This window comes from Natator depressus, chromosome 13, assembly GCF_965152275.1.
Source record: "Natator depressus isolate rNatDep1 chromosome 13, rNatDep2.hap1, whole genome shotgun sequence".
NCBI lineage: Eukaryota > Metazoa > Chordata > Testudines > Cheloniidae > Natator > Natator depressus.
In genome coordinates this window covers 15,997,370-16,285,727 of record NC_134246.1, presented here as the reverse complement: position 1 = coordinate 16,285,727, position 288,358 = coordinate 15,997,370, and the positions used below count along the sequence as shown (strand labels likewise).

At 42.6% G+C, this 288,358-nt stretch overlaps 3 protein-coding genes and 1 long non-coding RNA gene across 4 annotated transcripts; 2 read left to right on the top strand and 2 right to left on the bottom strand.

Annotated features, from left to right (window-relative positions):
• Nucleotides 1–95,777: 95,777 nt before the first annotated feature.
• Nucleotides 95,778–154,787, top strand: PTPN1 (protein tyrosine phosphatase non-receptor type 1). The gene is made up of 9 exons (XM_074970004.1): nt 95,778–95,962; nt 136,996–137,086; nt 139,325–139,425; nt 143,130–143,228; nt 146,503–146,640; nt 149,825–150,034; nt 150,632–150,793; nt 151,643–151,869; nt 154,292–154,787. Exons 1-9 carry the CDS (start codon nt 95,801–95,803, stop codon nt 154,497–154,499), a joined length of 1,398 nt encoding a protein of 465 aa, XP_074826105.1. The 5' UTR covers nt 95,778–95,800; the 3' UTR covers nt 154,500–154,787.
• A 4,516-nt stretch (nt 154,788–159,303) lies between these two features.
• Nucleotides 159,304–230,362, bottom strand: RIPOR3 (RIPOR family member 3). Its single transcript, XM_074969587.1, has 22 exons — nt 230,105–230,362; nt 204,919–205,047; nt 200,407–200,553; nt 197,681–197,759; nt 196,858–196,881; nt 196,651–196,704; nt 194,762–194,911; nt 193,660–193,723; nt 193,188–193,231; nt 192,324–192,449; nt 189,406–189,551; nt 177,917–178,046; nt 176,268–176,852; nt 174,117–174,256; nt 173,019–173,142; nt 168,320–168,455; nt 166,798–166,959; nt 165,229–165,387; nt 163,858–164,060; nt 163,383–163,466; nt 162,121–162,211; nt 159,304–160,868 (listed from the first exon to the last, which is right to left on the bottom strand). The coding sequence occupies exons 2-22, from the start codon at nt 205,017–205,019 to the stop codon at nt 160,768–160,770; spliced, it is 2,850 nt and encodes a 949-aa protein (XP_074825688.1). The 5' UTR covers nt 205,020–205,047; nt 230,105–230,362; the 3' UTR covers nt 159,304–160,767.
• A 6,436-nt stretch (nt 230,363–236,798) lies between these two features.
• Nucleotides 236,799–258,161, bottom strand: LOC141997604 (uncharacterized). Its single transcript, XR_012641747.1, has 4 exons — nt 258,056–258,161; nt 247,326–247,462; nt 243,251–243,348; nt 236,799–237,018 (listed from the first exon to the last, which is right to left on the bottom strand). It is a non-coding gene; the product is annotated as an uncharacterized LOC141997604 (long non-coding RNA).
• Nucleotides 245,821–277,929, top strand: PARD6B (par-6 family cell polarity regulator beta). The gene is made up of 3 exons (XM_074970003.1): nt 245,821–246,144; nt 258,134–258,356; nt 272,616–277,929. Exons 1-3 carry the CDS (start codon nt 246,079–246,081, stop codon nt 273,440–273,442), a joined length of 1,116 nt encoding a protein of 371 aa, XP_074826104.1. The 5' UTR covers nt 245,821–246,078; the 3' UTR covers nt 273,443–277,929.
• The last annotated feature ends 10,429 nt before the right edge of the window (nt 277,930–288,358 follow it).

The following is a 288,358-nucleotide window of genomic DNA, read 5'->3' as shown; positions in this document are numbered from 1 at the left end:
GCCAGCAGGTGTGTTAAGAGGGAGTGCCCCTGGTGTCAGCCACTGCTGTAACTTGGTACACACTTTAAAGATGAAAATACCATCAAAGCAGCCGAACAGCAAGCACCATCAGCCCAGCAATTAAACTGTCAGGGTTTTGATGTGCACAGTGTTCTGCATGTTCATTAACCCTTTCCTTACCTCTTAGTGATGACATCTAGATTATACACTAATTGTGACGCACTACAGGAAATCTGATTAGCCCGTTTTAAACGATTTTAGTTTCAAGTTGATGTTACTTTCCCCTGACTCTTGCCCATTTCAGCCCATCACAATAATACTCACAGTTCTCATTTCTTTGCTTATACAACCCTCTAAATTACTCAGTGGTTTGGGTAACTTTAAGGGTTGTGCAATAGGTTCTTCCACACACAAAGATCATCCTCATAGCTTCAGTCTGCATTACTTTCCTTTTTTAGATTAAGGGAAACAGCAAAAGAACAAACAAATACATATTCTCCATTAGACAGAGGAAGAGACACAGCACAATGTGACTGTCTCACTTGTAATATGCTGCCCGCTTGAACTGAACGTGCTCTACAAAATGGAAAGTGGAAACAGGCAGGCAGACTGCTTAGACATGTAAAGGCACAGCATGCAGAAAATTGTTCTACCAGCTAAAAACACACTGACAGAGTGTATGTCCAAACTTTTAAAACACATGTTCATCTTCTGAGCAAAGTTGAGTAAATAGGCTGTGCATAGAAATGCCACAAGCAGTCAAGCACTCAGATTGCTAGGTGAGGATTTCAGCTGGTGGATCTAAGTAGCCAGATAGTTTGTGGGTCCACCAGCAACAACCCTGGTCTTCCCTGTCCAACTTCCAAACCCACACTGCTATAAAGAGAGCAGCCATAGCACACAAGGAGCTGGTTTTGGAGCCAACCTCCAACCATGAAGCACCATGGGTAGGGTGTGTTTCCCATCAGGGATTTGAGTCACTAACACACACCTTGACCCATGTAGGCCTCGGGTTTTGGCTTCTCAGGCTAATGGTAAATAATGTAGGACAAAATGATACTTCCAGAAGTTGGTCTAATACAAGATAGTACCTCACCCACGTTGTCACTTTCAAAAGATCTCTATTTAACTATTACTGTCAGCGTTTAGGGAAAAACTCCTCAGTGCACCATCCTCACTCTCTGCTCCACTTAGTCCCCCTGGTGGGAATGCCAGGTGGCAGCATGGCTAGGTGGTGTACAGAATGGAACAACTTTGGATGGTGTGAGGGAGGCTGTCTGAACAGAATATGCTGGTGCACAGGGAGTTTATGGCCTACCAGGGGATTCCCAACTACATGGATTAGGGTGAGCATTTGCAGAGGGGCCTAAATTAGTTAGGCACCCTAATTTCATTGAATTTCAAGCGGAGTTGGGTACTTAACTCCCTTAGCCCCTTTGAAAATCTCAGTCTAAATGATCCCAAAACCCTGCATACAGGGCATGGAGATGGTTGGGCTGCAGAAGGTGCTCACAGGAGTTGCTCCACCCTGGAGGAGTGCCCCTCACTTTCTATGTGATGGGAGGGGAGGGCTCGAATTGCCACCTTAAGGGAAAAATACAAATACCTTCTGCCTTATTTTATTTTGACAAAGAGTTTAATCCAGCCACCACCCAGGTGTGTGCTGAGCCATAAGGCCCCAGGCCCAAGGCAATGCAGAGATGCACAGAGCAGTCCTTTTAAATGTGTGGGAAAGAGTTTCACCACCATATCCCAATTTAGGAAAAAACTAATTAGAGCAAGGATTAACTCAGCAAAATGGTGAGTCAGCTCTGAGCATCAAACACTTAATTGGTATTCCCGATTCCTGAACCCAATGACAGCAGATGGAAAATTTTATATTTAATTGAGTTTTAATGAAGCAAAATTTCCACACACAGAGAGGCTTAATATTAGGATCTGAGGTTATCACCTTCTCAAAGCCAACGTCCCTTCTGACCATTTTCACTCATAAAAGGATCCCAGGGCTTAAATGCTGGGGTGAAGCGTGCTACAGAAAAAGCTAAGCTTGAGCCGAGAAGGCGTTTTTCAGAAGAATGAAAAAAGTGAGTCCCTAGCTTAGTGTCCTGGCCAACTTCCAGTCTGGGGAATTACAATCTGCCTCCTTAAATTTCCCCCTACAGTTTCAATTGGGCACAATATTCATTTTCACTTCATGTTTCTACACTGTCAGCCTCACACTGCTAAACAGTTGCTGACAAAACTTGGCTGCATTTCAGTGGTGGGTAAAGCGATTCCTTTGCAGATAACCTATACAGAATTTCAGGAGCCTTTGTGATGTGGAGTGTAAGATATTGTTATCACTACATCCTACAATTCGGTGGCATTTGGAACATGAACCTGTAAAGTGCTAACTATTCTGAGCACCTGCTGAGTTATTGGGAGTTAAGGGCACTAAGCAGCTGGCAGAATCAGGCTCTCAGCGCCAAAGTTCTGTGGCTGGATTCTACAGCATGGGTCAGAAAACAAGAGCTACAGATAAAGTACCAGTTGTCCTGAAGTGAGCTGTCTAGAGCGGACGGAAGGGCAATTCTGGTTTGGGCCAGCTTTTGAGGTTTCAGAATTTGTTTTCATTCCACACTGGAACGAAAACAAAACCTTTCAAACTTTTTCACAAAAAATGTAATTGTGTCAAAATGTCCATTTTTCGATTAAATCTGAGCTTTGAGTCAGATAGGTGTGCTGGGGCACGGCAGGGATACGGGAGACCCAAGTTCAAGTCCTTGCTCAACCTGAGACCGAACCAAAATTTTTCACCCCAAAACACTCTGAATCAGGTGGAGAAGGGATTTGAACTTGGGTCTATCATCAATTAGGCCAGCACCCCTACTCACCAGTAGTCAGTCTGAGTCTCTCTCGCTCTCTCTCTCTCTCCTGCCCACCCCCGATAAAACCATATGTGAAATATTTCCATCAGCTCTAGAGCTGTCATCAATATAAGCACACACTTTGAGCTGGACTCTGATCTCAGAAAAGTTTTAGACCAGTGTAATTCATGACTTACACCTGTGTAATGTGTAAGACTCAGGCCCTTTGTCCAGAAAATAATTTTTCATTCATACACAACAAATATAAGGCCCAGTCCTGAAGCCTCTCTCCTACGAATGTCAGCAGAAGGTTTTCTACGTGAGGGCTGTAGGACTGGGCCCATACCCCCAAATCCAGCTGCTTCTTTGCAGGACAGACACCAGATTCAGTGTAACTGAGAACAGAATCTGATCCTAACTCCCGATTGCTTGTGATATTTTTGGCCGAATAGTAACACCATCCAATAAAGTACAGCAGGAAAATGCATTCTGCATAACTGTGTCTAGTTTCACTTTCTCCCGTGCTGTAGGTGGGGTTTCAGGAACAGCAGAAATTAAATTAATTGTCATCCCATGGGTGGACTCAGTAATAAACTGCGCTGGTGTTGAATCTCAAAAGTGACTTTTTATTTCAAATATGAGCTAGAGTAGCCGCCAGGGCGATTTCATCATCACTGGTTCTACCAGTGTGAAATGTAGAGCTGGCCCAAAAAATTACTTGCAATACATTATTCACTGACTGTCAAAAAATATATATAATGACTATTATTCAACCAGCAATAGAGCCAGATAAATAGTCAAAACCTCAGTTCACAAATTACCATGTAATGGAAACAAATTAGTCAGATAAACTCTTTGAAATATTATTCACCTAGCTCTAGTGAGATGCTCATGTTGTTAGCTATCACGATTTTATCATGAGTCTTGCAATATTGTGCTGTTTGTCTTAAAGACCTAGCTCCTGGAGTCCACTGATTACATTATTAATTATTATTATTATTAGTTGTATTGTGGTTGCATCTGGGTGTCTCAGTCATGGACCAGGACCCCATTGTGCTAGATGCTGTACAAACACACACAAAAGAGAACATGAGAATCTCAGCTTTCATTAAAAAAATAGTAATTTCTAGCCTTCATGAAGGCAGACAAAAGGTTTGAAAAGGTGAATCCTAAAGCCACAAGATGAATACCACCCATCCATCCCCAATATTTATTATTTAAAAATCTTCTGATTTATAACCAGTCTCGGGATTTTGGGAGGTCCAGCTCAGGCTTTCTGAATTCACAGGCTTGGCTACACTGTTGTTGGTACATGAACTGTCTGTTGCTTCCCACGTGATTTGCTCTCCATGCTACTAGCAGACCCAGGCAAGGATTTCCCTTCCCCCCCCCCGTGTGCGCACGCACGCACAATGGTACAGATGGAACAACAAATAGGCAAGGCTTGTGAGACAACTTCTTCAAGTGGTTTATGGGAAGGTACTTTGGGATTTGCCCTGTTTCTCTTCCTTATCATCATTAGACTCTGCTCCCAGCCTCTTCATTGGTATTTATGCCAGGTTCAATCTATATCGGATAGATAATCCCAGAGAATTCTAATACTATGCCAAGGGAATTTGGAGATGGAGAATTGCTAATGGAGATTTATAAGAACTTGGCTGGCTTGCACTTGCAGTTCCAACTAATCATTAAAATACGTTGTTCTTCTCATTCACCCACTTATTCACTAAAGGGCCCTACAGATTTAATTTTGATTTATTTCCGCTAGTGACTTGCCCTCTGAGTGGCCCTTTCAGGTATGATTTCCTTCGATACGCATTGATGCTCACCTCACTTACACATTTGTAGTACAGTGTGTAAATCTCTCTGCAGGTTTGGACGGGGTTGATATGAACAAATGCCAGGCTGGACTAAATTCATAGATTCATCGTGTTTAAGGCCTGAAGGAGCCATCAGATAGCCTAGCTCAGGGATCGGCAACCTTTGGCACACGGCCCATCAGGGAAAGCACCTGGCGGGCCAGGCCGGTTTGTTTACCTACCATGTCCGCAGGTTCGGCTGATCGCAGCTCCCACTGGCCATGGTTCACCGTCCCAGGCCAATGGGGACTGCGGGAAGGGCAGCCAGCACATTCCTCAGCCCACGCCGCTTCCCACAGTCCCCATTGGCCTGGGATGGCGAACCAGGGCCAGTGGGAGCTGCGATCAGCCGAACCTGCGGACGCGGCAGGTAAACAAACCGGCCCGGCCCACCCGGGGCTTTCGCTGGTGGGCTATTTGCCAAAGGTTGCCGATCCCTGGTCTAGCCTGACCTTCGGTATATCATAGCCCATTAAATGTCATCCAGTTACCCCCATACTGAGCCCTATCACTTGTGTTTGACTAAAGCATAACTTGTGTTTAGTTACATCATACCTTCCAGAAAGACACCCAGTCTTGATCTGAAGACATCAAGAGATGGAGAATCCACCACTTCAACGGGTAGTTTAACCACTGGACCAAATCACCCTCACTGATAAAAATTGGTGCCTGATTATGAACAAATTTCAATTTGACTGGCTTTAACTTCCAGGCTTTGGTTCTTGTTATGCCTTTCTTTGCTCAGCTAAAGAGCCTTTTAGTACCCAGGATTTTCTTTCTACAAAGGGCTTATGCACTGTAATCCGTGACCTATCTTCTTTTTGATTATCTAAACAGACTGAATTACAAGCATCTCATTTTCACCAGCGCTTGAATCATGTTTGTGGCTCTTTCCTGCACCATCTCCAATTTTTCAACTCCTTTTCAAAAGGTGGGCACCAGAACAGGGCCCAGTATTCTATTATGGGTCAATGTTCCTTCATTATGAAGCCATCAGAGTCTAAGTAGAATTTTTTAAAAAAAAATCTCAAGCCATCTGAGCTAGACTCTCACGCGTGTGTTAACTTCCAAATGTCAGGCCTGAGTATCGTATAGCATGGACCAGCAAGATAATTCCTACACCATCAGGTGTGTCCCAGCAGTCATACACCTCTCAGTTTCCCTCAGAGTTCAGGCTCCAAGTTGGTCTGTGTTGTACCCATGTAAATCCAGAGAGTCCAGTGGAATTACTATGAAACTACATGGTATAACCTAGAGCACAACTGATGAGTGCCTAATTTATGGTTCTTAAGGACTACACATGCTTAAACACACCAGTATTTACAAACGTATAATTGCCACGATACTGGTAGGTCCTCTGAGAAGAGAGTTTGAATCCCAACCATCTTGAGTTCTGAAGTGATTTTTGGCCATATTAAAACCTTCCTCTGTTGATGTTGTCTGTTCCTACCTGGATTATCCTGAGTAGGAATGCCCAAGCATCTTATTGTGACCTCATTTACCCCAGCCCTCAGAAACAACAAACAGTTCTTTACTCTGAATAGAAATGTCTTGGCTCAGGTCTTCCAAGCAGGGTCTGCCCTTTAATTCCCTGTCCCCCACCCCCAAACACACACACACACACACACAGCGCCCAGTTACAGCCATGGAGTTCATTATACCTTGAACACTTTAAAAAAAAAATCAATGGACATTTACCATAGATGAATTTGGCCCAATGAAATAATGACGGCAATGCAACTAACTTGTAAAGATGCTAGTATCTTGCCATTTCTCTTCCCTATGAATGGGAAGGTAAGGAAATAGCTAACAGTATATGAAAGGCAAAAAAGAATGGAAGCACTTCCACAGCATCAGGGACTGCCTATTAGGTAGACTTACATATTTTTCTGGATTCATCTTGTTTTCTCTTGTGACTTAATGCAGGGCGTTGTTGCCTTTATCTTGATAATCTAACATAATCTGTTGGGGTATCTATATTGCTAATTAGCAAGATAAAAAATTAAGCAATAGCACATGACAGGCAAATTGCATTTCTGGGCTATTACCAACATGCTTTGGGTGGTGTTGTCAGGAGCATCTTATTGCAAAATGCCATTTTAAAAAAGGCACGAAGTGAGAACAGTGTGTGTGACGCCTAATAACTATGCCATGAGAGTGTGACTTCACCAGCAGCCAACTATACAGCTCCACTTGCACCTGGTGTGACAGTGCTGTTTTGCAATATTGCAGAAACCTGCCAAACGCACAATCTCGTTGCATACAAGCTGCATTCATATAATACGGGTGAGCATTTAAGGGGAAAAATTCAGCTTCCACTCAGCCTCTTCTGCATGCAAGCAAGGCCTGATCACTTGTGGAGCCACCTTGAGTCTGCTGCATAGGATGTAGGCCAGAGAAAACATGCAAAGGTGGTGGCTGGAGAGGCAGAAAGGTGTGGGGCGAGCGTATGAACTACAACCGGCTTATTATTCCCAAACCCTGTGTGTCTGGCCAGGGAACAGGCCATGGCTGCTATTACAGTCTTCAGGCAGCAGCAATGACTAGAGAGGGGTTGCATTTACTCTGCTGTTTTATAACTGCCTCCTCTGCCTGAGGCCCCATTAGATCAGGCTTTGCAGGAAGAGAATTTCCAAGTCCTCTTCATCTTCCTAGTGTTACGCTGAGCAGCACTGGGGACTGCTTAGATCATAAACCTCTGAGACTGAGCGTGAATGGACCCTTCAGTTAACATAACTGTTAGGATAAGTTAATCAGACCGCCTCATCTCAGAGAAAAAAGGGGGTTGTGAACCTGCCCAGGATTTTTTGGACTGTATGGGCAGAAGGGTTTTGCTGGGTACTGGTTCTTTTGGGAGAGGGAAGAAGACGGGGGCAAAGGCAGGACACAGAACACAGAGATAAATAGCTGGAAGGAGCAGCTGAAAGTACTGTGTTTACCCTGGCCTGGAAGAAACCTGGGGAGACGTTTTGGGTCAGGAGTGTAGGAGGAAAAGAATTGGTGCTGCAAGCAAAAAGCGGTTTCCTGCTATTTGATTCCTCCTGGGTTCCAAGACACAGGACTTTGTACTTTCTTTGTAAATCAACAAAACTGCATCAGAGAAATACCTCAATTGCATCAGGTTCTACTCCCAGTTGGAACATCCCCAGAGCCTGGAGTTTGGCTAGATGCTCAGTTCAAAAAGGGGCATCATTCTTGCATTGTTCTGCCCCACCCTATTCAACAAGCGCCACATCTCTGGTGGGAGATGGCAACATTTCAAATCTGGTGAGGGAAGTGATGCCTGATGGTCCCCAAACAGCTTTGGGATGATTTGGCTGGCAAAGATCTGTACAAATGTAAGATATTACTATTATTATTGCCCATTCATTGCCCTAGAATTGGCTATGCCCTAGGACAGGGGTGGGCAAACTATGGCCTGTGGGTTGGATCCGGCCCATCAGGGCTCTGGATCTGGCCCGCGGGATTGCCATCCCCGTGGCGCTGCAGGCCCTGCGCCGCTCCCGGAAGCGGCAGGCACCACGTCCCTGCGGCCCCTGGTGACAGACAGAGGGCTCCATGCGCTGCCCTTGCCTGCAGGCACCGCCCCCCACAGCTCCCATTGGCCGGGAATGGGGAGCCCCCTGCCACACCCCGAATCCCTCCTGCATCCCAACTCCCTGCCCTGAGCCCCCTGCCTCATCCCACACCCTTCCTTACACCCCTGCCGTGAGCCCCCTCCCGCACTCTGCACCCCCTCCTGCACCTCAACCCCCTGCCCTTAGCCTCCTCGTACACCCTGCACCCCTCCTCCACCCCAACCCCTTGCCCTGACCCCCTTTCTGAACACTGCACCCCTCCGACACCCTGCACTCCCTCCAGCACCCCAACACCCTGCCCCAGCCCTACATCATGGTCCTGCATGCAATTTCCCCACCCAGATATAGCCCTTGGGCCAAAAAGTTTGCGCACCCTTGCCCTAGGATGTAATCAGATCTCCAAACTAAGTAGGATGAAGCCTGGAGAATAAGAAGCTCTCAAAGACCCAAGGTGCTATAAGAAATGGTGTAGGTGGCTCCATAGACAGCATTTTCCCCTTTGCCAGTCAGTCAATGCTGCACTCTTGCCCCACTATGGTGTTAGGGAGTGCTGTTATTCAAGTGCCTTTTAGCATTAGATGGGAATCCAATGCCCTGGCCACTTATCACTATTAAATATCCTTTGGCATATTTCACAAGGTTAGGTTGTTCACCCCCGTATAGGTATTTATATTCTGCCTCCTTAAATTTCTCTGGTCGTTTCCACTGGTTGTGATATTATCCACTTCCTCCCAAAAATGCTGTGTGGGGTTGCAAGTGCAGAATGGCTGCAGAGCAGTTGTATCCCAAACGCTGCCGTATTTCAGAGCCAGAAGTAGTTCTTGTACATCCTGGCTGTGGTTTGGATCAGTGTAATTTATATAGCAGTAGCACTCAGGGGCCTTGCACAGGGCTCAGGGCCCCACTGAGGTAGGCAGTGTTCAAACACCCACGTCTCACAGTCCAGGAGAAAAGGGGGAGGGGGGGGAATTCTGGCTGAAAGCTATTATGAAGCAGTTTTTAATTTCAGAAAGTCCTGTTGTCTAAAATATAGAGCCAGATTCTCAGCTGGTGCAATTAGAGAGACTGGCACTCACGAGGTCACTGCCATTAGGAAGGATCAGTCATGGTGCTTAAAACAGCCATAATTATTATTTCTACTCATGCCCTTGTGGAGAAAAGGTCTTTAAACGAGAGAGAGAGCAAGCAGCTGTATCTTCTAGTTTGTGGAGCAAGGGACAGTGACCCACTGTACTGCATAGCTGAACTTAATCAATGGCAGTCTGGTGACTACTGACAGAAAATGTTCATCCAGTTCAAACACTGCCACAGACCCTTGATCCTTGCAGTTCAGGTCAGTCAATGATGCAGGTGGCTATAAAAGGTTGCATCCGTACAGGAGTTTTCCACAAGGGAGAGAGCATGCAAGATGCCTTGCCTCATTCTGTGTCCCCCTCCCGTGCGAGGGGGCCAGTCACGGAGGCTGTCAAAAAGGGAGGAGGAGGTGGGGCCATGACCAACCAATTCCCATCTGCACTGGGATGGGACACAGTGGAGAGCATACATCCCTCCCCCCTTCAGGCTGGAGAGCTCCAGAACGCCTCCCAGGGTTCTCACTGGGAGCGTGCAGCTTCGTGCTGACTTGTACCAGAGCTGTCCCAAAGTTACAATCAGAGCTTCCATCAATGGCTCATGACCAATGCAAACAGCAGCCACAGTGAAGCATTTTGTATAGTTCAGTTCTGAAATGTTCCATTGTACAGCATATGCATTCCAAGCTAGGGTCGATGTTACATCCATAGAAACGCATCGGTAATTCTCTATGGGGAAGGAATTCATATTTGTTTTCTTTTATTAAATAAATGTAGAGCTCAGGAATGTGAAAGAACAGCTCTCTTGGCTGGGGCCAGGAATACTGTGGGCACCTTTCTCTGACAGCTCTCTAGTGCACCCCAGCTCTACCTGACCCCACACACCTTTAAGTCTATGCAAAATGGCACAGTATTTATACCTGCTCCTGTATTTACCACTCCATGCATCTGATGAAGTGGGTTCTAGCCCACAAAAGCTTATGCCCAAATAAATTCGTTAGTCTCTAAGGTGCCACAAGAACTCCTCGTCGTTTTTGTTTTTTCTGCTGTGTGCGCAAAAGTGCATTCATCTCACTAGGGATAAGACTGAGACAGCAAACATTTAAGAGGAGGAGGCTTGTTTCTCCTTCCTACTTGCACGTGAGAAGAGTATCATGGGAGAAAAAGCAGCCCAGGAACTGTGGGGGGGGGGGAAATGTATGAAAGTAACTCCTTGAACCTAGTGGGGGCTTTGTGCCTGCACTGTAGTGTTCTGTTTTGCTGAATTCAGTGAGAAGGCGCATGGAAATACCATTCTGTTCACTGCCCTAGAACAGGGGGACCTGGGTCGAGTTAATCACTACTGGCATGCCAGCTGGGCAGGTAACCTCAGCCACTCGTGACATTTTGTATGTCACTTGCTATCACATTAGTGAAAGGGAACACCAGGGGTTTCCAACCAGGCTACAAAGGAAAAGCTCAGCAAGAGACAGCTGCCGAGTTGGTTGGCTCTGCGCATGGCGAGTCAGCCATAGGCACCTGAGACATGGTATTCTCTAGTGGACGAAACTTCTCTTTGCCTTGGCTTTCCCCCAGCTTCTTCCTTTGTCATAGCATCACATGTCAGTGTTAATGATTGATGTTAAACCAACAAGTGCACGGTTAGGGCAAATCTTATCAAAGTGATCTTCTAAAAAGCACCAAGCACATGTCAGGTCGTGCAGTGGTTTGGATAGAAGAAGGACCTGCCTGAACTTTTTCTGGTTTTTGGTGTCAGCTGTGACTTTAAGCAGAGGCACCATCTAGTTGTCAAGTTCCAAGATAGTTATAGGGTAGATAGTCATGTGGCACAGGCCACTGGAATCAGTGGATACGGCCCTATTCTATGGCAAGGTTGTTGATATTCACAGCCCCCTGGCCCAGATCAGGGAGCTGGGGCTGGGAAGAGCATTTTCCTCTCTTACTGTTACTTCCACTGTAGCCCATGATTGTACCTCTTTTCCCATAGGACTGACTTTACTAACAGTAGTAGAGTTATTTTCAAGTCAAGTCATTATGTTAAAGCTCTACGGGTCAAGCCTTGTGGCTCATATACACACCACGGTTGTCAGTGGAACTTTCTTACTCAGGTTTCTCTTAGGTCCTACTCTGATAACACTCTGAAGTCAAGGACCTCAAGATTCAGCCTGATGTTAATTGGAAGTGGATCTGAATCAAAACCCCCAGATTTCAAATAGCCCTAAGCTTCAGGGACGTTTGAAATCTGAACCCAGATCTAAACACTGTGGTTTGAACCAGTGTCTGTTAATATTGTTTATTGACAAAACTATGGCAGAAACTGGACTTTTAGGAACCTGCTTTGATTGTAAGCTCTTTAAGGTAGGGACACACCACACATTTGTATGGTACCCATAAAAATGGGAGCCCATTTCAGATTGCTGCCTCTGGATGTTACCATAATAATCCTTGTAATAGTTAGTAAATAGAAATGATGCATGAGCACAACTGGAAAATTCACCTGATTTCCATTACAACCTTGAAAATCAGACCAGCTTTGTCAAAAAGGCTTGATAAGGTTCAAAGACCTTTCAAGTGAATCTGGCAGTGGTTTCAAGTGAGACTGGTGTAAGGAATCTGTGGCTGCAAATGGTACATACAGACACCATGGTTGTTAGTGGATCTTTCAGCACCAAAGACTCAACTAGGGACAACTTGCTACTTAGCTGTGGGGCAGCCACTAGCTAGGGCAAGATTCAGCCCAAGTCTGAGGTCCATGGCAGTTCAAGGCCCATTGGGGTGTCATTCTCTAATTTAATCCATGGAGAAATACCGACAGACTCCCATGGTTATCAGCCCTCAGGATCCCACAACCTTGAGCTCCAAGACCCACAAGTCCCTACTACCTTTCTAGATCAAGCTGTAGGGCTTCAGTTTTAATGCTGTGGGTCCTGGGTTTTATCCTCACTGAAACCTGTGGTGCATTTATAGATTGTGGCCTTGAGAATTATAATTGTTTCAGAACAATGCAGATTTGGAGCTTTCTAGATATCAATTCTTCATAGCTTTACCACTCTGTTCTTTACTCTCTGCAGGTTTTCATACCAAACCCAACACCCTGGAATCTGAGCACCTACACATGAAAGCAGTGGAAGTTAGTACTTGTTGTCACAGATTAGTCACGAAGGCGCACATGCAGTTTGTGCATACAAGTATACCTAAGCAATTCTGAAAAGCCAAATCTGATCTGTACCTCACTTATGTATCAAACCAGTCTGCATAATAGCATAAACCGTACAACTCCCTCCCCCCCCCACCACCACCACCCCAAATCTAGCCATGCAGGGCAAAGACAGCTACAAAGTTCTGAAACACAGAACAATTCATTTCACTATATCAGTTTTGCAGTCTGCTTTCATCTTAGCCCATTTAGATATAACAGGTATCAGAGAAACTTGGTGGAACAATGATAATTAATGAGACATGGTAATACCAGGGTACGCAATATACAGAAATGACAGAGTAGATCACGTTGGTTTGGGAATGACATAATATGTGAAAGAGAGAGTCAAAGAATACAAATCTAAATGAATCAAACTGTACCACAGAATATCTGTGGATAGAAATCCCATGCTTGAATTAGAAGAGTATAGCAGTAGGAATATACTACTGACCAGGACGACTGTAAAACCTTCGGGGAGAGTAGAGAGGCTACAAAAGCAGAAAACCCAATAATAATAGGGGATTTCAACTATCACCTTATTGACTGGTAACATGTCATCTCAGGACGGGATGCAGAGATAAAATTTCTAGACTCCATTAAGGACTGCTTCTTGGAACAGCTAGTCTTGGAACCCACAAGGGGAGAAGCGATTCTTGATTTAGTCCTCAGTGGTGTATAGGATCTGGTCCAAGACATGAATATAGCAGAACTGCTCAGTAATAGCAACCATAATGTAATTAAATTTAACATCTTTGTAGGGGAGGAAATACCAAAGAAACCCACCACAGTAGCATTTAACTTCAAAAAGGGGAACAAACACAAAAATGAGGATGCTAGATAAATGGAAATTAAAAAGGAACAGTCACAAGAATTAAATGCCTGCAAGCTGCAATGTCTGCATGGGAACTTTTAAAAAAAAAGATCATAATAGAGGCTCAGACTATATGTATACCCCAAATTAAAAAAAAACAAAAACAAAAAACACACAGTAAGCAGACCAAAAAAATTCCACCATGGCTAAACAGAGTAAAAGAGGCAGAGACAAAAAGACTAAGAATTGGAAGTCAGATCCTACTGAGAAAAATAGGAAGGAACAAATTCTGGTAAGTCAAGTATAAAAGTATAATTAGGCTGGCCAAAAAAGAATTTGAAGAGCAACAAGCAAAAAAACCCACAAAAACTAAAAGCAATTTTTGTAAGAACATCAGAAGAAGGAAGCCTGCCAAACAATCAGTGGGGCCACTGGACGACTGAGGTGGTAAAGGAGCACTCAAGGAAGACACGGCTGTTGCAGAGAAGCTAAATAAATTATATGGATGAGTCTTCACTGCAGAGGATGTGAGGAAGATTCTCACATTTCAGCCATTCTTCTTAGGTGACAGATCTAAGGAGCTGTCCCAAAATGAGGTGTCAATAGAGGAAGTTTGGGAACAAATTGATAAATTACAAGATTAAACAGTAATAAGTCACCAGAAGCAGATGGTATGCACCCAAAAAGAGTATGAAGGAAATCAAATATGAAATTGGAGAACTACTAACTGTGGTATGTAATCTATTGCTTAAATCAGCCTCTGTACCAGATGACTGGCAGATAGCTAATGTAATGCCTGTTTTTAAAAAAAGGCTCCAGAGGCAATCCTGCCAATTACAGGCTGGTAAACCTAACTTAAGTATTAAGCAAAGTGGTTGAAACTCTAGTAAAGAACAGAATTATCAGACCCAGATGAACACGATATGTTGTGGAAGAGTTAACCTGGCTTTTTGTAAAGGGAAATCATGCCTCACTAATCTATTAGAATCCTTTGAGGGGGGTCAACAAACATGTGTACAAGGGTGATCCAGTGGATATAGTGTCCTTGGACTTTCAGAAAGCCTTTGACAACTTCCCTCACCAAAGGAGCTTAAGCAAAGGACAGAATCATGGGCTAAAGGGGAAAGTTCTCAAGTGGATCAGAAACTAGTTAAAAGACAGGAAACAAAGGGTAGGAATAAATGGTCTATTTTAAGACTGGACACGGGTAAATAGCGGGTCCCGCAAGGATCTGTACTGGGACTGATGCTGTTCACCACCTATTCATAAATTATCTGGAAAAAAGGGGTAAACAAGGAGGTGGCAGAGTTTATAGCCGATACAAAAATTACTCAGGATAGTTTAGCTCAAAACTGACTGTGAAGAGTTACACAGGGATCTCACAAAACTGGGTGACTAGGCAACAAAATGGCAGATGAAATTCAATGTTGATAAATGCAAAGTAATACATGTTGGCAAACATCATCCCAACTATGCATACAAAATGATGGGGTCTAAATTAGCAGTCACCACTCAAGAAAGATCTTGGAGTCATCATGGATAGTTCTCTGAAAACATCTGCTCAGTGTGCAACAGCAGTCAAAAAAGCTAACCGGATGTTAGGAGCCATTAGAAAGGGATAGATAATGAAACAAAATATCTTAGGGACACTATATAAAACCATGTTATGCCCACACCTTGAATACTGTGTGCAGTTCCGGTCACCCCATCTCAAAAAAGATGTTAGAATTGGAAAAATATAGAGAGGAGAGCAAGAAAAATGATAAGGGGTATGGAACAGCTTCCATATGAGGAGAGATTAAAAAGACTAGGACTGATCAACTTAGGAAAGAGCTGACAAAGGGGGGAATATGATAGAGGTCTATAAAATCATGAATGGTGTGGAGAAAGTAAATAAAGTGTTATTTAACCCTTCATGCAACACAAGAATGAGGGATCACCTATTGAAGTTACTGGGCAGCAGATTTAAAAACCATAAGGAAGTACTTCTTCACACAACACACAATCAACCTGTGGAACTCATTGATGTTGAAGGCCAAAAGTATAACTGGGTTCAAAAAAGAATTAGGTAAATTCATGTAGAATAAATCCATTAATGGCGATTAGCCAGAATGGGCAGGGACACAAGCCCATGCTCTGAGTGTCCCTAAAACTCTGCCTGACAGAAGCTGGGAATGGACCACAGGGGATGGATCACTTGATAAATTCCTCTGCTCATTCCCTCAGAAACATCTGGCACAGGCCTCTGTTAGAACACAGGGTACTGAGCTAGATGGACACTTGGTCTGACCCAGAACAGCTGTTCTAATGTTCTTCTAGCTCTTTTTCTGCAGGGTTGGCTATAGTGTTGCATTTGTTTTTTAAAGTGGGTGCGTGCTCAAGAGAGGTGCCAGACTAAAAGCCCTGTAAGACTGGATCCCCCTACTTATCCATAGAAGAGGCATGGCACAAGAGGGTTCCCCAGCATATCAGTCTGCCACAATCCTGAATAGGAAGAAACCACTTCTGGCCTTAAGATCTATGAAAAAGCCTCTAGAAGGGACCATTGTGATCATCTAGTCTGACTTCTGTATAACCCAGCCACAGGACATCCCTGAAGTAATTCCTGCTTCAGTTCAATAGGCTGAACTAGAGCAGATATTTTAGGAAAACATCCAGTCTCAATTTAAGTTACCGGTGATGGAAAATCAATCAGAACCCTTGGTAAGTTGTTCCAGTTAATTACCCAATGTGCACCCCATTTCAAACCTAAATTTGTCTAGCTTCAGCTATTGGATCTTGTTATATGTTTGTCTGCTTGATAACAGAGGGCTGTTCCCCCATGTAGGTACTTACAGACTGGGATCCCTGAACTCTCTCTTTGATAAGCTAAATAAATTGAGCTCCTTGAGTCTCTCTCTGAGGCATGTTTTCCAATCCTTTAAATCAGTTCCATGACTCCTCTCTGAACTCTCCAATTTTTCAACTTCCTTTTTGAAGCATGGACACCAGAACTGGACACAGTATTCCAGAGGCATGGCACCAGTACCAAAGGCAGAAGTAATATAACTCCCTGCTGTTATTCAATAGTCTCCTGTTTACATACATCCAAGGAATGCATAAGTCCTTTTAGCACCAGCTTTACACCAGAAGCTCGTGTTCAGCTGATTATCCAGCAGGGCTTGCAACTCTTTTTCAGAGTCACTGCTTCCCAGGGTAGATTTCCCCATCCTATAAGTGTGGCCTACATTCTTTGCTCCTAGATGTATGACCCTACATTGTGCTGTAATAGAAGTCTCTTTGCTTGTGTAGGCGGGGGAATAGTCCCGCTATTGTGGGGAACTTTCCTGGCTTCTGCACTAATCCGGAGAAGTGGGCTAGCGAAAGGATCCGAGTCCTTGCTGCCACTTCCTTTACCCAGTGGCCTCCCTGCCCTTGAGGACTCCCCTTTCACTCTCCTGTCTGGCAGAGTCCTCGTAACCCCAACAAGGCTGGGCCCAGGATTCCTGGGGGGCTCGACCTCCAACCCTGCTGTGGTCACCTAGGACAGGGGCTAGGGTGTCCCCACCCCAAGGTACTCTCTCTGCACTGGGTACTTCTCTGACCCACTGACAATTACATACAAGTTGAAGTTATTTAATCAACAATTAATTTTAAAAAGAATAAGGAAAAATGGGAAAGGTTAGAGGAAACTCATCAACCCGCTCTGTGGCAGGGAACACCACAGTGTCTCTGGAATGTCCGGGCAGTTCACAGTCTGTTCCTTGTAAGTCCCAGGCCTTCTTCTCAGGCCCTGGCTGTGCTGCAGGGATGCTGTGGGTTGGACACTTGCTCTGGTGGTGGCCACATACTCTCAGGCTCTAAGTGGTAGGACCCTTCTTCCCAGTGTCGCCCTCGCCCTGTTGGGGTTACGATCCAAGCCTGGCCTGCAGAGCCTCTTGGCTGAGGCGTCTCCCTGTGCTGGGCCCGCTGCCCAGGGTCCCCCTCGGTCTCCCAGCGCCAGACTGCTCCAGCCCCAGCTCCACCACTCTGTCTCTGCACTGCTGCTGCTGCTCTGCCTCCAGCTTCCTGGGCTGCTTCTTTGGCCCCTCTGGCTCTGGTTGCTGCAGCTCTGCTCCCAGGACAGGTCTGCTCTGCAGGCTGCTTCTGTGACTCTGGTCCCAGCACTGACCCGCTTCCTGGGCTGCTTTTCTGGCCCGTCTGGCTCTGGTTGCAGCAGCTCTGCTCCCAGGGCAAGTCTGCTCTCTCTGGGCTGTGTCTCTGGCTTTGGGGCTGCAGCTCTGCTCCCAGGACAGGGTCTGCTCTCTCTGGGCTGCTTTTCTGGTCCCTCTGGATCTGGCACAGCTCTGCTCCCCAGCTTAGCTTGGGCCCCTCCTTTCTCCTAGCTCGGCCCCACTCTGTCTGACCCAGGCAAATCCAGCTCACAGGGAGGACGGGACCTCCCTGGCCTCCTGACTCCCTGATTAGCCTGCCCACCCCGTCATTCAGGCTGACCTGGAGCATTGGCCTCTCCCCATTGTTCCTGGGGGCTGTCAGTCTGAGGGTCCTGGTTTCCCATAGACCCTTCCCCTTTTAGTACTGGGAGCTAGCCAACCAAAACACCCCCACTGAACGTTAGTAAGGGGGCAACAGTCCCCATACACTTGTATCTAGTTTACCAGGGGATCAAGATCATTCCATATCAGTGATCACTCCCCCAATCTGTGTCTCATCTGCAAACTTTCTGAGTTATGATTTTATTTTTTTTTTTGATGGCCTAAAAGAAAATATCTAGTGTAGGGCCTAGACGCAGTCCCTGTGAGACCCCACTGAAACATACCTGCTTGGTTGCAATTCCCTGTCTGTAATATTTTGAGAACTCAGTTAGCTAGCTGATCATCCAGTTCACATGTGCCATATTTTATAATGTTCCAGTCACAATGTTGCACAGTACCATGTCAAATGCGTCAGAATTATATTCATATTTATTCATAGGTTCCAAGGCCAGAAGAGGCCATTGTGATCATCTAGTCTGACCTCCTGCATAACAGGCCAGAGAACTTCCCCAAAATTACATCAATACTAGTTATTACCTTTATCAACCAAATTTGTAAGCTCATCAAAAATTGATATCAAGGTTAGTTTCACAAGATCTATTTTCTATAAAACCATGTTGATTGATATTAATCAAAAATACTCTCCTTAAATTCTTGATTAAGGTGGTCTGATATCAGCCACTCAGCAGCATATTAATGCCTCGGCCGACAAGGCCTAGGCCTAGGGCAGCAAATTTGCAGGGGCAGCAAATTTATAATAGCAGCCAGAGGCTGCTTCCCCCAGTGCCAGTTCGCGCCCTCTGCCCCCAGTCCCGCCCCAACTCCACCCCTTCCCCGCCCTCATTCCCCACCGCCTCCCTGCCCCTATTGGTCCCCTTCCCCAAATCCCCGCCCCAGCCCCGCCTCCTCTCCTGAGCACGCCATGTTTCCCCCCCTTCGCGAAACTGTTTTGCGCACAAGCACTGGCAGGGAGTGGGGAGAAACAGGACCCGGTGGCGTGCTCAGGGGAGGAGGAGGAGACGGAGCGGAGGTGAGCTGGGGGCGGGGGGGGAGCGGCAATTATTTCTGGGCCTAGGGACAGCAAAATCATTAATCCACCACTGCAGCCACTCCATTATCTTTTCCAGGATCAGTGACAGGCTCACAGGCCTATAATTACCCAGGTCATCTCATTTACCCTTTTAAAAATATTGCCACAGCATTAGATTTCTTCTAGTCCTCTGGAACTTCCCCAGTGTTCCAAGTCTCATTAAAAATGAAGATCAACGGTCCACGAGAGCTCCTAGGCCAGCTCTTTTAAAAACACTTGGATGCAAGTTTTCCAGACCTGCGGATTTAAAAAAAAATGTCTAACTTTAGTAGCTGCTGTTAGACAGCAGCCTTAGCTACTGTTGGAACGGAAAGTATTCCATCATCATATATGCTATGATAACATCATTGGGCTTTTCCACCCAAATACCAAGAGAAAGATTTATTGAACACTTCTGCCTTTTCTGGTCACAGATTTCTCTTTTCGTCCTTTGGCTTCCTTTCTCAGTTTTTAGCTTCTAATTTATATTCAATAGCTATCTACTTCCTCTTTTTTCCATTTGTTACACACTGTTGTATAGGTGAGGGGGTAGTCAAGCACACATTCATTCCCAGGCCTCTTTTCTGAGACTGACAGAGTCATAGAATATCAGGGTTTGAAGGGACCTCAGGAGGTCATCTAGTCCAACCCCCTGCTCAAAGCAGGGCCAATCCCCAATTTTTGTCCCAGATCCCTAAATGGCCCCCTCAAGGATTGAACTCACAACCCTGGGTTTAGCAGGCCAATGCTCTGGGTTTTAATCCAAGATGAGTGGCAGATTCATTGTAGGGGCCTGAGGAAGTCATAAGACTAGTTGTACTTTTGGCTTTAGAGTAACTGTAAAGTTAGGAAAAAGAAGGATTTAGATTATTATATATTTAAAAAAACAAACAAAAAAACCCAACAGATCTTACACCCAGTCAACATTTTCAAGTTATTTTTGTTTTAAATATTAAAAAACCCTCTAAGCACAATGAATGTCAAAGGGACGCAATTATTTTTGCACATTCTTGTATATATTAGCAAGTACACTCTAAGGGCTTGCTCCTGCTCCCATTAAAATCAAATAGAAAAACTCCAATTAAGCTCAATGATGCAGGCTCAAACCCTGACTATCTACAATTCTAACTGGTTTCAGAGTAGCAGCCGTGTTAGTCTGTATCCGCAAAAACAGGGGCACCTGTGGCACCCCAGAAACCAACAAGTACAGGCCCCAGTTCACATCTTCCAAGCAAAATATTAAACCCACTCCTTTGACCTGCCCTTCCCACTATAACACCGCATTTTAAAGACACTTCCCATTTAAAATACATAGGATGACACCCTGGCCCCACTGAAGTCAATAGCAAAACTCCCATTGACTTCAGTGCGACCAAGATTTCACCCATAAAGTCCACTGCCTGCAGGGAAGAGAGGTTGTGGGTGCCCTTAGGCTCATGCAAATCAGGCCATCATTTGGGAAGACCATCAGATATCATTGTGATGCAGGCTATATAAGAAGCTAGCTAGGTAGACACAATGGAAATGGTGATTTACATAACATGGACTCACCTGTCCCCAGTGAACAGGATCAAGAACCATTCATTCCCCTTTTAGTAGGGCACAGAATAGCTAGCAAGTGGCAACGACTACCACTTAGTCAATACCCACCAACTAGATTAGAACCCATGACCTAGCTGCAAAAGGTTGTGTGTCCTATTACCAATCCCACTGAGCCATCCAGTCCTCCAGGAATGCTATGTTTTAATAAAACTTTGATTTATTCCATGAAGACTCTCTCATACCTAAAAGCTTTTTATGGAAATTCTCACACATGAACTGAAACCACTGTAGTCGGAAGAGAGAAATTTGCAAACAGACCATAAAATTGTCTTTAATTAAAAAAATAAAATGGTAGACTTCAAATCCAGGCTAAACACTTGGCATCTGAGATAGGCAGAAGAGTCTGTTTAGTCTCCCCTAAACCACATCATCTCCTTTCATGACAAGGTAGCATTTCACTAGAGAGAGCAATCTAATATTTCCTTCCTCTTACCTCTCCCCCCACCCCCCACCTGATGCACAGCTCCTGTGCTGAGATAACAGAGCTTACACTGAGCGTCTGACTCGAAAGAAAGTAACTGTCAAACACACACTCCCTTCTGAACAGGAAGCTCAGTGAAACGTTCCTTGTGGTTTTAAGTTTCAGATCACGCTATCAGCTCCATAACATGGCACTTTGCATTAGGACACTGCAGAGAAAAAAAAAACCAAGCTATTTCCCATAACCTGACAGCTGAATACACTTAGGCCTTGTCAACATTAGAATTTCAGACCTGGTTGTAGCTGCACCCATGCAAACACCTAGCACAGACAATCTACATCAATGCAGTATGACTTGCACTGGTGCAGTTTACCTCAGTGCAAATCTGAGTTTATAGAGGTTTACCCTGTCTACATTAGGGCCAGCTGCACCCATGGCTATAATCCCAGTGTGGACAAGGTCTTAAGTGGACCAGAAATGATGTCTCTTCGTAATTATACCCGTACCACCCCGCACATCCATGCAAACTATTTATCCATACTGTGCTTGAATTTAGCAAGCCAACAGCCAAATCCTGCACTCCTTAAGTTAAAGGGAGCCTGATTTTGCAAGATGGGGAGTGCCTCCTTCAGTACTGATTGCCATCAGCTGCAACTAAAGCCAATGGGAATGTTACCTGAATAAGAATTTGGGGGGCTTGATCATATAGTCTTTAGTTCTGCTCCCAGTGGTGCAGTAGGAGTTTAGCCTGAGTAAACTCTGCATCAGACCCTGCAGGATTTGGTCCATTAATTCTGATGGGAGTTTTGGGCAAGTAACAACTGCAGGACTGACCCTTGTGTTACTATCCCATACTTTATTTTCAAAATAGAATTTCAAAGCAACATCACCAGCACTTGCTTCTTTCTTTGGGGTTTGTAGAGTTGTAGCAGCTGTCTTGGTCCCAGGATAGAAAGACAAGGTGGGTGAGGTAATATCTTTTATTGGAGCAGCTTCTGTTGGTGAAAGAAACAACCTTTTAGCTACACGGCGCTCTTCTTCCAATAAAATGTATTAGCTCTCACACTTCATCTCTTTCTTTGGTGGCATTTTCATCTGTACAGGGAGGTCACTGGTTCTGCCAAATACAGCTCATTACTTTAGCAGTTAATCTAGCACTATACTCTTTGTGAATGGCAAGAGTCCAAATTTCTTGCAACAAGTAAAGGAGTTTTCTCCTTTGGGAGTAGTGGCCTCCTGGAGAGAGGAAAAATGCAGAGTAGGAGAGTTTGGCTTTGCTCCATGCTGATACTGCATTATTTCCCTCGCAGTAGGCATGCAGAGAATGGGACACTTTTCAGGGCTTGCTCTGTGGGCAGCTAGCTTGGAATACTTAGCCTGCCATTCAGTACCAGCAGCAAGCAGCCAAAAATAGAAGCAGAGGTGGGAAATAATAGGCAGAAACCTGAAGAAAAGCCAAGCCATTTGAAAAAAGGCATGAGAACGGATTGCACTGTGGCTCAGGGAAAGGCACTGATCTTAGTGCTGCTATAGTTTTTCCTTGGTTCTCCCTATGCCCAGATAAAGCAGGCAGTAGTCACTGCAGAAGTGAAAAGAAAGGTAATAAAATGAATGTCTTGATGATCAGACAACAGAGTTGTTCTCAGATCTCAACCATCTCCTTATATCTCCTGGTGCTTGTATAACTTTTAGACATGCCAGAGTTCATCTCACACCGCCATGAATTAATACAATTCAAACACACATGGCTTATTTTGATAAGAGTATAACACAAGGCCACATGTTCCTCAGTAATGTGTCCAGCTGACTGAAGGGGAAAAACAAAACAAAAAACCCAACAACTAAAAAACCCAGCTCTGGCAGATCAGCTGAAGGGGGAAAAAATCCCTATTCTGGTCTGTTTAGGTTCTTAATCTATTACCACCCCTGTGAGATCAGAGGGCCTGTCTGTCCTGGAGATATTTGTAGCTCACCCAGAGCTAAATGCCTAATGTAGATGGCCTGCTCTCCTGTGACTTACCCCACTTTGAAGGCCATTTTACACCACAAAAAGGGGAGGAGGGGTTGTAGCAACGTAGCTGCATCTGTGTACTAGTACAGATATCCACAGAGAAGCTTTGAGCATCTAAGCTTTCTTCTAGAGCAGTGGTTCTCAACCAGGGGTACACGTACCCCTGAGAGTACACAGAGGTCTTCCAAAGGGGTACATCAACTCATCTAGGTATAGTTTAACAAACAAGCTACATAAAATGCACCAGAGAAGTCAGTATAAACTAAAATTTAATACAGATAATGACTTGTTTATACTGCTCTATATACTATATACACTGAAACGTAAGTACAATATTTATAAACAATTGATTTATTTTATTATATGGTAAAAATGAGAAAGTCAGCAATTTGTCAGTAACAGTGTGCTGTGCCCCTTTTGTATTTATGTCTGATTTTGTAAGCAAGTAGTTTTTAAGTGAGGTGAAACTTGGGGTACGCAAAGACAAATCAGACTCCTGAAAGGGGTATAGTAGTCTGGAGAGGTTGAGAGCCACTGATCTAGAGTATGATTAGAATAGTCTGCTTGTGGGAGGAAAGCACTCTCTGATTCTTTTAAAAGTGGTGTATGTTGAGGGGAGGCATTGAGGAAGCAAAGAGGTTGTTGTTTTAAAATGAATACTTCCCATTTTTAAAACATTTCAGATAATGTGATGACTTTGCATGAAAATGTTCCTCCTCCTCATGACCTGCCAGGTAATCTTATCCTCTGTTTATCATGGATCAGAATTAGTTCTTCTGTTCTTTTCAGTTCCCAGAAATAGCTAAATTAAATAGTTTCTGATTAAGCTCAAAGGCAATTGTGTGCACAAAACAGGTGGAGTTACTGCCAATACAAATAGCTAATAAGGCACTTCTGAGTGTTCAGGTCCCTTATCTGAAGTCTCATTTTGTGCATCCACTCAGCACACATAGATGTGCAAATGTAACATATGCTTTTTAATCGATCATTAGAATCTTTATTACATGATTTATGAAAAGTGTAATAGCTAACACACACACACACACACACACACAGTGTATTTTTTCTGGATTAAAAAGTAATTAAAATAAACCAAAAGAAAGTGGATACCCTGTAAATTGCACATATTAAAATTTATTTTTAAGTCACCATTTCCAGGAACAAATATTTTTCAACATATTCATTTAGGGCTACATTTTCAAAAGGGTGCTTTTCCTTTCATCTGCAAAAATTTTTCCCACAACATTTGCTCCCACATTTTGACCTACAACCAGGGAGACACAGTTTCAGAGTGAATGTTTGAGGAGTAGCTATTCATCCCTTACAAAGTGAGTACGTAGGACTTATGCCTGCAAGGTGCCAAAGGCCTAGCTTTCTACATAATGGGCGTTTCTACAGTCAAAGAGCACAAGAGAACCCCACATTTTGGGCTAGACTCTCATCCCTGGGTCAGGCTGCTGGGGCAGCATAAAGCAGTTGGAGACCTGCCCTTAAGGGCAGCTCAGGATTCTCCCTAACACAAAGGAGACCTTGGGTGACAGAGCCAACCTAGCTGGTTTTACATCACTGGCTTCCTTCTGTCTTGCACATAGAGTGTATATTGGGGCCAGCGCAACGAGAATGTGTGCAACAGGAGTTTGGTGGAGCCCGCTCGCTAGAATATTCCCCAGCACAAACAATCCTGATGATATCTCTGCAGCTTAGGGTGCTCTAAATTACAACAAGGGCGGTTTTGGCCCTGACTATCCCAGGGCCATGAAAAGGTGATCTGCCCCCAGCTCTCCTCAACTGTATCAAACGTAAACTCAGCACAGCTGCAGATCTGGCCCTAGAACTCCCTGTGAGTTGGTCCCAGAATGCCTATATTATATTATAATGCGGAGCCATGTATTTAGAAGAAGGGTTGGAGCATTCAGGTAGAACATTCCTAAGAATTGCCTAACCCCAAAAGAATGTAGATTTACAATCTCTTTACCGGGGGCGGGGGGGGACATTTGCTGGCACCAAACTTCCAGATGTTTCATTCAGGCACAATAGCCTTTTTTTTTTTTTTTTAACTATTCAAATGAGGACAGTGACTGTTGCCTGCACTTTGCATGGAATTCAAACCGTTGAAACCGCTCAGCAGTCCTTATGCATTTTTACCTTGTACTTTGCAGCATACATTTGCTTAGACCCAGCATCATAAGAGTTTGTAGTCTGGTAGCATTTCCATTTCAAGGGCTTAAAATAAAGTGTAAAAAAAATTGCTCTTGGCTGATTTAGTCAACAAAGTCTGAACATGGCCGAAGTTGTTTTGGGTCATACATCTATCCTTTAAAACTCATGATGGCTCCCTGTAAATGGTTACACATGTACATTTAAATTAGATGTACCGTTAAACTAAATTTAAAAACATATCGCTAGTTAAAGAAATAGTAGCTGGCTAGGTTTGTGCAGATTTCCCATGTTGGAGATATCTAAGGTCAATGAGATTACTCACTTGCGTAAAGGTTAAGCACATGTTTAAATGCTTTGCAGGATCAGGGTCTGAGGGCTCAGCATCTTGCAGGATCGAGACATGAGTGAACCAAGTTAAAATTTGGTTTCCAAAAGCATTTGTGCTAGTGAAACTCAGTGGAATAAATACTTGCGGGACGCTGACACTCAAAGAGCGCAAACTGGCCAAAACATATTCATTCACAAATATCCTAGACCTAGGAATAGGATGGGGCTTTGGTTGGTTGGGTGGGTTTGGGGGTTGGTTTGGTTTTTTGCACTGCTAGCTTCAAATGTGGACAATGCTAATTGGATCAGACTTCACTCCATTAATGTGATATGATGTAACGCATTATTGCTCACCTACTGGGCTGAATTTCTATGCACTAATTATATTACAAAATGAAAACTATTGACCTAAACTTAATCCCTCAGAATGTGTCAATGATCTGTTGATTGTTGTGTGATTTGTGTGTTTAGTTTTGTGTAACAGCCCTACAGTGTGCTTGTTGTGATGATGCAGTCCAGACAATCAAAAGTTACTTTTTTCACTTCTTTTTTGTTTCCTTCCTTTCTACTCGATTGTCAAAGATGAGGAGTGACAAAGGATTTCTCCTTCTCAATCCATTCTGATTTATCCACTGGTAGCTGCAGAATAGTAACAAGCCAAATTGACACTTGCACTCCACGCAATGCTCCCATTAAAGCTATAGTGTTTTGCCTGAGTACATGCTAAGTGGCAACTTCAGGAATTAGCCAGTTATTACAAAAATTTTGCACTCATACAGCATTTCACTTGTTTGTACAATGCTTTAAACATCAGCTAATTAATCATCTGTATGCATATTAATAATGTTTAAAGGAGGAGAAGCAAAAAAGCTTAAAGGCTGGATTTTCTAAAGGTACCTAATGGAGTGAGGAGCCCTACTCCTATAGTACATCAGTGGGAGTAGGGCACCCAACTCCCTTAGGCACCTTTGGAAATCCCAACCTAAAGTATTAGTCATGGAAGTTTCAGAGCACAAAAGTTATCTAAGGTCCAGAGGAGAAGCACTCAAGGGCTCACAAAGAGGAACGGTTCTACAAGATCTTTAGACCCAAGAGTCAGCCCAGGTTCTGTACAATAGGTCTGGATGAAAAGGAAGATGAGAGTGTTGTAATGATTATGGATGTTGATTATGTGTAGTCACTTGTTCTGAAATGGTTGGTTTCACCAGTAGCATTACATGTATTTATGCACATAAGCTACACCAAAATGACCATGTTACAGAGTGACAGGTAGCATTACAGAGATAATAGTACAGGCTCAGCATATTCAGATAGAGACAGAGATGAGGGACATATAAGTAACCAGAGAGAGAGATAAGCAGTGACCATTATTGAAGCTAAGTATCTAGAACATCAGTTTCTTATGTGAATGATTCAGTCCATACCAGTTGATCATTTGCTAGTGCTAGATTCTACTTCTAGATATTGAAAAGTTATAGATCACATAAGTGATCACAGGTAGGATTTGGGGGCACTTGTAGTAGAAGCAGGTGATGGATATTTAAGTGCAATATTGTTTCTTCAGAGATGAAAACCCATCTTGTTTATTTCTCCAAAAGGATTCCCAGAGTGTGGAAGTCATAAGCACTGCTTCCTTAGATAAGTGGTGCTCAGCAGTAAGTAGGCTTTCATATGAGAGACTCAGAACACACAAGTCTTGCTAAGCACAGTATTGATGCAGAAAATAACCTCTCTGTTATTCAAGTTGTGCCTTGGCTGATTTCAGGACTGGTCCATGCTTGTGCTAAATTCATCGAGTGCCAATAAAAACTGATGAGCTGGAAACACGAGACTTTATTCTGCATCCAAGATGGAAACATTCAGATGCCTGAACAGTTCATTTAGCACTTTGATTTTGTTCAGGAAAAAAAAGTTTCCATCGCATGCATTTATGAGCGGTCAAAAAGTTCTGTCCAGTGATTGCACCAGATTTTAATTGCCATTTCTTCCATGCAATTATAAATAATCATAAATGCAGATGCTCACAATACACAGCCTAAATAGACGCCTCATCCTCTGTTGTGTGTCCAGCTGCATCGTGACCTACTTTCTCACCAGGGTTAGGGATGCCTAATGTGCATGCTGGAGTTAGCAAGAAGAGCTAAGTCAGTTTTGCTCTACTTTAGTCTAAAAATAATGCCAGAGCTTAGCAGTGCTCTGTTTAACTCTTCTCCTAGGGAGTCACTTTCTTCTGCTCATTAACCTCCCTCCATCTTCCTTTGAAGGACATACCACCTCATGGTGAGTTGCCAAGAAAACTAAGGACCAGATTCTCCTCATGTTCACTGGTGTAAGTCAGGATGGGCTCCACTCTAGCCCCTGAAATTACATGGGTATAAAGCCAGTATAAGTGAGTAAAAAAAAAATTTAAATTATAACATTTTAGTTCTGGATTTTTTTTATTCAGAAATTGAAAAGATTTAGTCTATGAGTTCAAGACTGTGCTTAAGCTCTTATCTCACTGTAACACCCTGTGCCTCGGGGGAACACCCTGCACCCCCATGTTTATCCTTATTATACGATTATGTGGTATCCAATGCAAAGTTTGCCGTGTCGGGTGTCTTCGGAAGGCTCATGATGCACTGAGCATTGTTGTTGTTATTATGTTATAGTAATGTTATAGGTTGTAATTTCATGTATATAGTTATGAGGCTGAAAATGTGTCCTCATGGCTTAAAACAAGCCCAGGCAAAACTCTCCAGGAACAGAGGGGCAGTTCACACCTCATCAGTGCTTGTATGGGATAAACCCAGCCTAGCCTCACAGGAACAAAAGAACACTGGCCAAGGCAGCAACAAAGGATCGATTGGACTCTCGAGTGAGTCACCTCCCTTCCTTTGGTCAGTTTGGGACTGCAATGAGGTAATGCTCACCTAACTCTGAAGGGGGCGGGGGGCGCAAAGCCAAGAGGGAAGAACGAATATGATAAAAGGGAGGGACATTTGCCATGCTCTTCCTCTCTCTTCCACCCCCATCTACAGACACCACCACGCTACTGAAGTGTTGATCAAAGGGGAGAACCTGGCTGAAGGGCAACCACAGCCAGTCTGTGGTGAGAAGCACCTAAGTTTGTAAGGGCACGGAAAGTGTTAAGATCAGCTTAGAATGTGTTTTGCTTTTATTTCGTTTGACCAAATCTGACTTGTTGTGCTTTGACTTATAAATCACTTAAAATCTATCTTTGTACTTAATACATTTGTTTATTCTACCTGAAGCAGTGCGTTTGGTTTGAAGCATGTCAGACACGCCCCTTGGGATAACAAGCCTGGTACATATCAATTTCTTTGTTAAATTGACGAACTCATATAAGCTTGCAGCATCCAGTGAGCATAACCGGAAGCTGCAAGACAGAGGTTTCTAGGGTTGTGTCTGGGACTGGAGATATTAGCTAGTGTCATTCGGTTGCACAATCCAAGCAGTTTACATGCCAGAGGCTGTGCGTGAACAGCCGAGGAGTGGGGGTTCTCACAGCAGAGCAGGGTAAGGCTGGCTCCCAGAGTCAAGGATTGGAGTGACCTAGCAGATCACCCGTCCAGATAACACCAAGACAGCAATAAGCAAGTTGTGCTTTTGTTTGCAGGACATTCAAAGTGATTTTGTTATTCACAGAGATGACCGCAAACCAAAGCATCAGGCCCAGTGAATGCTGAATCCAAATCCAATTCTGGCAGCCTTCCATTATCTCTATAAAGGGCCAAACCAAAATTCCAGACCCCAAAATACCTGAGCTTTGGGAGACACAGGCAGTGCCTCTAGGCTTGGCAGTTCATAGCTCTGGCTTAGTGCATCAGTTATGAAAGTAAAAAAATTGCTTCAGCCCTGGCACCTCTTCCATTACAAATTAAGCACTGGATATAAGTTCATCTCGAGCTGTAACATATGGGGCAGAGAGAAGAGATGGGTGGCAAGAAGAGATTTTTACTTTAAAAGGGCAGATTTAGGACTCTGATTTTGTGATAACTGAAGTCTGTGGCAAAACTTCCACTGACTTGAACAGCATTGGACCCTTTCAGCAGAGCTCTCCTATAGCATAAAGTTCTTTTAGGGTTTAAATGAGAAGGTGAGAAAGGTGGGGAAAAGCTACCACAACTGCAATCTGCAAAGAATAGCAAGAACTCAATGCATCCCAAAGCATCACCCCAGCATATTCCTAGAGCTCGGAGACGAACATCCCTCAGCAGTCCAGTGGCATGCTGCTCTTCTCCCGGTTTGCAGCAGCTAAATTGCTTTAAAAGCTGTGAAAAGTACATACATGCTCTCCTCATGTTTCTTTCCATGTAAGCCAGTGTATAGTTGCCACAGGGATGCGTGGTCACCAATGGGAGGGGAGATGTCCACAAGACAATGTCTTTGTTAAGATGAAGACTACACTACAAAAATGACTGAGAACCTCTGAATGAAGCAATTGTTACAGAAAGCGGCATGAGCATTTGCTTTTTGCCTCTGGCGTGCCCAGTTATAGTTCTGAAAATCTGTAGCACCAGAAAAGGAGTTTAGCACCATCTTCAACTCTTAGAGGCTGAAAATCTGTCTCCAATCAAAGATTTCCTCTCCAAAGATAGTGCATAACATTTCACAATCCTTGCCAATTATATGCCATTTTGCCTTTCCCCATGGTGATTATTCCTGCACTCCTGCCACTAAATTGCTCAAGTCCAGTTCCTTTTAGTTCATGATGCAAAGCTGCCCCCTATTTAATGGCACAGCAGGGAATGACAAAAATAGATATGCTGAGTGGAGGGCTCCCTTGAAGGATTCTCACCCAAGGAGGATTAAAAAAAGGAGAGGACACTAAGGGCTGTCTACACAGGAGGTTAATGTGAAGTAAGCTAGGGAGTCAACTGAAAGCACAGTAACTATTCCACACTAACTGCCTACTTGGATACTTTTATTCCACACTGCATTTAGGTTAGTCCACTTCCACAGGGAATAGGAGCATGGAAAAAAGAGGGTCCACATGGCAAAGTTGAAATAGCTGTTCTACATTAGGGCTTGTCTATATGGGGGAAATAGCTAAGACTAACTCAAGAAACCAGTTGATCAAGGACCAGACTATGCCTCATGTTTGTACGGCACCTAGCTGAATGGGGTCCTAGTGCATAGCCAGGCCTCATAGGTGCTATGGTAGAATACCAAATAAATAAAATAAAATAAATAAATAATAATGTCTTGGCTTGAACCCAGATGTGCAGTACAGGGAGGGCAGAAGGGCCCTGAATAAAGATCAGGGTTAATTGAGATCCCTACACTTAAATGAACACAGGGACAGCTTCCACCCATGTTCCCAAAGGGAGCAAGGAGCAGCAGGTTCATGGTCCCATGTCCTCTCTGTAGCAGCCCACAAAGCCAGACTGTACTGTGGGGAGGGGCAATGAGCAGCACACCCTGTAGAACAAGGACTCTCAGCCTTTCCAAAAACTTCAGGAGTCTGATTTGTCTTATGTACCCCTAAGTTTCACCTCACTTAAAAAGTCCTTGCTTACAAAAATCAGACATAAAAAATACAATTGTCACAGCATACTGACTGAAAAATTTGCTGACTCTCCTTTTTTCATATAATTATCAAATCCATTGGAATATAAATATAGTGTTTACATTTCAGTGTACAGTATATAGAGCAATATAAACAAGTCATTCTCTGTATGAAATTTTAGTTGGTACGGACTTCGCAAGTGCTCTTTACGTAGCCTGTTTTAAAACTAGGCAAGTATCTAGATGAGTTGATGTACCCCCTGGAAGACCTCTGCGTACCCCCAGGGATACGTGTATCGCTGGTTGAGAACCACTGCTGAAGAACATGAGCAGCAGACCCTGAGCTTTTTCAGGGGCAGTGCCGCGCTGCACCACCCTCCTGCTGGGCTGTGCCTGTACAGCACAACTAATCCCAGTGATCCATTTCCTCTGAAACATCCGGCTGCAAGCCTGGGAGCAAACAGCTGCATTGGAATTAATTGCTCTCAAGTTTTGCTATCAATTCCTGGTCCTTATACACAAACCTCCTGCTGATCTGATGCAGTGCAGCAGCCCAAATGCATTCCTGGCGCTATTACTGATCTCACTGGAATGTCACTCGGGATGAACCTGACACCTAAGGACCATTTTCTTTCCCCTCAATTAGATTTTTCCAGATAAGTCCATGGCTGCAGAACGCAGCCAACACTCACTCCCAGCGCACAGTCTAAGCAAACCCTGAAACCATGCTGATGTTTCACTGACAGAAAGAGGTTTGTCTTCCAGCCTGATAAATGCAGCATTTTGTTGCGGCGGCTGCAAGAGGTGATTCCTTTCCCTTCTACTTTTATTAAGGCTCTGAAGAAGTCTTGGTTGTTGTGTTTGGGGAGACATTTCTCCCCTGAAATCTACAAAACAGACTGGTGCTCTGAGCAAAGCTTACGTCAAAGGCTTTCTACTAGCCTTTTGGGGCCAAGATAATTTATTAGCACCAGAATACCTTAAAAAAGTGTGACCATCTAATCAAAGCAGCACAGGTCAGGCAAACCTTAGCTGATCACGTGAAATTAACTGAATGAGAATGGTACAGGAAGAACCAAAGAGATCTGCTGAATATTCAGACAGTAGCGTCCCAACGTGATAGAGAAATTCAAACCTCCTCCCTAACCTTCACTACTTGGGTTCTTGAGGAGAGGAACTATCTCCGATTCCTTGAAACTGAGAAAGCACTGGCTGGTACTGAATACTTTAGACAGTTCTTGGAAAAAAAAAAAAAGACAGCAGATAAAGTCATTGCATGGTGAAGAATTCCATTCTTGCATTAAGGATAGCATTTAAAACAACCACTTTTGGCAACTCCAGACTCCTGGGAAAATTAGCCTGTTATCAAATGACTAACAAGCATGCTCTAAAATAATCAGTTTATTGTTTACCTAAGTCCTCCACAGTTCTCGGAGGGTAGCCTGATGTTTTATTAAAAATTATAGGGAAGTAATGAATAAACAATGTAAAGTGGGATGATCATTCTGATTTTTTGATGTTGGTGCAGTTTAATACCACAATACAACACTACAGAAACAGACCTGCAATTTACCATGTTGGTATGGAAATTAATACTTAATGCAGAACAGTGGGGTTGTTCGCACCTTGCAATACTCAGTTGCCAGTAGAATGTTAAGGGGTGAATCGCGTCTCTGTAAAGCATCTCGCGTTGTATCTAGGGTTAGAAGAATGTGCTCTATTAGAACAAGACGACTCTTCCCTACCCCCTCTCTTTGATGAAGAGCTTTCTTTATCTCTAATACGTTCTGTGGAGAAAGTAAATACATATAATTCTCTGCATCCTTTTAGCTACGCTGTGTCCTTGATCCCATGTGGAGCACTATGGGGTGGAGTTTGGAACTGTACTGGTCTGGGCAAAATGTTCTAAGACATTCTGTCCAGCTAAGGCAGATGCAGGCAGAACACCGTCAGGAGCAGGCTGTATGCTGCTTTATCTACATGCTGTCGAAAGAAGCACTCTGTGCTCCCCAGCAGTGTCTGCCATCAGATGCGAGCAGGCTACTTTCCAGGGCTGTTGGACACACCCCCTCGGGGCTGAGCAATGATGTCCAATGTGCCAGCTGTTACAACTGCTGCAAGATGTAGCTGGCATTGGTGGCCTGTGGAGTCAGACTAGATGTGGAGGTCCCTTCTTGCCTTAGAGTCCCAGAATGTATGTAGATCTGCAACCAAGCTTGCCCCAGAGTTTTGGGGTGTTCCAGCCCAGGGTCTGGCTTTGGCCATTGTAGGCACAAGCGTGCATCTGGATTCGTCCAAATCCCAGGAGTGTTTTGAGCCAGGATTTTGGTTTGGGCTCTTCTCTTGTTGGAATGCTGGCACCTCAAAAGAAAGGGCAGGTATACAAAGCAGCCTGGACAATACAGTTTGCCCCATATACCTGGCAGCTTAAGCAACACGAATGTGGTTGGTTAAGACTAGCTTGGCTCACTTCACCATGCACAGCTATTAGTTCTCCCTCACTCAGCCAGGTGTCCACTGCAGAGATTGTCCAAGAGCTGCATTTTCAGAGACTCACCGATAGCCACAAAGCCACAGGGGAGTTGGGGTCGCTTGGGCAGTTTCCAAAATCCGGCCCTGAGCAGAAACACAGTAAACAGCCACATTCCCAGGCTGGAAAAGAATGCCAATGCTTAGGCATCTCTGTTGTTAAGCCTGGGCCTGATGACTGCCCTCAAACTAAACAGATTGTTCTTTACTGCACTGCACCTCCGGGTAATTAGATACGTCTGCTCTTTGAAATCATCCTCCACCTACAGTTCAGTCAAATCTCCTGAACACAGCACTATGCTTATTATCTTCCTAGTTGTTAAATATTCCCTCCCTGCCCCCTTTTATCTTCCCACAGGCCACACACCTGCAGAACTCGGAGATACAAAGTAAACAGCCCCAAAGCACTGGGTGACTGAGCTCTCCGGGTACAGAATGTACGGCATCTCCTCGATTTGACAGTTCAGGATAGTTATTTTGGACACATTTGTTGATAGACAAATGAGTTCATATGTATCCTTAACAATTCTGTGCTCTATTATTAAGCACCTACGTGGAATGACCTGTCTAGCAATAATGTTCCCACCCCATAACACTCCTGAGACATCTCAGCTACTTGCATTTGAACCACAGCTTCTAATAATTGTATCAGGAACCATAGGATTGTTTTGCTTGGGTGTTTCTGGCTCAGTAGACCACACATGATTAGGTTTATCTTGAAGCAGAGCCTGTGAGCAGTAAAACTTGCAACAAGGTTATCATGTTTCACAGTTTTAAACAGTCAGGTCCCATCTACACTGCAAGATGGAACTGAGTTTTTAATTAAGTGGGTCCCTAACAGAACTGATATTGTAATGTAGATGGATTTTAATTTTGATCAATTTTTTCCTTCCTCTCCCCCCCCTTTTTTTCTAGACCTTTACTGTGGTGCAACAAGGGGACTCTAACCCCAAACTTCTAAGATTGGGTTCAATTAGATGTTAAAATGTGAAATAATGAGACAGTTCCTGATATCTGGAGAGATGCAGAGAGTAACAATGCTCTAGGCCAGTGGTTTCCAAACTTTTTGAATTGCGCACCCCCAAGGCCAGCTCTGAGGAAGCAAAAAAAAAAGAAAAAAGAAGAAGAGCTGCCACCGGCGCGCCGCCGAAGAATCAAAGGTCCAGGAGCGCTGCTGCCACTGTGTCAGCAGCACTCCTCCTGCCGCGCACCCCCACGGATGGTCTTGCGCACCCCACTTTGGAGACCACTGCTCTAGGCCAGGGGCTCTCAACCTTTTCACGCTATGGTTCCCCTTTCAGGAGTCTGATTGTCTTGCGTACCCCAAGTTTCACCTCACTTAAAAACTACTTGCTTACAAAAATCAGACAAATACAAAAGTGTCACATCATACTTACTGAAAATTTGCTTACTTTCTCAGTTTTTACCATATAATTATAAATCAATTGGAATATAAATATTATGCTTACATTTCAGTGTATAGTATATAGAGCAGTATAAACAAGTCATTATCTGTTTCACATTTTAGTTTGCACTGACTTCATTAATACTTTTTAGGTAGCCTGTTGCAAAAGTAGGCAAATATCTAGAGGAGTTGAGGTACCCTCTAGAAGACCTCTGTTTACCCCCAGAGGTAAGCATACTCCCACCAGAGAACCACTGCGCTAGGCGATTGGGTTGCTGAGTCAAAAAGACTGAGGGCTAGGAGAATTTGTTTGGTCTCATTTTCCCAGCTGTACCAAAGAACTGAAGAAAAAGACGACTCTCCTGCTGAGAAACAAAATCTTCTGCAGAGCTGAACATAGACAAGCTCAGCCAATTAGAAATAGAGGAGGACTGTTACATAGAATCAGAGGAGTGTAGGACTGGAAAGAACCTCAAGAGGTCTTCTAGTCCAGTCCCCTGCACCCAAGGCAGGACTAAGTATTATCTAGACCATCTCCGACAGGTGTTTGTCTAACCTGCTTTTAAAAATTTCCAATGATGGAGATTCCACAACCTCCCTAGGCAATTTATTCCAGTGCTTAACTACCCTGACAGTTAAGAAGTTTTTCCTAATATCCAACCTAAACAGACCTTGCTGCAATTTAAGCCCATTGCTTCTTGTCCTATTCTCAGAGGTTGAAAACCATTTTTCTCCCTCTTCCTTATGTACCTTTTATGTACTTGAAAACTTATGTCCCCTCCCAGTCATCTCTCTCCAGACTAAACAAACTCAGTTTTTTCAGGTCTTCCCTCATATGTTTTCTAGACCTTTAATCATTTTTGTTGCAATGACTTTCTCCAGTTTGTCCACAGCTTTCCTGAAATGTGGTGCCCAGAACTGGACACAATTAGGGTTGCCAACTTTCTATCTGTAGAAAAACAGAAGGCCCTTGCCCCATGGCCATGCCCCACCCCTTCTCCAAGATCCCACCCCATGCTCACTGCATCCCCTGATGCTTGCTCTCCCCTACCCTCACTCACTCATTTTCACCAGGCTGGGGCAGGGGGTTGGGAGGGATGAGGGCTCTGGCTGGGAGGTGCGGGCTCTGGAGTGGGTCTAGGGATGAGGAGTTTGGAGTGCAGGAGGGGCTCTGGGCTGGGGGTAGGGCTGAGGGGTTCAGGGTATGGGAGGGGGCTCCAGAGTGGTCCCAGAAATGAGGGGTTCAGGGTATGGGAGGGAGTTCCAGGTTCAGTTAAGGGTTGAGGTGTGGGAGAGGGTAAGGGCTCCAGGGTGGTCCCCAGGGCCAAGGGGTTTGAGGCACAGGTGGCGGCCTCTGGGCTGAGGTCCAGGAAGGGGTATGGGGTGCAGGCTCCAGCCAGCACTTACCTTAGGCAGCTCCCGGAAGCGGCTGGCTCCTAGGTGCAGGTGCCACCAGGTGCCTCCCCTGCCTGCAGGTGCCGTCCCTGCAGGTGCCATTCACCACAGTTCCTGGCCAATGGGAGCTGCGGAGCCAGCACTCGGGGCAGGGGCAGCACAGAGAGCCCCCGTGGCCCCCTCCGCCTAGGAGCCAAAAGGGACATGCCGGCCGTTTCCAGGAGCCACACAGAGCTGGGCAGGCAGCCTGCCTGCCCACCCCGCTGTGAGTGGCCAACCAGACTTTTAGTGGCCTGGTCACAGGTGCTGACCAGAGCTGCCAGTGTCCCTTTTCAACCGGGCAACCCTAGACACAATGCTCCAGTTGAGGCCTAATCAGCACAGAATAGAGCAGAATAAATACTTCTCAGGTCTTGCTTACAACACTCCTGCTAATACATCCCAGAATGCTGTTTGATTTTTTTTTTTTTTGCACGTACCAGTGTTACACAGTTGACTCTCATTTAGCTTGTGATCCACTATAACCCCCAGATCGCTTTCTGCAGTACTCCTTCTTAGGCAGTCATTTCCCATTTTATATGTGTGCAACTGATTGTTCCTTCCTAAGTGGAGTACTTTGTGTTTGTCCTTATTGAATTTCACCCTGTTTACTTCAGACCATTTCTCCAGTTTGCCCAGACCATTTTGAATTTTAATCCTATCCTCCAAAGCACTTGCAACCCCCTCCCATCTTGGTATCGTCTGCAAATTTTATTATATTCCCTATGCCATTATCTAAATCACTGATGAAGATATTGAACAGAACAGAACCCAGAACTGATCCCTGCAGGACCCTTCTTGATATGCCCTTCCAGCTGTGAACCACTGATAACTACTCTGGGAACGCTTTTCCAAACAGTTATGCATCTACCTTACAGTCTAGATGGAGCTATTATATTCCCCTAGTTTGTTTATGAGACGGTCACGTGAGACAGTATCAAAAGACTTACTAAAAGTCAAGCTATGCCACATCTACCACTTCTGCCTCACCTCATCCACAAAGCTTGTTATCCTCTCAAAGAAAGCTATTAGGTTGGTTTGACACAATTTGTTCTTGACAAATCCACATTGACTGTTATCACCTTATTTTCTAGGTGTTTGCAAATTGATTATTTAATTATTTGCTCCATTATCTTTCCAGGAACTGAAGTAAAGCTGTCTAATTCCCTGGGTTGTCCTTATTTACCTTTTTATAGATGGGCACTATATTTGCCTTTTTCCAGTCCTCTGGAATCTCTCCCGTCTTCCATGACTTTTGACGATGATTGCTAATGGCTCAGATATCTCCTCAGTCAGCTGCTTGAGTATTCTAGGATGCATTGCATCGGGCCCTGGTGACTTGAAGACATCTAACTTATCAAGTTAATTACTTAGACCTTTCCCTATTTATGCCTCTGATTCTACCTCAACATTCACTATGTTAGACGTCCAATTGCTACTAACCTTTTTGGTGAAAATTGAAGCAAAAACAAAAAAAAGTGTAACTCATTAAGCATTTCTGCCATTTTCACATTGTCTGGGCTTGTCTTCACCACCAGGGTAAGTCGACCTAAGTTATGCTACTCCAGCTACATGAACACCATAGCTGGAGTCGACGTAGCTTAGATCGACTGACTGCTGTGTCTACACTGTGCTGAGTCAATGGGAGACGCTCTCCGGTTGACTTCCCTTATTCTTTTTGGAGAGCTGGACTACCGGGGTCAACCAGAGAGCACTCTGCCATCGATTTAGTGGGTCTTCACTAGACCTGCTAAATTGATCTCCGCTGCATCAATTGCAGCAGCGTCGATCTCCACGGGAGTGGAGACCAGCCCTCTGTTATTCTTTCCTCTCCCCCACGCCCATTGAGTAATGGGCCAACCCTGTCCTTGGTCTTCCTCTTGCTTCTGATGTATATGTAGAATATTTTCTTGTTACCCTTTTTATCTCTAGTTCGTTTAATCTCATTTTGTGCCTTAGCCTCTCTAATTTGGTCTCTACATGTATTTGTTTATATTCATCCTTTTTAATTTGACCTAGTTTCCACTTTTGGTAGGACTCTTTTTTGAGTTTTAGATCATTGAAGATCTTGTGGTTAAGCCAGGGTAGTCTCTTGCCATACTTACTATCTTTCCTATGCAGTGGGATAGTTTGCTCTTAATAATATCTCTTTGAAATACTAGGAGCTTTCTTGAACTGTTTTTCCCCTTAGACTTGCTTCCCATTGGATCTTACCTACCAACTTCCTGACTTTGCTAAAGTCTGCCTTCTTGCAATCCATTACTTTTATTGTGCCGTTTTCCCTCCTACCATTCCTTAGAATCATGGACTCTACCATTTCATGATCACTTTAACCTAAGCTGCCTTCCACTTTCAAATTCTCAACCAGTTCCTCCCTATTTGTCAAAGTCAAATCTAGAACAGCCTCTCTCCTAGTAGCTTTCTCCACCTTCTGAAATAAAAAAAATTGTCTCCAATATATTCCAAGAACTTGTTGGATAATCCACGTCCTGTTTGTATTATTTTCTCAACAGATGTCTGGGAAATTGAAGTCCTACATGGTAAAGGCTCAGCCACTTGGGAACAGAGGATACCATCTGACTTCTCCATTAGACCTATCCCAATGAAATTGGTCAGAACTTGAAAACATACCTCAAAACAATAGCCTAAAACATTTTGCAGCTATTCAGACAGAGCAAAAACAGTTTACTGAAAGCCTCTGTGGACAGTTCAGATATGGACAAAGGCCCACATCCTCAAAAAAAGGTGTTTATTTAGACACCTAATTCCCATCAAAATCCGCTGGATTGGACACCTAAATACCTGTAAGGATCTGGGCCAAAACACCAGCAAATACTGCTAGTTTGCAGTTACAGTTCATATTTGAACCATGTGCCTTTTATTAGTGCGTGCACACACACACACACACACACACACACAATAAAGCACCTAGAGGCCCCATTGTATCAAGCAGAGTATAAACAGAAAATGGAAGACAGCCCTTGCTCCAAACAGATTATAACCTAAACAGATATTTGGGCAAAAGGTGTGAGGAGAAACAGAAGGATGAAGTAACTTGCCCAAAGTCACACTGCAGTTTACTAGAGTCAGAAATAGAACCTAGACCTCCTGGATCCCAAATCACTGCTCTGTCTTTCAGAGTGAAAAACTTCACTAAGCCCTAGTTAAAAGTCCAAGCTTTCGTCTTAACTCTGACTTTTCTGGCTTTGGAGATTTTAAATCAGATCCTCATTATTATAATTATCAGAACTCTTATGTAACATAGAATGATCTATAGTATTAGACTCCAAGACACAGATTTTATTGAAAAGGGGTCAGCAATCCATGTCTTTGTGCACCTACATTTCCACTCACAATTATCCCAATTGTGGGTATAAATTGGGTATTGGTGCATGCAAGTACAGTCCTTTGACATTTTAAAGACTTTTTGCACCTGGGAAGCAATACTTTTTAAACCTCTTGCCCTAAGCATAAGAAGCCAAGTCCTGGAGTTCTTATTCAGTCTTTACCTAGTTAAAAACTTTCACTGAAGTCATGTGACTCCATGAGAATAGAGGAAGGCCTTCAGGATTTTGCCCAGTAAATAAGCAGAACTACTGGTATTATAACAGATTGGTTCTGGAAATAAGTAAGGTTTCAGACAAAACCTTTGTTATTGCAATAGCTCATTTACTCGTACAAGTAGATTTTGTTCCTTTGGATTGACTGGAACGCTTTCCAGTTGGTATCAGAGTACTCTCAGAATGTGCTCCCACAGTCCTCTGAGTAGTGCCTCCATATCATGTGCCATACATGGCTACTAAGGATAGTGGACCTTCACAATCCATTAATGATAGCAAAAGATGGTAGCTCAGCAGATGGCCATGGATGTCTCACTGCCTTTGTGCCCTTGATTGAGGCTGAGTTGCACTGAGTTTCCAGCTGTGGTGGTTTTGCAGCTAGTGCACATGAAAAGTCTATTCAGCAAACATCAAAACTGTATTTGCTTCTCTACCGATGAATGAAAAAAAGAAAAAAACGCAGCAAATACCAGTGACTTGGTTTCCTAGAAGGAGGCCATCGGACGCTTTGTAAAATGTGTTATCATGGCTCTTTGTTGTGGCTGGCATGGCAGTCTGTCAATTGTTGCACACTCAAAGAGGTGTTAAAGCAAGCATGGAAAGGATCTGGAGAGAAGCCAAATGAAGTGCTATCATCCACACATGATTTTGCACTGTATGGACACTGGTAACCCAAAAGATCATTAACAATGCTTTTGAACAGTAACAGGCTTATGACTCTATTCACTCTGCTTCTGGAAAGATAAGTTCTGCTGCATCTGTAAGTCAGACAGCATGTGACATGACATAAGGTATCATAAAGGACAGCAGGGCAAGCAGAGAAGAGGGGGAAAAAAACCCAAACGCTCTCCTTGTTACTCCATAGTCTCCCCTGGGGTCAAGGGAGGGTTTGTCCAAGCTCCTGTCTCACTCAAGATCCTGACAGTTTGCAGGGCTTTCTTCAGTGGAGCCTGGGTACTCACTGTGGGTATGTCTACACAGCAGATGGGAGGGGACTTCCCAGAGCAGGCAGGCTAGCTTGTGCTAGCTCTGCTCATGCTACTGCACTGAAAATACCAGTGTAGCTGCAGTAGCCCAAGCCACCTCATGTGCTAGCAGCCCAAGTATAAACCCACCCAACCCTCGGGGTATGTACTCTGGCAGTTAGCCCAAGCTGCCACCCCATGCCATTGTGGCCACATTACTATTTTTAGAGTGCAAGCTCAAGCCAAGCTAGTGCATGTCTGACTATCCACATCGGAAAGTGCCCTCCCAGCTACTGTGTAGACATACAGTGTGTGGCGGGGGGGGGGGGGTGTTGATGGAGCACATTCTGCAAGCCTTTTATCACCACCACCACCACCACCAATGATTCTACTGGCACCAATACGAGTATCAAAATATATTTTAAACTGAAACAAAAGAACATTTTAAAGAGGTTGTAAGGTGGGGGAGGGTGGGGAGAGAGAACAAAACATAATAACCAGGAAAATCTTTTCTGAACTCGTATAGAATCAGCTGTGGTTCTCAAGCCCAGAGAGACTCACATACCCATCTCCAAGGTAGGTATTATACTCCTTTTGCAGCGGGGTAAATTGTGGCACATGGAGGTTAGTCTCTGATTCAGCAGAATGCTTAAGTGCTTCACTTAAGCAAGTTATTAATCTAATTGAAGTAATCTGTTTAAAAGTTAAGCATATGCTTAACCACTGTGCTGAATCAAGGCCTAAATGGCTTGCCCAAGTTCACAAAGCAAAGCAGTGACCAAGCTGGAAATAAGAACCTCAGAGTTCTGACTACCAGCCACCCGCTCTGATTGCTAGACACTACTTCCTACAATACATACATATAACTAAACAAAGCAAAACTAGGAAAAGCAAAAAGTATTCTTATATCAATGAAAACAACAGCACTTCCTTAATATTATAGGTCCATAACCTGCACATGTTTTGTTGATAAATACGACATAGTATTGACTTCAACATTTCCTGAAAGAACAGGAATTTGGTGTTTTTAGTTTTCATTGTTTTGAAATGCTATCTTTGCTTGACTGGCTAGATCCCTACCTCCTACATGACTGCCTACTATTAACTGCTTTAGCTGACTTCCAGAATTCAGGCCAGACTTTCATAGCCGCACACGCAAAAATGCAGGTGTAATTTACGCATACAATCACTATGATCCAACATGCATTCCTGGTATTTTTACATACAAATGACCAGTTAGATGTGTAACTGGTCCTTTTTGTGCATAGGTACCATTATTGTACATGCAATCCTGATAATTGCCCACCTTAAGTCTGTGCATATACATTCAGATATTATAAGGCCAGAAGGGACCATTGTGATCATCTAGTTTGACCTCCTGTAAACCACTAGCTACAGGACTTCCCTGAATTAGTTCCTATTTGAACTAGAATCTCTCTTGTACAAAAACATCCTATCTTGATTTATGAATTTCCAATGATGGAGAATCTACCACAACTCTTGTTCAATTATTCCAAGGGCTAATTACCCTCACTTAAAAAAAAATTACAACTAATTTCTGGTCTGAATTGATTTAACTTCAACTTCCAGCCACTGGATCGTGTTATATATTTGCCTAATATATGGAAGAGACCTTAGAATCAAATTCTATTCCCCATTAGGTGTTTATAAACAAGGATCAAGTCACCCTTTAACCTTCTCTTTGTTAAGCCAATTGAACTCTTTAAGTCTTTCACTATAAGACATGTTTTCCAATCCTTTAATAATTCTCGTGGCTCTTCTCTGAACCCTCTCCAGTTTAACAACATCCTTCTTGAACTGTTGACCCAGAATTATATACAATATTACAGTAGTGATTGCACCAGTGCCAAATACAGAGGTAATATAACCTCCATACTCTTCCTCGATATCCAAGGACTGTGTTAGCCATTTTGGCCACAGCCTCTCGCTAGGAACTTGTGTTCCCCTGATTATCCACCATGAACCTCAAGTCCTTTCCAGAGTGATTGCTTCTCATGATAGCATCCCCGATCCTGTAAGTAAGGCCTGCATCCCTTGTTCCTAGATGCATGACTTTACACTTGGCCATATTAAAATGCATATTGGTAAGCTGAGCACCAGCAAACAAGTGATCCAGATAGCTCTGTATCAGTGACCTGGCCTCTTCATTATTTACCATTCCCCAATCTTTGGGTCATCTGCAAACTTTATCAGTACTGATTTTATGTTGATAAAAATCACAACCAGTGTAGGGTCGAGAGCCGATCCCTATGGAAGCCCAATAGAAACACACCCACTCAATGACGACTCCCTGTTTACAGTTACATTTTCAGATGTGTAAAACAGTTTTTAATCCAGCTATTGTACAGCTGTGAAAATCTGAACTATGAATTTGGATTAATGTTCTTTCACCATAAACTCTAAAATTTAAATCAAGCAACATAGGGTTGTTTTACACCAATATATACACACATATTTGCTTTAAAATGTACTGTAGAGTGGGAGATTACAGATATTCAACCAAAGGCCAATTCCAAATGTGTGTGCTCCAACACTGGGCTCACACGCACGATGTCCTAAAGCCAAAAATGCCATATTTACATAGGTTATCAGCTTTCACGGTCAGCCCCTCAGATCACAGTAGACTTTTCCAAATACAACATGAAGTCAAAACATCACTCTAAATAGGACAATTTTCAGCAGTGTCCTTGTCCACCTGATTCCTGCTGTTTTTCAGTGTCCCTGTGTGTAGGCCAAATCTTGTATTCTTAATTACTCAGTCCTTACTTAGGAACAAGAGTTTCACAGGAGCCTTTTTAATTAATAAAAATTTCTGTTAAGCTCATAAAGTCTCAAGTATGGCATCAAATATGCATCATTTGTTTAGAACAGGAAGCCTTAGAGAGAGAATATAAGCTTCATAACACATGACCTTCCATGATTGCCTAACATTACTTGTATATTCAGAGTTAATCTAGCCTCCCATCCACCCCCAGGATCATCCTGATTTCAACAAGGAGAACCAATGCAATCCTAGTTGAGGGGGTCTGAGAAATAAATTCACCTAAGATCCAAGCAGATCTTTCTGGACATCTTTTAGCATTTTGTCTCTCGAGAACAAATCTTAGTGTGGTGAATGCCCAGCTTACCCATTGGCCTCTATTCAACGGGACCACCCATAGGAACAAAGCAAGTAGAAGTCCTGCAATACAAGTAATTGCTCCTGTATCTACTGCTTTCTCTCTCTCTCCATACGGGTTGTTAAGGCAGAGTACAGCCCATTTCATGCTTCAGCCTTTCACAGGACTTGCCAAGATGAATTACATCAAATTCATTTGAACTAGTAACTTTTAGAGCTTAACAAATGGTACGTGGGCAAGAGGGAAAGAGAGCTCTAATGTGATTGGGTTTGAAAGCAGGAGGTGGTGAGGCAGAGGCAGAAGCAGGGAATGGAAAGAACAATTTGCTCCTTCCCTGCCCTCCAACTGGGTCATAGCAGCCCTTGGATTCTGGTGATTTCCTTCCCCGCCCCCCTTGCTGGTAGGTGCAACCCACTTCCAGATCATGCCCCACCACTCGAGAAACATCTAGTCCATCTGCTTGCACTGTGTCACCATCCCACTATCCCTAAATAATCTTATCCAACTTGAAGCTTTCTAAGGATGGTGACTCCAGCATAAGGTACGTTTATGTCACCCATATGGGCTTGATTCTCATTTACACTGTGGCCTCTTTTACACTGATCTGGCAGTGTAGCTACCCACCAGAGGGCAGCATAATTACACAGATGCTTGAACAAGATGACATTCCTTCTTGCCTTGGAAGATTACAAAAGAAACATCCTGGTCCATGCTGCTTTGTGCAAGCGACCCTCCTTCTTATCCAGCACCCCATTGCTGCTGGATAGCTTATTTAGTTGCTAGTTGAAGCAGGCCAGCTTGTTTTTTAGTTGGAACTAGCTGGAGTGGTTTTAATGTTTTGTCCGGAGAATTCCCCGCCCCCCACCCCATCTTGCATAGCACAGATATACGGAGTCTAATTTTCTAAGGAGGTTACCTACCTAAATCCCATTGAATTTAAGTGGGATTTGCATGCCTAGTTCTTTGGAGCTTTTGAAAGTCCCATCTTAATATGTAGGGTAATATTTTCAGCATTGGCCCAACACTGCTCTTTGAAATCAATAGCTGACTTCAGAGGAGCAGAATTCAACCCACTGACTTCAGGGGAAGCAAAATTAAGCCAAAGATGAGCCCTTCTGAAAAAAGAAAAAAAAGTCTTAATTTCCATGTCCCTTTGTTTGTGCCATTTTTGCAACAGCATACATCTGTAAAATGGAGTTAGTGACACTTATTCACCCTTCTAACATGCTTTGGGATCTACCAATGAAAAGCAGAATAGTAAGTGTCAAGTAGTAGTATTTATTTCATTACTGCCATTAGTTACTTATGCACAAACAAACAGAGGAGTCATGAAGGAATCTGTCACTGTCTTGGGCTCTGTTCCTCAGCACGTTGCAAGCACTTGTATTCATTCTTCTCCTGGCTCCTCTTTGTCTAAAGGCCACCATAATTTACTGTTTCTAGCCATATTTGGTGCATAGTGGTGCTTGAGAGAAAGATCTGTGCTGGTTGCATGAAAACGAAGACATGTGGTTTCACCTCCGTTTCGTTGCTGCTTTCCTCACCCCCCCCCCCCCCAAAAAAGCAGAAAAGACAATTATGAGAAGCAGAAGGAAAAAACCCACACAAACAAAAAACACCCTTTGTGTCAGAGAAAATGGTAAATTTATGCCTGGGGTAAAATGTGTGAAGAGTTGGAATGGAATTTTAGCAGGTTTCTTTAGCTTCAAGTGAATAAATAAGACAAAGAAAAGTCTTTTCATCTGAATGTTTTGCAGTGCCTGGGGCTATGTACATTGGACACTGTCTGCAGCTGGTTTCATTTCAGGATGAGTGAAGTGGTTCAAAAAGAAAAACTAGGAGCTGCTCTGAACCCTTGCCTTTGAATAAAAGGGTACCTTTTGGGGAGTCCATTTAATTTCTTGTCAGGATTTGCCACTTTGGCATCTAGGCTCTGCCAGAACTGCAAAGTGCCAAATACAAGCCATACTTTTTTTTTTTTCCCCTGACTCTTTTTGTAGGCTCAAGAGGCTTGGACAGTTTGGGTTAGCAGCATGGAAATTCTGGGGGGCCAGTCTGAACCAAATCTCCTAAGCTTTCAAGTCCACTCATCTCTAGGTTCCGACACCTACTGGTGCACTAATAACTAGCAGAGCCATTTATTCCTGTGGGAGAGAGAAATCTGTTGGCAACGTCTAGGGGCAGACACATTGGAGCACCATATGCCCCAGTTTCCTTTCACTGCTTCATAGTCAGCTACTGGAACATGCTCCTCATTTCCATAATTCACCTCCTTTGGGTTTGGCCCACGTCATTGTGAAGGCTCACAACACCCCAGGCAGCTGCGGGAGTCAGTTGTTTGTAACAAAACCTAGACGCAGGTGTCAAACCTCATGAAAAAGAGGGAGGGGGTAAACCCAAGAGATAGACTTGGCCCTTCCTGTGCATCCCAGCCTGACAAGCTCAACAGGTTCCTCTGGTTCAGCCAAACCTGATCTAGAGGAAGATGCTAGTGCTGATTCTGCTGCCCCAGGTGCCCGGTGCATCATCAGGGGGATAAAGTACATCCAAAGCCATCCCAGAAGCCTTCACCACAGGTCACATTAACTTGCACTTTTGCTGGTGGCATCAGAGGCCAAGGATTGAATGGGCCCTTGGAGGCTGAACTCCCCACTCAGTTCTGGCAGTGGTCACTTCAGAAGAGGACTGGGTCAGTGTAAAGGAAGTTTGACCTACTGCTGCTGCCCTGTACTGCGCCTGTTCCTTGCACAGAGATTTGCATTCTCTGGGGCTGTTAATAATCCAGCTCCTTTTACCAGCACTTGATCTGCACTAACACAGCATTAAACCTCGCTGATCTGAAAGGCTAAACAGACCATTTATTTTCAGGTTGAGTTACCTTACTGCTCCCCACAGATTACTGAATGCTATTTATGGGCTCCCAAATGGCTGAGTCATTACCACCATCCTATGTTTAGTTTTGCACTTTGAGCAGTGAACATTAATACATTCCATGCACATGGGTACCCAAGACAGCCAGCCAGCTCAGGAGGATTGCCTGGGTCACTTAATGAGTATATTTTCTCTGGCGCTGTTAGACCCACTATTGAAATCAGTGAAGGTAAAGTTAAGTAGGAGAATGAACTTCAAATGATCTTGGTGGCTCAGAAAAGGCTTGGTCTCAAGAAAACATCTACCTCATCTCTCAAGTGTTTCCCAAAGAAGATGCCAGACAGGTGTTACTGGATGCCAGAGAGGCTGACAGGGCTGGTGCTGTTATTGTTGTCTAGACTTTATTTTATTACTACTCAAATCATAACAGAGTCAGATGATCACATACCCCCTCCTCCCGCCTTTGTAACCCAGGCAACTCACATATTAGAGAGGCATGTGTAGCAACTGCATAGCTAAGGTAATATTAGCTTTGCACCTAAAGCAAGACTCATTTTCACCCTCTAGGCCTCAAACTTGGAAACACTTATGCATGCGCTTAACTTTACTAGTGCTGGATTATCCCCAGGACTAGAGCTAAGCACATGCGTAAGTGTCTGCAGGATCAGTGCTTAAATGACTGAATGTAGTCTCTGTAGGTGGCACAATGATTCCTCACAAGAGGGTTTAAATTTTCTGTGCAATGTATTTTGCAAAAAATATTCAGTACACTTGTCCAGAGGAAATACCTAAAAAAATTCTCCCTTTTTGAAATGTTACAGTTTTGATCATGCATCTTTAGCTTCCTTTAACATAAAATAGGTCATCAAAACACTTGACATTTTATACAATAACTCATTTTGAGAGAGTGAGTGAAACAAAAGAGGAAGCCAGAAAGAGAAGTTTCCTCAATGGCTAGTCAGGCAAGTTGTTCCACACACGACACAGATAGTCTTTCTATCTTAGTTGCCCAAGTACAAACTGGAAGTCATCTCTCCTCGTGTTATTAGACACCAGCAATAGCATTGCAGGACTCATTTAATTCAGATTTGTCCTTCGACCATCAAACTCTTGAAATTAATGAATAAACCTTCTTACAGAAGCTATAAGCTCAAGGAACAGACAACATTTGATATAATTAAACAAGTGCTCAGGGACCATAAACTCAGACCTTTCAATGAAATAAGTAAATCCATCCAAAAATCCAATCTTTTGCTATTGGCCAAAAGGATAGTTTTGTTTACCTCATAAAAAGCCTTATGGATGCCAAGATCATTGGTGCTTTCCCTTACCAAGTGCTCCAGATTTCTTTACCTTCATCCAGTGGCAGCATCAATTAGTAAGAGTTTTTTTAAATTAAAATTCATAAATTTCTTTTAAAAACAGATTAATGTATTTTTAATTTCTGAACTAGAATAAATTGTTTTTTACCACAGTGTTCTCTGTGTATTTGCATGTGTGTATATTAAGGATTAGGACATTTAATACTACCCCACAGTATGCCTTGTGTAAGAGCGTGAAGTACTAGACAGCCCTTAATCCTGGAATTTGGCTCTATACACCACAACCCCTCCTGTAGAGCCTATCAGGTGTAGTATGTCATTTCCTCCCTGAGGGCTTTTGCTCTACAGATCTTGGACATAATTCATTGATACGATATCTTCTGTGCATGTGTGTTAAGAGTATAGTGAAAGTAATAAACCAAAGAACCTTGCGGTGCCATCTAACCAATTCCATAGGTTAGGCAAGTTTGTTTCCCACACTGCCATTCTTCTACTTCTCTGTTGAAAGATTCTGTGCAATAAAACTGAAAGTGACAATATATGGCATTTCCCCATTCACGTGGGATTCACTGGGCAGAAACAGACAGCAACTCATGCAATAGATGACAGGACCTACTATGGTCACCCACGGCCCTTCCCAAGCCCCAGTGCAAGACAGTTCTCATTCAAAGTGATTGAAGGCAATTTTTATTTGGTCTAGTGAATCTCTTTAACACCTCTGCTGCTAGCCTCCTTAAGCAAATTATCCCATTGTCTAATTGACTTCACAGTTAGCAATGTTTTCTCAGTATTTGCTTCAGTTTTCCCATATGTAGGTTTCAAGGTATCTAGTACACTGGCCTGACGTTAGCAGCTTTCCTTTGGGCTATATACATTGTGGGTGGAATTTTCAGAAGTGCCAAAAACAGTTAGGAATACAAGTCCCATATTTGCTCTTTTCATAAATCCAACCATTACTCAATTAACCTTTTTCCTTACTCTTCCTTAGAAATAAAAGTATAAGTGGGCTTTTGTGCAATAGAAATCAAAGGAATACTTCATCCTCCTTAAGTTACATTTGGGATACGAGTTGCTGAGCCTGGGGCATTATTGTTTGTGGCTGCTCTAAAGAAATACTGAAAGGGGAACGTAGTGTCTACAGGGAACTGAGTGACCTGTGAGGAGATTCAATGAAAATCCTTAGGTTGTCTCCCATGCCATGTACTCCAAGATTACCAATTACACCTAGGATTTTGCACTTTGCATAGTGTTACCATACATCTGGGTAGTCCCCAGACACTGCCTCTTTTTTGAACCTCTGCCCTCCATCTGGGTGGATTTTTTAAATAAGAGACAATGTCTGGGATGTTTGCAGAGCAAACATTGCAGCTCAGAAAGAGTCCCGATTGGTCCGCTTCCCCACTGGTCCATTTTCCCGCAGCCACAGTTGCCAGGATTCCCCCATTCCCCTCTGACTCCCAGCCATGGGGAGGGGGAAAAGGCCTGCAGAGAGGCACTGACCAACCACTGGCATTGCATCCTGGGCTTGCACAAGCTGCCCTACCACCATGACAGGGAGCAACACTGTCCCCCACCTCTAGTAAGTATGCCTGCTGCAGGTACCCCTTCCCAGACCCCCAAATACCCCTCCCAGTACACACACCCATCCAGCATGACTCACCCAACTGTACCCCCCCGGCTGTGTCCTCTTCTGGGGAACCTGAAATACAGTAACCCTAACTTTATAATGAAACAGAGGATCTACTATAATATTGGTCTCCACCACTGCACTTCACTTCTCTGGACTTTAACAGGGATAGGATGAGACACAAAATGGATTATCTGCCATTGCATGGACTGTAAGCAGGACAGGGAATGCTATGAACATCCCTATGAACATGCTATGAGCCCTCCTGGGATGATGATTCTAAACGTCAAGAAAATCATCAAGAATATGCAGTAAACTAAACATAAGCCCTTGACCTATAGGCAAAGATTTTAGTGGAGCATTTTTGCTAGAGATGGGCCAGAGAGAGGAGCCCAGATTGGGACAACAGGGTTGAATCTAAAGTTTGTGCTTTGAACGTCCCACTGAAAACATGGTTTCAAATGTGAATTCTGAATCCAAATTCTGAACTCTCAGGTTTGTGAGTGCTCAAATCCAAGGGGCTTGTGTGGGTTTTAATCTGGGTTCATCTTTTTTTTGGACCATCAGAAACAAGATATCTTAAGTGAACCAAATCACTAACATTTTGTGCTTGGTTTGTCTTCCTTTCGATTACTGAACACTGGACAGCACCAGTTCTAGGCTGAGGGAACTTTCTCTTATTATATTTAAAAAGTAGCATCCACCATGTGTTGCATCATGTCCTGCTTCTGTCACAATTATGTCTATGCTTCATACAATTCTGACCAGGGAAGAGTATAAAAATATTGCTCGGGCATGTAGGAAAGATATCAGGAGGGCCAAATCGCACCTGGAGCTGCAGCTAGCAAGAGATGTCAAGAGTAACAAGAAGGGTTTCTTCAGGTATGTTGGCAACAAGAAGAAAGCCAAGGAAAGTGTGGGCCCCTTACTGAATGAGGGAGGCAACCTAGTGACAGAGGATGTGGAAAAAGCTAATGTACTCAATGCTTTTTTTGCCTCTGTTTTCACTAACAAGGTCAGCTCCCAGACTGCTGCGCTGGGCATCACAGAATGGGGAAGAGATGGCCAGCCCTCTGTGGAGATAGAGGTGGTTAGGGACTATTTAGAAAAGCTGGACGTGCACAAGTCCATGGGGCCGGACGAGTTACATCCGAGAGTGCTGAAGGAATTGGCGGCTGTGATTGCAGAGCCCTTGGCCATTATCTTTGAAAACTCGTGGCGAACGGGGGAAGTCCCGGATGACTGGAAAAAGGCTAATGTAGTGCCAATCTTTAAAAAAGGGAAGAAGGAGGATCCTGGGAACTACAGGCCAGTCAGCCTCACCTCAGTCCCTGGAAAAATCATGGAGCAGGTCCTCAAAGAATCAATCCTGAAGCACTTACATGAGAGGAAAGTGATCAGGAACAGTCAGCATGGATTCACCAAGGGAAGGTCATGCCTGACTAATCTAATCGCCTTTTATGATGAGATTACTGGTTCTATGGATGAAGGGAAAGCAGTGGATGTATTGTTTCTTGACTTTAGCAAAGCTTTTGACACGGTCTCCCACAGTATTCTTGTCAGCAAGTTAAGGAAGTATGGGCTAGATGAATGCACTATAAGGTGGGTAGAAAGCTGGCTAGATTGTCGGGCTCAACGGGTAGTGATCAATGGCTCCATGTCTAGTTGGCAGCCGGTGTCAAGTGGAGTGTCCCAGGGGTCGGTCCTGGGGCCGGTTTTGTTCAATATCTTCATAAATGATCTGGAGGATGGTGTGGATTGCACTCTCAGCAAATTTGCAGATGATACTAAACTGGGAGGAGTGGTAGATACGCTGGAGGGGAGGGATAGGATACAGAAGGACCTAGACAAATTGGAGGATTGGGCCAAAAGAAATCTGATGAGGTTCAATAAGGATAAGTGCAGGGTCCTGCACTTAGGATGGAAGAATCCAATGCACCGCTACAGACTAGGGACCGAATGGCTAGGCAGCAGTTCTGCAGAAAAGGACCTAGGGGTGACAGTAGACGAGAAGCTGGATATGAGTCAACAGTGTGCCCTTGTTGCCAAGAAGGCCAATGGCATTTTGGGATGTATAAGTAGGGGCATAGCGAGCAGATCGAGGGATGTGATCGTTCCCCTCTATTCGACACTGGTGAGGCCTCATCTGGAGTACTGTGTCCAGTTTTGGGCCCCACACTACAAGAAGGATGTGGATAAATTGGAGAGAGTCCAGCGAAGGGCAACAAAAATGATTAGGGGTCTAGAGCACATGACTTATGAAGAGAGGCTGAGGGAGCTGGGATTGTTTAGTCTGCAGAAGAGAAGAATGAGGGGGGATTTGATAGCTGCTTTCAACTACCTGAAAGGGGGTTCCAAAGAGGATGGCTCTAGACTGTTCTCAATGGTAGCAGATGACAGAACGAGGAGTAATGGTCTCAAGTTGCAATGGGGGAGGTTTAGATTGGATATTAGGAAAAACTTTTTCACTAAGAGGGTGGTGAAACACTGGAATGCGTTACCTAGGGAGGTGGTAGAATCTCCTTCCTTAGAGGTTTTTAAGGTCAGGCTTGACAAAGCCCTGGCTGGGATGATTTAACTGGGAATTGGTCCTGCTTCGAGCAGGGGGTTGGACTAGATGACCTTCTGGGGTCCCTTCCAACCCTGATATTCTATGATTCTATGAACTTAAACCTTAAAATGTTAAATTACATTTTTTGTCCTGAACAGCTTTCAATAGCACAATCTCCCTCCCAGACTCCCCTTCTAATTGGATGAGCAAACACTCTGGACTTTGATTCCCCAATGGGCTGAATATTAAGAGAAGATTCCTGGCTCCAAAGGAGAAGACTACAATGTGAATTGGGGGGGGGGGGGGAAATCCACCCATTCATTCATTCCTTCCCAGCAACATTCCTTGGCCCAGAGCCAGCTACCATTTGACGTCACCGTCTTAACCAGGAACATAATGTACTGGCACTGGGACAAACGTTTATTATGGAAAAACACAGTAACGAGTTGAAACATATCAGAGAAGCCAGGGGAGAGGGAGCTAAATAGAGAAAAGGGGTGGGGGGCAGATTGGCAGAAAGTGAAAAATTTATCTACCAAAACCCACAGGGGGGCACTTTCATTTTAGTTTGAGCACTTATGCCAGTTACACACATGAAAGCCTCTGGACATTGTGGTAAGTTCCAACATTGTAACACTAGCACAGTCAAAACAATGGAAAGTTGCTTACTTAAAGCACCGTTTGCTCCTTGCCGTGTTTAGTAAGCTAATAAGGAAAAGGCCCCATTCTTTCATTCCTTTTTTCTTTAAGCCGTTTCAAGCCAAGTATTCCTAGAGCATTTTTTCCCCTTACTCAGTAGCTGTTCTTTAAGTTCTGGTCATTGGGGTTAAAAATTAACTGGATTTTGTGGGAGGAGGGAGGGGAAAACCCAGTGTTTGCAGCCCGGAATTAATGCTGTAAAGCCAGTAAGCAGTTTGAAGATTGGAGGGGGTGGGGGGGGCCTTCTGTAGTCCCTTTTTCACAGCTGCAATTAGTGGCTGTTAGAAAAAAGAAGAAAAAAAAAGCTGCAGAGTAGTTTGTCCCTCAGGTACTCCTAGCATGGGGAGAAAAAATAAATACCAAAAATGGGCAGAAAGGATGAAGAAATAGTTGGGTAGTGATGTGACTTTACGACACCAATTTGACTACCCACCAACTCAGCATGGATTTGGCAAGTGCAAGCTTCCCTCTTATGAAGTGACTGGTGAGACAGATCAGGTCTTGGCTTCACTGCTGAGACTGCAAAAAAGGTATCATTTAATGGTTTATCTTCAGAGCAGTGTGGCCTAGTGGACAGAGCACTGTACTAGGACTCAGGTGACCCAGGTTCAATGCCCAACTCAGCCTCTGGCCTACTGTGTAACCTTAAACAAGTCATTGTATCTCTGTACCTCAGTTTCCCCATCTGTAAAGTGGGGCCAATGATGACCTCTTTTGTAAAATGTTTTGACATCTACTGAGGAAAAGTGCTATGTAAAGAGGTATGTATATATTGTTTGTGCTGTTTTTGTGATACACCAATTGGGAACAGGACTGAGACCCACCACACTCTTCTGGCACACATCGCTAATCTGTCATATGGTAAACACTTTCAGTTGCTACCACTCGGGCTAGATTTGAACCAGTGACTAGCTGGTAAGATTGGCTCTGAAACAGTCGCTTTTGGATAGCTCCAGCAGAGCAGCTGTAAATTTGTTTCTGAGGATGCCCCCACACAAGTACTGATTCTGTGGGGGTGGGTAGTTCTAGGAACTTGAGAGGCATGGCCAGAGAACCACTGTCCTCTGGCACTCACTAGCAGGTGTTATCAGCAGGTGCAAATTAGAGCAGCTGTGAGGCTAAGTTGCACCAGTGACCAAGCCAGGCCCAGATATCCGGGAAATGAGGCCCACTGTCACCACCTCTATTTCCAATTACCGGTCCCATGAACCATCAAGAAGCCCCACACAACTAGGTTTTGGGCTTGTTGTTGACTGCAATTGCTTCACTTACTAAAACTGTTTTGTTCCAGACACTGCAGTGACATTTTCCATCCTGCCACCAATAATGCCTCCAAGGACAGCCTTCAGCTTTGCTCATTTCCCCCACTATGTGGAATCCACATAGAGTTCTACCTATATGGTTTTTAACCTACAAAGCAGCAGGTCTAGAAGATGCCCTAAAAGGGCTGCATAAGTAGCATACCTGTGAAGTTCAGAAATAGATCTGATTCCTGAAGTCCACAAAGAAACCTTCAGAAGCAGGATCTAAAAACATCAGATGCACAATTATATTTAAAAATGCATATATTATTAATATTAAAGAACCCTGCAAAGTTCCCAGGGTGCCTATCCATTACTTATTGCCCTGATGTCACCACTGCTGCTACCCTTACTCATTTCCTGTCACTCTGAAGTCATTGGGTCTGTTGCCCAAACCCAGCACCAGAGTCAATAGATGTTCAAGATCTCTGTAAATCAGGCCAATTATTTAGATTTGGAAGTGTGACTCTAGGTGCCTAGATTTAGGCACCCAACTTTGAAACTTTTATCCAACGTACATTAGGATAGTGGGAGTGTGCTTCTCCTTGCGTCCTGAAGACATTAAGCATCCCCTTGCATCTAAACAGCCACTAGTCCCCAATCCTACAATCCACCGTGCACACCATTGGCACTAAGGGCTGTAAAATTGTTCATAGCAATGCAAAATGCATTTGGATCCTGATGCAGATACTCATTCTGCAGGCTGGTATACTTTTCACAGGACTCCCCAGAGAAGAAAATGAAGTGCTGATTCTGAATAGCAGCACTAAAGAATGCAATGAGGGTTCTAGGCAGCAGATCCACAGAAGACTCTGAAACAGAAAATTTGGAGTTGAGTCTGGGCAACCCCAGGGAGTGCAGGGTGATAAAGAAGGTAGAGGCAGGAGCTTCCAGGTAACTTCACTGGGAACCGGGAGGGCAAAGGGCATCACAAATAAGATTATTTACTTAGGTGCTCCCGTATGGATTCAGACTGGGCTCTCCAAGGGCACCTAAGAGAGTTGTGTGCTCAAATCCCATTAATTTTCAATGGGATCTGAGTGCCTAACTTCCTAGGTGCCTTAGGCATTTAACTGGAGGCAACCACATCTTATTTTGGCATTGACTCTTTGGAGTTTTTTAGAATCATCAAAAATAAGCCACATATCTTGCATTTTCCCTTTCCATATAGTGTGACCCCGTTGCTGGAAATACAGCTTCCAGAGGGGCCATTCTAAAGCTAATGTAAGTGAATTGTCTGATACAGCAGTCCCCACAGAAGCATCTTCTAGAGGTGCCTGCACAATTTCTTGTTTTAGACAAAGGAACTGATCCTGAGAGCTGCTGGCCTCCACTGGGAAGTTGCTGAGAACATTCAACTGCTTTTAAAGCCAAGGGATTTGAGGTTCTTCAGCAACCGTCAGGACCTGGCCCTAAGCAATTCTGTGCTTCTTTGAGGGCAGGAGTTTCTCAGAGTTCCTGTTCAGTTCAAAAGAGGAATGGGGTCTGGGAAAGAGCTCCAGACATACCTCTGCAATGTGGAGCCAAAAGGCAATCATGCAGAGGCATACATTCCAGAAGCCTGTGGTTTTATCAGTCACCATACCATTCCTTCTTGGCACAGCTTATGACCATCAGTCTCACAGCATTAGTAAGCAGAGTCCAAATCCCTGTAAAAAGCTGAGCGTTTGCAGCCATCACACACATGTGCAGGAAAGAGTTCCAGATTCCAATAATACACCACAGAGGAATTAGTCAGGCTGAAATTAGACAAATATGGGGAGTAATATACCCCACTCCTGCATGGAAGAAACCCTGCTCAAAGCGGCACAGAAAGCCATTCCATGCAAATCGTAAACTGGGGCACCAGTGTCCTAGGAATCTCTCGTATGTCATTTTACCTGTATAACCAGTTAATTGAGAGTGACTCCATAGAATGAATTCTCTGTAGAGAGACAGATTTATTAAAATCGAGTGGGTTACCTTTTATTCAACTCAGTCAAAAGACAGTCACCTGCACACACACAAAAAGCACACCTGTCCAATTTTTTTTGAAAACTTGGACATTTGAAAGACGTCTGGTCTGTTAAATATGTATATAGAGCTTTCACTCAATTTAATAAAGACTCTAGAAATGACGTACTATAGGTGTTGTAACAATGCTCACTGTAATATGGTAACAGCCCTGTTAGAGAGAGATCGATCAGTATATACTTGTATGTCTCTTTAAATAAAAAAACTGTTCTAACAATTGTTTTGTTTTTTATGTTTACATGGTAACAATTTGTAAACTTGTTAAATCTTCCTAAATAAAATTAAAAAATGGAGTCGCCAAAAGTAGATGACATTGCCTGGCATTTCAAGATCTTGTCCTGAAGAACACTGTGTCCTATCATTAGGTCATCCTCTCAACTGGAGAGAGTTAAAGGTGTCATAAGAGTTGTAAATCCAGCTTTCCTGACCTCTCTGACTTAAATCAGAAGCATAATGCTCTGAGGGCAGATTTTGGGGTTTCATTTTCAAGAATTTGAATATTAAGGGCCATATTTTCAAAGTATTGATTTGTCCCAGCACTTTTGCAGGCTGGATGGATCCAATCATGCATTTAAGTGCACAAAAGGGACCTACCAGAATGTTTGCTGCAACAGAAGTGCAGGCCAATATAGAGAGTCCCCATCTGAAAGTGTGTTCCTGAATGATAGACTGAGACAATCCATGCCACAGGAATATTATGTAGGGAAGGCAATGCCCCTGCTCCCCATCCCGCCTGCCCCCTCCCCCAAGTACCTATAATAGCAGCTTGCCCACAGGGATGGAAGGCTAACCAGCTGGCAGAGTAACACAGCTAGAAGTGCTCTCCAGTCGCCAAGGGGAAGCCAAGGGATGCTGAGATCATGGCCACAAACTCAGACTCAGAGGCCAGTGCTTGGGGAGCACAAGACATCTTTTCTGTGGGTGTGGCAAGGACTATTACTGAGCATGCTCCCCTGGGGGTATTAAGCTTCCCCTTGTCACTGTTTGTGTGGCAGTCCCCAATTCTATAATTAGGGCCCTACCAAATTCATGGTCCATTCTGGTCAATTTCAGGGCCATAGGATTTGAAAAGGAGTTAAAAATTTCCTACTTTCAGATGTTTAAATCTGAAATTTCATGGTGTTGTAACTGTGGGGGCCCCAACCCAAAAGAGGATTGTGGTGGTGGGGGGGGGTCACAATAGGTATTGTAGGGCAGTTGCGGGGTTGCCACCATCACTTCTGCACTGTGCAGCCATGGAGCTTCCTGCAGCCACAGGAGATTCCTGGAGGTGGGTCTGATCTCCCATGTGCTCCTGAGAGCACCCAGGTGGGGGCTCCTAACTGCTAGCCCCAGCTGAGCTGGCGAGGGACCAGAGTTGCTCTTCCCCTGCATGGCTACTCTTGGCGGGGGAGGGGGCGGGAAGAGGGAGAAAGATCAGACCCACCTCTGGGTACCTCCCCTGGCTGCAGGGCTCTCCCAGCGGCATGCAGGAGATCAGACCCACCTCCACCTCTGGCAATCTCCTATGGCTGCAGGAAACTCTGGGGCTGCGGCCCAGCTCTGGAGCTTCCTGCAGCCAGGGTAGGTACCCAGAGATGGGTCTGATTGGCTGTCGAGAGCAGTTGTGCAGGGGAAGAGTAAGTCCCATCATAGGCACCAACTCCGTGGGTGCTCTCGGGCTGGAGCACCCACAGGGAAAAAATTGTGGCAGCCCCCCAATCAGCTTCCCCTACCACTTCCCCAGCACCTCCCGACTGCCGGTGGGCCCCACAGATCAGCTCCTCCCTCCCCGAGCCTCCCGCCTGCTGCAATCAGCGGTTTCATGGCTTGCAGGAGGCTGCGGAGGGGAGGGGCAGAGCGAGGACGCGGCGAGCTCGGGGTGGGGATGGAGTGGGAGCAGGAAGAGGTGGGGCCTTGGAGGAAGGGGTGGGGCCTGGGGCAGAGCCAGGATTGAGCACCCCCCAGCACTTCGGAAAGTGAGCGCCTGTGAGTCCTGTCCCTCCCCAGCCCAGAGTGGACTACCAACTGGAGCCCGGGGGCAGAGTAGGAAAGGCACGTTTTTCCACAGCCGTGAATTTGGTAGGGACTTACCTATAATCCATCATGCACTGTAATTTGCCTAGGGCAATTAAAATGCAGTTAGGGAAATAGGGGTTATGAATTGCTATAGAGATGGACCTAATGTTCAGATGCAATATTCAGTTCCAGATCCAGATTTTTAAAGCCCCATAGTTTGGGTTTCAATCTGATCTAAAAATGGGGCCAGATGCAAAATTTAGATCCCAGTTTAGATTCTAAATCCACCCCACGTGGAACCAGTTGGTTTGGAACTTACTCTAGTGCCTAAGAAACTGCTGTGTCATACATAGAGTTGGTTGAGTATTATTCATTTTAAGTGTTCCATCAAATACCCCATTGGACAAATATGAATCTGTCTCCACTGTTCACCCAAGGCTAGTCACACACATGCAGGGCCTGCAAACTGAATCAAACCATCCTCAACTGCATCCTCCTAGTGTCTAATCCCACATTTTTTGGTTTTGGGTGTACACAGCCGCACCTATTTTAACCGCTGATGCAATGCCAGGGCTTCAAGCCAGTAAGTGGGTCAGGTATCCCATGACATTGCTCATCTGTACGATGCATGAGACGCAGCACATAGCCTGTGCAACCTAAAGAAGAAGGAGAGTGAAAATAGAAGATGCACAAAAAATTTACATAAGAAAGAAAGGGCTCTACATTTAAATGACTCTACACTAGTAGAGAAAAGCTTTAAGAGGGGTGGCTGTGTAGGCCTATCTCAGACAAGGAAAATAAAACTTAAATAGGTGGCCTTTGTGCTTCACTGTGATGCTGCAGAGCTAACGCCATTTCACAGAAAACTTGGCAAACATTGGTTTGAGTTCTGTTTTTCCCAGTGAAAACCTAGATATTGTATGCCAGTATGTAGGTTTCAGTGCCGACAACAGTTTTCACCTCAAAACTAGAGATATTCTGAAATTTGATGTTTTGCTGTAACAACTGCCCCTTTGAGAAAGATTGTGAGAAATCAGTTTCGGTGCTGCAAAAAAGTCTGAAGTTAAGATGGAGAAAATATTACTTCCCTGAAATTCTATGAAAAAAATTTGCCATCTTTTCGGTTAGCCTTGGAGAACCAGACATGGCCATGTGAAGACCCTTTGCAATACATTTTCCCTACCTGTCTGTCTTGTGATGTTCTTGCCAGTCTTCTGGGATCAAATTCATCACTGGTATAATCCCATTTTTGAAAAGGGCAATAGTTGATAGTTCTATTTAACCAATTGTTAAGGGCCTGATTCTGCTCATTGATTGTTGAAATAATTGGCAACGTTCCCACTGACTTTTAGAGTGCAGGACCGCGGCCATAAACCAGTGTGCTGAGCTGGTTATAAGATGACAGCATAAGCCAGTGAGAAGAGAAAAACACTATCTGCCATTATTGTCAATGGACTATTAACCACCATGTTTAGAGCCAATCATGTGGGCATGTCCTTCCAGTGATTAAGGAAAGTTCATACGGAATAACTCATTTTGTGAGCAACTTTTAATTGTGCGGAGAATTCTGCTGGTTTATGAGTGGGTCTCACTGTCATTTTCTATCATAGTGGTTAAAAAAAAAAGACACATTTATCACAATTGCAGGACAACATGCACATGTGGAACTGACCTATGCACTAGATTTTCCACTGGTGTAAGTCAGCATTACTACTGAAGCCCAGCAATTTGTTTTATCATGTTGTGTACCAAACTAAAATCCTCCAAATGTTAACTGTCTGCTTGTCCATCAATAGTTGTATGCAGTCGTTGTAGCCATGTTAGCCCCAGGAAGGAAGGTGGGTGAGGTAGTATCTTGTTTTGGACCAACTTCTGTTGGATAGAGAGAGAAGCTTTCGAGCTTAGAGGTCTTCTTCAGGTCAGACTCTGTATAAGCTATAAAGTTTGTCTCTCTCACCAACTGAAGTTGGTCCAATAAGTCCATCAATAAGTCATTTGGGATGTAGCACATACCCATCAAAAGCTTTTGATCTGGAAGGGACATGCTATTTTATGATCTAACAAACAGAAAATCTAACCCACCACTGTAAGTGTGGTCTAGTGGTCAGAGTAGAGGACTAGAAGCCAGAACCCCTGAGTGGAGTTAGTAAAATAGACACTGAGTCGGGGGGGAAGGGAGGGGAGCACAGCTTCATTTTGATGAAACATGTCAATTGTGAGTGAGTAACTTTCTGTGGGGATGGAATTTCTAGTCAAAGCCAGAGTCAGACACACAGAATAGCCAAGTGGGTAGGACTCTCACCTGGCATGGGAGACCCAGGTTCAACCCATTTGATTTGGAGCAGGGACTCTTACTTCCTATATGACTGCCTTACCCACCAGGCTATTAGCTATTCATACATTCCAGAGCCAGAAGGGCACATTGTGATCTAGTCTGACCTCCTGTATAACAGGCCAGAGAACTTCCCAAAACAAATTCCTAGAGCAGGTCTGTTAGAATAACATCCAATCTTGATTTAAAAGTTCAGTGATAGAGAATCCACCATGACTTTGGACAGTTGTTCCAATGGTTAATTACTCGCTATTAAAAATGCACACCTAACTTTCAGTCAGAATTTGTCTAGACTCAACTTCCAGTCATTGTATCATATTATACTTGTCTCAGCTAGACTGAAAGCCCATTATCGAATTTGTTCCACATGTAGGTACGTTTAAAGGGTATCTTGATCACCCTTTATCCTTCTCTTTGTTAAGATAAGTAGATTGAGCTCCTTGAGTCTGTTATAAGGTATATTTTCCTCATAATTATCATTCTTGTGGCTCTTCTCTGAACCCTCTTCAGTTTTTCCATATCCTCTGTGAATTGTAGACACCAGTACTGGACACAGTATTCCAGCAGCAGTCACACCAGTGCAAAATACAGAGGTAAAATAAGCTACTCCTACTTGAGATGCCCCTGCTTAAGCATCTAAGGATTGCATTAACTCTTTTGGCCACAGCATCACACTGGGAGCTCATGTTCAGCTGATTGTCCACCATGATCCCCCACTTCTTTTTCAGAGTCACTACTTCCTAAGGACAGGATCCCCCATCCTGTAAGTATGGCCTACATTATTTGTTCCTAGATGTATACCATTAGCTATATTAAAAAAACATATTGTTTGTTTAGACCCACTTTACCAAACAATCCATATCACAATGTATCAGTGACATGTCTTCATTATTTTCTACTTCTTTAATTGGGGTCATGTGCAAACCTTCAATGAGGATTTTATGTTTTCTTCTAGCTCATTAAGAAATTTTAAATAGTGTAGGGCCAAGAACCAATCGCTGCAGCACTCCACTAGAAACACACCTGCTCTATGATGATTCCCCTATTTCAAATTACATTGAGACTTATCAATTAGCCAGCTTGTAATGCATTTAATGTGTGCCATATTAATTTTGTATTGTTTTTAAGTTGCACTTTCACGATAAAGAGATTGCACTACAGTACTTATGTGAGGTGAATTGAAAAACAGTATTTCTTTTATCATTTTTACAATGCAAATATTTGTAATAAAAATATAAAGTGAGCACTGTACACTTTGTGTTGTAAATTGAAATCAAATATTTGAAAGTGGAGAAAAACCATCCAAAATATTTAATAAATTTCAAGTGGCATTCTATTGTTTAACAGTGCAATTAATTTTTTTAGTCATGGTTAATTTTGAGTTAATTGCATGAGTTAACTGTGATTAATAGACAGTCCTAATCAAAATGCCATGTGGTACCAAGTCAAAGTATATTACATCAACACTCCCCTTTATCAACTAAACATATAATAAAAAAAAATGCTATCACATCAAGTTAGACAGGCTCTATTTTCCATAAATCCATGTTGATTCGCATTAATTATATTACCTTCATTTGTTTCTTGATCAATCAAGTCCCATATCAGCCACTCCATTAATTTACCCGGGACTGATGTCAGACTGACAGGCCTATAATTACCTAGATCATCCCATTTACCATTTTTAAATATGAGCACATTAGCTTTCCTCCAGTCTTCTGGAACTTCCCCAGCGTTCCAAAACTTACTGAACATCAACGTTACGGCCCAGAGATTTCCTCACCCACCTCTTTCAAAATTGGATGGAAGTGATCTGGACCTCCTGATTTTAAAAAGAGTCTAACTTTAGCAGCTGCTGTATGTATTCTGGTTTTTTCCCCAAATGCAGAACAGAAATATTACTGCAGAAAAGGTAGAATTCTTCAGTAAATAATTTCCCATTTCTATCTAGTAATGGACCGATACTATTGTCAAGATTCTTTATGTTCCTAATATATTTAAAACAAAACAAACCACACACACCACTCCTTAAGTCTTCTGGCCATAGATTTCTCCCTGTGCTCTCCCTTTGCTTCCCTTATCAATTTTCTACAATTCCTAACTTCTGAATTATATTCATTACTATCAGCTTCCCCTTTCTTTCAGTTTTTATAGCTACCTTCTCTTCACTTCTAAACCAAGCAGTGTGTTTTTGGTTTTTTTTTAAACCAATATGGCCTTCCTTATTGTGGCTTTCTAGACAAGTAGTAAGTATTCCTAATTATTCAAATTTCTGATTAATTCTTCCTTCTGGCTGATTTGGCCCAATTGTTTTCATCTTTGTGAAAACTGGACCTTTTAAAGACCAGTATCACTGGTCTGGACTTTTTTGCTTGATCACATTTATAATGTGATCAAATCATGATCACTTATACCTAAAGTTACCATTAATTTTTAGTTCTGTGATCAATTCCTCTTTATCTGTCAAGACAAGGTCTACTATAGAATTCCCCTGTGTTGGATACACTGCTTGGAATTAGGAAATTGTCATCTACTATTTAGAAATCCCACGGATGTTTTAGTACTGGCAGCATGAGACCTCTAGCATGCGTCACTCAAATTGAAGTCCTCCACAACCACACAGCTTTTCCCCCTACATATTATAGGTAGGTGCATAAGAAGCTGATCACCCTGGTCCCCAGTGTGATCCGGTGTCCTGTAGCAAACACCAACTAATACCCCTGCCCCATCTTGTGCTTTATCATTTTCTTCTGAGTTATCAGTGACTTGGAAACAGGTAATGCCATTTTTGACAGCGTGCTGCTCCCTCTCCCCTTTTGCCCACTGAATCCTTCCTAAATAGATTATAGCCATTGATTAGGACATTCCAGTCATGGGAACGATCCCATTAAGTTTCAGTGATACCAACTAAATCAAATTTATGCTCATGAAATGAGCAATTTCAGTTTCCCTTGTTTGGAACCCAGGCTACTTGCATGGTGAGTATCCAATAAAAGAATTTCTTCTCTTTGTGCCCCTTGGTTTTTGATTAAATTTTGTTCTCAACTTCTCCATTTTGTGCCAAGTGCTCATATCTTAAACTAATAAGAAAAAAGGGGAGAGGTAAACACCCTTCTGACCACTCTAGCCAGCCTTCAATGAGAAGATTGATCCCCTGTCTACTGAGGTGGAGGCCATCCAAACTATACAGCCCCTTCTCCCCATAAACGGTGAACCAATGTTCCACAAAAACCAAAACCCTCCACCACTTCTCTAGCCAGGTGTTCACTTCCTGTCCCATGAGCAAAGGAAGACGGATTCTGGAAGGATCTCAGACGATCCCTTGGAATTCTTCTTCAGCACAAAGATTAATGTTTGTTAAGCACTTTGGTTTCATTGACTGAAAGATGCTCTATGGGAACTGCTCAAAAAGGATCCAGATATACAGTTCTAACATTTGGACAGATTTGTGCCTCACGTACCTTTTCAGGTCAATAAACTTGATAGAGTTCACCACCAATAGTAAATCTGGCGGGGAATTAGATTATATTGTCGTATACTAGGACTGCACAGTAGTCAAATCACTAGAACCACGATGTGAAGAAACACAAGCCAGTCTGCCTTCAGTTTTTATTTTATAGCACCTTTAACTGCGAAGTCTAGCAAATGTAACATACCCTAATGTGTAATAGAAAAGCATGGCAGATAGTGTCTAGGAGAACTTTCACAGTACTGTATCACTTCCTACATTTTAAAATAAATACAGACAGATTTTCAGGATTGTGACACCTCTCCCACCTAATTCAACAACACTTAAGGACATACATAACTCAAGGGGATTAGTCACGTGAGTAATGTTAAGCACATACTTCAGTGTTTCGCAGAAGCAGGTGAAATTGGTAGCAAGTGAAACTCCTTTACTATGAAACTGCTTAAAACCACAAAGGGACAAAATCTTTGCAAAATACCTTAAGCTTGATCAGTTCACATATGAACTGCCCCGGCACTTTCAAGTCTGTAATTGTAATCCCAAAGGATGCGGGCAGAATGTTGATCCTCTAGTACTGATTTCTCTTCTGATGCTGCCATTTCATTGCATTGTCTACTCTGACAGGTGCCTTGACCCTTTTCCCTGCTCCAGAGGAAAGTACAGACCTATCCTGAAGTGATTCCCACTGTGAGCAGAGACTACTCATGTTAGGGAAAAAGGGTTTCTCTCCTGTCTAGGGTTGGGAGGGTAGCCTTCCCTGGACTTCTGTATTAGCCAAACACACACAGTCAGGACTCTTAGATAAAATGAGACTCTTTAATGCTCTTTAATGCTAGCAAGTACGACAGCTGAAGGGCTCACCAATTCCTACACAGAGGAATATGGCGAAGCCCAGAACAAAGTAGAGCTTTTATAGCTTGGTTCAACATACTTTGTGATATCTCTTCCTGTTCAGCTAAGCATAGAAAAAAGACAGAAGCCTAGCTTTACATGATTATAGGGTTGTTTTCTGGTTCTTTTCTTTATCACTCATGTGAATAAGGGTTTGCAGAAGTGGGCCCTAAAATACATATTAATTTTGTTGTCATTCAGACCTGCTCTTCAAAGAGGTTACAGTGACCTACTCACACTGATCTCCGGGCAGAAAGGAGTGGAATGCTTCATCATTTTGTAAAAGCCGTTATGTTTATAAGTGACTTTTCTCAGTAATCAGAGTAAATTATTTTGGCTAAACTTCCTCCTGTTTTTATCCAATGTGAACAGGAATAATAAAATACAAAGAAATGCCACAGATTCATTCATTGCTTCTGCACAAAGCTTCCCACATTTAAAAATAAAGAGATCTTCCAATTTAATCTTCTAGCAGGAAGCATTCATAAGTGATTCAGACACCGTGTCCTCTTTTATTAATGCCATGGCCAGACAGACTGATTTGCACACACATTTGCATGTTTGGCTTGATTGGGAAAAATGTGCACATACCTGCCCCCTCCTTCTTACCATGCCTGCACATGCAAATTGTGTGATTCTGCTCCACATCTTCTGTGATAGCCTGGCACATGTCCTTGCTTATTGCCTTGTTAGCCATGTGCCCATGCAGCTTACAGATTTATTTGAACAACCTTGGTAACTATATATGCAAAATTGATTCACATGCATCTGCATGCCTAACTAATCAGGCACAAAATGTTTGTTACTGAACACAGGAAAAATACTTAGGGACTGAAAATCTATTAACATAGTTTAATCATGCATTTTGACTAAGGGAAGGTCTACACTACAAATTTACATCAGAACAGATTACATTACACTGGTTCAGCTAAGCCACTTTATTGTGTCTGGTGAAGATGCTCTAAACTGATGGGAGAGAGCAAGAGCCCTCCTGTTGATTTAATAACTCCACCTCTGTGAGAGCCAATAGATATGTTGTCAGGAGAAGCTTTCCAGCCAACATAGCGCTGTCTACATAGGGGGGTTAGGTCGGTATAACTACATCGCTCAGGGGTGTGGATTTTTCCACACCCCTGAGCGATGTAGTTATATCAAAGTATGTGGTATAGACCAAGCCTCAATAAATGACAACGCCAAATTTTAGGTGACATCTAACTAGGGTATTACAAATATGAAGTCAAACTGTGGCTGCCTGCCGTGTAGGGTACACACCAGCAAAGTTTCCCGCCCCTATTCTGGCTTCCTCCAAAACCTCTGGAAAAGCAGGAACTAGATGTGAGGTATTGGTCTGCATGCCTTATGCACATGTCCCTAATCCAGCAATAATGGCTACACATATTCTTTATACTCCTAGCAATAGCAATCTGAAGGAGGAGGAGGAGGAGGAATCTGGCTGCTCCTGGACAACACATGGGTGCTCATTAATACTGCTCATGCAGCATTTATATGACCTCATTTGTGAGGTCTGTGTGTGGTTTGGGGACTTGACACCTCGGTGTTTTATATACCTTTTTAGGGCAAGTGCCATAAAATAAAATTTCCATGTCAGTTAGATTTAGAAGCCTCTGGAAAAGTTAGACTAGTGTGTTTTGTGCTATTTCTTGCTTCACAAAAGGCTGTATCTGAACATTGCACAGATCTTAGATCTGAAAGTATTCTAATGGGAGCATAGAATGGATATTTGAAAAGGGGGAGGGGGGAAATCAAAATAGTACCCAAAAACAGGAAGAAAGAAAAAGATCAGAAGGATCAGAGCAGATTGGACTGGAAAGCTCACTAAGTTGCAGCCTGGGATAAAAATTCAATACTGCTCCCATTTGAAATACTAGGGATGAGCTGACCCAACTATTGTGCTCTTCAGAGGCTGGGGAATTGTAATAGAAAGACCCAGGAGTTTCAATAAGAGGTTTATATTTCATAATAAGCAAATAAAATAGACAGGTTCAACAGCTCTTAAACAGTAGAGAGAGAGTCCCACCACATCCCATTACAGCCTTCCTGGGGAACTCTGCACTCCCCAGGCAGAGGCCAGGTACAGTTGCAGCTCTTATGCTCAGGAAGTGCATTGACTGCTCCCTCCTAGCATCCCTGGGAGCATGAGCCATCCCAAAGGGGACAAAGAATCAGACTCAGAAATGTAGGGCTAGAAGAGACCTCAGAAGGTCTCTAAGGAGGTTGTGGAATCCCCACCCTTCAAGGGCTCTTCCTATCATTTAGCCCATTTCTCCCAGCTCCCTGTATGAGGCAGGCTTAAGTATACCCCTAGACAATCCCTGACAGGTGTTTTATCTAACCTGTTCTTAACACCTTGAAGGGTTGTGATTCCACAACCTCCTTAGAGACCTTGTTCCAGTGCTTAAATTATCCTTATAGTTCAAAAGCATTGCCTAATATCTACTCTAATCTCCCTTGCTGCAAACTAAGCAGATTACTTCTTGTCCTACCTTTGGTGGACAAGTAAAGTTGATCTCTACCCTCTTTATAACAATCTATTACCACCTATGGAACACTTATCAGGTCCTCCTTCAACAGCCTCTTCTCTAGAAGTAAGATGACCAATTTTTTAAATCTTTCTTTACAGGTGATGTTTTCTAAGCCTCTTATTTGTTAGTTACTCTCCTCTGGATTCTCTCCCATTTGTCCACATCATTCTTCAGAGCAGTTCCCAAACCTGGACATAGTATTCTAGCTGAGGCCTCACCACTGTCCAATAGAACAGAATAATTGCCTCCTATGGTCTTACACAGGACAGTCCTATTAACACACTCCAGCATAGGTGCCGACACCATGGGTGCTCCAGGGCTGGATAAGGGGTGCTCAGCACCTGCCGGCAGGCCCCGCCAATCAGCTCCTCCTGCCCGCTGGTGGGCACTGCCCACAGAGGATCAGCTGTTCAGCAGCAGGCAGGAGGTGCTGGGGGAGGGAGTGGGGGCAGGAAGATGCAGAGCGAGGGCAGAGCATGCTCAGGGAAAGGGAGGGGCGGCAAGGCCTAGGGCAGAGCAGGGGGTCAAGTATCCCGAGGCGGGGGGGGGGGGGGGGGAGAGAAGAATGAGAAAGCCGGCACCTGTGGACTCCAGAATGACGTGCCATTCTCACAACAGCCATGTGATCCACTATAGACATTAGACCTTCTTTGGCAGTATTGCAGCCAAGCCAGTTATTTGCTGGTTTGTATTTGTGCATGTGGTTTTTCCTTCCAAAGTGCTTTTCTTTATTGACTTTCACCTTGTTTATTTCAGATGAATTCTCTAAGTCATCAAGATTCTGAAGACAGGAGGTATAGCAACTGCACCTACCCTCAATCTCCCTTGCTTGACCACAGAGCAGACTTAGGGACAGGCTGCACCATCATAAGGGATGATGCCGCAAAATACATACTTTGCGCATGTGCTACAGAGCTGGGGAGGGATTGCATCTCTTGAGGCACAGTCCTTCTTGGAGCTCTCTTGGGGCAATGCAGCTCTGAATCACCACTATCACAAACCAATAGCTAAATGGCAAAATTTGTCCAGAAGGGATTAGCCACTGAAGCTTTTATAAACAATTACATGATAAACAAGGAGCTAACTGACTGAATGAAAAATTTTTTAAGCCGATGAAATATTACTATCTCTGTTTGAAATCCTAATTCTGAGCTGGCCTGATTGCTCAGATGAGTATGCACTACACTGGTCAGGAGTTGGGGAGGAAGTCAGCTGCTTCATCAGCTATCAGAGTGGGGTGGGGGGCATTGTAAATGGGATGCTGTCAGTCAATGGTGGGGGGAGGGGGGAAATCCAGAAGAGTCCCTTCAAGTAGTAGAGAGCTCAGTGGTAGTTTGAGGCAATAGCTCAGAGAGCCCTAAGGGTAAAGAGAGTGCTGGGGGATTGGGATGGAGGTGACTAGTGGCCCAGAAGACTCCAGGAGCTTGCGAGTACTGAAGGCTGAGCAGACTTGGTAGAGGGGGCAGGGTGAGTTTAGTTTTTTGAATGTTTGTAGCAGATAATCTTAGAAGTTCAGTTCACGCTTTGTATACTTCAGAGTTATGTTTTCAGGCCCGGTGGAGTCAGAGCTGGATACAACTGTGTTACCTAATTTCTTCTGGCTGTATCTTGGTGGCTTTATACCAGCTGTTGGAACATGTGCCCCTTAAGGTCTGATAGAACATCTGCCCCTGTATGTTGGCCAGCAGCCTGCCTGCCACTCTCCCCCACAACAGCTCTGTATTGCATAACTTCACCACGACCTGTTTAGGTGGTGAGTTGATCCTCCAGAGACTTTAAACCTAAACCAGTATGGAGCTTAGCAATACACCCTCGACCCCCACTACTTATCCCCTGCCTCTCCCCAGCCTCAACTGTTCCTGTCTCTTGCTCTGTTTATTTTTAGGTTTAAACAGTGAGCAAAAATTGACTTTGGCTTCTTTGCCTGAATTCTGAAGTGTTTGAGTTGATAAGATCCAGGTGATGCATTCAGCCACAGTTATACAGATCCCAGGGAGAAGACTGGTTCCTGGCAGGCAGCAATGAGTGAAGCTAAGCGAGGGCTGACATTTCTTTTCATTGCAACAGCATTGCTCCGCTTGCCTATTCACCAAACTGTTAAAGCTAGATCTATTAGGAATAGAATTAAAAATCTTTGGCACCAAGGATTCCTGCTTAGATCCTGGAGTGGGGTAATTGGACTACATAGTATGGAGGAGCACCCACAGCTGCTGGGAGGAATGTGGGGGAGAGCATTACACATTGCTCTTGAGTGAGTCTACCTCCTGCCAACCCAGAGGTGTGAGACTCAAAAGGAGCCACATCCAGCCCTTCTTGGACTAAAGGGAAGGTCAAACTAGACTCAGGAGGGGAAATAATGGGGGGGAAAGAGTGGTGCAAGAACCACACTCCAAAAATTCTCCAAGAGACAGAGCCACCTGCTCCCTTGTCCTAGGCAGCTGGCCATCTATACAAGAAAGATGGGTGCAATTAAGTTAGGATCCTGTTATGGTGACATCTTTATTCTCATACACCAACTCTACTCTTCACAGTCATGCTGGAAGGGCATAATGAGTGGGGTCCTGCAGAGATTGGTTCTCAGTCCGGTTCTGTTCAATATCTTCATCAATGATTTAAAGAGTACACTTATAAAGTTTGTGGACGATACCAACCTGGGAGGGATTGCAAGTGCTTTGGAGGATAGGATTAAAATTCAAAATGATCTGGACAAACTGGAGAAATGGTCTGAAATAAAGAGGATGAAATTCAATAAGGACAAATGCAGAGTACTCCACTTAGGAAGGAACAATCAGTTGCACACATACAAAATGGAAAAGGACTGCCTAGGAAGGGGTCTGGGGGTCATAGTGGATCACAAGCTAAATATGAGTCAGTGTAATGCTGTTGCAAAAAACAAAAAAAAACAAAACCAACCATCATTCTGGGATGTATTAGCAGGAGTCTTGTAAGCAAGACATGAGAAGTAATTATTCTGCTCTTCTCTGCGCTGATTAGGCCTCAGCTGGAGTATTGTGTCCAGTTCTGGGTGCCACATTTCAGGAATGATGTGGACAAATTGTAGAAAGTCCAGAGAAGTGATTGATGGTCTGGAAAACATGACCTATGAGGGAAGACTGAAAAAAATTGGGTTAGTTTAGTCTGGAGAAGAGAAGACTGAGAGGGGACATAACAGTTTTCAAGTAGGAGGAAGAAAAATTGTTTTTCTTAACCTCTGAGAATAGGACAAGAAGCAATGGGCTTAAATTGCAGCAAGGGTAGTTTAGGTTGGACATTAGGAAAAACTTCTTAACTGTCAGAGTGGTTAAGTACAGGCATAAATTGCCTAGGGAGGTTGTGGAATCTCCATCATTGGGGATTTTTTAAGAGCAGGTTGGACAAACACCTGTCAGGGATGTCTAGATAATACTTAGTCCTGCCTTAAGTGCTGGGGACTGGACTAGATAACCTCTCGAGGTCCCTTCCAGTTCTATGATTCACATGCATTATCATCACTGCACATGCAGCTCAAGACATTGTACACGCTGATGGCTGCATCCACACACATGTGCGCTACAAACCTCTCAAGAAATGTGGCCCTATTTCTGTGTGCACCCATCATTTATTGTAGGCCAGAGATGTTCCAGTCACTGACATGTGAAACCAGTGCGGGACAAACATCCACCTGACCTTAATTGCAGGCTCAAATATTTGCACGTGCAAGAGCGTAGGCCCAGTTATAAGGGCAGGTTGAAAAACCCACCCTTCCTGGAAAACCACCACACACACTAGCTGAATCTACAGAAATACAGCAAAGTGGATTTCATTCACAGATTTGTCATCACTGCTGGCACGAACAGTGAGAAGAGGAAGATGGAAGGGAGCACCCATAATATTTTATCTCCTCAGGGGTACTTCATGCAGTCTGACTTCAATGCAGCCCCCTCTGGAGTGTAGAGTAGCGAACAACCAGCCTACAGCACACTTGCATGGGTTGGAGGGAAGGGAACAGAAGTGTAGTCAAGGGCACTGGGGTAAGTTTCCTACTGTTACAAAACATGGCCTGGGATCATTAATGCCCCCAACTGAGAGCATCAAACTGCAACGGACTTCATTTCTCTACCTCAAAAACAGAATCAACCTTGGCAGAATTTGAACATGGGCTTTCTAAAATCTGATGCTCAAAAACAGAGACAGCCCCTTTAAGAATACATGTGATTTTCTACGACTTACCACTGCTTCCCACTAGCAATATATATCGCTCTAGTTACTATTCTTTATTATTTGGTGCTTGACCTAAAGCTTTTATTAGGCTGAATAGTTTGACTCCTACACAGCACAAATAGACTGTGTGGTACTATGGACTACAGCACCACCCAGTGGTAAGATGTTCTTCTGCAGATAAAACTTGCTACTGTTGTCTCTACCTCCCTCTGCTGTGTCCAAGGTTAAGATTAGAAGTCTCAAAAAGCAGCAAAAAAAAAAAAACCAGAGAAATAAATTACACACACATGCACAATTTGGCACCTTGCTACTGGTGATTGGAACCCTATAAATATTATAACTGGATGGATGGATATTGCCAGTTTCATTTCCCCCGAAGCTAGCAGTGTTATGACAGACCATTCCCTAAGACCACTTCAAGAGATTAGTGTCCTAGGCAAAAAAAAAAAAAATAAACGTTGCTCCCACTCCATCAGGTTTAGGGACCCCAGCCATGGAGCAAGGTGAAGAAATTCCAGTCCACCACCCTTCCAAACTAGCCCCAGCACAGCACGAGAGCCCATACTGCAGGTCCTCTTCTCAAACCCACAGCCTGAAGAACAAACCCAAGCCCTTGCCTGGCAACCAGCTACAAGTAGCCCACTGTCCTCAAGTTGGTGCCCTAGGAAGCTGCCCACAGTGCCTATCCCTGAAACAGGCACTGCCTATTTCCTGACAATCACAGTCCTGTACCTCTCTGCACCAAGCTGCCAGCTGAAGGTGGGGGAACATGAAGACAACTCAGCAAGCAGATGGCTGAATCCAGCTTGGACCACCTCTCTCATATGCAGATGACTAAGTTGGTTGAGGCATCTCCCCCTTTTCCAATAGTTAGACTCAAATGGGGTCTCACTGCCCAGACTAGACAGAGGTGAAGCTCAAGAGGTTCAGAGTTTGGTTTCGGCGAGGATAAGCACCCTAAAGCAGTGGTTCCCAACCTGTTCTCTGCCACAGCACATCTTGATACCTTTAATTATTTTGAGGCACACTACCATATTGTCTCCAAATGAACTCATGAATATTCATGAGCCAATCTAGGATGAGGCTAAGCAAGTTAAAATAAAAATAAATAAATGAACAAACAAACCACTGTAACCCTTCTGCCCATCAGAGTTGGCAGCAACAAGGGCCGGGTTCAATATCTAGGGGATCCATTCCAATAACACAATGCAAACCGGCTCGAGCCCCCACCCAGTGACCTGGGACAAATATATACCACCCCCGCTGGGCGCCTCCAAGAGGCAATACTTCCCCTCTCGCAAGCACATAGTCTGAGTGTAGCAAAAAGCCTTTTAACAACAGAGAGAAACAATGTGGCATTATGTTGGGGAAACACCACCAACAGGATTCATAACACAACCCATGAGCAAAAAAAACCACCCCAAGCAAATTGGGGCATGCCCCTTTCCCTCAGGTTCTTGAGTCCCAGCACCCAAACGTCTCTTGAGTCCAGCAATCCACAAATCACCCAAAGTCCAAAAAGTCCAGCCCCAGAGTTCAAAAGTTCATCTGCATAGTGTTACTCCCCAGTCTGGCTAAAATGTGCCTGTGTGTGGGGAAAAGGGGCAAGGGGCACCTTACGTGTCCTGAAGCTGACTGCCCCACAGGGCTCTGCTCTGCTACGCTGTCTCACGAACGGCTCTGCTCCACCACGACCGGCTCCGCTCTGCACCGCTCGCCATCTCACGAACAGCTCTGCTCAGCTCGCCGTCTCATGAACACACCGCTGTCTCACGAACGGCTCCACTCCACCATGACCGGCTCTGCTCTGCACCGCTTGCTGTCTCAAGAACAGCTCTGCTCAGCTCGCTGTCTCATGAATGGCTCCGCTCTGCACAGCTCGCCGTCTCACAAACAGCTCTGCACAGCTCGCCGTCTCACGCACACACCGCTGTCTCACAGACGGCTCCACTCCGCACAGCTCGCCGTCTCACGCACACACCGCTGTCTCACAGACGGCTCCACTCCGCACAGCTCGCCGTCTCACGAACACACCGCTGCACTCTAGATCTTCCGGCTCCCCACTACTTGACACAGTGCTCAGTGATTTCAGCTCTTAGTGATTTCAGCTCAGAGTAGTGGGGGCCTTAGTGCTGGTGCACCTTAAGGCCAAAGTGAATGCAGCACAGTACCTGTAGCAAGACTCTTAATAGACCCAAAATTAGCTCTGACATTCCACAGTGGAGAGAGACAGAGGTGCAATTGGTGCTTCAGGCCCTCACAAAGGGGCCCACACCACCAGGTACTAATACCTGTCTCAAGTCTCTCTCAATTCACACAGTTTTGGAACCCATGACCCTTGCCTAGCGAGTGCTACTTAGTTGATAGTGAGTCCCTCCATCATAGCAAAAGGCCAAGTTCAGTTCCAAGCACAGTTCCCATAATCAGGGTAATAACAATTTATTCTTCCTGCCCCAATAACAGACACTGGGGATCCCACAGCAGCTGAAGTGACCATTTGGGCAGCTATGGCCTCAGTCTAGGCGGGGTGGGTGTGCCTATGCAAATGAGATCAGCCCCTGAAGTTTTTTTTCCCCCACAACTTGCCACACCTCACCACCAGGTGTCAGGGTGGAGCTCATCCTGACACTGCTTACACCACCATGGAATCTAACATTAGATCATGATCTGTCTTTTGTGCCAGAATTAATATTGTCAAAAGTGGAAACTAAATATTAAAGCTAAATATAAGAACTCTGGACAAAAACATGCTCAGTGGAGAATGACATGCACTTGAGAATAATATTTTAGGATGACAAGCAATTAATAGTTAAATCGTTTCTTCTCATTCCCAGAATAGTCTTGTCATGCATGTTTAACACTCTCTCTGCTGTTTTTAAACGCAATATAATTAAGTCACACTTGAGTATTGCTAACCTCAAGAGATCAAAAAAATAAATGAGTCTGACTCCAACGAATCAGGAGATTGTAAATAACCACATGTTTTGGGGAACCAAAGGGATAATACTTTTTTGGTATTGGGTATGAGGATTTTGGCCTCTGCTGCAGGGGTCCTCACCCCCACATCTGTCTGTCCCCTGCCCAGCAGTGAATTCTGCCCCCAACCTCCAAATCAATCCTGTGCCCAAGTCAATTCTGCCCCCCAGCTCCCATCAATTCTGTCCTCACCCTCCACCAGTCTAGCCTCTCCACCTCAGTTCTGTGCCCCCAGTTCCCTTACCCCACCAGTTCTGCCTGCCCACCCCACATCCAGCCCCCACACAAGTTCAGCCCCTACACCTCACCTCTGCTCCTGAGGTTCTTCCCCCTCCCAACCCTGTGGAGCTGCAGCAAGGTCCCCACTCTTCTTCCAGGCTGGGGGCCAGCTCCAGGGGCTCTTTCCCCACCCCCACCAGCTGCTGGAGGGCAGAGGAGACCACCTGTTGTTCACAGGAGGGGAGGGAGATTGAGTTCTGATTGGTTGCTCTGCCCCTGGAGGAGTTGGGGCAGTGAGGCAGATGGCCAATCAGAAGGCAGCTTCCCTCCATTTCCTTCCCCCTCCCTTGCCCCCATTCCACAGGATTCAGATTTGCTGTTTTACCCTGGCTTTGGGGGATGGAATGTGATACATGCATAATATTTGAAAGGCACCTAGTCCCAGAGAGCAAGGTACAGAATGCGATCTGGTTCCAACACTAATTAAAATACAAAGGAAGGGTTTTTTTGTTCTCCCATGTAGCTTTTCAAAAAAAGCTCCACAGCACGTCTGTTTGAGCCTGACAGCATACTGGTGTGCCACAGCACACTGATTGGGAAACACTGTCCTAAAGTATGAAGCCTTCTGAGTCAAGTATAAGCAGATACAGCCCCCTCACTTCAGGTGTAATTGCCCGTTTACAGGATTAATTTGACTTCTTGATTTGCAAACCTGGGCTCAAGAGATTAGGCTTTCCCATGAAGTCACTAGTCCTTCAATCTCAGCTAAGGGTATGGGAGAGGGATTTTTCCTCTCCATTTGTGCTAGTGCTAAATCACAATGGCATGAACACAGACTTCAGGGGTGGGAGTAGGGGGAGAGAGGAAGTAAATCAGATACCAGCAAGAAAAACATTAAACATTCACAAACAAGCCAAGATGGCCAAGGGTCAAACTTACAAGGGGAAATATCTCACTCTAAAATATTTTCCCTTGGGGGAGTGTGCATTTTCTTGGTAAAGCTGTGTATGGAGTTGCCCAAACAGGTATTAGATGTTAGCAACTTTCAATCTCTTTTGATCTAGGGTAAAATTTTCAAAACACTTATGTGATTTAGGAGCCTACATCTCATTTTCAAAAGGGAGTTTGGGCAATAAGGAGCTTAAATCTCAATGAAAGTCAATTGATCTTGTACTCCTGAGTCTCAAGGACACTTTTTTGGAAATGAGACTTAGGTGCTTCTGAAAAATTGTACCCAGTGTGAATCTGAATTAGTGGTCTAGTAATAGAAAGCTTCTATTCCATTTCCAAGGCTATAAGACATCCGACCTCCTTAGAGAGCAATTACGGTCAAAACATTTATAAAATCAAGCTAGTCAGAAAATGGTAAAACTATCTCAAAGTGTTATGTGAAATTGTTTAGACTTCACAGGGTACAAAACTGACTCTTCACAAAATTGTGATTTCGTATATTAACATTTTTACCAAGTTTTTCCAAAATCATTTACAAGTTTTTTTAGTTACTAGAACAGCCAGTTAAACACCCAATTTTCTTCTATAAGAAAATATGGTGTATAGTAAACAAAAAATTTCTGCCACCGTTTTGAAAGTGACTGATTAAAACGTTACAAATACTGTGAAAAGTGTCACAAAAATGTGGAAAATTGATTGTTTCAAAATTCAAAAATGAAATGTTTCCTGAAAAATTGACATTAAGGACTTTTTTCTTTTGATAAACAACCTTCTAGAGAGAAAAATTTTGACAAGCTCTGTTTGTTATACACTCTCAGAACTCTGCTTCTTTAGGGCCAAATAAATTGAAAACCTAAATATAATGTTGCCTACTCTTATCTGGATTTTTGTCTTGAAGTCCCAGCTACTGGAATCACGTGATTACATGAGACTTAGCTTGCACTTAAGAGAAGCAGTAAATTTCTAGCCCTTGTAGTTTGGAGAAAAAGCTTGAAAACAGGAATCCTTAAGGCTCAAACACAAAAAGCAAGACAAAAATCCAAAATTCATTATGTTTTATAGTCATGATTTTTTTAAATCTTTGGATTTGGCAATTCAGCAAAATCCAGGGCAGAAGTTTGTAGGATTTTGTTTACTGAGGCTAACACAGACAACTAGCCCATTGAGTCAAGACCACAGAGAACACCTCAGGCCTTTATGAAGTACTTCCATTGACAGGTAAAACAAATAGGTTCCCCTGCTTCCCATCCTAAGTCCTCATTTAAATTATTGTGATGCTTGGCTTTATGGTGATTGTGTTCCTATTAAAGGACTGGCTTGGTTTATGATTTCAGTAAGAAAATAAATAAATTAAAACTGATCAGAAGTTTCTGCAGATCATTTACAGCTCTCCATAAGTAGTAGTTACTATTTTTCCCTGTTATACTATAGTCTTATATCTGTGTGTGCATGCATGCATAAGAGAGAGAGAGAATGAATGAGTCATGAAAAGCTTCTAGAACTGTGCTTTCTCACAAAAAGTTCTCCTTGTACATCAAGTTACTACATAAATGAGCCAGTATGTTTTAAAAATCCTACATCACTACTACAGTGTGTATAAGAAACAGGGGCAACTCTTTCAGCAGGTATAAGAAACCTGCATAAAGCCACTGAAGTTTGATCTCCTGTATATTTAGGATGGAACTAAAGCGGCTTTCTTGAAACAGAGAGACTTAAGGGCCAAATTTGCAAAGGTGCTTAGATACCTAACTCCTTAGGCACTTCTGAAAACCCCACTAGGCTTTATCTGCATCTGTAGGCACCTAAATACCTTTGCAAGCCTGGCCTCTAGATACCTAGGAGAGAGGAAGTACAGAAATGAAGTTGTAGGGATGGCCAATCTCAAGAAGAAGATGTTATTGAAAGAATAAGTTTAAGCTCTTGGGTCAGGGAGCGTCTTTGTTCTAGGTTTGTGGGGCCCTGGTCCATGATTGGCGCTCTTAAGTGTGTGTTACCACAATATAAATATAAACAAATATATAAATAGCTAGCTAGCTGTGATTTGAGTTACCAATGAAGCCAAACCCCAGAGAGAGAGAGTTTGAACACTATATTAACCTGACTACATGGTCGGCTGAGGATGGGGTAGAAACTTAGACTGTCTAGTGTAATACAGGTATCTAAAATTAGCATCAAAGAAACGGTATTAAGAACTGTTCTATAGTATACTCATTTCAAATCAGAAGCAGAGGAGGGCTGGATGTGTAACAGGCTGAACGCTTCCTAGTCAACTCTACTACAAATTTATTCAACAAGATACCTGCTGGAAAAAAAAAAACCAAGACGACAGCTTTCTCTGTTTTTCCATCTTATGCACCTTTAACAGCTTGAAAAGAGTGACACCAAGTGGTTACTTCTATTTTTGCTTACTGTCTTTTCCCACATGCAGTGTTGTTGTAGATATATCGGTTTCAGAATATGAGAGAGACACACAAGGTGGAGGAGGTAATATCTTTTATGGGACCAACTTCTGTTGGAAACTTGTCTCATTCATCAGCAGAAGTTGATCCAATAAGAGATATTACCTCGCCCACTATGTCTTTTAGTATATTCATTTTCACCACTCAGAGCAATTCATTAGAATTGTTTTCCAAGGCCAAGTTAAATTGCCAAGGTCTAAGGAGTGGTAAGAGCAGTGCCATAATTTAGGGAAAGCCAGGAAGCCGTTATAGACTAGTTAGCTTAAGGTCAATTGGTGGGGAGTGTGAATATTAGGAATCATTTAGTAGATTTGAGAGCTACCCTTCCAAAATTAGATTAGGTGCTGAAATGATTCAGGGCCACAAACTGAACAAAACAACACCGTCATCATCAGCTAAACCACAAACATGTGGTATCAGAGATAGAACCCACTATGACCTTCTGCTCTGAGAATATAGGCCTTTGCCACTGGAGATAAACAGAAAACATCTTATCTGTTGGCTGCCAGTGGATGGCGCTGTCCAAAATATTCACCACCAAATGTGAAATCCCCTGATAATTGGTTTTATTTTTGTCAAAAAGTGCTCTTTAAAATGATTTAATTTGTTTTCAAATTAGAAATAAGACTATCCCCTGCTCCCACCACCACCACATTTGCCTGCTACTCTCCTTCCATCCCCAGATAATGGTGGTCTTAGTTAAAGCAGGAATGTGAATCAGGAAACCTGGACTTATGACCTTAGGCAAGTAATCCAGCCTTGCTGTACTTCAATTTTATGTCTGTATGATGGGGACAATGCACACGTATCTCACAAGGTATTAGTGAGCTCAGGGATGGGGTGCAAGGGGTTGAGGCAGAGTTACTTCTGGGGTTGCCAGGATTGGCCTGGAGTCTCCTGGAATCGGCATTCATCTCCCGTTGACTATTGAAGGCAACTAGGAGATTTTAATAGGCTATTTTAAGAAAATTACATTATATCATGCTGGGGGGGGGGAGAAGAGAATCTCCCGGAATAGCTTTAATCAGAGTTGGCAACCCTAATTACTTCACATTTGCAACACACTGAGAATCTAGACTGGAAGGGGATACAGAGGTACACCCAGTGATTAGGACAATTCTCTCTGTGGATCTGCAGAGTTTATGAAACTGTGAGCTGTCCTTCTATCCATGGTCCAGCCACAGTCTTTCACTCCTATGGAGTGGGTCCTCCTTCTACCAGGGGCCCTCCCTTGTGTGGTTCAGCATTTCTTTTTCTCCATACACCCCGCACCCACTTGCGGTGATTTCACTATATTATGGGCCCCAGTATGGTCCCAGGATTCCTACCCTTAAATGCTTTGCTTGCACTGAAGCAAGGGCTTCCAGCATTCAAACACCAGATAACAAATTCTAGCCTCTGTGTCTGCAGTAGGCAGTTTTCTACCTCCACAGGAGCAGTTGCATTCATTACTGGACAAGGTCAAGTGAACAAAGTCCCTTCAAGGGAAAAGAACTCAGAAGGGCTTACTCTTCTGCACAGCCATGTCTCCTCCTCAGAAATGTTTTAGAAACAAGCTGTCCTGTTTAAAAAAAATGCTTTACATTCCCCCCCTTCCCCAGCATTGTACTTCAGTTAAGGGGGGGAAAAGCAGCCTTATTCCCACTCCTACACACTGCATCACCCTCATGTTTAAATAGTTTATTAACTTCTCTCTAAAAATATGCAGTAAAGCCACGAGAACAAGCTCAAGGCAGAGAGCATTTCACTGGTATATTTGGGAATCTACAGAGGGAAAATATTCTAGGCACAGGTCTCTCAGACTATAGATTACTAATGTAATCAAATAGTATTTTACAATTATCACCTTTAATCCTAAAGCTCTTAGTTCCTGGCTAGAAGAAGCCTTCAAACCAGGAAATCATTTGAAGGCTTAACTACAAAGGACAGTAGGATACTGGTGATGGTTGCAGAAATAATTCAGCCTGCTTCCTTGTTTTCTCTGAAGACATCAGGCATTTCCCATTGACTTCCTCATGGGTTGAAGCTGAGCCAAAGTTCAGTGTCCACTGACCCAGTAAAGCCAGAGAATTTAATGGCCTGCTTCCCCCACCCCTGCCCATTTGCTCACAGTTGGACTCCTCTCCATGAGATTTAGTGCTGCAGGTTGACTTGTTTTCTTTCCACCCCACATTTAAAAATGCTTTTATCAACCAAACCTGCTGCCTCTTTGTGGTTCTGAGAACCCAGCACCAGCAAACACCTTTTTGCTGTGTCACAGAGCCACTTTCTTTGCTGAGCTCCATTTATTCGTTTAGCTTTGTTATTTACCTTCTCTATGACAAGGTTATTGGTCAGTGTTCTGCCCTCTTCCTGGCATCTGTTTGCCTTTGCTGTGCCAACATCAAAACAGAGACAACAAGAAAGTCAGCCAGAAAAGAATCCTTGTATGCTGGGGGAGCAGTATGGTTTAGTATGTGAGGTACTGGCCTGCGTGCCAGAACAACTCAGTTCTAATCCTGAGTCTGCCACTAACCTGCTGTGAGACCATGGGCAAGTCACTTCACTGTTTTTTCCCCCTTCAGCCTTTTGTCTCTGCCTTGTCTACTTAGTTTTCAAACTTGTCTTACTGCATGTTTGGGCAGAACCCCACTCTCAGCGGGAGGCCCTTGGTGCTACAAAAGAAACAGCTTTTCCAGTGGGGTGGGGGAAATCACACTGATTTAAACAAACAACAAAGCCACCCCACTCGCAGACCAAGTCTGATCTTTCTTACTGTCGTTGATGGAATTACTTCCAACTTAGCAAAGTTACACTAGTGTGAGAACAGAGTCTGTAACTTAAATAACCTTGTGTTGAATTAAATTCCATCTATGTTGCAGATATGATGTTACTAATAATCCCAGAAGATAACCCTATGATAAACAGATCAAAGTCCTATATTTTGACTGTTCAGTAGGAGAGGAAGAGTCTCAATTCTTCACAATAGCACCAACAGATTAGCAGATGGGCAGCAGGTCTCAACATGCCAGCACAGTATCTTTGTGTGATCACACAAAAACAAAAAACCTTAAAGGGCTAGTCTACACTGGCAACGCTAACGTGGCTTGTGTGGTCGCAGCAGAGCACTGGGAGAGAGCTCTCTCAGTGCTCTTAAAAGAACAAAAAAAGCCCACCACACCTCCACTAGGAGCGCAGCTCCCAGCGCTGGTGCACTGTCTATACTGGCGCTTTACAGCACTGAAACTTGCTATGCTCAGGGGGGTGTTTTTTCACACCCCTGAGCCAGAAAGATTCAGTGCTGTAAATTGCCAGCGTAAACAAGCCCTATGCCTCTGCATGAGCTACCCAGACCAAGAATTCTGGCACACAGGGTTAAGTGAGCACTGAATGCCTGTGTACTCCACCAGTGAATGGGATCTGTGCTGCTGAGCTGAGCAGGTGGGAAGGGATTGCTGTAATTAGCAGTTACTGTTGGTATAAGTTCCTCCTTTCCCCCAAGGCAAGGAGCGGGTACGGAGACATTGTGACTGAGAGGGTTATCTGTAAGGCAACATGCTTCCCAGCACTATCCCGGAGGTGGCACAGCCATTGCTTAGAGCTGTGCCTAAATGTAGAACATTATCCACAGCAAGCCACCTATTTGCATTCATTAAAGTGACTTGCCAATACAAAACTAGTAATAAAATAATAATAATAATAATAATAATAAAAAAAAGAGTCCATGTCTCTGTTACCAACACATTATACCATTCATCGAATTTAAGGCCAGACAGGAACATTATGTCATCTAGTCTAATCCCCTGTATATCACAGGGCATTACATTTCATACAGATACCCTATATTAAACCCAATTACTTTAGTCTAACTAAAGTATTTTAGTCCTCTGAAGACTAAACTGTTCTCTGCCTGTGGCACACAACAGGAGAAACCACACTGCCAACAATGTCCGAGGCTCCCACAATGACAGGGAATTGATTAGATGACATGCCCAGATTGTGATGCGGGCAGATCAGCTCATGCCAAGGCCCCAGGCCTCATTAACACTGACAAGTGCATAGCTGGAAACCAGTCTGGCTTACCTGTGGGTAAGTATAAAATACTGTTATAAGGATGTACTGTATTTAGACTTCATGGAATGCTTGAAGAATGCTGCACGTATTAATTCTGCTCATCATATCTTTGTCCATGATATTAAGTTATGTTGAGCACTTGAGTTACAGAATTACAGAGGTGTACAATGCAAACAGGAAAAGCAGCATTAATTAAGATAAAGTGCTCACCCTGCGCATAAGATGGCCCACTGAAGGCAAATCAGGCATTGTGTAGTATCAAAGGACAGAAATCTTGTTGATTGCATTCCTCGCTCCCCCCAGGAAATGGAAGCCTGAGCATGAATTCATCCCATCCGCTTGGGTTCTGGGATGAAGGAGATAAAAATCCCTGACAAGTTGAAACTTGGTCTCTTTATGCTGTCTGAACTCTGAGGGCCAAAGATTCCTAAACATAAGCACTAGATCCCCATAGTACTTGGCATGGGTCAGCCTTAAAGGACATAAGGTTCTGTAATAAGCAGGTCTATATATCACCTTTGTAAATCTAAGACTAACACATTTGTGTGTTTCCTGTTTTAACCTTGTAAGTAACATTTCTTTTCTTAATTATCCTTAGTTAATTACAGGATTGGGTACTGGCATTATCTTTGATTTGAGATCTGAGTACAAGTAACCGGTCCTTTGGGACTGGGAGTAACCTGGATGATGTTGTGATTTATAACATAGTCCATCTTGCCTGGGTAGCAAGATAGTCCCCTTGCGCATTCCAGTCTGACTCCATAGTAGACTGTTATAGGGCTTTAGGAGCTCACACTTTTTACTGGGTAGGTGAAATCTAACTCTAGAATATACAACCAGCTTGGGGTGTCTGCCCTGCTCTTTGAGAGTCTGCCCTGAGGTTCGCACTCACAGTCATAGGCCATTCCAGACACATGGTCACACATCATGCTGCAGAGAAAGGAAAGAAAACAAAACTTAGAAGTTCCTGCCAATTTGACCTGGGGGGGAATTCCTTCCCGACCCTGAATCGGGCAATGAGTGTGACCCTGAGCATGTAAGCAAAACTGTCATGTATCCAAGTGAAATTATTCTCTATACCACTTCAAAGCACTGGTCCCATCTTTAGAGGAAGGTTTAAACAAAACCAAAAAACCCACAACATCTCTATCTAAGTATGCATCAAGAAAAAGAATTCCTTCCCGATTCCTGCAAGTGACTGTCTGAAGCCCTGAAACATGAGATTATATTATACCCGCCGTCTTAATGCAAAGCTGCAAGCCTTGTGAGCACATTGAGGACAATGCAGAGGTTCCTGTTCTCCCATGGCCCAGGAAGAAAGATAATGAACAAGGAATTCATAGACTCACAGATTCCAAGGCCAGAAGGGACATTACCACAACCATCCAGACTGAGCCTCTCTATACACAGGCTACAAATTCTCTCCCAGAAGCTGGATTAGAGCATAATCTTTTGGAGAGACATCTAATCTTATTTTAAAGGCTCCAAGCAATGGCAATTCCCCCAGCTCCCTGGTAAATTGCTCCAATGTTTAATCACCCTCACTGCTAGGAAAATGCAGTTTATTTCAAGGTGGAATTGTCTAACTTCAGCTTCCAGCCCCTGCAACATTTTACAACTTTGTCAGACATCCTGAAAAGCCCCAGTCCAGAAATGGACTCACCTCTGGTGTACCCCCTTGTGGCTGGATGTGGCATAGCAGGCTCTCCTTCTTTAGCACCCTCTGCTGACAGCTGCTGCAGCCCTCCGATGATCTGCCTCATCTCGTGACATAACCCTCCAGCTAGGTCATGGTAGGAGTAATCCCTTCCAGGGTGGGCAAAGAGTCCAACTCTTTGCCCCTTCAGCTGGGCTTACTCCTCTACAGACTCTTCACCCCTTCCCAGGCTCTGCAGGACTGTCCTGCTCTTGTGCAGAGCTTTCTTCCTAGAGGCCTAGCTCCAAACTCAATAGTCCTTCCCCTCCTTGTGCCGGGGGATTTCTGCACCCCATTTCCTAGTAGACCAGTAAGGGAACCCAGGCTCAGCCTCTGCTCTGGTTTCCAGTTTGGAAACCCTGTTACGAGCAACTAAGGTCCATTCCCTCAGATTTCTTGTTGCTTCCCTAGACTTTTTCCTTCTATGGGCTCTCCTTCAAGCACTTCCCATAGCCCCTTCATGGGGTTACTATACATCTGCCTATCTTTTTAGGCCTTTTTTTCCCACTCTCTAGCAACCAGAAAGTAACTATAGAGCTCTTCTACCCACAACCTCCTCTTTATCTGGGTTTCTTCCTTTTGTGCTCACTACCCAGCTCCTCCCCAACAGAGCTTCATCCTCATTTGAGCCTGGCCCACGCACCAGGTGCAACCCGGTACACTAATTGCTCTCTGTTGTCAGTTAACTATTTCATTAACTCTGAGGGGGAACATGCTCCATCACAGCCTCCCACTATCAAGTGTCTTGTCCATGTGTAAGTATCTATACAAAGAAATCAAGTCACTCTCAATTAGAGATGGACAAAAGTCAGGGTAGCCCACATGGAGAGGCTACCCCAGACCCTGGATCCTGCAAGCTGGTCATAAGACTTTCAGGCTGTCCAAGCAGGGAGTCTGGAAGCCTTGGCCTGGCTGAGCTGCCCTGAAGCCAGGGCTTCTAGACTCCCCCCTGCACAGCAGGGCCCTATGAGCCCTGACTCCAGACAGGGTTCCTGAAGGAGGCCCATATGTAAGGGGACTATTGCCCCCTTACTAACATTCAGTGGGGGTGTTTTAGTTGCTAGGTCCCAGTACTAAAAAGGGGGAAGGATCAATGGGGAATCAGGAACCTGAGACTGACAGCCCCCAGAACAATGGGGAGAGGCCAATGCTCCAGGTCAGCCTGAATGACAGGGCAGGCAGGCTAATCAGAGAGTTAGGAGGCCAGGGAGGTCCCGTCCTCTGTGTGAGCTGGATTTGCCGGGGTCAGACAGAGGGGGGCTGAGCTAAGGAGAAAGCTGGGGCCCAGGCTAAGTTGGGGAGCAGAGCTGGGCCAGATCCAGAGGGACCAGAAAAGCAGCCCAGAGAGAGCAGACCCTGTCCTGGGAGCAGAGCTGCAGCCCCAAAGCCAGAGGCACAGCCCAGAGAGAGCAGACTTGCCCTGGGAGCAGAGCTGCAGCAACCAGAGCCAGAGGGGCCAGAAAAGCAGCCCAGGAAGCAGGTTAGTGCTTGGAGCAGAGTCACAGAAGCAGCCTGCAGAGCAGACCTGTCCTGGGAGCAGACCTGCAGCAACCAGAGCCAGAGGGGCCAAAGAAGCAGCCCAGGGAGCTGGAGGCAGAGCAGTGCAGAGACAGAGTGGTGGAGCTGGGGCTGGAGCAGGCTGGAGCTGGGTGCAGTGAGCAGCTGGGAAGACCGAGAAGGACCCTGGGCAGCGGGCCCAGCACAGGGAGACGCCTCAGCCAAGAGGCTGTGCAGGCCAGGCTTGGATCGTAACCCCGACAGGGCGGGGGCGACACTGGGAAGAAGGGTCCTACCACTTAAAGCCTGAGAGCATGTGGCTACCACCAGAGCAAGTGTCCAACCCACTGCATCCCTGCAGCACAGCCAGGACCTGAGAAGAAGGCCTGGGACTTACAAGGAACAGACTGTGAACTGCCCTGACATTCCAGAGACACTGTTTGTGATGTTTCCTGCCACAGAGCGGGTTGATGTGTTTCCTTTAACCTTTCCCATTTTTCCTTATTCTTTTTAAAATTAATTGTTGATTAAATAACTTGCATTTGCTTTAACTTGTATGTAATGGTCAGTGGGTCAGAGAAGTGCCCAGTGCAGAGAGCGTACCCCGGAGTGGGGACACCCTAGCCCCTGTCCTAGGTGACCACAGCAGGGTTGGGGGTCGAGCCCCCCAGGAATCCTGGGCCCAGCCTTGTCGGGATTACGAGGACTCTGCCAGACAGGAGAGTGGAAGGGGAGTCCTCAAGGGCAGGGAGGCCACTGGGTAAAGGAAGTGGGAGCGAGGACTCAGATTCTTTCGCTAGCCCACTTCACCGGGGTAGTACAGAAGCCAGGAAAGTTTCCCACAATAGCGGGGCTATTCCCCCGCTTACACATAGAGAGAAATTTAGGGCCTTGGTATATCATGTTTGTCATCCTCCCCCCCCACATTTAATTTTATTTACACACACATTGCAAACATTTTGGGGGTGCCCTGAGCTTGGCGCCCTGGTACAATTGTCCACCCTTTCCCTGTCTCTCATCAGCCCTGCCCGGGGCTGGCTTGGTCCCTGCCATGGAGCTAGGAGCCTTGCCTGAGAGCCCCAGCTGGGAATATCAGGACTGCCAGACTTCCAGTCCCAGAAGGAAGGCTGGTAACCCTGAGGTCACTGAGCCAGCACCAAGGAAGTCCTGATGGCAGGGCTTCCCCAGAGCTATGGACCCTGAAACCCAGACTGCCAGCCGCCCACAAGGAAACCAGGCAAGCAAAAGTTTTGTCAAACTTTAATGCCTGTTTGAGGGGGAAAAATCTTTTGTCAACCCCAATACAGGCCAGGCCTACTCTCAACATTCTCTCTCATAAGCTGAATAACTTGAGCTCCTTAACCCTCACATTGTAAGGTTTGTTTTTCAGCCTATGGATAATTTTGTAGCCCTCCTTTGAATGCTCTTCAGTATTTCCACATCCTTCTTGAGCAGTAGACACCAGAACTGGACACAGTATTCTAGTCATGGTCTTACCGCTGCTGTGTACAGAGGCAAGATCATTTCCCTACTCCTTGATATTCCCCTTTTCATACAGCTAAGGATCGCATTAGCCCTTTTTTTGCCACAGCACTGCACTGAGAGCTCACATTAAAGCAACTATGTACCATGATCCTTAATCTTTCTCTGGCTCCCAAGGCAGCATTTCCCCTCCTGCATTCTTTGTTCCCACATGTCTGCCTTGCACTGGGCTGTATTAAAACTCATTTTGCTGGATTGTAACCATTTAACCAGGTGATTTTAGATCACTTTCTAACAGTGACCTGTCCTCATCATTTACTACACTACCCATCTTCATCTCATCTGCAAACTTTACCAGCAAAAATTTTATATCACTATCTAGATAGCTGATAAAAATATTGAATAGCATCGGATCCTGCGGGGAACCTGTTAGAAACAGCTGCAATCACTGATGTCTCCTCATTAACAACTACAGTTTGAGATCTGTCAGAGAGCCATTTTTAATCCATCTAATGTGTTCCCTGTTAGTTCCATATAGTGCAAATTTGTAAATCAAAATGTAATTTTTAATCAAAATTCCTACTGAAAGAAATCTACATCAGATGTGCTTTTCACTGTTTATGCCAATTTCTCCCTTTGCTGCTTCACTCAGCTTTCACAGTGTAACAAGGCCAGTCAGCTTCAACTTTGTTTATAACTACTTTGAATATCAGGGATGATATAGAAACTTAGGTGGCTTTCTAGGTGAGTGTGTTGCTTGCCTTGCCACAGAAATTAGACTAATTAAAACAGCCACTAATATACACAACTGCAAATTGTATCTAAGTTTTGTAAAAGGCATGGTTGACCCAGTTGCTTGTCAGAGGTCCCACATCCAGCTCATGATTTCTATGTAGTCACTGATACTGGTCTGATTACCTATAGTACTCATATTGTAGTTCCAGTCACTGAAGGACAATGTATCAGAAAGAATAAACCAGCACCTCACAAACTGTTATAAGCAAGCTCAACTGCCAGCATGGTGGCATGGCCTCAAGCAAAACCTAAAACACAAATTCAGCTCTTTCTTCCAGGTCAGCTTTATTAATAAACAGAATAAACAAATATCAGCATATGCAAATATCTTAAAATAACAACAACACTGAATAGCAAAGGCCCATCCTCCTTTCCACAAGCTGGGAAGAGAGAGACCACATCTTAGATAGCCTTTCCTAGCCATTCCTCAAACCACATATTGGAATTCCATGAAGGACCTTTCCTTACCTCAGAATTTTTCCTCATCCCTCATTTTCCTGAGACTAAGCTGGCAGCCTTCCAGCAAGGCCCCCCCGAGGTGGGGTGCAAAAGCGTCACTTTGCACCGGGCCTCTCCTTTGAGAAGAGCCCAGACTGGCTTGTGGAGTTGCTACACCACTCAGGTTTGGCCTGGCTGCTCCTCTGTCACAGTGGAGGGATGGCTGTGCCAAATTTGAGTGAGTGGTGCTGTGATCCTGCATGTCAGGTAGCAACACCCAGAGCGGGAAGCTGGCATAACCCTGCAGGACAGGAGCTGCCGCTATGGGATGAATGCAGGTCAGAGTCACTCTGGAGCTCCCTATCTCCCACATATCCCCTCAGTAGCAATTGTTTTGGAATGGTAGAGAAACTCCATTTCAGGTTTTGCCCTTGGACCACAAAAGTCTCTGTGCAGCCCTGGCTTCCAGCATATGATGCTTGCTTACCAGACTCATCACCATCATGTGCTCTCTCTGGAAACTGCAACACCAGTAAGGGCTGTAACAGACATACTGGGCTCTGTGCATGTGCCCCCACAAGATACAGATTTTTTTCCCCCTCACATTTTGCCATTCTCGAAGACATAGTAACTAATCTTGGGGTATAGTTTGTTAGCACTGAATGCCAAACTTTTGGGCTACAAAGTGATTTCAAGCATATTTCCCATTCCCCCTCACTCAGAACAGAAAGGGATGGTGGAGAGAACAGTAGAGATGGCTACAATAAAAAAGAGCTGCCCTGAAGAGCAATTGTCAGCCCCATCAGACACCAGGTTCATAAAGCAGAACAACACTGTCAATGTCTGAGATAAGTCTCATAGGCCTTGCAGAAAGAAGAAAGCACCCATGAGCCTCACCTCCCTTAACAGTCTGACTTAACTCAAGTTTAAACCAGCTGATTCAGTCAGGATAAAAATGGATGAGGAAACCTATTAGACATCATCAGCTACTGCCACTGGATGTAGTTGCATCCCAAAATCATACTTACTTGAGACCTACCGAGGTACTCCATACAGAAGGAACAGGCAGCATCTGTGAAGAGAGTCATATTATTGTTGAGAAGAATCTTAATGTTATTGAAGAGGACTCTGCACATTTGGGGTTTGAAAATGCAAGTGAACGAATGCAACAAAACACAAAATATGTCTAGATCTGGGTGAGTAGTGAAGTCAATGACTCATCTGCATCTATAATTTGTTGGTAAATATAAATTCTTGTTTTATACTGAAAAAGGAGAAGAGGTGATATGAGGATACCTGCTATGTTTTCTAACCTGTGGCTAGCTGGACACCAGGTCGTTAAGAGGGCTGGCAAGTGTCTAAGTAGGAGCAGGGCTGGAGAAAGTACAAGCTGTAAATTAAGTATGGATAGGACGGTATCCCTTATTCTAATAAATGTTCTTGTTCAGTGTTAGAAAAAAAGTGATTCTGTCCTTAATTCTTTACCAGTTTCCCTTTTTAAAAAGAAGCAAAACAGCCAATTAATTAACATCTAATTGCTTTCTAGTCCTAGGAACTTGTGCCTATGCAGTATTATGTAAACTTAAGGCACAGATGTCTGGTTGTATTAGATTTTGTTCTTGCTCCTACAAGTACTGAGAGATTCTGGTAATCACTGCAGTGTGTGTGCCTCATTTGACACTGTAGCATTGCTGTGGGGGAGGGGGGGAATCAAAACTGACCTGTGTTGGGCCTTCACAGTGAACGCTCTGACTGCCTAACTTACTGTTACCAGTTAGTAAGTAAATAAGGACAAAGAATGTCTGAGGCTCAAGACCAAAGAGTATCTCAGAAGCTGCCAATAGAGTATCATCTTTGTTTAACACAAGACTGTCTTCCTGTTAAATAAACCAGAGATGTTAATGTGGAATAATGGGAACCCTGTGTCCAGCTTGACAGCGTGAAGTCTGTTGAATGTGGACGACAACCTTTCCAGTTGTAAATGGACATCCAGCCTGCTGGAAATGTTACTTATTATTAAACATAATTGTAGAGTTAGATTCACAATGCCACAGTGCAGGAACAGCATGTATCTTATTTACAGAATTTTTTATGGGGATTTATTACACTGGCTATATTAAACTTGGTCATCTTGAAATTTGAAATATTGTGACTAGGGTGACCAGACAGCAAATGTGAAAAATCAGCATGGGGGTAGGGGGATAATAAGAGCCTATATAATAAAAAGACCCAAAAATCGGGACTGTCCCTATAAAATCGGGACATCTGGTTACCCTAATTGTGACCACAGATGCAAATTTGTATCTAATGGCTGAAATGGAGTAAGCCATTTTTTGGGTCTCAAACTGGTGAAAAAATAGCATGTTCTTTATATTTTGGTTGGTTGTTTTGCTCTTTTCCAAATGCTTTTTTAAATGGATATAACTCATTTAAAAAAATGAAATTTTGCAAGTGCTTAGAGTTCAGTCTACGATGAGGGAGATGTAAAAGTTAACCAGGGACCCCTAAGTACTCTTGTGCAGGCCAAAGATTAGGCAGAGTGCTGTGTACTCTGTCCTCACCACTTCCTGACACATAGCTAGGGTGTCTGGTTTTGGCAATTTATTTATTGCGTTTTTCAGGGTTTATTTTTAGCAATTTTTGAGATTTATGTAGATGTCTAAAAATCAGGGTTTTTCGGGACTTTCTTTTTGTATATACTGTAATGAGTAATCTCTTTGTAATGTTTCCCGGTGTGCTTTAAGAGTGCAGTTTCAAACAGCACTATGTTAAAATGCACTAGGGAACCTTTAATGCACACCAGCAGGGTCTTCATGGACCAATTAATGTGCAACCCATTAGTGCTTTTCAGAAAGCTCATCCCTATAGTCTGCATTACTGCGCTATGTAGTCTAGGGGTTCTCAAACTAGAATCCCTAGTCTTTGAGAACTAGGGGTTCTCAGCCTGGGGTTGTGAGGATATTACCTGGGGCGTCGCGAGTTGTCAGCCTCCACCCCCAAACCCTGCTTTGCCTCCAGCATTTATAATGGTGTTAAATATATAAAAAAGTGTTTTTAATTTATTAGGGGGGGTCACACTCAGAGGCTGGCTATGTGAAAGGGGTCACCAGTACAAAAGTTTGAGACCCACTGGTCGACAACCCTTAAATACAAGTAACCATTTCTAGTGTTTTTCAAGGATTTATTGGATAAACACTGGTTTCATTGGTTTTTTGGGGTTGGTTTTTTGTTTTTTTTTTTGTATCAGGATGTTTTATCAGTGTTTATAAATTAAACCTAAAATCAGAGGCCCTACACATACACCAGGAGAAATCCAAGAATTCTCCTACTCAGGGAATACCTTTGATGCCAGCATAAGGTGCTTTAAGTGCCCTTTTCACTCTTCCAGCAACACAAAGGGGACTTAACGAGTTCTCCTTTAATGTAGACTGATGCCTTTGCCTATATTTTAACATATTGAGCCCAGATTTTTAGAAATTTCAAGAACCATTCTGGTGGTAGAAGGTAGAAGTCACCAGCTTCTTGACATTTAAATGGTCATTTGTGCCCACAGTTAAAAGGATTTGTGCTAACAGTTGTTGCAACTGCTTGCAGAAATTATGTACATAAAATTCTTAAAATCTGGGCTCAGATTTTAAAACACTAGAAGCACTATTGCATTTGTATATAAAGTATTTTAAGTTTTTTAATGCATTTGCCGTTGTGTCTATGTGCCACCTAAAGTGTCTAATTTATCCAATTTGCAAGTGTAATTGCATGTGGAAAGTACACAGGCTATTATGCATGTATTTGCACACCTAACTTTTTTGCAAACCTAATGCCTGGACCTTAACTGAAAATGCATCTGGGCCCACGTTTTTAGAATTGTGCACATGTTTTAATGCCGAAACAGCACTGCAGTACATGCAATTACAGTGACTGAAAGTACAATTTAAATGTGCATTTTCTGAAAATTTGGGACAAGATGTTCACCACTGCAGTGATTAGTTATCCCACAATCAAAGACATTATCATTTATATACATGTAAATGTTTGAGAATCTTTATAATCCAATTTATACCAATAATTTAATGCTGAATCCCCAGAACAAAAAATTCCCAGTGATTTAATCAAATCATTAGTTGAACTATAAATTTAATTGAACATGCATTTTGTCACCTCATTTATTTCATAAGTACCTAACAGTATATGTTTAAAACTCCCATTTTTACATATTTATCAAGTAATCAGAGCTATTACGGATGTGTATATTTGTATAGACTCTTAAATGTGTCCAGACTTATTTATGCTCAAATAAATTTGTTAGTCTCTAAGGTGCCACAAGAACTCCTTTTCTTTTTCCAGACTTAGTGATTTTTTAAAACTCTTTCTTTCTCTTACTTGAGCTCATTTTACACCGTGAAGGGTGAATGCTATCTTTAGTCTGTGGCAGACCCCCAAATTCTCCAGGGTAGCATATGGCTCTTAGTGACCTGGGGCAACTATTCTATGATAACAGTACCTCAGATAATTTTTTTTTCTTGATCCTTGACTGATTTTATCTGTCAAGTCAGAGCAGGTGACATGAATGCACAAGTCTGTATGCTAACTTCCCTTATGAAAAGCTTCTGTACTGCAGTAATTCAATTGCCTGCAGTTATAGCATCATGGGCTTTGACACTGTCTTAAGTAGGCCTGTATTTGGAAGGGAAATGTCCAAGGGCTATCTGTGTGTTGCAGTAACTCTTACTGGTGACTAAATGGAATCAAAGCCCAGAATCATGTTAGGGGTGTGGTGTTAAAAGCTGCTGCCTTTGGTAATTAAATTATACAAGGGGGTCAGGTAAAGTGGCTACTACCACCACTATGCTTCTGTCCCTAGAAGCCTTTACAGCTATTCTGAGGGAAAATGGGCCCTTTTCCCACAGAAATGGTCTGTAAGGGACTGCTGCAGGCGGAGACATAATCTGACCAAAATTATTTGACTGTTGGGTAATGTAATCAAAATCACTACAGGGTCAGCTGTATTTCAGTGGAACCTACCCAATGGATATCATTTGTGAAACAATCCTTCAAGATTAAAGAACAGGAGTACTTGTGGCACCTTAGCGACTAACAAATTTATTAAAGCATTAGCTTTCGTGGGCTATAGCCCACTTCATCGGATGCATAGAATGGAACATATAGTAAGAAGATATATATATATATACATACAGAGAAGGTGGAAGTTGCCATACAAACTGTAAGAGGCTAATTAGTTAAGATGAGCTGTTATTAGCAGGAGAAAAAAAACTTTTGTAGTGATAATCAAGATGGTCCATTTAGACAGTTGACAAGAAGGTGTGAGGATACTTAACTTAGGGAAATAGATTCAATATGTGTAATGACCCAGGCACTCCCAGTCTCTGTTCAAACCCAGGTTAATGGTATCTAGTTTTCATATTAATTCAAGCTCAGCAGTTTCTCATTGGAGTCTGTTTTTGAAGCTTTTCTGGTGCAAAATTGCCACCCTTAAATCTTTTACTAAGTGGCCAGAGAGGTTGAAGTGTTCTCCTACTGGTTTTTGAATGTTATGATTCCTTATGTCAGATTTGTGTCCATTTATTCTTTTGCGTAGAGACTGTCCGGTTTGGCCAATGTACATGGCAGAGTGGCATTGCTGGCACATGATGGCATATATCACATTGGTGGATGTGCAGGTGAATGAGCCCCTGATGGCATGGCTAATGTGATTAGGTCCTATGATGGTGTCACTTGAATAAATATGTGGACAGAGTTGGCATCTGGCTTTGTTGCAAGGATAGGTTCCTGGGTTAGTGTTTTTGTTGTGTGGTTGCTGGAGAGTATTTGCTTCAGGTTGGGGGCTGTCTGTAAGCAAGGACTGGTCTGTCTCCCAAGATCTGTGAGAGTGAGGGATCATTTTTCAGGATAGGTTGTAAATCTTTGGTGATGTGCTGGAGCGGTTTTAGTTGGAGGCTGAAGGTGATAGCTAGTGGCGTTCTGTTATTTTCTGTGTTGGGCCTGTCCTGTAGTAGGTGACTTCTGGGTACTCTTCTGGCTCTGTCAATCTGTTTTTTCACTTCGGCAGGTGGGTATTGTAGTTTTAAGAATGCTTGATAGAGATCTTATAGGTATTTGTCTCTGTCTGAGGGATTGGAGCAAATGCAGTTGTATCTTAAAGCTTGGCTGTAGACAATGCATCATGTGGTGTGTCCTGGATGGAAGCTGGAGGCATGTAGGTAAGTATAGTGGTCAATAGATTTCCGGTATAGGGTGGTGTTTATGTGACAATCGCTTATTAGCAAGATTAAAAGTGCTAGAGAGATGTAAACTATTGTAATTGGCTAAACTGCCAGTGCCTGACTGGACTGACCTTGAGAAGGGTCCTGTGGATTAAGAGCTGCCACCTGGAGATTATCTCACAGGAAAAAGATCTGTGCATCACAAAATGGTGATGTTCATGTCCCAGTAGTGTAGCATCAAAATGTCTGAGTCTAGATTGTCTCAATGACATTTTGATTGGATTCTATTTGGGGCTGGAGGCAGCAAGCATAGTTCATTGGAGCTGGGAGAATGTTAACCCTTTTGAAAACTAATTATGTACATGAAGTGGTACATATGGTACCTATAATGAATGGTACACATGTTCACCTGGCAAGGGGAGGGGTGGTGAGAGTGGCAGTGTGAACTATGTGTCTGAGCTGGCAGATGGACTCCAGAGATCAGGAATGGAATAGGGAAAACCCAGCCTCTTCCCCACCCCCATCCATCTTTACAGGCCCAGGTATAATTAGACATAACCAGGGCAACAGTGTCACCAAATTTGTCCATCTGTCTCTGGGCCTGAGAAAAAGGCACAGGTACCACCCGTCTGTCAGTCCTCAGGCCTGGGGTGTGGGCATAGCTCCCGTCAGTCCTCAGGGCTGGGGGGGGCACAACTCCCATCTGTCTGTCTGTCCTGGGGGAGCACAGGTTCCCTGTCTGTCCTTGGAGGGGGGCATAGCTTCCCTGTCTGTTTGTCAGTCCTCAGGTCGGGGAGGGGGGCACAGCTCCCCTGTCTGTCTGTCTGTCCTCGGGAGGGGAGGCACAACTCCCGTGTCTGACTGTCCCGGGCGGGGGGGGAGGGTCAGGTCCCCTGTCTGTCTGTCTGTCCTCAGGAGGGGAGGCACAAATCCCGTGTCTGACTGTCCCGGGCGGGGGGGGAGGGTCAGGTCCTCTGTCTGTCCGTCCTCGGGAGGGGAGGCACAAATCCCGTGTCTGACTGTCCCGGGCGGGGGGGGTCAGGTCCCCTGTCTGTCAGTCCTCAGGCCGGGGGGGACGGCTCCCCGGTCTGTCTCTCCCGGGCCGCCCCTCCCCCAGCGGGGGCGGGCCCGGAAGCGGCGTGGCCGGCCTGGCGGCGTAGTTCCTGTGGCCGGGGAGGGGGTGACATGCAGAGCAGGCAGCGGCGGCCCCGCGAGCAGCTGGAGCCGGAGGAGCAGGAGCAGGAGCAGGGAGCGGAGGCGGGCCAGGCGCGGGGGGCCCCCACCATGGAGATCGAGAAGGAGTTCCACCGGCTCGACCAGGCCGCCAGCTGGGCCCTCATCTACCAGGTGAGGGGCCGGGCCAGGCCGGCTTCCCCTCAGCGCCGGCGGGGAGCTCTGCCCCCATCCCTTCCCTGACTGGCCCGGGGCCCCGGCTGGGGTGAGCTGTGGCCCCCTGAGCGCCCCTCCGGCCCGGGGCCCCGGCTGGGGGGACTCTGCCCTCAGGCTCCGTCATTTATTTCCCCCCACTACAGTCCAGCTCAGGGCTCTGTGGGGACCTTCGCTCCCTTCTCCCCCCGTGCACGTCCGCCCCCCCCCCCCCCGCCCCCGGTAGCTCCTTTCTCAGGGCCCTGTAGAGGGGGAGCTCTGCGCCCTGTGTAGGGCTCTGGGGAATGAGCTCTGCTCTCCCATCCCCGTCCTCTTCGGAAGTTTCCTTCCCGTGTCATGGGTCTCTAGGGGGAGCGCTGCAATCTTCTTCCCCCGCAAGTAGCCAGCCCGTTGTAGAGGGCCCTGTGGGAGGGCGGTCCGTCCCTTTTCTTCCAGGTTCTTCCCAAAACCAACCTCCATATATGATTCCTGGGGCCCTAGTTCTGCCCCTTGCACAGCCTTCTGCACCGGGCTGGAAGGAGACTTGCTCCCCCTACCCCAAAAAAACAAAAACCCCACATTGCATTGCAAGGTTCTTGGGGAATAGTGTGCCCCCCCCCAAACAAGTTCTCTTGTACAAAGCCCTGAGGTGAGTTTTTCTGTCCTCTTTCATTGATATATCTCTACAATATAGCTCCCTGGAGGGGGAACTTAGTGATGCATATATTTTCCCACACAATGCACAGAATTGAGAACTGATACCCTCCCCCTCTCCCTCCCCCTCCAATCTCAGGGGGAAGGAGTTTGTGGTATATGTTTTCTCAACCATCCTTGTACCATCACACACACACACTCCAAATCTAAGGAGAGGCAATAAAGTCCCTTCTCTGCCTTTTAACCTCTTCTTAAGCCCTGAGGGGGTATGAAGGCATATACTCACACACCAGCCCACTTTCCCAGTGGAGTGATGATGGGGTGGCTGTTGCATGTATGTGGCTTTTGAATCACTTTAATAATACAAAGACTGTAAAATTGGTTAGGTATAGATTTGTGTATAACTGTGTGGTGTCCCCAGAGTAGAGGTTATTTGTCAATAATGGTATTATATAAAATATATCTTTGCATTGTTTTGCTATTATATTTACCCAGAAATATTTCAATTTCATAGTAGCAGACTTTAGAAAAAGATACATTTGTTATTTCACTGGCAGTGTGGTGGGTTTTGAGTATGCAGTCCTAATTTATATTGCTTGTATTTTTAACAAGTTCCCTGGACAATATATCCCCAAAATAAACAAGATGCAGGAGAGGATAAGGAACACTTATAGCTAGGTTGATAAACTCAAGTTCCTAATATGTTGAGATCAGGTGGCATTATTATAAAGTAACAAAGTTTTTTGCTGTTAATTTATCTTGCTGTCTAGTTTCTCTACAAAGGTAATGTTGTGTGTGACTGGGTTGTTATCTCTTCCCAAACCTCTAAATTATTTTTTCTCCTTTTTTTTTCTTTTTTTAAGCTGATGTTTTATAAGATCTTTTAATGGGTGTTTGACAGTGTTTTAGTTCATATGCTGCCAGGTTGCTATGATCTACAGAATGGATCAATATGTGAAATTGGGCTCCTCTGCCCGTTCGCTCTGAACTTCTCCCCATAGAGTTTTACAAAAGTGGCGTAATCGAGTTTGTTTCATATCCTCAGTATGCAGAGTGTAGAAAATCTTTAATGGAACATTTTGAGCTGCTATGGGGAAGATGTTTGCTTCACAAAATTAGAGATGAAGAGTGAAAGAATATTTAGTCCTGGGTTCACTTCCAGGAAGATCTACTACTAGTCTGAGTATTTTGCTTCCTGTGGCATTCCAAACTTGATGTCCGTTGAAAGTCGTGAATCTGTGACATTAGGTTTTTTTCTAATCTGTTTTTGAAACATTTGATGTCACAGACTCAGTGCTCAGGAAATAACTTTGACTAATGTATTACAAAGTTGGTCTAATGTTAAGGTTGTGAATTATGACAGCAGAAATAAAGAAATTCAGTTGTGGCTGCTACACCACTTTTAACTTGCGTCATCAAACTGAAGTTCTTACAGCATAATCCTATGCTCCCTATTGGGTAACAGCCACAGTATGTGCAAGCAGTTACTTGATTTGGGCCGTAGAAGCAGCCTCAAAAAGGCTGCTTTGGATGTTCATAGCTTTTTTTAACTTGAGCTCTTTTAGTTACCAGCTTGTGCTGAATTTGAATTGGCAGTGATCAGAAGAGAAAATCTGATTTGCCATTTGGCTTTTGTGAAATGAGTGAGTGGTGGATCATGTTCTAGTTCCCGTGCATGTGTCGCTGAAGAACACTAACTGGCACGTTTTGCTGGCAGTCTCCACAGGGCCATGGAATTTAAGTATCAAGTCAGAGTAGGGGCATGTTGGCTGGGCAGCATGGGGATGCTTGTACAACAAATGTCAGTTGTATTTGTTGTCAAGGGTAAATAGAGAATTGACAACTGTAAGGCTGTCACCCCTCAGCAACACTCCAACAGTGTGTGTGGTCCACTGACCTCAGCCATTTGGGGCTTAGGTATGTGTGACAGAGTGCTAGCTGTAGCACTCTGGTCACTGTCTCCAGTTGCATCTGCAGCCTTCTGTATGCTGTAGCAACCTTAACCTGTTTCCATGGGAATTACTGACACTGGATGATAATGGGCTAATGAGGTAATTACTTTAGTAATAGGAATCATTCTCATATAATTAATTGGTGGGAACAGGAAGTAAAGAGGAAGCTCAGATGGTGAGCTAGGTGGAAGAGACAAGTGGTGTGAAAGACTCCTCCTGTTGTACACCTGTGCTGTTCCTGCCCCATTTTGCAAACAGTCAATTAAAGGTACACATGGTGGAAGAGTAGCTGTGTGTGTTTGTGATGGAGGGACCACAAAACCAAGCTAGGCAGGGGTCCTCACGGGGTAGCTCAAGAAGCAGGTTTTGTTTGTGTTCTCTACTCTGCTGTGGATGAAGGCTGGATGTCTGTGCTGATTCTTTTGGCTCTACCGTCTGCCTTTGGTACCATTGGCCATGAGTTAGCGGGGATATGACTGCAGACCCCAGTAGGAGCAGAAAGTGATTCTTTAGTAGCTCTCCTCCTTTCTTACTGAAATATCCTGGAGTGTAGTCATGAGCAGTGGCTCTTCTGCTGAGACAGCAGTCTCGTGGGGTTTCATCAGTTGCAACTTGTCATCCTCTCCTGTTTTAATGTCGCTAAGGGGGAGTTAGAGGGATAAGTAAAAAAACGTTTCAGTATGCCATAACAGTCAGCTTTAAATTTAGATTCCATCTCACCTGGCCAGTGTGGTTCAGTAACTTGCTCTAACATAGTCTAGCGAGGTTCAATTCACCCTTGTAACATTGAGATGATGCTTGGAGGCTCAGCGATGTAACAGGAAGAAAACTAGGACATTTCAGGTCAATTTAATACAGTTTTCTTTGTAACCTAAGTTTCTTTTTGGGGGCCCAAGTTGCTTCTGGGTGTCCAAATATCAACAGTAGCCATGTTTCTCTAACCTAATTTGGATGGGAGTATGCACATCTTTCTTTCACATGTGGACTTTGCTACAGTCCATACTTTCTTTGACTGTCATGAGAATGGATTACTCTATTGGGTTGTCAATGCAACTTTCCTGTGTATAGCATCCTTCATGCAAAGATTAATGCATTACAGTGAGACATATGTATGTAGCTTTGCCAGTTTGGAGGGATACGGTTATATTTTTTTCCTGATATTCTTCCGCCTGTTTAACAAGTCTTTAGCCTTATCAGAAGTTTCCAGTGTCTAGGTGGTATCAAGCTTACTCCTAAATGTCCAGGAGGAGGATGTATACCATGTCACTTCATGTTGCCCTGAATGAAGCTTAACAGCAATTAACAAAGAGACTCATCGGCTCATATTCCTGGACATAGGTGCCTGACCAGGTTGCATTTAGTATGGGGTGAGGATAATGAATGCTACAAGGAGCTCAAAGCAGTAGCAGACGTGGCTAGCTTGGATCACTCTCGTAGGTGGTGGGAATAGCCATATGACCCCTGTCTAAGCATATGTGCTGATGTAGCTAAGTGGGAATCTATCTTCTGCAGGATCAGGAGATCTTTGGTCATTGGTGCCATGTGACTACTAAAACTCAGGTACCTTTTTAGTGGGATAGGAGAGAGCTAAGCTCAGCTGAGAGAATATAACCATTGTGAAGGAACAAAAATAAGTCTTGCAAGGAAAAGTATAAAGAAAAAACCACAAAAGGAAACAGTCTTTCTGAAATGAAGTACTTCGATATTTTGTGTACGTTACAAAACATGATGAGATAATCGGCCCAGCGTTGAGTACTTAGTGGAGATACTTTGGTTCACCATAAATGGTTGCTCAAAAATGGGAAAACATTTGTAAAACACTCAATTTTTCTTGACCAAAAAATCCTCTCAACACTTTAACCAGCTCTGTTTGCCACAAAAACTGTAGAGCATGAGACATTTTGTCTTGGGCATCCTTCCAAGGAAAAGGGCCCAATCGCTTTCTAGCCTATGCCAGTGTCATAAAAAAACCTCTTGCTTAGAAAATACTTGAATAAAGTGAGGAGGCGTTCTAGACCAGTTACAATGATGTAAGTATTCCTTTCAGGGCGCAGACAAATTAGGGTCCTCTACATGAAAAACAGCAAGTTCAAGAAAGAGCTAGGGACAAGGGTAGACAGTGCATTTAAATATGAGCTTTGCAATGTGAGACTGTGGCAAAGAGATGCAATCTAGAGAATAAGTGGTGTATGGGTGGGTGAATGACATGTTCAGTACATAAATATCTGCAAAGGGTCAATAGGAATGAAGAGAATTCACCCTCTGCAGATATTCCAACAAGGACAAAAGCCTGAAGCTAAGCAAAGTTTAGGTTTGCTGTTGAGGGCGGGAAGATGGTCTGTAAAGGGGACACTCAGCCGTAACAGTAAATGGACAGTGAAACATCACAGTTCTCCAAGAAAATAGGCAAGATAAGATTTTAGTGAGATTGCTGCAAGGAGTAGTCCTTCAAAATGCAGGGTGATTTTATGTAGGCCCCAATATATAACTCTATCAGGTATGTCTAAGGAAATGCTCAAATATTGGCAGATTTGCCCACTACAAGATAAATGTTGTTCCCACTAAAATAAACATATAATAAAGAAGCAAAAAAGGCAAAAAGCCTGATGTCTTTCCATTGCAATTCACTTTTAAAAAGGGAACCATCTGCTTAAAATCTAACAGAAAAAAAGTTAAAATTAGTTTCAGGTACTATATCTGCCCCCTGAATCCCTATGCTACTCTTTGTGGGTTTACAGTCACACATCCATGATTTCTTATTTACATTCTTTTCTTTCTCCCTTTGCTGTAAGAGACTGGTTGTAAAGGGGAGACAGTGAAATTGACTACACACAACCTGTTCTCAAATGCAGAAAGAAATATTTTCGTTAATCCTTCAATAATAGGAATGGTAGATCAAAAGGTTTTTGGACAGATTACTTTAATTGACAGTGTACCTTTTAAAATATGCTGCTTAGGCTTTAATACCTTTAACCTACCTAGTTTTAAGACCCATAGGCAACTAAACTGAAGTTTGACTTGGAAAATGAAACCTTTTATTTTATCTTAAGACCCAGCTTGCATATGAAACTAACATGAATTATAAATCAAAGTTGTCTTATCCCAGAGGTTGGGTGCAACTTGGGGCTTCTAGTCCTTGGCACTTAAGTTGGGAAACTGTTGCTGCTTTCTAGGTGGCTATCAACTGGGAGTGTCAATTCTGACTTTAGTATGAATGTTGATTTGGTGTATAATACTGGATATGATTTGGAATAGTAGTTGCAATCCAGTATCTGAATTTACGAGTGGTTACTGTCCAAGTGTTGCAAAATGCTTTGATATGTTGGACTCCGTATGAATCAAACCAGGCTTGGGTATTTGTAACAGACTGGACGACCAGGGATGATCACTCGATAATTGTCCTGTTCTGTTAATTCTTTCTGAAGCATGTAGCACTGGCTGCTGTCAAAAGATGGGATACTAGGCTAGGTGGACTGTTGGTCTGACCTAGTATGGCCGTTCTTATGTACATGTAAAATGTCATTTTCACAGTGGGATAAGAGCATGGCCCAGAGGATAGGCGGCACAAGGTTGAAAGTTGGGAGACCTGAGTTCTGTCACCAGTTTTGCTGCTAAATTCGTGTCCTTTGGCAAGCAAATTAACAGCCGTACCTCCTGTTTTTTCCACTTGTAAAATGAAATTATACTCAGTAACTAGATATCCATGGTGAAACTGATTTATAAAGCACCTGTGATTTGAGACCTAATTACTGTAGTGTGGGAAAGAAAGAAACAACTCTTCAGTAAGATTTTGATCCTGCTCCCGTTGAAGTCAATGGGACTTTGGTCACGGATTTCAATGGGAACAGAATTGTACCATACGTTTGCCAAGAAAACACGAACATTTACTACTCATGCCAGGAAAAATACAAGCAAGACCATAATAATGCAGTAGGCATAATCTGCAAGTGAGTGGCGTATCAGGTACTTATAAATAGTAATCATGAGCCCTAACATCAGTCTGTTGTAATGCTGAGCTGCTATAATAGTGGGAGTTATACATCATACAGGGATTTTCTCCTTTGACCATTGTCTCTTGCTTTACAACTGAGTTTTCTTCTCTCAGAACAGAGGCCTTTTTGTCTCTGTTAGAGGAATAGCCTTTCTGTACTGAGTGAAAGTGTTTGAGAGTGTAGGAGGCTACATCTCATTAGAATTGAGACTGATAAACATTGGCACACAAGTGTTATTTTTAAAAGCATTTTTTAAAAATAATTTGAATGGCTAGTTAAAATGTCCCTGGGTTTGTTTTAATACCAACTTTTTACTTTATGCTGCTAATTTTAAAAGGACTATTTCTTGGGGGGGTGTGTGTGTATGTGTGTGAATATATATATATATATATATACATATACACACATTCATTCACAGGAAAGGGGTTACCATAAACTGACACTGATTTAAAAAAAAAAAAAAAAAGCAAACATGTATGGGGATTGTCCAAGGGCTTTTGGCATCTCTAAACACTTTAAATGTGCACATATATATAACTATAAATGTAAAACTTCATTATTTTCAAAATAAAACTGTTAGCACATGTTCATGTAATAGTTGTTGAGAATTGCAGTGTACTATTCCTGTCACTTATGGGAAAGCAGATGCTAGCAATTACCTTAAATTATGGTGACCAGATGTCCTGATTTTATAGGGACAGTCCCAATATTTGGGGCTTTGTCTTATACAGGTGCCTATTACCCTCTATCCCTGTCCCGATTTTTCAAACCTCTTATCTGGTCATCCTACCCTAAATGTTTGCTGTTAAGAAAAAAATCACCAATACTGGAAGATAAAACCAGTTCTCTCATCTATAAGTGAAGATTAAGAAGAAATTTAGAAAAAAAATCCCTCTTTAATTAAAAAAACAAAACAACCTGCTGAAGTTCAACTTGACCACTGTCCCCCTTGAATAGTTTGTCATGTGTACACAAGTGTCTGTTCTGTGCTTCACTTCAAGTTCAAGTACTGTTTGTATGATTGTGGTTTAGTAAGGAAAAAGTACCCAGCTCTTCGACAGCTGGGGAAGATGAAAAATAATATCCTTTCTGCTTTCTTCTGTAGGTGTAGAGGATGCACATGATTATTGAAAAGCCTTTCTGCAAGAAGTCTTAAACTGTCCTTGTACAAGGCAAGCTCTGAAAATATTGGGTTCAGTGGAACTAGATGACCACTTTTCAAGTGGTTTAATGTACTTTTGTCATTGGCAGGTGTAACAGTATTTACACATTCCATTACGTTAGTCTTAGACAGCTAAGAACACATTCTCTCTCAACAACAGCATTCTACATGAACTATGAAATCTTAAACTGCAAGGGTTAAATTTGTGACGAGGAACAGACCTTCCATGGTGGCTGGCCCAACACTGTGGATCTCCCTTCTGGAGTGTGATCAGAGATCTTGCCACTGTAAATTTCACTTTTCTCTAGGGCTGTTGATAAATCGCAGTTAACTCATGCGATTAACTCAAAATTAATCATGGTTTAAAAAAAAAATTAGTCACGATTAATTGCACTGTTAAACAATAGAAGACCAGTAGAAATTATAAATATTTTTGGATTTTTTCTACATTTTAAAATATATTGATTTCAATTACAACACAGAATAAAAGTGTACAGTGCTCACTTTATAATTTTATTACAAATATTTGCACTGTAAAAATGATAAACAAAAGAAATAATATTATTCACCTCGTACAAATACCCTAATGCAATTTCTTTATTGTGAAAGTGCAACTTAAAAATGTAGATTTTGTTTGTTACATAACTGCATTCAAAAACAAAACAATGTAAAACTTGAGAGCCCACAATTCCACTCAGTCCTACTTCTTGTTCAGCCAGTCACTCAGACAAGCAAGTTCGTTTACGTTCACGGGAGATAATGCTGCCGGCTTCTTACTTGCAATGTCATCTGAAAGTGAGAACAGGCGTTGGCCTGGCACTTTTGTAGCCGGCATTGCAAGGTATTTACGGGCCTGGTATGCTAAACATTCATATGCCCCCTTGTGCTTCAGCCACCATTCCATAGGACATGCTTTCATGCTGATGATGCTCATAAAAAAAAAGGGGGGGGCATTAATTAAATTTTGATTGAACTCCTTAGGGGAGAATAGTATGTCTCCTGCTCTGTTTTACCTACATTCTGCCATATATTTCATGTGATAGCAGTCTCGGATGATGACCCAGCACATGTTCGTTTTAAGAACACTTTCACAGCAGATTTGACAAAACTCAGAGAAGGTACCAGTGTGAGATTTCTAAAGATAGCTATAGCACTTGACCCAAGATTTAAGAATCTGAATTGCCTTCCAAAATCTGAGGAGTACGAGGCGTGGAGCATTTTTTCAGAATTCTTAAAAGAGCAAAACTCCGATGCGGAAATTACAGAACCTGAGGCACCAATAAAAGAAAATCAACCTTTTGTTGGTGTTATCTGACTCGGAGGATGAAAGTGAACATGCGTCGGTCAGTCTGCACTGCTTTGGATCGTTATTGAGCAGAACCCATCATCAGCATGGATGCATGTCCTCTGGACTGGTGCGTGAAGGGACATACGAATCTTTACCACACGTAAATATCTTGTGACTCCAGCTACAACACTGCCATGCAAATCTCACTTTCAGGTGATGTAAACAAGAAGCAGGCAGCATTATCTCCTACAAATGTAAACAAGCTTGTTTGTCTGAGTGGCTGAACAAGAAGTAGGACTGAGTGGACTTGTAAGCTCTGAAGTTTTACATTTTGTTTTATTTCTGAATGCAGGTTTTTTCCTTGTACATAATTCTACATTTGTAAGTTCAGCTTTCATGATAAAGAGATTGTATTATAGTACTTGTATGAAGTGAATTGAAAAATACTATTTATTTTGGTTTATTACAGCACAAATATTTGTAATAAAAACTATAGAGCACTGTATTTTGTTCTGTTGTAACTGAAATCCGTTTATTTGAAAATGTAGAAAACTTCCAAAAATATTTAAATGGTATTCTGTTATTGTTTAACAGTGTGATTAATCGTGATAAAATTTTTTTAATCACTTGACAGCCCTACTTTTCTCTTTAGCCTAGTTTTCCATAACGTTCTCAACAAGGAAAGGAGGAGTCAGCTGCACACAAGACAATGAACCAGATGTATCAAGTAGAGAGAGAGGAATCTAAAACATAGGAATTGCATTATTCTGTGTAAATATTGATTTGTAAGATGCTGTGGTATGAGTGCATTATAAAAATTTAGAAATTACATAATGAGTAAAGAAATATTCAGAGCAATCTAATGCATTAAAAATCTAATCTGTAGGTTTTGGTGTTAAAATTTTTTTTAATTGACTGTTTACAACCATTTAAAATTGGGATTTAGTGTCTTGCATTGGAAACAAGTTGACCAATCATTGTGAAACATTGTTTCTTTCCAGAGCCAGTAGACACGCCCTCGCTAGCTTACTGCGAGAGGCAGTATGATACAGAATCAGAGTGCCTGCGTGTGGTGTTTTGGCAGGCAGAATGCACAAATTTCATTTTTTTATCAATAATGAAACTTAGATATATTCTCCATACACACAAGTGAAGATTCAACAGCTTCTCTCAAACCTCTTTTTGTAGTATAAGATAAAAGCAGCTCAGAAATCTATGTGATTCTGTCAGTGGTAATAGAAAATGTATACCACCCATCTGGAAATAGATCAGTATACTAACCAACAAGGCTCTTTGCTATTCTGTTTAGGAAGGCTATAGTTTCAGAAATCACAGCATTATTAAGCTGGAGTATAAGAAGTAACTGGCAAAAGAGGTGAGAATTTTCCATGTTAATATATTATGTAACTTATGAGTAAATTGTATACCAGCAGCATTCATCTGAACTTATGTAGTGGATGCTCCAGGAAAATTCTGTACATGCTTTAAATGGCTTTCCTTATGCTTTCCAGATAGTAAGAAATAGTTCCTATCCAACAGGTTTCAGAGTAACAGCCGTGTTAGTCTGTATTTGTAAAAAGAAAAAAGAAAAGGAGTACTTGTGGCACCTTAGAGACTAACCAGTTTATTTGAGCATGAGCTTTCGTGAGCTACAGCTCACTTCATCGGATGCCTAGCATGATCCTATGCATCCGATGAAGTGAGCTGTAGCTCACGAAAGCTCATGCTCAAATAAACTGGTTAGTCTCTAAGGTGCCACAAGTACTCCTTTTCTTTTTTCTTCCTATCCAACAGGATCTTGCTGTCTAATTCAAAGACAAACCCCATGAAGTGCTGGTTTGAATTGGAGAGATGCTTCACCAGCAGTTGATGATTCAAAGCTTTGAAGGAGTGAGTTTGAGTGCATTTAAGTGAAAGATAGTAAGGTTAATAGGTTCAAAATTTGCCCAGTATCACTTTTTTAGTGCTCTCTCCCCTCCTTTCTACTCTACCACATTTTATATTTCTACAGCAATTGAGTAACAATTTCACATTGGAGGAACAAGCAATATGAAGAGAGACATACTTGGATTTCAGATTTTAGCAGTTGCTTTGTATTATCTGGGGTTGCAACCAAATGAACATTTGTTCCTTTTATATGGGTATGGTTGTTAGTTTTAAGTGACTAGCTTCTGTGCACCAGAAAGGGTTAACTTAAATTTGAATACTGCCAAATGTGCTGTGTTGCTGCACACGGGCTGTGGCAGAGAACGGCAGCAAAATAGTTATGTTCATCTACGTTTTTAATTAGTAAATGTGAAACACCTAAAATTCTGCTTGACGTGCTACTTTGAGGTATAGTTTTGTCGGCAGAGCATGAGATGAAGTATCTCTGACTTTGATAAAACATAATTTTAGACTTCTATACCATGCTTAATTTTAAATCAGTGACATTACCATGCTTACTTGTGTAATCTTAAAGTATTTTAATTTTCCCTTCTCTCTCTCTCTCTCTCACCCCCAACGACGAAAACTTTGGGGAAGTTAGTTCCATTTTCCACCTCAAACAAGCTGAAGTGCTAAAATATCAAATGTTGACCAAATTATTTCCATGAGTTGTTGTTGCCCTTCCACTCATGAGTAGTGAGGTGGTAAAGGGCATCAGAGTTTGTGGAAATGTTAACAGAACCTCTGATGAGCTGTCTATGACTGATCACTTTTTTTTAATATCTGAAAAAATGAATAGATTTTAGCTCTAAAAAAGAGTGCCATGACAAATTGTCATTGCTCCTGACTGTTCTGTGTCTCATGTGGAGGTTCATGGCCTCTTCACCAACTACCTATTATCTGTTCCTATCCACTCCATTATGGTAAACCAAATGTTGTCTTAACCTTTTAAGAATAGTCTTTTTAAATTACTGGCTTAAGGCATATATCTATGCAGTTTCCAAAGAGTTAATCCTTTGAATGGAAAAACTGTGAGACAAATGTTCTTCTATTTAGCTGGACAGACTTATTTTGGGGATGGAGAGGAGAAATGGGTTAAGAGCTGGATTTAATGAAAACTTACAGCCACAATAGATACCCAGATAACCTGGTTTAGATGTAAGTGTTAATAATATGTCAGTATTTACATTATGGAAGCCTATTTCAGACACTGTCATGCTTGCAGACTAAGGCTGTATTCCTCCTCTCTGGAACATTTGGGCATTATCTTGTCTCTTTACAGTTGCTTCCTGCTTTGATAGGAGAGCCAGGCAGTAAGGTAGCTCTTTATTTTCTTTTTTTTCCCATTTCTCCTTCAAGAGATAGTTGCTGCGCAGAGCATGCGGCTTACTGTTTCCCATAGCATTGTCTCCTCCCTTCCATAGCAGTATCTTTGTGTTCCTTCTGTGCATACAACTGCTACTCCCACCATCTGAAGCTATAGCTGACTCAGCTGTTGGTTCTGGTGAATGCACTGCAAACACAAACCAAGAGACAAAAGAAGAAAGGCACCTTTGCTACAGGAGGATAAAATGTTCAGTGAGGGTTAAGGTCCCACCTCCAGAGGATATTGGTCCTAGGCATCAGGGCTTTAATCAGGGTTGAGTGTGTAGCTCAATGTTTTTCCCCTGTTGTGTAAGAAATTTGAATCTCACCATTTTTTAAAAATAAGTTGGAGGCAGATTATGCCATTGGTTTCACAACATAGCCCCAATAATGTTAGTGGAGCTGCACAGGTACAGTTAAGGGCAGAAAGAAAACTGGTAAACAAAAAATGGTACATTTTCTACTACCTCATTGGATTCACTTATTTTTAAAGCACAGTTGTTGATGGTTGGGTTGATTAGGTTAAAAATGAATGCTCTTCTGGTCTTGATCTTTCAGATGCTTTTTCTTGCCTTTCCAGCTCAGAACTCCACATTTCCACTGAGGTGCTTAGTTTACCAAATATAGAATGTCTCACAGCATTAACTAAAAAGCTGTTCTGTTTGTCAGATTCTTTGTGGAACAGGAGCAAGTGGTCGACACAGAGTAATGTTCTCATAGCCCTTTCTTTTTCTTGTACACATTTCAATGAAAATTACTTGTTTATATCATCCTGTAATTCCACAGCAACAGGTTCCAGTATTATAAACAGTGTGACCTTTAAGTGTGATCACAAGGAAAATAGATAAGATCTATTTTTAAAATGAATCTTTCAACTAAGATTCTACTTCCTTTTGCTGGCAAGACAAATAACCCATATTGGTTCAGATGATCTCAATTCCACTATTACATGAGGCCTGTTTTTTTTCCGCTGCCCTGCACAGTGTACAGTCATTTACACCTGTTTAAAGTTAGTGTGAAATGGGTATAAATTGCTACCATTCTGACTGGTAGCATTTTACATCCACTTCTGGCAGGTGTAAATGATTGTACAAGGTGCAGGCCAGTGGAGGGAAAAATAAGCTTATGGCCTTTGACACAAAAACACTGACTGGGATAGCAAGAGGATGAAGTTGGAGAATTGTACAAATACTAAATTGCATCTTAAACATAAAAACTACATGCATAACATGGGCACTCTTTTTTCCAATTAAAAAAGCTCCTCAAAATGGAGGAAATATTACAACCGACAAGTACAAATGTAGTTCAGCGACTCCTACACTGGTCTAGAAGGTCTCGATAAACTATCCTTGTTCTCCTTTACACAGCTGACTGAACCGCAGAGCAATATTTCTTTGCTAAACTTCTAATAAAGGGAAGTTTTCCACACAAGCTGCAATTTGCCTACTTGCGTGTGTCAGATAGTGGTGGTCATAGCATGCCAGGTTCACAAGAAGTAGTGAAGAGCTTGATGAAAACTGTGCTAGTTAAATCAGCAATATTGATCTTCTCCAGAAGCATCACATAAGTGTAGCTCAAGGCTTCTGTTATTGATACTGTTTCATAAGTAACATAAAACTTCAAGCATAGTAAGTACTGAAGGATAATATCTGCTGTGATCCAGCAGCTGCACCTCTGTGATTCAAGTGCTCTGCCAATATTACTCAACTGCTGAGTCCCCATCTTTGTCAATGAGTGTTGTCAAGAGGACTTCTCAGAACAAAGAGGCGGTGGTTTCCAGCCAGTAGTATAAAGCAAAGAGTTTGCCTGTGACAGTGGTTGCTCTTAGTCATCGTGTGCTCTAGTAGAGCTGTTATTGTAGACTGCCACCATGAACTCAGATGCTAAAAGCTAAGTCATAAAAATGTAGTATGTATACTGTATAAGAGTGAGAACTTGTCTTCTCAGTTAGTGCCTAGTAGTTTCTTGAGGTGGCAGAAGGGGGGTGGAGGTAGCAGTGGCTCCATGGATTGGAGAAGGGGAGGGCTCATCAGATGCTTCCCACAACAAAATGATGGCACAGTCTGAAGCCCCAAACCAATAAACTAATGCTGCCACAAATGAGATCAACACAACCACCACAGCTGGCATGCCACTCATAAGAGTGGCAAGGCACCCTGTGAGAGCCACCTCAGCTTTTGAACTTGCTGCCTTGTCCCTGGTCTGAAATAACCCTAGATATCAACTTTAAGGGAATGTTGCAAAGTTCGATATGTTTTCCCTAGGTATGGAGGTTTTGGAATACTTTGGGAGATTAAGATTTTAAATGTTTTCTGATACTAGGTTATGTAGGCTTATTATTGTAGAAAGTGTGTTATTTTTATAATTGTTTTGAAAGTGTGTCAAGAAGGATGCAGAGCAAAGGAAAATATTTTTATGCAATGAGTGTATTTAATCAAAAAGAATACCTGAGCTTCCTAGATGCAAAGCATTACACCTAAATTATATTGTATCATTTATGGACCAGAGACCCATTATGTTATGCTCTGTACAGAGGCAGAAAAAGATGGTCCCTTTTAGGATTAAACCAGACTCAACAGGAAAGGAAGTTCCTTAATTTTTTCTTCTGCATCTGTTATGTTCTGGACTATGCAAAGATGAATCATTTATGCTGCTCACAGAGGCTTATGTGCCACTGTTGTGATGGCTTTAATAGCAGTAAATAAGTTAATACTGCTACTTAAATTAGTGGTGCTTCTGTCAGTAGTTATCCAAAAAAACAAACAATTCCAAATTTTCTCAGATGTTACTATGATACCTGTGCTGTGTAAACTCCAGAGTTTTAAGGTCTTTTGCCTGTCCTGTAAGGGCTCTTAATTGTAAAACCTTCCCTACAGTGTGCATTCTCCATATCAGAGACTTTATATATGTAAATTCCTGTGCTTTTGGTTCTCTAGGCTTTGAATCTGCCATTAAATATACAGTGCTCCCATCCCCACTTCTAGCAAAATATGCTACTGCGCTTATATGTAAGCTTAGTAGTTAATCATCCACGGACACTGTTGTGTGCCTGGTAGTCTTTAATTTAACATGTCTAAGCATTTTTTTTGCCTATATGTGATGAAGTGAGCTGTACCTCACGAAAGCTTATGCTCAAATAAATTTAAGTCTCCAAGGTGCCACAAGTACTCTTTTTCCTTTTGTTTTTGTTTGCATTCTTAAGTAAGATGTTTCTGGAGGTGGATGTACTGCGTACTTTTTATTCAGGGAACTTCTTTAAATACTAACACTGCTAACGGGAGTTTGAAGTAATCTTGCTTAAACGTGCTTTATAATTTGGGAGCTGGTATCAGCCAATGCTGACAGTAAGTGGAATTTTATGAGCAAGAGACTAGTCAAGTTGCAGGGTGTGGTGGAATGGGCATGGCAGTGTGGTCTGGACTGTAAAAGAGTAAAGGGAAGTAATAGGAGTTGCATCTCTATATTTAGGGAACTCTCTTTGGAGACATACAAGTTGTCGATAGTCATTTGGCTTTGCAGAGTGGCATTCCTTGGTAAATTGCTTTGGACACCATGCTAATAGGATAAACACTTTCTCATTTCATGATCTATCTGTCCTGTGTAACTTGCTTTCAACTCACAAATCTGAATTATTAGCATGAAGAAAACTACTAAAAAAATCCCATGCATGGTTGGCTTATATAGTCCTGACAAATTTATTTGAGCATAAGTTTTCGTGAGCTACAGGTCACTTCATTGGATGGATGTATTTTCCACTACAGTGCCTCCGATGAAGTGAGCTGTGGCTCACGAAAGGTTATGCTCAAATAAATTTTAGTCTCTAAGGTGCCACAAGTACTCCTTTTTTTCTTTTTGCGAATGCAGACTAACACGGCTGCTACTCTGAAACTTATCTAGTCCTGTTTTTGTCTTTAATGTACTGGAGTGTTACAGTGGTGCCCTAATTTATTAGTGTGTCTGTGAAAGACAGTTCTTGACATCAGGACATCCCTATTTAGCAGCAGAGTCATTCTTTGAATCCAGGATGCTTCCATCCTTCAGGTGAAGGAACTGCATAAGGCCCAGTTCTCTCTTGGGGTATGTCTACATTGCCCCAAAAAAGTGCGTTCTTAGCTTGCATTAGCTAACTCAGGTTAAAATAGCAGTGAAGATAAGGCAACTTAGCTTTTAACTCAAGTTAGCAGGTTGAGACAGAGCCTATAGGGGATCCTGGGGTTAGCAGCTCCAGTTCAACCAGAGTTAAATGTTCAGTTTCCTTGTCTTCACTGCTATTTTAACCTGAATTAACACACTTTCTTAGCAAAGTAGACATACCCTTACATGAATAGGGTCTGTGTGTATATAGGATATGTATATGGTGCCATCACCATAGTAGATGTACCTTTGCCTTATTCTTGCTATGATTTCTGTATGCTAGTTGTTTATCACTTTGTAAATTACATAATTCTAAATTAAATGTAGAATAAGAAGCAAGAATATAGCCTGTTTTCATTGTACTTTGTGTGAGGTAGCTGGTTTTGTCTTTCTAAGGAAATTTCTTAAACTGCTTGTCAGTCATAGATGGATTAAGGTATTCAGAGTCTATTGTTAATCTCATACAGAACTGGAATTTATATTTAATTTTCAGTCATGATCAAATTCCTTCAAATGATGTCTCTGTTCCATAAACATACTTTCTTGGTGCATGTTAGCAAACACCAATTTTCACAAATGGAGACATTTTTTTCATTGCATAATAGAAGCCTGCTCTCCATAGCAAAAAGCTTAGAATTTTAGCCTAAAGAAATTAAGAATTTAAATTTATATTGTATTTAGAAGCATATAAGAGAAGCTACTTCTCTTCTTTCAGGTGCATGTGTCCCTAGATCACTTCACTCAACTAGGCTTATGTGAACTGTAGTGCTTATATCTCCATTTATAGGATTCAGTGTTTACGTTTTTGTTTCTCTTCGGGAAAAGTATTAATTTTTCTTAGAACAGAGTTTACAGCACTCTAAATATTCACCTTCAAGTGCACACAACTTAAGTTTATCTGTTATAATATTCTAAATGAAAGCCTTAATCTAATATAAAAGTATAAAGGCACAAATGGGAAAACGGGAGTAATCCTAATCCAGCAGTCCTTTTTATTCCCAGGAGGATTTAGTGTGAACTGCATAAGTGATTTGGTAACAAGGAAGAGGGCACCATTCAGTAACTTGAAATCTGCCTGCAACAAGTACTTGCATATTTAAGTAATAATTGGATGCCCATGTTGCTCCATATTTTTCACGATCAGCAGAAATATGCTACAAAATAGCCACTGGATCCCCCTTGTCCACATGTTTGACCCCTCAAAGAACTCTAGTTCTCCCTTTACAGAAACCATGTTGACTTTTGCACAATAATTTGTTCTATGTGTCTGACAATTTTATTCTTTACTATTGTTTCAACTAATTTGCCCAGTACCGACGATAGACTTACCGGTCTGTAATTGCCAGGATCACCTCTAGAGCCCTTCTTAAATATTGGCATTACATTAGCTGTCTTCCAGTTATTGGGTACAGTAGCTGATTTAAAGGACAGATTACAAACCAGGGTTAATAGTTCCGCAATTTCACATTTGAGTTCTTTCAGAACTCTTGGGTGAATGCCATTTGGTCCGAGTGACTTGTTACTGTTAAGTTTCTCAATTAATTCCAAAACCTCCTCTAGCAACACTTCAATCTGTGACAATTCCTCAAGATTTGTCACCTACAAAAGACTGCTCAGGTTTGGGAATCTCCCTAACATCTTCAGCCATAAAGACTGAAGCAAATAATTAATTTAGTTTCTCTGCGATTACTTTATCGTCTTTAAGTGCGCCTTTTGTATCTCGATCATCCAGGGGCCCCACTGGTTGTTTAGCAGGCTTCCTGCTTCTGATGTACTTAAAAAACATTTTGTTGTTACCTTTTTGAGTTTTTGACTAGCTGTTCAAACTCCTTTTTGGCTTTTCTTCTGACATTTTTTACATTTAATTTGGCAGTGTTTATGCTCCTTTCTATTTACCTCACTAAGATTTGACATCCACTTTTTAAAAGATGCCTTTTTATCTCTCACTGCTTTTACATGTTGATTAAGCCATGATGTCTCTTTTTTTTTAGTTCTTCTACTGTGTTTTTTTAATTTGGGGTATACATTTAAGTTGAGCCTCCTATTATGGTGTCTTTGAAAATTGTCCATGCAGCGTGCAGGGATTTCACTCTAGTCACTGTACCTTTTAATTTCTGTTTAACTAACCTCCTCATTTTTGCATAGTTCCCCTTTCTGAAATTAAATGCCACAGTGTTGGGCTGTTGAGGTGTTCTCATCACAGGAATGTTAAATATTGTTATATTATGGTCACCATTTCCAAGCAGCCGTGTTAGTTACCTCTTGGATCAGATCCTGCGCTCTGATCAGGACTAGATCAAGAGTTGCCTCTCTCCTTGTGGGTTCCTGTACCAGCAGCTCCAAGAGGCAGTCATTTAAAGTATCGAAATTTTGTCTCTGCATTTCATCCTGAGGTGACATGTACCCAGTCAATATGAGGATAATTGAAATCCCCCACTATTATTGAGTTCTCTATTTTGATAGCCTCTCTAATCTCCCTTAGCATTTCATCGTCACTATCACTGTCCTGATCAGGTGGTCGATAATAGATCCCTACTGTTCTATTCTTATTAGAACATGGAATTACTATCCATAGAGATTCTATGGAACATGTTTTCAAGGGTTTAACACAGATTTTATTGGTGGGTTTTATATATTTTTATTTTTTTTCCACCCGGAGAGGATAAGAGTATAGCAGTTTGCATTGGTTATTCTCTCTCCCCTCCCACCTGCCCTGTTTGTAACACCCTGATTAATGTACTACATCAGTTCATTTTAACTAAAGGAAAACCGTTCTGAGGATGCCAGATGGCTCAACAGTCTGATAGCACCTTTTTTTACATTGAGTAGCCTTCATCAAGTAATTTTAATAATGCGCCATTTCTCTTGGGTTGTCTTATTTTGCAAAAAGAAAGGTTATTAATAAAGGATGAATCTAGTACATGTGGAACTACCAATATTTCCATTTTAATACTCATTCTTAAGAATTTAGGTTGGGATTTTCAAATGCTCAGCATTGGTCTAACGCTTCCACTGAAACCAGTGGACGTTTTGCTGTTAACTTGAATGGAAGGAGAATTAAGTCAACAATAAGCACTTTTGAAAATAACACCCTTCGAGTATTGGCATCTGCAATAGCTTATTGGGCAGAAACTTGGGACAGATGGTCCAGATGCAATATTTATATTTGGAGTTTGGCTAAAAAGAATATAATTTGGTTTCTCATGCAGTACCATGAACCTCCAAGTAAAAACTTATTTTCTTCTTAGAAATGTAGAGGGAGATTGCAGAAAGTCTTGTTGCAAATCCTAGATGGTTTGGCAATGGAAAGTATGATCAAGTCCGTCAATTTCATAATTTAGCTGCTATATAGGTATAGTAGTTAACTCTTCTGTGCACATTACTGAAACTTTGCACTTGCATGTCAAACTAGAAATATATGTTCTTAAGCAAATAGCTATGAATCAGAACTCTTTCCTTTCAAGACAGGCTTTTTTGGAAGTGCCAGAGAGAGAAGATTGACTTTATGTTGTCAAATAAGAATGTGTGCTTTTGTAAATGAAACATTGACCACTATTTTTTCTAAAATCTCTAAAGTCCAAATACCCTGTGGCATTTTACATAACAGTACTATACTGTGAAAACTTAGTAATATAATAGATTTTTAAAAGCTTATGAGAGAGAAGTAACCTCTGGAGCTTTACAGTATGCAAACTAATGAGGCTACCATGAATAAACTAGGAACTCTAAAATTGCTATTCTAAGCTAGTTTAGAATGTCCTTAGTTCTTAACAGTACCCACACAATTACCTTTTAAAACTGATTGTAAATGTATAACTGTAGGATTTATCACTGTGGGAGAAATAGACACGTTTGAGGTCAGCAAGCTTGTTACTTATCAGCCCAAAACAGTGCATGCACAAATCAAAACACATGGCCATGGTGACTGAAAATGTCTGATTTACACAAGATGAAAAAGAAAGTTTCTTGGGGGAAAAGTATTTGTATAACAAAACTAATTCACTATGCTTACAGAAAGGTATTCTGCAAGATGTGCTGTAGTCAGTAAGCAACTGATTACAATTCACTACAGAACCAGGTTTCTTTGCTAGGGTGAACTTAATTATCTTGAGTAGTTTTGCATCATCTGCAAATTTTGCCACCTCACTGTTTACCCCTTTTTCCAGATCATTTATGAATATGTTGAATAGGACTGGTCCCAGAACAGACCCTTGGGGGACCCCACTATTTACCTCTCTCCACTCTGAAAACTGACCATTTATACCTACCCTTTGTTTCCTATCTTTTAGCCAGTTACTCATCCATGAGAGCACCTTCCCTCTTATCCCATGGCAGCTTACTTTGTATAAGAGCCTTTGGTGAGGGACCTTGTCAAAGGCTTTCTGGAAATCTAAATACTGTATGTCCACTGGATCCCCCTTGTCCATGTTTGTTTGACCCCTTCAAAGAACTGTAATAGACTAGTAAGACATGATTTCCCTTTACAGAAACCATGTTGACTTTTGCCCAACAATTTATGTTCTTCTCTGTGTCTGACCATTTTATTCTTTACTATCGTTTCAACTAATTTGCCTGGTACTGACATTAGACTTACTGGTCTGTCGTTGCCGGGATCACCTCTAGAGCCCTTTTAAAACATTGGCATTACATTAGGTATCCTCCAGTCATCTGGTACAGAAGCTGATTTAAATGATAGGTTACAGACTACAGTTGTTAGTTCTGCAGTTTCACATTTCAGTTCCTTCAGAACTCTTGGGTGAATATCATCTGGTCCTGGTGACTTATTACTGTTTAATTTATCAATTTGTTCTGAAACCTCCTCTAATGATTCCTCAATCTGGGACAGTTCCTCAGATCTGTTACCTAAAAAGAATGGCTTGGGTTTGGGAATCTCCCTCACATCCTCAGCTGTGAAGACCGATGCAAAGAACTCATTTAGATTTTATTTATTTAGGTTTTATAAAAGCTACTGTTCCCTTCATTCATGACCTTGACATCACTCTACTATAGACTATAACAGGCTTCAAAAAAGAACTAGATATGTTCATGGAGGACAGGTCCATCAATGGCTATTGGCCAGGATGGGCAGCGATGGCGTCCCTAGCTTCTGTTTGCCAGAAGCTGGGAATGTGCAGCGGGGGATGCATCGCTTGATGATTACCTGCTCTGTTCATTCCATCTGAAGCACCTGGCATTGGCCACCGTCAGAAGACCAGATACTGTGCTTGATGGACCTTTGATCTGACCTGTTCTTGTGTGTTTACTCAGTTTCCATGTCAGCATTTAAAATACTTCATTTCATAAATGGCATATAGTGCCAGCAGTAGCAAAAAAAAGTACATGGATTCAGCAGTCAGTTTTGCAGAGAATAATAAAGAACAAGCAAAGTCCAAACCGCAAAAGTGTGTTTCCTCACTTGACGATTTTGCATCTGTTCAGCAACAGTGGCAAATGATCAGAGAAGAATCTCATGTTTGGTCAGTTTAGACTCCAAGCTCGGTGGAGCAGGGACCATACCTTTGCTCCGTCAATGCCTTATACACATCTGGTGGTATACACAAACGTTGGAAAGACATCTATCTAGAGTAGACACTATATCGTACTCATTACCATAGTGTGAGTGCCATTATAAACTTATATTGCTTCAACAGGTTGTTTAAACATTGTATTTATAGCACCCCCCTCCTTTTCCTTATGCTGAATGTTGTTTTGAGAGGTTTTTTTAATTTGTATTATAAATGCACTAAACTTAATCTTGCTTAGTAAAGCCCCTGATGGGAGGCTACTAGCATTTGGAGTGTTGACTTGTTGCTAAGTTTTAAAATAGTGTGTGAAGAGGAGTGAACTGAAACATGTGATAACCTTAACTCCTACACCTCTTGTGCAAAAGGCTTCCTTTGAAATCTTGCTAATGATTTACATTATTTTTAAAATGCTTTTCTGTAGTGTTACCTTCTAAGCTGAATAATATTAAATCTGCTGTGATTGCACAAATTTTAAAACAAAGTAAAATATCACCTGTCCTGGTATTTGAACATCTCTTCTGCTTTTTAAAGTTCAATGTTATAAAATAACTGTACTAGTTTAAGAACTTGGAAAAGCTTTTGGCATTTAATTTGAGATTTAGCCTTTGTGTAAAGAGTTTAAGTTTTCTGATACTGTCAAGTCAGAAACAAGTTAGCGTTAAAAATAAATTCACAACATATTTTTACTAGTCCTGGCTAGCTGATGGCATATTCGGCTTTTAATATTTTACACACAATTAGACTATCAAAACCATACTATACTATAAATCATTGAGTGTGCTCTCACACATGTTCAGCTATATTAGGTCTTTTGAATTTTTACAAATTAAGTATAATTTTAACATGCTTTAGTTAACACGTGGGAGAGAATATCCTAAAACTTCCTTACTTTCGGGAAGTCATGCGTAGCTGCAACTTCTGAATATCTAGTTAAGTGGTTCTCAACTTCCAGGCTGCTTGCAGTCCAGTCAGCACACAGCTGCGGTCCATGTGACATCCTCAGGGCCGTACAGGTAGTGTGTATATATATTGTGTGGATGCGGCCCAAGTAACATATAAAGAGCTGCATACGTGGCCCACAATGGTAAATAGGTTGACAACCACTGATCTAGTTGAAGTTTTACTTTAAACTTCACTCCAATCCTCATAATACGCCGCAAAGTACGTATGATCTCTCTTATAGAATGGCAGATGCGATTTAACCAACTTCCAAAAAGGGAATTGGCATCGGGTACAGAGGTCAGTAGTTACAGATTAATCATGTGCTCAACATACTAGACCGCACCCCTCCATAATGGTAGGAATAGACTTCTAGGCCAGCCCCAGAAAACAAGATGTTCAAAGGACAAAGCAGTTCTGATTCCCACAAGCAGTAATCCTTTTGTTTCTGCTTGTTTGGATTCTGATATAGGGGCACCTAAAATCTTAAAGAAGTGCAACTCTTAGGCTCTCCCTGACCCCTCCCCACCCCATCCCCCAGGCACTTCAAGGGAAACATTTCCAGCCCTGACTTCCAAACATCCTTTTCATTTTCTACTCTGACAGCCACTGCAAAGGACAGTGCTGTTCTATAACCTTAATGGTCAGGGGAAGAAAGAAAATAAAATCTAAAGCTCTTATTTTTCCCAAGAGACCTAGGAAGACGCATCCTACAAGAGCCAGAAAGAACTCCAAGAAATGCCTCTCCTTCTACTGACCAAAGAAGGGTAAAATTATTCTTGCGCGGCTGTCAACCAAAGGGAGCATTCCCACAGTAGCTAGATCTCTAAAGTAATGGTGATCAAGATCTCTCTCTCATGTCACAAACTCAATCACAGAATTAATGACAATAACAGATGAAAGTCTATCTAACTGAAGAGCACAAATGGTGCCAGCAAGAACTCAGGAGCATCAGTTGGCTGTAGTCACAGGTGATTTGGTGAACTAATGCCTTCAGGAGCCTCATGATACCATGGTAAAGCCTTTTGTGAATTGGCAAAATTAATTAGAAAGGTCATTGTTGCTTCATAAGAGTTATTTTGACTTGTCAGAAAGGCACCCTACCTCCCCTCCCCCTTTCCAATTTCATAGCGAGGAACTCAGATTGCTGAACCGTCAACGTTCTAGTCAGATTTGATCCTAGTAACAGCGTATTCCAGAAGTTGACATTCAGGTGTCCGAGGAACAGCTATATAATATAGCAGTGTGTTTATACTTCAAGTGTAATGTATTTATTTATAAGTCCAGCACAGAGATGCTTAATGTTTTTTTACCTCTTAAAACTTACTAGACCATTTAATTTTTGGGATATGAGTTATATGCTTACATTTATTTACAATAAAACTCTATAAAGGCCTGAATAAAAGTACAAGCTCATGTGCACACACATGTACTGCCTGTGTCCTCTTGGCATGCAAACTACAATGAAGCGTATTAAAAACAGAAACACAATTCAGTCCATTATGGAAAGGTTTCAGCATGCAGGGCTTTGACTGCCTTTCTGTGGAGTGAAGTAGTATAACTTCTGTTACTCATTGCAATAGCTATAAACTGTTGATTCCAGGAAGTACTATTAGGTGCAAAGTAAATTGAATCAGATTGGCAAACTAACTGATAAGTAATATGGACATAAAGAACTGAAAACGAAAAGGGTGTCTGGAAGTCAGGGCTGGAAATGTTTCCTTTGAAGTGTATGCTGAAGTTGCTGGGGGTAGGTTTTTTGGGTTGTCTTTTAAATGACTTAAAACACGTTTTAGAAATTTTCTTGAAACATTTGTCTTGAGCAAATGGTTGCAATGTTTGGCTGTTATGTAGTTAAACTGCTGTGCTACTTGATTAAAAGACAAGCATACTTTCCAGGAAAAGGTGAAAGGACACACATACCACAGATCAGTTTCGTTTGCCATTTTCCGAACTTCAAGCAGATAGTCTCGTGTGAAATGCAGTCTTTATACTAAGGCTTGAGAAACCGTAAAATACAAGGACTCAGTCTGTTTCATTAAGTGCAACATAGTGCACTCTTAAACTCAGTGTATTTGAGGGCAAAACATGAGGCCACAAAGCTAGTTCTCTGGATCTGGTTGCCTTGAAGCCTCTTACTAGGTTTCACTTTATCACTTAATTTGAGGATATCAACATTTTGTAATTGTTTGAGAGCTGGAGTTATTGTTGTTCTTTCAAATATTGGCGAGTCAGTCAATGTAAATATTCATGCATCACAGACTTTAAAATTGGGAGAGTGGCTGCATACCCACATAAAGGCATGTTGTTAAGCTGGGAAGTTTCTGGAAGTGTTTAGATCAAAAACGGAGAGTCAAGAGTCTTCAGTATTCCTGCTTTACTTACAGATGAAAAAGTCCACAATGTTACTTCAGAGAGGTTCCTCAGTTGAAGAGGCTGAGTGCTGAGATGGTGTGGAAGCCAGCTCGCAGGAATCTGTTTGGAGCCAAAATATCAACAGAGGGAACAAGACACATTTGTCTTACTGTCATAGATATGCCAGAGCTATTTTAAATTCCAAAACAATAATGCAAAAACCTGGGATTCCATGGTTTAACTTTGTAATATGCAGGTAATCACAGGGCTGCAATTGCAATTTAAGGCAATTGCTGTGTCATTTGGGAAGATGTGATTCAAAAACAATAAAGGGCAACTAGCTTGGCCGCCATCTGCAGGATTTTTCAAGGTGGAGGAGCCAATTTGCCAGGATGGAAACCTTGGCAAACCAGTGCAGAGCAAAGGATTTAAAGCAATGACGCTCAGGCCACGTCTACACTACCCGCTGGATCAGTGGGTAGTGATCGATCTATCGGGGATCTAGTGTAGACGCGATAAATCGATCTCTCTGCTGTCGACTCCGGAACTCCATCAGGGCGAGAGGCGGAAGCTGAGTTGATGGGGGAGCGGCAGCAGTCAATCCCGTGCCGCGAGGACGTGAAGTAAGTGATTCTAAGTCGATCTAAGATGCGTCGACTTCAGCTACGCTATTCTCATAGCTGAAGTTGCGTATCTTAGATCGATTCCCCCCCACCCCCAGTGTAGACCAGGCCTTAGACTGAGGCTTGCGGCCCACAAGTGGCTTTTTAATGTGTCTCTTTGCAGCTCATAATATCAAAACACTGTGTGTGATTTAATTAACAACCAATCAGGATGCTTGGTCCGTCATTTCGCTATGAGAATAAAATATAGAGAGAGAGTTGCCAATTCTGGTTGTACGTATTCCTGGAGGTTTCATCAGGCTAATTTGGCTCCTGAACCACTGAAGTCTGAGTCACTGGTTCACAGGAAGGAGTAAGGTGAAGGAAACTTGCAGCAGGTCTCCAAGGTATTACTATGTGAGCAGGAGCTGGTGACTGTTTTAAATGCTGCATGCTAATAATAAGGAGCCTTTACAGGAAACTGGGGATGTGCTAATTATTCCCTTAATGAAATAAAATATCCCAAGTGCTGCAACCCGAGAATAGAGTTTGTATGCTAATGTCGCAGTTCTACACTCCTTTATGAGATAACATCGAAAAGTCTCAAAACCAGCTTTACAAATAACACATTCAACTGTAAGTTTGTCTACACTGCTCCTTACCCCACCTGCAAACCCCCTCCTAAAAAAAGAAAAACCTGTGGAAGCCAGTCTCAGAGCACGGGTCAACTGGTTTGGTCTTGTGCTGTCAAGCTAAAAATAGCAGTGTAGACATTCCCATTTGGACTGGAGCTCAGGCTCTGAGACCCACCTCCCCGCGCCGGGTTTCAGAGCCCAAATAGTCATGTCTACGCTGCTATTTTTAGCCCTGTACTGGGATCCTGAGTCAGTTGACCCCAGGCTCTAAAACTCACTGCAGTGTGCTCTTTTTTATGTTTTTATTTTTTTTAAACAGCGTTACACATACCTTTTATCTTGCATGCAATCTAATGCTTGTGTTAGACCTTTACTGTTTTTGTATCTTTAAAGTACTGTGTACACCTAAAACTTAGGTAAGTTGCATGTGAAAGGGGAAGATGCTCATGAAACAGGATTTAATTACTGTGCTTGTGTTCATTTACAGGAACCCTTTTGTGGTTCAAAGCCTTCTATGTAGTGGTTTCAATATACTGAAATCAATTACAAGAAATCAGACTAGGCTGATTCATTTTCTGCATATTGATTTATGCCCAAGGTGAAACTTGTGACTTCAACAGAACATAAGTGATTTCTTTATTTTTCATCTTCGCACAGTCCCTTCAGGGGGTTTCTTAAATTTCTTTGTGATCAACTCTTGTAAAAGTATGAGATTAGAATCCAAACAGAAATGGTACAGAGTAATTCCTGTAATGTTAACTTAAAGTACAGCTAGTTCATGTTCAAATGGAATGAGCATACTCCATGCTTTTTTTGTTTTGTTTATCTAGGCCAGAATTTTCAAAAGAACTCAGCACCCACAATCCAGTCCAGATTTTCAGAATAGGTCAGCATCCTCTTAGGTACCAAAATAAATGGCCAGATTTTTGGGGACCATCAAAGCTCACCACCTTCCACTCTGAGTACAAGCTGAATTTCTTTGGCCTTGCCTTCTCTAACAAACATGTGGCAACATGTAAGCAAAAGAAAATTTTTACAATATTGCAAAACAAAACAGTCCACAAACTTCTCCCCCAGGGAGAGCATGAGATAAATAGCAGAGATTTTAGTCATGTTGCTTAATGCAGTTCTGGAAGGCACTCAGCGACTGAGTTCAGTGTAAGAACCCAGATAGAATAGAATTTCAAAACAGCTCAGTGCTTATTGTGTGGTGGTCCTTGTTTTAATGAATCAAACTCAGTCTAAACACTTGAAATACCTTGAAATATTCTTTGCACCAAAAATTGAAAGTAGTTTGCTTACGCTGTTATAGTTTCAGGTTTACTTCAGTTTGATGAAAGATCAGTTTTGAGGCTACTCATGTGCCTTATTATAGGAAAACCTTTTGTTCTTAATCTGTAAAGAACATAGGAATTGAAACAATGGCTATATTGACCACAAATGCATGAAGTGAATTTTTTCATTCTTGTGAACTTATTTTCTGTTTAAGTTATAGGCAATACCGATAACCCTCTCTTCTGAAAGAAGTAAATGGTTGGTTGAGTATGCACAGGAGAATAGATTTGATAAAAGCAGTGTCAGTTCATATGAAATCTTAAGGCAGGTAAAAAAGCTCCTAGTTTCTAGGTTTTTAAAAGGTTATCTACTTTTTTTAGTGCTGTTTCAGAGTAGAACAGATAACCCCAACATATTGAAAAAATTAGATCCCTCCTTTAATTCAGAACAAGGCAGCAGATGTGACAATTTGTGGCACCTTCCATAGATTTCAGAAAGAACTTGTCTATTAAAGAGTATACTAACTTCTTTTCTGTAATTCAGTTGTTTTTGAAACCGTTCTCACTGTATAAAGTTTGACAGCTGCAGTTCCCATTTCTTATGACAATATACCTGTAACCTAGTTTGTTGGCATTGGGTTATCAATAGTTTGTTTTTCCTCAAAGGATCTCTTTCCATTAACTTCAGTGGATTTTGGATTAAGCCCATAATTCAGTGTGTTGGTGCTATGTTTATTCTGTTATTTCTGTTGCTAAAAACTGGTCCCTGGCTGCTGCAAAATCTGTTACATTTGAATATACAGTTAGAGGGTTCTTCTTTTTATTATTTTTTTGTGTATAAAAGAAAGATGTTGGTAAGTGAGATTTTTAGATTTAAAGAGAATTTTTAAATAGTTGGCGATTCTTGCTAACATTGTTTAATGTGAACAGATTAGTGGCAAAGCCTATGCACACGACCAAATCAAGCATTTTTTCAACTTTGCAATCTCCTGCCCTTGCTCGAGAACAATGCTTGAAACTATTTGAACAAGATTATCATATCTCTAACCTTTAAAGAGACCATATTCTAACTATTTTACATTTGGGGACAATGTATACCTTCAGATCAGCGGCACTGCTATGGGTACCCGCATGGCCCCACAGTATGCCAACATTTTTATGGCTGATTTAGAACAACGCTTCCTCAGCTCTCATCCCCTAACGCCCCTACTTTACTTGCGCTATATTGATGACATCTTCATCATCTGGACCCATGGAAAAGAAGCCCTTGAGGAATTCCACCATGATTTCAACAATTTCCATCCCACCATCAACCTCAGCCTGGTCCAGTCCACACATGAGATCCACTTCCTGGACACTACAGTGCTAATAAACGATGGTCACATCAACACCACCCTATACCGGAAACCTACTGACCGCTATTCCTACCTACATGCCTCCAGCTTTCACCCTGACCACACCACACGATCCATCGTCTACAGCCAAGCTCTGCGATACAACCGCATTTGCTCAACTCCTCAGACAGAGACAAACACCTACAAGATCTCTATCAAGCATTCTTACAACTACAATACCCACCTGCGGAAGTGAAGAAACAGATTGATAGAGCCAGAAGAGTTCCCAGAAGTCACCTACTACAGGACAGGCCTAACAAAGAAAATAACAGAACGCCACTAGCCGTCACCTTCAGCCCCCAACTAAAACCCCTCCATCGCATTATTAAGGATCTACAACCTATCCTGAAGGATGACCCAACACTCTCACAAATCTTGGGAGAAAGGCCAGTCCTTGCCTACAGACAGCCCCCCAACCTGAAGCGAATACTCACCAACAACCACATACCACACAACAGAACCACTAACCCAGGAACCTATCCTTGCAACAAAGCCCGTTGCCAACTGTGCCCACATATCTATTCAGGGAACACCATCACAGGGCCTAACAACATCAGCCACGCTATCAGAGGCTCGTTCACCTGCACATCCACCAATGTGATATATGCCATCATGTGCCAGCAATGCCCCTCTGCCATGTACATTGGTCAAACTGGACAGTCTCTACGTAAAAGAATAAATGGACACAAATCAGATGTTAAGAATTATAACATTCATAAACCAGTCGGAGAACACTTCAATCTCTCTGGTCACGCAATCACAGACATGAGGGTCGCTATCTTAAAGCAAAAAAACTTCAAATCCAGACTCCAGCGAGAAACTGCTGAATTGGAATTCATTTGCAAATTGGATACTATTAATTTGGGCTTGAATAGAGACTGGGAGTGGCTAAGTCATTATGCAAGGTAGCCTATCTCCCCTTGTTTTTTTCCTACAAACCCCCCCCCCCCCCCCAAGACGTTCTGGTTAAACTTGGATTATTGCTGTGCACATTGTAAGATGAGCTATTGCCAGCAGGAGAGTGAGTTTGTGTGTGTGGTTTTTGGAGGGGGGGGGTGTGAGAAAACCTGGATTAGTGCTGGAAATGACCCACCTTGATTATCATGCGCATTATAAAGAGAGGTTTCAAAGAGGGATGGGCTATTACCAGCAGGAGAGTGAGTTTGTATGTGTGTCTGTGGGGGGGGGGGGGGGGGGAGGGGAAGAGTGAGAAAACCTTGATTTGTGCTGGAAATGGCCTTCCTTGATGATCACTTGATGATCACTTTAGATAAGCTGTTAGCAGCAGGACAGTGGGGTGGGAGGAAGTTTTGTTTCATGGTCTCTGTGTGTATATAATGTCTTCTGCAGTTTCCACGATATGCTATGCATCCGATGAAGTGAGCTGTAGCTCACGAAAGCTCATGCTCAAATAAACTGGTTAGTCTCTAAGGTGCCACAAGTACTCCTTTTCCTTTTTCTTTTTACAAATACAGACTAACACGGCTGTTACTCTGAAACCTGTCATATTCTATGTAGTTCACTATATAGCTTTATAATGCAAGGATGAAATTTTTCAGGATTTTTAAATACAATATACTTCTAATAATCAAAATTCAGATGTCTGTCAATCAATACTGTAAGGCTGCAGCTCAGTTCTAGAAAGTTTAGACCTATGTAGGAGAACTTAAAGCATTTGAAGTTCAAGTTTTGAAAATGTATAATAGAAAAATCACTAGACCTCTATTGTGTATTAGATTTTTGAATTAGCGAACAAAATACTACGTCCCAAGACGTATCTTTGACAAAACAAGTGAACCATTTAGTTTAATTTTGCTAGGTTGATAGTGTTCTGGTAAGTATATTTGGAACCTCACTGTGCCACTCTTCATCTTTGCTGAGAAACGGAGTATGAGTGTGTTAGTTGTGTCAATTTTTGCAGAGTGAGAATTAAGATTCCAGTGTGCTTTACTCAACACCAGGCTCATTCTCTTTAGTATTGGATGCAATTGTGCAGAACATTTGTTTCAAAATGCAAATAAAATACCACCACCCTGCTAACTTTAAAAAATGCACATACTTTTTCTAGGTTTCTGATATCAAAAATATCATCTGCTCAATTTTCACAAATATTGAGTTCCTGCAGAGCCAGTGAGGGGGAGCAGTCCTGCTTTGTCACATTTTTTAAATGGTCACTTGCTCTCATATTTCTTAGCTAATCGATTTGATTTTTGGAAAGGATAATTAACTATTTGATTTAAAAACTAAAATCTGTTTGTCGCAGGGCTTAAATGTGGCCAGAGCAGAGCTCTGGTAAATATTTCTGAGCCCTGGTGGCTCCTCTTCTTTTCCCCGCTCCTCCCCTGGTGGGCCTGAAACCTGGAGGCCAGAGCCGTGAGCTGGAGGTTTTTATAGCATGGACGGGGGGTGGGGTGGGGTGGGGTGGGGGAAGGGCTTTGGGAAATCTGAGAATTTAAAGTCTGGCTTGTCCCAAACTATTAGCCCCAATTTTATATATACATAGATATGTTCTATACCAGCGGTTCTCAACCGGGGTTGTCAGTCCAGGGCCTTCCCCTGTGGGGCTGTGAGTAGAATTCATGGGGTCCACCAAGCATGGCTGGCATTAGATGCGCTAGGACCCAGGGCAGAAAGATGAAGCCCCACCACACGGGACTGCAACACGGGGCCCCGAGCTCCACCATTCTGGGCTGAAGGTGAAGTCTGAGCAACTTAGCATTGTGGTGCCCCTTGTGGTGTGGGGTACTGGGCAGCTGCCCTACTTGCCACCCCCTGATGCAGGCCCTGGCTTTTATATGCAGAAAAATAGTTGTTGTGGCACAGTGGGGCTGTGGAACTTTTATAGGATGTTGGGGGGGGGGCCTCAGAAAGAAAAAGGTTGAGAACCCCAGTGCTACACCATTTTAAACCTATAAAATATTAAAGGTACAGTGAAGTCTGGCACTCTAATTCCTACTTTTCCTTTAAGGTTAATTTCACGTGTATAAAACGTACTTCAGTGTAAAGTAATTGTGTGTGTGTGTATATAGGTAATAAGATAATAATGACCTTAGGTGAACACAAAAGATGAAGTCACTCCACGGTTCCTCTTCCATCAGTTATGTCATCAGAACCTCTCCACTGAATTGCATCTCTGTATTCATTCCAGGGCCATCTACTGTTCGGTTATAGCTTATACACAATGAGAGTCCTAGCTCTGGAAAGAGTACCATCTTGATGATTGTACTCTGAGTGTGCAGCCAGAACCATCTGGTTTCATTGTCTTAAAGGATCTGGGAGAAGCCTCTTGTCGGGTGCTTTTTTATTTTTTTTCTCTCAAGCACTTTTCACAGAAATATTTAGATTTGCAAAAAGGCTACATATGTTATCCGAGAACATTCGGTTTTGGTCATGTCCTTGTATAAGTAACAACGAAGGCTGTCAGTAAGAAGTTGACACTGTCACTTGTCAGTCCAGGAGTTAAAATGTTATGTAGCAACTTTCTTGAAATGTCATCCTATAAAAGGTTGAAATGTCCTGAGGGTCAGGGAGAACAAAATTTTTAGTTCATATAAAAACGATTGTTAATGGAATCCAAACATCACTGTGCAAAAATTGTAAAAACTAAATTTTTTCTAAATCTGGATCTGAATTTGCTGTACAGACTAATGCAGAAACTACCTCAGGAGCTAAATAGACATCTGGATTTTCAAATGTACCCAATATACTAGAGGTGAGCCTGAGCCAAAATTCTGGATCTGAAAACCTCCAGTCTTTGGGGAACTTAAGATGTGTATCTGATCTTCACGATTCATTTCCCTTCTCTAAACTGCATAGGTGGTGAATTAACTGACTTATATCTTGACGCTGTAGTAAGACTGTGGTTTGTTTCCTGGTACTGATTCTTGCTTGATATTGTAAATAGTAAAAGCTTTTCCTCTGCAAAAATACTTGTCAAAGAGCCATTTTGTTTTTCAGTCTCCACCTCCAATATTTTTCCCTCATGCTCACTTCAGGAGCAGTGAAGAGAGTTGCTGAATAGGAAACAGAGTTGTGCAAGTGAGGAAGAGGGGAGAAGCAAGATTTATTTAAAAAAAAAAAAAAAAAAAAGATGCTCCTGTTTTAGTTTTGTTTCCTGTTCAGCTGTCACATTATGAGCCTTTTGAACTAGCTGAACAATGTATTCCTGCCACCTATTGTGAACTTCTTATGTTCTTAGTCTTATTTTTCATGTTTTAACCTTCTAATTTATTTAAATTTTGAAGACATCCATATAACTTTTAGTCTATTAGACCTTCATTGACATTGTCTTTTTAAAAAAAAAAAAAGAGCCTTTACTACAAGTGATCAAAACCATAATTGATTTTAAAAAAAAAGGTTGAAAAGTCAGAAATATGAAAGGTGGTAACATGTAGGGACTGACAAATTGTCAGATCCTCAGCTGGTGTAAAGTCCACATAGCTCCACTGACTTCAATTCTCCAACTTTTTTTTTCTTTTCAGATCATAGAATATCAGGGTTGGAAGGGACCTCAGGAGGTCATCTAGTTCAACCCCCTGCTCAAAGCAGGACCAATCCCCAGTTTTTGCCCCAGATCCCTAAATAGCCCCCTACAAAGATTGAACTCACAACCCTGGGTTTAGCAGGCCAATGCTCAAACCACTGAGCTATCTCTCAATATATTTACAAAAAACATTTAAGTGTTCATAGTTTCCAAAGCCAGAAGGGACCACTGTGATTATCTAGTCTGACTGCCTGTGTAACACAGACTACAGAACTTCCCCAAAATAATTCCTATTCGAACTAGAGTAAGTCTTTTAGAAAAACCTCCCCTTTTGATTTTCAAATTGCCGATAATGGAGAATCTGCCAAAATCTTTGGTAAATTGTTCCAATGGTTAATTACCCTGACTGTTAAAAACTATTCCTTATTTCCAGTCTGAATTTGTCTATTTTCCACTTGTAGGCATTGGGTCTTGTTAGACTTTCTTCCACTAGATTGAAGAGCCCATTATGAAATATCTGTTCCCTGTGTAGATACTTGGATTGTGATCAAGTCTCTCCTTAACTTTCTCTTTAAGATTAAATAAAATCTTGTTTAGGTGGCAAAGTCAAACACTTGAAGGTTAGGAAATGCCAGATTTAGGGTAGCTCATATAACTTTAATTCTACCCTCATTTTAAAGTTGTGCATTTAGGGTGGTTGTTTTTTTTTTTTACTTCCAATCATATATTGGGCTCCTACACAGCTAGTGTCTTTCAGTAGAAACTAGTAAGTCCTGTTTTCCCCCTTTTTGCCCTTACTACCTAGAGGTTCCCAAATTGCAATTTCTAAATCTTGGCCCAAATGTTTAAATTTGTGTTGCTAAGTGCACACCCAAATGATCAGAATTCAGAATGTCTTCAGATGAACTAGTTACCTAATTTACACAATCCTTGGTGGTGTAGAAGAGTGAACTCACTGCTAGAATGTATTCTTAAAGCATGGGTGTGGTGTAGTAGTTCTCCTGTCTAGCACCCCTTGCCAACAGTCATGCTGGTCCCTCAGTGGTCCACCTCTTCTCATGACTCATGCTTTAGTCACACCCCATTCAGGCTGACAAAATCTAGCATAAATAAATAACCCTGGTCCTTCCATCTAATCTGTCGTCCTTGGGTTTTGGAACCTTCTCTCAAAGTTTCTAGCAGCCCATATCTTAAGGGCTTCCCATCACCTTAGCAGTGGCACTATACCCTATACTCTGTTGCTGCCACCCCCCTGGACTTTGTTCGATGAAGCCTGTCTCTGGGCTTTTCTCCTCACTCTGTGTAAGAGCTTCTTGTTCCTTACAGATCTCTCCATTCCCTACTATCAGGAGTGTAACATCAAAGTTTCTCCTTGCAGCCCCTTTCTGCTTCATGTGTCCTTTGTTTATAGCACCATCCAGCCCCTTCCCAGATGGGTTCCATCATTAGTTAGGCCAGGCCACATGACTACCCTCACCACATATGTGGGGTAGTCACCCCATCACAGCAGGCAATACAGGTTTTGTAAATTATGATCCTCTAAAGTGTGGGTCTACAATTTTTTTTTTAGACCAGTTGCACCTTGTTCATGGAGCACAACAAAGCCCTAGCTTAGGGATGTCTGATTGCTAGGGTAATCAGAATGGGTATAGGTTTCTTTAAAGCCCTTTCCTTCATGCTGACATAATTTAATGGCACGTTCCAGCCTAGCTCATGCATTCTGGTGGCTGTGCATTTCAGCAACCACAGCCAACTGACTGTAGACATGGAAGTCCTGCTTATACTGCATCACTGCAGCCTGTTTCAAATTGCCCACATAGTACTGAATCAGCAAGGGGCTTTCTAGGAAAACCATGTTGTAGGTCTGTGATTACAATTTCTTAACCTCATGGAGCAATCACTTGCTCAGCCAGCCTTACACGGAACTCTTGAGAAATGTACGTACACGCCCACTGGCTTACCTAGTTCCCAGATGTATGAACAAGCAAATCTTTATAACCAGTGTCGTAGAAAGTGATGTGAACATTTTATTCAATTGTACAACTTCTACAGCTTGTCACTTTATTTCATGAATCTGGGTGGAATTTTATAAGCTGTGTTTATACAGGTCAGATTAGATGATCATAATGGTTCCTTCTGGCCTTAATATCTATGAATGAATGAACTGCTTGGCATATGTGGTCCAAAGCTATATTCCTAAAGAATTTTATATCAGGGCTACTGAAGTCTGGTTAACACGTTTATCAGGCAGGTGTCTGCATAGAAAGGGAAAGCCACTCTTGTTGCCCCAACCAGTTGAATGTCAGTTTCATCCAATGTGTTCCTGAATGCTTTATCACAATAATTCACTTCATATTCTGGCTCACAAGTGTTCCCTTTAGAGAAGGACTAGGGTCACTGGCGCTCAGTTCCGCAACATCCTGCGTTTTCCCTTTGAGCCTAAAAAGGATTTTCCCCTAAATTAATCCAGCTGTTTGTTTCTACAGGACCCCTCGACACTTGTTTCTCTTGTGATCTCAGGAGGGAAAAGCTATTTACTGTGTGACGTCACCTAGCAAAGGAGCATTCCAAAGAGCAGCAGCTTTCCCTTAACTTCTAATTGTGACTTATTTTATTGTGCTGCCATTCTTTGTGGCACCTGTATCAGTAAATGGAGATTAGGAAATTGATTATTTTAAGTAAAATTCGTTCATTTTGAGATTAGTGTTGTGCTGATTACTAAAAGCATTAAGGAAGCTTTAAATGTTAAATATGTGATTATTTCAGTGTACACCAGACTACTATGGCTCACTGTAGCTGTGCTCATAGGGTCTTGGCAACTGCTGTTTCCCAGAGATAGACAGGCAGTGAGTGACAATATAACAGAGGACCTCTTATCCTATGCTGCACGGAAATTTATTTTCCCAAAGAGTTTATGGGTAAATATATTTTTCATTTTACCCATTGATCATGCTATCTACAGACTTAAGGTCAGATGCAAACCATTGAAGTCAGTGGGCTTTGGACCAAGTCTCCCCCTCCCCCCCCCGCCACGGTAATATGAGTTGTAACTACTGACACACACATGCTTGCAAGGAGGTGATGTCCACCATATGATTATGAATACAATGTACCTGAATGACTGCTGACAGATCCACAAAGGTATGTAGGCTCCTAACTTGAAATCAGTGGAAGTTAGGACCCTAAATACCTATGTGAATGTGGAACTTAATTTTTCTGTGGCTTGGTTTCCTGCCTATAAAATAAGGATGCATGTAAAGCGCTCTTGATATATTCTGATGAAGGGCACTATAAAGTTAGTGTAGCAGGTAGCCTAAAACTAAAATGGAAAAAGCTGAACTTGGTTATACATAGTGACTTAATTCAATGTTTGGGGCTACATAGCTTTATGGTATTTTGTAAAGCTGCTAATGGTACTAGGGGCCAGAAACCCTGATCTGACCAAAATGTGCTCAACTTGAGGAAGGGGAAAGCTGACTCTAAATGACTTTTCCACTTACCGAGTCCTGAGGCCCATTTGGCCCCTAACGTAGCTGAGAGCTGCTCTCCCCTCTTGAAAAAGCATAGAAAGATCTTTAACTTTTACCTCTATCATTATGATAGATCTAGATCAGAAATGGGCAGAAAAACATTGATTTGTCTCATGTGAAGTACAGCATTTCAACAGACTTCCTCTTCCAAAGCTACAGGTTACTGCCCTGAAATATCTGTGGTGGGTACAGGACTTAAACCCATGAGGTGAGTGCTATCAAATGAGTCATACTCAGAACCAGAAGATTTAACTTCGGAAAACTGACTTTCAGTTCTAGTCCTCAAGTTTTATAATGCATGACATTTTAAATTGTGTTATGCTTCCCTTTTAAAATGATAGTGTCACTGTAGAGGCACCATATAAATGTAATTCAAGAAAGTGTTAATTATCCTTATCAATTCTTGTATTCGTCTACCAGCCTTTCATTTATTATACTGACATTGACTTTGAGTCACTCTGACATGACACTTGCATGCTTTGAATTTTTGAAAGCGTACTTTTTTCTTTTACTGTGGCTTCCTACGTAGATTATACTACCATAGGACTGACACATTTTGAAATTGCCAATCTGGTAACTGATCCCTGACAGTGGCCAATACCAGAAGCTTCAGAGGAAGGTGCAAGAAACCCTAGAGTGGACAATTTTATGTAATAACTTTGCCAGAAGAGGACATTTCTTTTAATAACCCCCTCCACTGAGGGCATCTGTGCTATGATTAAGTCATTTCGTGTTCTGCGGGACTTCTCATTACCATTGGCTGCACAAAGAGCTACTACTGCAAAAAACAAACAAAAAGAACCACCACCCACTACCATCAGAAATATATCTGGCTCCTGAGATCCATGCATTCATGACTTTCAAGATTGACTATTTTATGCAGTTTGCTAGATTTAGAATGAAGCCCCGTGGACTAATTGTGGTTTTTTTTCAGGACAACAATTAGCATCAGAGGTCCGTATGGACACTTCACTGCGGTGCTCCATTCACTGCACTGGCTCCCCATTTAGTGTAGAATCCAGTTCAAAGTAAGAACAGACTTTGAAAGCTCTCCAGGGGTTTCTTGAGCTACCTGAGAGAAAGTATCCCCCTCCGTGACAGTGATTTACCACAACAGGTATGTCTACACTGCAGTTAGACCCACCCCTGCTGGCTCAGGCTTTAGGGCCGTTTAATTACAGTGTAGACAGTTGGGCTGCAGTCTGAGCCCAAATATCTACACTGCAATTAAACAGCCCTTAAGCCTGAGCTTCATGAACCTGAGTCAGCTGGCATGGGCCAGCCAGGGGTATAGACATACCCAATCAGGCAAAACAAGAGCACCTACTAACTTCCTGCCTTCAGATCTAAGTAGCAAACTCACCTGTTTGACCTAGCTTTCATACAGTTATCTTAAGTCAATGCAAATTTAGCATATTTTCCTACCTTGGGGATTGAAAAGAGATCACTGCCTTTATTAAGCCTTTGTCTACATGATGCACCTTTTAGAGACACAGCTGTGCCGCTACAGCCATGCTGCTAAAAGGCGCGCAGTGTAGCTGCTGTTTGTCGGCAGGAGAGATTCTCCTGCTGACAAAAAAAAAAAAACTTCCACCCCCAGTGAGCAGCAGCAGCAGCTTTGTCGTTTGTATAGGATTTTTTCCTATATCTATGAATATTCTTAGTCTATATCAATGTCTAATGCTTTTCAACCTTACTGAACGCTTGGCTTCAATGATATTTGTGGCAACGAGTTCTTGGGGAGGGTGGAGAGTATCTTCTATCGGTTAAAGTTCCTTTGTGTGACTGAAGCATCATTGCAATTCTTCTGTAAAATGTAAAAAAAAGCTGATGTTAGCAGTTTAGATACTTAAGAGCCATTACTGGCTTTCAGTGGCACAAGGCAGGTTAGTGCCTCCGCTTTATATATTGGATTGAATTAATAAAACCATATAGACTTTTTTGCTTACATTACATGTTGATTTCTTTGCATATGGACCTCAAGTCGTCGTCTTTACGCTTAAAAAGACTATGTAGGCTCTGTGGGGAGTAGATTTAGAAAACCCTTTTTGCCGTTCCCTTTTTGGTCTTGATACTTCAATTTGTGCATGGTAGCAAAAGCTAAAATAAAAAATGACCAATCTGTGATGTGTGTAAGTTGCCAGGGCTTCATGTTCCTGGGATGTTGTACTGCTGAAGTTGAGACTATATTCATCATACTGGTAGCCTACGTTCTCCATCAGAATTACAGGCAGCCATGTGTTAAGTTATAAAAAGATAGCAGCTGATGTCCAGCCCTATTCAGCAGGGAGCTGTGTCAGATCACTGTACTAATTTGGGGCAAGTAGCTATAAAATATAACTCATCACACAATATAGTCTGTACAACATACTCAGAGATTGCTGCTAAATCTACGGAGAGGAGTAGGAAAGGAGGGGAAGGAATTGAATGCTTGCAGTCGGTAGGCCACTTTGGACAAAAACATTCCTATGATTTAGCACTTCTCTGTATACCTAAGGTTACCGCTCTGCAAAATCATAAAGAGTACCAGTCTGATTTGGTCCAAATTCGAAGGGCCTTATCCTCAGCTGGCATAAATTGATGTTTGCTCTATGTCAGGGAGCTACACCAGTTTAACCAGCTGAGGATATGATCCTAAAAATGTAAATTTCTTACTGTAAAATTTAGTTTAATTTGATTAACCACATAAATCAGAGTGTCTCAAATTCAACCCTAGTGGAAAGGGATGAATTTGCGCGCGCGCACACAGACACACACACACACACACACACACACACAATATGTCTGTCTTGGGACTCCTTAAATTGCCTTGTAATAGCTAAATCTGAACTCTGCAGCGAGTGCATTTCTGGCAGTTTTCATTCAGATTTTGTTCCAGCCTCAGTGTGTTTTAAAAACAATAATAATAATAATCTACAATGAATGACATGATCTCTTCTCTGATGGTCCTGGTAACAACGTTCATACAGGTTGTACTCTTATGCAGCATATGGTATGTATGTCTGCCTGATTTCTATAAATAAGGGCTTATGTTCAAGTTGGGCAGTATTGTGCTGCTTTATTTCTTCTGAGTTTCTCTCAGAGGCTTGAGCTGTTAGCCACATCTGAAAAAAGGCTGGAGGAAGAGCTGGATGATTCTGTCAGTATTATCTTGGGGAATGGCATCCTTGCTTTTATGTAGGGTATGCACTGAGTGCAAAGAAGCCCTTTTGTCATTTGCAGCTCCAGAACAGCTTGCTGATGACTCGAGATAAGGATCCAAATTAATTTAACTAGACATGACTGCAGTTTTGGGCTGTTAATACAGACTTATGAAATGGTGACATGTAGAATACTAAATGATAGTTACGGATTGTTACAGATAGCCATTTCTAACCATCTTTCTTAGTGAACTCTTTAATGTGTAGCTGCGTGCGATGAATAACTTTGTGGAAATATTTATGTAATGTCATATGTCTGCACAATTCTCTACATCAGGTAAAATATGTTCATCTGAAAGCACAATGTGTTGCAGTACTTCCTTTGTGAAAAGCTGGTCGCATATTAGCATAGCCAACAACGAGTCAGTGTCTTGCGCTCCAAGAAATAATCTTGCCTCAGTATTTAATCTAAAACTGCAAACGTTTGTTCTAAATAGTTGCTGTCCAAAACCCTCAAGTAAATTAAAATGCCATGATAAGCAGACACTTGCAGGTGACTACAAAACAAAATAAAATCAACATCCCCTCCCTCACAGACACACTGAACTGTAAGCTTTTCTTGCAAACTGCTGGCAAGTTCAAACATCTTAATTCTTTTGTTCTAGGATATCAGGCATGAAGCCAGTGACTTTCCATGTAAAGTGGCCAAACATCCCAGAAACAAAAACCGAAACAGGTACAGAGATGTCAGCCCCTGTAAGTATCCTTTTTTTCACAATTATTTGTAACAGACTGTTAACCTCTAAGAATTTGTGTCTCAGAAGGCACTTGGTTGTATATTTTGAATGGATGGCTATACATCCATGACTTAAATCTTGTCATTAATATACTTCATGACATGAGATCTATCACAATACACCATAGTGTGGTATGTCATGGGATTACACTGTAGCGGTGTGCAGTAGCTGCAACGTTCATGGACAGAAGTCTTTGCGGGAAAGTAGTTGTCTCATGGTTAAATCCCAGGGACAGAAGGAGGATGGGTAGGATAGCACAAATCTGTTATTAGTATTAAATGTACAGTTATCCTCTCCATTAATGTAAAAATAAATATATATAGCATGCTACCAGTTAATATAGAATGTTTGTAGCTGTACAGAGACAGGAGGAATTTTGCCAAAACAATTTAATTGGAAATTGGTTTGAGAGGAAAAAAGGAAGCAAAGAAACCAGCCTAGCTAGCTTTTAACTTAATCACTTCAGAAACTCTGGTCTCCTTGTTTTCCTAATATATCTGTTGATGAAACTTTATATTCAGTCCTCTAAGTCTCTTCTCCCTGCACAAAGTGGGTCATGATTAGGGCTTCTGATTTTCAGTCTTAACTGATAAACACCGACAAAACACCCTAATACAAAAAATGCAATCAGCGTTTATTGGATAAACACCCGAAATGGTTACTTGTATCCAGGAGCTTGTTTGCACAGACTGGTAATGTGGATTACAGGGATGTGAGTTCTAAAGCGCACTTAAAAAAATGGGGATTGGTCCTGCTTTGAGCAGGGGTTTGGACTAGATCTCCTGAGGTCCCTTCCAACCCTGATATTCTGTGATTCTGTGAATTTCTTGCACAATAATTGTTCCTGCTGGTGTTCGTTAGAGGTTCCCTTGTACACTTTAGCATATTGCTGTTTGAAAGAGCACTATGTTAAAATACACTAGGGAACATAGCAAAGAGATTATTCATAGAAAGCCCTTAAAAGCTCCAACTTGGACCCTTACAAAACTCAAAGTTAAAAATAAACCCTGAAAAATTAAATTATAATAAACCAGAAACCCTAATCGTGATGCACTTTTGAGACTTTTCCCCTCATCCCAAGTGTGTATTTATTATGTCCTCTGTTTTGAGAGACAAGGTGGATGAGGTAATATCTTATTGGACCAGCTTCTGTTGCTGAGAGAGACGAGCTTTTGAGCTACACAGAGCTCTTCTTCCAGTCTGGGAAATGTACTCAGTGTCACAGCTACGTACGAGGTGGAACAGGTTGTTTAGCATAAGTAGTTAGCTCTGCTTAGAACAAACATAAAGAACAGTTGCAGTGTATGCTGCAGTCACAGGATTCCTGTACATATTGCATCTAAACAAATATTTCCAGATACTGGAAAACTTGTACAGTCACTGTAGAGACTAAAATTCAGTTCAGCCTTTCAAGAAATTCAGTAGGGACTATAATGTTGCACATAGCTTTGCTTACTGATCACTTTCAGGAGTCTTATTTTTTTCTTTTTGACAATTGTTGATTTTGTTTTCTTTTAGATGGTATTCCTTTCAATAAGTTTGGTTTTCCTGTAAAATGTGGAAATTCTTATACATTGGGGGAATCATAAATACTGCAAGCTTTGGAACTAACAGAAGTCCAGTAAAATAAGTGTCAAGTAATTTTTTTGTTCAGTAGGTGGGGTGGATAGATTAGGAAAATTTTCAGTTGAATGTAGGACCTATAAGCAGAGGTTAAGTTTTCCATTTGATGGTTATCCTGCTGATACAGGCAACTTTGTTCAAATTTATCTATTATCCAGATTTTAAGGAACTGATTTTCACAAAGACCTGCAAAAATATGCATACAGTTGTATAATTAGTTTGTACATGCTGATTGCATGTACAAGCAGTAGCTTGATATATAAATCTGTGTGCATAATTATCTGGTTTGCACATACAATTGTGATCATTGCGTGTGCAAAATACTCCACACTTCACAACTGTTTTTAATTGGACCCTAATTGCATTATCACAATAAAATAGTACTAATTATTGTCCCCAGTACAGCAAGTGCAAAGAACTTTTCATTCAGAAACCATTCTTTATTGTTACTATTTCGCTTTTTTATTCTTTTAGAAAGTTACATTTTTGGTCCTAGCATTTGATGAAATTGGTCGTGGATCATAACATATGCATGAAGGCATTAACCTGTGTTTTCTGATTGTCTGTGCTACAGTTGACCACAGTCGAATTAAGCTAACCAGAGGTGACAATGACTATATCAATGCCAGCTTGATAAAAATGGAAGAGGCCCAAAGGAGCTACATCCTTACCCAGGTAACTACTGGAAAAAAAAACCAACTGCAGAATAGTTGATAGAATAATTTATACCCTCTCTCAAACCAGCAGCTCCAAGAGTTTTTGTTAAACATGACTTTGCAAATATTGTATTGTCACTTGAGCTGCACATCAGCACTGACTCCAATAGTTCATTCTGACTTCCTTGTATTTTTAGCCTGTGACTTTTTTTTATCCACACTACACACTACTTTCCTAGTGTGGATGGAACACCTTTTTAAACACGAACCAAATTTTGGCTCCACTGAAGTGTATTGGAATTTCACTATTGACTTTTAATGGGACCAGGATTTGGCCTGACCTGTTTTCCAAGACATGGCCTCAGTACAGTTTCCAGATCTGCCTTTGGATTAAATGGAGGCTCTTGTGTTAGATAATAGTGCATCTGTCTCGCCACTTGAGAGACTGCATCCTTTAGATGTCAAACTTAAGTCTGTTGGACTTTAAACCCATCTAGTGGTAAATCCTGATTATCCAGATCTCTTAAGGGACATCTAAAACAATAGGGTAACTGGAGTTTGGCAGAAAATGAAACTTGTATCTCAAATCCAAAATCCATACAGTAACATGTCTAGGTGTCTAATAAATCCAACAGTAGGCACACATACACAAAATATAAAATCTCACAAATTAAAACCATAACTAAATTAATGCAAAGTTAATTTGAGAGTTCAGAAATTCCTCGCAACGTAAGACTCCACCTCTGTTACACCTCAAACTAATTTCTGTTTTTTATGCAAATACTTGGGACAGCCTGATTAATTGGGAAATGAAAAGTCAGGTGCTCCGACCATTCTCTTCCTTAACCCTTTCATCAAGGGTTTGACATTTAGGCTATATTTGCCAGTTTGCCATCCCTTTGGTTAATTGGTCATGCTCCTTTACACAACAATATTACAAGGAATATTAACTGTAGATGCCTATATTCTTAAGTGTAGTACCAGTTAATATTCTGGTTTTGCAATATTTTATGTTTGAAATCGTATCCTGCGTATACAGGCTATCCTTTTGTATTTGTTTTTTAAATGCATGTTTCACTGATGAAACTGGAAAATTACAAGCTAAAGAACAGTGTAGAGAGGGACTTCCTGCTAGTGGTGAAATCCTTTATTAGTGCTACATTTTGGGGGAGGCTATCATAAGAATGGCCATACTGGATCAGACCAAAGGTCCATCTAGCCAGTATCCGGTCTTCTGACAGTGGCCAAAGGAATGAACAGAACAGGCAATCATCATGTTTGTTCAAAACACCATCAATTTTAAATCTAAATTAATCCCAGTTTAGTTGAAGCAGCTGGTATGGTAAATTATTGTTGAAGACTGTGCGATTCTATAGAATGTTACTTGCATAATCCTTGCTGATGTTGAAAGAGTCTAAATATAGTGACCACCCCGCTACACCAGACAAGGTATTATATACATTTTAAACAATTTTTTAACCAAGCAATTTAATACAGGTATTAAATAGGCTGGCAGCTCCCCTATCAGCTCACCTATGCCCCCCCACCCCCCCCCAAGCGCCTCCTGCCCGCCAGCGGACCCCACGGATCAGCGCCTTCCCCTGCTCCTCCTGCCTGCGGCAGTCAGCTGGTTTGCAGCATCCAGGAGGCAGGGGAGGGGCCTGGGAGGCTGTGCGCCGCATCCTCGCTCTTCCCACCCACCCCCACCCCACCCCCCCGAGCCTCCTGAATGCCACAAGAGAGCTAATTGCCGCTGGCAGGAGGCGGGGGGGGGGGGGGCAGGGGAAAGGTGCTGCTCCGCGGGGTCCGCTGGTGGGCGGGAGGTGCTTGGGGGGGAGAGGGGAGCATGGGGGGCTGCCAGCCATGGACAAAGCAAGCAGCCAAATGACGTTATAGGGGAGTATTGTACAGCTTTAAACGAGCATGTTCTGTAATGGAGCAGGGACATAAGATCAAAACAATGTTAAGCGAGAGGACTTTGAGTACAGTAACTCTCCCCCCCTTATAGTTATACTTTAAGGACTATTAAAATCCTCAGTCCTCAAACAGCAGCACATTCCTGGACATGTAACGCTAGTGAAAGATCCTTCCTATGACTTCAATATAGCTGCCTCAACACAGCAATGTAGTTCTCCACTAGCTGAGGTTTAAAAGTGTGTAGTTTATCCACTGAGTAGGCTATATCACCAGTGTACTATTTAGAAGTAGTGAGGAGTCTCACCTTTTAGTTTAAACCTTCAGGTCAGGCTGTTGGGAGCTATTTTCTCTTGTAAGTTTCATTTAAAAATAGTCAGGAAAAGTGTAGAAAAACAGATCTAAGATTTTTTTTAATATAAAAAATAGCACCATTGAGTTACATTTCCTATGAATCTAAACTTCTACATCTTTATATGTAATCAGACTGAATTATACCTTAATAGCATGACTTGTTAGTTGCTAACTCTGAGCCTGTGCCAGAGTTCTTGTTTGCCTTAATGTTGTTGTTTAGACAATGAGATTTATGGTTCAGTTTCCTGGGAACAGTCATCTGTAATGTGTGTGTGTGTGGGGGGGGGGGTGTAAAAAAAAACCACCAAATTTCGTCGTCCTACGCTTATTAGATGAAAGTAAACTGGGATTAATATTTTTTAGCAGAAGTCAAGAGCTCTTCCTCATTTTCAGAAAATCAACACCAATCTGTAGTACAGAAGTAGACTTTTTTTTTTAAGAAAACATGAGTTAATTAGGATCTGTGATGACCTAGGAAATGAGGAAAAACAATTGTAGGTACAGATCTACTTGTTTTATTATTCAGGGCAAGGAAGTAACAGGTACACTTAGCTGATAGTTTATATCAGTTCTAACCCAGTGTTTCTTTAATCAATTTGAAATGAGGCTGCTGAGAATCCAGTTACTCTTTTCAAGGACCATGCCACATTATTTTGTCTTTGAGCCATGCGAGGTGTGAGAAATGACAGCTGCACAATTTTGTTAGTCTAGGTTATCAAAAAAACAAATGAAAAAACAACCTCAGAGGATGTGTGGTGGTATTCTATCTCCCCACTATATAGATTAACTAACAGAGAGATTAGGGATAAAGGAAAATCTTGACACACAAGCGAAGGTGCTTTGAAAGTAGATAGCTTTGGGATCTAATGAAGAGGACTACCCCTTGAAGAACAATTGATAGAGGAGCTATTGAAGAAGACTGACTAATTCTGTATAGTGTTTGAGCAGTCCACAATAGTTGGCTCATTCTTCTGACTGACCATTGTTTGCTCTGCCTCAGTCAGTAACTTTGGCACATTATTACTAGCAAGGCCTTTATTACCTGTAATATATACTTACTGTCAATCACAGTGGCCCCAGTTTGCAAACTACTTACTCTTAAATCCCGCTGACTGGGTCAGAGTGAGATTTCCCCCATTAGATTCCTTTTTTGCCCTTCCTGAGCAAATTCTGTGTTTTTGGTTTTTTTTTTTTTTTTTCTTTTTCCCACTCCCAGTTCCCTTCATGCAAATAAGACCATTTCTCTCTTCCTATTTTCTGTGGGGAAACAGATATAGTGCACACAAGCTAGTGACTTCATAGTTGGAAAATGGAACTTAAAGCTATTGTATTGCATTTCAGACTCTTAAAATGAGAAGTTACTTGCATGCATTAGGCTGTAAAGTTAGGGTACAGTGCTCTAATCTATTTCCACAGAAAATGTCGCTTACTTTAGAAGATTCTCTGTCTTTGCAGGGTCCTCTGCCAAATACTTGTGGTCACTTTTGGGAGATGGTTTGGGAACAGAAAAGCCGTGGTGTTGTCATGCTCAACAGAGTGATGGAAAAAGGATCAGTAAGTATATGTGTGTTTTTTAGCTGCGTGTATTTAAAAACAAATAAATAACCGAAACATAATGGTGGCAGAAAGATGCATATACAGAATTTTGTCCAACAAAGCATATCTAAGATTCAGAAGCAGAGTATCTGAAAATGGATCTTGGTTAACTGAGGGATATGTGGAAATTATCCAGTTCCAAATAGCAGATTGTAATTTTCTTCTGAATTCAGCTATACTACGGGCTGAGTGCAACTGGAGTTTTCCATACAGGAACACTAACTTGGTTTCACTCTTCAGTCCTGCTAGTCTAGATGCTTATGTGTAGTTCCTCTTTGGTAATGGCTGGAGACTGGGGCCCTGATTCCCATTTATATTAAGACCCTTTACATTACTTTGGCACTATCCAGGGGCCTTAAAAGTAGTTGTAGATTAATTTACTGCCCCAAAGATCTTACAATCTATATTTAAAGGCAGACAGAATATACAGAAAGAAGAGCAATGTGTAAAGAAACTGATCAAGGTAATGTTAGCTAACTTCTTGTTGTTTCCAACTCTCTTTCAAACTCTCCTGTGCCACTCCGTCTGATCTACATATTTCCTATGCTCATCAATTCACCCCTTCCCCCTACATACCTACATTTCCCCATAGGTTGGGACAGAGAATGAGGGGAGTTATACACAGGGAATGATCACCAGAAAATAATTAGTGAAATATCTGGAAATCCACCAGCTATCTCTGTACGTATTGGCCACCCCACTGTACGTATTGTGGGGTGCAAAAGGGGGCTCAGCCCTTCTGGTAAGCAGGTGGGTGCACAGGCTCTACTAATAGCTCTTACCACTTCTTATCCACCGCATGAGCGAGCGGGAGGGGTGGTTTAGCTTCATGGCAGGTGGTGGGGGACATCCATCCCTAGGTCCAGGACTTGTTCTGTAGCCATGGGCTCAGGAGAAATTACCATGGTTTGCTTGTTAATGGAAGCTGCCATAGTGTGATCACAGTAGTGGGTCTGCCAATGGAGCAGATTTGATTCAAAAGTAATTGAAGATTGAATAGAACTGTACACTGAGATTTTTTTCAAAGGGGTAGCCATGTTAGTTTGTATCAGGAAAAAAATAACAAGTAGTCCTTGTGGCACCTTAGAGACTAACAAATTTATTTGGGCATAAGCTTTCACGGGCTAAAACTCACATCGTGGGTTTTAGCCCAGGAGATGTTTTTAGTTCCTTTGCTGACTGTAAGGCCATTTCAGAGGAGGGTAAGTGGGCATGTTGTGTCCATTAATGGGGATGTAGTGTTGGACACTTGCATAACCAGGAAAGATTTCCTGGTCATCAGGAAACCAGTTGTGCAAGTGAGCTGTGTTCTAACTCTGGTCTTGATTTGAGTTTTTTGCCTTTTTTTATTAATGGGAATAGTGAAATGTAACCTTCAAAGGGGATGTGCAGTAATTCTTTTTTAATCATCCTTCCCTTTCCAACCACATGCACTCACTCTCTCTCCCTCTTCTCCCCTCCTCCCACACCCCCCCCCAAAGTAACAAGGCAAAGAATTATCAAGATCCCTTAGGGCAGAGGGCTAATGCTTCTCAACAAACAGCAGTGAAATTTTTTTCAGTGGAACTAAGCAAAATGTTTGCAGAGCCATTTGGTGCAGAAATTAGACCTGAAGCTAACTGCTCTGTTCTAAGATTTAATTTTTAAAAAATTGCAGAAGATTATTAACGTATCCTTGCTTCATATTGTCCTCCTGCTCAGTATTTAACCAGTGTTGGAAGCACTGTAGGCCTTGATAATTTGTCCTGCGATTCCTTCACAGTCTACCAAAAAAAAAGAGCCATTTGTAAAATGTCTCAAACTTCCCTTAGAGGTAAAATACTCTTTTCGTCCCAACTCCCATTACACAGAAACAGCTCTCGCATTTTATTACCATCCCATCATAATGATTTCCTTTTCATTGGTGATAAGAAAACTGGTTATTACATAGTTTATTTCAACTTTGTTCCACTCCAAATTAAGGCCATTTTATTTACAATTTAATATAAGAAGCATTAGCCATGTGCAGTAATCCATTTCCTGTGCAAACAGATTTGGAACACTGATCAAAATCCTGTTTTGGAGGAGCTTTGTTAAATTCTGAAAAGTAGCAGTTTAGTTGTCAACATTCATAATATCCATATAGGTCTAGAGGTCAGAGACATGGTTGCAGACTTTATGTATACTGCTAACAAGATCCCTTAGTGTCATTTCCCCTTTGTACAGAGCAAAATGCACTACTTGTATTTTTGGCTGACTCATTTAAGTTTCTAGCATGTCAACAGTTTATTGGTGCAGACGTTCGGTTTCCTGGAAAATTATTACTGAGAAAATTACTATGTGCAGGCAGAAGCTAGGTAACAGGAATATTTGCAGACTCCTTTTTTTAGCTCAATTACAGTTTTTTCTAAGTTTTAAACTGTGCCATATGGAATCACAATGATCTCCTAAGACTTTAACACTTGTGGGGAGTGAATGGATACACCAAAATCTCATCTGACATTTTTACTTCCAAATTAGTAATGCTGTAACTTTCTGTATGTAGAATATTATGGATTCTATAAAGAAGCTTTCACACTTACATTGTGCTGTCTTTTTTTATTAACTCTTATTTTCCTATTGTGATCTCCTCCCTTGATGTTCAGTCCAACTTCATCTTATGTGCCTGTTGGTTGCAAAGTGAAACTGCCTAAAATCACGATCTCTGAAGTTCTTCTGAGTCCCCCAGCTTTTAAATGTATAGGAGCCAATTGAATCTTTTCATACTATACGGACTACTGATGCAGGGCCCAAATAAAAATATTGGGGTGCTTTTAACGAGATTCCCTGGGGGGCTGCTCTGACTTACAGCAGCGTTGCACAGCCCTGATCCCTCCCCCAGCCCCAGCACACCCCTGTGCCAGGGATGAGTACAAGGGCTACATCCACCCTAAGGCACCTTTGTGCTCTGGGAATTTTCCAGGGGTGGAGTGAGGGCCAGCCTCTGGGCCTTTGTGTGAAAGATACCAAGATGTGCTGAGGTAGTACTTGCATGATGTACTGGAAGCAGGAGGCCCTCCTGCAAGAACTAGCCTTTCTTTTTAGAAATGTATGTTTGAATTTATTGCAATATACTAGACCTCAGGGCTCCGTAGTGCCACATTAATACATGTAATTAATAACTTAAAAAATACTGGATTAAGGAACGCTCCTTTTTTCTCACCTTTAGGATAGACCCAAGTGACTAGTGCTTTCCTTCTGTTTTCTTTTTTAGATAAAATGTGCACAGTACTGGCCACAGAAAGAGGAGAAAGAAATGCTCTTTGAGGATACAAACTTGAAGTTAACCTTGATTTCTGAAGATATAAAATCATATTACACAGTACGACAGCTAGAATTAGAAAACCTTACCGTAAGTATGGAAAGCATACCAGTCAAATAGTGTTGTCCTTGAATTCCCCATCATGGAGCTGTATTTCCTGATCCTGGTTTGTAAAGGCTTCCAGTACAAAGGGAATGGATGCTGAAATTGGGTAACATGCCCATCAGTGAATTAGGAGGTTCTCAATATGTTAGCGTTGCTCTGGTCTGTGAATGCCAATGCAGTTTGCTCTAGACTGTACTGGTTGTGGGGATAAACACTTTTTTCAGCCTTTGATTTTCCCCAACAACATAGAAGTTAAACTCCAAAGTGTAAAGAATCAACATATATTAACATTTATGAGGTTAACTGTTGTAATTCAAAACATAATTTGAATGAATGGATATTCTATTGTGATGTCTTCAGCATTAGGCCTTCTCTACAGTGACAGCTACTTCTGGGGTATGTGTAGTTACACACTGCAATGAAAAGCAGGCTGCATCTAAACGTGTGTGTGTGTGTGGCAGGCAGGCAGGCAGTGAAAGAGGCTGGCCAGGGAGAGACAGCAGGGAGCTGCCAGAGCCTTTTCCCACTGCCAGACTCTTTCACTGTGTTCAGGAAAGGCTCTGGCGGCAGGGAGGCAGCGGGACCCTACTCTGCTAAACACAGCAGTGTAGATAGAGGAGGCACTGCTCAGGGAGTGTAGAGCCCTGTAGAGTACATACCCTAAGGTTCTGGAGGCATTGCTTAGATGAATAGAGTGAAGATACTCACTATCTACACTGCTGTAGGGGGACATGCAGTGTATTAACTCACTGCCGCAAGTATAGACCTAGTCTTAGATTCAACGTGGAACGTTAGGGCAGTGTTACCTTTATAACATCACTGTGTAAAAGTCCAGTATCTCTGTACAGGAATGTCTGAAATAATTGCTCTTCCAAGCACTCAATCATTACCAATTTGCTAAGGAATGTATACATGGAGCTTTTTAAAAAACATCTTCTGAAAACACCTTTTCTTGGAATTTGTCTCCTTATCATCCCTCCTACACGGACTTAAATCTTCACCTCTTCACACTGAAAGCTTTCAGCAAGGGAATCAGCAGCCTTCCTTACTTAGGGCTTGTCTTCACTACCAGGGTAAATCTACCTAAGTTACGCTACTCCAGCTTTGTTATTCACATAGCTGGAGTCGGTGTAGGTCGATTTACCCCAGTGTCTTCGCTGCGCTGCGTCAACAGGAGGCACTCTGCCGTTGATTTAGCGGGTCTTCACTCGATCTGCTAAATTGACACCCAGCAGCGTTGGTCCCTGATCCTGCAATGAGCTCTGTGCAGGTGGAACTCTGTGCCCACATGGAGCCCCACTGAGGCTCAGGCCCTTAGTTGCTAAAAGGGGACTCTCTCTATTTTTGGCAGTGACAAAATAAAACATTACAATGGGGGCAGTGGGGAACAGTGCAAAGCAATGCTGGGGATACACTGCACACATGGATAAATACAGCAGAGAGGAGTCATAGCAGAATCATTCAGAGCAGAGGGAGGGGCGGGGCACTGAAACTATGCTAGAGGAGATTGGCTAAAGGGGCAGCTACAGTGAGCACATCTGATCAAAACTAACATCTGCATCTAGTTAAAATTGAAGTCCACAGAACACCCCGAACCTGTGTTGGAGCAGGTGCATGTGGACAGGTAGTGAATGTCAAATACGTTTTAGTGACATGCTAATTTCAGTTCTACTTTGATTTCAGTTTGCCTTTTTAGTTAGCTTTTTAAAACCTAGTACTGCCTGTTATTGGATAAGCACTCTGTCCCCCCTCACCTAATATTTATAATCTCTCCTAAAGATTTAGCACCTTGTTTCTATGCTCCCTCTTGCCAGGAAGCTGAAAATAGGCCCATTGTCAGGTATAAATATCACTAGCCAAACTATACTAGCAAGAACTCAGAATTTGTCAGAAAAAACATCCCAGTTTACAGTGTCTGTAGCAGACAAACTTCTAAAGCTTTGGTTCAAGATTTCAGGAGGCTGAGAGCATCACTCTTAAGTCTTCTGAGATCGCTTTCAGCTTAGTAGACGTTGGTTGTGAAGGAAAAGACTGTGCTAATATAAGGTCCTTGCTTTGGACAGGTCTGAGCTGCTCCTGCAACTTGAGGTACCTCATTTTCCAAAGAGTTCAGCCAGCCCATCTACTGGAAGGCCATAGTGCCCATTGTATATGGGGATAAAATGAACAGCTGAACTATAAACTGTAAAATTACTCTGTATAATTTAGTTTTATCTAGTGTCCTTCATTCAAAATATCACAAGGCTTTTATGGTGAGAGAATTATTTGTAAATTATATAGCTCCTTAGACATTCATGATATTTTACAAGCAAGTAGTGCTTTAGAATTGGGTTCAGCAGCTCTCAAATGCAGAATGGGAAAACTTCATAGGAAAATGGATTGGGTTAGATTAAAGCAGGGATTGGCAACCTTTGGCACACAATCCGTCAGGGAAATCCACTGGCGGTCCAGGACGGTTTGTTTACATGCAGCGTCCGCAGGTTCGGCTGATCGCAGCTCCCACTGGCTGCGGTTCGCCGTCCCCAGCCAATGGGGGCTGCGGGAAGCAGCGCAGGCCGAGGAACGTGCTAGCCGCTGCTTCCCGCAGCCCCCATTGGCTGGGGACGGCGAACCGCAGCCAGTGGGAGCTGCGATCAGCCGAACTTGCGGACGCTGCAGATAAACCGTCCTGGACCGCCAGCGGATTTCCCTGATGGACCGCGTGCCAAAGGTTGCCGACCCCTGGATTAAAGGAAAGCAGCAAATGAGCGAGCAAGCAAGTATTCTTGCTGAACGGTTAAAGAATGGAGACTGGAAGGATACAGTAATAGAATGGTGAGGTAGGATTTAGTCCATCATAAATTTAAAGGGAATCATTTTTCAAGGTAAGATTTGGAAAGAGAAAGCAGCGTGGCATGAATTCAATATAGGGCAGTACAAGTGAAATCCTGCCCATTTCCTTATGAACTGTAGAATGTAGATGTGTATATTTGCAGCATCAAGACTGATCTTGGAAATCCCTTTGAATGTAATATACTTTGAAAATTGGTCACTTACTAGGAATATGAACATGTGTTGAGTGGTATTCTTCCTCTGATTAGTATGTTGTTGCAGACAGTAGCTGTGCTTGAATACTCTTTTTAAATCGTATCTAGAGATTCTTATAGCTTGGAAACATTATATTTTACAGGCACAGGAAACTAGAGAAATTCTGCACTTTCACTATACCACATGGCCTGACTTTGGAGTCCCAGAATCTCCTGCTTCGTTCCTCAACTTCCTGTTCAAAGTGAGAGAGTCTGGCTCACTGAGTCCTGAGCACGGACCCATTGTGGTGCATTGCAGTGCAGGAATTGGAAGATCGGGAACTTTTTGTTTGGTTGATACATGTCTTCTACTGGTAAGAACCACTTACTCTAGATGGGAATAGGGAGTGAGTTACAACTTTGTGTAGTTACTTCTGGGAAGTGCTTATTTGAAGCTCATGCGAGCCATGGCACCTTTCATGAATAGTGGTATATAGTGACACACACTCCTCTGAGACATTTGTCTCTTAACTTTTACTTTTGTCTTTGGTAATATTTTCATTCTAAAGCTAAAGCAAATTGAGCTTTGAATGGGCCATTGTGGGAGTATGAAAGAAAACTATCACTGGTTCCAACTGGAGTGACTCGCAAAGTTAGGCTTTGTCTTCCCTGCTAAGAAAAGTGGTCCTTGCCTAATTTACCTTGAGGTAAAACTAAAGTGCCTGATCTTTACTGTTTGTTTTTTTACTTTGGGGATAGCTCACATGCATTAGTTATCCTGAGGTAAAACTGCGCTTTTTTTTTTTTTTTTTTAAAGCAGTGAGGGCCTGATAGAAGTCTCACATGTTACCTTCATCCCTATACCCGTTAACATGGGAACAGTTTGAAGCCTATGCAACAAATGAGTCGTTGTGTTGAAACACATTAGAGTGGGTATCTGTGTAAAGCAAGTTTCAAATCTTTACCTTCAGATGGACAAAAGGAAAGATCCTTCTTCTGTGGACATTAAGCAAGTTCTCTTAGAAATGAGAAAGTACAGAATGGGGCTTATACAGACAGCAGATCAACTTCGTTTCTCTTATTTGGCTGTTATTGAAGGAGCAAAATTTATTATGGGAGATGCTTCGGTGCAGGTGTGTATTGATTGCATATCATTTGTACATAGAGAAGGTGGGTGAGTTGGTTCAATAAAATATATTACATCCCCTACCTTGTCTCTCTCGTATTCTGGGACCGACGCAGCTACAATACAGCATACAAAAATATCAGTTGTAGGGTAAATTAAGATCCACAAACCTCATAATTACATGTAGCCAGGAAAATGTCATGAGGGAAGTTAGCATGGTTGAATAAGGTTAAGAGGGCTGAATGAATCATTAAAGTACACACAATCCTTGGCATGAGTATTGTACCGTAATTTAAATTCTTGAGTAGTGCACAGTGCTCTTGGATCTAATGCATTGTTTTACGCATGTTGATGTGTTTGTATAAGTACAAATAGCCCACAATAGCTGCTGTCACATGGAAAGTTTCTCCTCCTTGTGACCCTCTGGGAAACAGCTGGGAGATAGCCATTGCTGTGTGAGCCTCATGATGCTGTTTTGCTAAGTCTTCTGTTTAGGCCCTTAATTTTCCAACATGCTGTAGATTCTTCCAGTGTTGTCTCCTTTGAAGCACGCATGTTTAAGTTACTGCTAAGTAATACTACAGCACAAAATGGGGTTCATGTTGCTACTTAAGAGTTTTTCATGTAGGTGAAGCACTAAATTAAATCTCCAGTTAATGTTTCCCATATGTGTGGTTGGGCTGTGGGCATACTGTTCAGATGCATTCACCTCTCCCCTCCCACCAACTAAACAGTGACCCTAAAAGTAAAACAATGACTGATGTGTAAAGCCTGTGCCAGGTTAATGTTAGAATTACAGTGGTTTTAATATAAAATATATTATAGCGGAGCTTAATAGCCACTTTCTTCTGTGTAGGAGCAGTGGAAAGAGCTTTCCAATGAAGACCTAGACCCTCCACCAGAACATACTCCCCCACCCCCGAGACCACCAAAGCGAACATCAGAAATGCACAACGGGCGGATGCACGAACACACAGAGTTTTTCCCTAAGCACCAGGTGGTAGAGGAAGAGATCAGATGTGCAGTCAGCACTGTGGAGGAGATGGTACCTGATGGCTCATCTGTGCAGCTGGGTACAGACAGGTAATTCAGTCAAGTTTGTGTTGATGTTTTTGACTGTTCCAGGAAATCTGCTGTAGATTGACAGCTGTAAGTATGTAGAAATTTCCCTTGTTTGTGCCATTTAGCACCACCTGTAAAGCGTGTTGGACAGAACTTGACACTTTCTTGTAACAGTGCTCCTAGAATAGGATTATAGCCCTTTATTTCCAAAGGCCCATGTGCTTGTTTAGGTGAGATGTGAAAAGGATACAAAAGCCACCTGACAGCTCTTGCTAGGCCATGATGAAAGATGGAGGAGGAGCAATGATTACATGGTTTAGCCTCACATGTAGGTGCATAAGGGGTTTGGTTATACAGGGCTCTTTTACATGTTAGGTGGATTGTCAGGCCTTCAGCTTGAAGTTAAGCCAGCTAGCTTCAACCACACCAATCAGTGCAGGTATCTGGTGCTCTACATACTTCATCAGATATATCCTGCAACATTTGAAAATGTCCTTTTAAGTCAGTTCAGTCCTGATGTTAGAATATAGGAGTGGATAACTTTCATTCAGTATCAAAGCACCTGTTTGCCTTTAAAGATGTAGTTCATCCAATTTGTTTTAAATCTGAAGTTCTCTTGTCATATGTATCTTTCATGCTGGGCAACTATTTTTGCTTTCTACTACAGGTCAAATCAATTATGATCATTTAAAAAAAAAAAACTCTTCAGCAGCGAATTTATTCTCCCATTCAGGCTAGCTAGGCTCAAGTATTTGATCTAAAGAATAAACCTATAACTTGGGGGGTGGGGAAATAGGGGGTTTTTGTGTTTAACCACTAGATGTCACTGCTGCTTCACCAGTCTGAAATATAGTATGCTATAAGAAAAGGAGGACTTGTGGCACCTTAGAGACTAACCAATTTATTTGAGCATAAGCTTTCGTGAGCTACAGCTCACTTCATCGGATGCATACTGTGGAAAGTGTAGAAGATCTTTTTATATACACACAAAGCATACATCCGATGAAGTGAGCTGTAGCTCACGAAAGCTTATACTCAAATAAATTGGTTAGTCTCTAAGGTGCCACAAGTACTCCTTTTCTTTTTGTGAATACAGACTAACACGGCTGCTACTCTGAAACCTGTCATAGTATACTGGAATCTATGGTAACATAACAGATTCTACTGTAACCATCCTTAGTTTTTAATGCACTGGATATTGATCTACTTCTGACAGTCTTTGTCCAAGATAGCCAACTGAAAACCCATTCTGGGAGGAAAGGGCAAGGGGACGACATCAGAGTTTACCAGGAGAACAGTTGAGGGGAGAATTCCAAGGCTATCAGGCAAATAAAACACATGATCACACCTGGGACGCACCCAGTTTTGCAAGGGAATACTAGGAGCATCTAACTTTCAACATTTCCCACAAAGTTCTGGAGATATTTTTTTGGCAAATAAAGCTGGGAAACTTAGTGCCTTGAGCCACCCCGCCTTGTGAAACTGGCTGGAGAGTGACCCTAAGAGCTGTAAGTATTGACACGAAATGAGGCACGCTCAGTAGATTTTCCTCCCCTTAAGCTGGTCTCCATAATTTTTTTTTATCTATGAAAGGACATGCTTGCCCTGTAGTGCCCCCTGCTGATGACCTACGTGGGAGTCAGTGTGATGCCACATGATGGAATTACTGATTTTTTTTATTATTTATTATTATTATTTATTTTAGTTGCCTTTTAAAAAAATCTAGGGAACTAAGCGCAAAATTAAATATAGAATTAAAACAACTTTAAGGGTATAGAAAAATAGTACAGTATGTGATCTTGTAATTATACTCTATCCTAATGCATACACACAAGGGGGCCAAATAAAGGTTAAACAAGCAAACTTAATTCTGGCGTTTCTTTACTTTTGAATGCTTGACTTTGCAGCCTTAATCTCTTAATTTAGGAGCATGTTGTGTATAATTATACAGAGCTGAAGCCCTACTATCTGGCTCCAACAATTGCGCATGCTTTGGTGATAACAGGTTCAGCGTTTCGGTGCAAGTAGTGCTTGTGTGTTTTTTATGGGCCCAGAATAGTTTTGAATATATTCACGGTCAGGAATTCCTATTTGTAAGGATGATTGCCGGATGTGTGGCCTTGAAGTGGAGAATCTGAACTGGGTAGATGCTTGAGTATCATCAGGGATATGGCAATCAACTTGGGATAAGAAGCAACTTGTTTACTAGCAACACCCAGCTGATTAGGGCAATAAATATCAGTTTAAATCTCTAACTGAAAGCCCAACTATAATCTTTAAAAGGATACATCTTGTGCATCAGGTGTAAAATCTCTTGCTGATAACTGATCTACATCTTCATCTGTAAGTGTCCATGAGGTGTCTGGATTGGGCCTCGGTGTCTGCACACCTTCCCCCTCAAGGGGAGAATACTATACTGAATATTTATTTCTTCATCCCTCAGCACTAGTCAAGACACTGAACCGAGGAGGAGAACTGTTGGTGAAAATCTGTGTGCCTCGCCCCACAAAGAAGAGCCAGTGAAGTCAGAAAACATAGAAGAGGATGATGAGAACATGATGACAACTTGGAAGCCATTTCTAGTGAATATCTGTATGTTCACTGTCCTCACAGCAGGAGCTTACCTCTGTTACAGGGTGTGTTTTCATTGATGGACATGTCAGCAAGATTGAGTATACAAAGAACAACAGTTTGACCAGTGTGTAATCCGCTTCTATGAGAGAAATCTAATTGAGGCATCTGAGCCTTGTCTCAGAGGAAATATACCTTAGGTTGAAAGGCTGGAACTTTTGGTTAGGGCTTAAAGAGAGAATTGATGCACTAGGGTTTAATTTAGCCCTGTGGTCCCAAGAACATAATATTCTAATCTCAGGGCCTTAAAATATTCAGGAGTAAGCAGAGAAAATGCCAAATAAGTCTTTTTTTTTTTTTTTTTTTTCCTTTTTTTTGGTCTTTTTTTTCTTTTTTCTGGAATAATAGAATTACAACACATTGTTGTTTTTAGCCTTTTTTAAAAGCCAGTTCTTTTTCTTTGTGTTACTTCAGAAAGAAACTAGGCGCAAGTGAAACTTGCTTGTACTCTCCAAGTGTTGTAACCAAATACATGATTTATATTATTACTGAGTTCCCAAAAAGAGAGAGAATCCACATATCTGAAGAATGTAAACTTTTTGGTCTCACTTCATCTATTAAAGACTCAGTTGTGGGCAGTGCCTGTGGTATTGATATATTTAATCATGGCATAACTGTTCTTAACTAGCTTCTTTTACATATCTTTATAAAAACAGGCTTCTGCATTTGCTCAGGGTATCCCAACATGTCAAACATTGTGTTTTTTTAAAAAAAACAAAAAAAAAGTATTTCCCCATTGACTTTTTTTTTGTTGCACTCTACTTGCACCTATGCCTACTTACATTGTACCAATCTCTGTAAAGTTGTTTTTACCTTTATATTCTGGGATGTGGGGGAGGAGGGAAGCAGGAAGGGAAATTCAACCAAAACATGTCCACCAGCATTTTACAGCTGTTCAGCTGGCGTTTAGAAGGACCAGTTTTTAAACTTCATCATTTGGATCGTAAAAATGCAGTTTCACTCTAAACCTGGCTTGTAAGGAGTAATGTGCTTTGTGCACAAACCAGAGGGAGGAGGAGCGTACTCCAGGATGATGTGAGAAACAATTTGGAAAACATTTCAATATATCCAGAGCAATTAATGCCTTGGCAGCTTCCTTAACAAACTTAAAAGATCAACAGAAGACCTGTTGGTCTTTGAACATACCAGTTGGCTTATCATGATGCAAGCGATTGTGTGATCTTCTTTTAAGTAAAGATTTCAAAATTGACTTTAGTTTGGTTTGAAATTATGTTGTTAAATGATTACTGGGTAGTGGGGCATAAGTGCCTGAGGCCTTGCAGCTCTGCAGATGTGGGTGTTCCTATCCTAGCTCAAAGTGAGAAAAGAGCTCGGTGGTGTAGGGTACAGATTAGGACAAAACAACCGAACAATGGCTCAGTTGGTTGTGCCTACTCAAGAGAGGCCCAGGACTTGAATAGTGTTAGGAGTGCATCAGCAGAGCTGTGACTGGAGGCTTGCATTGCACTAAACCTAATTCTCATCAATGTTGTTAATCTTTTCCTTTCATGAGTTCGAAATTCATACATTTTAAACAATAGAGAAAATCTTTGCTCATAGGGCAGAGATTAGAAGCAAATTCACTACTTAAAGCAGTAGTGGTTATAACTAAACCATGATGACTGATCTGCAAGTGTTACTAATCAGTGCTTTTAAAATGCATTCTAGTTGTATAGCACTTAACCACCGTTCTCAGCGTAAACATCTTTATGGAGTATATTGTGTAACAGTCCTTTCACTCCATATTTATTTTTTTCAAAGCTGCCAGTAGCTCTTGCTCTTTCCTTAAATCCATAAGGTGTTGACTTGGGGTGGAAGGGTTGTTTTTATTTGTTTTGGGGTTTTTTAAATGTTAAGCTTGCATCAAGGGCTTCTCAAAAGTACAATAATAATAAATCCTCAGGTAGTACTGGGAATTAAAAATTTACCTGTGAGACTGTTGGTCAGACCAGTACTTGAAAGGGGGAATATTGTAAGCAGTCAGTATTTAGTATATTATTGGAAACATGAAAAATTGAGTATAGAAAAATGATATAATATATAATGGATCATTTGTGTATTTAAGATACAGTATGTGATTGCTTTGTCCCCGTTATTCTCTCCATCATCTGGTAGAATATTGTTGTAAGGCAACATTTGTACCCCCTTTGTATTAGAATGCATGTAAAGTCTTCTAGTGTCCTGATTAAATACCATGTGCTTGAAAGATGAAAAAACTTATACTTCTGCTTACTGATGTGCCCAAATTATATTTGCATGATCTGATCATTTAAGTGGCTGTGGTTCAAAGGGTGTTGCTGAAAGTGTCTTCATTCAGCGATACATTGATTTGGTGTTTATCAGGTAACGTACTTGCCTAATATTTGGCACGATTTTTTATTGAATTTCTGCATACTCAGTGTAACCCGGTTGTTTAGCATAGTTCATTTCAGCTGAGTAAATATAATACAGACATTCCAAAGTGTGTATTAAGCCATATTCACACCTCACCTCCAGTCAATTTTGGCAACAAATATCTCAACAATTTCAGAACGACTTGCTGTGCTGCCTTCAGAAACTTGCACTTGGGGAAACTCCGCTTTTGGAAAGGTCACCAATAAAGCAAGGTTTCAAGTGAGTGCTTTGTGCCATCAGGCCCTACTTACTTTTGTTTCTAGCGATCAAGACTTGTGAAATAAATGAGTGGCCTATAAACTGAATGGAACTTACAGTATTTTCCTCTATTTGGACAAATGTAAATATTGGGGTTGATGAAAGTATGGAATCCACAGTTGTACTGTACTTGCAACCTTTCCCACAAATTAAAACTTAGACACATCTCACTATACAGAGAGACAGCAGCTCTAGCTAATATGCCCCTTTCTCCCAGCTAACTTTACTACTTGGCTTTCATCTGTTTGAAGTCAAGGGGAGGCCTTGTACTGTAGTGGGAACGTACAGTGGAATGCCCTATAAGCTGTGAGGTGTGTATAAGGCTTATGATGCTAAACTGTAAGCATTTTGTTTTGATGTCCTGTATATGTATGTAGTAGTTTGGGTGTGTGTATATACAGTAGTGTTTCAAAGTGGGTGTATTGATTAACCTGTTCTTGGGAAAAATGGACAAATATCCATGTTAAAATTGTTAGAAAGTTAGCTGCTCTGCTATATGCCTTAAGCAAATATTTACTCATCAGGTCTTTCTTTTTTTACAGATTGCCATAGAATAAACTTTTTTAAAAAAATATAAAAAAATAAAAAACAAGCTAAATGTTTTGGTATAATACATTTTCAGGTATCTTGTCTTTTGTGTAAGGCGCTGCAACGACCTCAGTTTTCAGTAACTGTACAGTTTTTCAATTTCCCATACAAGTTTTCAGTTCTCATTTTAGTTGCAACAATAAAATTTTTTTAAAGAATGGATGTATGAGTCTTTCCACTTCCTGTTTTATCACAGAGGTAGAGATGATTTAGTCACTCTAACAAATTTAGACCTTTGGGTTATCAACAGGATTTCACCTCCTACTGATTATTTTGTGATTTCTCACATTAATAGAAATATTAAGAATATTTCCACTAGTGCAGAAAACTTGCTTTCAGGTCAGTAACTAGATGTCTGCTGTAAAATAAAATGCATTTTCACTACAGATCTGCTTGCTCAGATGTTCAGCTGAGTTTTTAAATATGTAGTGTTTGGGTCATATCAGTAAACTCTCTGATGTGCAACCTGCAACATTAAAGATCTCTAAAGCACTATAATTGTTCTTACAACAGTTTACTAGCTGTGGATTGACTTGCTAAATTTGTTCTTCAGGGTGGGACTATATGCTACAGCAACCTGTACAACAAGGTTTCCTGCAGATGTAAATATGACATCTCCAAGTACTCTGGGTGCTTTTTCATAGACTTTTTAATGAGACAAGCTTTGGGCCTTTTGATTACCGTTAGATCAATGTCCGTTATGAGAGTGGTGGTTGTACACATTCCTCTGCTCTGTAGGTGTATATAGTTTAAGTAAAGCTGCCTGGAGATGCCAATCCCAGTAATCCCTTAAAAAGACGTGAGAAACACCAGTGTCGAAGAGATGGGATGTGACACTGAGTCACGTTAGTGTAACTGCATAAAACCTAGCTCAGACTGCAGCTTGGATCAACTTCGTTCTTGTATTGTAATCCTCTCTCACTTTTAAACAAACTATTCCTTGTTCTCTTGTAAGGATGAAGTTATAATATATGCAAATATTACAATTGTGTGCATGCCCTCTGCTTGTAAATGTCTGCAAATTAAGTGGAGCTCTGTGTACTGCTGAGGAAGAGCTCTCCTGTTTTTACGTTTGGAGTGGAACAGTAACCGAAAGATGCTTTTCAAGCCAGCATGTCTCCTCCCTAACTTTCCTCTTTTTTTTTTTTTATTTAGGAGAGCAAAAAGTTTCAGCCTGACTTTGAATGCCAGGCCTATGTTCTGTTTATTTCCCCAAAACAGCCAGAGCAGGTACTATATAAACTTATGCTTCTAAAATAATACTGGTAACTAAACAAATAAATTCAGGTTCATATTTCATAAGCAGTGACCATAGAACTAAATATGTGATATATCCTCCCCCATATTTGGCTGTGGCTTATTTCACTGGTTTTGTTCTAAGGGATCTGTTTAACTAATAGTTGCCCCCATAATGTTTTCAGCACACAGACTGTTTGCAAAAAGGCAAGCACTTAATGTTTTATTTAAAATTTTAGAAAACTGTATGTAAACCAACATAGAAATAAATACTGAATAGAAAAGTACAAAGCACAATATACTGTATAATATATACATAAAGACCAAGACTGTTCAAGTATTGTGCCTCACGTGAAGTTCCTAAACCCATATTTGAATACTCAGAGTGGGTGGTCTTATTCTAAGAGCTGAGCACTCAGCACCTTCTGTTGAAAATCAGGCCACTTCTAGGTGCTCAAGTATGGATTAAGGAGCCTGACTTCAGGTACCTTTTTTTAACCTTAGCCTAAGATTAAATGATTAAGTGTATAAATTAAAAACTTGACACTTCTGCCTGGAGCTGTCCATATACAACTCAGTTCTATACACTTAATCCATAAATGTGAAGGACAGGCATGTGCTGAATTCTTAAAGTAAACAAGTGAGGTTGAAGGAATATTCCCTTAATAGTTTCCTCCTATCTACGCTTACACGGTTTTCAGATTAGAGTTAATTTCAAACATCTCTTGTTTAAAGCACTGAAATCCCAATTTGTCTACTGCACATTTTTACATTGCTTCCAGAAACCAATGAACTTTTAAGATCTTACTCAAATTTACAAGATAGCACAGACCAGCCTAGAAATGATGTTTTAAAGTGCATGGCAGCTGCTATGACATCAGACAGAACAAGTGCTGGTTTATAACTTCAGCTTGGACTAGTTTTCTGCAGATCTAACTAACATTGACTAAGTGTATATAGGTATTCTGGCTCCTGAGTGCTGCTGTCCACATCCACATTGTCTTATATCCATAAAATCAAAACTCTAAGGCTGTAGGAAAGCTACATCTAGGACCAGCTATTCAGCTGCTGTAATCTAGTGGAGTTATGCTCCTTTCACACCAACTGAGGAGCTGACCCTTCATTTTTAAGTAGTTTGTGTCAAAGGAGGGGAAAACACTTTGGGATGATGATGAACAGGCCCATTGCCATCAGTTCAGAGTTTCTACATGTGAAGCAGAAAGGAAACCTCTATCTCTTCACACTAAGCTTTATTTCTGCTCATGCTCTCTGCACTAAGAGAGACAGTACTGTCACATGCCAGGTCTAAGGCTACACTTTACCTTTGCTCCCTTGCCACTCATGAATCCCCACAGAAGAGGAGGAGAATGAGTTTGTGAAATTGAGTCAGGATTCTTAGTGAAAACAAACAAGTTACTAAATCTCCTGTTAGACTCCCCTTTTGCCTCCTAATGTGGGCAGACTGAGTTTTTTCAAGGTTTATTGTGCTTCCTGGTGGACACAGCCTGAGAGGGGCTGATGGATTTACACTAGCACCACACAGTGATACTTCATGGTTTTAGCTCAGTGTCAGAAGAATTCTGATCCATCTGCTGTGGTGTGTGTGTTGTTTTTTGTTTTGTTTTTTTTTAGTCCTAACCCCCCCCAATGGATGCTCCCACTCAATATTCTGAAATCTGCTAGATACCTGTGTGTGCTAATTTAACCACCTATTGGTAAATGGAAAATATACCATGGAAACCAAATCCTTCTGTAGCCACCTGGGCTGTAGGTCAGACCTGGGTTGTAGATCAGCTTCAGCATTTCATTTAGTTAAAATATTGTGATTTCAATTTCAGCTTCTTGGTATACAGTCTCTCTCAACTCACAGCATACTCTGTCCATTTTTTCAAAGGCTAGTCGTCCTTTTTCACCTACAAATAAAGATAGATCATAGTGAGGACAAAAAATCTGTGAGGGAAGCTCAGATGAGGTGAGGATCTGTTAAAAGTTTCACCATAGCTCTGCACCTCCTCTTATGACCTTGTTACAACTTGGGTGTTCAGTCACTCTTGAAAATCACCGCCTTGGTGTTTTTTGGATGCTCAGCTTGAGACACCTTTTAAAAGGGACCCAGTTTCAAAAAATGGCTGAGCAGCTACCTGCTGAAAATCAGGCCCCTTTAAGGCACCAGTTTGGTGTGTCCAGAAAAGAGACACCCAAAAGCATAAGTAGTTTGAAAAATTTGGCCTGAATGCAGATGAATTGTTGTAAAGGAATACCTTAAAATGAAACCATTCTTGTTTCCTGGGGCAATTGTCTAGTCACTGGCCATGAATCTAGCTGTAGTAAGAAATGTAGTACAAGTGAAAAGAGAGCCAATATGTACTATCTATGTCAAAGGTACTTGGGGAGTCTCTTTAGTTACTACATATGTGCTCCCATCCTGCCTCACTCAAACAGTAATTGCACAAAATCAGATCCCATCTTTGCCAACCTAATTTCAGTTCCTTGATGGCAACTGGATCACAGCTTAATTTTTCTCTCTGGAAAATGCAAGTTAATGAATACACCCCTCTGATATTCTTGGCAGTTACATTCTGAGCTTGACCCCCTGTGTCAGTTGAGTTTTACACTGCTGTAACTCAATTGAATCAGTCTCTATATGTGCAATTTGCCTCTTTATTTACAACAGTGATGTCCGTACTACATATTTTAAAATCAAATCCTACCTAGATTCAATAAGACTTCACCCTAGTTATCAGTCTGGTTAGACTTTTACATCTACGGCTCCCAAAAGACACACGTACCAAATGCTAATATTTTGTTAACAATGGTGTTGACAGCAATGCTGGAATATCTTTAATTTTATGCCTTGTTTGTTACCTGAAATTATCTTGATGCTCACTGTCCCTTTACAATGGTTAATAGTTTGTACAGCACTTCCCCCTCAAGCTGTCTTCTGGGCCTGTATATATACAAAGCCTTGAAAGACTTAGCATGTATGTTGTATTAAGATTATTGTAATGTTCTGACCCAGTGTGTCATAAAACCTGTTATCTCCGCCTTAAACACATTCTTTTGCTGACGCATGTTGGTAAAACTTTAGGCCTATTTTGTTTTCTTAATAGCTCATCTGTCTCTCTCCTTTCAGCATCTTTATTTAAAGCTGCAGTAAACATTTACCAAATGACAGCGTTGTTTCCCTGGCAGCGTTCCGTACATCCTCTGCTTCAGACTGACACAGGCTGGCAATCTGCTCAATGCTTTCTATGGCCTGTTTGGGATAAGAAAAAACTGCAGCATTATCTATTTAATCTTGATCATTTCTCTCAAACAGTTTTCCCACCATAACACCAAGGTACTATCTGTTTACATAAATACGCAGACATGCACCAGCTGTTCAACTGCCATCTCTTCTTGTATCTCAATTCTAAAATGGTTGTTTTCCCTTCCCCCCGACCCCCTCCCCATCCTCCCGAATTGGCTATAGGTTGGTTTTCTTAGCGTAGGCATAAGTTTGCCACCTTCTAGCCTAGACTCAAAGGATTAAAGTTTTGAAGATATAGGATGTGATTTACCACTGCATTACTCCAGTATTGTACTTCAGTTTTATGCCAGTGTAACTCCATTGAAACTGCAAGTAATGCAATGGTGAACCAGGCCCGAAGAGCACTGAGTCAGCCAAGTTATCACACAGTTGCAGACACAAAGGGCCCAAGATGGCTTTCTATCAGTCATTCCTAAAAAGTAAGAGTTAGTGGCTTGGTCTATCTTGTGATTTTTTTTTTTTTTTTAAATAAGGAAATGCAAAGAGTTGTGCTGTCAGTAGTTGCTTATGTGCAAACTAACTGGTTATGAAAGTTATTGGAAGGATTTGACTCCCCTCTGTGCAGGAAAAGTTCTGCTAATTTGTGTTGAATTTTGCTGGTAACTTAAGACAGAAAGCGGACAGATTTTTTTTAAAAGACGAGAGCCTCGAGCATGCTGGGATTGTTGATGAGCAGTTACTCTCAAAGCAGGATTAGAAATGTATTCAGTCAATCTTAAAGCAAGAGCACAAACTCTATTCTGTGTTTGATTCCATTGTTAGTACCTTGCTAGAAGCTAAAATGTCTCTCCAATCAGAACCTGTTTTCCAACCCAACTCTTCTCCCTATTAAGAGTGAAGTGGTAACTAAGAATGTTCATTGTGTCTACTCTCTATACTCTAGTTGTTGTCCCAGTTCGAATAGGATTTACATGACCATTGCTCTCTGCTGGTTGCCTCAAGTAGCAGCAAAAACCATGGGGAGCTAAAGAAAACCCCAGTTTCCTCATGTATATGAGGTAATTTAAAGAAAAATCTGAACAATGCCCACCAGAAAAAATTAAGATGAACCTTTAGCCATACAACTGGACACAGCCCCACATGATAAAAATCCAGTTACCCAGTCAAACACACTTACTCTGAGGTTTTTGAGAGCCAGACATGCAGCTTGCTGTATTTTTGCATCACACTCAGCTAAAATATCCGTGTAAAAAAGCAGAGCCTAGAAAATAAGATTGAGTGATTGGTTACCCTGCAAATAACTTCTCGAGTGTTCTGCATGCCAAGTGGACTGAGATCCAGTGCTGCTTTACCTATTTGAAACTGATCAAACAACACACAAGAATAACTTCTGATGCTGAAAGGCAGCAGTCTCTGGGATAGAATATGGCGGGTGTCAATAGTGCAGGATAGAACCGAACAGAGTGTTGATCCTTAACTCAACATCTGCTACCCCAGTGGGTGCAGGGTGAGAGCTTCCTAGAAGCAGGGTGCAAGTATAACTCCTTCCCCCCAAAATACTGCTGCTCTCAGGGAGATTGGATTCCTTGAATTATAGCATCTCACTCTGAAAACAGGTGAGAAACCATGAAGTGGCCCAATTCAGTTAATACCTTCTCCCTGAAATTCTTATTTGTTGCCGCCCTAGAGAGACAGGCCGTTGCTGCTTTGCTGACGTGGCGGTTGTCATCTAACTGCAGAATCCCAAGCAGCCGTAAAGTTTGGGGCAGAGGCTGGAGCTGGCTCAGTCGCTTTCCTTTTAGTTTCTTGATTTTCTTAAGTCGCCCAGGACACTGTAGCTCCTCAATGAGCATCACTACAAATGGAAGAATCAGTTCAGCTACAACTGTGTGCAGTGTCTATAGAGAGTTGGTTTTGAGAAGTCCCTTCCAATTTTGTCTCCTACCTCAGACATGTGCCCCTTATTAACATCACTACTGAGCAAGGCTGTCTCTTAGAAAATACTTTGCGAGGTACATGACTAGGTAAGAGGTGAGCTGCAAGTACTGCTAGTCTGCACCAAACATGCTCCTTTTACCATTCTCTTATCCTCCCTTCTTCCCCCAGTTTGTCCTTTTCATCTCCGCATAAACCTAGCTTGTAAACTCCCTGAGGCTGTGGCTATGTTTTTACAATATGTATGCACAGTGCCTAGCAAAATAGGGCCCTGATTTTTGACTGAGGTCCATAGGTGCTAAATTAATAAAAACCGATTTGGTGAATCTGAAACCTTTTGGAAGAATGACAATTTGACTATATTACTAAAAAAGAGGGGAAACTGAAAAGTTAAAATAAGCATCTGTGAAAGATAAGGCTGCACTGGTTAGGAGGAGTGTAACTGTACTATAGAGAGAAAATAATATGCCTTGTTTTAAAAATAATGCAGCACACTGTCCTTTTGAAACCCTACACGCGATAAGACAAACTTCCTACACCTTCGTGTTCACATACTGAGCAGGCATGAATGGCCCAGAGGAAATGAAATTACCCCAGTATCTGCCACGGTCAGATTTTCAAAGTACTGGGTGGACTGGGTCTCAGCATGACAGTAGTGCTCTCAGCAAATGCATATTAGTTACTCCTGGAATCTTAATGCCACTGATCTGTCTCTCATCACTGCCATTATGACCATGCGATACCATAAACCATCTACTCAGCTGTGCAACACAGCAGCTTACTGTGCGGCCAGTTTGGTCTCTCCTTATATTGCAGACTTTGAGACCTAAGCCAGACACTTGAGCTAAATATTTGCATCAAATCTGTTCCTTTTCTGTCTAGCTATAGCCTGATTTAATTAGAGCAGGGAAGGCAAAAACTGCATGGGCATAGTGAGGAGAATTGTATTATGGTAGGGTTGTATCCTTACTTTAAAAAATTATCCCTTGGGGATTGGAACAGATACAGCCCCATAAGCCATTCCAGCAGCCAACTAGCTAGCCTGAGGGTTGTTTGTCTGAGTGCAGTACCTGGCAGCCTGCCATTACCTTCTTTGATGAGTTCTGCCAAGTGCTTCTCCAGGTTGGTAACATGCTCTTTCTCCAGGTAGCTGTGAAACTGGAATAAGGTAAGCAGTTCTTCAGGGGGGCTCCCAGAGGGGAGCAACCCGCTGCAGGTGACTATCTGCTCCAGCAGCCTTCGCAGCACTGAACAGATATGCAGAGAAGAGCAAACAAAGAAGGCCCGCTGAGGGGCAGGACACTTTGCACTCATGCATTTCATTTACAGTTTTAACAAGAAGACGTTGAAGGCTGGAATTTTCAGAGGAACATAAGGAAGTAGGGGCCTAAATCTCACTGAAATTCAGTAGAAGGCAGGCCCCACCCTCTGCTGAAAATTCCAGCCAAAGTACAAAACAGACCTCATCCAACACCCACTGAAGTCAACAGGAGTTTTTGTATTGACTTAACAGACTTTGAATCAGGTCTGTAGTTGGTAACAAAAACAAGGCAGCCTGGTCTAAGAAGATTAATGCAGGGACTCAGGAACTAGCTGTGTGACCCTGAAAGAGCCACTAAACCTTTCTGGACCTCAGTTTCCCCATCTGTAAAGCAGAGTATCATGATTTTACCATATAAAACAAAGCAGTGCTCTGTGTACATGTTTAGAAGCCCTTTGGAAAAACCATGGTTGTGTAAGGCCAATTCCTTTGTTTAGAAAGATCATCCTGTGGGAATTCTTGGCCATATTGTGCATTCAGTGTTGGGATTAAAATCTAAATGAAAGTCCTAATGTCAGATGTTGTTTGTGTCTCTCTTTTAGTCAGTTTTTATCAATTTTGTTTTCTCTCTTCTACAATGGGGGGCACTGTGCGTGTGAGTGCGCGTGAGCACACCCCTTTGCAGCAGAGTCTGTACTGAGCTTTACTTTCAGTGTTCACACATCACCACAAGGCCATTGAGTGACATACAGAATACTTAAATGATAAACTCTACAGGATATGGATGATGGCCCAGATTCTGGGAGTTAGGCACCTAAATACCTTTGAAGATCTGGGCCTATGTCTGCCTCATGTTTGTACAGCACCTAGCGAAACAGGGCTCTCATCCCAACAGGGGTCTCTGGACACCACTGCCAATACAAGAAATAACAGTAACTCCATGTTGACTTTCTGAGATGTGTGTAACACAGAAGATAGAACACAGCATTCATAATTATCTTAGCGATTAAATGCCTGCAATTTTTGATTGTAACTTCTTTGGTATATCAAATAGAAGGGAGGGATTTTCAAGAGTGCCCAACGAGTCAGGTTTCTAACTCCCATTGACTCCTAACCCCCTCATGTGATTTGGTAAATCCCACCCAAAATTATTACAAAACATTAATCTAACAGTCCATAACGTCATGGGAGAGAAGTAATGACTCATCAAGCTGCGTGTGCAGAGTGCTATAGTCATTTTATAGTATAAGTAATAAATCAAGGGGATAGAGCCTGAATCTTAAATATAGTTTACAAAGAACAAGTTCTATGTCATTTTAAAAAACCTACAGGGACAACCTTAAACTCAGTGTACAAATAAAATTAGGTGCCTTATCTTCTGCTAATTGACTGGTACCTGCTTCTACGTGTCCTGGATATTTCTCCTTCACTTTGAACATTAATACATATTTCAGTGGATTCTGGAATTTTTCCGATGAACAGAACAAGATATTTCCTGGCTCTGTGAATTCACTCCAGATTTTCAGACACTGCTTGTGCTTTTTCGCCTTGTGAATAACTGTAGAATAAAGTTTTATAAAGTCAGCAAGTGAGCTGGAGTGCATTTTAAATGAGACATGAGACACCAGTTGGGATGGCTAACAAATGTATGAACGTCATTTTTTTTTTTACATTCCGTAGATGGATTTCCTTACAACTTAATTTTATTGCCAATTTATTAAAGACTCACTGAGGACCTGATCCAAAGCCCACTAAAGTCAATGGGAGTCTTTCCATAAACTTCAGTGAGCTTTGGATTAGGCTCTATGCTCATACCAGCGTGTAAGTGAGAGGTCTATCATGCTCCTAGCTCATGCCTTTGCAGGGACATGGACTGCGCTCTACTAGGGATTCCCCTTCTCTAGCATCCTAAATTATCTCATTGGACCATGATCAACCTATTAGGATTGCAGACAGCCTACGACAGCATTTTGCAAGATAAAAGGGTTGTGTGTTAGGTGGTAGGATGAGCAAAGACCTACAATCATAAAATCACCTCCATGTTCTAGAGGGCAAGTAAAAAAGCCCCTGCTCCTCTTCCCTAGGGGCTAATTCCTTCTCAAATCCAAATGTGGGGCCTAATCCAACAGTCCTTGCTTAGGCAAAATTCCCCTGGATTTCAAGGGAGTTTTTCTGAGTAAGGCCTGTGGGGGCTGGTCAACAGTTTAATTTGGATCACCACAATAAAAACCTGCATCGTTCAGTATCTAATAATCTCATTTGTGTTGCTATTTCACTCACTCCCTTTTGCTAGGGAGGGATAATGTTGATGTCCAAGAGCCAGATTTTTAAAGGCATTTAGGCACCTAAAAATACAAATATGCACCTAGTTTTGAAAATCCTACTGGATGCCTATCTGCATGTTTAGGTGCCTAAACTGGCCTCAAATAATTACCCATTTTCCTTGAAACCAAAAATTTAGGATTTTTAAAAGTGCTCACTGTTGGCTTAACTCTGATCCCCCTGGACTCAGTGGGAATTTTATCATCCATTTTAAAGGGAGTTGAGTTAAGCCAGTGTTGAGCACTTTTGAAAATCCTTCAAATGCAAAATTCAAAACACTTATGACCCCCTTCGTATGGGGTGGGGGAAGCCCCTTTATATGAAATACGCAAGCTCTATGGTTTACTTGGTACATACAGGGTCAAGTTAATTATTGCCTGGGGCAGCAATTCTAAAAACCCTTTCCTTTCTAACCAAGAAAGAGCTGAGTCCCAGCTGTTAGGGTTTATAACCTACCCATAAAAGCTGCTTTGACTCAGAATTTATTTAAAAGCCTTCAGAATCAATCCCTGATTTGTCATACGAGGTGAGAGCCATGTTACCTGGGCCTCTCTGGTCTCCTACATATGCCTTGGCATCACACACACATTACTCACCCTCTTCAACAGAGGTGAAGCTCCGAGCTTCCAGAACACAGAGCTTTGAAACAGTTTCCAGCACTTGTTTCTGCCGTGACACTTCTTCCAGAAGGCTCTCCTGGACAATTCGGGCTATGTTTGGCAAAACCAGTTTCTGAAACAAAGTGTACTTTTCCTCAGTGGCTGAGATTAAAGCATTGAGCAAACTGAAGAAGTGCTGAACCCCCTGACTTTCAGAGCTCAACTCTCCAACAGCCAGTGGGGAAGACAACTGCCTCTCACAGAAATCCAGTTTTCGCATTGTGTCTTGGATGAGATGGAAATAGGAAACAGACTTATTGAAAGTCTGTGGATAAGGATAAAAGGGGTAAAAAACAAGAGTGATGTCATAGTAGGGTCTACTACAGACCATCTAACCAGGAAGAAGAGGTGCATGAGGCTTTTTTTAAACAACTAACAAAATCATCCAAAGCACAGGATTCAGTGGTGATGTGGGACTTCAACTATCCAGACATCTGTTGGGAAAATAACACAGCAGGGCACAGATTATCCAACAAGTTCTTAGAATGTACTGGAGACAATTCTTTTATTTCAGAAGGTGGAGAAAGCTACTAGGGGAGAGGCTGTTCTAGATCTGATTTTGACAAATAGGGAGGAACTGGTTGAGAATTTGAAAGTGGAAGGCAGCATAGGTGAAAATGATCATGAAATGGTAGAGTTCATGATTCTAAGGAACGATAAGAGGGGAAACAGCACAATAAAGGTTATGGATTTCAAGAAGGCAGACTTTAGCAAATTCAGGGAATTGGTAAGTAAGATTCCCATGAGAAGCAAGTCCAAGGGGACAAAAACAGTTCAAGAGAGTTGTCAGTTTTTCAAAGAGACATTATTAAGGGCACAAGAGCAAACTATCCCACTGCGTAGGAAAGATAGGAAGTATGGCAAGAGACCACTCTGGCTTAACCAGCAGACCTACAATAATCTGAAACTCAAAAAAAAAAAAAAAAAAGTCCTACCAAAAGTGGAAACTAGGTCAAATTAAAAAGGATGAATATAAACAAATAACACAAATATGTAGACACAAAATTAGAAAGGCCAAGGCACAAAACGAGATTAAACTAGCTAGAGACATAGAGGGTAACATCCTACAAATACATTAGAAGCAAGAGGAAGACCAAGGACAGGGTAGGCCCATTACTCAAAGGCGGGAGAGGGGAACAATAACAGAAAATGTGGAAATGGCAGAAGTACTAAATGATCTGTTTGTTTCAGTTTTCATCAAAAAGGTTAGTAGCAATTGGACTTCTAACATAGTGAATGCGGAGGTAGCATCAGAGGCTAAAATAGGGAAAAAACAAGCTAAAAATTACGTAAAGTTAGATGTCTTCAAGTTACCAGGGCCTGATGAAATCCATCCTAGAATACTCAAGGAGCTGACTGAGGAGATATCTGAGCCATTAGTGATTATCTTCAAAAAGTCATCGAAGATGGGAGAGTTTCCAGAGGACTGGAAAAAGGCAAATATAGTGCCAATCTATAAAAAGGGAAATCAGGACAACCCAGGGATTTACAGACCACTTAGCTTTACTTCAGTTCCTGGAAAGATAATGGAGCAAATAATCAGCGAACACCTAGAAGATAGTACGATGATAAGTAACAGTCAGCATGGATTTGTCAAGAAGAAGTTGTGTCAAACCAACCTAATAGCTTTCTTTGACAGGATAACAAGCCTTGTGGATAGAGGAGAAGCGGTAGATGTGGTATATCTTGACTTTAGTAAGGTTTTTGATACTGTCTCTCATGACCTCCTCATAAACAAACTAGGGAAATACAAGCTAGATGGAGCTACTATAAGATGGATGCATAACTGGTTGGAAAACTGTTCCCAGCGAGTAGTTATCAGTAGATCACAGTCAAGCTGGAAGCACATATTAAGTGGGGTCCCGCAGGAATCAGTGCTGGGTCCAGTTCTGTTCAATATCTTCATCAATGATTTAGAGAATAGCTTAGAAAGTACACTTATAAAGTCTGCGGATGATACCAAGCTGGGAGGGGCTGTAAGTCCTTTGGAGGATAGGATTAAAATTCAAAATGATCTGGACCAACTGGAGAACTGGTCAGAAGTAAATAGGATGAAATTCAATAAGGACAAATGCAAAGCACTCCACTTAGGAAGACACAATCAGTTGCACACATACAAAACGGGAAATGGCTGCCTAGGAAGGAGTACTGTGGAAAGGGATTTGCAGGGTCATAGAGGATCACAAACTAAATGAGAGTCAACAGTGTAACACTGTTGGAAAAAACAAACAAACCACCCATCATTCTGGGATGTATTAGCAGGAGTGTTGTAAGCAAGACACAAGCAGCAATTCTTCTACTCCATGCTGATTAGGCCTCAGCTGGAGTATTGTGTCCAGTTCTGGGCGCCGCATTTCAGGAAAGATGTGGACAAATTGGAGAAAGTCCAGAGAAGAACAACACAAATGATTAAAGGTCTAGAAAACATGACCTATGAGGGAAGATTGAAAAAATTGTGTTTGTTTAGTCTGGAAAAGAGAAGACTGAGAGGGGACATGATAACAGTTTTCAAGTATGTAAAAGATTGTTATAAGGAAGAGGGAGAAAAATTGTTCTCCTTAACCTCTGCAGATAGGACAAGAAGCAATGGGCTTAAAGTGCAGCAAGGATGGGTTAGGTTTAGAGTGACCATGCATCCTGTTTTGGCCGGGACAGTCCCTTTCTTAAGCCTTGTCCTGGCTGTCCCAACTTCTTTTGGCAAAACTGGGCATTTGTCCAGTTTGTTCTTGCCAACTGATCATCATTTGGCAAGAGCAAACTGGACAAATGCCCAGTTTTGCCAAAAAAAAAAAAAAAAAAAAAAGTGGGTTGCGACCCCTAGCAGGGCACAGAGGAACATGCTCGGGGGCAAGTGGAAATGCCAGCCCTGTGCAGGAGGGAGGGCTCAGGACAGCATCTCGGGCCAGACCAGTCCCACATGGGTGGGTGGCAGGGGGGCTTGGGCTGCCCCATGCATGAGGGGAGAGGAGGGCCTCGGGCCGGCCCCATGGGGTGTCTCATTTTTCCTTTGGGAAAATATGGTCACCCTAGTTAGGTTGGACATTAGGAAAAACTTCCTAACTGTCAGGGTGGTTAAGCACTGGAATAAATTGCCTAGGGAGGTTGTGGAATCTCCATCATTGGAGATTTTTAAGAGCGGGGGATGGTCTCAATAATACTTAGTCCTGCCCTGAGTGCAAGGGACTGGACTAGATGACCTCTTGAGGGTCCCTTCCGGTCCTATGATTCTATGATTACATTTTGCATCTCTCTCTGAACTGGAAAGTCTTCTCTTCCCATCTGAAATGGTTATAACGTTGCTGTACATGGTTCAATAGCAGCCCAAGGTTGATGTATTGTACTGATGTGTGGAGTAATCCTTGTAGAAAGCCTTTTGTGCTTCAGGGCCTGATCCTAGCTGATGCTGAGCACCCACTACTCCTAGTGAAATGAATAGGGATTGTGGCTGTTCAGCACCTATGAGTCCCAGAGGTGTTCTAGAGCATAGGTTCCGAGCCTTTTTCTTTCTGAGGCCCCCCCAACATGCTATAAAGACTCCAGAGCCCACCTGTGCCACAACAACTGGTTTTCTGCACATAAAAGCCAGAGTCAGTGTTAGGGGGTAGCAAGCAGGGCAATTGCCTGGGACCCCACACCACAGGGGCCCCCACTAAGATACCTTGCTCAGCCTTCAGCTTCAGCCCCGGGTGGGGCTTCGGATTTCTGGCCCCCAGCGAGTCTAATACTGGCCCTGCTTGGAGGCCTGCCTGAAAGCTGCTCGAGGCTCCCTAGGGGGCCCTGGTACTCTGTTTGAGAACCACTGTTCTAGAGAAATCATCATTACTTACCCCGGATACTGGCTATTTTATTCCAGTGATACCAAATTTTCTCTCTGAAAAATTGGTCTTTTGCCAATCAATATGCAGTTCAATCCAAACCCGTCCTACTTCATTCATAGCCAGCTCACCATGCATAAGTCTTCTGAGTGCAGACCTATTAATTCCTACTCCAGCAAAAAAGGTCCAGTTTTGCAGAAGCCGTTTATGCCCACCTGATTTCCCTTTACATAGGTCTGTGCATTGTAGTTTGAAAATCTGGCTCAAGTGATCTGCAGTTCCATTCTTAGTCATTCCACTTTATAACATAACCTCATAAATCGCCAGTTCTGTCTTTGCTTGGTGGTTATAAATGATGACCCAGATCCTCAGCTATGGCCATGGAGTGCACAGTGCAACTCAAGAATGGGGGAAAAGATGGGTGTTGCACTCCCTGATCCTGCACCAACTGAGTGAAGGGCTGGTTTCCAGCATAAATCAGGGTAGCCTGAAGCCTGCCTTATACTTGCCTTAAACTAGCCTGAAGGCTGCCGGATGTGAGAGGCAAATAGAGCTGCAAGTGCTGGGGCAGAAGTATGTCCCAGCCATGCCAGCTTTCACTCCAACCATGTCCCCTTCACCAACAGCCAAAGAAGGGTCTGGCATAGAAACCGTTACTCCCACACTATGCTACCAGAGAAGTCTGTGCTAGGGGGATTCTCATAGGGCTGGCTATGCCAGCTTTGTGCCCGTTGCACAATGCAAAGTGCCTGCACTGCCTCCCGGGATCTGGGCCAGTATCAATCCACTGCAAATGGGTTCATCCATACGCCATTCCTTACCTGCAAGAGAGCTTTGCACAACTGCAGATGAACTATCAGAAGTTTGTCTAAATCATCATTCCCTGTGGTTAATTCTTTCGTTTCTGTTTTCCTGTCATAGCCCAGTATATTGTCATTGTAAGTGCTGTTAGAGAAGTTAAGAAAGGGGAACAAGTAGTTAATGTTAACCAGCCATTGTGTGCAGTGAAGCAGAAGGATCTAAAACACCAAGAAAAAATTAAAAGTTGTTTAAAAACCCACAAGGCACCTCTAGCCATTAACTCCTATATCTTCAACAAATGAATGTGAAAGTTTCTCTTCCTGTCTTCTCAGTAATAATCCCCAAACTCACCAAAGTGGTCACCACTTTTGACAAATAACTGATGCTCTATAGGAGCAGTAAGCCTGTTAACAATCTTGGTTGTGTGTAAACTTCCTACAAAGGTGAAGATGGGGATTTAAATCTCTAATTCTCATGTCAGGAAGGCAACAGTATGTCAGCTAATCCTGTGACCTCGTTTTTGTGAGGACCACCATCCAAACAAGACACTGCCATCGATAATGTGTGTTGAATGGCTGGCCCATTTGGAATGACGTATTGCAAAAGCAAAATAAAAACACCTTGTTCTCTAGCAACTCCAACTCAAGGATGCTTTACAGTCTGGTCTATCTGGGGCTACTCAGCACCTCTCAGGATCAGGCCCACAACCCCAAAGGGTAAGTTTGAGTGTTATGAGCAAGGGTCACAAATATGAAACAGAACCCAGTAGAAGAGACCTGTGAGCTGCTCCTGGCCTGTTCCCTTGCAAAACTGTTCCTCATCATACCCATACATCTGTTTGCTGAAGTTTTAAATATCCCAACTATCCCATTCTTCAGCCTAGTAGGAGGAAGGCTTTTCCAGATATTCAGCCTAAACATTCCCGCATTTCAACCCATTTATTGCTCTGACTGAGTTGTACGTTTCTTAGTATCCTCTCTCTCCTGGGTGTCCACACCCTGGGCACCAACCTCCCCCCACTACACAGTCATTGCCTAACTGAGTTCAGTGTATTTAACTCCTGATCTTCCTCCTTCTAATCCCTCCAGCCCCTCAGTGGGATGCATTGGTCTGCTCACCTGGTACTGTCTGTCCTTATGCTTCCAAATAAGGAAAGCTCATCAGCACTGCAGTCCGTGTTTAAAAAGTCAAAACTTTCCAGCACCATCTCCACCATCAGACTCTCCATGGATGAATGTTTCTGATGAGACGTCTTCAGCTGTTGATAGATAGGAAATAAACTATTGTTCTTTGCAAGGATCCTGGTGTCCCCCCCAGCAGTTCACCCATACGAATTTACAAATCACCATCTATTCAACCACGGGTCAGTTTGCTCCCATCAGCTCATCCACAACACACCAGAAGAGCTGGTCCTTTCACACATACAAAGCACTTCAGCCACATCGCCCCCACCCTGAAACAACTTTGCCAATTCATTTCAGGAACTAGTTCAAAAGGTTTATCCAGTTTTAAAATTCTCCTTGGGTTTCCTACAACCTCACCAGTGTAAGTGTAAGACCATCCTTCTCTGCAGCTCCTGCCATTTGGTACAACTTTCCTGTCTTTCTCCTTCTTAAGATCTAGAGCTATCAGTTTTATACTGCCACCCATCACTATAGTATCTGAGCACCTTCAATAGCGTGCTCGTACCCCTTCATGGGGTGTCTGGCATTTCTCCCCTTTCTCTGCTTGGGGTAGAAGTTTTGGGAAAGGGGTTGGGTTGGTTTGGGGGGTGTTTATGTTCTTTTAATTTTTCTGAGGGCTAAGGATTTAGGAGTAGAAAGCAGTGTCAGTGACATTCCTATCTCAGATCTAGCTGAAATCCTACAGTGTCTTCTCTCTCTTGCCTACACACAGGGCCTCATGTATTCCACAGCTGTGGGACTACAAGTGCAATCCACCCTTTGCCACAAAGTTGTGCTCCAGAATCTTTCACGTAGGGGGAAAAATGTTTCTAGTCTCATATGGTTGTGAAGATATCCTTAAACACATGGGTGGCGGGTATAATAGCCACTGCCGTGGGATGCCATTTGTGGGGTTTTACTTATTATTATGTGTCATGCAGGTTCCGGGGCAGCTGAGGCTGTATCTGCTATTCAGCTTCCGGGTTCCTCAGTAATCTCCCTGGACTGCAGAGATGGACAGCTGTGGGAGGCACACAGCCTTTACCATTCTCTGGCCAGTGACGGGCTGCTCAGGCCGGGGCTGCTCGGGCCGGCCCGGGGCTCAGGTCGGTTGGCCAACACAGCCCAGGCGAGCCTGGGGCTGCTCGGACTGGCTTGGCTGGGACAGCTCAGGCCGGATCGGAGGTCGGGGCTACTCGGGCTGGTCCACGGCTCGGGTAGGGCAGCCGGCACAGCTGGGGCAGCCGCGGGAGGTGGGAACGAGGGGGGGCCCTCAGGGCTCTGCCAAGGGGAGACAGAAAGGGGCCTTGTGCAGAAGGAGTGGGGCCAGGGGCTAGCCTCGCCTGAGGCAGTGTCCACCAGCAGCCCATGCTTAAACAGAAACTGAGTTTTAATATGAATAACTGTCATCTTTCTGAGGGTGCAGAAGCCCTTAAACATTAGCTCTGATGGACTGACCCATTCATCAAGGGGGTGTTCACTCTGAAACTTATAGATGACAACATACATGCCAACATTGTCAACAATTTCACTGCTGATCATTTTAGCAGGAAAAAAAAACCATGAAATGTGCTTCCTCTAATCCCAGACTGTATCATTAGATGTAGAATTTAATATAAAAATAAAACACAGTGGCTAATATCCTGATTGCCTTATTAATCTTCTTGGGGGTTTTTTCCCATTAAAACCTCCATCTAAATGAAATGACTGTGGAATCCCACACCAGTGTCCCACAATGCAGGGACCTTACTACAGAATTTAGGTCCAGTTTGGCTCAGAGAACACAGGGCCTTGATTATACTCTGCTTTCTAATTTCTCCTTCCCTCTGTTATTCAGCTCTGCAAAGCATGTTGGGATAAAGTGCATGAGAGATGTTATACAGACTGAAATATTGTTGCACTTAGCTAGCTCTTTTGACTTCCAGCCATTTCTGAGAAATGCCTGAGCTCTGGTGGTCAAACCAACATTTTGGGAATGTGCCACTGAAAATTTTGAAGCCATCGATACTTCATCATGTGGTTTTGAGCCCTTTAGAATAGTAAGAGGAAAAATGATGAACAGCAAAAACTACAGCTTATTGCACAAAGGTGAAAATAACACCACACCTTTAATTTGTCCCTGATGCATAAAACTTGGTACTCCAATTCCTCCAATTGGGTTTGCCCTGGATTCTGTGACTTCAGCAAATTTAACACTTCTTGAAGGAGTTTCTCAACTACTTTGGCACTTCCAGCTGGTTTTATGTCATCTTCAGTGTTCAAGCTTTTCCGACCAACAGACAGGACATTTTCTTGTTCCACTGGCTGGTGACTCCAGTGCTGGCTGATGGAATCTCTGCCATCTTTGCTAATGTCCCTTGGGTTGGATGGGCTACTTGGAGCTCCATCCATGGTGGGTGTCTCTTTCAGGATATCTAGAGTTGTGTGGTTTGGAGACTTGTGTTGTCTTCCTTCTGCACAGGTGTCCTGTACAAGAACCAATGGCAGGGTCCTGTGGTCTGAAGCTGGAGTCACATTTCTGGTTTCTGTTCCTTTCTGATCCTGGAAGCTGAATGAATCAGTCTCTGCAGAGCTGTGGTTGTCATTCCTTAGATGCACATCAAAGTCACAGTCAGCCAAGTAGCTCAGTATGCAGGGGGCTCGCACCTCATCGTTTATGCCACCTTGGTTAACTCGTTGCTGCGAAACAGACTGCAACAAACAGGGTCAAGTGTAAGTACAGCTACTTGATAAATACAAGATTTACCCAGAGATGGAGAGTCTCAGCCTTGCCCTTCTGCAGAGATTTGGGGTGACAGACAGCTATAATGGCCAGAGAAACCTCTGAGCCCCATGCAGACCAGAGCAGGAGGACCTGTCAGGGCAAACCATGCATGGGTCCAATATTTACATTGATCTCACCTCAGGGAAGAGCTGAAGACAGGCAGAGATGACTCCACATTTAAAGAACTTTAAACTGAATGTTAAAAAAATAGTGTAAGATGCCACTGCCTGTCACATTTTTCATTCCAAAGGGGCCCTAACAAATCGGTTCTAACCCCCCTTCAGCCCAGTACAATATGATATTAAATTGGCTGGAAAACGTTTTCATGATTAGTTATTAATAAATACAGCACACACATTAAATAACTACATAGCCCCATAATGCCACTGTTTGCAGAAGACTTATCTACAAGCAATGCTTTGTACTCCCTCTGCTGGCTTGGCAGGAGCACACAAACCTGACTGCCAGGCTGACATGGGAACCTGTGTTGAGGTTAGGGGAGTGTACGCACACCATGCCTTTGCTACATATTGCCTGTGCTAATAAGAGGCAGGAGCATACGGAACAAAGCAGCAACACTAAGTGTAAATTCTGTTCGAAACACAGGAGATTCTCTGGTCCAACTGAACTGCACTTGGCACTAGACTGGGGAGAGGGGGGAGAGAAGGGGACGCTTTATACTCCACCTTTAAACCACCACTATGGTTCACTGCTCCTGGGATTGGCCAGTTCCCAGTGTAGACTGCTCTAATTTATGCCTGGCTGCACATGGGGAATATTTGGCAGGAAAAAAAATGTTTGCATTTCAAGATTCTAAAATAGGATTGAAAACAACAGGAGTTAAATTAAAAAAATAAAACACCCCATAATGATCTCCATACTGCCCTGTGTCTGTGGTCTGCCCAATTCTCTTCTGCAACAATCTGATGCCCCACACACAGCCCCACTTCACTGTTTGTGCACAGTGTTTTACTTCCCCCATCATACTTACGAGATAATATTTCTCCCTGAAGCTTGGAGTGTTTGGCGGAGTCCAGTTGTATAAGGAGCTTTTCCTACTACCCAGAGAAAACTTGGCAGTAGTTCCAGGGGACAGAAACAGGTTCTCTGTGTCAAATGGGCTATGAGCAGGGAATACAAAAGGGTAAGTGTTATCAAAGGCCAGGAAGCATTTAGGTGTTTAGCAACAGGAACAGCCACTGGGATTTGAGCCTCGTAGCATCATTCGGGTCCCTGAAGTTTATTAAATAATACTCAGCTCTAGGATAAAAGAAGAGGGAGGCAAGCAGCCCCTCTGACTTATTTCCTTGACACCTGAGCTGCAAGAGGGAGATAGTGGGGCATCATCCTTTTGCATAGAGAGAAGTACTGACTAACCTCATCCTTCAGGAATGGCTATCACAGCAAAGCCTAATCAATGCAGAGCAATCTGAGCTGGCTTCTCTCCCAGAATCAGATCAGAGTCTGAGGAGAGCTCCCTCTCTTTCTGTGGGGTCTTATATCCCACACAGTAGTTCCCCAACTATGGCCCATGAACGGCAGGGTGCTTGCAGGTGGCCAGCAGAATGGTATATTGGCCGCATGGTGCTCCAGAAATGGGCAGGGGATATTAAATGAAGCATAAAAGGAGTGTGTAACTAACTTTTTCCACAAAGGACAAAACACTGTAACTTGAAAAGCCAGTGAAAAGGTATTAAATACAGTGTTGATCCTACATACACTTAGAATCATAGAATCATAGAATCATAGAATCATAGAATATCAGGGTTGGAAGGGACCCCAGAAGGTCATCTAGTCCAACCCCCTGCTCGAAGCAGGACCAATTCCCAGTTAAATCATCCCAGCCAGGGCTTTGTCAAGCCTGACCTTAAAAACCTCTAAGGAAGGAGATTCTACCACCTCCCTAGGTAACGCATTCCAGTGTTTCACCACCCTCTTAGTGAAAAAGTTTTTCCTAATATCCAATCTAAACCTCCCCCATTGCAACTTGAGACCATTACTCCTCGTTCTGTCATCTGCTACCATTGAGAACAGTCTAGAGCCATCCTCTTTGGAACCCCCTTTCAGGTAGTTGAAAGCAGCTATCAAATCCCCCCTCATTCTTCTCTTCTGCAGACTAAACAATCCCAGCTCCCTCAGCCTCTCTTCATAAGTCATGTGCTCTAGACCCCTAATCATTTTTGTTGCCCTTCGCTGGACTCTCTCCAATTTATCCACATCCTTCTTGTAGTGTGGGGCCCAAAACTGGACACAGTACTCCAGATGAGGCCTCACCAGTGTCGAATAGAGGGGAACGATCACGTCCCTCTATCTGCTCGCTATGCCCCTACTTATACATCCCAAAATGCCATTGGCCTTCTTGGCAACAAGGGCACACTGTTGACTCATATCCAGCTTCTCGTCCACTGTCACCCCTAGGTCCTTTTCCACAGAACTGCTGCCTAGCCATTCGGTCCCTAGTCTGTAGCGGTGCATTGGATTCTTCCATCCTAAGTGCAGGACCCTGCACTTATCCTTATTGAACCTCATCAGATTTCTTTTGGCCCAATCCTCCAATTTGTCTAGGTCCTTCTGTATCCTATCCCTCCCCTCCAGCGTATCTACCACTCCTCCCAGTTTAGTATCATCCGCAAATTTGCTGAGAGTGCAATCCACACCATCCTCCAGATCATTTATGAAGATATTGAACAAAACCGGCCCCAGGACCGACCCCTGGGGCACACCACTTGACACCGGCTGCCAACTAGACATGGAGCCATTGATCACTACCCGTTGAGCCTGACAATCTAGCCAGCTTTCTACCCACCTTATAGTGCATTCATCCAGCCCATACTTCCTTAACTTGCTGACAAGAATACTGTGGGAGACCGTGTCAAAAGCTTTGCTAAAGTCAAAAAACAATACATCCACTGCTTTCCCTTCATCCACAGAACCAGTAATCTCATCATAAAAGGCGATTAGATTAGTCAGGCATGACCTTCCCTTGGTGAACCCATGCTGACTGTTCCTGATCACTTTCCTCTCATGTAAGTGCTTCAGGATTGATTCTTTGAGGACCTGCTCCATGATTTTTCCAGGGACTGAGGTGAGGCTGACTGGCCTGTAGTTCCCAGGATCCTCCTTCTTCCCTTTTTTAAAGATTGGCACTACATTAGCCTTTTTCCAGTTATCCGGGACTTCCCCCGTTCGCCACGAGTTTTCAAAGATAATGGCCAAGGGCTCTGCAATCACAGCCGCCAATTCCTTCAGCACTCTTGGATGCAACTCGTCCGGCCCCATGGACTTGTGCACGTCCAGCTTTTCTAAATAGTCCCTAACCACCTCTTTCTCCACAGAGGGCTGGCCATCTCTTCCCCATTCTGTGATGCCCAGCGCAGCAGTCTGGGAGCTGACCTTGTTAGTGAAAACAGAGGCAAAAAAAGCATTGAGTACATTAGCTTTTTCCACATCCTCTGTCACTAGGTTGCCTCCCTCATTCAGTAAGGGGCCCACACTTTCCTTGGCTTTCTTCTTGTTGCCAACATACCTGAAGAAACCCTTCTTGTTACTCTTGACATCTCTTGCTAGCTGCAGCTCCAGGTGCGATTTGGCCCTCCTGATATCTTTCCTACATGCCCGAGCAATATTTTTATACTCTTCCCTGGTCATATGTCCAACCTTCCACTTCTTGTAAGCTTCTTTTTTATGTTTAAGATCCGCTAGGATTTCACCATTAAGCCAAGCTGGTCGCCTGCCATATTTACTATTCTTTCGACTCATCGGGATGGTTTGTCCCTGTAACCTCAACAGAGATTCCTTGAAATACAGCCAGCTCTCCTGGACTCCCTTCCCCTTCATGTTAGTCCCCCAGGGGATCCTGGCCATCTGTTCCCTGAGGGAGTCGAAGTCTGCTTTCCTGAAGTCCAGGGTCCGTATCCTTAGACACAATGGCTGTAGTTGCCACAGGGATGTTATGTCATTGTGCATGGCAGGAGATGCAGTTCATGCAATTGTGTCTGGGAAGGGAGCTTCCACACACCTATCCCTATAAGATGCTGTCTGTGCTGTAAAGAGCCCAACAACCCTTATTCTAAGCACTTGCCGATTGTCCTCAACGCTCCAGAGAAGATCACTACTCTTCCCCTTTCCAGCAGATGCATGTGCTGGGAACACCTTCCTCAGAGAAGCACCCTAAGCCAAAGCTGTGTGAACCTTCACCCACAATGCATTCCAACGCAGAGGAAGAGAGGAAAATTCAAGGACTCCCCCCTTCTTGATAGAGCTAGGGCACTTTTAATTAAATTTGTTCCCCTCTCAGGTGTACTTTTGTGCACAAGGGGAATGTATCATTCATATTATCTCTGATCCCACAGGCAATATTTTAAATGAAGGCCAACCACAAAGCTAAGGTGTCTGCCCTCAACTGGAGTCCCTGGGAGTTCTGAAACGATCCAAACAATAGTGGGCACAAATTAGTTCCATGGAGACTTTTGCCCTCAATTCAAAGCCAAGTTCTACTTCCCTTTTATTGCAAGGGCGGAAGGCTGAATATAAACATTTCAGGCACAGACAGCAGTGTCCCTCATTGGAACATGCTGTTGTCATCCCACCATGGAAGTATCACTATCACAGTGTCAGCCTAATGCATGTCAATTAGCTAAATTAACCAGTGTCACACAGCTGGAGTTTGTCAAACAGGCCAGTTCTATGGAGCCAGATTAGCAGCCATCTGTACTTTCTCATTTTGCAGCAAATTAACTAAATCGGGTATCTGACAGCAAGAGCACTTTATCCAGAGAACGTCATGGACTTACTGACAGAGGCAAATTGCTTTCATCTATGGCATTTTGTTCTTAGAAGGAGGAGGGCTGGGGCTGGGGAATCCTTTTGTTTAAGACTTTCAGTGTTAGTTTTTAATACAGAACAAAGCAGTAAAAATAAAGAATACAGAGTAAAGATATAATGATATCAACCTAAGGCCATTCTCCTCCTGTGAGGAGATTGATATAATCCTATAGTAAAGAAAAAAAGATTAAGGGTATGTTTACACTGCACATTAAGACCAGGCTCTGACTCAGATTTGAGCCCAGCTCCCCTTCGTCTACACACAAATCAGTCTGACTCAGGTTAGCAAGGACTTGGGTCCTAGGATCCTGCTAGGGGGTTATGTCAGAGCCCTAGTCCTGCTGTGACTTGGGTCCAAGCCTTGTCATATTGCAGTATGGACACAGCTCAACCTACAGATCTAAGTCAGAGGGTCTGCTTAGCGCAGTACAGACACATTAGCATGGCTGAGAGACCCAGGTCCTGTAAGTGTAAACCCAGCTTTACAGTGCACTGTGGATTCTCAAGCACAGACTTGGAAACACCGAATCCATAAGGCTGGGTCATACAGACCCAGGTTTAATGTGCAGTGTAGACATTTGCCCTTATGGAGTACATCTCAGGGTATCAGCCAGAAAATACTGTGAAGTACAGGGGTGAACTGATGACATGGCTCATGTGAGTGAGAGGGAGAAAGAGAGAGTGACCATGATACTGAATGGGAGAGAATGGGAGCTGCTCAACTATGAGCCAGACCAGGGGCAGGCAAACTTTTTGGCCTGAGGTCCGCGTCGGGTTTCCAAAATTGTATTAAGGGCCAGTTAGGGGAGGCTGTGTCTCCCCAAACAGCCAGGCGTGGCCGGGCCCCCACCTCCTATCTGACTCCCCCCCCCCCCGCTTCTGACCCCAACAGCCCCCCCGGGACTCCTGCCCCATCCACCACCCCTGCTCCCCAACCCATGAGTGCCCCCTGCTTCCTCATCTAACCCCCTGTCTCATTCCTGACTTGCTTGCCCCCCCTCCCAGGACCCCTGCCCCATCCAACCACCCCTTCGCCCTGTTCCCTGACTGCCCCCGGAACCCCTGCCCCTGACTGCCCCCCACTGCCCCATCCAACCCCCCCCTTCCTGACTGACCCCTGCCCCCATTCAACCCGCCCTTTGACTGCCCCAACCCCTATCCACACCCCTGACCACCACCCCCCGCTATCCAACCCCCTTTCTCCCCCTGACTGCGCTGCCTGGAGCACCGGTGGCTGGCAGCGCTATAGCCATGCTGCCCAGAGCACCGGGTCAGGCTGCGGCTCTGCAACTGCGCTGCCTGGCCCCCCACAGTATTGCGCTGGTGGTGCGGTGTGCTGACGCTGTGGGGGAGGGAGAACAGCAGGGGATAGGCCAGGGACTAGCCTCCTGGGCCAGGAGCCGGGCAGGAGGGTCCCGTGGGCCGGATGTGGCCTGTGGGCCATAGTTTGTCTACCTCTGGGCCAGACCCTATATTGCAAACAAGACAGATTTTTTCCCTTATCTCAAGTGGTAGGAGCCTGAGCTTTTAGAGCAGCAGGATCTGAGTTTTAGCCCTACTGTTCCCATGTAGTACTGAAGCGCACAGAAACAGCCACAGCCCTAAACTGTACCACTACCATTTGCAGGGGGAAGCAGTGCTACATTTACATCTACTTGCCAAGGTCCAGAGCTGTCTGGGTGGCTTTGATCCTTGGTTCAGTCCGATTCACTCTTTCCCAACCATATTTGCCATTAGGAATGTCCCAAAAGGCAGGTATTGTCAAACCAAAGATTTTTGTCAGGGTTGTATTCCTCCTCCTCCTCCCCCCCCCCCCCCGCCCCCTTCACTCCATTCAAACAATGAGGCAGCCTTGGTGGGGTTCACTCCAACAAACTTGCAGGATTATGGGAATCATCATGGGCCAGATGGTGCCATGACACCCCAGTGAGGGGTGCAGTCTTGAGGGAGAATGTTCCCTTTGTGATTCTCGTTGCTGTTTGGGTTGGCCTGGTGACCAGGTCCCCTTCCCAAGCCAGCAGAGCATCTACATTCTCTCCCCCACAAACTTCCGACCCTCCTCCCCTAAACAAAGCTCTTAAGGTACGTCTCTCTCACAGCTGGAGGTGTGAGCACAGCTCAGGTAGGCATACCTGCACTAACTTTAATCTAGTTAGTGCAGGTATGCCTAGCCCAGCTAAAAGTAGCAGTAAAGAGGTGCTGCTGTAAATCCTAGCCGGGGCTAGCAACGCCAGTTCAGAGTTGAGCCCCTAGTTCTGGTTGGGCTAGTACAGCCCATCATGAAGTCCTCGATGATGCAGCTTGACTGTCACGTTTAGCCATGCTAGCTTGATTAACACTAGCACAGGTCTGACGACCTCTGACTGCAGTGTCGAAATACCCCAACCAACTGGGGTCTCCAAAGGAGGCAGGAGGAGGTTTATCAGAGCTATCTCAGCTAAAAGAGCGTGCACAGTTCAACACCAAAAAAAGCAAGGTGCCATTAGAGCTCTCACTCCACCGCTATTAGGGTGGAAGCTGGCCCAGGAGGGACATTTGGGTGTCACAAGTGGACTTGATTAGTCAGTCATCATTTTAGGGGAGAAAGCTGCTGTTGCTCTGAAAAGAGCTGTTATTTTGAGTGGTTTTATTTTTTAAAATGGAAACACCCTTATCTTATCACTGTGCAAATATTCCTCTGTATAAAAACAGCTTCAGCAGATAAGTTGTCAAAAATAGGAGCTGGCCCATTCCATGTGCAAGTGCTCTAGGGAAGCTGCTTGGTGGGATACCAAGGTATTGCACAAACCTTACACAGAGAAATATGGCAGAAATTCTCTGGTAAGCATCACGATTCCTTCTGGGGGTGCGGATTAGCTCACAGGGGATGTATGTCACCATTAACATTGTTCCCAGCTGGGCAGTCGCCACGTTGCAAACCTCTTGTTTCTTGGAGGCAAAAAAAAGTGTTACAGCTGGACCAATAGTGCCAAGTTTTACCATCAGTGGTGCAAGTACAGTGGTACAGTCCAGTACACTGTACCAGTCAGATATTTATAGCTGGTACAGCGTACCGGAAAGACATAGGAAGAGCCTGCCCCCAGCCCTGCCTTTCCACGCAGCTGCATCTCCTGAGTCCTCCTGCCTGGGGTCTGTAGAGCAGCCCTGCCCGAGGACAGGGCTGGGGCAGTACAGCAGCCACATGGGAGGAGCTGCCGACATGGGGCTGCCCGGTGGCCACACGTTCTTCTGCTCTTTTGCTGCTGTGGTTCCAGAGAGCCCTGATCTCTCAGGAACCGAGTGGCAAAAGGAGCAGAACATGGGGCAATTAGACGGCTCCACACCACCAGCTCCTCTGGCAGCTGCATCTCCCGAGTCCTTCTGGCTGGGGTCTATACAGCAGAAGTCTCCAGTGCAGCAGGGGGAGGACAGAGCTTCCCCCCCCAGATAACGTGGGATGGATGTGGATCATGGGGAGGGGACGGGGAAAAGTCACATAAAGTGGTCACGTGCCTTGCCTTTGTGTCCATCCCATGAGTGCAGTGTACCAGCAAGAAATGATTTCTACTTGCACCACTGATTTCCTGGTAATTATTTGAGTTTTTAAAATCAAGTCACTTCACTTACGTTCATGGCTCCTGTATGTTGGTTTATGCCACACTCTGCATTCACTACAATAGCTGCAGAAATCGTTAGTAGAAAACTTGCTGTTTTCCCATTGTGAAATATTTGCAGAAAGTGAATTTTTAATTCATAAACACAAACCCTGCCAGCTTCCATTCTGAATTACTCCTCCAGTCACAGCCCAGAAACCATACCATATGACCTCAGTGTCCAACTATAGTGAGCCACGTTTTGAATTCACACAGCTCAAAGGGATTCTGGGCTGGAATTGTTAAGCAAATAATTTTAAATAAAGAATAAATCAGAGAAATTAGAAATCTGCTCAGACAATTCATAAACTGAGAGGCAGACTTGACTATTGGTTGTATTTTTCATTCAGTTCTTCAGGCCACTGTCTTAGAACTGAGGTGTTAGTAGACAGCTATAAGGGAAAAAGAAAAGACCCCCTCAATCAGCATAAAAACAGCAGCATTTGATCCTCAAAAGGCTTCATACAGTCTGAAGTAAGTAGAGATAGACTGAAAGCCTTAGGCCAGGTCTACTCTACCAACTTCTGCCAGCATAACTACATTAGTGAGGGGCATGATCCCTGATCAATGTAGCTAGGCTAGCAAAAGTCCCTAGCATAAACATAGTTATACCAGCAAAACTGTTCTTGTGCCAGGAACACAGAATACTGGTATAGCTCTGTTAGCAAAGCACTCTCAGTGTAGACCTGGCCTGAATCAGAATTGAGTGGGTTTGTATGTAGAATGGTATTAGTATGTCATTTGCACACTGCAGTTACTGCTAAGCGCCAAGAGAAGCAACAGCATGCCAGGGAGAACAGTCAGGCAAAGGTGCCATTTGCCTAGTGGAGTTTTTAAATATAGTCCATGAGGTTGAGGGATTAACACAAACTCCCAGAACAAGAAGGTGCATTACCACCCTTCCTTCCTGCAGAGGCGCAGGAGTTTGTGTGCACACAATTACAGAAACAGCACTAGCAGGATTAAATGCAAAGCAATGGTGTTCATCCTTGGCAGTTATTTGCCCTTGGTGATAGGGAAAATTAGATTGGAAAAAGATCTCTTCCAGGCTCAGCTCTGTGTAGTTACACTCAGAAATATGCCCCCCAGATTTTGACAGAGATACTATGGCAAGAGAAGGTTTACAGACTCATTCAACATAGCAAAAGCACTTCCAACAATGCAATCAGGGCTTCAGATCACTTTTTCCAAGGCAAGGTTCTTACTCATTTAGGCCCAGGAGTATGTAGGGAAGTGTTTGTTCTTGCAAAGAAATTTGCAAGCGAGTAGTTGTTTTGTTTTTTTCTTCTTCTTTGTTGAAAGCCTGAAAATACCTTGCTGCTGCTCCTGCACTCTCAAACTAGTTTGCGGTTGCTAAAAATATAAATGTGTTTAGTGTTCAAGCAAAAACCTGAAAAAAATTGTCAACACCACACACACACACAAAACAAACCAACCCTACATTTACCATGGAAGTTTCCATTTTGACAAAAAGGATTTTTAGTATTAAAGTCATAACACATTAGAAAGTTTGGCCAATTCTAGCCTGATGGCCTTTGCTTACAACTGCAAATGGCATGCATGTAAATCCAAACATAGGTATAACTAGTGATCCTGGAAGTAAGGGTGCTGGGGGTGCCTCTCTAGCTTGAAATAGTAACAAAACACCAAATAGATGGAAACCCTGGTTTCCATGATCAGCACCCCCACCCCATAAAAATTGTTCTAGCATCCCAGGGTATGACAGATAATGCAGAGATCAGCAATCAGAACCACAGTGGTCAATGCTTGCGGAATGATGCTTTGCTGTCAAGCTAATTACTAGCTCAAGCTTCCAAAGAAATGCTAGGGCCCTCACAAAACCTCAGAGCAGATGCAACAAAAACAAAAAAACACCAAACAAACAAACAAAAATAATAGGAGCTAGCGGTTTCTCCCCCCCCAGAGCATTATAAACAGGTGCAGGCCTTGAGCTCTGCTACATAAGCATGTTTTCCTTTACTTCAAGTGCTTGAAAACAAAACTTCAGATGCTTTTGACCAGACTGATATTTTGTTGAACTACAGCAACAACCCTGAGCTAAACAGGTGTGGAAGAAAATTGCAGGATGTGTGAGAAACCATTTGCTCACAAAAAGGCATTGGAAAACAGTGTAGGATACTCCACGAATGTTGTATGTTCCAGAGAGCAACCTGAAAGGCCAGCTACTTAGCTACATTTTGGTTGGAAGACTCATGGGAAGGTGCTTCACAGTATTTCATCTGTTTGTCGGTAGCCAAAGACAGCACCAAAGCAGAAATCAAGCTAGGTTTCCAAATATTCTTAGAAATAGAACTAGGGTTTGAGAACCCAAGAGGATTAGAGTCAGGCTGTTTCCCATTCCTGAAGAGGGGCCTAAACCCACAAGTCCTTCAGATCTGAACTTTGCATCAGAGTTCGAGTTGTTACCAAATATTCCAAGACCCTTTTCCAGCCCTGATGGTGATGGAGCTGAGAACCAGCAGTAAAGGTGCTGCTCTCATTGATTTGATGGGTACTTCACAAACATTGCTAACTTACTCTCCGCTACCTCAAACCCAGCTTTCTGCTGTACCAGAGGGGCACCCAGCACTTTGCAAGTATAAAATAAGATTTGCAATATACTGCAACCCCTGAAATATGAAATGCATTGACACTAACTCTCTCACACACACAGCTGCCTCCCAGCATGAGTAGTTTGGATTCATTACAGACACCGAACTGTTGATCCAAAGGATGACAGTGGTTGCCTCTGCTTCTCAAGAAAATTGAAGCTCTGCCACATTCTGTTAAATGCGGACTAGGTCTGTTCCTTGGCTTGCTTTGCAAGCCATTTCCTTCTCATATTGGTTGGGGGCACCAGTTTTATATGGTTTTCCATTTCAAGTTTAGATGAGTTATGGTGTGCACCTGTGCTAGTGAAAAAATCCATAGATTAGTGACAGTCTTTTTCCAACCCCCTCAGCCCTATCAGAAGAGCAGGTCACAGCTATTTAAAAACGAAATAATTATTTTATTTTTGTGACCATGGCCACAAAAACAATCTGTTCCTTCTCTTCAGCAGAAGAGAGCTACAACAACTCAAATATGCCAGTAATTGATGTGGCCACATCTTGTATAGATCAGCCTCAGCCACATATGAGGATACCAAATGCAGCTTCTGTCTTCTGGGCATCTACACCTGCATCAGAGAGCCCCGGATAAAAGCTCAAGATGCAAAAGATTTCTGGAGTGAGGATTTTGATGCGCACCTTGCAGAAAAGAATTCAGGAACTCTCTCAATGCAGCACCCATAAAATGAAATTTTTCCTTTAATAGTAGTGGTAATTTACTATAAAACTTTACAAATTTAAAATGTAAAACAATGCATCAAATCACAGGTACCACCTAACTCTTCGGGGGCGGGGTGTGTGCGATGCACCATAGAAGCAGTCACACTGGAATCATAATAGTGTTTCACAACCGGGCACAAGCAAAACTAGAACGTGCAACTGTGATCACCAGTCAAGTGTGACAGCAGTCAAACCTTTGAGGAAACCTCATTTTTAAAGGAGGGGTTGGCCCCTCTAACTGTAGTGATTTCTCTAAACCTCAACCATATTCGTATGGTGGTGTCTAACTGCTGTTTTCAGCTTCATTTCATCCTCTTTAAGTCCATTCTTTGCATTTCAGAGATGTGCCTACACCACAAACTGAACACTGACTCTGGACAAAGCAGAGCCCTAAATAAAAGCCAGACGCAACTGGCTCCATTGTTGGCAGCCTCAACACAGAGCAAAGAACTGAAGGGCCATGGAGATAGGGGCTATCCTCTCCTCCCTGGGATTGGTCCCTCCAGATCAGGGTTCAGGCACATTGGCTGGGGGTGCTGTGGGGAGGCTTGCGCTGCTGCTACCTAGGCTGCACCTGTTATGTGAACAGAAAGAGGACTGTAGTGTTGAGTGCTGTTAAAGTGGCACCCATCACAAGCACTAAGGCCATGTTAACGGTCCTCTCCCCTATGTTTGGCATTTGAAGTTATACTCACTTCCAGACGACCTCCAACTGTAACTTGATGGTGCCTAGCTCAGTTATATCCACAATGATCGCCTGAGGCCTGGTTGTAAAGAAGTCGATGCTGTCACACGTTACCACGCCAACTAGAATCGTCGTCAATCCCCGCAGCTCTGTGACCTACAGAGGCACAAACCCATTTTCATTTTACCAGATACCTGACACACATGAAGGATAGTTGAGGAGTTTAGGGAGGCTGGACTCATGGGATTTGGCTGAGACCAGTTCATGCCCATGTGACACACAGATTCTCTACCACCCATAAGAGGAACTGGCCAGCATGTCACTTTGTGTGCGCAATGAACATAGCAGCCTAGAATCAGCTCTTTGAGGTCATAGGCCAAGTTTTTCAAGCCTGGGTGCCTATGTTTAGGCCCCTAAATAGTAATAGGCTGATTTTCCACACATGCTGAGCCATATGCAGCTCCCATTCACACCAGTGGGGGCTAGGAGTGCTCAGCACCTCTGAAAGTGAAAGTCATTCCATTTATTTAGGAGCCTAAACTTTGGCACCCTGAACATTCTAGTTTTAGTGTATATTCAAGTAATTGTATCAGACAAACAACCTGGAATCCTGGAGCCCATTTTGCTGTAAGATATATGTTTTACAGCAAGCCTCCCCCATCCCTAGATTTAACCCAATAATCATCTAGGGTAGAGACCCATTAGATTATCTAGTCCATCTCCCTAGAAATGTAAGGCTGTTCCAGTCCCCAACTACCTCCAGAATGTGGACACAGCCCTTGTCTACTACTCCCTCCTGGGCCGAGCTGATCTCAGCTGCAGCTCAGAATCAAAGCCTACAGGTCTTCAGCGTCCCTCCTCTCTTGGTTCACAAGCAGCACCCCCTTAATTTGTCAGTCACTCATCCCAGTTCTAGCCCATTACACATGCTTTGCAGCCTGACCCACAGCTTCTTTAGCCACAGCTGAGATCATCAATGCCAGAGAGACAGCTTCCCAGTTCTCAAATCTGTCTGCAGCCCTGGCAAGCGGGGCTGGAAAACTCCCAACCAAGATGCTGCTGGACAAAGGCATACTACTACTTTTGTGCATCAAGGTGTCTGTCATATTTTAGGATCAGGGGAAAGATTTAGCAGGTAAAGATTTCAGAAGCATGTACGTCTCATTTGAGAGTTAATGGTAATTAGGAGCCTAAGTCACTTTTGGAAGTGGGACTCCGGCACTTTTGAAAATTTCACCCAATACACACTTGGAGAGGGAAAGCAAAGAAACTAGAGAGTCAGTTAGGTTTAATAAACTGGCATGAAACCCAAATCATATAACCTCTTTCTCGAGCTTCGAGGCAAGTCATCTTCACTGGTATACAGAGCAATTAATGTTTTTGCAAATATTATGAGAAAACATGCATCTGAATTAGCTTCTTTCCTGATTCTCATTGTGCAGTAGGGAAAAACATTAAGAACATTTTTAAAAGCTCTACTGGCTAGAAGTCAAGAATTCTTTCCTATTTAACTCCCATGCTGCCAGAAGGGATGGGGTGTTGCAATAGCTACTTTGCATGTTTTCCAGGCATTGAAAGCCCTATGTTGGCACTACAAAACAATGTGTTTAACTCGTGTAGTGAAGGGTCCAGCCCAACCCTGCAGTCTATTTAGTCCCAACTCCCATAGAAGTTGATGGGAGTCATGACTGCAGGATCTGTCCTTCAGAGGATTCCAGATCACAACAGGAGTTTGCTCCTAAGCAGCAGCGGCCAGGTCAGGATGGAATGTAAAACAGGTGGAAGCCACAGTAGTAATAGTAACAGGAGGATCCAACTTTTACCTCAGTGAAAGAATAAAGTGCCTATAATGCATCTGTATATCCGTGGCTCCACAAAGTCGCAGGACCTCCTCGTCAACCTCCTCCTAGCCCTGGCCAAAATGGCCATCTACAAAACCAGAGAGAGGCAGTTGGCCGACAAGGTTTCCTGTGACTGTGGGGCCTATTTCCGCTCCTCAATCTGTTCATACACCTGGGCGGCATCCGCTGGCTCCCTTGACGCCTTCGAGGAACAGTGGGTGCTGTCAGGGGTTCTCTGCTTGGTGTACCTACTAGGTTTCTTTGTTTAGCCCTGTGACCTCACTCCCATTCCTGTTATACCTTTAGTTGTCCCCCGCAATCATTTGGAATCCCAGACCTGTGGATCATCCCCGGAGGCTGTGGGGAGGTCCTTTAGCAGTGCGGGCCTGCCCACTTCCTGGATCCCAACAGGATGCATCTGTATGGTATAGCAGGGAAACAGAGTCTAGGACTCTGTTACAAGAATACAGGGGTCCTCCAATGAGCCACTCTAATGCCAAGTGGCAGAATCCTGCCCAAAGATACTGAATAATTATGGCCAACTCACACTGGCAGGTGGATCTCATTAGCTCCAATAGGATATACATGGGTTTATAGTATCTCTGGGGTAGAGGAAATTAGAGCTTGAGACAGAAGAGGTCATGCAGGGAAACCCCAGGAACGGGCAAGTTTGGCTTATATAAATATATATATATTACATACATACATACATACATACATACACACACACACACTTTTTGGAGCAGGGTAAGAAAATCCCAAAAATCTTGCATGCAATATAATTACTCTATCCAAGCTGTGGATCCCTCACCACCAAATCTTGGATGCAGATCTTAAAAAGGGGTCATTCTAATATATGGAAAATCAGAAGCATTAACCCAGTTGCCATCTAACCCAGAGTCCTGGGAAAGAAAGCAGAAGCAAAGATCAGAGACCAGCTCAGCGAGCAGAACATTGATTAATTGCTGTTTCTATGGAGCTGTGAAAATTCATGTTGTTTTTTTAAAAGTGTGCTCGGCAGAGAGCAGAGTGGGAAGGCAAGCTACTTGCTAACCAATTTCCGAGTGGCTGGATTGGAGCCAACTACCTTTATTTCAAACTGCTCATGAAGGTTGGGTATAAAAACCTTCTCTTCCTCATCCCATGTTTGGCTGTCATCCGTCTCAATCTTGCCCTTCAGCTTCCACTTCTGGCGTCCCAGTCGCACAAACACCTAGAAGCCACACAGGGAAGAGGAGGCTAGAATCAGCAAATTCCAAGATTCATATGGGACTGCACCATCCCTCCCTCCCCATACTGCAGAGCTGGGGCCTGGTTCCTTTGATTGCTATGCTTGTTAAGAAGCAGGGGTGGAGGTGCCAAGTAGTTCTGTGCCCCATCTGTCCTGGAAGAACTTGGGTGGCTAAGTCAGATACCAAAGCGTACGTGTTGTTGTAATGCAGAGAGTGAGTTACTGATGTGTAATGTCCTGCTCTGATGCAGGACATGTTTGAAAGTGATTTGGGGTTTTGTTATCAGCAGGAAGAAAAAAGTGTGTTAGAATTGAAACTACTGGGATGAAAGCCATAGGCTTTATACACAGTTATGCAGTCCTGTGCCCTTCAGGGCAGTTGTGCCAATTGGGATCTACCCTATGAAGAGGCAACAGTATTGCTGTTACCCTCTTTCAGGTTGGTTTTAGACTCCAGCCAGGTCCCTCAAGGAGCAATTCTGGAAGACTCCCGTCTCCCAGGTACTTGGGCCCTGCCCTCTATCAAGGCACTTAGCCAAGTCCTTCAGCTTCACACTGAGGCAGGAATAACTCGGTGGCTGTGCAGCACCCATAAAGCTTCTGGTTTCCCTGCACTCTCTCCTGCTCGGCCTACACATCCCCACACTCCCCACCTGCATGTTACAGGTGCAAGCCCATAATTGCAAGTTGTAAGAGAAAATGGATTGCTGTGTACTGCACCTCATACTGGTCCCCTGGGCAGAGACGTGCGTAGCCCACCAACCCTGAAAAGAGAAGGAAAACCCCTTCCAATGTTTGTAGCTTGAGAGAGTTTCAAAAATATCTACTAACAAACCTCAGCTTGCATTAAACACCCAGGTGACACTCTGATTAACTTCCCCTTACAGCGAAATCTATAGAGGAGTTGTTAGCAAGTCAAGCCATTTGTCTTACTTAACATTGCAAGCTTTGCATAAGGGCGGGGAAGAGGAAAGTCCTGCTTCAACACTCACATATAAAAGAATGCTGCAGAGCAGGGACAAGTTCGTTTCACATCAATGGGAAACAACTAAGTTTCATTAAGAGTCAGTTTAGGTCCCGATCCAAAGCCCAGCTCCCAGACTTCCATGAGCTTTGAATCAGGCCTTTATACAGCAAAGCTGAAAAGCTTTTGGCTCAAGTGATGAATGCTGTAGAATAGTACAAGGGCTACCTTTCATTTTCAAGTGAAATTCTCCCAAGTGCACCTCCAGTGCCCCTTCAATCAGACACATATCCTGGAAGAGAAAGACAGAGCAATGACGACATTGACTGAAGAGTGGAATAAAGTGGTACCATGAGAAAGTGGCGGCCATTTGTCTCCATTCGTGAAGACAAAACACATTACAGACCAGTTTAGGGCGGTTTGCAAAAGTACATACATTTTACACGCCATTAACACTTTTCACTTCTGCAAACTGAGGCAGATTTTTTTTTTAAATGCCACTTTCAGGATGGGAAGTTATATCCCAGCTCTGCAGAGGAGCAAGGTGGTTTAAGTAATAGGCTTCCCACAGTCTTCCCCATTTAGGGTACAGCAACATGGAGCTGGAGATGTAAATTCCAGCTTGATGAGACATATTCGCGCTAGTTCTGATGGAGCTAGTGCACTGGGCGGGGGGGGGGAAGGGATGTACTGCTGCTGTGGCTAGGGTCTAAGTAGAAAGGTGGGCTAACCAGCCAAAGAACAATCTTGTCCAAGACCCTAGGCACATACTCAGACAGGTAGTCCCTCCCACTGCTTCCGCTGTTACAGCTATGCTATTTTGAGCATGCTAGCGCCATCAGACCTAGTGTGGGTATGTCTCCTCAAGCTGACATTTACACCTCCAGCTTGAAGTCTAGACCTACCCGGACTTACTCACACAGTAGGTTACTAACTATGACTCCCATTAGAAGTCAATGGGAAGACACCCCAAACACACACCCCCAGTAACTTCCTATGAAAGCTAGATTAGGCCCTAATGTTACAGATCAAATTCAAGAGATTTTCTATGCACCCTTCATTAACACATTTGGTTGTAAGCAAACAACCTGCATTACCCTGTGAATTTCACTGCATATTAAGGGGGAAGTTAGACAGCAAAACACTTTTATAGAGGAAGCTGTGAGTTGTAGCTGATGTTATGCATCTTCATCTAATTTTACGTTACATTCGAAGCCCAGGTCACAAGAAAGCCAACAGTTCAGAACAGCATGTCTTGGTACAGTATCCACTGCTTCGACTTTAAACAGAAGAGTCAGTTCTTTGTCACATGCTTGAGGAGTTCTCCTACCTCTGTGCATTCTTGGAGGTTCTTATAAAGTTCTACCAGGCTCTCTCTGGAGGCTTTAGTGGAGGGAGTCAAGGAGAAGGCATGTTTCATATTAGAGGCCCCATCTCGCAGCCTGCACTGGATGCAGTAAGTTTCATATAGTTCTTCTACCTTTAATAGAAAAGGACTCCATGTTTTACACCACTCTGGTGTCAGTTTCCAATTTTAATGAGTTGAGGGAAGTAACATGAGGAATTTTAGTTTGACGTTTCCCCTTGTAAGAGAGCAAATCTCATCGTTCTAGCACCGACTCGTACCCCCTACTCTCATAAGAAGCCTTTTTAACCAAGTAGATCCAAGATTTCAGATGGAGGGAAGAGTGAGTGAAGGATTAATCCCACCAGCTAAAGATTTTTTGATGTTTCATACAGTACAAGAAAAGCATGCTAATGAGAGGGTCCTACATAATCTTGAAACATGTCACTGTTAACAGTCTGTCCCAGGTTTAAGGCCAAACACTTAAATAAAAGTTCATTTCCAGCCAGCAGCAACAAAAACTACTAACCCACCACAGAGCCTGAAAGTCTCTAATTAGTTGTTCTGCAGATTACCCATAATTTATAAATGATCAACTGAAGGTTAATAGTTTCTTGGGGATATTGTTTTTCTGCTGTTTTAGCTACACAGGCTTCCCTACCTCACTTTGTTTTGTTTACCACTGACTCCAAAAATCTGAGCAGAGAGCCAAGTTTCTTCCAGCACTACTTCTAAAGAGCTAGGGCACCAGGCTTTGGAAACCACCACCACCAGATACAAGACACAGAACATGTAGTCCTAGAATTCTATCCAAGGTACTCAGTGTGGTAATGTGAGCCTTGTATCTGAGGGCCCTGCAATCTTTAATGCACTTCTCCTCACAACATACCTATAAGGGAGGGCAGTGCTATTATCTCCATTTTACCAATGGTGAACTGAGGTACAGCAAGGCTAAGTAACTTGCTTAAGGTCACACAAGAAGTTAATGGCAGAACAGGGAATTAAACCTCAGTCTCCCAGGTCCTAGACTAGTACCCTAACCACTGGGCCATCCTTCTCATCTCCAAGTCTACACGGAGGAGGCAACCCACAGAGTCAATGGGAGCATGTTGAGGTGGCTAAAGATGGGGCTGCTCTATTTGTTTAATCTCAAAGCGACTATATAGGGAGACCTATGGCACTGATGCTTCAGTGCTAGCCCAGAGAAAGGCTTCCGCTTCCTCAAGCTAACCAATCCCTTACCTACATCCAAGTCATGTTAGAATGGCCTTAAATGGGTGTGTAGGGTACATCAGACTCAAGTGTGTGTTTACTGAGGGCATGACTCAAACCAGGGATATCCAGAAAGCAGGTTCATTCTACTGTTAACTAAGCCACGAGGCATGGAGGGTGAAAGGAGACATGGTTTAATCCGGGGATGGACTAAGGGTGTAGGGGGCAGCCACTAAATTCTGGGTTGGAAAACACACACACAGCTCCAAGTATGTAAGAGAGATTTTTGAGCCCTTCAAATCAGACAGGAGATTGGCAGAATCCATTAAGTGCCACCAACTAGGCTTCCAGCAAAAAAACACAAAACAAAAACAATCACCCTCTGCAACTCCTTCCAACAACACCTTTCTTCTGAATAAGCTGGTAGGATATAGAAACTGGTTCTGCAGGCTGAGGCTGGGCTGTGCCCAGGATTCAGTCTGAATAGAGCCAAACAAAAACAAAAACACACCACACACAACAAAAAAAAACCCACTCCTCCTCTTCTCTTATGAAAGCTAGTTCCCCTCAAACAAGATATCATGAAAGTATTTTCTAAATCAGAATTTTTATATAGCAGTGTAAGTCTCCCATACACAGAATATAAATAGAGCACCCCTTACCTTGCTTATATGAAATTCCAGTTTTCTGATGTACCTTTCAACAGAGCGAATTTGCTTTAGAAAGGGAAAGATTAAAAGCTATTTAACCATTCACATAATATGGCATTAAATTATTCAGTGATCATATAGTATCAGTGCTTGCACTTCACTGTTCATTGCTTTCTGTGACATGTCCATCCCTACCCCTCCAAAAGAATGAGTACGTACCTTATCCAGATCATAATAGAAAGCCTGAAAGACAAATATGACAAGTTGCCTGTGAATTCATTTGCACATATTAAAGACATTTCCAAATCTGCTGCCAGAACAACTGCCCACGCTGCACCAAGTCCTTGTTCGGAGAGTTACAACGTTGTAAGTAGCATTGTGCAATACAGCGGGCAGACAGCAAGGCCAATATTTTCAAAAGTACCCTCTGCGTTTCAGTGTCTTAACTTTTGGGTGCCCAAACTGAGGCACCTCAAGTACGATTTTTCAGAAATAGTAAGGATTTGAAAATTGGTTGAGGTAGGTGGGAGGTTTTTGAATCCTTTATCCAGCCTTGGAAGGTTACTTCGTGTTCCCAAGAACAGTCCCAAATCTGAGTCTGAAGTGCTTTATACACCTTAGCACTACTAATAGCAAAAATTTTGTTGGAATTTTTGTATGTGGCAGAATCAGAGTTGCTTGGACCCACTAATCAGTGTTTCACCAGTTCTGCCTAATCTTTATTTCTCCTCAGTTTCTCGACACAGCCAGGCATGTATATTACTTCCCAGATAATAATCAGCAGCCAGCTACCGTCCCAAAAGAGAAGGAGTGCAATCCGGGAACACAGCAGGATACTGAGAATTAAGACTCCTGGATTCTTTCCCCACATCTAGCCTTGACTTACTTGGTGAATTTAGCACATAGGTATAATACTAGCCTCTCACTTTCAGCATTAACAAATGGAAACCCCTTTGCGTCCCAAAGGCAAGAGACAGTGGTTGTTTTTAAAACTCTGCCCTCTTTAAACCATCTAAGCGATTAAAACAGAGAAGCATCTTACCAGTCTGGAGTTCCTTTTTGTATCTTTGTGTCGAGCAGACAGATAATCCAACTCAGCCTGATGCACTTGCAGGTATTCACTGGAGAGGAAAAACCCAAAAGTGATATTTTCCTTCTAGCATGTGCAGTAGGATACTCCCAGGGAGAGGTTTAAGAGGGCCAGGGGAAGGAGGGAAGAGAGATTCTCTGAGCCCCCACCTCAAAAGTAGCCAGAGGTTGGGAAGGACTGAGCTTGTGCAGCTGAAGGAACAGATGGAAATGGGAAGGGGAGCCATGGCAGCTGGAAAACAAGATGGGCTTCACGTGGCTTAGAAGCTGCTGCCCTCTTCCTTGCTACCTCTCACCCCCAGATATTTCCTCACGTGCCCTCCAAGCTGCAAGAACTTCCTGTTCTGTTTCCCTCACACCGAGAACACAGCCAGAGCCTCGTTCCGAGAGACTTGTTTTAGATTAAGTTAAACAAGAAACAGCAAAAGTGCAAGTGAGCAGGCACAGCATGCAGCTCACTGCAACAGCCACCATCTTGGGACAGGCTGCTCTGAGGCATTTAAAGGAAGAACGGGGCCCAGGAGACTCCTAATGCTGAAAAGTGCTGTACATAGGAAACAAAATAGTACGTCTCCTTATGCCCACACTGTATGTCTGTGTGCCCCTGCTCTCCCAGCAGGACCCTCCCTGCATCAACTTTCTTCCCCTCAGGACAACCCTTTACCTGCACAAGCCACAATCCCTTCAGAGGAGCCCTCATGCCTGGGCCTGCTCCCATGTCTCACTCTCTCTCCCACTACCTCCCCTTTGCTTGGCCACCCACAGTGGGGAAGCAAGAAGTGGGAGAGGGAGGTGTCTCCCAGCCTCTGTCTCCCCTTAGAGGGGGAAGGTGGCTTTGGGCCATGCTGCTGGCCTCCTGCTCAGCTTCCCAGAGGAGCACTGGGGTAGGGAAGATGGTGTTCTGCAGCTCTGTGCTCTTTGTACCCTTGTGGCTGGAGCAGTAGCTGCCATTTGAGGAGGGAGGAGCTGCAGAGCTGACTGAGAACTGAGCAGCTCGTTAGCCAGCTGTAGCTCACAAGGCCAAAGGGTTGTGACACTGAACACTTCAGTCCTCTGGGCCCGATTTTCAGAGGTGCTGAGCATCCTCAGCTCCAGCCAAAGTCAATGGGAGCAATCAGTACTCAGTCAGCACCTCTTAAACGTGCCCTTTGTTTATCTGAGCAGCTGGGGACTGAATGCCACCTTTGCTGTCCCCTAGAGCAGCCATCGGCTCCTTCCTGATACTACCATTGCTTTCCCCTCCCCCATTAAAAAGCAGGGGCCTTACCCTGCAAAGTGTTGAGAACTCAGCAGTTATCGGCTTCAGTGAGCCCCATGGCAGCTCCCAGAAGACAAAACTCCTCCTGAGCTGAACCTCTTCCAACTTTGTTTTAATTCAGAACAGACTTGAGTAAGTCTGTTTTCCCCTTTTGTATTTAAAGAGCTGTAGACAATCACCTTCTGAAAAATGCTGCTTTACAAGACACAGAACCTGAGCAGCTTGATGTGTTTATGTTAAGCAGCCTGCACTTTTCCAAAAATACACCAAAAGAGTAATTTATTTTCTAACTATTATGAACACATTCCTGTTAATACACAAAAAGTGACTCCAGCAATCAATTTTCTTCTCTCCACACTTGCTGATAACAGCTCAATGCAGTGATAGTCAGAGTTGGGTTTTTGTTTTTTAAAGTCATTTTAGGTTTTAGCAGCATTTTAAGATGCTCAGTTGGTGGGGAGGCACCCAGAAGGGTCATTAGACTTAAGAGCTAGTTGCTGTTACTATCTTAAAACAAAAAACATTCCAGCAAGAACAAATGGATTTAGTTTGAATCTGCTTAAAATTTGGCCTTTAAATTATTGGATGCAGCTGTTTTCTGCAGGCAGCTTTAATTAGTTACTCAGTTCTGCAAGGAGGTTGCAGGAGTCTGTCTGTGCGATGTTCCTCACAGAATTGGGACCATAACTCTAATCCATCTGACAGTTTAGTCTCCCCAAGCCCTAATAAAATATCAGAGTCAAATCTATTTTTTTTCTAGGTTTAGAATTTTTATTGTTAATTTAATTCCATTAACTAGTCACTGGCGTAAACTTTTAAAGGCTAAGACATTACAGTCCTCGAGGGAAGCCAAGTGTGTTTTAACTATGTGAGACATAATTAAGAAGTTGAGGTGTTTACGTTTAGGACAAATAATTTCAGTACTTTTTCTCATGATGTTCTTAGCTTAAAATCCCATGGTAATAAAATCCTGGAGATGCCAATGTTGTATTTGAAGGAGCTGCGTGCCAGCATGGTTCCCACACATTAGAAGCACTGAGAGGAATTATAAAGCCACACGAAGGTTATGATGATTCCATTTACTCTTTGTCTATTCAGCAATGGCCAGGTACCTAATGAAGTTCCTAGAGCTCCATGCTAGACCTATGGATATCATGGAGTTTAACTATTACCATTAATAGAAGCAGGATAAAGGATGGCGTGAGGGAGGATTTGGTCCCAAATAAATTTGTTTGCCACTAGGTAGTGTATTTACTAAGGGCCCAGTTCTGTATCTAATTAAGACAATAGGAGCTTTGCCATTGATTAGAAAGGTTACTGTATTGGGCCATTAAGCTAGAGTATAAGGAACAAAGTTTTTGCAGTAACAGAGACACTAAAGAAAGCAAATTCCAACAAATTAATACTTAAAAAGTCCTTACTTAAGTCCTTTCTTCAAAGCTTCAAAAATTTTCTTCACCTGCTGTGGTTTTGGATCCCAGATAACAGCCCCTCTCTGCAGGGACGGATACATTTTGGAGGATTTCACAGACATTTTAGACCTCACTGAATTCCTGCTGAGAGACTTTCTGTAGGGAAGGGGAAAAAAAAAAAAAAAAAAATCAGCACTGCCTCAGAGCTGAAAGAAAGTCTCACACATATAGCTACTACAATGCTAGTTACAGAGCTGTTCCTGCAAGCTTTTACTCAAAGGAGCAGTCTCACTGAAAACAGTGGGTCTACTTAAGTGAGTAAGGGAAAGCAGGATCAGGACCTGTATTAGAGCCATAATAGAGAGCTGTTCAGTGTTTGTCTTTAACACATCAAAGCCAAGAAATGGCTACAGCTCACAGGGATGAGAGGCCAAAGGAAGATAGAGAAGATTAGGTTATGAGTGTTAACTTTGAATTTCCTGGCTTCAAGGGAGACCACTAGGAGTCAAGTGTGTCTCTTCTGTTGTTAATTTATATTATACACACAATGTCCCATTATTTTGGGGAACCAGAAAGGGATCATTTTTATGTACTACTGATTCACAGACTGCCATTCAAACACTGAGTAATTAATCCTTGTTGTCTGCTCACAAGATAGCTTATGCCCTGATCCTGTAAACACATTCATACAAGTAGCCCTGTTAAACATAACAGGGCTACTCAAACAAGGTAGGTTTGTAGAACTGGGACCCAATTGTTATTATCCAGAGAAACTAAGGCAGGGTGTTTGTGGGTTACTCAAGGTCAGTAAAGAAATTGGGTCACAGTCAGGATTAGATCTCAGGCACTGCTGTTCTCCAGATTTCACTAATCCCCTGACAAATGGTCCACTCTCATCAACTAAAAGGTATCCACTAAACCACTGATTCAGTGATTCTCAAATTTTTGTACTGGTGACCCCTTTCACATAGCAAGCCTCTAGGTGCGACCCCCCCCCCCTTATAAATTAAAAACACCTTTTTATATATTTAACACCATTATAAATGCTGGATGCAAAGCAGGGTTTAGGGTGGAGGCTGACAGCTCATGACCCGCCCCCCCATGTAATAACATAGTGGCCCCCTGAGGGGTCCCAACCCTCAGTTTGAGAACCCCTGGATTAAACATTTAGGGATCATATACATGATTAAAAGTATGTTAACAGACCAGATCAGTTCTGGGCTATTAGGCAGTCTAGCAAAGATATGTTATAAAAGGACTTCAGAAGTAGCTACTGCTTGGCTGCTCTCAACATCTGTTTAAATAGTCACTCATTTATATTTTGAGTCTGAAACATGCCAGCAGTCTACCAGGCCCAGATTATAAAACAATTTAAAAAAAAAAAAAAAAGGGGTGGGGGGAGGGGTGGGGAAGGGGTTCCTAACCCAAACTGGCTATCTTTTTAAAGCAAATCAAAATCAAATCCCACTTAGCTCAGAAATTCTGTAAAAAGTCATTACATAATAGGCCTGCTGTGCAAATATGAATAACAATAGCATCTGTAGTCTTTAGTCATATACCTGTGATGGGTAAGCAGAGCCCAGCATAGGCTTTGAAACCACTGCTAACACTTATCTCCTGTTGATAGATTCCTGGCTGGTTTACCTCTCTCTTTATAGGCTCATAAACCCTGATTATTTGTAGCTGGTTTAATTAATTCCCCCTTCTATTTGCTTTAACTTCCTCCTTTAAACCAAGCCTTTATTTGAGAAAGTTATTCTAGGGAAATTCTCCACTCCTGACATTTATTCATATTGTGTCATTGGGTTGAGTTGAGGCTCCCTCAGCTTTAGAGTGCTGAGTAAATCCTGGATTGGACGCACCTGGGGAAATGACAAAAATCTGGATTCTAGAGGTGGCCCATTGTATAATTCATGGGCTACCATAAAGAATGTGCATGAAACTCAAGGTGTGAGGAAGGATGGCCTGGGGATTGGCTCTATCTGTATCACAGGCTTGCTCTATGATCCTCGGGTAGGTCCTTCAGTTAGGTGCCTAAATGCTTTCAAGGAGCTGGGTTTTCTGTGTCTTAATTTCCCCATTTTACAGTTGGGAATAACAATATTTATCTCCCTTACAGGGTGTTGGGAAGCTAAGTTAATTAACCTGCCTAAAGCATTTTGAGAGCTTTAGATGGAAGCTGCTGTAGAAATGCAATGTATGGTCAGTGTGTGCTCAGAAGGGAGTCTCCCTGTGATCTCCTACTGTGTCATTCTAAAGTGCTAGTGAGAGATTATGAAGGGAAAGGCAATGAGCAAATACGTTCACTTTGCTGGGGAAAGTCCTCTGGTGTTTCACAATGTCTTGCTCTTAACACTTAGCATCATCTCAAAATACTTTCTTAAATGTCTGAATCCTCATTCCTGAGCAAAACTTTCCTCTATTGAAAGAGTTAAGAGGCAATGGGATTTTGCAAATAGGAAAAAAATGCATAAAGGCTGATTGTTTAGAAATGCTTTACAGCTGAAAGTAACAGAGTAATCTTAGGGGAAATCTAAACTTGCTTATTTGGAGCTTTCTTAGCCTGCTGGAGGTGATTTGGTTATAGAAACAGCTGTTCAACTCTTTTCCTGCTAGACTCCTTCCTTGTAAGAACTCCCACTATGTATGTCAAGCTCAAATCCGTTTATGTAATTTACTGTCTGTGTTTTTCTCGACAGTTTAGTTATCAGTGTGACTTTAGACATCTGACTTGTGCTAGGACTGTTATTATGCAGGTTCCATAACAAATTTTATGAAGTCATGTGCAAAGACTTCCAGATTAGATTACCAACCTGTGTCAGGTTCTCATTTCAACTCGTAATTTTATAAATGCTGTGTTTGGTGACAAGGTTAATTAGTTTGTTCAGTGCTTTGAAAATACAAAGTATTGTATAAGAAGTGCCAGGTGCTTTACTGAGATATAAGCGATTACTCTCAAGGATTGCTTTAAGAAGTGGAATACTTTTAGTGACATATTTTTCAGCCCTTCTATATGATTCAAATCAGTTCCCTTTTGGTATTTTTCTGGGATATGTTGACAGCCAGAGCTGATGATAATCTTCCATTTATATAGCATTATTATCCTAAAAACATTTCACAGATTATATAGGAATCACTTAATTCAGCACGGGAACATGAGCCACTCTTGGGTGGAAGTGGCAGCTATTTAACACTACCTAGCAATGTTACACAATAATTTAGAACAATCAGTAAGATTACTGGACCACACTGATGATACGGTCCTGGGACTGAGAGAACTGGGTTCTAGTCCCAGTTGTGCCACTGAATAGCTGTGTGACATTGGGCAGTTCCCGTAATCTTTTCTGAGTAGCAGCCGTGTTAGTCTGTATCCGCAAAAAGAAAAGGAGTACTTGTGGCACCTTAGAGACTAACAAATGTATCTGAGCATAAGCTTTCGTGAGCTACAGCTCACTTCATTGGATGGATGAAGTGAGCTGTAGCTCACGAAAGCTTATGCTCAGATACATTTGTTAGTCTCTAAGGTGCCACAAGTACTCCTTTTCTTTAATCTTTTCTGTGCCTCTGCACACCCTTTGTCTGTCTTGTCTATTTCAGCTGCAAGAGACCTTCTCTGTCCCTATTATAATGGCATCCCGATCTCATCTGGGGCCTCTAGATGCCATTTAATATAAATAACTCCAGGAGGAATTTAGGTATGATGAATGTAATTACCTCAGTGAGATTTTAACCAGGATCTAGAGCTAACACCCTTGTTCTACTGAAAAGTGCCATGAGATTTTTAATGACTATAAGGAGTCAGGAAGTTTTATGTCTCTTCTCATAGATGGCATTGGCACAAGCATGTTAGTCACTACTACGCTGCTGGGAGAGAATTGTTGCTTCGGTACAGACTCAGAGCTTCAGCAGGGGGGTTCTTCCCTCTAACACCAATGCTTGCAGCACTCGGTGTTCTCTTTGGGATCCCAACCAAACATGGATCTGTCACAACCCTGCTTTTTGTGTGAGATGTGAGCAGCTCCCTTTGAATTCCCATCCATGTCCTTTAAATCAGTATCTAGTGGCAAGTTTGCAAATAGATTTTGCAGGTATTGCTTGGTAAGTACAATTTTGCCCTTAACACACCAGACCCATTTTAGGGGAACTCAGCTGTGCTCTTCCTGCCAGATGGAAGAATAATCCATACAGTCTGATCTGCTTTTGACTCTGCAGAAACGTTGGTTGACAATGATAACGATAAATAGTACTTTAGACGCACCTTCCATCCCAAAGCAGTTTGCAGACTAAAATTGATATGCAAACTAAGAAGAGGTTGCTTCATCCACCAGTGAAGTGCAGCCATCTCTAGAGCATGATGAAGTAGCTGTTTAACAGTGCACAACAACAGTACTTGTCCATTTAGGACAAAAAATGTAAGGCAGACCTTATGCAGGGAGGATTTAGGTTGGCAAGTATTGACCTGTGTCTAATATCTGACTGCTCAGGGTGCATGTATTTGTTTTCACTTTTTATTCTACTTACGCTAGCTTTCTGCTTTGCACTGTGCTGAATCCAGCAAAGGAGCAGCTCCTGCTGATTCCACCCCCATCGCTGGGAGAAACAAATGTCAATTTCACTGACATGATAACTGCTCAGGAAGTCTGTCCCCTCCTGAAATAAACAGAACAACAGATGAGTCAAAACCTGCTTGGCAGTTCAGATTAAACCAGTGCTGCACTGCAGAGAGGAGAAACCACTGAGCAATACAGCAAGCACTGGAGTGGCTAGAAGAAAAGATCTGTCTGCTGAACACATTTTTCTCTCACACAATATAATTAATAATCAACAGAGTCATCTGAAACACACACCCCCTCAGGTATTTGCTGATTGGTGTAGCAAACTCTAGACCTCATCCTATCAGAAGCCAACTGCTGCAGAAGCCAGTGGGGCTGGAGGGCTCCCAGTACCTCATGCACTACTTCCTACAATTTGCAACAGCCCTACTGTCGAAGAAGGAGGTTGATGCAACCCATGTACTCCCAAGTCAGTCTGGGATACCAGAACAGTACTCGGGTCCCAGTCCTGCAAGCAGGGACATGAAAACAGAGCCCTGCATCCATACAGAGCCCCATGGAAGCCAATGGGGCGCCACATGGCTGAAGCGTGTGCACACACACCCTAGCATGGAGCTAATGGCAGGATCGGAGCCCTCGTTTGTGGTGCTTGAGCCCATGGCAGAACTTCTTCCATCAGTAAAACTCAGGCTTGTTCTCTCTTTCTGGCGAGTTTAATTTCCCTGGGATCCCTCACTTCTGTTTCCCATCAGTCATACTCTTTTGTTTCCTGGAGAATTATGTTCTCCACTGTATATGTATAGAATTCATACTGTAATACAAGTAACAGACACATCTACAAAACAGCTGTAGAAAATCATCCTAGGCAGTTAATATACAGAAGAATTCCCCTCCCGCCCCCCCCTTAGGCTGGTGTAATGTAAACACCATAGCTAGCAGCTTTGCTTTCTTTTTTTTAATGGGGCCATGCAGAGGGCCAAACCTTGACATCTTCTCTCCATTCTTACTCTCTCCTTACTCAGGCAAAACTCCCACTGAGGTCAGTGGGGAATTTTTGCTTGAGTAAAATGTGAGAGCCAGAGCATTCCCTTCTGCAGAAATAGCCGCGGAAGAGGAGAACGCCACAAGGATGCCCTCACGGACTTGTGACCAAATTACTCCATGGGGGAAGAGGTATGTGCCTTGCACTGTGGAATGAGTTCCAGAGCCAAGATCCTGCAAGCTTAGTGTGCCTCTGCTGTGGCTCTCGCCTCAGTAGCATGGCTTCAATTAATAGCACAGCAGTCTTGGAGTCCAGAGAGCAGGGTTCTATTCTTGACTCTGCCAAATGGTTTGCTGTGCAAATGCAGGCATGGTACCTAACCTCCCTGTACCTCAGTTCCCCAATGGATGAGTAGGATGATACTGATCCTCCTGGAAAGTGCAAGTGCTTTACGTAGGAGGGATGAGAGATTTTGAATGTGTCTCCTGAATTCTAGGCTAAGCTAAGGGCCTTCCTAGTATTAGGCCTCTAAATATTATCTGCAGCAATAGTAACTATATAAATAGTTCACAAAACCATGCCCATATATATTTTTCCATCTGATCATTTGAACCTGCATGAGAAGTGAACATTTTACCTGCAGCTTTTCAGCTAATTGTTGCCTGTACTACTTGAGTTCTAAGACTTCTAGGTCCCTGCATGTTTCACTGGCTTGTCCAGGCTTTGGGGAGTTCATGAGTAAGCCAATAGAAAGCAGATGAAAGGTGTTAGAACAAGATCCCACAGTCAAGCAGTGGGGCCAAATAGCCTGCTTTGCAAGAGTCATTCAAGGCAAAAGGGCCTGGGCGCTAAGTATCTTTTCTCTTAGTACATTGAGCTCCACAAGATCTCAAAGGGTCTCATTCAACTCCTAGTGAAGTGAATGGAAACCCTCCCACATGGCTGCTTTAGGTGTGCCCCACTTACATTTTAATCAGACACCACGGGGGTTTTCGTTTTTTCGGCTGTGAGTGGGTGTCTGGTGGCCATCACTGTGTTTAAGGTTGCATGACAGCTTTCATTCTTGCCTGCAGTTTTCAGAAGCTCATAACTCTGTGAACAATCAACAATTATGGTGATCATTGGGCTGAAATAAACATGCAACTTACTGAAAAATGTCATTGCCTAACAAGTCATTAGGGGAAGAAACAAAAGGAATGGCCTTGTGATTACTGCCTGCATACCCCATGAAAGCTGGACTGGAGTCCTGGGTCCAGTCTTCCACTCCCTGGGGTTGGGAGTCTGACAGTGGGGTGGAGAAGTATGGAGGAGAACCTTGCCTTATTTTATTTACTCCTCAAGCCGGTTTGGTAATGGACATTAAAGAGCTCTTAAAGGGAGATTCGCAGGCTTTGAGGGAGGGGGTAATAAACCACAGACAAAAGGAGGGAGACTTGTGGGGGTTGGAAGGTTGTGAGAGGCCCCGTGCAGAAAGGACTTGCAGGTCTGAGCCCTAAATTTGAAGGGCTAAGAAGTGTGAAACTTACAGATCACAAAATCACACTTGATGCTGTAACTAAACTATACTTCAAAAAACCTTGGGCCTGATTCTCTTCTCATTTATACTGGTGTAAATCAGGTGACACTATTGAACTCCAAGGAGTTACACTGGTGCAAAGTGGATATAAATGAGAGGAGAACCAGGCCTTGTGACTGTCATGCTCAGCCCTGAACTTAAAGAAACACTGTCAGGCTTATTTAAACTCACGTGGGCTCAATTCTCAGCTGGATTGAGTATGTCCCTTTAGTTACAACATTTAGGGTTATATTTCAAAGAAATTCACTGGAAGGACTTGCAAAAACAGAAGCTTTTCTCATCAGAATGAAGGGGAACTGAAATAACCTCTGAGAAAACATCATGGGGGGGGGGTATTTTTTTACTTTGAAATAACTGTGATAAAGTCAAATCATCTCATGGTACAAAAAATGTTTACATATTTTTGGTGGTGACCCAGAGACCTCATAGCTCAGTTCACACTTCTGACTACAAGGCCTTAAGTAGGATATCATGGTAGCATCTTTTTTTAGCAGGGAAGATTTATAAACACAGCTCTCTAGAAGAGGCTCACAGAGTTTTGCAAGCCAGTGTGTCTATATAAAGTGCTGAACTGCATTACAACTGCTCCTGGAAAAAAGCACCTGGCCACATCTCAAACCAGTTCTTCCCTTAGGTTAGGAGTAGCTCAGACAAGGACTTCCAGCAAAACTTAGCTGAAAATCAATCTCAGAAGTTTACTAACCTGGTAATCTCTGTTGGATGGATCAATGTCTTCAAATCTCAAAATTTTGGGAGTTAACCCTTGGGGTCAGACTCAGAGGTACTTTTCCAATCACAGAAGTCCCAGAAAGCATAAGATGTGATGACAGCAGCTGACTGGGGCCCAGCACATGTAAAATACCAGACATCAGACCAAATGTAAGGAGCTTGTTGCTGGGTGATGGAATAGTTAGGGGAATACATCTAAGGCCACTAGAAGGATTGGGCTGAGAGGAAAAAGGACAGGGACTGAGAGTCTAAGGGTATGTCTACACTACGAAATTAGGTCAATTTTATAGAAGTCCATTTTTAGAAACCGATTTTATACAGTCGATTGCATATGTCCACACTAAACGCATTAAGTCGGTGGAGTGCGTCCTCACTACCGTGGCTAGCATCAACTTACAGAGCGGTGCATTGTGGGTAGCTATCCCACAGTTCCCGCAGTCTCTCCTGCCCATTGGAATTCTGGGTTAAGCTCCCAATGCCTGATGGGGCAAAAACATTGCCGCGGGTGGTTTTGGGTACATGTCGTCAGGCCCCACCTCCCTCCCTGAAAGCAATGGCAGACAATTGTTTCGTGCCTTTTTTCCTGGGTTACCCATGCAGACGCCATACCATGGCAAACATGGAGCCCGCTCAGCTCACTGTCATCATACATCTCCTGGGTGCTGCTGGCAGATGCGGTACTGCATTGCTACACAGCAGCAGCTCCTTGCCTTCACAGCAGATGGTGCAGTAGGACTGATAGCCAACGTACGTCTCCTGGGTGCTCCTGGCAGACCTCAGTGAGGTCTATCAGGGCACCTGGACAGACATGGCTATTCTCCTCTTAGAGCACCAAATGGGAGCCAGAGACTCCAGGTCATTCTCTTCTTTAAGTTTCATCTCATGGAGATTCAGTCCTGCCTGGAATATCATGCGAGCTGGAGGCTTCTGCCTCGGGCTGCTTTCCCAGCTGGCAGCACCACGCAGTTGCACCCACCCCAGCCTACCCCTTGCTCCCATGGCTCATGAAGCCTGGACAGTAGTAAGGAGCAGTTCAACTGTAGGCTGAGCAAGTGCAGAATGGTGGTAGAACGTGCCTTTGGATGTTTAAAAGCTCGCTGGTGCTGTTTGCTGACTAGGTCAGACCTCAGTGCAACCAACATTCCCATTGTTATTGCTGCTTGCTGTGTGCTCCATAATATCTGTGAGAGTAAGAGGGAGATGTTTATGGTGGGGTGGGAGGTTGAGGAAAATCACTTGGCGTCCGATTTTGAGCAGCCAGACCCCAGGGCAATTAGAAGAGCACAGCAAGGCGTGCTGCACATCAAAAGGGCTTTGAAAACCAGTTTCATGACTGGCCAGGCTTCGGTGTGACAGTTGTATGTGTTTCTCCTTGATGCAAACCCACCCCCTTTGTTGATTTTAATTCCCTGTAAACCAAACACCCTCCCCCCTTCGAAATAAAGTAGCTATTGTTTTGAAACCATGCATTCTGTCTTTATTAATTTAAAAAAAAATGAGATAACAGACAAGGTAGCCCAGGTGGGTTGGGGGAAGAGGGAAGGAGAAGGCCACATTGCTTATTGTAGCCACACTAAAAATCAAACTGTTTGAATGACAGCCTTCTGTTGCTTGGGCCATCCTCTGGAGTGGAGTGGCTGGGTGCCCGGAGCCTCCCCCTCCGCGTTCTTGGGCATCTGGGTGAGGAGGCTATGGAATGTGCGGAGAAGGGTAGGCAGTTATACAGTGGATGCAGCGGGGATCTGTGCTCTTGTTGGCTTTCCTGCAGCTCCAACAGATGTTTCATCATGTCCGTTTGCTCCCCCAACAGATGCTTCATCATAGATTCATAGATTCTAAGGTCAGAAGGGACCATTATGATCATCTAGTCCGACCTCCTGCACAATGCAGGCCACAGAATCTCACCCACCCACTCCTGCGAAAAACCTCTCACCTATGTCTGAGCTATTGAAGTCCTCAAATCGTGGTTTAAAGACTTCAAGGAGCAGAGAATCCTCCAGCAAGTGACCCATGCCCCATGCTACAGAGGAAGGCGAAAAACCTCCAGGGCCTGGAGGAAATATGCCCTGGAGGAAAATTCCTTCCTGACCCCAAATATGGCGATCAGCTAAACCCTGAGCATATGGGCAAGATTCACCAGCCAGATACTACAGAAAATTATTTCCTGGGTAACTCAGATCCCACCCCATCTAACATCCCATCACAGACCATTAGGCCTATTTACCATGAATATTTAAAGATCAATTAATTACCAAAATCATGTTATCTCATCATACCATCTCCTCCATTAGCCTCAGCATCGTGTCCTGCCTCCGCTCTTCACGCTCACTTAATTCTTTCCTGGCCTCTGCCACTGAATGCCTCCATGCATTAAGCTGTACCTTATCAGTGCAGGAGGACTGCATGAGCTCAGAAAACATGTCATCATGAGTGCTTTTTTTTTCACCTTCTAATCTGCAATAACCTCAGGGATGGAGATGATAGGGGGAGTGTAGAAATGCTCTATGCTCTACGATTCGGGGGGACTGCATGGTCCCCTGTGCTGCTGAGTGCCGCTGAGCTCGCCATGCTGACCAAACAGGAAATGAAATTCAAAAGTTCCCGGGGCTTTTCCTGTGTATCTGGCTCGTGCATCGAGGTTCAAAGTGCTGTCCAGAGTGGTCACAATGGAGCACTCTGGGATAGCTCCTGGAGGCAAATACTGTTGATTTGCATCCACACTACCCCAAATTTGACCCAGCAAGGTCGATTTTAGCGCTACTCCCCTCGTCGGGGAGGAGTACAGAAGTTGATTTTAAGAGCCCTTTAGGTCGATGGAACGGGGTTGGTTGTGTGGACACAGTCATTTTTAAATCAACCTAAAATGGATAAATTCGACCTAACCCAGTAGTGTAGACAAAAGCCTAAGTATCCGCATTTTGGTGGGGCTTAAGCAAATCTCCCAAACTGTCAGAGATTAACTCAGTCAAATGTTAAGTGTCTGATTTTGCTGGATTGAGATTCTAATTCCCTCATAATAAATTTTGTATTTTTTGATTTAAGGGAATAAGCTAATTTGTCCCAATTTTAACAACTTGCAATGTCGCAAAGTCACTTTAACACTGTGCTTCACCGTTCTCGTATAACCAGACTATAGGACCAAAGGTTCCACTATACTCAGCAATAGGTACTAAAACTCAGCTCAGGTTGCCTGCAGTACTCAGAATCTGTTAGTATTAGGATATTCCTAAAGCCAAACTACCCTCATCCCCCGCAAACAAAAACCTGGTTTCTGTTTGTGTTTATGGCTAAACTTTTCCAACCCTAGTCACATTCTTGCTTGTTTCTGGGCACAATAGTTTCAACAATTTTATGAGGAAAATATGACTCATTGACTACTTGCAAATATTTCTACTGATGTTTTGTCCTTTTAAACTAGTAGTTATGGTTTTTTAAATGACTCCAAGAAATTTATTTGCATTCATTATACTATCGCTAGAGAAGGCTTTAGTGCCTGTATAAAATAGTAAAACATCCCATTTCTGTTAATTAAAAGAAACACACTTGCTTCCATTTAGTGTATGTCTGAAAATAATTGTACTTGAGTTTTGCTTCCTGCAATAAATTGTGGATACATATATTAGTACTTAGATCTCTCCTGACCTGTTTGTGCCAACATATCAGATGGCTACTCATATAATTAATAAATATTTGCACCCACAGTTCATTGCATGCAACAAAAAGGGCCTCAGCGATCTACAGCTACAAAATACTATCCACAAAAATGGAGGGCAGATTGAGCTCAAGATGAATATCAGGCCTTAAGTATGAACATCATCTCAGATCCCTAATAGTGTAGACTGAGAACATTCTGTGCCATCCTTCCATAATGCTGCAATATGAGACACAAGTGACTGAGCAGAGGATGTGTTATGTCACTGGTCTACTTTGTCTTTTACTTTGGATGTTAACTTTGTTAGACACATAGTACCCCCCCCCAAATTTTTTTTTTTGGTCCTACATAGATCACTCTAAATTTGTCATATACTGCTTAATGCTTACTTTTCCCTCTCTTTATTTTGATTACTACTAGTATTTATTATTCCAGATCAATTATTTTTGCTTTAGCTGCATGGTAGTGGCATTGACTGGGTAGGATACACAAGGCGCTCTCTTTCTTCAGGTTTGTGAAAGACAAAGGGAGTTATTGTATTTTGTCTTATCACAATTTAATCCTTTTATGCAGTAGCCTCAAGTGTGCCCAGCACTTTACATAAGGAACTATGTCTCTGATTCTGAAATTGGATCCACATATGCCAACCCCTGTGCCCATGTGGAGCTTTGTGGCTGTCAATGGGGCGTCACATGAATCTGCTTACAGTAAGTACATGGATCAGACTGCAGGGCTTATGCCTGCTGCATGCTGGCCAAACAAACTGTGCTGGCAGGAACGGTTTCTACACCATCTTTAACCAAACTCAAGCTCCATTATAGATGGAACCAAAACTAAGTAAAGAGAATGAATTACCTTCTGGTAATATCTAGTCTACACCTAGAAAAGGTTTGCCGATATAGCTAGTTATACTGGCAAATCAACCTACTGGAGGTGCAGCTTTTCTGGCAAAAATGTGGTTTTGCTGGTATAGCTTATACCAGTTTTTAGAACAAAATACCAGCAAAAGGCTTTGTGTGTGTGTGTCTTATCCCCTTGCCCCCAAATAATTGCATGTACACTAAGCCTTTCACTAGTATAAAAATGCCATTAAAAAATCACACCTCTGTCTGATATTATTCTACTGTCAAAAGTTTCTAGTATAGACCTGGCCTACATCTCATTTTGCAAACAATGCTTCGTTTTGCTCGCATCACATTCATATGATCAAAGATTGTTTTCTCCCCCTCATTAATTGAAAAGCTTGGGAACAATGGACTCCAACACATTTTGTAGAGAGACTACAGGCCTGATCCTGCACCACTGAGTTGAAGGGGAGCTTTGCCATTGACTTTCAGTGGGTGCAGATCAGGTGCTAAATACACATTCCTAGATTTAGGGCCCAGTCTTGCAGTTCTGGGACACATGAGTAGCCTCATCTAAATCCCCATGTCTACTGATGTATGACAGCTTCAGAACTCAGCCATTAGTTATTTTGAAGATATATAAAAAGCAAGCAAACTAAACAAAGAATTAAGGCTCCATTTTACATACAACATAGTGTAAAATCCACTGGGAAAGTACACACTATATGTAATCTCTGCTCCCAAGCATTCTTTAGAGAGACCACTGACCTCAGTAGCAATGTCTCCTTCACTAGATACTTTACTGGATAAACATTCCAAATTTATGATTAAAAAACTTAACTTTTCAACTTTCCTTTTAGATTATTACCCAGTCATGGCAATAATATTGTTAATGTCAGAACTAAAGAACCTTTCTCTCGTTATTTTTCTAGAGCTGGAAAGGCCATTTTAACTCCTGGAATGGGAATGTCATCTTTTTAATCCTTTCTCATAGGGACATTTTCACACAGCATCATGTATACTGCATACAAATGGACTTCCTTTCCTCAAATGTATACTTGCCCTTGGAAACTTACAGATATAAGGAAGTGCAGGACAAGTACAGAAAGGTCACATGCCATTCAGTTTTAGATCAAAAGATCTAATTGATAGACATAATTATTTTGGCACTGAAGCTTGTTGTCTCAGACTGGCAAGCAAAGCATGAACCCAGGTTTCCAAGAAAGCTGGAGGTAAGACATCCTTACAGACTTCCACAAAGAGCTTGTAAAATGTACAATTTTTAATTATTGTTTCTGGTTTTTAATCAAAGACTGATATAATCCCTGGAGCCAATGGGAGCAGAGTTAGCACAACACGGAGAGCTTTAGAAAATCCCACCCCAATCCACTCAAAGTTTTGCATCTTGCCTCTAACATGTTGAGGATCAAATTCTGCTTCTTCCCCTCTGCACCTTCTCCACCCCACACTCCCCAGGAGCATAATGCAACATAGGCAGCCAGACTGGCGCAGTCTGCTGTGCAGGATGTGGAGAACCTGTCATAGAGCTGTGCTTGGCAGCAGCTTTGCATGACCAAGCTAAAGCTGTCTGGAGAGAGAAGGTATCCAGTGGCTCTGTGACTACACAGATTCACAAGCCAGCCACCCCTTCATGCCCTGAGGCTGAGTAGTGGTTACAGGGCAATTCTGCTACAGATCCACAGCCTGTAAGGGGAAGGGTTTTTTTTACACCAATACCCATACGCATGCTGCTGTGGAACTCCCTGCCCCATGCCAGTTTCACTCAGGCCCTAGCAGACTTCTAGGTATAAGGTAACATTTTCAATAGTGCCTAGGAGACATAGGAGCCTAAGTCCCATTTTCAAAAGTGAGTTAGGTCTGTAGAAGCCCAAGTGTCATTGAAAGTCAGTGTGACCTAGACTCCTAAGTGCCTAAATCATATTGACTTTGAGTTGGGCCCCTAAGGGCCTACTTCACTTTGGCAAATGGGACTTAGGCAGTTTTGAAAATTTTACCCATAAAATACATTTAACCCTTAAATATCTATTTTAAGACCAAATATCTGAAATCATTTCCCCCTTTATGCCACTCAGGCATATTTAAGAACACATTAGACTGGTTTATCATACAGCTGAGCCCCACCCACACTGGCTAGCTTCAAGAGTTTAAACCCAGCTCTGAGGGCACAGCAGATGGGGCCTTACACAACTTCCAAGAGCCAAATTCAGGACTCTGTGTTTGCCCTGCACCAGTGCATAGCATCACAACCAGCCCCCTCAGACAGCTATCCCTGGGCTGCATATGGATCTGTGAGATAACCAGCTGCTGCAGGGAAAAAGCACAACCATGATCTCAGGCCCGGCCTCTCAAGTACAATGTGACCTGCTTTTCAAGTAATGTATTCAAAATGCCATTGCATTTCTAATTGGCTTCAGTCTAAGCACATAAAGCCAAATTCTGCTGCCTGTGACACTGGTGTGAATCCAGAGTCAGTGGAATTACTCCAGATTTACACTGCATTCCCTGACAGCAGAATTTGACCCCTATTTGAACATGATCTGGAAATTATTTTTCAGGAGTGGGAGGTGTAGCTGTTAGTTTTGAGGTTCACTTTGACTCTCCCCCTAGTGGCAGGATATTAGATGGTTGAAGCAGAAAAGAGAAGTTACAGGCCACATGCTGGCGTAAAGCTCCCACTTCTTCCAGCCAGACTGTTCGCCAGAATCAGGGCAGGCAGTAAATCCCACTGTTATTTTTAAAATGCTTTGGGAATATTATGGCAAGAATCGGTTTGGATTTAACCACAAGCCTTGTGCAGTTTAGTTCCCTCCCCGGTGTGTGGCATACTCATGTGGCATGCTCATTCATCCACATGTTGAGTCCACAGTATGTGGGGTGGCTTCATGCCCGCCTGTATCAGGGCTCCACCCATGGCACTGAGGTGTCGCTGTGAGGCTGTTCTGGCACCCTCCCTGGAGTTTTGCTTTCTTCCTCAGGGAAAGGCAGGGAACAATCCATCCATTACCGGCTGATTTATGAGCTCAGACCCCGCTGCTTGCGCCTCTGGTTTCAATTTCAAGCTTGATGACAAACTTTAAAGCCTGAACCAGGGATTCTGGAATGCACCAGGCTCTACACACTAGCCTGACTCATAGCTTGTTCTGCTTTGGCAGAATCTGAGACTGCAGTTAGATGGATTCTAATGAATACTTTAAAAAAATCCTACCAAGAGAATAAGCAGATGGTGTTGAGAAAGTGAACTATTTACAAGCAACAAACAGCCCTTTCTAGTTCTGATAAGGAAAGTCTGCCTAACACTGATGCGCCAAATTCTACAGCCACTGCCACAGATAAGCTTCCCTTTGTCAACTGGGAAATCCTGAGTATTTCCGTCAAACATCTCTCCTGTAACACACTTCTCCTTTCCCCCCAGCCCACCCAAGTGCATGCCTGTACAAATGTAATAAACAGGCTAAGTGCATGTGATTATGTCTCCCTCTAGTGGCTGGTCCCAGAGGCTACAACAGCCTGCTACTTATTCAGAGCAAAACTTCCCCTGTAGCTCTACTATGAAAGCCCTGGGGCTTTAGGGCTCAGACTCTCCTGGTTCTTTTAACCCCTGCTGGAAACCATGGTGATGTAATGTACCATGGGCACCTACATATATGTGCATGCACACTGCAGCCAAAGTGGATAGGTATGCCTAAGCAGTAATGAAGTTTGATGTTCAGCAGCATGAGGTGCCTTTCATAGAATATCAGGGTTGGAAGAGACCTCAGGAGGTCATGTAGTCCAATCCCCTGCTCAAAGCAGGACCAACACCAACTAAATCATCCCAGCCAGGGCTTTGTCAAGCCGGGCCTCTAAGGATGGAGATTCCACCACCTCCCTAGGTAACCCATTCCCGTGCTTCGCTACCCTCCTAGTGAAAAAGTGTTTCCTAATATCCAACCTAGACCTCCCCCACTGCAACTTGAGACCATTGCTCCTTGTTCGGTCATCTGCCACCACTGAGACCAGCCGAGCTCCAACCTCTTTGGAACCCCCCTTCAGGTAGTTGAAGGCTGCTATCCTCCCTCACTCTTCTCTTCTGCAGACTAAATTGCCCCAGTTCCCTCAGCCTCTCCTTTAAATATCTCCAAGAGGCCAGCTCTGCAAATCACACTATATGGGAATTTCTACCAGGACAGACTTCTGACAATATAAGAAGGAGCCATTATACTTCTCATTTAGTCTTGACATTATAAAACTAGCCTCCCTTGCTAATGACTCAGGTCCAGATTTTTAAAGGTATTTAGGTGTTGTTGCGCTCAACATCGTAATGCCTAACTGATTTAGAAGCCTAAATCTCATTTTCAAAAGTAATGCAGGCACTTTGGAGTCTAAATCTCAATAGTCAATGGGATTTTGGCTTCCTTTTGCCATTGAGATTTAGGCTCCTAAATCATTTAGGCACTGCAATGATGAACGCAGCAAGGCCTAAGTACCTTTAAAAATCTGGATCCTAGCCATTATGACAGCCACATGACCAAGGCTTTAATCCCTCAAGGACCCCAGGACACTTGATGTGATGGGCAACTAGTAAGGCCATGGGAGATGTGGGATGTACAGTACATTCTGCCATTCCACTCTTGCTCCCTAGAAAATAATGAGTCTGATAAAACAGGGTTAGTCTCCAGAAGCACATGGCAGACAGAGAAATGGAAATGAATACAAAACATCAGGTCACTGGGAATGAGTTACTCTATAACTTGTCTTTGTCGACAGCTAAAGCTAAATGATTTCCTTAAGGCACAATCCAGTGAAGTGCTGAGTGATGATGAAGTAACAAAAAAGAGGTCAGCATTTTCACAAGTGATTTGGGGTGCCCAACTTGAGGCACCTTAAAGGGGGCTGATTTTCAGCAAGTGTTGAAAACTCACCCTCTGCGAGTTAAGTCCATTTAAGGCATGTCAAGTTGGGCACCCAGAAATTAAAGGTCCCACAAATCATTAATCATTTTTGGAAATTTTGCTGGGGACAAATTTGACCCAATATCTCTTAAGACAAACAGGCAAGGCTTGAAAAGTTATGATTTCTAATGAATTAGGGGTGGAGAGGTCTAGTCATTGCTGTCGCAGTACTAATCTCTGCCATTATGTTCTGTGTAACCTGTTTTCTCTGCTGACACACAAAAGCTTCCCAGCCATGTTACCTTCCTTACAGGGGACAATAAGGATCTCTGCCAATACAAGGGTGTGTTTGTGTTTTTTGCCCTTTCATTTCTATCACACCAAAGCATTGTTCCTATCCAATCTTGGCACATAAGCTTCTGCCATTTGTAGCCCATATTCTCTTATGCTGTTACTCCCTGATTTTATTTGGTTTGGTTTGGTTTTTAATGAGATGAAGTTTGCAAATGGCCCACTCCAGCTCTTATAAACCATTGGTTTTAAATGGCCAGATTTAGAGATTTTGCAGGGAAAAAAAACAGTCAGTAACCACAAAGCTCTACTTAGAAACAGATGTTTTACCCCTTCTAAGATGAACTAATGAGGTAGGAGTTTGGGAAGAACATGCCAGATTCAGTAAAAGTTCTGTCCAGATTTTGAATTACTGAGAGCCGCACAAGCATGGTGCTTCCAGACGAGGTGGCAAATCCCCAGCTTGTGCAAACTGTTACAGTTCTATTGACTTCAATGATCTGCCCCTTTGAGTCGCAGATCACATCTAAACTAGACTGCAGGCCCAGCCACAGTGACCTAAATGCTACTCACCTAATTTACAAAAGTATCCCATTGGCATATTTCATGTAAGTAAGGGAAGCAAAGCTTGGTCTTTTAAGGGGAACATCACTTCAGTAAGCCAGATCCTCAGCTAGTGTAAACTGGCATAGCTTTATTGAAGTCAATGGAGCTACACTGATTTATACCAGGTGAGGATCTGGCCCTGCATCTGGTTTCCATTTAGCAGGCAAAACAAGGACTCTAAAGCCTATTTTTCAAAGCAGATCATCTAGGGTCAGATGCAACTAAAACTCTGACTGGCTATGGAAATCTGGCCAAATGTAAAATTCTTTAAACTACTTCTGTGCATCAGTTGGGTCTTAAACTATAAAGTATTTTCTGCTTCTAATACAGCAACAGGTAAGGTTTCCAGGACCACTACCACTCTGCCCAATCTTGCTCCCATCAAAGTCACTGGGAGCTTTGCCATAACTTCAATGGAAGACCTCTGTAATCATAAGTTGGCTTACACACTGGAAAAATGCATTAGTTATGGGCTTCTATAGAAAAGATGCATCACCATTTTCCCTCAGATTCATAGTTTAGAGCCTGCCTAAAATCCATCCAGGATCTGTCTTTATAAATTTCTTATTGACCTGTTCACTAATACTACAGACTGGGACTTTGACAAGAAATACTGCCTGCTCCATTAGAATGTAACAACAGCAAAAGAAATATACAGCTTTGTGAGGGTGAAGGAGAGGGAGGATGAGAAGGGAACAGAGTCTAGCACAATGGGGCCCTGGTTCGGGATTGGAGCATCTAGGAGCTAACATAATATAAATGATTAATAATGAAAATAAACATTGGTTGGCTCAGACCCTTTTTCTACTCCTTGCCCCAGAGCTTATTTTTGTGATGGATGTAGCTAAACAAGGCTCACCTGAAAGAATGCTTAATTGCAAACGATCCACACAAAATGAAATACAATTAATTATATCGTAAAGGTTATACACTTAACAAGATCTTAAAGCATGGTGACTTGGGAAGCAGCAGCTAAAGGAATATTATCTACCAGGATGCATGACCTGGAATTGGGTTGGGCCAGTAGTCAGATAAAAAGTTATTTTAAAAAATGTGCCTTTTCTTTTTGAAGTAAAAAGACCTGAAATATTTTCTTTTTAATATATTTTTATTCTGCTCTTTATTTTTAACTAGAAATTCAAGCCTTGTCTAGTCTGTTATTTCTGGAAGGACATTACATACTCCAAAAGAGTAAAATCTGAGCAGTTGTGAGGGGTCAGTCTTTTTATAATTCTTTGCAGGGTTGTTTTGTTTTCTTTGATATTTATTTCACTCAAACATCTGACACACAGTTGGGAGAAAAGATATCTTTGTGAAAGATTCAACGCCCTTTGCATATTCAATTAAGCACTGAGAAAAGTTCCCCATGCTATTTCTCTGGTCCTCCAAGGAATCCTCTAATAAAAACAAGAAAGACAAGATTTGATGTGCCTGATACTTCCAAGGTTATAAAACAAGATGAAAATTAAACTTTATTTACAAAACTTTCTTGGACTTCTTTACATATCAAAGAGAAGCAATAGAGGGCACGATTTCCTCCACAGATTCCCTTTAAGAAGCAAAGAAATGGTAATTGACCTCATAAACTATCATTTTAAAAAAAAATCCGAGCAAACTGGTGAAAGAATTGGTTTTCTGGGGGTCAGTAACCACTGTGACAGGAAACTGGACTGGAAGGAACTGGCTGTATAGTGCCTCATCAGCCAGCACATACTCTTCTGCTTATCAATGACTACCAGTAGCAAGGCAACTGCCAGAGATAGAAAGTTCACAGTGGTGTCAGACTCTTCTAATCATTTTATCAGTATAAATCACCCAAGACCCAATTTAAGAAGAGTCTAAGAAACAAGAGAGTCAGTTACGGAGAAAGAAGGAAGGAAGGTAACTGGAAGTGCTGGATAGAGGTTGCTGGCAAATGGATACAGTGTTTTCATCAGTGGAACCAGTTAGGATCAAACCACCTAAAACATTTATTTAAAAAGCTGAGACTATTTTTAATGTACTTTGAACTATTATGGGTATCATCAGCATAAACTATTAGGGGGACGTACTTCAAAATGGCCTTGAATTTTGTGCACACAGTCAATAGCACCTTTGTCCCCAAGTCCTTCAAAATCTATAAACCCAATTCTTAACTCCTTTCAGCACTCAAAACTCTCACTGCAACCAACAGTTATTCACAGTATGGTCACTGTTTGGCTTTTTAAGAATCCATTCTTAGACCTTGTCTACAGTAGAAAGTTTTGTTTCTTTAACAATACAAGTGTAGTTTTGAAAGGTCTCAGAGCCCTGCACATTACAGGTCCTGCTCCTGGTGTTATAGTGGTATAAAAGTACCTATACCCATATAGCTTAGGGCACGTCTACACTAGAAACACTATAGAAGCACACTGAATGCGTCCGATGAAGTGAGCTGTAGCTCACGAAAGCTTATGCTCAAATAAATTTGTTAGTCTCTAAGGTGCCACAAGTCCTCCTTTTCTTTATAGAAGTGCTGCAGCTGTGCTGCTGTAGCACTGTAGTGTAGACACTTACTACAGCGATGGGAGGAGTTCTTCCATTCCTGTAGTACGTCCACCTCTCCAAGAGAGGTAGTAGCTAAGTCAACAGAAGAATTCTTCCGTTGACCTAGCTGGGTCTATAGTGGGGGTTAGGTCAATCTCACTGCATCATACAAGGTGAAAAAATTTTGACAGCCCTGAGAGGTGTAAGTCAATCTCATTTTTAGGTGTAGATCAGGCCTCAGGTCTGATATTAAAGCAATGCAGTTAATCTGGTGCAACTGTATGTGTGGACGCTCTTACATCAGTTTAAACTGGGTATATATTGGTTTACCTTTCGCTTGTAATAAAGAAAAGGTACAAGCTAAACCAACGAAATTTAAACTAATGTAACAGTGTCCAGACACAAAGTTGCATTATCAATTTAACTTTACACCTTTACTTAAAGCAGTGAAATTTTGTATGTAGACCACATCTGAACCACATTTGCACACACAATTACCCAATTTGTTCACACAACAGTGGTAATTGCTCATCCAGCATTATGTGCATTTTCCACACCACTGTTTGCTAAATCTTTCAGAAATGCTGGCCTCTCATTTTAACTCTACAGATTTCATAAAACAAATCCTTTCTTATAATTTGGAGTGACCCTTTGAACTTTTTTGTACTATTTCAATTATAGAATGTAAATATTGCAGAAATCTTGAGCACACATAGCTAAAGGTTATTTAAATTGTATTTCGCCTGCACTGATGGAAATGTAAACCTATTCATGTTATCACCAGAGCACTAAATGAAAATCCTTTAGCACACTGAGCTCTTTCAGTTGCTCCCTTCTTTGGTTTATCTGTCCAGTCCTGGTGTTGGGGAATGGACGGGTACTCATATGGGGGGAGGGAGGGGGTGCGGCATATTTCAAGTGTGTTACAATTTAAATAATAAAAACAAAAAGTTATGTGAATTCAAAGAAAAATATAGAAAACATGTAAATTGAAAACATGCATTTTAAAAAAAAAATGCATTTGAATAACTCAAAAAGTAATTGAGTGGACATAGTTCACATTTTCCAAACATATTATATTCTGGGTTGAAAACAACCACAGGAAATTTTAGACCCAAAGGACAATTTTTGAGAAAATTATGAGCACCTGAAATAGAAATTTTCAATAGAAAGATTTAATTATAGTGTCTGAGTGGGGATGCGCTACACATACACAAAGACATATCCCATCTACTGAAGGGCCCAAACAAAAGAGATACGAACAAACTAGTGGGAAGTTTGGATCTGTTTGCTAACGTCATGACTGGCTCTGTCCCAAGCAGCTGCTGAATCAAAATCCTAAATCCCAACATCTCTGGATTTATGGAGAAGTGTAGAGCTGGATTTAGACTCAAATTTTGTACCCCAAACTTATTTCTAACCTTGCAGACACCAACTGTGGGCCCAAATCTGAATTCTTTGCACACCTAAAACTCCCCCAGAAGTCAATGAAATTTTTATCTGAATAAGGAATGAAGGGTAATTACCAGTTTCTTATCTTTATAGCTGATCTCACATTGTGATGTACAGGCCTTTCAATTTAGCTAGGCCTAAATGTGCGATACAGAATGTGACAGTCCCAAAAATGACAGATCCCAAAAAAATTATTCATGCAGGAAGCTTAAAATGATGCAGGATTCTGTCCAGAAGCATAAATAACTCTGAGTATAATTTCAGTTTCCTGATTCCTTATTTCTGATATAAATAATTTTCAACAACGAAAGTGAGGGAACACCAAAATGGTGTCCAATCCAGGTAACTTGGGGTCTAAAATGTCTGATATTTAAGAGGTATAGAGATGTCTGAGGGACATGTTTATGATAGTAAAGTAAAGTCAGGTTTTAAATTTAAGGAGTGGCGAGGGGAGAGTTAAATGAGATAAACCATTCTCAGTTTAAGGCTTTTAGGCTAACATCTTCCAGACACACAGAAGGAGAGGTCCTATCACCAAAAGTACAGAGTGTGAAATTCTTGCCCTACTGAAGTCAATGGGAGTTTTGCCATTAACATCAATGGGGCAAGGATTTCACCCATGATTTCAGTGGGGAAATCACTGATGTTGCTTTCTTCAGTGCGGAGATAGTAGGGTTGCAAAGCTGGCAAGGAGCAAGGCCTTTCAGTGGCAAGAATGACAAATAAATGTGAAAACAAAAGAGCCATTTTTTGTGGAGCTTGGCCTGTTTACATTATTTCCAGACTCTTTGGCCAGGCCTACAGGTCTAGAAACTTTTGCCAGTATAGTAACATCAGTTAGGGATGTGATTTTTTTATGACATTTCTATATCAGCAAAAGCCCTACTGCAGACTGACATATAAGAGCTTTTGCTGATATAGTTTATTTCATTCAGGAAACCAGTATAAGCAATACCATATATAAACTATACCTGCAAAAGCACTTTTTTTTGCCAATATAAGCTGTGTCTACATTAGCATGGCTTGCTGACACAGCTATATCAGCAAACCTTTCCTAATGTAAATTTTCCTTGCTATGCTACCCCAGGCAGTGTGCGCCGCTCCTGGAAGCGTATGCCCCTTTGTGGCATGTAAAAGCCATGCAGAGGGAGTTAAGCAACCTATGTCACATTTTGCAATATGAGTTTGTGGCAATAGAGAGGAGGGCATGTTGCCTGTGGCAACTATCCAGTGCCATAGAGATGTTCGCACACATCTGCCTTTCCTCTCTGCACTTGCCACCTCCAACACCATTTTCATACTCCTGATCCTTCCCATGCTGCAACTGTTATAGGGACTTCAGTGACATATATTCCAAGCCTTCCCATGTGAGATAAAACAAAGTTATTTCCCAACTAGATTCCCTCTTTTCATCAACATGTCAACTGTTGTAGGTTAGAATGTGCTAGTAATTGTCAGCATCAAAATCTGGTCTAGTTCTATGTAGTCAGATACGCTTCTTTACTTTCAAAGAAACAACTGTTATTTGAAATTGCTTCCAAAGCACGTTGCAAATGGGGCTGAATAAATCAGCTAGCAAAATGCACAGCTTTTCAAGGAAAAAAAGTTTATAAAATCCAGTCAGGATTTAATAAAAATGTCTCTAAGGTGCATAAATCATGTCCCTAATAGAGTATTCTTCAATTTCCAGTCCTGTATGGAGAATCTTAAAATGCTAACAGATGTAGGAAAGGAAAAGTACAATTCCCCCCTACTCTTTCTGTCTCACATATACACGCATACAAAAAAACCCCTACAGTCTCTGAAATATGTATATAACTTTTATATTTACCACTATAAAGACTATTCACTTGAAGGTCCTTCTCCCTTTAAATTGTTTCTGTGGCAACACATCTGGTACTGTAACTCCGGGCCAGAATGTTAACTATTTTGGAAGAGTGAGCTATGTTGTTGTTTGTTGTCTGCAAGAATGTGAAGCACAGATAGCTCTGCAGACACATGTGATCACATACCCTCTTCTGCCTCCACAATGACATAGAATATTTGCTATTGATTCTCATGTTTCACTGTAAACAACAAGACTGAAAGTGTTCTGGGATCGTTTGGGGGAAAAAAAATCCTTTGGGACTGTATTTTTAAACAAAATGAAGAACATTTAGTTATCACCATTTCTGCTCAGTGTGTGAGAAACTCTCATGTTATTTCACAGCTGAGAGAAACAAAGATCTCATCCTGATCACAGATAGAAGTCCTACTCCTGGGGGAATTCTGCGCCACTGCGCAGGTGCAGAATTTATGTCCCCTGCAGATTTCTTTGCTTCCCCACAGAAAAATGACTTTATGACAGGGAAGCAAAGGGAAGCCACAAGAGCGGTCATGCAACCCTCCCCAGCAGTATGTTTTGGATGACCAGGGCAGCTGGCGGAGAAGTAAATCACTGTGGGGCTGGGGGCGGGACTGAAGAAGACCTGGCTGGTGGCTCCTACCCTGTGTCGGGCTCAGCTACTAGTCAGTGCTGGGCAGGGGATCCAAGGCCAGGTCAGACCTAACCCCAGATTTCTCCCCCAGCTGCAGGAAGCTCTGCAAACTTCCCCCACCCCACTTCTTGCACCCATCGCTCCTCAGCTGCAGGGAGAGGGATCCCTGTGCAGGGAGCTGCACCCCCATCCTCCCAACCCCCGTGCATCCAGACCCCCTCATACCCAGACCCTCACAATGAGCCTCACCTCCTCCGCCCTCAGAACCTCCCCGATGAGCCCCAATCCCCCTGCACCTGGACCACCCCGATAAGCCACCCACACCTGTATCCTCACCCCACCAAGTCCCATCCAGTTGCACCTGGATTCTCACCCCAATGAGTCCCACTCTCCCAGCATCTGGACCCACAACTGAGCCCCCACCCCAGACCCCCCCTCCGCTGAGTCCCAACCACCTTCACCTGGACCCCCCCCCCCCGTAGAGTTCCGTTGCATCCATAACCCCCCAACAAGCCCCTGTGCATCCAGATCCCTCCCATACCTGGATTTCCCCACTGAGCTGCCTGCACCCAGATTGCCCCACACAGACCCCTCTCAACCCACAGCTGGAACCCTTCACACTAAGTCCCTCCACACTTGGATCCTGCCTTACTGAGCCGGCCTGCCCACACCTGGTGCACCTGGCCTGGAGGGGCAGGGCCCGGGATGTTTCTGGGGCAGGCACGGTCCTTGCACTGTTTCTGGATTGGGTGCCATCTCACCGCTGAGTCTGTGTCCTGGGGGTGAGCTGCACAGTGCTCTTCCACCACCATGCAGCCAGTGGCCTGTGCTCCCCAGTGCCATGCTGGAGCCTTCACATTTAATTGAGAAATAAAATTTGCAGAATTTTAAAGAATTTTAAAATATTGTGCACATAATTTTTAATTTTTTGGTGCAGAATTTCAATTTTTTTGGCGCAGAATGCTCTCAGGAGTAAAGTCCTCCTGGATAATGGAGAAACTAACAATACTTAGTACTTATCTTCTTCCAAGAGCTATATAAACATGGACTAACCCTTACTGCACTGCAGTATTATCACCATTTCACAGATGAGAAACCTGAGGCACACTGCTTAGGCCAAAATTTTCAAAAGTGGCCATTAATTTTGGGTGCCTCTATTCTTGGTTGCTTATCTTGACACCTGTAGGGCATGATTTACTGAGGTGCCGAGGATCCACAGATCCCACTGACGTTAGCTGGAGTTGTAGGTATTGAGCACCACTAAAACTCATGGCTTGTGTATCTCATATTGAGCCACCAGAAACTGACAGGTTTCAGAGTAGCAGCCGTGTTAGTCTGTATTCGCAAAAAGAAAAGGAGTACTTGTGGCACCTTAGAGACTAACCAATTTATTTGAACATAAGCTTTTGTGAGCTACAGCTCACTTCATCCGATGAAGTGAGCTGTAGCTCACGAAAGCTTATGCTCAGATAAATTGGTTAGTCTCTAAGGTACCAGAAACTGAGACACTCAGAATTGGTGAACACTTAAGAAGTTGTACCCTGAGCAACTTATTCAAAGTTACACAGAAAGAGCAGGACAGAACTAGGGGTAGAACCCAGTAACCCTGATTCCCAATCATGTACTTTAACCGTAAGGCTACATTTCCTTGGTAGAGATTTATTCTGATCTTTTCCCATCTTCTTTCCCTGTTGGTTGTTATAATTAAGCAACCTCACAATAAGTATACTTACCATATAGTTCTGCTCTGAAATGTGGCTAACAATAGCATCCCAATGACTCTAGGTCAAACTATTGTCTCCCAGTGCCTTGAGATCAAATTTGCTCAGTTAACAAGTAAAGAGATGGAGGGGTGGGGGTGTTTTATAACTACCAGCCAGCCCTTCAAATTCAGCTTGGGTTTTGAAAGGCAAGCTAGGTTCTTTCAGGCTAATACATTATCACCAGTGACTAGGACCCAATGAGGCCCTTTAGTGATCTAGTTAGGCTGCAGTTGAGATGGACACCTCAAGGTAAAAACTAATGGAGTAAGAACTTAATTCATAATGCAAGAGCCACAACAGAATCCATTTCTCTTTCACTTAACTCATTGGCTCAGCGTGGAGTAGCAGTAGTAAAACACGGTGAAAACAACTACCATTATAGCACTTTAAGTTCCCTGTGAAACAGATTTTATCACCTAACTTGAAACAGCTGAACCTACTTCTTGCTCAATTAAAAGATAAACTGGATCTGTACACTATGATTATAGCATTTCCAGCATCAGTGATGAAGAAAACAAAATCATCACAGAGTTCCCTCCATCACTAATGATCAAATTCAATGACTGGCTGAATATCAATTTTTCCCTTGCAGCCATACTCCACAGAAATCATGGCTATAGGCCTTCTGTCTTTGAAGACATATTGGTTTAAATATTGGTGCTTGGAGAGAACAAACTGGCAACATAAATGGAAAAGTTAGAAAAAGAGGATAAAATTGGTATTTCAGAAATGGCTCTGTATGTCCCTGTTGTGCTGTTGGAAGTGCCGTCTTCAGATCAAAATGAAACTCAGGATCGTAGGGATGTGTAATGAGTAAAGGTCTGCTGATGCTTGTTGCAAGAGTTACTCTGTGTGTAACTTTGGGTTGTCATCAGACAGTCATCATTCAAAATCTTGTACTGAGCAAACTACAGTTTGGATAATTACGTTCTGACTATTCATTTCCTCTTGGCCTTATGACTTTTTAAACCAAACTTTGGACTTTGGGATAATTTAAGCATTATACCCACATGTATAGAAACTCTTTTTTTAACCTGTGTATTAGATAATTTTAACATTAGTTTAAAATGTTTAGTAAAGCTAATATTACATATGTATTTATAGACATTTTTATATATAAAATATCTTCTTTCCTTCCAATTCCCCTCTCCTTTGCTCCACCCAAACTTCTTAATGAACAACTCTTTTTGGGTCCTTCTCCCACACTTAACTCCTTGCCTTATTTCACACAACTGTATATGACGGGAACCCCCATCCTGCCCTTTTCCTCCATACCTTCACCCTCTCACCCTTCAAGCATCTCTACAGGACACATTTCCTGTAATCCATCATCCTTCCCTCCAAGTACACTGGATCTTGTAGGTGCTTTACAATCAAAAAAGAAGAAAACACCTACCAGGTTCTCTTTTGGGAAACTAGATCTTGCATTTGCAAAGGGACAAATTTCAAGGGGGGGGAAATGGGGTGGGGTTGGTAGAACAGCAGCTACATGGATCCACTAACCATTGCCCCTGTGAAGGGAAGTTTTAGGGAACACAGAGGACTCTTGTCTGACAGAAAGGAATCCTCTTCTTCCTACATTCCCTCATAGAGAAGCCCTGGACACATCCCACTGTTTGGCCTATGATTCCCAGGTCTTGACTCTATGTCATCCACATAGAAATATTAGTATTTTGCTTCTGCTACAAACCGATTCCAAGGCAGAGCACAAGATAGGGATACTGGAGCTGCCATCCCAGGACAAAAAGAAAAGGAGGACTTGTGGCACCTTAGAGACTAACAAATTTATTTGAGCATAAGAGTGCATCCGATGAAGTGAGCTGTAGCTCACGAAAGCTTATGCTCAAATAAATTTGTTAGTCTCTAAGGTGCCACAAGTCCTCCTTTTCTTTTTGCAGATACAGACTAACACGGCTGCTACTCTGAAACCCATCCCAGGACAGTCCACCAATCCTCCCGATCCAGTATGCTGGCTGGATACTTCATCCTTCAGAAGACCCCACTGAATACCAGGCCAGTTGTGCAATGTCATATCATATGCAGGGTGTGTGTATTTTTAGTGACTCACTTCCCCATCCCTTAGGCAAACAAGTGGGATTTGAGCTGCCATTCATTAACATCAGGTCTATCTTGTCCTGGTGTGTATTGTGCAGCCTCTTCCCTACTCTGCATGCAGCGCATGTGTCACTCACTCAGCAAAGTGACATGAAGAGCAGAGGCAGTGACATGAAGAGCATGGGGAGGATCAATAGCAACACCAAGACTAGATTCGTGTGTGAGGTGTTCTCAGATTCAGGTTCCATTAGCCTCCACTGTCAAATAGCTGTTTTTAGGACATGGGTCACCATGTTCAATACCAAATATCCCTCAAGGGGAATTTTACATAGTTTGTTATCCTTCTATATAATCCTCCTTTCATTCCCATAAAGCCTTTCATTAATGCATTACAAAAAATAATTAAGTCTCATTAATAGGTTTGATAATTATCCCCATTTTACAGCCTGGGGAAACGGAGGCACAGAGGGATTTTAAGACTTGGTTCCGTTGCCAAGAATGGACCCCAGGAGTGCTGAATGCCAGCCCTGTGCTCCGACCACCATCCCATACGCTCTCCAACACAAATACAAAACTTTATTTTTCCCCCAGGAACCCTGCGCTGCCTTAGTTGATGACCAGTTCAATTGCCATACGGCCCAACTGAATCGACGCATTTTTTACAGAGAATCTAAACATTGTCAACGGGAAAATGTAACCGGCCTGAGACCCAACACCTGAGGCTATATTTATGAGCGAATAAAACAATCTCCATGCAGCCAAAAAAGAGTCATTCCAATGTAACCAGCCCAGGCAATGACACATCCAGAACACACGGCGGAAGAAGCAGGGTCCTGTGCCTCTGCCCTGCTTCTCCACCTGCCGCAGACAGCCACCCGCTTCCTCCGGCTCCTCGGGTCTCGCCTGCGCGTGCATTTACACCCTCCTCAAGGGTAGCTGCGTGTCTTCGTGGCTGGGCACCCCCTGTAGGTGCATCTGCAGCCCTCGGGGCCTGTGCCCCTCCTACAGCTCGATGCATGAGCGTGGCTGGTGACTGTACCCCCCCCCCCCGCCCACACACGCACACACACACACACACAGAGGTGCCGGCACATCTCGGAGTGGCTACACACCTGGGAGCCGCATGCACACGCCCTGCAGGTGCACCGACCCCTGCCGGAAAACCCCCACGGGTGTCTCTGGCCCCTTTTCACAGGGGCGGGTGCACCGGCGGCGGGCAGCGCCTCCCCTCTGCCCCCCCCCCGGCCACCCGAGCTCGGGTCACCCTCCCCCCCCGCACCTGGGGAGCCGCCGGCAGGGTCTGCCCCCGCGCAGCGCGGTGTCTCCTACCTGCCTTCAGCGCGGGAGGGACCCGGGCTCCGAACCTTCCGCCGGGCGCGCGCTGTCTGCTGCCCAGCCCCGCAGCTGGCGCCCCGATAGCCGCCGCCTTATCGAGGCTGCCTGTCCCGTCCGCCCCCCGAGCCTCTGCTTCCAGGAAGCGGCGGCTCCGGGCTGCTGGTTGCGCTGCTGGATGCGGATCGCCCTGTTCCGTTCGCTGCCTCTCTCCCCCTCTCTCCCCCCATCCTGGCAGGGGGGCTGGGAAAGTGCAGCGAGACTCCAGCACATGCTGAGCCTGCGGTCACGGCCCGGACCCTCTGCTATTCATCAGGAAGCATCCCAGGCGCTCTCTCCTCCAATCCCCACCGTGCTGCAGGCTAATGGCAAACAGGCTGGGCCCTGGCGGACTCCCTGCCCGCCCGCACCCCGTTCCTGCCCCTCTTCCCACCTCCCCTTCTCCCCGGCCCCTGCCTTTCACTGCCCATTTCCTTCTTCTCCCAACTTTTCTTTCCCTTTCTCCCCCCCATCCTTAGCCACTACCTCTCCCACCTCCTTCTCCCCTGTCCCTAGTCTCACACTCTTCCCCTCTCCTCGGCCCACCCCACTCCTTTCCCTCGGTTTTAATCCCCCCTTCCCTTGCAGCTCGCCCATGTTTGGGGCAGGTTCCACTGCACCCCTTCCCTATACCAGGGGCCACATGCGGCTCTTCAGAAGTTAATTTGCGGCTCCTTGTATAGGCACCGACTCCAGGGCTGGAGCTATAGGCGCCAACTTTCCAATGTGCCGGAGGGTGCTCACTGCTCAACCCCTGGCTCTGCCACAGGCCCTGCCCCCACTCCACCCCTTCCCGCCCCCTCCCCTGAGCCTGCAGTGCCCTCACTCCTCTCCCCCCCCCCAAGCCTCCTGCACGCCAGGAAAGTGCTGAGGTGTGAGGAGGGAGTGGGAGGCGCTGATCCGTAGGGCTGCCGGTGGGTGGGAGGCACTGGGAGCAGGGTGGGTGAGCTGATGGGGGGGCTGCTGACGTATTACTGTGGCTCTTTGGCAACGTACGTTGGTAAATTCTGGCTTCTTCTCAGGCTCAGGTTGGCCACTCCTGCCAACTGTCAGTAACAGGCACCTTTGCTTCTGCAGACAGGCCAGTTTCCTTCTGCAGACAGGCCAGTTTTGCTCAGTTTTCACTCTTTCTTGTCTTTTGTCATGTCACACTTTCATAGCTCTCATAGAGACTTTGCCGGTTAAAAGCCTGCATTTATAACATACAATACCAACAGCATATCTCCCATCCCCATCCCTTTCTCCCCAGACCACCCCCACACAAACACACACTCCTTTTCTTTTTAACAAAACCCTATAAATAACAGATCCAAACACACAAACCAATATTTCCCTCTTTGCAGGTCGCCTCCCAATCTAAATCCAGGCTTTGGAGCTGCAATTTTGCTTTCACCTTGGTTTTCTGCACCATTTTTACAATGAAGCCAAGTAACAGGCCTTTCACTGTCACCACAGAAGTCTGGTCCTGGTCCTGTGAGGTAACTGAGTTGCCTTTCATGGGAGATGTGGCTGCTCAGTACCTGCCAAGTTTGGGCCTTCTCGATTTGTTCAGCCCTGCCGGTGGGCTCAGCACCATTCAGAACAAACAGGAGATGTTCCATCCTGTCTCCCAGAGTTTAAAACCTTAAAAAAAAAAAAAATCCACCAAGGAAGACTCTCAAAGCACCTAGTGAGGACAGGCCCAGTAAAAAGAACCTAGTAGGACAACGTTATTTGTTTTCTTACAAGCTTCCCTGAGGAGAAGATTAATACTCCCTTCATGTCAGTCTTTATGGCAGAGAGATGTGTGTTTTGAGGAAGGAATTGAAATAGGAGAGGGGTGGTTCTTCTTGTGAAGTTGGCTATGGAGGGCATGTCAGGCACAAGAAAATGCATGAGGGAAGCCATGGAAATAAGAGTAGGAAGAGAAAGCAGAAAGGCAGGAGGTTCTGGTTGAGAAAAGAGCTCAAGGGCTGAGGGGGTATGGAAAGTAGGAGGAAGATATTTGTGCTGAAATGTAGGCAGAAGGGGAGATGGTACCAAATCTTAAACATAAAGACAGGGATCCTGACTTTCAGATCCAGGAAGGTAGTTAAGCACATCCAGAACTACATGAAAAATCCCACTTGCTTAAGTACCTTCCTGAATCGGAGCCTTTGTATGCCCATGTCTTTTCTTGGGAGTTGGACTATATGGAAAGGGATGAGTTGGAGCAGAGGGAAGGTCAGGATATCTTTTGAAAGCCCAAGGGGGCTGCAACAATGGCTGAACTCCCATAAACCAAATGTGTCTTAAAAGTGACCTGCAGGGGAAAATGGGATTGTGTTTTGTATGAGATAGATGTAGATACATATGGAGAGAAAGAGAGAATTTATTGTGGTTACAAAGTGGTTAGTAAATAGTAAAAGTTTATTTCAGTGTAAAAATGTGTATTCCCACATTTGAATTCACTTGTTTCAAAATGGGTATGACCTTTGATGTATATTTATAAATTACATTGAGAAATAAAATCTTCACAGATCTGAATTAAAAATTTATAATCCATGGTTTTATGTAGTCTTTTTAAAAGTTATTAGCTTCCTTGGCTTATGATTTAAATAACAAGCGGATAAATTATTAAACAATCTTAATTATAAGATTAGTTATTGTACGATGAAACAATTGTTTTTATAGACATAGGCTAATGCTATCATTACAAAGTAAAATTATATTTAACATCAATCATAATAACTACTCACATAATCCAAATATGTTTAACATTCATTCTGAATAGATTACATGTATGATTTCATCCTAGTAAATCTATTTGAAAATACCAGATGCACAAGTAATGTGCATATTGCCCTCTACTGGATACTTTTTGAATTCCCTGTACAATTCAATGTAATACATTATTGGAGGCTGAGGGGGACATTGTTTAAGTAATGTTAAACAGACCTGCCAAATTTAATCTGAAGGGAGACTCCTTTGTTTTGCATTAATTTAAAGGGAGTTTAAAAGCATATCCCTCTTATGCAGAAGGATTTTTCTTTGTGTTTGCAGTGAGACATTACAAATCTCAGACCTATGGCTTATATGAGATTTATTATGTTCCATCCTTAATCTTGTGTGAAAGCTCATATATCACATATGCACTGTAATACCTTAGACACATAAGACTGTGTTAAGGATACAGGGTCAGATTCTGAACTCAGTTACACCAATGACATTTGAGTTTTGCAGCGTCTTCAATGTGACGGAAATTTAATGGAACCATTATTTTTCTTAATATGTATATTATTAATGGATCCTGGGGGCCATAAAATGTCAGTGGAAGTGTATGAAGAATTTGCAGATGGACACAGTAACCCACACTATTTCCTTTTGAGCTGAACAGTGGAGCCTTGAATCCATATTTCATTGACAACATACTCTGGATCCCTTGGAACCAGTACTGAGGACAGTGTCTACTGGAGCCTGCGTATATCTTGTGTATACCTTGGCAGCAGCCATGTCACTTTGTGTTGTGATACTATTAGAATACACATGCTGTGTTGGGTCAGTACTTGGATAGACCTCCAACAAATAACTGAGGCTACATTTACACTGCCAGTGGGGGTGTAATTTGCAGCTTCTGTAGACATAGCCAGGCTAGCTTTAATATCTAGCTCACTAAAAATAGGAGTGAGGACGCAGCAGCATTGGCTTAAGTGCAGGTTAGCAATGCGCATATGTAACCAGGGGGCCAGGTGGGGTTTTACAACCCACGGTAACACTTCCCTATTGCTATTTGCAGCAAGCTAACTAGGGCCATGTCTACACTACCCATTTGTGTAGACAAAAATGACGTTGACACCCAAAAGTCAACATGTTAAAAACCATGATTTTGTGTTCACACTTGCTCCCTCTGTCAACAGATCGCATCCACAGTGGGGGCACCATTATCAACAGTGTGAGCAATGCACTGTGGGTACCTATCCCACAGTTCTTCTGTCACTAGGAGTTATGGGACGATGGAGCAGATCACGGCACATCTTGGTACAGTGCTAAATGTCCCGTGATGCATTGCTTTCTGTCCCAGCACTGTCCATGGGCTTCTGGCTTTCTTTCACGGCATTTTTTCAATGGCCCTTCTTTGCTGTGCACCCCGGCATATCTGTGAGAAGGGATGGATCCTGCACAGCTCTCCTGTGCTCTGTTAACTGTCATAAAGACATCACGGATGGCAGTGTAGTTTATCGTGAAGTTCCTAACTGAAGAAGACTTGCAGGCGCCTGACGTTCTGCATGACATGGATAGGAGCAACTTGAGATTGCTTTGGGCATTCACAGAGCAGGTGCACAGGGTAGACTGTCACTTTGGGGTTCAGGAAACAAGCGCTGAAAGGTGGGATCTTACCGTCACGCAGGTGTGGACTGATGAGCAGTGGCTACAGAACTTGCGGAAAGCCACCTTCCTGTAACTGTGTGCGGAGCTTGCCCCAGATCTGCGGCGCAAGGACACCAGAATGAGAGCTGCCCTCTCAGTAGAGAAGCGTGTGGCAATTGCTGTGTGGGAGCTGGCAACTCCAGACTACTACCAGTCGGTCGCGAACCAATCTGGAGTGGGGAAGTCGACTGTTGGGGCTGCGTTAATGCAAGTGTGCAGGGCAATAAATCGCATCCTGCTACAAAGGACTCTGGGAAATGTGTGTGAAATAGTGGATGGCTTTGCAGAAATGGGTTTCCCTAACTGTGATGGGGCGATAGATGGCACACATATTCCAATTTTGGCACCAGACCACCTTGCGACAGAGTACATCAATAGGAAGAGGTACTTCTCCATGGTGCAGGCACTTGTGGATCACCGTGGGCATTTCACTGACATCAAAGCAGGTGGTCTGGGAAGGTGCATGATGCACACATCTTCAGGAACACTGGCCTGTATAGAAAGCTGCAAGTGGGGACTTTCTTTCCTAACCAGAAGATTACAGTGTGGGGTGTTGAAATGCCCATAATGATCCTGGGGACCGTGCGTATCCCTTACAGCCGTGGCTCATGAAACCTTACACGAGACACCTGGACAGCACTAAGGAGTAGTTCAACAACAGGCTCAGTAGGAGCCAGATGACAATTGAATGTGCCTTTGGCAGATTAAAGGTGCGCTAGTGATGCCCTTATGGCAGGTTGGACCTCACTGAGGATAATATTCCTATGGTCTTAGCTGCCTGCTGTACGTTGCATAATCTCTGTGAAGCTAAGGGTGAAAGGTTTGCTCAGGAGTGGAGTGCTGAGGCAGACCACTTGGTTACTGATTTTGAGCAGCCAGATACCAGGGCTGTCAGAGGAGCCCAGAGGGGAGCTATTCGAATCAGGGAGGCTTTGAGGCAGCACTTTGACAATGACCACCAGTAACATATATCTCTGTCTGAGTTGTTTCAATGTTACATTACATGTAGCTTTCCTAGGGGGCAATGGTGACATTTTTGGCCTTATATTCCTGTAATAAAGTGATTTAAATGCCTGGGCATGTACTGGCGGTGCCTGCAATCTCACCTTGTAGAAAAAAATTAAAGATGATTTAGCATTATAAAAGTTTGTTTTTATTGCACAGGAAATAGCACACACAAACACACAGATGCTTGGTGGGAAAGGAAGAACCAGGAAAGGGCAGTCTTTCACAGCTGTGTGTAGGTCCAGCTGTCATTGTGAAAGTTGTCCGAGGGGGTGAAGTGAAGCGGAAACCGAGAAGTCCCAGAAGGTGGAAAGGAATGTGTGGGCGGAGTTGGGGGGGGGTGTTGACTGGATTTAGAATGGCCGGAGACCAGTCAAGAGATTCGTCTCCCTACCCACCTCTATCATCGGCGTTTTAAGATTGCCCAAAGTAAAAACTAACAAGGAAGTGCAGGAGTAAAACTCAGGTACGTTTATTAGACTAACAACAGTTCAACAAGGTAAGAAAACTGGGTATATTTAAGGGACTCCCAAAACAGGTAAGTAAAACAAACAGATAAAGGTGACATTATAACTATACTGACTGTGTCCAAAAGGGTTTACTCCCTCCCCAAGACGGATGTCAGGTAAGGGATATGGAGGACTTAAAAGGTCTCTACCATTTCTTACAGCTTATCTGGAGCATCCTGACCTCATGGCACAAAGCGGGTCCGGAACCGACCAGATGACTCGGCAGGGTGAGAAGTGGACCCCAGGCAACTGATAAGTGGTAACTGTGATTTTTCTTCCTTCTTCCCTGCAGCGTCATGGGTGCAAGTAAGATCTGGATGAGATCTTCAGCGTGCAAGTATGTTAAACCCTCCCACAACCCTAAGGCACGGTGCTCTGGCATTCACACCTGAGTACAGCACTCTGCCACTTAGATGGGCAGCACCCTCCCTCGGACATGCTAGCCCTTATATGCCCTACTGTTACTGGACAGATTGCATGTCACATGGTTGCCCGGTTTCCCTCCTTTTGGCAAAAAAGGGCGGGAAACTATCCCTAAGGAGGGGGAAGAAAGGCAGCAAAGATGGATTCTTAGTTGTTGTTGTCAGGAATTCAAAATGGTGTATGGGTATTAACAACAAAAACAGAAATATGGAAATTCTCCCCCTACAAGGGGGCATGGAAAAGAGTTCTGAATGTGCTGCAGTGGAGGTCGAGCACTGATCTCCTCAGTCTGCAGCATTATTAAGGACTTCAGCATCTGCGTTTGCTCCTCCATTACTTTAAGCATCTGCTCAGTAGCATCCTTAACAAATGCGTGATTCTCTTTTCTGTCCTGCCGTTCGGCTTCCCAGCACTCCTTTCACAACTTTTTTTCTGCATTGCAGCACTGCAGGACCTCCTGGAACATATCTTCTTTGCTACGTCTTGGGCGCTTTCTTATCTGGTGGAGACGATCGGCCGGGGTGCGTGGGGTGTTCCTGAAGGCTACATCTGGTGAAACACAGGGGACAATGCACAGAAGTGGGATTGTTAAATTCACGCACTGCATTGAAACATTTCTGTTAAATACACCTTTTGCAACATTGCCATCACTTTCTCACTGACCCTAGCAAGGCACACATCTCTGCAGACACTCAAAGCCTGGTGAGTGTTGGCGGCGGTGGGGACGATCTACATGGGGAAAAGAGCACACTCTTTTTGAAAGGGTTGTGGCGCAGCACTCTGGGGAACAAATTCTAAAATTCTCCCACACTTTTCCACAGGCAGGGGTAATTCTAGCAGACATCTCACTGCTAAGGGTAAGCAGGGAAACACGGATACATCTACTCCATGCTTGTGGCTTCCACCCTGCTCCCTATGCTGCTCGCCTATGTGCCACGTTGGTCCCTGCACAAGTGATTGCTGAATGGCGTGGGAAAGTTTCCTACAGTGGGGGAAGGAACAAAGCTGCTCTGCCACGGAACCCTCGGCAGAGGATTGCCAAGTACTCCCAGGAAACTTTCCTGGAGATCTCTCTTGATCTCGGCGTGCATCAACACCCTGTTCTGCCACACCGATTAGCTACACAGGGAAATGTCCACCTCACAGAAACACAGCCAGCCTCCCACATTTCTATATCCCAAACCCCCCTTTGCACTAGACAAGCCACAGCCACAGGAGTTTCATCTCCTGCTTCTTGTTCGCTGGAGAGCGACTGCTGAGACTGGCTAGACACCTCTGGAGTGGAGAACAGTTCCTGGCTGCCTGCCCCATCAGGTGACCCCGCTGGGAGCTGCACATCCTTATCTAACTCCACCTCTTGATCAATAACTTTGTCCTCCGGGTTAGGTCCTCTTTCTGCTGCCTCCGTGCCCTCTGAAATATCCATAGGGCTCTTGGCGATGGAGGTGGGGTCGCCACCAAGGATAGCATCCAGCTCCTTATAGAACTGGCTGGTCTTAGGTAAAGCACCTGAGCGACAGTTTGCCTCCCTCGCCTTATGATACGCCTGCCTCAGCTCCTTTATCTTTGCTCTGCACTGCAGTGTGTCCCGATCATAGCCCTTTTCGCACAAGCCTCAAGAAATCTCCCCGTCAGTATCCCAATTCCTATGGCTCAAGCGCAGCTGGGACTGCACAGCCTCCTCTCCCCATTATACTGAGCAGATCCAACAGCTCTGCAGTGGTCCAAGTGGGAGAGCGTTTGCTGCGATAACCCGCCATGGTCATCTGGGAAGATGCAATGAGACCTCTCCAGGCCAAGCAAACAGGAAATGGAATTTCAAAAATTCCCAGGGCTTCTAAGGGGGAGGGGTGGATGGTTGTTTACCTGGCTGCAGGGCAGTGGATTCAAACTGCTGACCAGAGCGGTCAGGATGGGCATTGTGGGACACCTCCTGGAGGTCAATTGAAGCAATGAAATGAAGCGTGGTGTCTACACTTGCACTTTGTCGACCAAAATATAGAGGAAAAAGACGTAAATCTTTCATGAGGGTGGATGTATTTTGTTGCCAAAACCGGGCCTTTTCCCCAACAAAAGTCGCCTAGCAGTGTGTATGCACTCACTGTTTGGGTCGACAACCGGCAGTTTTGGTGACAAAAATTGGTAGTGTAGACAAGGCCTAGGTTAAAACTAGTGCAGGTACATCTACACAAGCTGTAAATTACACCATCAGTTGCAGTGTGGACCCAGTCTGAGAGTTGCAAGAAGTGTTGATGACTCAGTAGCTAACAGTCTTTCCTCTGGATTAATGCTGTTCTATAGAAGAGTCAAAAAGGCACTCCTGGAGTGAGTATTATTATTTATATACTGCTAACAATGTGCAAGATGCTTTTCTCCATCAGGTACGAAGATAAAGTCATCAAACAACTTACTGTGGAGTTTTCAGTCTAAATTCTGTTGCTGGGAATGAGACAAAACTGAAGTTCTGACCAATGAACAGACTATACTAGCACTACTATGGGTGGACCTGCAGCAATGGGAAACGTTAAGAGAAAAAGTCTTGTATAGATACAGCCTTAATCCCTCTGGGTCTCAATTTTTCCACCTGTAAAATTGGGATAATAGTACACACCCACCTGTGAGGATTAAGTAATTAATGTGTGTAAAGTACTCTGAAGATGGAAAGGATTAAATATTATCTACTGTTTTCTTCAAGCCAATTTAGAAATAAAAAGAGATAATAAATCATTAAGCTATAAACATAGCTGGGACGAGAGCACTGTGATTAGCACTACTTTGTTCAGTTAATTACTTTCTTTTAAACAAATCCAGAGTTGTTTTATGCAAGGAGGAGTCCAAGGTTAAAAAGGATAAAAACCGTTTTTAAAAAAGACAGATCGGATTACTTAGTTGCAACACCCCCCAATAGAACAAATCAATAAATTAGGGCCATCGCTCAGTTTTAGGCTCATAATGAAGATGCATCCAAAACAAGCACACATAGATGCAAAAGCCTGTATTCTAGCCAACAGCAGCCCGTGCCCAGGAATAATCACAGAAGTATGTTTCGGACCCACCACTGCCAGGCCAGACACACACTCACATAAACATGTGCATCACATCTGTCCTATAGGCACTACCACAAAACGGCTGTTCTCAATTCTCCCTCCTGAGTCTTCTGACAAATACATATGTGCAAGAATTTGACTTGGGCCCCAATCCTGCAAACAGTTCTGTACGTGCTTAATCTTAACTCAATGTGACTGCTCATGTGATTAAATTTAAGCATGTGTGCAACTATTTGCAAAATCAAGGTCATAATTCATTCAGCATCATAAGCAGATATTTATTCATTAGCTGGCATGATGTCAAGACAATTTTACACTTTTAAAAAGCTGGACAAAATCAATGTTACAAAAAAAATCACCTCACTGGCAAATTAGCATATTTTATTACAAAAAATAACACATATATAAAACATTATAAATCACTGAATAAACATTTACTAATCAATTAATCTTCACAACATCCCAAGTAGGTAGATAAATATTGTTATCCTCATATTATAGTGAGGGTAGCCAAAGCAGAGATTAAATGATTTGCTGGAGTGGAGACCATACAGTGAGTCAGTGGTAGAACCAGGATTAGAATTCTTGTGTCCCATCCCTCTGGTCCAGGGGTGGGCAAACTTTTTGGCCCAAGGGCCACATCGGGGTGCGAAACTGTATGGAGGACCGGGTAGGGAAGACTGTGCCTCCCCAAACAGCTTGGCCCCTGCCCCCTCCCACTTCCTGCCCCCGACTGCCCCCCTCAGAATCCCCTCCTCCTTGTCCCTTGACTGCCCCCTTCCAGGACCCCCCACCCCTAACTGCCCCCCGGGAGCCCACCCCCTACCCCCGTCCCCTGACCACCCCTCCTCTGAACGTCCGCCCCATCCAACCGCCCCCTGCTCCGTGTCCCCTGACTGCCCCCCCAGGATCCCCTGCTCCATATCCAACCCCCCGGCCCTCAGAGCAGCATGTCTGGAGCTGTGCCACCCAGCCAGAGCCAGACATGCTGCCCTGCACGAGCGCGCAGCCCTGCCACCCAGAGCGCTGCCAGCACAGCAGCATGGCTGCAGGGGAGGGGGAACAGCAGGGGAGGCGCTGGGGGCTAGCCTCCCCGGCAGGGAGCTCAGGGGCCGGGCAGGATGGTCCCGTGGGCAGGATGTGGCCCATGGGCCATAGTTTGCGCACCTCTGCTCTGGTCACTCCTCCAAACTATGCCATCTTTCCATACGTGAGATAATAGGCATTCTTAAGAAAAGTAGACAAGACAGATAATGTACAATACCGGCTTACTGAACCAATGAATAATTTTAAATACATCATCTTTGGATCCATACATTTCTTCTTCTAGATTTTACAAACAAGCTGGTAAATTCCCTTTTCAATTTTTTACGGATATGGAAATACATTTGTTAAGCCTTCCCAGTTACCTATAGAAAAACACTGTAAAAACCTAATTGGCAGAGGAGTAGTGCTCATGAGTTGACGGAGTAGGGTCATTTAGGGATTAGCTATGCACAGAAGTTGTACTGCTTTAAATACAGAGATATAGTTATATCCGTACAACCTTCAAGTGTGGACACAATTATACTTATTTCTGTACAGAAAGACAATAAGGTATTCTAGTATAAGATACCTTTATACCCCTATAGCTGCATCCCCACCAGGAGCTGTATTGGTATAACTATTTTGGTAAAAAAATCACACCCCTTAACTTGAAAAATCTGTATAAAAACCATGTAAAGCAGCCTGGGCTTGCAGATTTTGCAGGTCTGATGTGGGAAAAGCCTTCCACGGCAGTTGGCACTGCATGATCGGAACTTTAACTTTTAGCTTTGATGGAAAACTGTTTGGATCTGATTTAGGACATTAAGAAATGTGATTTATCATCTCAGCCCATTCCACAGCAAATATTTGCCCTTGTTATTTGCTTTAATATTATTATTATTAGCACATAAACCAAATCATCTGGCAATTGGGGTTAATTGGCAGGCTTTACTCAGGACAAACCCAGTGTGGCATATTATTATTTATATATTACCACAGGTGTGCCTGATACTTTACATATATAAAATAAAACAAAGTCCTTGCCCTAAAGAATCTAATGTGTGGTATATAGGTTTATATATCATGGACAGCATCAGGAATGTTAAGAAAGGAATGAAGTGCATGTACAGGACTATGAGTGGACCTTGAGCTAGAGCTATACATTTTTCACATTCATGAACATTAAATGCCATAGAAAATATATTGGTTATCTGTATGATCACTGTACTATGTGTGCAAGAGGGAAGCAATCTGGTCACAAAGCTTATGTAGTGTTCTGACAAAGCTGCATTTATCTGAGGCAGAGAGAAAGAGAGTGTTAAATTCCTTTTATTTTTTTCTTTTTAAGAGTAATGAATAACTACATTGCATTTTTGGAAGGGAGAAGCCTTCAGTACGAAGTAGGGTGAATGGGTGATGTGTCAAATAAAAGCTGTTATTGATGCCAAACATGATGGTTTACAAACTTCAAATCCTTTTATGAAAAGGAAGTGTAAGAACCTATGTTATGACCTTCCTATGTCTATCTTTCTCTTTTCTATACAACTCCCACTGATATTTTTTTCCACTTATTTGCTAATATTGAACAAAACTACCATTGGTTTCAATGGGTTCCTGATTAAACCAAATCTATCTAATCTACTGGGCCCTATTCTGATCTGACACTTTAAATGAAGAGTAACTTAACTGAAATGTAAAAACAGTGCCAGCCCTGGTCTACAATAGAACATTTTACCACTTCTGAACCACACCGTTGTCAACAAAAACGAGGAGACCGGTGGCACCTCAAAGACTAACAGATTTATTTGGGAATAAGCTTTCATGGGTAAAACCCCCCACTTCAGATGCAATCACCAACATGGTGCTAAATACAGGCCTAGTTCTACACTACAAACATTTGCTGTTATTGTAATGTCAGCTAAGAGGATGATTATTTATGAGATTTCTATTCGAGCTAAAGCCATAGTGTAACTGCAGTTTTAACGGCATAAAAGTGTTTTTGCTGGTATGGCTTATTTCACTTGGGGAATCAATATAAACTATACCAGTAAAAGCATTTTTTTTCTGGTATAAACTGTGTATTGTAGTTACACAAGGAAAGTTTGCCAGTACAACTATACCAATATAGCTATATCAGCAAATCTTTTCTAATGTAGACCTGGCCTATAAGTGTGATCAGAATCAAGATCTACATATAGTATTGATACAGTGCCAATCACAATAGTAACTAAGCATTGAGTGTATGAGCCAAACCTTCCTCCTGCCCTTCAATCTGAATTTTATCCCTCAATGCAACCTTTCAGCTACTGGGTGTGTGGAATAACACACTATTTAAAAAGTAGTAACTTCTGGGATGAGAAAGCTACATTATGGGGGAATACTTGATGGTATTGGAGTTCTGACCTTGGTGGTAAATGTGGGTGAGAGGGAGTTAAAAAACAACAAAAAATTAACAACCATTTCTTCCGGCTATAAATAGGTCAGTAGAAACTAAACATTCCTTTCTTTGGGGGCAGTGAATAGTTTGAGTAAGTCTGAATCACAGGTTTTATGGAATTTGTGACTAAAATAGCTCTGTAATCTTGTGCTCCGCCTGGCATGGAAGTCCTGCCCCTCTCCTTACCTTTATCTGAAATCAAACTGTTCCTCACATTCCTTCCTTACACAACACTAGTTCATTGTGATGCAAGCTAGCTAGTGATTAATACCTTTTTATGAGGTTGGTTCCAGTGACTTGAGATTATATCACCATGGCTGTCTCAGAAAGCATGAGACCACACCCCATTGTGAGGAACTCCAACGACTCCTGGAATGCAACAGAAGAAAAAAAAAGTCCTTAAAAGAATCCTAATAAATATGTAGCAATAATATCACCTGCATGGTTGTTTCAAGTGCTGGGAGCTTCCTCCAGGCTTTTTCACATCAGAAGAAGGCCAATTCAATTGCTCTGCAAACCCTTGGGAAGGCTGTGTTCTCCTCTGCACCTTCCCACCATGGTCTGGCAGAGCTGAGCAACTTGCTTGTAGGAGATGGCAGGCTTAGAAAAACAAGTTGAGCCGCTGCCCATCTCTAGTTTTTGGTAATTAGTAAAATGATAGAATTAGAGGTTTGATTCCACCCTTGCTCACACAATGGTAATTTCACTGATTTCTATTTACATCAATGTGAGAGAAGAAAAAGGCTCTAGACATAGATAAGAACTAACAAGTCATGTAAGCATTCTCTTTTGCCAGTGTAAAGAAAACATAGACCAGAGAAGGCATAAGACTTGAACTGGATGCCAACTGATTTGCTGGCAAATACTCATTGGATAATAACCTCTGTCTGTACTAATCAGCACTTGTCTGGCTGAGTTGAACCAGAGTGAGAGCTGCAGTTTCTTTGCCTTTGGTAGCGCTGGACTTGGACCTACCTGATCTACTACATGCAAAATTGCGCTGGTTTAACTAAAGGTGTGATTTTGAACTGATTTAGTTAAATTAGTGCAACTTTGTGTGTGGATGCTCTTTTATTGGTTTAATCCTGATTTATATCCAAATATAAATACAAACCAGGAGTAAACCAATATATAGCCATCACACTTACAAAGTTAATTCTATTTATAGAGCTATTACTGGTTTTAATAGAATTCCCCCTTTTAAGTATAGGGAATATTGCTGGATCTGGTAATATCTCTAAAACCAAGTGAACTTTTTAAATGTACCCAGTGTGTTGCACCAGTTACACTAAATAATTTTAAACCAATTTAAATCAAACTGGTACAACTTCTTTGAGTATACAAAGCTTTACAACTTGCATGACGCTGAGATGTTTGAGAGATGGATCAGTCTGTGAGTTGGTTCCTTTTCTGGGCCTGCCGCTGACAGAGAAGATAGGTTTCAGAGTAGCAGCCGTGTTAGTCTGTATTCGCAAAAAGAAAAGGAGTACTTGTGGCACCTTAGAGACTAACAAATTTATTAGCGCATAAGCATCCGTGAGCTACAGCTCACTGCATCCGATGAAGTGAGCTGTAGCTCATGAAAGCTTATGCTCAGATAAATTTGTTAGTCTCTAAGGTGACAGAGAAGAGTGGCCCATAAATTCCAAATATGTAGCTCTGTTCTGTAATAAGGACTATAAACTAATCTCATGCTCCATGGCTTCAGCTGGTTGCCTGAAGGGGATGAGAAGGATTTTTTCCTCCCAATGTACAATTATAATCTGGGAGAGGAAGGATACTGGTTGGGGTAGATCAGTGATCATCTGAGGTGGTATCAGGAATTGTGTTTTAGATGCCTGGCTGGTTTGCCCCGCTCACATGCTCAGGTGATCCTCAGATACCCCCGGTCACATTGGCAAGGATCTTGGGAGTTTTTTACCTTCCTCTGCAGCATGGGGCATGGATCACTTCCCAGGATCATCCTGGCATGTCTCACCTAATCAATTCCCAGCACTGGATGGGCCTCTCGGGGCATTGGCAGCAGCCTGTCCTCTGCCTGTGGCACAAGACAGTCTATTTTTCTGAGGACTGAAAGACTTTAGTTTGACTGAAGTAATTGGGCCCAACAGGGCTATCTGAGTGAAATTTGATGGCTTCTGATGTGCAGGATTTAATGGTTATGATTTAATGGTCCTTTCTGGACATAAACTCCAGAAAACTATGTGCAGGAATCCCTAAAAGTGAAGGGCCTCACAAAGTTGATTATGTTTATTTGTAGTTGAAGCCAATCCTGATCTTTGGTGGGATACTACAGCACCCTTATTTCCTTGAACACAGTCTCACAGCACCAAGAGGAGGCGTATTCTGTCCCCATCCACATATTCCCAGCGTCACAGGGGTACTTTGACCCCCCCCCCCATGATCCCACTATAGGTGATGCACTGTGGCCCTCATAATCCCAGAATTGTGGGGATGAGTGCTTCTTTAATCCCAGTACTGGGGGGGGGTACTATGCCCCCCACAATCCCAGCACCGGGGGTTACTGTGCCCCCCACAATCCCAGCACCGGGGGGTTCTTGTGCCCCCCGCAATCCAAGCACTGGGAGTTACTGCGCCTCTGCAATGCCAGGATTAATCTGGCGGTGTGCTGTGTCCCCCACACAATCCCAGTTCAGAGCGTGGGTCTTTACCTACAATAACCTCAGTAGCAGGAGGGGACTCACACCTCCCAACTCCCCGCCTCGCGTGCACCCTCCACTTTGGAAAGCAAGCGAGCAGAGGCTCACGTTGGACGCACGCGCACTGGCTGCAGGTGCGCCAACGCTTTTCTTTCCTTCTCGTTCGCCGGGCGACAGGTACGCATGCGCGCTCGCTGCAGGTGCACCGAGACTCCCCCTCCCTTTTGTGAGTGCCCGGCGCGCATGCGCTACCTGCCCCCAGCCCTCTCCTGGGAGCGGCAGGTGCTAGGCGCAGCTAGGCGTTCTGTGGGGCGGCTCTTCCCCCGGCCTGGGTGCGTGTGAGGAGGCGGCAGGTTGTGGCTGGGAGGCTGGGCTCGGAGCTGCCCGGGTTCTCCCCCTTCCCCCACAGCGCGCCCAGGGACACAGACCGTCTGGCGGCATGAACCGGACCCACCGCAGCGCTGGGGGTAGCCGGGGCCTGTGCACCATGGAAGTGAAGAGCAAGGTGGGTAGCGGGCCTAGGGCGACGATCCGTGAGGGGCCGCAGAGGGCGGACCGACCCTGTGGAGGGCGAGCCCCCAGGAGAAGGGGCAGGGCGGGGGCGTCCGATCCGTGAGGAGCCGCCGGGGGGCAGGGCGAGCCCCAGTGGAGGCTGTGGGGGGGGGTGTCCGATCCGTGAGGAGCCGTCGGGGGCAGGGCGAGCCCCAGTGGAGGCTGTGTGTGTGTGTGGGGGGGGGTGTCCGATCCGTGAGGAGCCGCCGGGGGGCAGGGCGAGCCCCAGTGGAGGCTGTGGGGGGGGGTGTCCGATCCGTGAGGAGCCGCCGGGGGCAGGGCGAGCCCCAGTGGAGGCTGTGTGTGTGTGTGTGTGGGGGTGTCCGATCCGTGAGGGGCCGCCGGGGGGCAGGGCGAGCCCCAGTGGAGGCTGTGGGGGGGGGGTGTCCGATCCGTGAGGAGCCGCCGGGGGCAGGGCGAGCCCCAGTGGAGGCTGTGTGTGTGTGTGTGGGGGGGTGTCCGCTCCGTGAGGGGCCGCCGGGGGCAGGGCGAGCCCCAGTGGAGGCTGTGGGGGGGGGGTGTCCGCTCCGTGAGGGGCCGCCGGGGGCAGGGCGAGCCCCAGTGGAGGCTGTGGGGGGGGGTGTCCGCTCCGTGAGGGGCCGCCGGGGGCAGGGCGAGCCCCAGTGGAGGCTGTGGGGGGGGGGTGTCCGCTCCGTGAGGGGCCGCCGGGGGCAGGGCGAGCCCCAGTGGAGGCTGTGGGGGGGGGGGTGTCCGCTCCGTGAGGGGCCGCCGGGGGCAGGGCGAGCCCCAGTGGAGGCTGTGGGGCGGGGGGGGTGTCCGCTCCGTGAGGGGCCGCCGGGGGCAGGGCGAGCCCCAGTGGAGGCTGGGGGGCGGGGGGGGTGTCCGCTCCGTGAGGGGCCGCCGGGGGCAGGGCGAGCCCCAGTGGAGGCTGGGGGGCGGGGGGGTGTCCGCTCCGTGAGGGGCCGCCGGGGGCAGGGCCAGCCTTAGCCCCAGTGAAAATTGGGGCCCATCAGGAGGGGATCGTTGAGGAAGGGGGCCATCTGGGCTTGGGGAATCTCGTGTGGGAGCACACCCAGGGCTGCCTGTGGGTTGTCCCGGCATGGGGCCGGGCTGGTTCTGCACTGGGTGGATACTGTATGGGGTGAGGGGGAGCTGGGAGAGCTGCTGACTCACCTGCAGAAGGTGGCCCCTTGCCAGGGTGGGGAGTGTGTCTGCAAGGAAGATCCAGGTTGCCTAAGGGTAGAGGGGTGCGTCTCGGTGTTTTCAAGGGATCTAGGGCTGTTCCTTTTGCTTGGTTCCTGTGCCATGGCCTAGGAGCAAGATGATTGGTGTCTTATGTTAAAGCCTTGTGGTATTAGTCAAACAGCTATCAACATAGGGTTGACACTAGTAATAATTAATGCTGGGTATTGTCCCTGTAGCCTTCTCGCAGCACTAGCCCCCTTGTCAGATCACTCTTCCTCACTTTTTTTCTCCTCTATCCCCAACAGGTTTGTAGATGATTATCTACTACAAAACTTGATATTCTTTAACAAAAGTTACAGCATGACTTTACTGATTGGGCAGGCACACTGCTTTCCCTACAATTACTCTACAGAAGTGTAAAACAAAACTGAAAAGGTTCCCCCTGAAACTGAATGCAGACTAACAGAATGTAAACTATATAAGAAAACAAATGGAGACTATATAAGAAAGTTACTAGGAAAAAAAGTGCTCAAAAATCAATTTAGCTAATACTATGCTTTTTGACTAGACTAAGATAAAAGTGTATTTTTAAAAACATGCTAGCTAACATGTTAACATGATTTAAAGATCTTGTGTGAACAGAACAAAAATAAGTTGCCTTCCTAACATGTTTTTGGAAAAAAAAATCTTTTATCCTAGTCTATACAAGATCCTAATTTAGATGCAGTACAACAGCTCTGGAATCTTATCTGCTCATATAACCCACAATTGTCAAGGTGTTGAACTGTGTCTAAACGGGGTGTTAAGGAGTGTTTCATGTCATTTTAACTAAATTGAATTAGAGAGACAAGGTGGATGAGGTAATATCTTTTATTGGACCAGTTTTCAGAGTAACAGCCGTGTTAGTCTGTATTCGCAAAAAGAAAAGGAATACTTGTGGCACCTTAGAGACTAACCAATTTATGTGAGCATAAGCTTTCGTGAGCTACAGCTCACTTCTATACTTTCCACAGTATGCATCCGATGAAGATCTTTTTATACACACAAAGCATGAAAAAATGGGTGTTTACCACTACAAAAGGTTTTCTCTCCCCCCACCCCACTCTCCTGCTGGTAATAGCTTATCTAAAGTGATCACTCTCCTTACAATGTGTATGATAATCAAGTTGGGCCATTTCCAGCACAAATCCAGGTTATCATACACATTGTAAGGAGAGTGATCACTTTAGATAAGCTATTACCAGCAGGAGAGTGGGGTGGGGGGAGAGAGAACCTTTTGTAGTGGTGATCACCCATTTTTTCATGCTTTTGTGTGTATAAAAAGATCTTCTATACTTTCCACAGTATGCATCCGATGAAGTGAGCTGTAGCTCACGAAAGCTTATGCTCAAATAAATTGGTTAGTCTCTAAGGTGCCACAAGTACTTCTTTTCTTCTATTGGACCAGCTTCTGTTGGTGAGAGAGTCAAGCTTACACAGAGCTCTTCTATGACAGAAGCTGGTCCAGTAAAAGATATTGCCTCACACACCTTGCTTCTCTAATATCCTGTGACTAACATGACTACAATAACACTGCATACATAAATAGAATTAGGTAATTTGGGGATTGTCTACATGGGGACAGCTGGGAAAATTAATCCAAATTACCTAAAGGTGTGAATTTAAAGTTAGTTAAATGACTTTTCAGAGTAGCAGCCGTGTTAGTCTGTATTTGCAAAAAGAAAAGGAGTACTTGTGGCACCTTAGACTAACCAATTTATTTGAGCATAAGCTTTCGTGAGCTACAGCTCACTTCATCGGATGCAACATTAAATGACATTAAATCCCAGTGTGAATGCTGTTGTTCAGAATTAATGTGGCTGTAACTTGGTTTAGTTTAATTCATGCTGATCTAAAAAGCACATTTTCCCCTTGTCTAGGCAAGGCTTAAGAGTGCACATACACTGGGGAAACTTGTGTGTTTCTCCACTAGTGGAAGCTGTAATGCAGACTGGTTATAAACATTTACCAGTGTGAAGCCTAATCCTTAAATCCTGCGTCCTGTCTATTCTATAAATTCCATCTTAGTTTACAATAACTGGTAGCTTTAGTGTGGACAGGGAATATGCATTTTTAAGGGTTATGTGACATGATGGTAAAAATATACCAGTATCTTCTGCTGTAGGTTGTATTGGTGCTAGAGCAAGTGAGGAACCATGGGAGAATTTCAGAAGATTTGTATGAACAGAAGCTAAAGGATGATGGCACCTGCTGACCATGACTCCAAGTAGTAGTTAAGCATGAGTGAAACTACAGTTGCTCTGAAGTTTTATTCTAACTCTTTTTTCATTGTAAATAGCTAAAGCAACACATGAGTATATATTTAAAAACAAACCCTATTTCATCCCAGACTTCTAGGTCTCAAAAATCCCCAGACAAATGTGGGTGTTCAAAAACAGGCTGAAAGTATATCATGGAACCAGATATTTTTATGTTCATGCCTGTTTGATATCAACATAGATAGAAGAGGCTGTAAGTTCTTAGTGAGAAGGACAGTGTTTTTTGTAAAGTGTTTGTACAAGCTAGCATAGTGGGGTGGTTCCTGGACCATGACTGGAACTCCTTTATGCTACTGCAGTAGAAATGCTTTGATTCAGCACATCTTTTGTCATAATGATCATCTTCCCTGGTTGGGGTTGAGGAGAGAGATATACTTATGGTAAAGCTTTACTCTTTACCACACCCTGGAATTCTTTGCAACAAATGTTGTAGGTAGGTTTTTTTTTAAAGACTGGATAATTTTATCACCAAGAAATGTTTGTAGTTTGTATTTGCTGAAACAAGGGTAACAACTTATATCCCAAAGAATATTTAAATTGCTGTTTAGGTCACGGGGACATTTCCCCCTTTAATACAGAGCTGCACAATAAGCAGTGTATTGAGGTTCCTCTTTCTAGAGGCACGGGGTTCAATCTGCTATGACAAATTCTGTGTCAAACTGGTTCTAGTATTCTAGACACATGGATAGGTATGTCTGCATTACTTCAGATCATTGCTGCAAGAAGTTATCAAGTAATAGAGAGGCAGGATGCTACAGTCAGCACAAGACCAGTCAGCATTAGTCTGTTCTCTGTAACAATGCATGCTGAAAATCAGGGTTATCTTTTCTCAAAACAGTGTAACTATCAGTGTAGATCTGACAATTTCCTAGCAAAGAGAAGAGATTTGTGCTTTTTGAAGTGCTACAGGGCACATCTTCCCTGGCAATGTTAAAGCGCTGCCATGGCAGCGCTTTAACTTGGCTTGTGTAGTCATGGCAGAGCGCTGGGAGAGCTCTCTCCCTCAAAAAAAAAAAACAAAAAAACAAAAAAACCCACCTCCATGAGGGGCATAGCTACCAGTGCTGGGGGCGCAGTCTATACTGGCATGTTACAGCACTGAAACTTGCAGTGCTCAGGGGGTGTGTTTTTTCACACCCCTGAGCGAAAAAGTTGCAGCGCTGTAAAGTGCCAGTGTAGACCAGCCCACAGTTGGATAAATATTCTACTCTACTCTGAAATCCACGTCTTCGAGCACTCTCTTCTGTCTGAATAATCCCCCATAACTTTCTTGTCCCGTGTTTTGCATAGTGCAGCTTGTCTCTTTAAGAGAGTAAAGTGCCATGTAAATACGCGATGTACAATTGCAAAAATTATGTTTTGGGAAAGAACACAAACTACAATGGAAGTAGAATATTTGTTTTGAAGTGGAAACAGCAAGCACTACATTGGAAAAAATATGGGCCAGATTTTGAGACTCTCACTTGCATGATTGCAGTAACTGCACAAGCATGCAGACAGAATAAATATGCTTGTAGCATATGCATGAAATTGTGCAATTATTTCTGAAAAGCTGGCCCTGCTACAATATTGTAACTTCAAACATGCTGTCCTTTTTAGCTCATGTCAAATATTATTTGATGTCTGTCACATTAAACTACAGCACTACTGGAAAATTATAAGTAATATACAAAAAGTTGCAATATACATAATATGTGGGGAAACTCCTTGGATGTTGCATATTTCAAGTTCTTGGGGAAACAGTTAATGGGAACAAAGGAGAAGTTTTTTATTGATGTCATAATAAAGCACACTGCTCTTGACTAAAGGGAGTTCCTCCTGCAGGTTTTATTTACTTATGCACAGGTGTGACTGAAATCAGTATGTGAGTCATTCATTCTACGTTATTGTTCACTAATGTTGCAGTACACTGCAAATACTCTATAGAATAGAGTATTTGCAGTGAATTCTTTATTTAAAAATCTTTAGGGGAGGGAGGAGTGTTGGAGTTCAAAAGGTATAGAATTCTTAATTTATTGTGCTAACTGGATGACTTGATGTCATTACTAATGAGCAAACGATAGGGTCCTTGTCTCTGCTGGGTTTTCAGACTCCCAAGTTGAATGCAAATAAAACTTTTGATATTATTTTTGAAAGTAATATGAGGGAGACACAGAATTGGTCATGACAATAGCAAGGGCCCCATTTCCTAATTGGCACATTAGACCTAAACTATGCAACATGAACCCAAGAAATATGTGGTGCTGTCTCTTTAATCCTTCTCTGATCCACTCAGAAACTGTTGTGTTTTGTGCAATTTTTTATTACATTTATGGCTCCCAAAATCTTAAATTGTACAATTCTTGCTTTGCTAAGTGACTGTATTATAGAAATTGCTGGAAACTTTTGGGTGTCATCTCATTGTGATGTTCATTTTAAGGGATATTTATTTTGATCTATTTGACAGCTTTCAAACTATTTGGAATGTAGCAGTCAGTTTGGACTCCCCATCTTGATTATGAAAAATCCAGTTCAACCTCATGTTCATTACTGATCAGCTACAGAATATACAAAAATATTTCCAACTATCAACTAATGACTAGGCAGGTGGCGAGTTGATGACTTATTACACCTACAAATTGTATACCCAGACTATGCAAAAACAGGCTAGTTTTATTGCTGACTTTTTTTCTCCCCTGCATTCCCTGAACCTGCCTTCTTGTTTGTTTCATGTAAGGGATTATGTTAGCTATCGCATTTTAAAAACATACCTTTTTCCTCGTGTAGACTTTAGTCTCTGCCCCCAAAGCTTACATTCGCTCACACTGTCTGAACAGTGCTTAGTACAGTGGGGCACTTTGCTGGTTATGTTGTAATATAAATAGTATAATGTAGTCTTGAAGTTTTGGGAACTGAGTAAGGGACAGTCTGCTTTGAAACAGGACTAGTGCAAAGTGCATTAGTGAACTGTTAAAGCACATCAGTAGGGTCCATACAGGAGGAGTGGAGCAAGCTGGTACAAGGTAGATTCACTATCAGTAGAGCAGTGGTTCTCAACCAGGGGTCTGCAAGCAGGTTTCAGGGGGTCTGCCAAGCAGGGCCAGTGTTAGACTTGCTGAGGCCCAGGCCAGAAAGCTGAAGCCCAGGACCCTGAGCCCTTCCACCTGGGACTGAAGTCGAAGCCTGAGCAACTTAGCTTCATGGGTGTCCCTGTGGCCTGGGGCCCCAGACAGTTGCCCTGATTGCTAGCCCCTAATGCCATTCCTGGCGTTATGCAGAAAACTAGTTTTGGCACAGGTGGGCTGTGGAGTCTTTATAGCATGTTGTGGGGGGGAGGCTCAGAAAGAAAAAGGTTGAGAACTACTGCTGTAGAGCATGTCTGTCATTAGGGCTGAACTGGTGGTAAAATAAAAATCTGAATCTTGCTAGTGTGAACAGGCCTATGAAGCTTTTGAGGAATGGGGTTGTATCCCCTCTTTGCCTCTCCTTTTTAGGTAGGAGCAGGGACTTAAAATTAGGGAGGGAGGAAATATGAATTCTTCATTTCCTTCATGCCAACAACCCTTGAAAGTAACTAACTTCACCCTGGCACCCCACCACAATATCTGCCACTGCATCCAAAACCAAAATCATTAACTATATGATTAACTTGATGGTTCTGCTTTAATAATATTGATATTTGTGTCCTCTGCTCTGACTTTAGTATTGCCCTTTTCAGATGAATGGGTTGGTTCATACCTCTGAGGTATTATTTCAGGGTTGCAGCAGACTTCGGCACAGTCACTGCATGGTTTTACGTTTTCTTCATATATTGATGAGTTTCTTCTCAACCATTAGGATGAAATGGAGTTTTTTAAAGCTAAAGCATGGTCTTAAATTGGTAATGGGTTGCTGCCTTTTTGTGACTGTATTGGGTCCTGAAAGCAAAATCTTGGATACCAGCAAAATTTTTAAACATAGATTAAGATGAGACAAAACTGGTTTCAATAATAGACAGATAAATGGTGTGAAAATCACACTCTGTAATAGCTTTGAAATTTTAAGTTTTGCCTTCAAGTACATAAGTTTAAGAAACATGAGTTGGCAGTATCTAACATTTTTGTTGCTTAGATTCTTATGCATATATAAAATCGGATGTCATATTCTGGGGTGACCCAGATCCTAAATGGCTGATGCTTTTAATTGCTCATTTTAGCTATTCATATGTAGTTGCCAGTCAGTCTTTCAGATTGTTTGGGGTCATCTCAGGGTACGTCTACACTACAGTGGCACATCTATGGCACTGCAGCTGTAGCATGGACACTTCCTATATCAAAGGAAGGGGTTTTTCTGTTGGTGTAGGAAAATCACCTCTATGACAGATGGTAGCTAGGTAAATGGAAGAATTCTTCTGTCAACTAGCTGCATCTAGAATCATAGGACTGGAAGGGACCACAAGAGGTCATCTAGTCCAGTCCCCTGCATTCATGGCAGGACTAAGTATTCTGTAGACCGGGGTGGCCAACATGTGGCTCTGGAGCCACATGCGGCTCTTCAGAAGTTAATATGCAGCTCCTTGTATAGGCACCGACTCTGGGGCTGGAGCTACAGGCGCCAACTTTCCAGTGTGCCAGAGGTGCTCACTACTCAACCCCGGCTCTGCCACAGGCCCTGCCCCCACTCCACCCCTTCCTGCCCCTCCCCTGAGCCTGCAGTGGCCTTGCTCCTCTCTCCCTCACCCCTAGCTCCCAAGCCTCCTGCATGCCACAAAACAGCTGACAGAGGTGTGGGAAGGGAGTGGGAGGTGCTGATCAGCAGGGCTGCTGGTGGGTGGGAGGCACTGGGAGTGGGGTTGGGGAGCTGGTGGTGGGCTGCTGACGTATTATTGTGGCTCTTTGGCAATGTACGTCGGTAAATTCTGGCTCCTTCAGAGGCTCAGGTTGGCCACCCTGATCTAGACCATCCCTGAAAGGTGTTTGTCTAACCTGCTCTTAAAAATCTCCAATGATGGAGCTTCCACAACCTCCCTAGGCAATTTATTCCAGTGCTTAACCATCCTGACAGGAATTTTGTCCTAATGTCCATCCTGAACCTCCCTTACTGCAATTTTAAGCCTATTGCTTCTTATCCTATCCTCAGAGGTTAAGAAGAACAATTTTTCTCCTCCTTGTAGCAACCTTTTATGTACTTGAAAACCGTTATCACGTTCCCTCTCCATCTTCTCTTTTCCAAACTAAACAAGCCCAAATTTTTCAATCTTCCTTCATAGGTCATGTTTTCTAGATCTTTAATCATTTGTTGCTTTTCTCTGGACTTTCTCCAATTTGTCCATCTTTCCTGAAATGTGGCGCCCAGAACTGGACACACTACTGCAGTTGAGGCCTAATCAGCGTGGAGTAGAGCGGAAGAATTACTACTTATGTCTTGCTTACGCCACTCCTGCTAATACATCCCAGAATGATGTTCGCTTTTTTTTTTTGCAATAGTGTTACACTGTTGACTCATATTTAGCTTATAGTCCACTATGACCCCCAGATCCCTTTCCGCATTACTCCTTCCTAGTCAGTCATTTCCCATTTTGTATGTATGCAACTGGTTGTTCCTTCCTAAGTGGAGTACTTTGCATTTGTCCTTATTGAATTTCATCCTATTTACTTCAGACCATTTCTCCAGTTTGTCCAGATCATTTTGAATTTTAATCCTATTCTCCAAAGCACTTGCAACCCTTCCCAGCTTGGCATCATCCTCAAACTTTATAAGTGTACTCTCTATGCCATTATCTAAATTATTGATGAAGATATTGAACAGAACTGGACCCAGAACTGATCCCTGCGGGACCCCACTTGTTATGCCCTTCCAGCATGACTGTGAACCACTGATAACTATTCTCTGGGAATGGTTTTCTAACCAGTTATGTACCCACTAGTAACTCCATCTAGGTTGCATTTCCCTAGTTTGTTTGAGATGATCATGGGAGACAGTATCAAAAGCTTTACTAAAGTCAAGATATACCATGTCTACCACTCCCCCCACCCTCCCCCATCCACAAGGCTTGTTACCCTGTGTGACAAAGTTCCTCCTCTGCCTTAGTGGGTCCTGCGCTTATTGACGGATTTGTTCGCCTCAGAGGTTCACAGCAGCCCTCAGTTTGGCCACTTTCGTGGCTCAAATCTGCTGTTCACTCAGTTAGCCTCATCACTGGCCAGCATGGGGAAAGGAAGAAGAACAATCCCCACAGTCTCTGCTGATCCACCTAGTGGATCGGGGAACAGGCTGGAGACCTTTCCCCTCTGGTGAAACCCACAGTCCAATTCAACTCCTCCGGTATCGAGTTGGGGGAATGGAGGGAACCTGGGCCTGCCCTCTACTCCGGGTTCCAGCCCAGGGCCCTGTGGGTTGCAGCTGTCTACAGTGGCTCCTGTAACAGCTGCGTGACAGCTACAACTCCCTGAGCTACTTCCCTATGGCCTCCTCCCAACACCTTCTTTATTCGTACCAGAGGACCTTCCTCCTGATGTCTGATAATGCTTGTACTTCTCAGTCTTCCAGTAGTACGCCTTCTCACTCTCAGCTTCTTGTGCCTCTTGCTCCCAGCTCCTTGCGTGTGTGCCACAAACTGAAGTGAGATCCTTTTTAAACCCAGGTGTCCTGATTAGCCTGCCTGTCTTAATTGATTCTGGCAGCTTCTTGATTGGCTGCAGGTGTTCTAATCAGCCTGTCTGCCTTAACTGTTTCCAGAAAGTTCTTGATTGTTCTGGAACCTTCCCTGTTACCTTACCCAGGGAAAAGGGACCTACTTAACCTGTGACTAATATATCTGCCTTGGGGGGGTGGGGAGGGTGGCGTGTCCTACAGAGACCGCCCCCCCCGGCCGGGTCGCGATCTGTGTCCCTTTGTGTCCAGTCTGGAATTGGTTCCTGCCCAGTAAAACACGTTGGATCCCCCCCACCAAAAAAAAAATCACTCTCCTGTAGCCATCTGGCCTGACCCTGTCACAGAAAGTTATCGGGTTGGTTTGATAAGATTTGTTCTTGATAAATCCACACTGACTGTTCATAGAATATCAGGGTTGGAAGGGACCTCAGGAGGTCATCTAGTCCAACCCCCTGCTCAAAGCAGGACCAGTCCCCAACTAAATCATCCCAGCCAGGGCTTTGTCAAGCCTGACCTTAAAAACTTCTAAGGAAGGAGATTCCACCACCTCCCCAGGTAACGCATTCCAGTGTTTCACCACCCTCCTAGTGAAAAAGTTTTTCCTAATATCCAACCTAAACCTCCCCCACTGCAACTTGAGACCATTACTCCTTGTTCTGTCATCTGCTACAACTGAGAACAGTCTAGGTCCATCCTCTTTGGAACGCCCTTTCAGGTAGTTGAAAGCAGCTATCAAATCTCCCCCTCATTCTTCTCTTCCGCAGACTAAACAATCCCAGTTCCCTCAGCCTCTCCTCATAAGTCATGTGTTCCAGTCCCCTAATCATTTTTGTTGCCCTCCACTGGACGTTTTCCAATTTTTCCACATCCTTCTTGTAGTGTGGGGCCCAAAACTGGACACAGTACTCCAGATGAGGGCTCACCAATGTCGAATAGAGGGGAACGATCACGTCCCTCGATCGGCTAGCAATGCCCCTACTTATACAGCCCAAAATGCCATTTGGACTGTTTATCACATTATGTTCTAGATGTTTACAATTGATTGTTTAATTATTTGCTCCATTATCTTTCCTAGTACAGAAGTTAAGCTGATTGGTCTGTAATTCCCTGGGTTGTCCTTATTTCCCTTTTTGTAGATTCTCACTATATTTGCCCTTTTCCAGTCTTCTGGAAGCTCTCCAGTCTTCCATTAATTTTCTAAGATAATCGCTAATGGCTCAGAGCCTCAGTCAGCTCCTTGAGTATTATAGGATGAATTTCATCAGGCTCTGTTGACTTGAAAACATTTAACTTGTCTAAGTAATTTTTAACTTGTTCTTTTCCTATTTTAGCCTCTAATCTTACCTCATTTTCACTGGCATTCACTGTTAGACATGCAATCACTACCAACTTAATGTACAGTCGGGGCATATGTTTATATAGCTACATCGCACAGGGTGCAGAATTTTTCAGAGCCCTGAGCAGTGTAGCTAGGTTGATCTAATTTTTAGGTGTAGACCAGGCTTTAACTTTACATGTGGTTATTTGGGCTCTGAGTGAAATATAACAGTAAAAACAAAAATATTTGCACAGAATCAAAAGTAAACACATTCTGATCAAGACTTCGCATTGGAGCAGATTACTTCAAGACAGAAATAATTGCATACATATTTTGAACTATGTGGCATGGCCTCTGATATTAGTACATCTAAAAGGTCACCTTTTCACTCAAATCTTTAGAACCTTTTGGCTATGCATTAAGTTTATCATATTTTTGTAAATTAAATTTTTGACCTGGTGAACACTTACTGTAACTTTCAAGTTGTCCTGTTGTCTTGGTGTACATTGTGATTTCTGTCTTACTAAAATCAGATGTCTGTCTTGTAGTTTGGAGCTGAATTTCGACGGTTTTCTCTGGAAAGATCCAAACCTGGAAAGTTTGAGGAGTTCTATGGATTATTGCAGCATGTGCACAAGATCCCCAATGTTGAAGTTTTAGTTGGGTATATAGACATTCATGGAGATCTGCTGCCTATCAACAATGATGACAATTATCATAAAGCAGTTTCCACAGCCAATCCTCTGCTCAGGATTTTTATTCAAAGAAAAGGTAAGTTCACTAATTTTGTGCATTGGTCGTGTCTACTATGTATAAAGCAGTATCCATGCACACGGTCACATATTTTGCACCAGTCTTTTTTTTTTTTAAAGTCCCAATTAGACATTATCCTGTTTCTCCATGTTGACATGTACTGACTTCTTACTGATCTTCACTGGGAACTCCTAACTGTCCTTTGCAGCAAGCTGTTTGGAAACATTGTGCACCATTGCTGTAGGGCTCGAGATTCCCCTCTGTCCCATAACTCTGCTACTAAGCTACTTTTCTCTTTTTTCTTTTTACATTTGGGAATGTCTGTGATACATTGATTTAAACCCCACTCGCTCCATCAAAAATCCATCCTCACTTCAGTAGAAATACTGCTTTTATATGAAGTCTTCGTTTATGAACATATTCAATTCTTAGTTTACTCAAATTGGATAGAAACATTAAAGCTGAATCAGCATTCTCCAGTGAACTTTTTGTATATTGTTTAAAGGCAGTTGCTCATGTCTCCCTTTGTTTCCACTGAAAGCTTAACAGTATCATGCATTTGTCAGGAAAACAGGTGGCCTGGTCACATGTTAACCAACATGAGGTTAAGTTCAAATGAAGGCAAGGCAGTTTGTAGTTTTAACACTATTAGCAGGTCGAGGTAAACATTGCATTCCTGCTAGTGTTTACCTCAACTTGTGAACAGGTGAAAACTAGGGACTGCCTTGTCTTCACTGGGATTTTATGATGTGGTAAGAGAACACTTTTTCTCCTACTGTGGACACACCCTAGCAGCGTGGTGATTATTTTTCTTCTTTCTAATTTGTTAGCTTTATAAAGAGTTCATTATACTATGGCTGTGCTAGAATAAAAGTTAAATTTCCCCAGAGATGAATATTGTCTAGGTTAAGTATAACATTATCACCTAGATTAAGAGACAGTAGCTCACTCCTGTCTGCATCCTGAAGTTCCTTTCATAACAGATTAACAGGTATTGTTGATGTGTTGGAAGGGGTAAAAGGGAATTCAAAGGCTGAACTAACATGGCTTTAATTTAGTCAAGATATATGGGAGTCTCTGTCTGCAAGAGAAACCTGACCTAGGGGTGAAACAAATGTGAAGGCCAGCTGGGCATATCTTTTTGCCCTCTTCCACAATATAAGAACACAGGGTACTCAATGAAACAAAAGATATAGGGAAATACTGGGTTTTTTAATACTACTTTACTTAACTTGTAGAACTCACTGTCACAGAATATTAAAGCAGCAAAGTGAAAATAATAAATTTGACATCTAAAGGTGAAGAGAGACTTAGGAAATCACTTAATTCTTCCTCGCTAATGCAAGCTTGTTCACTGCAGCACTTTCTGGCATTTGTGTCCTGCAGTATGGGGCTTTCTTTTTTTACCTGTGGATGACTATTCCATAGCATAATAAATGTAGCCTGCAGTTACACTGGCTATAAGTTTTTACAGGTGTAATCAATCTTCATGCTTCAGGACATAGACTAATAGGCAGCTAATGTCATGAACAAATTACCCCACAACAAAGCAGGACTATATGATTCTAATCACTTCCATTATGTAACCAGCTGCAAGTGGTAATACTACTTTGCTTCAACTTAATGCTTCCCTGCAGAGGTAGATACAGGGTGGCTGAGAGAGAGATGCTGAGGATAGACAAAAGCAGTAACAGTCCTAATGCTCACCATTGCTTTTTAAAATGAGAATTGTTTAGTCACTAGTTTGCAGAAAAACTATCTAATTGTTTCTGGCACCCCATTAATCCTCTATGCAGTTAATTTTGGTCCTGCTTGATAATTGGTGGAATGAAAGAAGAGTTGGGTCTGAAGAATATCTCTAGATATTTTCCCATGCTTCCAGTGTTTTAAAACACCTGTAAGTTTTCCCAATTGAGTTTTGAAATGCCTCTAATCAATATTTAGATCTCCATTCTTTTCATAAATGTTAAATACTAATGTTAGGTTCAATGTGACTGATCTTTTATTTTTTTTAATCTCATTAAATTACAGTTTTTCCCCCAGTATTGTGGTACTCTTATCAAATGTCTTCAGATGGTTCTGTTTATCTCTGGAAACTTGATGCTTGAAGGATAACTTTACCAATAAGTGCATTCCTTTCGAAGCATATCAGAGGGCTTGTCAACAAATTGTGCAATTCCAGGTGTTGAATATCGGGTTGAAACTAAGTTTCAACAGTTGAACACTTTTTTTTTTTTAAATGATACATCACATACACATAAAATTAGTATAACCAGTGAGTTTGAGACCATTAAAACAGGAAGTTTTTATACCAAGTTGACATTCACCTTTACATCTTTGTTGTTAACACCTTGTTCTTTGGCATTCTGCCAAAATATTTGTCACTGTAACTATAAACTGATTAGCTAGATGTCAGTACAAAGGTGTCTTTGTACTCAAGGATATTGTTTTAGAAAATTTGTTTGGGGATCTAGGAGAAGTTAAACAGAATCTTGCTGCCTGGCAGAGTTATGGGAATTAGTTTTCTTCAAGCTTTCCCTACTTCTCCAAATTATGTAACTCTAATTTTCTACCTTAAATTTCGTGCTAGTTTAGAATCTTTAGACAACATCCAAAGCTAATTAGTATCCCAAAAAACCCTAATGGTTTGTATAGTCTGTTGATCTGGAAATGTGGTAGCATTCTGACTTGTAAGTTTATGAATACTGTGTGTGTGTGTGTGTGTGTGTGTGTGTGTGTGTGTCCCGCCCTGTGCATCACTGAGCTTTAAGAAATGGATTTTTAAAAAGTAAAACACCAGCTCAGTAATAGAGATTTCTGAGAGAGTGACATTTACTGTGTTTTGAGGTTTTCTTTTGGTGGGGGAGGGGGCTGTTTTGTGTTGTAGGATAGGGAACTCTTGAAGTTCAGATCTTTTCTAACAGAGGCAGTTTCCAAAATCTTAATTTTCTTTTAAATGGCCCTTTCTTGCATTTTCAGGCATGTGTTCAAATGGAGGTGTCTTTTGTGGTATTCTTTAAGTTCTAGTTGCAAAAATGAGTTTAAGAAACCTGCTTTTGTAACTGGCATTTAGGTTCCTATGGTGACTTCAATAAGTCTGACTTAAACTGGGGGAAAAAAATCTTAGTTCTGCTAAACGCTATTTGCAAACCCCATTATGTCAAGATTACAGATCTTAAAACAATTAATGTTGCAAGTACACAATTTGCATACAAGTTGCAGCTTAAATGTAAAATCAGAAAATGCAAAAGTTAACGTTAACTTGGTTCTGTGGTGTACATTTCACAAGGAAAGAATGAACAAAGGAGTGCATACTACAATTGTGCTATGTTACTGTTAGAGTCCTAACTCTTGCCTTTTCTGTTTAATTTATACTGTATATTCTTGAATGTTGCAATACATGCTGCTTATGTACCATAGCATTTAATTTCAGAAAGGGGAACTACACAAAAATGAGGTTGGTTAAACAGAAATTAAAAGATACAGCACCAAAAGTAAAATCCCTGCAAGCTGCATGGAAACTTTTTAAAAACACCATAATAGAGGCTCAACTTAAATGTATACCCCAAATTAAAAAACATAGTAAGAGAACGAAAAAAGAGCCACCATGGCTAAACAACAAAGTAAAAGAAGCAGTGAGAGGCAAAAAGGGCATCCTTTAAAAAGTGGAAGTTAAATGCTAGTGAGGAAAATTGAAAGGAGCATAAATTCTGGTGAATGAAGTGTAAAAATAATTAGGAAGGCCAAAAAAGAATTTGAAGAACAGCTAGCCAAAGACTTAAAGTAATAGCAAACCTTTTTTTAAGTACATCAGAAGCAGGAAGCCTGCTAAACAACTAGTGGGGCCACTGGACGATCGAGATGCTAAAGGAGCACTGAAAGATAAGGCCATTGCAGAGAAACTAAATGAATTTTTTTGCATCGGTCTTAACGGTTGAGGATGTGAGGGAGACTCCCAAACCTGAGGCATTCTTTTTAGGTGACAAATCTGAGGAACTGTCCCAGATTGAGGTGTCGTCAGAGGAGGTTTTGGAACAAATTGATAAACTAAGTAATAAGAAGACACCAGGACCAGATGGTATTCACCCAAGAGTTCTGAAGGAACTCACATATGAAACTGCAGGACTACTAACTGTCATCTGTAACCTATCATTTAAATCAGCTTCTGTACCAAATGACTGGAGGATAGCTAATGTGACACCAGTTTTTAACAAGGGCTCCAGAGGTGACTCTGGCAATTACTTCAGTACTGGGCAAACTGGTTGAAACTATAGTAAAGGATAAAATTGTCAGACACATAGATGAACATAATTTGTTGGGGAATAGTCAATATGGTTTTTGTAAAGGGGAAATCATGCCTCCCCAATCTACTAGAATTCTTTGAGGGGGTCGACAAGCATGTGGACAAGGGGGATCCAGTGGATATAATGTATTTAGATGTTCAGAAAGCCTTTGACAAGGTCCCTCACCAAAGGCTCTTAAGCAAAGTAAGCAGTCATGGAATAAGAGGGAAGGTTCTCTCATGGATTTTAACTGGTTAAAAGATAAGAAACAAAGGGTAGGAATAAATGGTCAGTTCTCAGAATGGAGAGAGGTAAATAGTGGTGTCCCCCAGGGGTCTGTACTGGGCCCAGTCCTATTCAACATATTATAAATGATCTGGACAAAGGGGTAAATAGTGAAGCTGCAAAATTTGCAGATGATGCAAAACTACTCAAGATAGTTAAATCCCAGGCAGATTGCGAAGAGCTACAAAAGGATCTCTCAAAACTGGGTGACTGGGCAACAAAATGGCAGATGAAATTCAATGTTGATAAATGCAAAGTAATGCACAGTGGAAAACATAATCCCAACTATACATATAAAATGATGGGGTCTAAATTAACTGTTACCACTCAAGAAAGATCTTGGAGTCATTGTGGATAGTTCTCTGAAAACATCTACTCAATGTGCAGCAGCAGTCTAAGTGAACAGAATGTTGGAAATCATTCAGAAAGGGATAGATAATAAGACCGAAAATATCATATTGCCTCTATATAAATCCGTGGTACGCCCACTTCTTGAATACTGTGTGCAGATGTGGTCGCCCCATCTCAAAAAAGATATACTGGACTTGGGGAAAGGTTCAGAAAAGGGCAACAAAAATAATTAGGGGTATGGAACGGCTGTCATATGAGCAGAGATTAATAAGACGGACTTTTCAGCTTTGAAAAGAAACGACTAAGGGGGGATATGATAGAGGTCTATAAAATCATGACTGGTGTGGAGAAAGTAAATAAGGAAGTGTTATTTACTCCTCATAACACAAGGACTAGGGGCCACCAAATGAAATTAATAGGCATCAGGTTTAAAACAAACAAAAGGAAGAATTTTTTTCACATAACATACAGTCAACCTGTGAAACTCCTTGCCAGAGGATGATGTGAAGGCCAAGACTATAACAGGGTTCACGAATTTATCTAGTTTTTTTTAAGAGGATAGGTCCATCAATGGCTATTATCCAGGATCAGAGGGATGGTGTCCCTAGCCTCTGTTTGCCAGAAGCTGGGAATGGGTGACAGGGGATGGATCCCTTGATTACCTGTTCTGTTCATTCCCTCTGGGGCACCTGGCATTGGCCATTGTTGGCAGACAGGATACTGGGCTAGATGGACCATTGGTCTAACCCAATATGGCTGTTCTTATCTACCCCGTGGTTTTTAATGAAAAAACAAACATAACCCTGAAGTCCACAATCAACAGTTACGCTAAGGCTAAGCAATATAATTCTCAACCTGTCTTATTTTCACACCTAAAGGGCACTGGTAAGCCAAAGACTAGCTGATGCCTGTTAATAGTGGGTAACACTCCATGGTCTGATAGCTGGGTGTGCAGTTTCTCCCCTGAGGCTTCTTAAAGCTAATTTTCTTCAGTCTCAAGAACAAAGTTTATTTCTGTAGTTTTAACTTCAAAACAGCTCATCATAAATGGCTCAGATTTTCCTAGAAAATTTACTTTTTGATGAGACAAAGTAAGGAAAACTGTTTAAACTGAAGAGATTTTCTTTGGAAAGTGATGAGCACCTGGAAACAGAGTTGTAACTGACAGCATTTTACTCTCAACCATATTTACTACTAATGCTATAATAAATAGGTGATTTTTCCACATCTTTTTTATTAAAATACCAAGTTACAACTACTTTGACAGTAAAAGTTACCAGACTATTTTAAAAGGAAAACATGAGCATTGGAGTGAGAACTACATAAAATGAGCACTCTAGATATGTTATCAGCAATCCAAATTTTATCATTAATAAGAAATGAAGCAAAAATACAGTGCATGTGCAACTCACCTCTGATGCTTGCTTTAAAATGGGTCTACTCTACAGAAAATAGAATAAATATTATGAAAACTGAAGTCTGTGTTTAGGTTTGACAGAGGAGAGGGGCCCATTCAAACAGTATACATCCTGACAGATTTACATAGCGCATTCAGTGACTCTTAAAAAAAAAAAAATCCCCCACTGATTGACCTTTTGAGCAACAGTGAGTTAAACCTTCTTGCATGCTCTCTTGCATACCCAGTAGTAGTAAACTCATAAAGGGTGGTGGCACTGCCTCACCTCTGCAAGGGTGGACTTTCCAAGGGGCAGAGGAACTCGTGGGGAGACACATACTGCCTTTCACCAGCGTAGCTAAATTTGGCCTTGATTGTACAATCTTAAAACTAGACTTCTAAAATCTTAGGTATTTAGATAATTTCTAAATTTCTATTTATATGTAACAGTAAGCCCTGTAAATATTTCTACGTCATTTACAAGGCCTCTTCTGCATAAACAATCAGTGAGAGAGGCAGAAATTAAAGATCCCATGACTAAAACAAAATAACCCTTGCCCCAGCTAACATTCTTTCTTAACAAAACAGGTTCTAATGTCCAAGGCTGTGTAACCTATTGTTTATACCTACAATAGTTTCTCCCTTTACCTTCAGTAATTGTGCAGCTATCACTTAAATCAGTATCAGTTGAAAATCAGCACGTGAACTTTCAGCCTAAAATTAAACTCCAGAAAAATGCCATTTATAATCACAGATTTTTAACGAGAAGGGTTACAAATTCTCTGACCTGTTTTGAGAGCTTTTCATAGTTTGTGTTTCTTTCAGTAGTTAAATTTCACATTCAGCTTACAGTGCCTTTAGTGCTGTAGCGAATTCTTATGGTGCTATGTGGTGCTCTTGTTTGGATTAACTATCTCTGGAAAAAGATAGACATTTCTCCAGGTACTTTTTCTAGGGGTATGATTTTTTAAAAAAATGGTCTTAATTGATGTCAAAGCTTCAGAAAAAATACATAGTGATATTTAAAAGTTTACAAACTTCTGGTTTACAACCATGTATGCAGAGTGGATAAAATCTATTTTAAAAAAAAAATCTTTTTTTTTGAATTTTTGTTTAAATGATTTTCTTTTTAAAAATAAACCTGTTTTAAAATGAAATTTGAATTTAATACAAAATATAAGGCCTAAACTTATTGTGATCTCTTAAAACATTTAAATAAAAATAAATATGCTGAATCCATGAGCCTCTATCAAAAACTGAGTGAATTAAAGGCTGTTTCTATATAAAGATCTTTTCCTATGTAAAGAAAGATTATTCTAACTTTTGAGGTCAAGCTTTGTAAATATGGCATGATAGGTCAGCTGAAGTAACTTGTCTTAGGGTACATCTAAACTAGAAACTCTACAGCGGCACAGCCGTAGTACTACAACTGAGCCTCTGTAGCACTGTGTAGTAGAGACACTTACTACAGCAACAGAAGTAGTTCTTAGAGGTGTGGCTAGGGTCAACAGAAGTCTTCCATTGACCTAGCAATGTCTACGCATTGGGGTTTAAGTTGGCTTAACTACGTCGCACAGGGAGTGCAATTTTTGGTAGCCCTGAGCATTGTAGTTAAGCCAACTTAACTTCGTAGGGTAGATGATCCCTTTAGGAGACTCATTTTTGAGACTTAGATGAGTAGGAACTTAAACTCTAGTCACTTTCACTTAGACATATTTGATATTCCTGGGGGACTTCTGCATAACTGCGCATGCGCAGAATTCATGGCCCCCGCAGATTTCTTTGCTTCCCCGCAGAAAAATGACTTCTGATGGGGGAAGCAAAGGAAAGCCGCAAAAGCGGTCACACGGCCCTCCCTGTGGCGCAGGCAGGTCAGTTCAGGCGCCTGGGGCAGCCGGTAGAGACATAACCAAATGCATGACTGCCCCTCCCGTCCATGCAGTGGAGACAGAGAGGGACACTCTGTCCTCTCCTGCTATTGCGGCATGCTTGGCATGAAGGGGCGTGGCTTTGGGGTGTTTCTGGGGAGGTAGGTGTGTCCCCTCAGGTAGAGCAGAATGTAGCAGCCTGCCTGACCTTTCTGGAGATGGTAGCCAATATAAATTGTGAGTTTGAGTCCCCAGCCCTCGCTTGCTCTTCAGTTGCCTATGATGTAACACTGAGCATATGGCTGCATATATTTGACTAATAACCGAAGTAAAGGGTCAATACTCGTTACGTTACTATTAAATAGAGCGTGTTTGGGGGATTTCCTCCAGTGCACCCCACACCCATTCTTCACCCATTGTATTGTAGTTTAAATAAATTACCAAAATAACTGAAACCAGTGTGATTATATTGAAAATATGCAGAATTTTGCAGAATTTTAAAATATTGTGCACAGAATTTTTTATTTTTTGGTGCAGAATTCCCCCAGGAGTAGTTTGAAAGTTTTCCCAGGCAGACCTGAAATCAGTTTAATTCACAGTTAATCCTGTTTTAATAAATCATTTTGTATTAAATGTGAAACATGTTTTGATAAGAGGTGTTTAGGAATCCAAAACACTTAAGGTGGTTTTGTTTAATAAAAAAACCCTGCTTATTGTTTTGTTTTAATTTAATTCCAGTTACTATCCTAATGCAGCTTGACAATCATGAGCAAAAGTTAATTATCTAATAAATAAGTAATGTATTAACCATTTTCTAACCTACTAAAATATACAATTGAGAATCTAAAAACATTAAGTTATATAATTGCTTAAATAAATATATGTAGTTATAGCACTCCTTCCTAAATAGCAAAAAGATATACCAAATTTAATGTAAGTCAACATGTTTTAATGGTTATATCAACAGAGAATAACTGAAGTAGAAATGGAGGCCTATGGAAGTTCTTGCCTCTACTGTCCTGGAAGGTAGTCGTTCTAGTGGACGTTACCTGGTTCAGGAAAGAGGACAGAGCAACAAGCTTGGCCTTCTCCCTATTTAACTTTCACCAAGATACAGTGCTATTTAGAACATGCCCAGTCTCCTTCCGAAGGACCTGTCAGTTTTGTGTGTGATGTTTGCTGGCCTCTTAATTTAATGGGGACCTTTCTATTCAAGAAAACGGGCAACCTAACCTGTAGGCTCTCCATAAGGATTGGGAGCACCTAAGTTTGTAATAACCTGATGATTCAGAGCTTGCTAGTTTTTTAGATCAAGGCTCATGCTCCCTGAGTGACCAATGTCCAAAAGGATAAGTAAAATTGATTATAGATTTTTTTTTTTTGTAACATTCAGAATGATTACTTAAGGCCAGAATTTTCAAAACCTTAAGACCACAATTGCTGTGATTGTGTGCAAATGGCCACTTTTAATCAATTGTTCAAGTATGTAAATTCATAGTATTGTGAGCCCAAATCCTAAAAATCCAAACCTTGATTTTCCCCCCTTTCCTTTTTTAGGCTGAAAATAAAGTCAGCATTTTATCCATTATTTACTGATTTTCAACTAACACATGCTCGTATTCCAGATGACTGTTGTTGATTTTATGCTACAGCTGTTTGACTTTATAAAGCTGAAGATCTCTGTGTAGCTCACAAGGTTGTCTTTCCCCAATAGAAGTTGGTCCAGTAAAAGATATTGCTTTATCTACCTTGTCTCTCTAATATCCTGGAACCAACAGAGCTACAATAATGCTGCAAATGAGTTTATAACATTTTATTTAATGAAAACTTAAAATTCTTGATTCCTAGGACTGCGCAATACTAAATTGAGTTCTCAAGGATGTCTGATATGGTGGGTGGACAAATTGGACTGAGACTGACAAGCCCATCTTTACTTTGATCTCTGTGGACCTTCCCATCACCTCTCTGCCCTTGTTGAATGTGTAATCGTTGGCTCACATATTCAGTTTAAAGTTACACGCTTTGCACCTTGCACCCTGAACCTTGAACTTAAAAGTGCAGTTGTGGACTTTGAATGTACTGTCCCTAGATTACATTTTCAAATATATAACACATTTAATTTTCCTAACTTTGCATCAATTTTTTGCATAATTTTTTTCTTACTCTGAGCAGAAGAAATTAAGTATCCACAGCAATCTGAACTCTGCCATGTTGCATATTTATTATTTAAGGTGTACATACAATGCTTAATTTGTGCTAGGGCTGAGCCCCAGCACCTCTAGATCTGGCAGTTCATGGCCCCAACACCTCTGGGCTTGTTGCATCAGTTATAAATATAAAAAAAAATTGCTTGAGCCTCAGCACCTCTTTCATGACAAATTAAGCACTGTGCACATTTAACATAGTAATTAGAAGTATTGGAAGTGACTCCATAGTTAGTGTTGCTTTTGAGGTTTGTATTTACAGTGAACGAAAATCAATCTTTCACATTTGAGCAGTTGAATTTAGTCACCAAATTTCATGCAAACTCTTCAGGAAGCAAATGGATTTTCTGTAACTTTTTTTGTCAAAGGTTACAACAAAGATTTAGCACATGGAACACTTAAAAATGAGCCCTTATTGATATTTGGACCTGAGTTTTTTTTAAAAATTTGGCCCCAATTCTTGCTTTTTTTTTTTTTTTCATTCTCTAAGTAAAGAACCACAGTAGCTCCAAACTTCTCTAACAGGCTGCTTTTTAAATTTTAAATAAAACAAAGTGAATCTTGTTATAACCTAACTAAACTCCCTGAAATGTAGCCAGTGGAATTGTTCCACTGAATGCATCCGATGAAGTGAGCTGTAGCTCATGAAAGCTTATGCTCAAATAAATTTGTTAGTCTAAGGTGCCACAAGTCCTCCTTTTCTTTTTGCGAATACAGACTAACATGGCTGCTACTCTGAAACCTGGAGTTGTCAAGTTCTTCTAGTTCCTTCCGATTTTTTACACTTCCCAGTTTTTTTTCTTGCTGTGTTAGCTGTGTTGCTTTAACTCTTACAACTCCTAATCTTGGGAAGTTGGGGAGGTAGTGAGGGGGGGAGGGAGAGGAAGAGGCCATAGCGTGGGAGGAGACTCCCCAGAGCATTGCTGATTTAAATTTTTGGCATACCTCAAGCCAGCAGCACCACAAAAATATTTTCTTTGCACTTGAAGCAGTGGCATACGTGGGACTATCCATGGTGGTCCTACCATAGCTCCCTCAGCTCTTCAGGGAGCAATAGCATGGAGGCTGGCATTGGCAGGGTTGAGTAAGTGGTGATCGGAGGGGTGAGTGGATATTTTGGGGAGACACCATGGCCTTCCCAGTGGGAGTTATATAGGAGTCCAGATAAAGGCAAGGAGTAGTATTGGATGTAGTATGGAAGTATTGATTTAACTAGAGACTTCCTTAGATTTGTAGTGTCTCGATTGATTGAAAATGCTCTTGAGCAGCCTTAATGTAAATTAGTTTTCTTTGTGTAGTATAAAATAGTGCATGTTTAAGGGGGTATATTAGTTACCATAGCAGCTAACTTTAAATTTCCTAGCTCTCTTGTTCACTTAAATTCTCAACCTTACATTGCATTGACCAGTTATTGTTAAATATTTAACATTTATATTACCTTGACTCTATATGAAGCCATGTTAGATAATCAACTGGTAAGACTTATATATTTCTTTTCCCTTGTCTAAAACATGCACTGTTAAATTTCATTGCATTATTTCACAAAACTATAGGCTACAGATTTACTTTATCTCCAATAGGCCTGCAGTAGAGGGCTTTAAATGGGATGCATAGTATTTATGGGTAACCAAGAGGATACTTCAGGTCTTGTGTCTCACTTAATTTAAAGGTATTTTGTCGATAATTTTTGAATGTGCAAAGCTTGTGACATTGTAAACCATTTTGTTTGGTACACTGAAGGTCCATCTGTGCCTTTGATATTTGTCTGGGGCACTTAGTATTTTCCAACCGTTACATTCCAGAACCCCTTTTTTCAGACCATCATTATTACGTTTTGTATTTCCCGCTTTCAGACAACCACTTTAATGTTTACATTTTTTAGTATTTAAATTTTGAAAGAAATTAGTTAGGTTAACTATTTAGAATTTGCCATCTTGGTTCTTGGTTACTGAACTCGGTATTTAGATTTCCAAAGCACATTGTAGTATCTTGCACTACTGTGGTTCCTTTGCAGCTATTAATGTTCTAAGTAAACACAATCAGTACAGGTCACTTTTTAAGGGGTGAGAAAGATGTTTGCTAGTTTACTCTGACATGTTTTTCTGGTACATGTATCTTATGAATCCCATATATGGAGCATTGCAGTGCACTACATATTTTTTTAGTTCATCCAATTTACTTTCAAAGTCCCATGCAGAAACTTCATAAAGTCTGCTCAAATTTTACCGAAATTATGGAAATACTCTCTTCATGTACCGTTTGGATTAATATTTATCCTTTGAACCCTTCTGACTATATGGCATAATTGATAATTAGGGCACCAACAACGTGTACAAAGAAATTCTAGCTCCCTGGATCAAAGGACTAGTTAGTCCCAGAAGGTCATATGCTAAGTGGAAAAGCAATGTAGTGGTGTCAGCTTTTCTATAAAGGGAATACAATGTTTGTATTTAAGATGAGGCAAAACTATAGCATAACATTGAAGTCCTAATGTTAATTCAAGTAAGCCTAGTGAAATAAGATTGTTGTGAAATATCAAAACATTTATTGAGAATTATGCTGCGCAAAGATTTAACCATAGAAGTTGTCTTTGAAATGCATATTTAGCGACGTTTAAAGTTGGAGAAAAATGGGTGAGGTAATATGTTTCACTTCATTCACCTTGTGTGTCTAATATCCTGGGACCAACATGGCTATAAGAACACTGCATTTGTATTTCTGAACTAACAAATAATTTTAGTGTGTTCTATAGCTAGCTAATTTTCTTTTCCATAAAAAACAGTTGGTGCATCTTATGCTTTGTAGGCTTCCCCCATCCAAAAAACCAACAAGAACAACAAAAAACAAAAAGAAAAGGAGTACTTGTGGCACCTTAGAGACTAACCAGTTTATTTGAGCATAAGCTTTCATAAGTTGCATCCAATGAAGTGAGCTGTAGCTCATGAAAGCTTATGCTCAAATAAATTGGTTAGTCTCTAAGGTGCCACAAGTACTCCTTTTCTTTTTTGCGAATACAGACTAACACGGCTGTTACTCTGGAAAAAAAAAAAACAAAAAAAAACTCTTGAGCAAATATAAACTATTCAGACACTTTTGTCACTCCAAATTATGGAAAAACAACTAGGAGTCCTTGTGGTAACTTAGAGATTAAGTTGTTGTTTTTACTGATACAGACTAACACGCCTACTCCTCTGAAACCAAATTATGGAAGTTATAGTATTGGCTATTGGTTACATCACTTGCCTTAAGTATTTCCTGCTGTGCAGGGTCTGTTTTTAGTTTATTACCAGCAATTTTTACCTACACCATGTAGGAGCAGGGGACAGCATTGTGTGGAATGAACTAAACTTTCTGGAGATTGAATCCAGGTCAATTGGCTAGCATCCAGATACTTGATAATAAAAGGGAAAGCAGCCAGTGAACCCTTTTCATGCTTTCTGTTCCAGTGAACTGAAACTTAGGGGGAGGGAGAAATTTTAATAAATGGAATCACTTTCTGTATAAGAATTTTAGGTATGGGGGGGGGTGTGTTTAGAGAGAGAGACTGACTATTTTTGATAAACATCTTGTTTTAAAACAGCTGGATTCTCATTCTTGCCTCCTCCAATACACTATTAATTTTGCTTAATTTTTTTGAAATACTTACAATAGCTTTTCTTTGGTGATTGTAAAGTGAAGTGACTTTAAATCAAGATAGTTTATTTTGTTAATGTTAGAATAATTACCTCCCTGACAGAGAAAATTGTTGCTGGTACAGAATGCTGAGAACTTTTTACTAGACATTTTGCACCTTGTCAGCCTAAAACTTTCTTTAGTGATAGCCATGCTATGCAGAACAGAGTAGTTCACACTGTACTAATTACCAACATATGCTATCTGTCTTTTTACAGAAGATGCAGACTACAGTGCCTTTGGTACAGATACTGTGACAAGGAAGAAAAATGTCTTATCAAATGTGTTGCGTCCGGATAACCACAGAAAGAAACCACATATTGTCATTAGCATGCCGCGAGACTTCAGACCAGTGTCATCTATTATTGATGTGGACATTCTCCCAGAAACCCATCGCAGGGTGCGACTTTACAAATATGGAACTGACAAACCACTTGGATTCTATATACGGGATGGCTCTAGTGTCAGAGTAACACCACATGGATTGGAGAAAGTACCTGGGATTTTCATATCCAGGCTTGTTCCTGGAGGCCTGGCTCAAAGCACAGGCTTACTGGCAGTTAATGATGAAGTACTGGAGGTAAATGGCATAGAAGTCTCAGGGAAGAGCCTTGATCAAGTTACAGACATGATGATTGCAAATAGCCGTAACCTGATCATTACAGTGAGACCAGCAAATCAGAGAAACAATGTTGTTAGGAACAGTAGGACTTCTGGGAGCTCAGGTCAGTCTACTGATACTAGTCTTCCAGGTTACACACCACACAGTGTGCAGAACTTCCATCCAGATGAAGATGACAGTGATGAAGATGACATCATTATTGAGGATAATGGTGAGCCACAGCAGATTCCAAAAGCTGTCCCTACCAGTGAGAGTCTGGAATCATTAACACAAATTGAACTCCTTCATGAGTCAACACAAAATGGTTTCATTCCTTTTAGTGAAGTAAACGTATGTCATTCAGCAGGCAACATTAACATGGAGTATGAAATACATGATCCAGACAAAAAGTCCTTAGAAGATGGGACAATTATAACATTATGAAACTGCCTCAATGGTGTATTTTACATTAACTGAAGATGCCATACAACTTTTAATTTTGCTTGATGTATAATGCAATTTATACCTCTCAACCTACCAGTCTTTAAGACTTGCAAACAAATGTAAGGAAAAACAGTAAATGCAGGAAGCTTAAAATTATGTGGGCTGATTAATGTCAGTTTTATAATTCTGTAATTCCATGTAAATATTTTGTAAGGATAGAAGGTAGATGACCCTGGCTGTGATAGGACGGCGGTAAAATGAAGGATGGTTGAGAGGTATTGACCGCATGTCTACTTCCAGAGGTACTTATACTACTGGTTTTAAAGAGTAAATTTCCATTACCATGTGAGGTGGATCAGATAGTGAAGCTGCATGTCTAATCTGAATTTATGGTCATGTGAGTTTACCCCTTAATGACACAATTAACAATGATCTTAAAAATTCTAATGTGAAAGTCTTACTCCTCCTCCTCTTGTACCTTGAGGACCAGTTCTCTTCTCTTAGTTTACAGTATTGTATAAGGTTGTCGTTTTATGCTAGGCTTAGTCACTAATTGTAGTAAATTACATTAGGTAAATGTCTAAAGAAATCCAATACAAAATTAATAGGATGAAAATAACATTTTACCTGATTACCATTTCATACTCCAAAAATGGTCATGTTAAAAGATATAAAGATTCTTACAAATGGGAGGAGGGTTATTTGAAGTTGATGATGATGAACAGTTCTGTCTTAACTATAAAAAAAAATATTTATTATCCAGCACAACTTATATCACTTGATTTAAAAAAAAAAAAAAACAACTTTAGGCTTTGTAAAACTAACTTGCAAACTTATGCTATTACCACTTCAGAATTTATAATGAACTAAATTATAAATGCTGGTTTTTTTAATATACCACCCTTGGTAGGGTATCTTCTTTGAATATTACAAAACTGCTATAGGCAAAAAACAAAAATATTGAAAACTAAAATCCTGATGCTGCAAACTCTTAAGCAGGAGTGTAAATTGACTCTCATGAATAGCTGAATAGTTCATTGACTTCAGTAGAACTACTCATGTGGTTTGCTTGCAGCATCAAGGGCTAAAATTGTGTTTGTATTTAAGAAATAAATTTAAGACATAAAATTGTTTTCAAAACAAAATTAGTTCACTGCTAATAATGAAAATCTATTAACTTTTAATACATTAGCACAGTTAACTTTTTATACATACAAGCTAAAATTTTGAAAAATAGCCTTCTGAAGGTGGAATTTTCAGGTGTTCCAAAGTTCCTTCATACTGCAAGCCCTGATAGAAATAGCCTGGTTAAAGTATTTCAGCCTTCCTGACTTGTGAAAATTCAGTCTAATGGAAACTGGTGTTAGCCCAAGCTACATTTGCAATTTCCTTATCAATTTTGTATTTATCTCAGTAAGGATGTAGCTTCTTAGTAGAACAAATTTCTGTGTAAGATGTGAAATTTACAGTTAGGAAACGAACCTCTTGAGGTTCTTTCCAGCCCTAATTTCTATGATTTCTAAAGAAAAAAGAACAAAACATGCACTTAACAGTTTGACTTTAAATGGGAATAAAAGTAAGAATTAGCAACAGGTACTCCTGCAGAAATTCTCCACCAAAAAAATAAAAATTCTGCATATTTTACTTATCAAAATAACATACTATCATGCCAGTTTCAATTATTTTGGTAATTTATTTCAAAATACTTGTCAGCAAGTATGTCTAACAATATAGACAACAAAAAAGTGTTCAGGAAATGTTTTTTGACAGATTCCTTACCATGAGTATTAATACAGAACTTTGAGTAATTGATTTAAAGTACAATATGAAAGCGTATTTCAATGCCCCCAGGCCTCTGCACTGTTGCTGTGGGATGTCAGGGGCAATGGAGGAGCTATGGCGGGGGAGTAATTGCTGGGAAGGAGTCTGGGAACAAACCTGGAAGGTGAAGTGTGGGTGGGAGAAGTATGGAACAGATTATTTTGGAGGGAGGGGGGCGTGATTGTTAGGGAGTTGGGGAGTCTCCCTCATGCAGATGCTGGCTGACCCCTCTCTTCTCCCATTTAATCAGACACATCTGCCCGGGTGTGTCCCTGTACCCCAATTCCCCATTCAGTCAGGCATATCTGCACATCCCCGTGTGTCCCAGCACCCTCCCTCAGCCAGGCCTAGCTCACCTGTCTCCATGTGTCCCTACATCCCCACTCCCCATTCAGCCAGGCATAGCTGCCCTGTCTCCTTGTGTCCCGCCACCCCCATCCCCAAGTGGCCCTGCATCCCCACCTCCATTCAGCCCCTGGCTCAGTGCGGTCACTCCACTAGCTCCACTCCTCCTCCCTCTCCCCCATCCCATGCCTCTTCACATGGCCCTGCCAGCAGGAGCCTGTGAGGAAAACAGTTTCCCTCTCCATGGCAGGCTGCTCTAGCCTGTGAGCCTGCTGCCCTCTCCTTTTGCCACCTGGTGAGTGAAAGGTGTAATTGCAGCTTCCCTTTGCCTCCCTGTTAAAATCTGCTGGGGACATCAAGTGCAGAATTCCCCCAGGAGTAAACATGTAAATTTAAAAACTGATTTTTTTTTTAAACTTATTTTTTATCCATGCTGCTCCTTTTTATTTAGGGCATGTGTCTTACTTTAAAACTGGGTTTGGTTTTTATTCCTTCAGCAATGGGACGACTTTCCTGTATCGTGTTAGTGTGCATTCACATGCCTTTTTATTTACTTGAATGTATTGTGAATAATCAAAGTGGTAAAATGCACTTGGATTAAGAGAAGAGAATGAGATCCACAGATACAGATGAAGATAAACTAGTACCACACTTTTTTTTATGTAGAAGTGTAACGCTTTCATTCAGTGGAATTGTTTTATGGATCTAATATGGTACATTAGTAGTGTTGCAGCTTGGATGTAAAATAAGCTATTAACTTACACATGAGCCTGGCACCTGAAAACAAGTTACAAGATATTAATTTATTGCTTAAACACAAACACTTCAAGGTAGTATGCTGCTAAACTTTTGTCCATCACCTAATTTTGAAGGTTTTTTTTACTCATAGTGTATGCATTTTGGGTATATATACTGATAATAACTTAAATCTTAACAAGGGCATATAGTATGTAAGTGCTCATGAATTTCCATCATGAAGGATTAACAAAAGTTTTTGTAATTAAAATGACAGACTGCACAATATGTAGTTACATAACACTGCAGTTACCATAAGAGAGATTTTCTAAATATCTTCTATCTACATCATACCACTCGACAAATTATTACTAAACATTTTAAAAATCACTATTCCAGGATAATCAACTTTTGAAATAAATGGTTACATTTAACTTTATATATAAAATGGTACTGGGTTCAGTATATTTTTAAAAGATGATACATATATTAGCCTTTTATACACTACCTCTTAAAGTTAGTTTTTTTTAACAGTTAACATCTTTCAAAATTTCTCCCTGTGGGGAGAAGAAAATTCAAGGCTTGACTATTTTGTACTGATTTTAACTGTAAAATCTAAAATTATGCATGACTTAAAATATCAAGCTGCTGTCAATGCACATTCTTTATGTATTCAGTATCCTAATGCACATAAATTATATTTTAATCCAGATTTTATAAACTAATTTATATCCAAATTATTTCAAAATGCATTGGAATACCAAAATTCCTTTGAATAGTGTTTATATGGATGTGTACATGCACAATAAAAGCAATCTGTCCCTCTTCTCTGCTGGCAGTCTGAAAACAGATTAACCTTTTAAGTGCACCTTATGAGAAGAGAGCAAATGTTGCTGGAATTAAGGTACATTCACTTTGGATCTCTGTTATGGTATCAGTAAAAGTCAAGCTTAACTGTGAATCATGTTCTTCCACAGCCTCAATAAATTTAGGACAATGTCCTCGTGAGCTGTCTGCAACATGTACTTTTGTGAATATTCTGTATTTTCTAATTAAATTTTACTTGCAACTTGATTTTTACGCAAATGAAAATTTGTTTAAAATGTCAAATATCAGTATTTTTCTTACAACTTTAATGTATAATGTACATTGATATCTCACTAAATGAACTTTGATTTTACAAAATCAAACTAGCTTTAGCTGTATATTAGTCTTATATTTTTACAGACTGGAATAATAAATATAGAAATATATATATAATTGCTTTTTTAATTATTTTGGCAAGTCACAGAATCAAGAGAATTTGTATTGTTCTAAAACATGGATACATTTCAGGCACAGTTCTCAAAGGACTCTTACTGTGTACATGCTTTTTTTTGCCACCAGAGTATCAAATACTTTTATAACCCTGTTAGGATGGAGAAAACTGACCAAAGTGCAAGAAGATGTCCACGTTCACTTGTTCCCTCACACCTGTACAGCCCTTTAATGTGAAGACAGGGTTTCACAAGCATAACTGATGATGAAATTTGGCTGATGTTATCTATTATTATTGATGTACAGGCTGGAAAAAACGCAATTTAACTCTTGGATTCCAGATCAAGTTTGTAGACCCAGTAGTGGGAAAATACATTTCTTTACTTGGCATGGGACCTGTCTATGCAGACCCCCTTTGTTTCCAAGAGCAGTGCTAACCCAACTGCCTGGAGCAAGAATTATGATGATGAAGACATTAAGTTTAGAATTCACTACATACCTAAATTAACCTTATTTTTTAAGCTTCAGAATGTTGCAATACCTATGTACCTGAAAATTTTGGAGAATGTTTGAATTGTCAAGGTGATGGGTTTGGAGATTTTTGGGGGATGGGGTCTCTAGAGGAGGAGATTTTTCTCATTATTGGCTGTTTTCATGTTTAATTGTAATTGGGATGAGTTATTTTCTGATGGTCTTGTTCTTTTAATATTTAAAACAGGGCACTTAGATGCTTTTTTTTATATTTATAAACTGAAATAAATATTTGTAAATTGAGACACAAATTGTAATGCCACAGTGTAACTTTTAGAACTGAAGTGCATTTTAGTGCCTAAGGCAACATCAGCATGTTGCCCATCAGAATTTTTTTTGACACACACACACACACACACGGGTTCCCCCCCCGGCCTTTTTTTATGTCAGTTGAACAGTTGTAGCTTTTGACTCTAGGCTGTTTGGGGTAAGAGTAGAGCTGTATTTGATGCTGGTGTGATCGCTTCTGGAATAGTGTCGGGTTCTGGTGTCCACAATTTAAGAAGGATGTTAATATATTGAAAAGGGTTTGGAGAAGACGCACAAGAATTATTAAAGGATTAGAAAACATGCTCATAGTGATAGTCAGAGTTCAATCTATTTAGCTTTCCAAAGAGAAGTTTAAGGGGTGACTTGATTACACTCCATAAGTACCTACATGGGGAACAAATATTTGATAATGGGCTCTTCAATCCAGCAGAGAAGGGTATAACACAGTGGAAGTTACAGCTAGATAAATTCAGACTGGAAATAAGGTGTACATTTTTTAATAGGGTAATTAACTATTGGATTAATTTACAAAGGGTGGAGGTGGACTCTCCATCAGTGACCATTTTTTAAAATCAAGAGATTTTTTTCTAAAACTTGCTCTAGGAATTATTTTGAGGAATTTCTCTGGCCTGTGTTATACAGCTAGTCAGACTATTAACACAATGATCCCCTCTGACCTTGGAATCTATGAACCTATATAAAAGGCAATCTGGAAATACTCAACTCTCACAAATGCTGCCTTTTACAATCACTAGGGGGCTCTATCTTGATTCCATAGAAGCCAGTTGATTCAGGCCCTGCAAGAACTTGATTGTCATATCCTGCCACAGCAAGTATTCATGTAGTGAAACGAGGCCTTCATGTAAATTCCACAATGTGGACTTTGTCAACAATGCTTACTCCTTATGGAAGTTTGCAAGCTGAATAAAACGTATTCAATGTCCCCTTATTCAAGAGAAGCAATGGACCATAATAAACTTTAGAGCATAAAGTAAAGGTCCACCCCTGGATTCTGAGTGCGTATGATGTTTGTGATACAGCAGTAAGATCCAATAAAACCTTATACTCAGTTTGCATGGAAGGAAGGGAGCAAGTTAGAGGACAGATAATTAAAGTGGAAGAGAAGAAGAACTTAATCTGCTGATATTTTGAAATAATGTGGAAGTCCATTTACTGATCTCTTAGCTATAAACCTGATCGATAAAACAGTTTACCTAACTCTAACCTATTAAAAGTATATTCTCTCTTGAAAGTGTTTTTCACATGTCCAAAGCAGCAATTTCCACATAGGAGGAAGAGAATGGTTATATTAAACATTTTTTTCCTATAACAAAACTTGTTTGCACTAAATTAAAACATTAAATATGAGCAAAGATGTGTTACCTGTCTCATTAAAACACTGCACTACACATAGGAGAGAGCTTCCATGCAGAGTTAGCTTGGACTCTTAACCAGGTATTGCCTCTAACCAATCTCTTTCCCATCCACATGTCCTCTCACTTGGGCTTAGTGGTGAGAGGGTTCTACTTTCACTTGGGCTGGTAACCTGCCTACTTTGCAGTGAGGATGCAGACTAAATCACTGTGGTGCTGACAGTCTTCCAGTGATGTGCTACATCCTAGCCTGTGTGCCCAGAAGAACAGAGCAATTCTCCCACAATTTGGTAAGAGAATCACAAAGCAGCTCAGCTTTCTGCAGCACAAAGAACCATAGGATTCATCCCCAGAAGTACTAGCAACATACTGAGTTGAGTGCAACACCACTGAAGACACAATAACTAAGGTAAGGCTTTGCGGTGTGGCTGTTCTCACGTGAGCTAGGCTAACCTGGGTGCTAGTCTCCTGGGCTAACTAGTGAAGACATTTTAGATTCTTGTCAGAGGCACTTGCCAGAAGAGAAAAACATCCGCTCCCCCAGAATGTGATAGATAGAAGCAGCTGAATTGTACACATACATATAGCAGAACTGATTAAACAAAAATTGTACTTTTTCCAATAGTGGAATCTCATTTAGTTTGAGAAGGGAAGGTAAAAGCATGTGTCTCATCACTAAAGCCACCTCTAGGGTGGAACACAGCTGTTGAGTACACAGCAACACTGTGCAACAGTTAAGGGGGGCGGGGGAAATATCCAACCAAAACTGCAGAGGGAATTTAAGCCTCTATGCTTATAAAACAGTACAAGGATATTTCCAGTGACAGTGGTCAATATCTCTTTTTTATATATATGCTGAGATTAGTCTCTCAGGCCCCTGTTTTCCTAGATCCTACAGCCATCCATCTACAAAGAGCCCTTAACTGTTATGATGCCCAAATCTACATCCTTCTGACGACTCCATGTGGATGTGAAGATTCTGCACCTACAGTGGATTTTACATCTTGCATGACAAACTTCCATTCAAGGGAAGAGTGCCATGTATTGTATCAGCAATATCCATTACTACTTATTCTTCCCTCCAAATAGCAATTGAACTCACCCATGCTTAGCGTGAGATGACATGATCACACTGAGATACAGGATTCAAAGTTTTATATGGTAACTCCGCAGATATGCAAACTTATTAGGATTTTCAGAACTTGTCAGTGTTGGCCTAATTCTATTCCCATTTTGAAGTCAATGGGAGATCTATAACTTCAGTCGGAGATATTTGTGTTAGCCTATAATTATTAGCATAAAGAAATACATTATCTAATAAAGATGTTATGTTCTTGGCTAGTAGTTGGATTAGATTAATAACCAGGTATATGAGGTAGCATAGTTGAGTGCTTGATATGCTAGCCAAGACCTCAGAACTCTAATCCCTTATTGTGCAGCCCTGGGCAAGTAATTTATTTTGACAGGTTTCAGAGTGGTAGCTGTGTTAGTCTGTATCAGCAAAAACAACAAGGAGTCCTTGTGGCACCTTAGAGACGAACAAATTTATTTGGGCATAAGCTTTTGTGGGCTAGAATCCACTTCATCGGATGCATGGAGTGAAAATATAGAAGCAGGTATAAATACATGAAAGGATGGGGGGTTTCTTTACCAAGTGTTCTGTTACTCTCTTTGTTGGGCCTGTCTTGTAGTAGGTGACTTCTCAGTACTCTTCTGGCTCTGTCAATTTGTTTCTTCACTTCACCAGGTGGGTATTACAGTTTTAAGAACGCTTGAAAGAGATTCTGTAGGTGTTTGTCTCTGTCTGAGGGATCGGAGCAAATGCAGTTGTATCTTAGAACTTGGCTGTAGACAACGGATTGTGTGATATGGTCTGGATGAAAGCTGGAGGCATGTAGGTAAGTATAGCGGTCAGTAGGTTTCTGGTATAGAGTGGTGTTTACAAAGAAAGTAACAGAACGCCACTAGCCGTCACCTACAGCCCCCAACTAAAACCTCTCCAGCGCATCATCAAAGATCTACAACCTATCTTGAAGGATGATCCCCCCACTCTCACAGACCTTGGGAGACAGGCCAGTCCTCGCTTACAGACAGTCCCCCAACCTGAAGCAAATACTCACCAGCAACTACGCACCACACAACAAAAACACCAACCTGGAAACCAAACCCTGCTACAAACCCCAGTGCCAACTCTATTCAAGGGACACCATCATAGGACCTAACAACATCAGCCACAGCATCAATGGCTTGTTCACCTGCACATCTACCAATGTGATATATGCCATCATGTGCCAGCAATGCCCCTCTGCCATGTACATTGGCCAAACCGGACAGTCTCTATGCAAAAGAATAAATGGACACAAATCTGACATCAGGAATCGTAACATTCAAAAACTGGTAGGAGAACACTTCAATCTCTCTGGTCGTTCAGTAACAGACCTAAAAGTGGCAATTCTTCAACCAAAAAACTTCAAAAACAGACTCCAATGTGAAGCTGCAGAACTGGAATTAATTTGCAAACTGGATACCATCAGATTAGGCCTGAATAGAGACTGGGAGTGGTTGAGTCATTACAAAACCTAAACTTAATTTCCCCAATACTAATTTCTCCCTACTGTTACTCGCACCTTTTTGTCAACTGCCTGTAATGGGGCCACTCTCTTACCACTTCAAAAGTTATTTTTCCTCCCTTGGTATCCTGCTGTTAATTGATTTATCTCGTTAGACTGACCTCACACTTGGTAAAGCAACCCCCCAACCTTTCATGTATTTATACCTGCTCCTGTATTTTCACTCCATACATCCGATAAAGTGGCTTCTAACCCACAAAAGCTTATGCCCCAATAAATTTGTTAGTCTCTAAGGTGCCACAAGGCCTCCTTGTTGTTTTTGCTAACTTATTTTGGTTCCCCATTTGTGAAATGGGAGATAAAAATCTGTCTCGCAGGGGGTTGAGGTTGAGCAGAGATTGTACAGTGCTTTGCAAATGTGAAGTGCTGAGATTTAGAAAAGTGCTATATTATCTCATTAGCCCAATATAGTTATAACATACTACATTAGAAACTTTACTTATACCATATAACCTCTGGATCCTATGCAGTTACCTCAATGCCTGAAGAACAAGGAAATAGCACGCATTTCTTCAGGAGCTTGGATAATGACTAATGCCTGGAGCATGTTCTACATAACCTTAAGTACAAAGCTTATATAACACAGTGTATACACTGCACCCATGTTTGGTTTCCACATGAAAACACTTGCTGTCCTTTCCCTTGCACTGTGTAATGACATTTTCTTTTGAACACCCAGCTGCCGCTATGAAAACTGTTTTGTTTTGCTTCATTTACATAGTCACAAACTTCTATGACTCATATGCAAACAACTGAAATTCCTCTCCTTTCCAGTCACTTTGAGAATAGGGTGTGTGGGAAGGAGCTGGGGATGGTAGGTGAAAATGGAGAGAAAAGAAAAGGCCGTAGCACCAGCAAATAGAGGGCCATATCAATCAAAGGTTTTTACCAAGGAGGCAAATCTTGTGTACCCACCAGGCAGGAATGCCAAGCAAAGCTAAATCTGCAGGTGTGTCCTTTCAGACCTCCAGAGAGGCTGGCCAGTTGTGGGGGCATGAGAGAAATTAAGCGAACAGAAGGTAAATATGGAACGGTAAAGGAACTGAGACAGAAACAGAATAGTGGAAAGGATGATAATGGGGGACACAATGGACCCATTAGGGCTGACACTGAGAAACTACCGAACCTATTATTGACCATTCCTGTCCCTGCTGTCCTAATAAAACCTGCACACCTATATCCTTTCCTTCAGCTGGGTATCACAAAGCGCTTGACTATCCAACCTTACTATATCTCTACAAATTATATACCAACCATTGCACAGGCAGGTAGACTGATCTGACTTGCCCAAGGTCACACAATGAGTGCAGGGGAGAGTTGATACTAGAACCAAGTAGTTCTAACTCCTAGTCCCCTGTTCTAGACATTAGACTACATTTCTTCCTTCTCTTCCATGACATAAGGTAAAAATGCAAAGGATCCAAGCAAATAACCTTTTGCATGTTTAAATGTTATTTAGTTTCTAAAAGTCTAGTGCTAAAACTATTAAAGCCTAATTTGGACTTATTCTGTAAGGGAGGAAAAATCTCATCCAGTTGTATTCTTAAAATTCTGCCATCTTTTCAAAAGAAACTAACAATTTTTCAGGTAGTCATTGCATGAGACCAATGTATGATCGAAAACAACAGATGCAAAATAAAATTATGCTAAGTCAGTTACTGAACTAAAATGACACTGCACTTCTGCTGCATAGGGTTCTTCTTTCTAAGATTTGATCATGCTTTATAGACACTAATAAAATATTACTTGTGATAGCGATGGTAGAAGTATATCCCAGTTTTACAGAATGGGAAATTGAGACACAGGGAGGTTGTGACTTGCCCAAAATCTTAAAGCCAGTCAGTAATGTACATGGGAACAGAACTCAGATCTCCTGGCTCCCAGGGGGTTCACACGGTTATTTTAAGGGGGTTGTGGTATTGCTACCCTTATTTCTGTGCTGCCTTCAAAGCCAGACAGCCGAATAGCAACGGCTGTTAGCTGGGCGCCCAGCTCTGAAGACAGTGTCCCACCAGCAGCAGTGCAGAACTAAGGGTAGCAATACTGCCCCCCACAACTCCTTTTTGGGTCAGGGCCCCTAAAATTACAACACCATGACATTTCAGATTTAAATAGCTGAAATCATGAAATTTATGATTTTTAAAATCCTATGACCATGAAATTGACCAAAATGGACCGAGGCTCGTTCACCTGCACATCCACCAATGTGATATATGCCATCATGTGCCAGCAATGCCCCTCTGCCATGTACATTGGTCAAACTGGACAGTCTCTACGTAAAAGAATAAATGGACACAAATCAGATGTTAAGAATTATAACATTCATAAACCAGTCGGAGAACACTTCAATCTCTCTGGTCACGCAATCACAGACATGAGGGTCGCTATCTTACAGCAAAAAAACTTCAAATCCAGACTCCAGCGAGAAACTGCTGAATTGGAATTCATTTGCAAATTGGATACTATTAATTTGGGCTTGAATAGAGACTGGGAGTGGCTAAGTCATTATGCAAGGTAGCCTATCTCCCCTGGTTTTTTTCCTACAAACCCCCCCCCCCCCCCCCCCAAGACGTTCTGGTTAAACTTGGATTATTGCTGTGCACATTGTAAGATGAGCTATTGCCAGCAGGAGAGTGAGTTTGTGTGTGTGGTTTTTGGAGGGTGTGTGTGTGTGGGGGGGGGGTGAGAAAACCTGGATTAGTGCTGGAAATGACCCACCTTGATTATCATGCGCATTATAAAGAGAGGTTTCAAAGAGGGATGGGCTATTACCAGCAGGAGAGTGAGTTTGTATGTGTGTCTGTGTGTGTGTGTGTGTGGGGGGGAAGAGTGAGAAAACCTTGATTTGTGCTGGAAATGGCCTTCCTTGATGATCACTTGATGATCACTTTAGATAAGCTGTTAGCAGCAGGACAGTGGGGTGGGAGGAAGTTTTGTTTCATGGTCTCTGTGTGTATATAATGTCTTCTGCAGTTTCCACGATATGCTATGCATCCGATGAAGTGAGCTGTAGCTCACGAAAGCTCATGCTCAAATAAACTGGTTAGTCTCTAAGGTGCCACAAGTACTCCTTTTCTTTTTTCTTTTTACGAATACAGACTAACACGGCTGTTACTCTGAAACCCATGAATTTAGGAGGACCCTACATATGGTGAACTTAAAGTATGATGCAGAGATGAATTCTGGGGGTGGGGGTGTTCTCCCCTTGGTACTAAGTTTGACATTTGGATTTTTAAATATTGTAAAACCATACAAAGCAATGTGGATGGTCACTTATTGTATGCTTCTAATCTAAATTAGTGTGATCCCTGGTTGCCAGAATGGTTGGTTAGTGTGCTGACTCAGTCAATATTTCTTATTATATGCACAAAACTGAACTTAAAGCTAGGCCAGTTAGGTGTCATTTTCTTTCATTAAAAGTAAAGTTCCTGGAAGTTATAAATGAAGATCTGTTCGGTAAACTGATTAGATGATCTTATCAATGCATGACTGTCTCCTACAGTTGACTGTCAAGTGTGTTTGTTCAGTGTGGCTTTAAATAATTCAAACAGTGAGGCTTCAATTTCCCTTGGGGGGACTACTCCACAATCTAGTAGATGTCACTATTAATAAGCTTTTTCTTATGCTCGGCCTAACTGTTTTTCTTTTAATTTCCTTCCTATTTTCCCTCTAAACACTTCCTCCTCCTATCTTATATATGCTCCTATGACACAAAGCTACTTAAGGACTGAATCTGTGAGATTCACAGGAGAGGGGGGAAAAAGGGTATTTCCATCGGTGTTTTTTAAAGCTTCTCACTTAACAGTTCCAAATCTCAGCCAAAGTTGATGGAATCAGGCTTGGACAAGTACACACACAAGTAACTGCTGCCCATAGTTTCCCCATTTCACAGAGCTGCTGCCTTTATAAAAGGGATCTTTTCTTGTTTGTGTGTGTGTGTGTGTGTGTGTGTGTGTGTGTGTGTGTGTGTGTGTGTGTGTGTGTGTGTGTGTGTGTGTGTGTGTGTGTGTGTGTGTGTGTGAGCGTGCGCAACAATGCAAGTTAACTGCAGGCTTCAAAGAAATTCTCTTATATTGGTCCTCACTGTGATGTAAGAGTGAAGAAGGGGTGCTTTGGGACTTAAAACACAGGTCTGAGACTCAGGAGATATGGGTTCTAGTTTTGCTTCTATCATTGACTTTCTGTGACCTTTGACAACTCACCTACCTGTGAAGTGCCTCAGTTTCCCTATCTGTATATTTAGCTTAATATTGCTCTACTTTGGAGGGTTTTATGAGGCAGCCCACCTGCATACGCTGTCTGCACAATCTTTTGAGATCCTGGAAGGGATCATACTATAGACGTGTGTTAGTGTTCAATTTAGTTTCCTGTTACATTGCTTTATGCCAGTTTATAGTGTGTGCATGTTAAATTTGATCAGACAGTATATCTGTAGGGGGTCATGGAATTCATAGCCTTATGCTGGCATTTTAATAATAATTACACCTCACAAAGTGTTACAAATATTAACTGAATGCTGATAGCCCTCCTCTGTGGTAGACAACATCCCCTTTTCTCAGGTGAGGAAACTGAAACAGAGGTTAAGGAGCAGCTCTAAACAAGGGCTGCTTTTGAAAATGACTTGCTTAAGGGCATGCAGAGATGGTGGTGGGGCAGGGATTAGAATGTGGAATATTTTAACTCCTCCGTACTCCAGGCCACATTATACTATTAAAAAGCAGAGATACTATTAGAAAAATAGGATTACATTTTTAAAAAAAATACTAGGAAGGAAATGGTGTTTGTGCCTTGTGCTAACACAAGAAATACTGTAAAAAGAAAAGGAGTACTTGTGGCACCTTAGAGACTAACAAATTTATTTGAGTGTGAGCTACAGCTCGCTTCATTGGATGCATCCGATGAAGCGAGCTGTAGCTCACGAAAGCTTATGCTCAGATAAATTTGTTAGTCTCTAAGGTGCCACAAGTACTCCTTTTCTTTTTACGGATACAGGATAACAGGGCTGCTACTCTGAAACGAGAAACACAAGTACTCCTTTTCTTTTTGAGAAATACTGTGTTAGTTATCCACATTCCAATAGAGCAAGAAATTCTGCAACAAAGTTATGTGGCAACTTCTTTAGTCTTAAGAATCAAATTACTTTGAAGAAAGCAGTTTAACTCTTATCAGGAGAAGGGTTTTCTGTATGATGCCCAATTAAATGTCTTGTTCTATGAGTCATGGGTTGGATAGCCTTGCAAAGAAGTAGTGGATTTTCACCTTCTCCCAGGCAAACACCATTAGAGCTGGCTGAACGTTTTCCGTTGAAATGTTTTTGACAAAAAATTATTCTTTCTACACAACAGCCATTCTACACAACAGCCACAACAGCAATGAAATGTCCATTGTTGGGCGGGGTGGGGGGTTGGTTGCCAAAACAGCCTTTAACACATTATATTTTATACCTCTCCATACTCTAACCATCTTTAACATAAAGCCAGCCAGCCTATACCTTAGCCCTGGTCTACACTAGGACTTTAGGTCGAATTTAGCAGCATTAAATCGATGTAAACTTGCACCCGTCCACACGATGAAGCCCTTTATTTCGACTTAAAGGGCTCTTAAAATTGATTTCCTTACTCCACCCCTGACGAGTGGATTAGCGCTTAAATCGGCCTTGCCGGGTTGAATTTGGGGTACTGTGGACACAATTCGACGGTATTGGCCTCCGGGAGCTATCCCAGAGTGCTCCATTTTGACCGCTCTGGACAGCACTCTCAACTCAGATGCACGATTGTTTGCCGTTGCTCTGACGCAGGGAGGGGCGACTGAGGACACGGCTTACAGGGTTGACTTCACGGAGGGTTCCAATAAGAAATGGTGCACCTAAGTTATTGTTCTTATTGGAACAAGGAGGTTAGCCTGGCCTCTGATTGATACATGGCTAAATTTACCTCGCTGCACCTTCTCTGTGA

What these genes read in the sequence shown, in the direction of transcription:
- PTPN1 (XM_074970004.1), top strand. Translation starts at nt 95,801, where the DNA reads ATGCAGAGCAGGCAGCGGCGGCCCCGCGAGCAGCTGGAGCCGGAGGAG. An exon ending in GAGTGATGGAAAAAGGATCA is followed by an intron (nt 143,229 to 146,502) that starts GTAAGTATATGT and finishes TTTCTTTTTTAG; the next exon opens with ATAAAATGTGCACAGTACTG. An exon ending in TTGATACATGTCTTCTACTG is followed by an intron (nt 150,035 to 150,631) that starts GTAAGAACCACT and finishes CTTTACCTTCAG; the next exon opens with ATGGACAAAAGGAAAGATCC.
- RIPOR3 (XM_074969587.1), bottom strand. Translation starts at nt 205,019, where the DNA reads ATGTCAGTGAAATTGACATTTGTTTCTCCCAGCGATGGGGGTGGAATC. An exon ending in ATGAGCAGTTTGAAATAAAG is followed by an intron (nt 189,552 to 192,323) that starts GTAGTTGGCTCC and finishes GTGCCTCTGTAG; the next exon opens with GTCACAGAGCTGCGGGGATT. An exon ending in ATAAGGACAGACAGTACCAG is followed by an intron (nt 173,143 to 174,116) that starts GTGAGCAGACCA and finishes CTTCTCTAACAG; the next exon opens with CACTTACAATGACAATATAC.
- PARD6B (XM_074970003.1), top strand. Translation starts at nt 246,079, where the DNA reads ATGAACCGGACCCACCGCAGCGCTGGGGGTAGCCGGGGCCTGTGCACC. An exon ending in CCATGGAAGTGAAGAGCAAG is followed by an intron (nt 246,145 to 258,133) that starts GTGGGTAGCGGG and finishes TCTGTCTTGTAG; the next exon opens with TTTGGAGCTGAATTTCGACG. An exon ending in GATTTTTATTCAAAGAAAAG is followed by an intron (nt 258,357 to 272,615) that starts GTAAGTTCACTA and finishes GTCTTTTTACAG; the next exon opens with AAGATGCAGACTACAGTGCC.